Raw genomic sequence first — 272,811 nt, forward strand, 5'->3', positions numbered from 1 at the left:
TAAGACAGTTTGTATCTTTCCTTGCGGTGGAGGCTGGCATATCAACCAGCACTGAGTCATCACTATCTTATTTCTGAAAAGTTAACAATCTATTTTCTTAAATGTGTGTTGACACATATATATGCAAATATCCGTATACTTGTGTCAGGTATAACCTTGAAATTGCCTCCTTTAATCCACATAAAGTAGATTGGGTGTTTCTCCTCTCTGCTCTTGTGGTATCATACATAACATTACTGTATTGTTCTAGAATTTTTTATTTGTATCTCAGCTCCACTAGACTGTGAATTTTTAACAGTAACTTTATTCCTAACACATGTGGGCTCTCAAAAATATGCGTGGAAAGAAGAGCAGGAGGAAGGAGGAAGAGGATATGCGTGACCGGTCCTAAAGATCACCATAAAGCAGACAGGTAAATACTGTTGAATACGACTGCATGTCTGTTTAGCCAGTGGCTCCTCTGAACAGATGTGGAAGTTGGGATCCACAGGGAAGTGTGAGATTAGGCTGCCAAGAACTGCAGTCACTCTCTGACAGTAACTCAAGAAATCTCCATGTTGGGGCCACACTGTACTTGGGGCTACAGAGCATCACATCTGTCCTTTTCATTCGAGCCAAGAGATCATGTGACACTGAAGAGGTGCATGTGTATTTACTTGAAGTTATTCAACATGTCATTTTAAGGTATCTCTACTCACTTGAAAGTACAATTTAGCCAGAAATAAAGAGGAAACAATAATGAAGTAACTTCCAGATTATGAGATTAAACTTCCAGATTATGAGATTAAACTGATCTCTACAAGGTGAGGCTATATAACAAGTATTAACAATGAAATGTTAATACTGGCTTAACATACTATATTCTATTTCATATTCATATTTTATAAAATATTGATTATAGTACTTTCAAAGGAAGATAGATTCTTCCTCAGAGTGACTTTGGGCCAAGACTTATCAGACTCATTTTAACAGAACCTCATGACTTTTTTTCTCTATCAAAATCCAGACTCTAAACTCAAATCCTTTATATAGTCCTGTGGTCCTGTATACTTAGAGTTATGTATATCTAAAGATGTAGATGCAAAAAATGAGAAGGCTTTCATGAATTTTTAAAAAACCCTATGAATATGAAGTAGAATTTATAGAAAACCAAAATACTGGAGATTAAAGATATATAAACGGAGGATGAGTGAATGTCAGCCAAAAGATAATCATAATGACTTCCTTCCTACATAAATGGCCTTCATTCAGGCTATTCAAAGTGCATTAGCAGTGTGTGTCATCAAATTTCATGATATTACTTACCTTTTAATAGAAACTTGAAGAATAACAGGAAAAAAAGAATGAAATATTAGACTAAATTATCCACTGAATGGAGCATTTCATGTATGCAAGATATTTCCCTGATAATTAAGGAATATTCTATTTCTTAGACTTGTAGGATACAAAAGCAAATTCAGTCAGCTTTAAATGAATCTAAGAGGGGAAGAAAAGTATCCTAGAGCAAAAGTTTGTCTTTCATTCAAATGTCTATTTTCTTCATGCTGTTTTCCTGAAATCATAAAATTTTATTCTGCAATCCTTCGCCCTAAACTATGGTGTGAAGAGCACGTGCTCAGTATCTTCTCTGTGTCTGAGCTGTGACAGACTTCCCTGTGTACTTCTGTGGGATGTGGAAGCAGAGTCAGGAGGAATAGATTTGTGGATTTGAGTCTCTTGGAAACCCACAGTAGAAATGTCACATTGCATAACTAGTAAAATAGCAACTTGACCACAGGCATTTTTTACCAGCCAATAAACTCTTCCGTGGTCCTTTCTATACTTAGCAACATCATAGCAATGAGCAGCTGATGGCCGTAAGCATGAGTATGCTACAGAGGTACAGTGCCAGTGCGGATATTCATGGAGGAATTTTATCATTGCTTAGATATGCCCTGGCTTGAACCAAGTTCTTTTATGCCTGATAATACATCAATGCTTATGCATAGTAATCCAATTAATTTACGGAAGCCCTTAAAGTTATACCTAGGTTACATCTCTGTAATGCTAAAGCAGTCTTTTTATTGGTCAGTTTATTGGATGGTACATTACACACAGACTAGTGAATGAACTAGTTATCAGAGTAAACACAGCTATTGCCATTTGTGCATCGATTTCCTCTTACCATGTATTGTGGTGAAGGTACCCATGTAAGTTTGTTTAAACTGAGAAAACAAAGAGCATCAATATAATTAATTAACTTTTGGCCTCTATCTCAGCAAGAAGAGATCATGTAGAACTGCCTCTGGGGAACAAGCTTACACCACTCGGTCACTCCCCTTATCTTTATCTAATTTTCTTGGCCAAAATGTGATTTGTTTATCAGCAACCTGTCTTGTCTGTCTCTGACAGCCTTCCTTTTCATCTCCTAAACCCTTTCTGTTGAGATGTTTCTCAGGTCCATCTCATCCACTGTTTTGCAATAGATGAGACTATATCAGCCTGGCAAGCACCGGCTTTTGACCTAGTGCTGCACGCAAAGCATTGGCGGAGTTGCTGCCCAGCTGTAGCTACAGGCAGGGGAAAGAGGGAGACGACTGTAGGTCATTCCCTGCATTTTCAGCTGGTTGGATCACTCCCACCCTGAATAACACCTGGGCTTCTCTGCAGAGTGTACGGGACTTGAAGCAAAGCAGTTACACACAAATGGCTATAGATAGAATTGTTTGCCAAAGAAATTTCTGGCCCTTCCCTTTCCCTTAACTACATCAAGGAAGAATCTTTTCTCTAGCTTGGTTTCTGCATGAATTGTTTTGTTTGTTTTGTTTTGTTTTGTCTTGTTGACGAAGGGAACTGGGACAAGAAACCTGTCATGTAGTTAAGTAGACAAGAACTCTTATTCATCTAGTTTGGTTTGAGAGTTGCTTGTCATTATGATTTTTTTTATTATGATTTTTTTAAAGTCAAGTTTACAGAGTTCCCTTCGTGGCGCAGCAGAAATGAATCCAACTAGGAACCATGAGGTTGTGGGTTCGATCCCTGGCCTTGCCCAGTGGGTTAAGGATCCGGCGTTGCCATGAGCTGTGGTGTAGGTCTCATATGCAGCTTAAATCCTGCATTGCTTGTGGCGTGATGTAGGCCGGCAGCTACAGTTCTGATTGGACCCCTAGCCTTGGAACCTCCATATGCCTCAGTTGTGGCCCTAAAAATATACACACACACACACACACACAAAGTCAAGTTTACTTTCACAAACCTCTTTTTTTTTCTGAAATTACTTTTTTGGATATTATTTAAAATGAGAGATCGTAACCCTGCCAAGTACATAAGGAATAAAACATTTTAGTGTACACAAAAAAGGAAGTATTTTAATCAAATAAAAATTGTTAGAAAATTAAACATTCATTTGTAAGATGTTCTGCATCTGATAAAACTACCTTCATGACCCTAGGGATAGTTTTTCTTGGTTTTGACAAGAGGTTCTGCTAAATTTACAATACATAGTGATACCAAAAATGTGGTTTATGATCAATAGACAATAGCAATGCTCTAAAAATCTTTTAATTGTTTAATTTATTGGGGCATACCATACAGACTAATTAATGTTGGGGTTTGGAGGGTTTTTGTTGTTGTTTTGCCATGCCCACGGCATGTGAAAGTTCCTGGGCCAGGGATTGAACCCCCACCACAGTAGCCCCCCAAGCCTCTGCAGTGACATCGCTGGATCCTTAACCCACTTACACCACAAGAGAGCTCCTAGTTAATGTTGTTCAACTAGTGAGCAAATGAAGATAACGTTTTTTGGACCCATTTTAATTTTAAAACAGTTTTTTGCAATGAGTCTTTGAAAAACATTTTTAAGATTAATCAATTTCGTGTTGGGGGATCAACTTCAGTCTTCTGAACAGATTCTTCCTGAAATGTAAACTGAGTTAATTTATCTATATTCTCTTTTCAAGATTCTCCCCAAGTTGTATGATATATTGATAAAATAGGAATCAAATTCAAGAAAAATTACAAATGCAAGTATGCGCCATATATTTAACACACTTGCTTTGATAGAGCTGCAAATTTTGCTTTGAACTTCCTGGAAGTAAGGATAACACAGAAACTTAGAAAGTTATACATTTCTCATTATTGAAAAGAAAAAAAAACCATTTTGGTCTAGCTTGATCCAAAGGAGAATTCAAAGAATACCTCAAAATACCTCAACTAGGGACTCCATGTGCCTTAGATGAACATTCTTAAACATCACTTCTCTCAGAAGGCCTTTATAAGAGAATAGGACACAGTCTGAATTTATATGCTTGACAAAGGCCTAGAGAGTTAGTAATATTCATTACTGACTGAAAGAAAATTAATTCACTTGGTTACACTAAAGAGGCAATTGTCAGGAATTCTCTGATGGCCTTGTGGGTTAAGGCTCCTGTGTTCTTAGCGCTGTGGCTCTGATTGCTGCTGTGTGGCATAGGTTTGATCCCTGGCCTAGGAACTTCCACATACTGCCTTTGTGGCAAAAAAAGAAACACCCACACACAAAGAGAGAGAACCTGAGATAAACATTGCAACTCTCATTAGAAAAAAAAAGAAAGAAAGAAAAAAGAGGCAGTTGTCAGTATCAGTACTTCATCAAAACTGAAGAGCTGGGGGAAACTTTACATTTAAATAACATAAAATTCCCTGAGATCATCATTTGAGATTAGGGCAGGTTGATTCTTTAGCAGATCCTGTGTGGTTTGTACTATTATGTTTCACTGCTTAATGACTTGTGTAATAGATCTCTACAAGGGAATAAATGCAAAATAGTTTACTCTTTATTCCAATCAAAGCTTCCAACCATGATGTGCCAAATCTCCTTTTCACATTCCTTAATGAAACCTTGGCACATGCCATCTTCTATTCATTTCAGTCTAATTTAAAACTTTTGTCTAGGAGTTCCTGCTGTGGCTCAGTGGCTTAATGATCCAGCTTGTTTCTGGAGGTGTAGGATTGGTCCCCAGCCTGGAGCAGTGGGTTAAGGATCTGGTGTTGCCACAGCTGCAGCATAGGTCGCAGCTCTGGCTCAGATTCGATCCCTGGCCTCGGAACTTCCATATGTCATGGGTGTGGCCAGAAAAATAATAAAATAAAACTTCTATCTAGTGTGAAACTTCAATTTTGAATCCAACAGAATTATGAGCACCTTCTTTTCCCCTCGACACAAGCTTAAACTGTTGCGCTGGCTGCTTTTGGAGTAGAGAAGTTGGAAAGAGGTCTGGCTCCTCCCTTCTCACTGCTTAGTTCCTCTGGTTCCAAGGTTAGACAGGAGAGATAAGGGTACTGGGAATCTCACATAATCAGCTGTGTGTTCATGTGGGAAAGTACCCCAGGTCTCTGGTTCAATCCTGTTTTATCCACTGCTAAGAGACTCTGCTGTTGAGAGCTGTCTGCTGGTGATATGCTTGGTTTTCTCAATCACTGAAGCACCCCTCGGGGAAAAGCAACCATGTCCACTCTGGGCTCTGACTCTGGGTTCTACCCCTCACGACCTCACCAGCTGGACTTTGCCTTCACTGGGTATCACCCTTCCCCCGCCCCCTTCCTTTCCTCCAAGCTGCTTCACCTAGAGCCTTGTCACCACGGAGGTTATCTCAACAAGGGAGCTCAGAACATCAGCACGGGATAGCAGGTTATTGATCTCCTCTCAGGAGCTAACTCCAGCCTGCGGTCCCTCACTACCCTTGTCATGTGAACTACTCCAGCGGGCTCCGCTTCTTCAGAAATCTAAAGACTAGAAGTGAGCAGCTGGCTTTGTTTCACAGGGGCTCCTGAACTTCCGTGGGCAAATGATCACCTTCCCCAGGGAGGCTGTCAACCACACTGTCTGCCATCACCACTCCAGATGGGACCTCTCCCCCTTCTCTCTCTCTCTCTCTCTCTCTCTCTCTCACACACACACACACACACACACACACACACACACACACACACGCCTCTCCCCCTTCTCTTTCTCTCTCTCTCACACACACACATGCATTCCTTATGTATGACTATCCCAATGGGCTGCCATCTTTTGGCTACAGGAGGAGAAAAGAATAATCTCTCTTTTTCCCTTGAGAAGAGACGTAACCTTTCCTCTGTGCACCGTGCTCTCCAGGGGCTTGCTGACTTTCACTAATCTTCTCCCCAGTTTTCTCTTCCTGCATACTGGTAGCTGATTGCTGTTAGGACAGCAAGTCATTTCACCTGGCAGCGAACCTACCTTGGTGGAAGCACTGTCTGACCTCAAGTTTTGACAGGCATCTCTTTGGAGGTTTTCATTGGGAGGGCATTACTTAGCTCTTCTTTTCAATTTTGAGCAACAGAATAGTCCTACTCAATATGCTAAAATCTTGTTTATAAATATATCTAGTAGGACCCCTCATTTCCATAAGATTTTATGCTTCTTAGGGTATTTTTTACCATGATGTGCCATCATTTCTGTTCATTTACAGAATGTATCTACTGTGAATCAAAATTATTTGGCTACTCCCACCTCATCTCCAAATACTAGAATGTCTCTTCACTTCACCATGGATGCCTTCTGTTTGGTCTTGAAACCATGAATTCAGTGCTGCCTCATGGCCCTTATATTTAACTGTTCCCACTTTCTAGAATTTTCTTCTCATTGATTTTCCCAGCACTTATTCTCTCACTCTACTTATAGCTATGCTCAAATATCATCTCCTCAAAAGCATCCTGACCATTCTATCTAAAACAGTCCCACTAATATCCTCTTCATCCCATTAGCTTCTTTCCTGTCTTCAAAATATTTATGAACTGTTAAAGTTATTTATATGTGTGTTTCTGTTTTATTGTCAGTTTCCTCCATTAGAAAGAAAGCCCTTAGGACTAAAAATCTTTCTCTTGTTCTCTGGCTCTATCCCAAGGACCTAGATAGCACCTGAAATATAGGAACTCAAAAATACGTCTTGAATGAATGAATTATTTATGGAGCATTTTTGGGTACCCCATAACTTTGTTTGACAGTAGGAAACTATTGGTATATTTAGGTAAGAGGCCACCACCCTCAAGTGAAGATAGTAACATGTAATTCTTATGGAGTGTTTACCTGTACCATATAAGTACTCTTCTAAGTACTCCACATATTTATTGATTTCATCTTCACAGCAATGCCATAAAGTAGGCATTATTACCCTCTCCAGTCTGCAGACCAGGGTACTGAGACACAAAGATTTATGTAATATTTTTAAGTTGTTATTTTATTGTGGTAAGAACACAACATGAGTTAACTCTTTTTTTTTGTCATTGTATTTTTTTATTTAAAAAAAAAAAAAACCTCAGATGCAGGACTTTATTTTTTTCCCTGTGAAGTTTTTTTTTTTTATTGCTCAGTGAATTTTATTACATTTATAGTTGTACAACAATCGCCACAATCAAATTTTATGGAATTTCCATTCCAAACCCTCAGTGCATCCCCCTACCCCCCAACATGTCTCATGTGGGTTAAAGATCCCACATTGCTGCAGCTTCAGCTTAGGTTGCAACAGCGGCTCAGATCTGACCCCTGGCCCAGAACTCCATAAGCCACAGGGTGGCCAAAAATGAAAATAAATAAATAAATAAATTTCCTATAGTTTTATGTAACACTTCATTCTTAAAAAATAAATAAATAAAGAGAGATGGGGTAGATATTTAGCAATATTAATAATTTGATGGATGATAATATAAAAGATAATATCTAATACCAGAAGTGTCCAAATTAAATGAGGTTGAGTGGTGCTAAATTAATTGAATTTAACCTGCAGCAGCTATTTAAATAAATCCTAGCAAGTTGTGTTTGACATATATGACCCTATTGGGAAGTTGCAAAATGATTTTGATTACAATGAAGGGAAAGGCTAACTGATATTGAAGTCTCTTTTAGGGAAATAACTTTGTTTTATTCAACCTGATGTTTCTCAAAGCATCTAGCACAGTGCCTACTACAACAGAATCACACAAAAGCATGTGCAGAATTACCAGGAATGTTGTTGTAAAATAGGATACTTAAATATTATAAACGTCATATTTAAACAGCATAAACATATTATATTTGTTTAATACTGGCCGTATGTGAACAACCCTTTTGGTTTTCCTCTAAGATCGCGAACAAGGCTTTTCGGGTCTCTGAAAGCCACAACCTCATGTTACCATCCCCAGTGCTAATTTATTACAGAAATATGTTTTTCTACCATTAGTAACTGGGCCTTATAAAGTTATAACAAAATGCACAAGAGACAGTGATATCCTCTCTATGTGTGGAATATCTGAAAGTATGAGAGACAAATTACTAAAAATAGAACATCTTAACAGGCTCTCAGAACAGCTGTGCCATTTCTTCATGTTCTAAAAAGACTTAAAGAGGAATACCCATTATTGAGAGACACTTTATAGCATTTTTGTGTCTGATATATGCCTGAAATGGCAAAGAAAAGAGGACTAATGGAAAAGAGAAAGCCCAGGAGTTCCCATCGTGGCTTAGCAGTAACAAATCCATGTCAGTAGTATCCATGAGAATGCGGGTTTGATCCCTGGCCTCACTCAGTGGGTTAAAGGATCCCGCATTGCTGTGAGCTATGGTGTAGGTTGCAGATGCAGCTCAGATCCTGTGTTGCTGTGGCTGTGGTGTAGGCCGGAAGCTGTGGTTCTGACTCCACCCCTAGCTTGGGAACCTCCTTATGCCACAGGGAAAACCCTATAAAGGAAAAAAAGAAAAAGAAAAAAATAAAGAAAGCCCAGGTGTAAAACAGTCTTTTGCTTAAGTAACTTGAGGTGCAGGACGACACGTCTGCAGACGATCATAGAAAGAGGAAGCACAGGCGTGTCCTCATTTCTTTTCTCATTCAACTCCATTACTCAGCCCTGATTAACTCTGTGTGGACAAGGCCCATCCCTCTATCTCCACCTTCGAGGAGTTCCCCCTTGCTTGGGTGTGTTTGTCCCTGAATTACTCAATGGGAAATGAGTTTCCCATCACCTTCACCTAATCAAGATGATTTCAGAACAAATGCCATCGTCACCACCATTACCCTGTTGTTTTATTGAGAAAACAAGAAAGGAAAAATAAACCTAAAATTTCTGAATACTGAGAAAGCAGAGTCTTTTAGTGATAAAATGATCATGAATTAGTTGGCTATGACAATTAAGGTTTAATCAGTTGAATCCCAATATTCCCTTAGAATATCTGTTATTGTTAGGTACTATACAGAGTTCTGAGGTTAGAACGTGGAATGACTGATTGCTTTGTGGAAGCAGGAAGGCAGAGCAGGAGAGGCAGATGCGGAAGCTTCACGTGTGGTAGGAAACAAAGGGCTGAGGGAAAAATGACGGAGCCACTAATTCTGCTTGGAGTTTTCACAGAAGGCCAAGGACTCACCAATAATTAAGATATCCCCAGGAAAACAGAGAAAGGTCATTCCAGGAAGAAGAAGCAACATGAGCAGAAGTACTGAGATTTGAATAAAATACACAACACACTGTGAGATGTTCACAAAAAATTTCAGCCTGAAAGGAATACAATTTTTTTTCTAATTTACACCCCTAAGTAATCAAAGTCTTTGTTCTAGTCCCTTCTTGCTAGATCAAGATAATAAATGACGCTGGAAACAGTTTCCATGCTGAATGCCATTTTTGATAATACTTTGACTTCTAAGAAACCGTTCTATGTGGCTGAACCAGAGTAAGTTTTCATTCAAATACAGAAAGTTGCCACCCCTTTCTTGTCTCCTCTCTCATTATACTGCATCACATTCTCGGAAGACGTTCCTGAGTCACTTCAGTGACCCACCCTGCTTTGAGCCTCACAGGACAGTGCTTCATGTAACAGGCACTACGTAGCCCATTGTGTAGCTGCCTTTATATTCCTTGGGTTCCTGATGAGTAGGCTCCTTAAAGACAGGGATTTTGTTCTTTCTCTTAACCAGAGTGTTCCCAAGGCCTGGCTAAGTGCTAGACACATAGCTAGAGCACAGTAAGGACTTATTAAATGAACACGTGTCTTTATGCTTGTGTTTTTGTGGGTCCAAGATCTTCTTGTAGGGTATTGGGCCAGATCTGGCCAAGATGAGTCAATAGAGCTGACAGCTAAGGAGTAGTCCCTGGAAGAGGGCACACTAGCTGAGGAGGTCTGCAGTGGAGCAAAGCAAAAGCCAAAGTCCTTAAAAAGAATTGAGTTTCAAAGTCAAAGATACAAAATCAATGGGAAGAATCAGGGTCTTTGGAGAAAAGCCTAGGCTGTGCCTCTCAAACTGGGGACCTTGTGTTCACAGGAGTGTTTGTCAGGGTGCCTCTGAAGACAGGAAATCCTAAGACCAACATGAACTATCTCCCTCCAGTGCCAAACTTAGTCAATGGTGAGTAATTTAAAACTATGTTCCTATTAAACGTAGACTAAAATGCAGATTTTCGTAGATTTTTTTAAATGAGATTTTGAAATAACTCTCTGCTTTCAAGTGAGATGCTTTATTTTGTCTACCCAGGTTCCTAGTCACATGCTTTTCCTCTTGATGTTGAGGATACTGCAGCACAGATTTTTGAGAAGCATAGGTAGGGTAAGGAACCAGCAAAAACCAAACTTTCAAATAAATACACTGGGCATAATTTGAGAGGGATTTGGGACACCTGATAAGAAAAATATTGGGCTGTCCTTAGGTTAATAGTACTAATTTGCATGAAGATGAATTCTGTAGCTTAGATAAAGTGGTAAGTAGGTGACTAGATCTTAACTTCTTTCAAGCCAAAATCAATTTTTTTCTTATTAGAAAACAATACATAAAACAAGATCTGTCTTAAGTTGGTAATTACTGAAGCTAGGTGATAGATACCTGAGGGCTCATTATACTATTTCCTTTATTTTTGGATTGGTTTGAAATTTTCCATACTAAACTGTTAAAGGAGTCAATAACAATGTATAATTTGTTATAGAAGAATATTACATACATGGAAGTAAAGGAAAAATAATGCAGAAGAAATGTCATTCCATTGCCCTTATATCTCTATTTTGTAGTATTACTTTTCTAAACTCTTCATAGATAATTATAAATACATAGCTAGATAGATAATTTTTAAAAATCTATAAGAAATATAATTCCATTGCCCAATACTATCATATTGTGGGATTAATTTTCTATCCTATTCAAAGATAGAGATTAACTAGAGAGGTAGTTTTTAAATTGTGTTTGACTGCCCAAATGCATTTCATCTGTTTCCTTTGAATAGCAACACTCTGGTTTGGGAAATTGACCTTAGCTCAATGAGTGAGCCTGATTGGTCTAAAGAGAATCACATTCTCTTTGCCAACTCTGAGTTTAGAAATCTGACTAGGACGCAGTTCTAGCCAATGATAAATAAGGAGATGGTTGCTAGAGTCTTCTATGAAGGGTCCTCTTCGATCTTGACGGCAAATGGTAGTTCAGCCCTTCTTTCCATTTCCATCTGAATGTGAATGAGGAATCAAAGAGTTATACCCTATGTAACTGGCATCCATCTTACAATGATTTGGGGAACTAGCTGGAGGATAAAGCAGATACTTTGAGTGATAGAGCAAAGAGAAACAAACTGGTTTCTTGATAATGTTGTTAGGTCACTGAATCACCAACTCTAAAAGCTGCCCTGCCTCTGGACTAGATCAATTGGACTAATCCTTCTAATAGTTATAATAATAAATGTATTATTTTTAACTCATTCTGAGTTGGATGTTCTGTTACTTGCTGCCAAAACTATCCTCGCTGACATATGCAGTTTAGTCTCTGTCTTCTTAAGGATATATCATGAATATCTGCCCATGTCCATAAATTCAGTTCTACAGCATCATTTTGAATGCCTAATATGGTACTCTATTGTGACCTTGTAACTTCCCAACATCTCCAAAGTGTAACCGCAATCTTCTTGCACTATCGAATGCACAAAGTTCTTAATCAGTGAGTCCATTGAGGACACAGTCTTGATATTAGTATCCTCTCTGAAACAGAATTACCCTCCATTGAAGAAACACTACAATAAGATAGCAACTATATGTTCAAAACCATTTTATCTTAATTCAAGATTTGAACCATAATAACAATCCTTCTTGTGAATCCGTGGAAAAATTTTACATAGTATTTCTTCTTTTCCACTCTTAATCAGGGAAAAGGTTACTATAACCAGTTTCTAGAATAATTTTGCCACCTCATATATGATGCTATGCAAAGCTCCTCCTCACCGAGCTGTAGGCAAAGGCAGGGCTCAGGGACAATAGATTTGTTATGACTCTTTTCCTGGCATATTCATGCATCATTCAGAAGGGTCAGAAAATAGTGACGTCCAAAGAAACTCTGCCTAGGGTAGGGAAAAACAGGTTTTGAGAAGGTTCCATTTAGGAGTTTTTAAGCTTGGTATGTCATGTAAACCAATGATCCTTTGACTGGATGTAATCTTTTCCAAAAGGGTATTGTATTACCAGAATAGGATTAGGATTATCTAAAGACACTAGGCAGTAATTTCTCCTTTGACCTTAAAGTTCCTATCCATTATTAAGGACTCCTAATATGGGTGGAGAAAATGTGAAAAGGGGCAGTAGTTCATACGTGAATAGTCGCTTCAGTAGTCACGTCAATTACCATATCATGATTAAAAGAACATGATTAAACCATAAGTATTGCAAATGTTGGAGTTCTACAAAATATGAATGCATCTGTGCCCCTTCCATAGTTATTTGCCTTAAAGTGAGTGTTGTCAAAATCTCAGCGACTCGTATCATTTTGAATTTCATGCACAGACGGGTAAATTCATGTCCTATTATACTCTATTGTTCTAATAAAATAATCTTACTGAATTGGCAAGTGTCCTAATCCAGATTATTGTTATGAATATAAAATTAAAATTTATTGGCATAAAGTAGAACCACAGTGGATATTCGTGATAATCTACTCTTCCATTACCTAATACATATCCAAAAACATACTTATAGCTCAAAAAACATGTCTTAACCAAGCATAATTCATGCGCCACCAAAAACACCTACCTCCTGCCCAATGGGAAATTATATAAAGTTGTGTCTTTTAGACCTTCCCTCAGACAATGTTCTGGGCTCACTGTTCTTCAAGTCCAAGATTCCTGTACAATCTCCTTCAATACAGTTGAGTCAGACTCTAATGTGAAGTTTCAAAATACAGTCATGGGTTAAAGAATGAGTCTCACTCTTCTATTAATCAGGAGCCCAAGTAGAAATAGATGTCACAACTACATAGGTTATTTTCAAGGAGGAATTGTTTATAAAGGGACTATTTATGAAAGTGTGGGTGGGGGAATTTCAAGGTATACTGTGGGAGCCCAGGATTTTGTAGCAACTGAGCTGTAGCCCCTGGGCCAGGAGTTACCAAAGGAGGGAAAGGGTCACATAGAGTGATTTGACTTGAGATGAACAGTGGCCTTCAGTTGAGGAATACAGAAGGCAATCTTGCAGGGAGGGAGACAGGAGATAAGTACCCTGACCTCATCCTCTTCCTTCCTCTGATCTACTGCTATGCTTCCCCCTTGGTTGAAATTAATCGGAAGTCAAAAGGCATAAGGCTCTATTCATGTTGTCTCTTCATGTCTGTCTCCCAGAATAGAGAATAGGGTAGAACAGGGATGGACAGTGGATTCAGAGGGGCAAATAAAGACACACAAAAGGCAAAGTACCTGTAATAAAATATCTCATTTAAAAAGAAGAAAGGGGGAAACGTAATCTTTTGTTAGGAGCATGTATGATAAAATGTCATCAACTTGCTTTCTTGGAAGTAGAGGAAGTGTTCTTGATGAACCATGCTGCACCTTGGAGCTCCCTAGTTTACCAGTGTTTCTCCAATGCTTGACCTAATCGTTATTACATATGAGACATTTGGTACTATTACTCTTGAGTAAATGAGTCAAACCCCTCATTGGTCTTTCTGCACTGGGTCTTGTTCTCATGCACTACCTTATCCTACTTCTTGCTAGGATGACCATTCTAAAATGCCAATCTCACTATGTCACTCTCTTGCTAAAATTCCTTTAATTACTATTTACCATTTTCAGAATAAATTTTGAATTTATTAGCATAATATTCAATGCCCTTCCCTGCTTACATCTTTGACTACATCATTGGTCATGGCATACCCAAGCTATCTTCTCTTTATATATATACATATATATATATATATATATATTTTTTTTTTTGTCTTTTTGCCATTTTCTTGGGCTGCTCCCACAGCATATGGAGGTTCCCAGGGTAGGAATCTAATCAGAGCTGTAGCCACCGGCCTACACCAGAGCCAAAACAACGCGGGATCCGAGCCACGTCTGTGACCTACACCACAGCTCACGGCAACGCCGGATCCTTAACCCACTGAGCAAGGCAGGGATCGAACCCGCAACCTTATGGTTCTTAGTTGGATTCGTTAACCACTGAGCCACGATTCTCTTTAATCAACCTATCTTTATACTTGCTTTACTTTTGATTAAGATCTCTTCTCCTCTTAGTTTGACTGAACTACTCATCCTTCAGCACTTAATTCCTCTTTTAGCTTCTCTAGGTAGCTGTTCTCTTTCAGTCTAGACTAGATGTCCTTAATCTGTATTTTTCTTAGCCGATAGCACCTATTATATTGTATTATCAATTTAACGTTTTATTGATTTTATTATTAAAAGTGATATCAATCCATCGTGAAAATTTCAGGAAAATATAGAAAAGAGGTTAATTTTATATGGTACTTTTTGTGCTTCTGGATTTGAGTGAGTGGTTCCCTTTCCATGCTATGGAAGTTTTTGTCTACTATCTCTTCGAATATTTTTTCTGTCCCTTTATCTCTCTCTTTTCTTTCTGGCACCCCTATAATAGGGATGTTTGTGTGTTTAACATTGTCCCAGAGTTCTCCGAGACTCTCTTCATTTCTTTTAAATCTTTTTTCTTTTTTCTTTTCCACATTAGTGATTTCCACTAGTCTGTCCTCCACCTTACTAATGCATTCTTCTGCCTCCTGTATTCTGCTATTGGTTGCTTCCAATGAATTTTTTATTTCAGTTATTGTATTTTGCATCTCTACTTGCTTAAGTTTTAAATCTTGTATTTCTTTGCACATTGTTTCCTGTAAATTATCAATCTTTGCCTCCAGTTTATTTCCAATGTCTTGCATCATCTTCAGCAGCATCAGTCTAAAGTCTTTTTCCTGGAGGCTGAGAATCTCCAGATCACTTAGCTGTTTTTCTGGGGTTTTTTCCTTCTCCCTTATCTGAATTATAGTTCTCTACCTTTTCATTTTTATAGGTTTTTGGTGTGGTGTCCTTTTTATAGACAGTAGAGTTGTAGCCTCTCTTACTTCTGGTGTCTGCCCCCTTTGTGGCTGAAGTTGGTACGGGGGCTTGCTTTAGGCTTCCTGATGGGAGGGACTGGTGCCTGCCCGCTGGTGGGGGGGCTGATTCCTATCCCTCTGGTGGGGGGGGGGCTTTCTCTGGATGAGATTAGCAGCAGCTGTGTGCCTGGGGGCTCCTTAGGCAGCCTATAAAAGAGGTTTAAAGCAAATAAAGTTAACCAATCTGCTACTATCTCAAGATACTCACTTCATGCCCACAGCAGAACACATTTTGCTATGTATCCTCCTCCCTAGGTGTGTTTTGTCCCTTCTCATTCTCCACAATGCAGGCAGTGATCTTTTTCAACAATAAATATTCAAGCCTTTCCTCTCTTAGTAGTCTTTTTAAATTTCCCATTGGCTTCAGGGAAAGATTTTATATCCTTAATGTTTCGATTAGTAGCCTAAGAAAAGGTTCTCTGCTCTCAAAATATTCAAAGCACAAGAAATAGAAATTCCTAAGAATTTTTTCTGGTAACTCCCTATGTGTGTTCTCCATTCCTCCATATTGCTTGTCAGTTCTTAATATCACACCTATAAAAACTCATTCTTCTTACCAGTAGTAGACATTTTGTCTAAGATATGATATACTTAGGATTTCAGACAGTTATTAAATTATGAAAGTTTCCATTTTCATTACTTCGAGAGTTTAAAAGATAAGAGCTGTAACAAGATACGTGTATGTAGACCAATAGCTATGAGAGTAGATATAATACAAATACTAGTTTTTTTAAAAACAAAAGCCTCTTCTAGTCAAGCACAAATTCAGTTAATAAAAACTCAGAATACAAGCACATACAGAGTCTTTTTCTGATTTGCTTTTGATGCATAAGAACAGAAGGGAACTCAGATATAAAATTGAATAAGTGCAATGCACAAATGCACAAATGCAGGGGCAAATCAACAGAGAGACCACAGCTAGATTCTCCATGCCAAATGCCTACAGTTAAAAATAAGTGTTATAATAGGAGATTCATTTTATTAATAACTTTAAAATGGTATTTTTGAAAACAAGAAAAACTTTGCCTCTTGAGACTATTTATTATTATTATTATTTTAATAGTTATTTCCCCAATATAATTTTTTTTCTACTGTACAGCATGGTGACCCAGTTACACATACATGTACACACTCTATTTTTGCACATTATCATGCTCCATCATAAGGGACTAGACATAGTTCCCAGTGCTACACAGCAGGATCTCATTGCTAATCCATTCCAAAGGCAATAGTTTCTATCTATTAACCCAAGCTCCCCAACCACTCTGCTCCCTCCCCTCCCCCTTGGCAACCACAAATCTATTCTGCAAGTCCATGATTTTCTTTTCTGTGGAAAGGTTCATTTGTGCCTTATATTAGATTCCAGATATGTGATATCATATGGTATTTGTCTTTCTCTTTCTGACTTACTTCACACAGGATGAGAGTCTCTAGTTCCATCCATGTTACTGCAAATGGCATTATTTCATTCATTTATGGCTGAATAGTATTCCATTGTGTATATACACCACATCTTCCTAATCCAATTGTCTGTCAATGGACATATAGACCAATAGAACAGAATAGAGAACCCAGAAATAAACTGAGACTGTTATTTTGACATGAAGGAAATGACTCCTTCCCTTAAACCCTAATATTTAGGGATTAGGAAAAATTAAAAGAAAGAGTAGGATCAAGCTGTAAGTAAATAACTTAAAGTTAAAATGAATGCTTCATCCACCTTTGTTCCATATTCATGACTAATAAGGTTGAAAGTCAACTGTTTTAATGCTTTCAAGCAAATCCTCCAGGTTTGCTTACATTGCTTCTCCATCATTCTTTAGTGAAGGGCTATATCTTCAAACTATAGTAAATCTATCTGTAATAAGTGTATATGCTAATGTTAAGTGCATGATGTGTATACGTGTGTTTGAGAGTAACAGAACTGGGGAATGAGGAATGAGGTAAGTTTATAAGGAATAAATATGGAGTATGAAGGAACAACCTAATTAGTTTTTTTTAAAGTTTGTTTTTTCGAATAATTTCATGAGTAATTATTTGGCCATATTATTAAGTACAAAACACAGGTATTAACTTTTTTTAAAAAGAGTGGAGGGCAGAGTTCCAGCTTTGAAACAGTAAAGATTTTATGCAATCTCTTTTATACCAAATTCATGGAAATTAAGGGAAATATATTTTAAAAACAAGTCAAAAAATAGCCATAGTAAAACAAACTAACAAAGAGTAACTACAGAAATAGTAATTGACCTTGGGGAAATACAAAAAGACAAGAGAAAGGTCACAGTCCAGGATTCTCTTGGAAAACTTCGAACCTGGGAGTTGAGACCAGCGACACAAATGCTCCATGCCTCAAGATGATGAAATCTAGGAAAAGGAGCTAGACCCAGATGCAAGTGGGAGGTGATTAGATGGAGTACCACAAAGAGAAGAGCCAAGCAAGTCCATCCTAGCATACCTCTCGGGGAAGATGAACATGAACATGTATTGCAAAGAAATAGAGCAATGTGCCAGAAGGCTGGTGACACTCCCGACGCAGAAGGCCATCAGGTGTTTCCGACTGTGAGTAACCACCAGGCATAACATCCTTCAGCAAATTTAGAGAGAATGCGGTAGAAGAAATATTTCAGGAAGTTATCACCTAGAATTTTCCAGAATTTTGTAAAGACAAGAAACCTCAAGAGGACCAGTGAATGTCATACACAATTCAAATCACAAAGACTAGAGGGTGAAATCTTAGATATCAAGTTAAAGAGGAAAATGCTGATGCTACGAGAGAGAAAAGATAGATACCTTACAAGATAATAAAAACAGACTTCATCAGCTTACTACTTGCAGTGAAACAATAAAACACTGAGAGGGAAAAAAAAAAAAAAAAACTTTGAACCTGAAATTCCCCACCCAGTCTATCAAGTAAACAAAGCCATTTTCAGAGAAAACAGTTAACTGAAAATGAGATGGTCTCATTTTCTAGTTCTGTGTGAGTTTAACATTACACATTCAAATAAGTTTTAGCTATATTTCAGATATCGCTGCTCCTACCCTTAGGCCTCCTGTGTAGGAATGTATTCATTTGTTTCTCTGCAACTAAATCCATTCTTTGGAAGCTACACTCAGTTTCTTCCTTTCGTTGAGGCCCTTATTTTCTACCCATTCCCCTCTGCCTCGCCACTACCTTTCAAAGAGTGGTCTAGGTTTTAAATTTACTTGAAGGCATGTCTCTGGCCTGCATCTCACATCCCTAAAGCCCATGCTTCTACAACCTCATGTGTCTGCCGGCAGTCTGGCTCATTCAAACACCACTTAAAACCTTGGTTAGGGCAGATTGAAACTCTTAGTAACACACTAGGCTATAGGTTCTTTTAGAGTTTTAGGCTATCATATGTCCGTCATAAATCAGAAGAAATAAAAGAGTTATATCCTAGTTTCTTTAAATTTAAATCTTAGCCTTACAATTTACTAGTTGTGTGACCCAGGGCAAGTTTTACTACACATGCCTAAACTTGCTTTTATAAAATGAGTAGCTTTTATATCCCAGGGTTATTGTGCAGAACAAATGACATGATATATTTAAGGAGCCAAAGAAGTTCCTGTGTGGCCAGCAGGTTAAGGATCTGGCATTATCACTGTAGTGCCTTGGGTCACTTCTGTGGTGTGGGTTCGATCCCTGGCCCAGGAACTTCTGCATGCCGTGGGTGTAGCCAAAAAAAAAAAAAAAAAAAAAAAAACCCAAAAACAAAAAACAAAGGGTGGGGGGAGGAACAAAATAATACTAGCCTCTCAATAAATGTGAGTTTTCCCCACTTCCTCCCTCCCTCCTTCCTAACAGCAGTGCAAAATCTGCTCATAGAGAAATGTAAATTTATTTATCCTTCAAAAATAATTTGTGAAATAGAAATAAAAATTCATTGTTCAAGTTCATGAATAAAGAAGTTTAAAATGGGGAGTTCCCATCATCACGTATCGGAAACAAATCCGACTAGGAACCATGAGGTTGCGGGTTTGATCCCTGGCCTCGCTCAGTGGGTTAAGGACCCCGCGTTGCCGTGAGCTGTGGTATAGGTCGCAGATGTGGCTCGGAACCAGAGTTGCTGCAGCTGTGGCATAGGTCAGCAGCTGTAGCTCCGATTCGACCCCTAGCCTGGGAACTTCCACATGCCGTGGGTGCTGCCCTGAAAAGACAAAAAAAAAAAAGTTTAAAACGAGTTGAATACACAAGACACAAGGTGATATTTTCATTTACCCACGTTGCCATTCTGTGAATGTCTATTTAAAATCAAATTAAAAAAAAAAAAAAAATGGAGTTCCCGTCGTGGCGCAGTGGTTAACGAATCCGACTAGGAACATGAGGTTGCGGGTTCGGTCCCTGCCCTTGCTCAGTGGGTTAACGATCCGGCGTTGCCGTGAGCTGTGGTGTAGGTCGCAGATGCGGCTCGGATCCCGCGTTGCTGTGGCTCTGGTGTAGGCCGGTGGCTACAGCTCCGATTGGACCCCTAGCCTGGGAATCTCCATATGCCGCGGGAGCGGCCCAAGACCAAGAAATAGCAAAAAGACCAAAAAAATAAAAAAAATAAAAAATAAAATAAAATAAAATTATCAAATACTTGAGAATATAACATACATAAAACACTCTCAATATACTTATACTATGTAATTATATATTTGTGTAACCACAGTATATAACCAGAAAACTTGTTTGTTCATCTCCAGTGAGCAATACTGTCAATCTAGTTAAGGGGACGTATGTATCAGTTTGGCTGGACCAACACAGTCTCTTCTGGGAGGCAAATCTACTGGGAAAATCAAAGTATCAGAGTATTCTCCAGTGAACAAAAGCCAGAACACAGGGCATTAGTTATGTAATCCCCGTGCACCCAGTGCCTGCAATGGGTATCTGCGACTGGTTATCGGAAAAGTAGACACAGCCTCTCACATCTCAGGATGACGCTGTTTTTTACTATGGGTGGTAGACTCTGGCACTCAGCTTGTTTCTGCTCCTGCGGCTAAATTGTCCTCTCTCTACTCTTGTGTTGCCTTCAATTGAGGATCTGAAACTATCTTGTGAAGAGTGAAATATAGATTCTGAAGCAGAAGAAATGTCCAATGGGAAGATGACATGCAGTTTTCCACATTCTGGTGTGGAATCTGTCCTCAAGAATCTGGAATCTGTGGAATCTGTCCATGATTCTTGAGGAGAGTCCTGAACATGGGAAGTAACCCCCCAGCAGAAGTCTGACGTTGGGCTGAGCATTCTGCTCAGAAATATAAACCTGGTGACTAGCAACACTGCCTCCAGAGCTAAAGTTTCCCTAAAATCTCGATTCAGTCTGTCCTCTACCTGAAAGTTACTTCTTTGTTCTTAGAAGTTGTTTATAATTTTCATTCAAGAACTGGCTCCCAGGTGATGAAATCCTATTACATGTGCAGTTGAAACTTTTCTTTGCCTCATCTTGGAGGCAAGGCTGAAAGAGCTGGGCAAACACGGGAACAATTTTGAGCTGTTGGTGGAGTCAGACCCCATTGGGAAGGATGCAGGTTATCCCCTGATAAGAATGGAATTATGGCATTTTCTCACCCATATGCACTGTGCATGTGTGTGTGTGTCTGTATGTCTGTGTGTGTTAGCACAGGCCATAAGGAAGTATGATGGGTGTGAGGCAGGGACTTGGACAGGTGGTTGGGCTTTGGGTTCGAAGAGAAACTACTCATGATAGCAGCTGTTAATCAATGTTTTATAAACCAGTGGCCCACAGTCCTGTTGAGGGCCACAAAAATGTTTGATTTGGCCATGCTGTGATTTAAAAGGAGGAGAAGAGGACTCAGGTGTCAGTATTGAAAAATAAGCTTTCACTTAAAAATATGTCCCAGACTTCTCTTGAAAAATTAGATCTGGCAAAGCAGTGTTTGTTCACACAGGTGGACAACTGGTTGGCTCTGAACAGCAGCTTCTCCCTTTAAATGGGGCATGTGCTAGCTAGTTTACCGCCACTCTCACACTGCCTGTTATTTCCTGATATTGCAGCCAAATGTCCTGGCCATTTTTCTAACACCACACAGCCTTCACACGTTTCCATTACCAGACAGAACTCTGTGGACTTTTGAGTTTTCTTTTTTCTTTCTTTTTTCTCTTTCTGCTTTTTAGGACCGTGAGTGCGGCATATGGAATTTCACAGGCCAGGGGTCCAGTCAGAGCTGCAGACAGCCACAGCAACACCAAATCCAAGCCATGTCTGTGACCTGTGCCACAGCTCACGGCAACCCCAGATCCTTAACCTACTGAGCGAGGCCAGGGATCGAACCTGCATCCTCATGGATACTAGTTGGCTTCGTTACCACTGAGCCACACTGGGAACTCCCAACATTTGAGTTTTCAATTGCTCTGCCACCCAGGCCTTGAAAGGGTCCTAGCAGGGTATTAGCCATCTTATGGGGAATTACAAGAATGGTATCTCCTCCAAGGAACTGGGCAGTTATAGGCAGAGAGGTGGTCTGATCAGCATCTCTAGCAGCAAAAGTAACAAACATCCTCTTGGCCAGTAGGATGGGGAGGCTGCAGGGAGGGACCAGATTGCAGCAAAGCTCCTAGCCACATGCGAGGCAGTGTCTTGGAAACCCTCTAAGCAGTGTGACAGATACACAGGTAAGATAGACAATCTGGGAAGTGGATAGACAGTCTTTCCTGTAATTATGTAGACACAAAAATAAAAGAGAACCTCAATTTGTAATGACAAGCTGCTAAAGCTGGAGACACGGGTTATACAAGTTCTTGGGGCAGGGGGTCACCTCTCAGTTACCTCTTCACATTTACCTACAACCACTTTCTCACTTGTTTTTCATTCTGTTTTAACTTCCCAGGAAGTTGTGTTGGCAGGCTTTGGGCTTAAATAGAACAGAAATCAAGCAGTTTTCTTTGGAGTCAGTTAAGTAAGGAAAAAGATAAAAACAGTGATGTGTTTTAATGGCTGCAGAGTATCATTGATTCAGATGCGGGTCACACCTTCTCACAGAAGAACATATCTTAAACCTTATACTTTCCTCCGTTGTCATGAATGTTTGATTAGTATGAACATTTTGCACACATGCGTAGTGGAACTGTATAAAAGTGAGTTGTATATATGAAGGAGTTGAAAGTATATGTCTGTGTGGTTGTATTTGGGTTTGGAAGGATCTGCTGCCCTGAGATTGAAGACTGAGAATTTTGACAGGAGAAGAAATAATTGGGATTGGATATGACATGGTAGTAGGGTGGATGCCCTCTGTTTGGAAGGAACTGCAAAAGCATAAGAGGGGAAGACTTCGTCTTGTGGCACAGTGGGTTAAGAATCTGACGTTGTCACTGCAGTGTCTTGGGTGGCTGCTGGGACACAGGTTCAGTCCCTGGAACAGGAATGTCCACATACTGTAGGCTAGGTGAAATAAGAACAAAGACAAAAAAAAGAGTGAAGCTCTAACTGAGCTTCATTGTCCAAGGAGATGTGGTATTTTAGTTTTTTTGGAGAATCGCTAGAGAATCACTGTGAACTCAAGCTGTTTGATGTCATACAGACTATGAAGTATCAGAAAAAAACAAGAGAAGGTATTGAGGCTTCTGCATGTTGGGTTATTTTTAACAAATCCATTCTACTTATGCTAATAATTTTATTTCACTTTATAGTTATGAAAGTACCTATACAAAATGTCCACTGATTATAAATTTTGTATAATCCATGTGGTATGTTGTAAATGAAAGTGAAGCAAATTCAGAGAAATAAGTGCTTTTATAAGTATAAACAGAGATAGATAGGAAATGGCTGGATAATAGGAAATGTCCATGTGCAACCTTACAAAATATTGTATTGTCAAATCGCTCCCCAAATGTAGTTTACCAGTTTACACTCCTGTTGGCAGTATGAGCGAGTGCCTGTGTCCACCCATGGTTATTTCTGTCACTCTGTCTCAAGGACTTAGCACAATGCTAAACACATAATAGGAATGTAAGGATGTTTGATGAATGAATGAATGAGGACCACAATTTGTTTACCATTGAGACAGTTCAAAATACAGGTGTAGCACCAGCTCCATCTAAAGGCAAGTAGGCACAGACCCAGCCTTACACAAGCGTCTGCTCAGAGAAACAGAGAGCACACTACCCAGAAAGAATAGTGGCAAGGAAACAATCGAATTCCAGGTGAGGGAAATGTAACTGAAGGAGTTCCCGTCGTGGCTCAGTGGTTAACGAATCCAACTAGGAACCATGAGGTTGCGGGTTCAATCCCTGGCCTTGCTCAGTGGGTTAAGGATCTGGCGTTGCCGTGAGCTGTGGTGTAGGTTACAGACGCAGCTCGGATCCTGCGTTGCTGTGGCTCTGGTGTAGGCCAGAGGCTACAGCTCCGATTCGACCCCTAGCCTAGGAACCTCCATATGCCCCAGGATTGGCCCTAGAAAAGGCAGAAAGAAAAAGAAAAAAAAAATGTAACCAAAGATGGATAAGGCATTCAGGAGGGCAGTCTGCCAGCAGGCGGTAGGCACAGTCCCAGGCAGCAGCCTGACTATCCTAGCAAATCCTTATTGTAGAAACCTTAACTCCGAAGGCTAGACCCCAGTTTTTGGAAGGCAGTATCAGAGAAACTATTTTATGGGGAGAAAGATAGTAGGCAGTGCAAAGAACTTTAAGGAGGATGGGACATTGAGTGGAAACCAGAGAAAATCCCAGAGCTAGAAATCAGAGCAGGTCTTCAGACCATCTGTGCTTTAATCTCAGCCCGACCCACAGTGTTCATAGATGTCAGTATGTTTTGGGCTGTAGTTCAGGATCTGTGGTGTCAATCCTGAAATAGACTTTTTTTCCTGCTGATAATTCATCCTACCCTGACCACTCCTCAATGATAGCCATCATCTGTATTTCATTCCTTTCTCTGTCTGGTCTGTCCTGCTCTGTAATTCAGTCATTTGCTCCTGGTTGCCACCCTTTAATACCAAACTATGGCTTCCCAGTATTAGCTCAGTCCTCTAATATGATTATTCCAAGGTAATCTGCTAGTGTTGACTGTCCTCCTCACTGCTTTTATTGTTTATTGAATATTTCTCTATCATCTTTCTATAGAACTCACTTCAGGAAGGACCATTTCCCAATACAGTGGAGAGGGAAGGGGAAATGAAATGATGACCAGATATTGGGAACACAATAAGTACAGCGATGAGGAGTTCTAAATTTATTTAAAGGTGTTAGTGAAAGAATACCTATAGTAGTGGCTTGACAGTCATTAACTCCAACAGTGCTAGGCCTATGTATTCCAAAGGAGTGGCACACGGTGTCAGGAAGTCAGCACACAGTCAGGGCACATCATGAGGGGGAACAATGCAGATGGTAACATGGTCCCCAGTCTTCCATCTTTATCCCATGTTTCCTATAATAAGGATGTAACATAATAATGTTCTGTGTGGTCCCCTAGTGTCCCTATATGCTGAAGAGATAGGACTAAATTTTATTCATTAATCTGATCATATTAATTTTGAATCTGATGCTTAAAAAGTTCAAAGGATAAGCAATGGAGAACCATATTTAATAAATACATAAATATCAGTTAATTCAGGGAGAAATTTTACTTATTTCTGGAAACACTGATGATTAAGCTTAGGGGTTTCAACATCAGCTATAATCAGAAATAGATAGTATAGTGTGAGACTGGATGCTGTGAACTATTTCATGAATTTCCCTAAAGCAATTGTTTTTGGAATATTGACAAATGAAATATTCTCTACCTTCACTCCTTTTCTGGCACTCATAGGGCATATCTGAAGTACTGGACAAGTATTTGTGCCACCAACACAGTGTAACACATCTCAAACATGAAGTACCTGGAATGCATAATTAAACTGAGAGTCTCTGATCAGCCCTGTTCTACACCAGCTACCAAGCAGTAGGTACTATTTGGGATTCAGGTCTCAGTCTCCCCTCAGTCTGTGGAATCTGTGAGCTGGGTGCTACCATGAGGTCCTACCGTAAGTGTCTCTTTAGGAGGCTACTTCTCTCATCCTTTTCATTGCTGAGATTATCCACTGAATGAATGGCACAGAACCTGGAACACACCAAGCTACTGATTCAGTCATTTATTCATGCAACAAATATTTATTCTTAGAAATATTTCTAATGTGGGGTGAAAAAATTATGGTCTCCGGAGGAGACAGTTTGGGGGGTGGGGGACGTGCTTGGGCTGTGGGATGGAAATTCTGTGAAATCAGATTGTTATGATCATTATACAACTACAGATGTGATAAATTCATTTGAGTATAATAATTAAAAAAAGAAATATTTTAATGCAGGGACCTAACACAACAGTTTTGTGCTTTAAACCAGTCTCCTAAAACTTTACATGCAAGCCTATGGATATACAGTTCTATCTTTCTATAGAGAGGAGAATGTATATTTTTCTTAGGACTAGAATATTTTGTAACCATTGCCCCTGGATATCGCAGAAATTATTTGAAGGAAGGGAAAGAAGAAATATGAGGAGGGGGAAGTGAGAAAAAGAAGGAGAAAAAGAAGAAAGAGGAGGAAACTTTAATCCAATGATGTTTTGACATGATTCCTTCCTATTTATTTTCTATACAGTCTGGGGTTTTTTTTGTTTGTTTTGTTTTGTTTTTGTTTTTGTTTTTTTCCTAGGAGTGCTAGGAAACCCAAGCATTCCAGTTTGGTTTTTTTTTTTTTCCCCATCTTCTCAAATTTTTCTAATGTATAACTTTAGAGATTATGCAAAGAAATAGTGGAAAAACTGAAAAAAGAAAAAGCAAGATAATTTGAGGTTATCCATTACCACAGGAGCCCAGAAGGGCCCTTAGATACACTTGGTATACAGGCCTGGAATGGTAATCTGACCTTGGCAGCTAAGTGTCGGTTGCTGCCAGAGAGGCACAGGCATTGCGGGGTAATAACAATGGATAAAATTAAATAAGGGCATTGCCAAAAAACAAAGACAAAACAAACAAACAAAACTCCTGCCACTTAACAAAAAAACTCCTTCCTGATACAAAAATTTACAATATCCTTCAAAAAAAAAACACAAAAAACAAAAAAAACCCTTAAAAAATTTCACCAAGAAATAGGTGAGCTATAAAACCATCCCAGGATAGTTTCAACCTACTAAAAAAGGAGTAGGATAAATGAGAATAATTACAGTCCATGGCAAGATGTCTTTTGCTCTCAAATGAAGCATAGCTAGGAACCAGCTAAATCATTAATAAGTCTTGTCCAAGGAAAAGAAAAAAGCAATTCAAGTCTCTTTCACTTGAAAACTCTCTCTCACATATCCTGCATGATTTACTCATCAATTTACATCCTTATCTGGATTTCAGAATAATTTGATATCTTTTATTTCCACTGGAAAGAGATATATATTAAAATTTTATGCCTTGCCCCCTCCCACTTTTTTTAAAAAGCAGTATATCAATATTTTTAATGGATTAATTGCCAGGTGGTCCTGACACATCTTCTTGTGTATACACAAGCTCTCATTAGGCATGACAAATGCATAATAATTTGTAGAAACTAACTTTGGCAAATATTGCAATGTGTGGCATATGCCTTTACAGGAAACTTGCCTCGTACAGCACATATGCAATGAGTGACTTGGTCTTAAGTACTATGGGTACATATATTGTGCTATTTCTCCTGAAAAATGATTTGAAAATATTCATTTATATCACACAACAAAGGCTTGTATCCAGAGAAATATGTCATAGTAAATTATGCGTTAGAAATATTTGCCATCATGTAGGCTGGCAGCTACAGCTCCGATTCAGCCGCTAGCCTGAGAACCTCCATATGCTGCCTGCGGCCCTAAAAGAAACAAAAATAAAAATATTTTAAAAAGAAAATTGGAGTTTCTATAAATATTGCAAATCAGAGTAGCAGACTTTTTCTATATTAATGTCTCTCATCTGGGGTGGGAGGGGAAGCCTTGACCATCTGAGTGCTGCAAAGAAGGCACTACTTCACTTTCAATGGAGACAATGAAACCTGCTTCATCCAGATGACCACTTGGAGAGGTTTTTATAAAAGGATGCTGTTTAAGCATCTGAGACAATCAGAAATAGAAAATCAAATTGACTGATTCCTAAGGAAAAGTTGAGATATTGCCAAGCTTGCTTTTCTTAAAAGAAAATGCATTCCCCTACTTCTATAAATGGCATTTAGGGAATAAGTTTAGCAAATAAGTCCCCTAAACCTTGGAGGTCATAGCCAGCCTCTAGTTTTCCATTTCTAGTATTAAATTCTTCATCCTAAAAACCATGCAAATTTTCACAGTTTGTTGGTTGAATAATAGAAGATTGAAAGGAAATCCTTCCACCTATTTTTATGACTCCTCAATTCTAGAATTATTGTCTCTCCACAAGGACAGACTTGTGGTTGCCAGGGAGGTGGGGGATGGGGAAGGGATGGAGTGGGAGATTGGGTTAGCAGATGTGAGTTCTTATTACACAGAGGGCATAAACAACAAGGTCCTACTGTACAGCACAGAGAACTACATTCAATGTCCTATGATAAGTCATAATGGAAAAGAACGTCGAAAAAAGAGTATATACATATATATATATATATAAAGAGTGTATATATACCCCAACATGTGGCATATGCCTTTACAGGCAACTGAATCACTTTGCTGTACAGCAGGAATTAATTCATACAACAATGTAAATCAGTTATACTTCATTTTTAAAAACAGTGCAAAATAGAGTTCTTGTCTCTTTAACCTCTTCTTTCTACATGACGTCAAGGCCAAATGCTTTCCACCTGGAGGTCTCTTTTAATATCCTCATAATCCTCTTATTCTAATCTTAGGATGGGAAGGAAGAAGACAGAACCCATGGTGACATAACTTTATTGCAACTCAAAAGTAGAAAGGTAGTTAAGTCAAGAAGAATCTTGCCCTCAGATGTACCTTGCAAAGAGGCAGGGGTGTGGAACACAGCAAAAAGCCTCACCCATGGTCAGTGAAGCTGATGAGTACACGCTCCGCAGCTCAGGAGCCTTTGTCGCCAAATCTGCCCTGACACCTATAGCAATTGCACCATGTCTAAAAGGATTATTTCACTGTCGTAATTTATTAAGGATCAGCCTTGTTATGAGACAATGTAGGCTTGGGCTTTTATTGAGGTGTAATATTTATCTTATGTAATTTAAAAATAACATTTCACAAATTTGTGTCATCCTTAGCAGAGGCTATGCTAATTTTCCCTGATGCTTCCAAATTTAGCATTTTTACAGTGGAAACAAGCACTAGGCTTGCTTGCATTTTTCTTTGGAGTGTTTGTATTTTTTTAATTATTATTTTGATATTATTTAAATCTGGGAGTTCCCGTCGTGGCTCAGTGGTTAATGAATCCACTAGGAACCATGAAGTAGCAGATTCAATCCCTGGATTTGCTCAGTGGGTTAAGGATCCAGTGTTGCCATGAGCTGTGGTGTAGGTCGCAGACGCAACTCGGATCCTGCGTTGCTGTGGCTGTGGTGTAGGCTACAGCTCTGATTAGACCCCTAGCCTGGGAACCTCCACATGCCATGGTTACAGCCCTAGAAAAGACAAAAAGACCAAAAACAAACCCCCCAAAATCTGAAAAAATCAAATCCCAAATTAATAGAGAGAGAAAACAAAAATACTGCACAGTAATATAACAGTGGATATTTCTACATCACATCTAGATTATTTTTTAACTTCTTTTTGATGATCAGTATTGTTCAAAGTTTCTACAATGAACACTTATTTACTATTTCTAGGTTAAGAACAAACACAAATTTTTTTCCTCCAAATAACATGATTATGTCATATCAAGTGATTTTTCTTCCATTTTATTCTTTCTATTTTAATGTATTTTTCAAATGTTTATAATAAACAAGAAAAAGTAATAGTTATTTTATTTCTAAGAAGACCTTGGTGATGAAATTTTTGGTTTTTTTAGCCTGAGTGCTGGGAGTACATAAAGATGGACTCTGTGACAAGAGCACAATAAACGGGCCTAAGTACACCATTTAAAAACGATGAATTAGCAGGAGTTCCATTGTGGCTCAACGATAATGACCCTGACGAGTATCCATCAGGATATGGGTTCCATCCCTGGCCTAGATCAGTGGGCTAAGGATCCAATGTTGCCATGAGCTGTGTGTAGGTCAAAGATGCAGCTCAGATCTGGTGTTGCTGTGGCTGTGGTGTAGGCCAGCAGCTATAGCTCCAATTTGACCCCTAGCCCAGGAACCTCCATATGCTGCAGGTGCAGCCCTTAAAAGAAAAAAGAAAAGAAGATGATGAGCTAATGAAAGCAAAAGTATTATCATACTAATATAGAAGGATGTTCTGTGTCCAGGCAAGTAAGCTTCCGGCAATTCACCAATTCTACTACTACAGGGAGCTGTCACCCAAGTGCCAGCCTCCGCCTGGCCAGAAAGATAGACAGCTTGAAAGCATGCGATATGAAAAGGGAAGCCCAGCTTATTCCCAGTATCAAGGGCTGTTCCATGAAATGTCTGATCACTTATATAATGTTAATGTGAGTTAGAAATTAAGATAAAGGGCCCAGAAACGACTTAAGGAAACTTGCAACTCCTATGTAACCAGAATGTGCAAATCACTTCATCTCCTGACCAAATAATTTACTCATTAGTAAAGTCAAGGAGCTCCCATTGTGGCTCAGTGGAAACAAATCTGACTAGCATCCATGAGGACGCAGGTTCGATCCCTGGCCTCCCTCAGTGGTTTAAGGATCTGGGTTGCCGTAAGCTGTAGTGTAGGTTGAAGATGCTACTTGGATCCTGCGTTGCTGTGGCTGTGGTATAGGCCAGCAGCTACAGCTCCGATTCAGCTCGTAGCCTGGGAATTTCCGTATGCCATAGGTGTAGCCCTAAAAAGACAAAAAAAAAAAAGAAACTATTTTTTTTTTTTTAAAGTAGAGTTGATATCTCTATGCTCTTTCTCAATTCTAATAATCTATGGTGTGTGTTGTTTCATAACTGATTTTACATATATGTAGGAAATTCCTTTCTTCTAATTTCATTCTGGGAAATATTTGACTAAAGTGAAAATAGAGAAATAAATTATTGATGTCTAGTTATCATATAAAGACATAATAAGGCAAATACCAGATTTAGCTGTGATTCTTTTTTTTTTTTTTTTTTTTTCTTTTTAGGGCCACACTGTGGCAATATGGGTGTTTCCAGGCTAGGGGTCAAATCAGAACACCAACTGCCACAGCCGTAGCAATGCCAGATCCATGCCACTTCTGTGAACCATGCCACAGCTCGTGGCAACACTGAATCCTTAACCTACTGAGCGAGGCCAGGGATTGAACCTGCATCGCCATGGACACTGTGTTGGGTTCTTAACCCAGTGAGCCACAGCCGGAACTCTAAGCTGTGGTTCTTAAAGGAAAAATTATTTAATGTCCACCCAAAATACTTCACGATGTTCTTTTGAGGAAAAACCCTAAAGTAGGTAGCATACAGCTAAGGCAACAACCCTGACAAATCCCTTTAATTTTGTTCTGAAGTGCCAAGCCAGTAGCATTATGTTGATGTAACCTTCAAACTTTGCCCCTTGATGCCATCATGAAAAATAAACATTTTAACAATGTGGTCATCTGTGTAACTTCCCTAGGAGTTTGCCTACTCATCTTACCACTCACTTAAGCAGTTGTGAAACTGTTGATGTGTGTAGTTATTTTTTTAAAAGCCTCAAGAGAGTAATTATAACATAAGGGTAGATGGATGCATATAATTTGGGATTTTAACTCAGAGATCCTTATCTAGAAACTCCCTGACAATGAAACTTTGTCAGAGAGACAAATGCTCATATATATATATATATATATATATACAGGAGAGACTACAATGCCTGGAGAAAAAAGGGTGTAGTCACCCCCAAAAGAAGCGGGTGGTGCTTTGGTTACAAAGCCCGGGGCGGATGTCGAAAACAGGTGTTTCTCTTCAGCTTTCTTCACTTTTCTTATAATCTTCTAAATGCTGTGCAAACACATTCACAGTAATCTCTGGAATCTTTAACCTCCCTGGGAATGAAATTGAGAAATTAACAGTTTCTCATTTTCGATAGGCAAAGAAATCTTATAAAGAAGAGGCAGTCATTTTTCAGTGGCTTCACAAATCATTCCCTTCTTACCTGGAAAGGGCTTCTTAGATGGTGTGTGAGCTTTTGTACTCTTTTAGCTAAACTGATCAGTGGAAGGTTGCTGTATGATTTAGACATCTTGTCTCCTGCCATTGGACAATGCCGTTGACTCATTTTGTTGCCAAAAGCAAGTCCTTATGCCTGACGCACAGTGAGGCCAGATAAATCAAAACATCAGAGCTTGGAGCAGAGAAAGGATTGTGCAAGGAGAATGGGTGGCTTCTGCCCAGAAGACCTGAACTCTCCTTTTGTTTTCGGGGAAGACTTTTTATAAGCAAAGTTGGGGGGAAAGGCTGCAGAGTATGTGACCTTCATGCGATTGGTTGGTGGTGGGGTGACAGGGTGGTGATCCAGGAATCTCCATCATCAGCCTGCTGGTTGCAACCAGTCTGGGGTCTCAGCACGCAGTTACCATCCTCCACCCCAGCAGAGACCTTAGTTCCTGTAGAACTCAGAAATATTTCTATTTATATTCCTCGAGTAGGAACTAGGACTCTGCTTTCTTACTGCTCTGCTGTTTCTTAACTTCTTTTCCTTTGTTTCTGCATTCCCTCATTTTCCTGATTAGAAAATGTTTGAATCTGCACTTTGGAACTCAGGGAAGGTCTAGGAGATTGAAATCTTTTTCTTGCAAACAAGAAACTGGGGGTGATGCTGGGGCATGAGGGGACATGGCAAAGCTTTGGTATCCACCATGAAACCCTCACGTGAGTTGTTACTCCTAGGTTGAACAAGTTTTAAAACTAGTAACATGGAGAGGAAATGTCAAAAATGTGAGTCTGAAACCAAGCAGGACCCCGTGGAGCCCTCCTGGGTACAAAAGACTTTCTGTGCCCCCCATTTCTAGTTTATAGCAAAAAGGCTTCAATCTCCTAGACCTTTCCTGAGTTCCAAAAGGCACAATCAAACAGTTGCTAATCAGGAAAGAGAGGGAATGCAGAGACAAAGAAAAAGCAGTCAAAAAACCATAGTGCAGGAGTTCCCTGGTAGTCGAGCTGATGAGGATTTAGTATTGTCACTGCTGTGGTTTGGGTTTGATCCCTGGCCTAGAGAACTTCTGCATGCCTTGGGCACAACCGAAAGAGGTGGGGAAATAGTGCAGCCATGGGGCACAGTCCTGGTTCCTCCGCTAGGAATACACATAATAATATATCTTTGAGTTCTTTAGGAACTACAGCCCTGACCAGGGTGGAGGATGGTAACTTTAGGCTGAGCACGGGAGTCCTGGAACAGCCCTGTTACCTCACTACCAACCAATCAGAAGAAATTCACACACCCTGCAGCCCTGCCCCCAAATTTTGCCTATAAAACCTTTCCTGAAAACCATAGGAGAGTTCAGGTCTTTTGAGCACAAGCTGCCCATTCCCCTTGCTTGGCCCTGCAATAAACCTTTCTCTGCTCCAAACTCTGACATTTCACATTGTTTGGGCTCACTGTGGGCCTGGCATATGAGCTTGGGTTTAGTAACAGATTTTTCTGTTATAGTCATAGTTTATATATGTAGTAGTTGTATGTGCTAGACATTGTTCTAGGTTCTTTAGATATGTTAACTCAAACTTCAAAATAACTCTCTGAGGAAGGTTCTATTATTATCCCCATTGAGCAAACAAATGTTAAAGAACTATTCACAGGTCTTGCACCCAGTAAACTAAAAACCTGGTTTGGAACCCAGGTAATTTGGATTAAAAGTCTATTCTCTTAACCACTATGCCATTTCACTGGATTATATCAGTATCTTTACATATCTAGGTTGTCGTGATGATATGATTTATAATAAGAAATACATATTTGGTCTTCATCCCCAGACTTGGTACAGAGCTTTTAAAACCCTAAGAATTTCCTCAGTGGCTAGAGCAAAAACAAACAAACAGAAAAAAACCTGTCTTTTGTTATGTTAATGAGTGACTTTTACACTACCCCTAGATCTTCCAAAGATGGAGTCTGGTTGCCAGGGGAACAAACCACAGGATTAGAGGGTTGGATGCTTTTGTCCTACCTCCTGCCTTCCAGGGTGGGGAGAGGGGCCGGAAATTGAGTTCAGTCATCCAAGGCTAGTGATCATTCATGCCTCTGTAATGAATCCTTCACAAAAACCCAAAAGGAAAGGGTTGGAAGAACTTCCAGGTTGCTGAACCAAAACACTTCCACATGCCACCATGCCAGGTACCAAACTCCAGGACATCAGGAGTTACTTTGTATCTCTTCTTCTGGCTGTTGATTTATATTTTTAAAACTATCCTTTATAATAAACTGGCGATCTAGCGAGTAAACTCATTTTCTGAGTTCTGTAAGCTGATCTAGCAAGTCAATCGAACCCAAGGGGGCATGGAAACTTCTTATTTATAGGCAGTCAGTCAGAAGCACAGGGGCAACCTGCATTTGGAATTGGCATCTGAAATGGAGGACAGGCTTGTGGGACTAAGCTCATAACCTGTGGAATCTGATGCTATCTCTGGGTAGATGGTATCAGGACTGAACTGAATTGCAGGACGTCCAGCTGGTGATAGGAACTTGCTTGGTGGTGTGGGGAAAATTCTGCACACAGTGGAGTTGAGTAAAAAATAATAGCCCTACTAAAGAATTGACTGTTCACTCCTTGAGGGTGCGAGCTGTAACTTACTTATCCTTCTAGCTTCACTGCTGAGTACAGAGATCACTGCTATGATACAGATTTTATTTAAATGAATTGCAAACTCTTTAAAGACTAAAATCTTTGTTCTTTTTACACTCATAGTATACAGTGTACTTGGAGTGCTCTACACACTAGGAATGACAAAAAAAAAGGAATAAATTTATCTCCTTATGAATGGGATACATTTTAAAGGGAAGTGTGGCAAGTGTCGTGAAATATAAAATATGTGTGGAATTTATTTCTAGAGAAACTGTTAAAGATGAAAAAGTCAGCAAATCTGACTCCCTTTCAAAAATTTGATTCTTCTTTCTCCTCAAACTTTCTAATAATTCACTTCCCTTAAAATCAGATTTCTATCATGTTATGCACTGACTAAAGTTTTTCCTTGGAGTTCTTAACCACTCATGTCTTAGATGAGCAATTCTGAGCCTCATGTTCTCCTTGGTCCTGAAGCTGTTCCTTCAGTAAAACAGCTACAGGTAACACATAAGTCCCACCCATGGGACTCACTAAAAGTCCCTTCCCCTCCACAGATTTTTTTTTTTCCCAGTCACTTCCATGACTTCCCAACACCTCCCTTCATCCCATCCCGAAGCCTGGGGATCCCTAAGACTACTTCTTATCTTCCCCTGGCTTGTTGCTGGTTTTTATCCTGTTTTGAAGAGCTAATTCTTCATTTCCATTTTGCTATCTGACAACTGGAAGAAAATGCCCAAACTAAAAGTTGAGAATTATGTTTTATTTAGGGACATTACTGAGGACTATAGCCTCAGACTGCTCTAAGGAAACTGCTCCAAAGAGGCAAAGGAGGAGCCAGGATATCTAGAAGTTTTTGCTGGGGAAAAAAATAAAGGGGTCAAACATCAAGACTACTGCTAATCATAAAAAAGGCAACTCAGGTTAATGATGTTAGAGCCTTTCTATATATGGGAAGATGCAAGAATCCAGGTTCATTGAAACTGTTCCTTTGCTATGTATCTTAACTCTCTAGGGTCAGTATCCTGTTTTGCTCCATCCTGAATTACCCTTAGGGTGCACTGTTGGGGGCAGTTCCAGGGGCCAATGGCTTTGATGGAAGGTAATATTCATTCTTTACTGGAATGGCAGGTGACATTCTTTGTCCACAATGTCTATTTCTTCACTGGCGATTCTATCTACACTTGGAAAGTACTCTGCTATATTCCAAGACATTCAAGAATCCCCTTTAATATGATCCCCGACATTCCAACAGAAAAAAATTCAGACTGTACAAGGATTACTTATTACTATCTACATATTTTTTAATGTGCTCAAAAAATTTCTTCTGTATTGTACTTTTTCCCCCTTGCAGGGTGCAGCAGCTTTAATGGGGGATCTCAGTTCCCAGACCAGAGGTCACACCTGGGTCCCAGAAGTGAAAATGCTGAATCCTAAGCACTGGACCTCCAGGGAACTCCATGTATTATATCTTTGAATCTGACAGCTACTCTCTTTGCCATTTCAAAATCTAAGTGACCTGACAAAGCCACAATCCAAAGTTAGTCTGGCAGCTCCCTTCAGCAGCTCTCTTCCAAATGTTGATTCAGGAAATTTCCACTCTCAGAATCCTTTGCTTACAGACTTGGACCAGTGGAGAGCGTGCATAAACAATTATGAAGGGCAGCTTAAGGAGCCTGGTCTCCAAGTGGCACAAAGGGCTTCTGTCCACATTCTATAATTAAGCGAAAAGGTGTTTATTTGGGATCAAAGGATTGCAATTCAGGAAACACAGACACACAGAGTCCGGTAGCAACCCTGTGTCCATAGGGAGGAAAAGTCAGGATTTTTTAAAGGCAAAGAAGGGAGGTTTGCATTACAAAGAATTTTAAGAAGCGCTGAAGGCAGAAGCTAGTGTTGGCTAAACATGACTGAGTGCTAAGGCTGTACCTAGAGAGGGAAAAATCTGTTATTGTGACAAGTCACATGCATTCTTGCAGAGTCTTTGGAATATTTGTGGTTTGGCCCAGTTCAAAAATGCCTTACTATGTAAATTTACCTCCTTACTGGACTCCTAGCTCCATTGGAAAATCCCTTGAGGAGTTCCCACTGTGACTCAGTGTTAATGAACCTGACTAGTATTAATGAAAATGCAGGTTCAATCCCTGGCCTTGCTCGGTGGGTTAAGGATCTGGCATTGCCATGAGCTGTGGTGTAGGTTGCAGACATGGCTTAGATCTGGCATTGCTGTGACTGTGGCATAGGGCAGAGACCTGCAGCTGCAGCTCCAATTCCACCCCTAGCCTGGGAACTTCCATATGATGTGGGTATGGCTCTAAAAAAAAAAAAAAAAAAATCTTGAAATAAGTGAGTCCATTTTGTTTCACATTTCATAAGTCATATGGCTGCAGTCTAGATGATCTAACCACAAGAGACAATTTGAACTATAGCGCTCCCATAGTCCCAAGAGGAGGAAATAAGATTAGTGAGCATGTAGTCAGTGTCTGCTGCAGTCCTCCATTCTGGCCACTCATTATCTGTTTTAGTCATCCTCCCACACATGAAGTACTTTTACCCCCATCACTAACCTAGAATCTTTCATCACTAACTGCATTATGTCACAATCCAGGCTCTCCAGTGGACATGTAGTCCTTCTTATCTAATTAAGATGTGATGCCCCAGGCTCTGGAGACCTGTGAATTAAAAAGACAAGTAAGTGATCTACACTCAAACACCTTTGTAGTTACAATAGTGGAGTAGGGAATAAGATAACCACAATGAATTTTCCATTCAAAAGGAGAATAAGAAACAGCAGTCATGGTTTGAACATATTTTGTGTTTTGGGGGTTTTTTTTGTGTGTTTTATATTCTTTTTGGTTCCATTTTTTAAAGTTTTATTGAAGTAAAGTTGATTTACAATGTTGTCATAATTTCTGCTATACAACAAAGTATTCAGTGATACACAGACATGCCTATTCTTTTTCAGATTTCTTCCCCATATAGATCATCAGAGAATATTAAGTTGAGCTCCCTGTGCTATATAGCAGGTCCCTATTGACCATCCATCCCATATATAATAGTGTGCACATGCCAGTCCCAAACCCCCAATCCGTCTCTCTCCCCCCACTGCCCAACCTTCCCCTTTGGTAATCATAAATTTGCTTTCAAAGTCTGTTTCTGTTTTGTAAATAAGTTCATTTGTATCATTTTTTTAAAGATTCCTCCTATAAGTTATATACAATGTTTGTCCTTCTCTGTTGGACTTACTTCACTTAGTATGATAATCTCTAGGTCCATCCATGTTGCTGCAAATGGCATTGTCTCATTCTTTTTTATGGCTTAGTAATATTACATTGTATACATGTACCATATCTTTTTTTTTTTTTTTTTGTCTTTTTGTCTTTTTTTTTGTTGTTGTTGTTGCTATTTCTTGGGCCGTTCCCGCGGCATATGGAGGTTCCCAGGCTAGGGGTTGAATCGGAGCTGTAGCCACCGGCCTACGCCAGAGCCACAGCAACGTGGGATCCGAGCCGCGTCTGCAACCTACACCACAGCTCACAGCAACGCCGGATCGTTAACCCACTGAGCAAGGGCAGGGACCGAACCCGCCACCTCATGGTTCCTAGTTGGATTCATTAACCACTGCGCCACGATGGGAACTCCTACATGTACCATATCTTTATCCATTCCCCTGTCAGTGAAAATATAGGTTGCTTCCATGTCTTGGTTATTGAAAATAAACATTGGGGTGCATGTATCTTTTTGAATTGTGGTTTTCTCTGGACATATGCCCAGAAATAAGATTGCTGGACCATTTGGCCATTCTATTTTTAGTTTTTTGAGGAACATCCATACTGTTTTCCACAGTGATCGTACCAACTTACATTCCCACTAACAGGGTAGGAGAGTTCCCCTTTCTTCATACCCTCTCCAGCATTTGTTGTTTGTAGACTTTTTGATGATGACCATTCTGACTGGTGTGAAGTGATGGCTCATTATACTTTTGATCTGAATTTCTCTAATAATTAGCAGTGTTGAGCATCTTTTCCTTTTTTGCCATCTATACGTTTTCTTTGGAGAAACGTCTATTTAGAGCTTTTGCCATTTCATTTCATTTCATTTATTTTTATTTTTATTTTTATTTTTTTATTTTTCAGGGCTGCACCTGAAGCATATGGAAGTTCCCAGGCTAGGGGTTGAATTGGAGCTGCTGCTTCTGGTCTACACCACAGCCACAGCAATGTGGGATCCAAGCCACATCTATGACCTACATCTATGACCCGCATCTTCACGGATACTAGTTGGGTTAGTTACTGGTGAGCCACAGCAAAAACTCCATCTTGGAGTTCCTGTCGTGGCTCAGCGGTTAACAAATCTGACTAAGAACCATGAGGTTGCAGGTTCAATCCCTGGCCTGCTCAGTGGGTTAAGGATCTGGCATTGCCATGAGTTGTCGTGTAGGTTGAAGACACGGCTCAGATCCCATGTTGCTGTGGTTCTGGCATAGGCCAGTGGCTATAGCTCTGATTAAACCCCTAGCCTGGGAACTTCCATATGCTGTGAGAGCGGCCTTAGAAAAGGCAAAAAGACCAAAAAAAAAAAAAAAAAAGAACTCCCTCTTTTGCCCTTTTTTTGATTGTGTTTGCTTTTTTAATATTGAGTGGCATGAGTTTTTTGTATATTTTGGAGATTAATCCTTGTTGGTCTCTTTGTTTCCCCCATTCTGTGGGTTGTCCTTTCATTTTTTTTTTAATTGTTTCCTTTGCTGTTAAAAAGCCTTTAAATTTAATTAGGTCCCATTTGTTTATTTTCATTTTTATTTTTATGACTCTAAGAAGTGGATCCAAAATTATATTGCTACAGTTTGTGTCAAAGAGTATTTTGCCTATGTTTTCCTCTAAGAATTTTACAGAATCCAATCTTACATTTAGGTCATTAACCCATCTTGAATTTTTTTTAATATGGTGTTAGAGTTTTCTAATTTCACTCTTTTACATGTAGCACTCCAGTTTTACATAAGTGCTCCACTTATTGAAAATTCTGTCTTTTCTCCATTGTATAGTCTTATCTCCTTGGTTATAGATTAATTGACTATAGATGTATGGGTTTATTTCTGGTCTTTCTATAGTGTTCCACTGATCTATATTTTTGTTATTGTTCCAGTACCATACTGTTTTGATGACTATAGCTTTGTAGTATAGTCGCAGGGAGCCTGATTCATCTAGCTCCATTTTTCTTTCTCAGGACTACATTGGCTATTGAAAATCTTCTGTGTTTCCATACAAATTAAAAAAAAATTGTTTTAGTTCTGTAAAAAATATCATTGGTAATTTCATAGAGATTGCACTAGAGCTGTAGATTGTCTTGGGGGTATGGTCATTTTGACAATATTGATTCTTCAAATCCAAGAATATGGCATATCTTTCTATCTGTTGGTATCATCTACCATTTCTTTCATCAGCATCTTATAGATTTCAGAGTACAGGTCTTTTGCCTCCTTAGGTGAGTTTATTCCTAGGTATTTTACTCTCTTTGATATGATGGTTAATGGGATTATTTCCATAATTTCTCTTTCTGATCTTTCATTGTTAGTATATAGAAATGCAAGATGGAGTTCCCGTCATGGTGCAGCGGAAACAAATCCGACTAGGAGCCATGAGTTTGTGGGTTTGATTTCTGGCCCTGCTCAGTGGGTTAAGAGTCTGGTGTTGCTGTGAGCTGTGGTGTAGGTCTCAGATGTGGCTCGGATCTGGCATTGCCATTGCTCTGGCGTAGGCCAGCAGCAACAGCTCCGATTAGACCCCTATCCTGGGAAACTCCATATGCCACATGTGCAGCCCTAAAAGGACAAAAGACAAAAAAAAAAAAAGAAAAGAAAAAAGAAACACAAGAGATTTCTGTGTATTAATTTTGTATCCTGAAACAATGGGAAGTTCCTGAGCCAGGGATTGAACCCATGCCCCAGCAATGACCTGGGCCACAGTAGTAGCACTGCTGGATTCCTAACCCACTGAGCAAATAGAGACCTCCAGTATGAGCCTATTTTGAAACCTCATTGGGCAGAAATGGCCCTTCGGGCAGGGGCAGTGTTTAATTAGGCTGTGATTATGTTCCCTGGGAAGAACTCCATTTTATAATGCTCTCAACTTCTGTAAGGCTCCTCCTCATTCGTTATTCTCCTTGACTGAGAATAGGCAGTTCCAGGGCTTACAGGCAGAGGGGCAAAGAGGAATCCAAGGGTGCTGGGGCCTCAGCAAGCAGGGGTAGTGGGGAACTCCTGGACCCAGATGGAAGTGGGGCCCCTAATACTGAAAGTAAGAGGTCGAAGGGTCCCAGGGTCTGAATGCAGGTAATTACAGCCCGTATCATGGGTGGAGGAATCTGAGACCCACAAAGGCCAGAATGTCCAGGAAGTCTGTAGCCCCCCTACAGACTGTAGCCCATGATGACAGAGGCTCCCTTGTTCCTGGGCTTCTTCCAGGTCTGAGAGGTTCACACTTAAGGCCTCCTCTGGGTACTTCTGCACCTGCAGTTCCTTCTGCCTTTGCAGCTCCTCCTCAGGGGCTGAAGCTCTGCCACTGCAGCCCCATCTGTGGGCATGGCCCAGGGCAGAGAGGCAGGCCCAAGAGTCTCTCAGCCCTTGCTCTTCCCTACACCTAAGATATGGGAGCCTGGGTTTCTGACCTCATATGTACAATACCATTTTTAGCCAATAACCTTTGATGAATATTAGCAGACATAACTTCAAAGTTACAAAAATACAGTATATGTGGATAAGTTTCTATAGTTTCTCTCAAACTACTGAAGCTATAGTTCCTAATCTAGCAGAAGGATCACCTGTATTCATATAGAGTTATGTCAAACAACTTTAGGGGATAAAAAGGTAAACAAAATTTTTAAATGTTTATTTTCGGAGTTCCTGTCATGGCACAGTGGAAACAAAATCTGACTAGGAACCCTGAGGTTGCGGTTCGATCCCTGGCCTCCTTTAGTGGGTTAAGGATCCGGCATTGCCGTGAGCTGTGGTGTACATCACAGACACAGCTCGGATCTGGCGTTGCTGTGGCTGTGGTGTAGGCCAGCAGCTACAGCTCTGATTAGACCCCTAGCCTGGGAACCTCCATATGCTTCAGGTGCGGCCCTGAAAAGACAAAAAAAAAAAAAAAATGTTTATTTTTTATTGCCCATAGAGATTTTGGAATTTCAGATGTTTCATTAAAAAAAAAATTACCTTTTCTACATTATGATGTAGAAGAACTGTGGGTCTCTGAAGAGTATTTCCTCCTGTAGAGAATAACAAAGGAAATGTCTCTCCAGGGTTCCATTAGTAATTAACATTCAGAGTTGAATGATTGATCTTCTGAAAGAAAATACCATATGTCACTCCTAGTTACCTGCTTACTGTGTCAGTAAACCAGGGAATTTGTGTCTTAGCCTATCTCATAGGAATGGATCAAAATCAGAAGGGGTGGGGGAGAGTTTACATGTGGCTCAGTGGTAATGAAATCAACTAGTATCCAAGAGGACATGGGTTTGATCCCTGGCCTCATTCAGTGGATTAAGGATCCGGCATTGCCTTGAGCTGTGATGTAGGTCACAGACTCGGCTTAGATCTGGTGTTGTTGTGGCTGTGGCATAGGCTGCAGCTCCAATTCAACCCATAACCTGGGAACTTCCATATGTCACAGGTGCAGCCCTAAAAAAGGAAAAAAAAAAATCAGAAGGAGAGGGACCAAGTCTCACAAATTCTACTTCTTTGGGGAACAAATGGTAAGAAACAGTAACAACAATCAGCAACCAGAAGGCCAATGCTAAGAAAAGTAAGCAGGACTATATAATTGCAACACAGTCAGATCCCAAAGGGTTAGCTCATTCATCTGTCTTTAGATTTCAAAATTCTAATTTTTCCAACAGCCAAATCATTTTGAAATGCAGATGTATAAAAACTTACATGAAATAACTAGAAAGAGTAAGCACAGCTATAATGAAAACAGAGAGGAAAGCAACATCACCATCTATTTATAGAGTGAATATAAACAACTTATCATAATTATCAATTTCCTTAAGTAATCTTTCTGAACCTATTCCTTCTCAGTTCAAATAGTCAAAGAAATAAGTAATCTAACCTTCATTAGTTAGAAGATGAAAAAAACAGATGACAGCTGAAGTGTAATCATCAACTCTGAGTGATAGGATAAGGATTTTTCTTTCTCAAATGGTAACGTCTGTCCTTCCTCACCTTAAACACACACACACACACACACACACACACACACACACACACACACACATACACCTTTTCAAATTTTTCAGAAGCACTTCAATCAGCAGCAAAGACCTTCTTCAGACTCCCTGAAATGTAAAATTGGCATTTTGTCACATGACAGACATTCGCTACGCCATTGATTAAGGAGCAGTCAGAGATCCTAAAACACATAAACACATCGAATGTAGTGAAATGTTCTACGTGGAAGCACAATATCTTTTCTTTTTTCTGCACCCACGGCATGTGGAAGTTCCTAGGCCAGGGACTGAACCTGCGTCACAGTAGTGACCCCAGCAGTAGCAATGACAATGCTAGATCCTTAACCCACTGGGCTGAAAGGGAACTATAATATCCTCTTAATATTCACATTCAACAGTTAATAAAATATGATATCAGGCATTTCCTTTAATAGGGTTGTATACTCTCTTGCCTTCTTTTTCTTTTGTGATTGTTCAAAGGAAGCAAGACAATAAGAATCTAAAGCAGAGAGTAAGCACAACACATAATTTTGAGAGGCACTGAGTTCCAAAGATATTCCTCATTTGAAGTCATGAGTAATAATTAAAGACAAGATGATAGCTTCAATTGAATTAATTTCTAATGATAACACATTAAAATCTGTGAATGTGGAGTCCCTGTCTTGGCACAGTGGGAACGAATCCGACTAGGAACCATGAGGTTGCGGGTTTGATCCCTGGCCTCGCTCAGTGGGTTAAGGATCCGGCATTGCTGTGAGCTGTGTTGTGGGTCACAGACTCGGCTCGGATCCAGCATTGCTGTGGCTCTGGTATAGGCCTGCGGTTACAGCTCCGATTAGACCCCTAGCCTGGGAACCTCCATATGCCATGGGTGCGGCCCTGAAAAGACAAAAATAAAACAAGGTAAAATAAAATAAAATAAAATCTGTGAATGCAATTTAAGCCTCACATTCACTAGCTAACAAGATAATTGCAAAAGAATTCCTACTATGAAAAATATCACCATACTTGTCACATGAAGATATGAAATTTTTGATGAACATGGTTCATCACTTCCTTTTAAAATATATTTCATACATTTATATTTACTAGTATAAATAGATGTGTCAATTACAGCTTTATAGCTTACCCTGTTATTACCATTTGCCAAACTAAAGTGGAATTAAAATATAACTGCTATGATATGCATTATCTTCTTATCCCAGAGAGCATTTAAGAGTAAGGAATCATCAGAAGCCTGAGAATTCAATATGCTCACCCTCAGAAAGCACTGACCTTCATATGCTATCAAATTACCCCAGACCCCATACTGCAGATTCTACTGTATATTTTTGTTTTTAGATGATCAAATGCACAAAATGGAATTAACCACACTCCATTTCACTGCACATTATCAGCATCTGTCCAATGCCTCTTTGATTTCCTACTTTGATTTCACTTCTTTTTCCATTCATCCACCATCCACATCTCTCTGTCATCCTTGTGCATTTAACAGGTTCTTTTCTAGCCTGTCATTTCTATGATTATTTAGATACCTATACATCCTTAGAAATAAATGTGGTGTCGCTTTCTGGGTGTGTGCGTTTAATCTCTTTGAATTTATTCTTTTATAAATCTCATATTGTTTCTTTTTTTCCACTTGCTATGATATTTTAAGATTCACCTAGCTGTATATTAATCTAGAACATTAATTCTGATTATTGCATATAACTTTATTTCGTGTCTATCTCTCATTTTACTTCTCATTCTTCTCCTGATATGTACATCTAGGCTTCCTCCATTCTTATTACCCCCAAACAATGCTGTAAAAAATATCCTTAGGGATGTGTGCAAGAGACCTAGGATGTAACTGCTACATCCTATAGAGAGTGTCAGTAGAATTAATGTACTAAGTACTTGTTGGTTGTTCTCTGGAATGGTTGCACCAGCTCACTTTCTCTGAAGATTTATGGGAGGTTTAACTCCCAACATCCTTATCTCTAATGATATTATCAGACTTTCTAACTGATGTTTTAATTTGCACTTCTCTGATTACCATTAAGAGTCCGTAACTCTATTTGCCTATTAATCATTTGGGTTCTCCTCCTTATTTATGTATCTTCCATTTCAATAGTAGAATGTAAACTTCAAGAGTGCTGTTATTTATTGCATTTTATCTTGTTTTTCCTGATTAGATTTAAAAGAAACTTCTCTAATCAATTTTTTACATAAAGAAAAAAAAAAAACCCAGCTTTGGATTTTTATAGCAATGCCTAGCACATAGGTGTGTACCTAGTGCATAAATGAATGATGAATAAATAAGTGACAAAAGAATGTCTTTTGCTATGAAACAAACAACTGAACAACTAACAACTCAGCGACATAACAACAAACATTTATCTCTCACTCATAGGTGTGCACATTGGTTTATTGGAACTTGTGGCTTTTCTCAGATCTGGTGGGCTTGGCACCAGCCTGCAATTTGGCTTAGGTCTGCAATGAGAAGAAACTATTCTTTAGATTTAAAGAAAAAAGCTTTGCTTAATAGGTTCATTGTATTAAATCACCTTTCTTTAAAATATAGGACAGAGGAGTTCCCACTGTGGCTCAGTAGTTAATGAATCCGACTAGGAACAATGAGGTTTCAGGTTCGATCCCTGGCCTTGCTCAGTGGGTTAAGGACCCAGCGTTGCCGTGAGCTGTGGTATGCAGATTCAGCTTGGATCTGGTGTTGCTGTGGCTCTGGCGTAAGCTGCTAGTAACAGCTCCAATTAGACCCCTAGCCTGGGAACTTCCATATGCTGTGGGTGCAGCCCTAAAAAAGACAAAAAATAAAAATAAAAAATAAAAAAATAAAATAAAATATTGGACAGAAAATGTACATGATATTTATAACTCAATAAGCTTAGTGAAAAAATTTCCAAGTTGACTTATCAGGAAAATATCTTGAGTAAGATTCTTTGATTATTCTCTCTTCTTTGTTATAACAATATCCCTTATTTATTTTTTCTGACTTGCAATGTAAAGAAGATAAGGCTCTCCAATATGCCAAATCACTTTACTCTCAGACATATAACATTTACTCAAGGTTTGTTTTAAAAACAAAGTAAGTAAAGCACGTTCCAAAAATTGCATGACATCTTGCAAACAGGAGGGCACACTGCTGTTCAGGGGCAGTATACCCGATCATATCAATTAAGATTTTGAACAATTCCATATCTGTTGGTAAACAGAAGCTACCCTGAGCCCTCCCCCATGCCTCCCCAGATGCCCCATATGTGCTCATAATCCCAGGTGAAAATCAAGAAGGAGCGCCCCGGAATCTGCTCCATGCCTTTGACTGATGTCTGCTCTGTTGATCAGTGCCCCATCTGTACTAGATGTTACAGATTTTACATATTACCACTGATGATAGGAAATAGTGATATTCCAATTATATAACTTGTCATTAAACCCGTGGGAGGTTTTTTTGGCCTCTGTTCCTCCAATAAACACTCAGAGATATACAAGTGAATGGTGTCACACATATTATGCTCCATGACATCTTTGGGGTAAAGGAAGCAGTCCAGTCTCATCTCTCCCTGAAGCTGTTTCTGTGAAACCTGACTCTGGCAGCTTCTAATCCAAGCACAAAGCTGAGTTCTGCTTCTTCCACACTGTCCACATCTCCCAGTTACCTCTTGGATTCATTCTTTTTCTTGCTCAAACCCTTCCTCCCACAGTGTTTTGAAATGGGACTATTTTGTGTCACCTTCTCAGACTTTGTGTACCTGACAGTAACTTATTTTGGCCTTATATATAATTAATTAGATTCAAAATGCTGATTTGAAATTTCTCCTATTTCAACACTTTTTTCTGTGCTCCTTTCCTCTAGGCACTAACATCATTCTTTAATTTGCAACGTTCTGTCGCTGTCTTAACTTTTCTCTCAGTTTTTTACTTTTTGTTTGTCTCTTCCTGAGTCCTTCGGAAATGTTCATTGACCTGATCTTTCAGTTCACTAATTTGTTTTTCAAGTATATTTGCTCTGAAGAACAGTATACACAAAACAGTGATAAAGTATTTCTGGTACAGTATTCACTATAGTGTTTCATCTGGTACATTTTTTCATATTCAGTATCTCCAGTTGGTCCTTCATGACTGATTTTCCTGACTCATGTTTCCACTTTCCTCCTTTAGCTCTCTAAGGTAATTTATTATGCTTTTTAAAAATTCTTGTTTGGTCTGGTTAGTTCATTTGGCTTCCTTTAAAGATGCTGTTGGTTTACTTTCTTTTCCTAGTATGTGTGTTCCTCCTACTTTGTTATTTTTCCTTGTGTCCCTGAGAATCCAGAGTAACACCCAGATGATTTAATAACCGGATGTCATGGACGCCAGCTAATCCTAATAGAAGGCTGAACACTTTGGAACAGACAGATGCCCACTATAACTACCCCATGTGGGTTCAATGCTGTGAGTGTCAGCTTAATTTGGGACTACCTGGTACCTTTGCTGGTTACACATACCATCATATCCTGAGTAATAGCCCCAGCTTGCAGAGTTCTTGTACCAAAAATATCTTGTCTGAGTGATCCAATTCTAATTTTGATTTGTTCTAAATTGCTTGGCAAAGTATTTTCTAAATTTTCTCCCTGCAACAATTAAGGACAATTCATTACTTTTGTAAAAATTATACAAATTTTTTTTTTTTTTTTTTTTTGGTTGTGTCCATGGAAAGTTCTCTGGCCAGGGATTATTGAACCAGAGCCACAGAAGGAACCCAAGTTACAGCAGGGACAATACTCTGTCCTAGACTCCTTACCTACTAGGCCACCAGGGAATTCCCACAGTTAAGATTTTTAAGGTCATGAATTATTTAAAATGTTAAGAAGAAATGCTTTGAAGAAAAGGCCTGTAGTTATGAATATTCTGTTTATCACCCATCATGGGTTTTTAATTTCCAAATTAGATGACCTGACACAATATCAAATAATAGTCATAGATTATTTTACATAGAGTTTTTATTTATATCAAAATTTAACAGAACGGTGGTGAGGTTTATTCAGTGCTGTACCATTTACTGTTCTCTTTAAATATTTGGCTCTAGCACTCGTGTCCTGAATTTTCTTGCTTTCAATTAACCCATCTTGCCACTAGATGGAGAGTAATGACAGTGTATGGCCTTGTAAACACAGCTATTAAAGATAATTGTTTAAGTATAATGCATATGTATGAATGTCTTGGATTAATCTGGTGAGAAAGTAATATTCTAGTTTCAAAGGTGAATTTAGAACAAGTTCTTTCCCCTCTAAATCACTAAGTATGAATAAAACAAACTTTGTCTTTAATGCCTTCTCTAAATTTCCCTATGCTTATTTTGGGAAGAAAAGAGAAGCTCTTTATCCTCAAGAATAGTATACAAATCAATCAATCAATCTCTTAACATTTCAGATGGGGTGCTCTACATGCTGCCTGCCAGAAGAAAAAGATGTGGGAACTATTGGGAACTCATCAACCCACATTAAATCAGAGAGGGCTAGTGACTCTACCAGTGGATTCCAGTGATGGAGTGATAGCTGTACGTTTGGACCTTTCAGACCCCCTGAGCCAGAGAGCTCTTCCTCACAGAGCTGTTTTTCCATGGCTCTCACTGTGGATGGCAAGAAATTCAGAGCCTGGATCCATGTTCATGTAACCCACAGATCTCATAAAATTATGCTGATAGATATTCAGAGACTTACAATTTAAGTCTAGTATTTGCACCTAAATTAAAGTAGTTGCATCATAATCAAGTTACATAATCTTACTTCTAAGTTAAGGCCTACAGGGTTCAACTAAGTTCCACTTTGAAGACAGTCACAGAAGAGAATTTCCTTGGCATTCTCTTGAAAGACCTAAAGAGGATGCTTAACCTACCACACAGGGCTATAGTAAGGGGTCACTAGGTCTTAAAGTTATTTATTCAACTAGTAGTGATTATATGTGGATGAAGAAAATAAATGTTTCCTATCCTTCAAGATAATGTATGACTGCATGGCTGAGAATACTGGGGAAATGTAGTCTAAGGACTTGATTGTATTTCTCCTATAGTGGGAATTAAAACGTTCAAACATACTAGCACAAGAAATTTGAAGTTTTTGAAATGATGTGTCATTTTCCTTTTCAAAAGGACAGACAAATGCATTAACCATGATTGACAAAATGGAACAAGGACGACTGGAAAGAATAGAAAGGAAATAAGAAGAAAAAAAATAAAATTTAAAGAATGACTAATTCTAACACAATGTTCTATTTGCATTCCAGTCCAGTTGTAATATTCCTTCTGTGCCTTTGAGGTTGGAAAATAAAAACTACATTTCCCAGATGCCCCAGCTGTTAGGGTTGCCAATAGGTTTGGGTTCTACCTGTCAGGAACCTGAGATCAGTGAGCACGGACTGCAGTGGAGCTCGGTTTTGATGCTGAGAACCTAAGAGGAATCTGTATTGTTCTGGCCGCTGCACCCTCGCGGTTTGACGACTTCCTAGCGGCGAGGATGCTGCTTTGGGAGTGAGGGTTGGCGGTGTGATTCTGGCGAGTGGAAGTCGTTCCCGGAAGCTCCATAGCGCCTGCCATTACCAAGAGTTAAGCCATCTAATACCCGGTAATAAATTCCTTCCTGCTTGAGCTAGATAGAGTCGTGTGCAACTGAACCTTAGCATAGCCAATGGCTTTTTCATACGATGGAATGCGACACGGCAATTTAAAAATCGCATTGTCGAAATTAATATTTCATGATATAGGAGTAAATTCCGTAACTATTTTTACTGGCTCAGTTTTTCACTGACGTATATACCACAGTCAGTTATGCTGAAAACTACTTTCTTAAAGGGCCTCTGTATCTTTAAGAACAAACAACTGAACACGTGAGTAGTTCAACGTGCTTGTAGGGAAAATTAAAAATGATTTCTTAACACAGCACTCAAAAAGATTTCCCTTCTGCTTTTCAGCTAAGCTATGATTCTGTCGCTCTACTACCCAGTTTCCCTCAAAAGCGTTAGTTTTTAAGTATAATCCAGTTATCTACTGAAGTAGTCTGCCCTGTATTATTCAAAAAATTTGGCTCAAACCCACCTAAATGGTAGAATTCCTGCATTCCTCTGGGTTTCAATTACTCAGCCAACTCTTGTAAAGAGTTAGGAGTGGGAAGGTGGCTTTGATTTTTTTTTTTTCTTTTTTCTGGAGCAATTAGTGATTTTCTGCTTTTCCCTCAGATGAGTTACATTAATTGAACAAGGAGGTGGCTCTAAATACACTGTCAGCCTATGTAGCAAACCAAAATCTATGGCTTTAAATGCCAAGATTACCAAATCAAAACCTAAGAACAATCCATTACAAACAGCTAATTGAGCCTTAAACTGTAGCCAATCAATAATGTTCTTAATTTGTGCTCAGTCTTCTCTGTAAGTCTTGCTGGAGCTCCTGGGGGTGGAGCACTCCTAATGACTTCTGGTTTGGCACTTCCCATGTGATTTGAGTTTTGCTGAAATAAACTCTTAAAATGTTTAATATGCTTTAGTTTATCTTTAAACAGAAGATTAAAAAAAACTGGTCAATTTTAATTTTAATTTTTTTTGACTTCCATTCACAAGACTTCTAAATCATCCCATTTTCACTTGAAAACACTTCTGTAAGCCTGAGAACCTACCCATATGTTCTGTGTATGTGCCTTCCTCATAGGGTGACTGTGAAGAGTCAGTGAGATAATGTATGCAATTAAATTTTAGCATTTAAGAATATAAGGCCTGGAGTTCCCATTGTGGCACAACAGAAACGTCCCACTAGGAACCATGAGGTTATGGTTCCCGGCCTCGCTCAGTGGGTTAATGATCTGGCATTGCCGTGAACTGTGATAAAGGTTGCAGATGCTCAGCTTGGATTCTGTGTTGCTGTGGCTGTGGTGTAAGCCAGCATCTGTAGCTCCGATTCGATCCCTAGCCTGGGAACCTCCATATGCCTTGCTTCAGCTTTAAAAAAAAAAAAAAAAAGAAAAAAAAAAAAAAAAAGAAGAATGTAAGGCCCGAGGGGTATGTAAGTGGTGAAGAAATGGACCCAAACTAAATTTACCTTTTTTTTTTTTTTTAACAATCCTGATTCTTCTTCTATATTCCTTATCTCTCTGTTAATGACATTTTTTCATATGCTCATCAAAAGCAGATATTATTTCCTTCCCTGGACTAGTTATACTTTTGGTTCTTTTAAATTAAGCAATGAGAAGAAAATTTGAAAGCACCAATAATGGTAGCACATTCTACCCAGGGATTTAATAAGTAAGTAAGTGGAAAGTGTAAAATAAAGTGATAATAGGTAACACAATAATCTGCCTTATTCCTAGGTAGTAGAGTCAGTTAGAACCCTTCTGTCTTTGGAAGCAGTCGTCTGCCTAGTCATGCCGCAGGAACACAGCCACTTACTGTGGCCAAAACTCTATGTCCTACTCCTCTTCCTTTTAAAAAATAAAGCTGTGATAAAACTGCTACCAATAATAACAGCAATACCTTCCCTTTTATTGGGAGGGGGAGCACACGAAATGCGGAAGTTCCTAGGCCAGGGATTGAACCCAAACCACAGCAGCAACCAGCAACCGAGCTGGTGCAATGACGTGGCCAGATCCTTAACCCATGATGCCATGAGGGAATTCCCAATAATTTCTATTTTTTATTTTAATTTAATTGTATTATTTTATTTTTGTCTTTTTAGGGCCGCACCTGCGGCATATGGAAGTTCCCAGGTTAGGGTTTGAATCGGAGCTGAAGCCACTGGCCTACACCACAGCCACAGCAACATGGGATCCGAGCCATGTCTGCGACCTGCACCACAGCTCATGGCAATGCTCACAGCAACACCGGATCCTTAACCCGGTGAGCAGGACCAGGGATCAAATCTCATGGATACTAGTCAGGTTTGTTACTGCTGAGCCACAACAGGAACGCCTATAATCTCCATCTTTATTTTTTAATTTTTATTTATTTATTTTGTCTTTTTAGGGTTGCACTCGAGCTGTATGGTTGCAGGCTAGGGGTCGAATTGGAGCTGTAGCTGCTGGCCTACAGCACAGCCGCAGCAACACAGGATCCGAGCCAAGTCTGCAACCTATACCACAGCTCTCAGCCTGATCCTTAACCCACTGAGCAAAGCCAGGGATCGAACCTGTGTCCCCATGGATGCTAGTCAGATTCATTTCCCTTGAGCCTCATGACGGGAACTCCAATAATTTCCATTTTTAAAGTGCTTACTGCTATGTTTCAGATGCTACGTGTGCTTTACTTGCTGAATCTGCATGGTAACTCTCTGAGGCAGGTACTCTGATTCCCACATACTCTCAGATTAGGACACAGAGTAGAAAGAGGATAATTTGACCAATGGCTCCTAAGTGGCAGAGTCTGGATTAGAACAGAGAGCCGGATTTCAGAGTTCTCAGAGGAGAAAATGTATGGAATCAGGCTCAACACAAACCAAATTACTAGGTGCATAGAGAAGCTGATAGAGTTATCATATTCGAATGGTCCAATCATGTAATTCCCTTCAATCACTTAAGATGTCGTTAAAATGGTAGGTCCCCAGGCTTATAGCAAGCCCTTGAATCTGATTTCTGGCTTCAAGACAGGAATCTTCATTTTCAGTAGATTTTCCTTTTGACTCTTATGCATGGGTTAGTTTGAGAACTCCAGACCAAGAGGATCAAATTCAAATTCCTTATATTGGCACATAAACCAGTGTCTTGGACAGTGCCTGGCATGTAGTAAAGGTATAGTTAATGCTTGTGAAAGAAAACCCAAGCAGCAAGAAAGGGAAGACCTTGAGGGAGTAGGTCAATTTAAGTAAGTTTGGGATCAAATTAAGGTGTAGAGTGGAAATAAGGACGATAGATGAGATTTCTTACAGAAAACTCAGCACCTATTAATTCCAGCCTTCAGTCTGTTTCCTGCCTTGTTTTTCTTTCTCCAAAAGGTTAGGTAGCCCTTGAAAAACAAATGGGCAATCATTGACTAAGAGTAAATGTGACTACTCAGCTTTGAAATGCCTTTCATTCGTCCCCTCTTTTTATGACACCTTTCTCTGCTTGCCCTGTCCTTGAATTGGTCATTCTGGTCAAATGAATCAGTTTAAATGGAAGCATCAATGATAGGAGCACAGCCTGTGTTGACGTCCTAGTCGCATATGCACAGAAGTTGTGGCTTCGAATCTGTGTTCCAGTCAGCCCACAACATTTCTAAAATGTTCCTGGAAATTTGGTCTGAAAGCTGTTTCAGAAAGTCTGGCACAATTTAAGTACAAACTTACCCAAGCAAAAAGTTTCTTAATGATTGTAAGACTTTATTATTATTGTTATTATTTTAGCATAGTTTTAAGAGTAAAAGCGGGAGAAAGGTGTAGAGATTTCCCATGCAAACCCCACACCCTGCCCACGGGCGCAGCCTTTTTATCAGGATTCTCCACCAGAGGGTGCATTACCTTATACTTGATGAACCTGTCTTGACACATCATAATCATCCAAAGGCCACGGTTTACCTAAGGTGAACTTTTGGTGTTGTGCATTCTTTGTGTTTGGACAAGTGTACAATGCCATGTATCCATCATTACAGTATCCTACGGAGTTCTTTCACTGCCCTAAAAATTCTCGTGATTCACCTCTTCATCCTTTCCCCACCCTCAACTCCCGACAACCACTGATCTTTTTACTCCCTCTATAGTTTTCTTTTCCGGAATGTCCTGTATTTGGGATCACACATTATGGAGCCTTTTTGGATTAGCTTCTTTTAGTGACTAAGATGCATTTAAGACTCCCCCGTATCTTTTCACGCTTAATAGCTCATTTCTATATAGTGCTGATTAATAGTTCATTGTCTGGATGTGCCATAGTTTATATATCCATTTACCTGCTGAGGAGTATCTTGGTTGCTTTCAAATTTTGGCAATTATAAATAAATCTACTATTAACATCCATATGCAGGTGTTTCTGTGGGCATAAATTCTCAGCTCCTTTGGGTAAAATCTGAAGGCGTGATTGCTGGATCCTATAGTAAGGGTGTATGTTTAATTTTGTAAGAAATAGCCAAACTGCCTTCCAATGGCTGTGCCATTCTGCATTGTCACCAGTGTTAAAAGATAAACTGAGGCATATTAAAATTTTTAGGAGTTTATTTGAGCAAAATGGGATTTCAACTGGAAGCAGTTATGAGCACTGTGCCGACAGTATCAAGGGAAGAACTTTATATAGGAAAACATAGAAGTGAAGAAAGGAAAATATTTGACTGGCTACAGCTTGAAGCCTGTTTGGCTGTTTGTGATGGGTTGTCCTTAGCAGTTTGATTTCATAACCTTGAGGCATTTACAGGCTTAGGTTTTGGTTTTCTTACATCAGCTGCCATGGAATTAAAGCTGTCTCACTGTAATGGCCTCCTTCTTTAATTAATATCATAGATGGTTAAGGCTATCTGTCTAACTCTGAGATAAAAGTGCACCTATGTCTCAGAAAGAATTGCAGCTGAAAACTAGAATGCTGTAAGACAACCAAGTTGGGTGCTTTCCTTTTCAACCTTCCCTTTGCATCTCTTTTCGGGAAGATCAGTCTTGCCTGTTACTCATTCCACATTATGGTGGAAAGGCGATTAGCTCAAATATTCATGAGTTAGTCATAGCTTCAATCACACAAAGAAAGTGATTCTTGGTCTTTTTTTTTTTTTTCGTAGCTGCACCCACGACACGTGGAAGTTCCCAGGCCAGAGATTGAATCCCGGCCACAGCAATCACAACACCAAATCCTTAACTGCTTGGCCACTAGGGAACTCCAATTCTTGGTCTTAATTCATGTCTAAATTCTACATTACTCTCATTAGCTATGGTCAGGAGAGACTATAATGGTATACAAATATGACTACTGGGAGCTGTGTAGCTGAGGGCAGTGGTGTGCTGGAACTGGCTCATAATGACTTGTGAAAGCCATTGTGAGATTTTCAGAAATTATGCCAGCTGGTCGTTAAATACAGGGATTATTAAAAATTAGATTATATTAAGTTATAGTTAAGTAAATTATATTAAAAACAAAAGCAATAATTTTGAAAACTCACCACTTCCTAATTTTCTCAACTAAAGTTCAGTATTATTTATGTTCTTGAGGTTATTTACATTTATATCTGTTGCAGTCTATATGGTGAAAATACTAAACACTAAGTGTACCACACACTTCTCAACTTTGTTCAGTCATATGATGTCACATTGGTAGCTTGAAATAGGTCATGATGGGAGTATTTATGCCACAGAAATTTGCAAACACTACAAAAAGGTTTTTCCTTCTGGGGAGCAGGTGGTTAAACATCTAACAGCTCACCAACAATTAAAGGAGTCAAAATACCTTTTACACTACTCTCTACTATCTCTACTGCATTAGAAGATAAGGTCTTTCAAACTAACTATAACGTTATTGATAATGATACAGTTGCTTCCTCTACAATTTTTAAAATATCTTTTAAAATTGAGATGTAGCTGATATACAGTATTATATCAGGTATACAACACAATGATTACAAGTTGCAATTTTTAAAAGTTATATTCCATTAACAGTTATAAAATATAGGCCAGGGGAGTTCCCGTCGTGGCACAGTGGTTAACGAATCCGACTAGAAACCATGAGGTTGCGGGTTCGGTCTCTGCCCTTGCTCAGTGGGTTAACGATCTGGCGTTGCCGTGAGCTGTGGTGTAGGTCGCAGACGCGGCTCGGATCCCACGTTGCTGTGGCTCTGGCATCGGCCGGTGGCTACAGCTCTGATTAGACCCCTAGCCTGGGAACCTCCATATGCCGCGGGAGCAGCCCAAGAAATGGCAAAAAGACAAAAAAAATAAATAAATAAATAAATAAATAAAACAAAGTAAAATACTGGCCATATCACCACAATATATCCTTGCAGCTTATTTGATACAAAATAGTTTGTTTCTCTTAATTCCCCACCCCTGTATTGCCCTTTCATCCTCCCGCTCCCCACTGGTAACCACTAGTTAGTTCTTTATATCTGTGTCTGCTTCTTTTTTGTTATAGTCACTAGTTTGTTATATTCTTTAGATTCAACATATAAATTATATCATACAGTATTTGTCTTTCTCTGTATAACTTACTTCACTTAGCATCCATGTTGCTGCAAAATTTCCTTCTTTTTTATGGCTAATATTCCTGTGTGTGTGTGTGTGTGTGTGTGTGTGTGTGTGTGTGTGTGTGTTTGTGTACCACATCTTCTTCATCCATTCATCTATATCTTAGCAATTGTTGTAAATAATGTTGCTATTTTGTGAGCCCCACGAGAAGCCCACTGCTATGAATATTAGGGTGCATGTATCTTTTTGAATTCGGGTTTTTGTTTTTTTAGATTTACACCCACCAGTGGAATTGCTAAGTAGTAGTTCTATTTTTAGGGTTTTTTTTTTGTTTTGTTTTGTTTTTTGTTTTGCTTTTTAGGGCCACACCCACAGCATATGGAGGTTCCCAGGTTAGGGCTCAAAGTGGAGCTGTAGCCGCCAGCCTACACCATAGCCACAGCAATGCCAGATCCGAGCTGCATCTGTGACCTACACCACAGCTCGTGGCAACGCTGGATCCTTAACCCACTGAGTGAGGCCAGGGATCAAACCCACATCCTCATGGATTTTGGATCCATGGATCTGCTGCTCCACAATGGAACTCCCTATTTTTAGTTTTTTGAGCTACTTCCATACTATTTGACATCTCACCAGCCATGTATGAGAGTTCCCTTTGCTCCATAGAAACACTTTGTGGTGAATTATTTTATTTTGGCACTCAAATTATATGCATCTCAATTTTGGTTCAAAAAATAGGATGGTGGTTTTCAAGGTAAGTTACTGCTAAGAGATAACTGTGAGTTTGGATAGCTAGACAGCAGCTCAGATATCCATTTTCACAAGTAACCACAAGGAGAATAGTAAGCGTCATGGGACTATGGAGCAGGCAGTTACCTGAGGCAGGCTGGATGATGTCAAAAAAGAGAGATGTACAAATAAATACATAGTTTTCCTTTCTATAAGATGTACATACTTATAGGGCATTGATTAAAATTAAATTCTATTAAAGAAAAGTAGAAAAACATGTCATGGTTGCAAAGCATGTTGGACGCAGCAATTCCCAGCCTTTTAGGCAGGTGCCACCGAAATAAACAACTGGAAGATGACTTGGGACACAACAGCTTTAATTGTTTCACGAGTTTTGCTGACTTAAAAACAGCACAAGCAAATATGTCCCAGAAGTGGGAATTTCTTATTTCCTTCTCCAGCAGTCAATCTAGCATTATGATGAGTTAGTTTTTATTGATTTTTGAATACCCTTTATGCCGCTAAGAGCATACTGTATTCTGCTCTTGATTCTAAGGCTTTCTAAAAGAAATTCATGGCCTCTAGCTTCTCTTTCTGTTTCTCTCCTTTTCTGTCTACCTTACTTAATTTTTTTTAATTGAGACATGATTGATGTAAACATTGCATTAGTTTTAGGTATACAGCATAATGATTTTATGTATGCATACATTGTGAAGCAGTTGTCACAATTAGTTAACCTCCATCACCACATATAGATACAAATTTTTTACTTGTTATGAAAACTCTTAAGCTTTAGTCTCAGCAACTTTCAAATATATAATACAATATTATTAAATACAGTCACCATCTGTATATTATATACCCATGGCTTATTCACTTTATAACTGGAAATTTGTACTTTTTGACGTCCTTCACCCATTTCACCCACTCCACATTCCCCCACGTCATATTCATGAGCTAGGTGTTTTTGTTTGGTTTGGGTTTGTTTTTTTTTTTCCTTTTCTTTTCTTTTTTTTTAAGATTCCACATGTAAGTGAGAACATATGGTATTTGTCTTTCTTTGATTTATGTCACTTAGCACAATGCCCTCAAGGTCCGTCCATGTTGTTGCAAATGGCAAAATTTCCTTCTTTCTTTTTTTCTTTTTTTTTTTTTTGGCCACACCTGCCACATGTGGAAGTTCCTGGGCCAGGGGTCAAACCCACACCAGTGACAGCATTGGATCTTTAACTGGCCGTGCCACAAGGGAACTCCCATTTTCTTCTTTTTTACATGACATTTTCTTTATCCATTCATCCATTGATGGGCACCATAATGCATAATGGAATGAACTTGGGAGTGCAGGTATTATTTCAAAATGATGCTTTTATTTCCTGTGGCTAAGTACCCAGAAGTGAAATTGCTGGACTCTATGGACTATTTTTAACTTTTTAAGGAACTTCTTTATTGTTTTCCATAGCGGTTGCATCAATTTACATTCCCACCAAAACTGCACAGGGGTTCCCTTTCTCTACATCCTCTCCAAACACATGCCATTTCTTGTCTTTTCAATAGTAGTCATTCTAACAGATTTGAGATGTCTCTTGGTGGTTTTGACTTGCTTTACCCCAATGATTAGTGACATTGTGTATTTTTCATGTATCTCTTGGCCATTTGTCTATCCTCTTTTGGAAAAAAAAAAAAGTCTCTTCAGTGCTTCTGTCCATTTTTAATTGGAATGTTTGAGGGTTTTTTTGCTATTGACTTTTGTGAGTTTTTAAAACATATTTTTAATATGTTAATAAGCCCTTATCAGATATGATTTTCCCATTCCATAGGTTACCTTTTAATTTTGTTGATGGTTTTCTATGCTGTACAGGTTTTTTTTAGTTTAATGTAGTCCCATTTGCTTGTTTTTGCTTTTGTTGCCAAATCCAAAAAATCATTGTCAATACCAGTGTCAAGAAGCTCATCCATGGAGTTCCCGTTTTGGCTCAGCAGATTAAGAACCTGATATAATGTCCCTGAGGGTGTTCAATCCCTGGCCTCACTCCGTGGGTTAAGGATCTGGCATTGCCACAATCTTCGGTGTTGCTGTGGCTGTGGTGTAGCCGGCAGCTGTAGCTCTGATTCACCCCCTAGCCTGGGAACCTCCATATGCTGCAGGTGTGGCCCTAAAGAAAAAAATATATGTTTTCCCCTAGGAGTTGTGTGGTTTAGGTCTTACATCAAATTTTTTTTGTTTTTGTCTTTTTTTGTTGTTGTTGTTGTTGTTGCTATTTCTTGGGCCGCTCCTGCGGCATATGGAGGTTCCCAGGCTAGGGGTTGAATCGGAGCTGTAGCCACCGGCCTAACGCCAGAGCCACAGCAACGTGGGATCCGAGCTGCGTCTGCAACCTACACCACAGCTCACGGCAACGCCGGATCGTTAACCCACTGAGCAAGGGCAGGGACCGAACCCGCAACCTCATGGTTCCTAGTCAGATTCGTTAACCACTGCACCACGACGGGAACTCCAGGTCTTACATCAAATTTTTAATCAATTTAGAGTAGATTTTTTTTTTTTTTGGTTGCAACTGTGGCACGTGCAAGTTCCCAAGCCAGGGATCGAACTGGCACCACAGTTGCAGCCTGCAGCATAGTTACGATGATGCTGGATCCTTAACCCACTGAACCACATAGCTTCCAATCCTGAGTTGATCTCTGTGTATTGTGCAAGATAGGATCAAGTTTCATTCTTTTGCATGTGGAAGTCCAGTTTTCCCAATACCATGTATTGAAGAGACTATCTTTTCCCACTTTATTTATTTTATTTTAATTTTTAAAGTTTTTTTTGTTTTTTTTTTTTGTTTTTTTTTTTTTTTTGTCTTTTTAGGGCCGCACCCGTGGCATATGGAGGTTCAGAGAACAGCATCCAGATGGCCAGGCAGCTCCAGCTGGGCTCAATAAAACTCTGATAAGCTGAGCAGTCTGACATGGGAATAGACGGGGAGAGGGAAATGGAAAGCCATGTGGGCAGGATATATACCATCCCTGCTGGAAGCAGAGTCTGAGCACTGATCTGACTGTCCCCAGGACCTGAGACACCAGGTCCTACCACCTGGTGGGTGCCTTCTTGGGCCAAGGGAAAAGGGTAGGAAGAAAGTTTCCAGCTGCTGAAGATAGCTAAGTTTTTATCCATCCAAAGAGGGAGAAGGGAACATTCTTAGAGCACCATAGGGCATATTCTTTGGACTTCTCTGATCTGGAGGACTGAGCTGGTTTCACACCCTGCTTGACAGATTTAACTCTGTAGAAACATGGGTTTCTAGGTTTTGGTTCTTCATCGGTCTAGCCCTACACCGGTTCATGTGAGGCTCTTCGTGCCTTAGGTTCCCTTTATCTTTTTTAAGCTTGTGCCATTCACAGCACTTGCTACTGATTTTGTAGAGCTTCCAGAATCCTCCTCCTCAACTGTGCTCTAGATTTGTCAGCCTGGATTCCAGTACAGACCCCCCAGAACAGCAGAAGAGTAAAAATGACACTGAAACACCTCCATTCTGGTACCTAGGGGCTGCCCCTGGGTTCTGCAGGACCTCACTACAAATATAGTCACATTGTGAGTTCAAGCTTCAGTAGATGAGTTTTAGGGAGACTGTCCTGTCCAGAGTCCTACCCTCAGCCAGAGTGAGCAAATGAAGGTTGGAGTTACTAGAACTCAGATAGTATAATTGCACAGAGAGTGTAGACTGCTAGGAACTGGGGCCCTGGGTAGAAAGACAGAGCCAGTCTCTGGTAACCCTGCATAGGGGTTGTCAGGAAAAGAAATGTTCAACTCTTCTCTACTCTCAAGTCTTCTGTTTATGCCTTTCATTGCCTGCCATGAAAAATGGATCAGGGCAGCCAGAGAGATCCAGCACACCCCTGTGCCAAGATGCCACCAGGAGAGGAGAAAGAGAAGAGGAAAAGAAGGAAAACCCTGAAACACTAAGCATTTACTCAAAAGAAACTTACCTCCTCGGTAAAATAAATAGAACAGTAAGGTCTTGTGGGCATGGTTTGAGTGAAGTAAAATGCAGGCAGAATTCAGAACAGACTGGGCTCAGAGTCAGGACTCAGTAAATGTCTGCTATCAACGTAAAAGTTTAACTTACGTAAAAAGTGAGCAGAACAACTTTGAAATTCCAGAATTCTTTAAATATCCCAAAAGCAGATAAGTCTTTAATTAATTAATTAATTGTCTTTTTAGGGTCACATCCTCAGCGTATGGAGTTTCCCAGGCTAGAGGTTGAATCAGAGCTGTAGCTGCTGGCCTACACCACAGCCACAGCAACGCCAGATCTCCAGTTTTATTGGAGTAGAGTTGATGTTAGAGTTGATGGAGTAGAGTTAATGTGTTAGTTTCAGGTGTATGGCAAAGTGAATCAGTCATACATATAAATATATCCATTCTTTTTTCCCATATAGGTTATTACAAACTACTGAGAAGATTTTCCTGTGCTAAACAGCAGGTTCTTGTTAATCATCTGTTTTATATAGCAGTATATATTACTCCCACCCTCCCAATTTTTCGTTCCCCCAACAGTTTCACCTCTGGTAGTCATAAGATTGCTTTTTAAGATTGTTGTGGTTTTTTAAAGTTCTCTTGTATCATTTTTTATTAGATTCCACATATAAATGATATATATTTTTCTTTCTTTGTCTGACTTAACTCAGTATGATAATCTCTAGGTCCATCCATGTTGCTGCAAATGACATTTCATTCTTTTTTATGGCTGAATGATATTCCACTGTATATATATATACCACATCGTCTTTATCCATTTCTCTGTCAATTGACATTTAGGTTGCTTCCATGTCTTGGTTATTGTAAATAGTGCTGCAATGGATGTTAGGGTGCGTGTATCTTTTTGAATTATGTTCTTCTGTGGATGTATGCTCAGGAGTGAGATTGCTGGATCCTTTGGTAGTTCTATATTTAGTTTTTTAAGGAACCTCCATACTGTCCTCCATAGTGGTTGCACCAGTTTATATTCCCACCAAGAGTGTAGTAAGGTTACTTTTTCTCCACACCCTCCTCGATGTTTATTGTTATTGTTATTCAACATTTTTGATGATGGCCATTTTGACAGATGTGAGGTGATATTATAGTTTTGACTTGCATCTCTCTAATAATTAGTGATGTTGAGCATCTTTTCATGTGTGTTTTGGCCATCTGTCTGTCTTCTTTGGAGAAATGTCTGCTTAGATCTTCTGCCCATTTTTACTACATTTTTGGGGGTTTTTTGATATTGAACTGTGAGTTGTTTGTATATTTTGGAGATTAATCCCTTGTCAATGCTTCATTTGCAAATATTTTCTCCCATTATGTGGGTTATCTTTTCATTTTTTTTTTTTATGGTTTCCTTTGCTGTTCAAAAGCTTTTAAGTTTAATTAGGTTCCGTTGGGGTTTTTCATTTGTTTATTTTTTTTGTTTTCATTATTCTAGGATGTGGATCATACAAGATATTGCTGTGATTTATGTCAAAGAATGTTTTCTCTATGTTTTCCTTTAGAAGTTTTATAGTATCTCACCTTATGTTTAGGTCCTTAATACATTTTGAGTTTATTTTTGTGTATGTTGTCAGATAATGTTCTAATTTCATTCTTTTCCATGTAACTGTCCAGTTTTCCCAGCACCACTTTATGAAGAGATTGTCTTTCCTCCATGTTTGTTCTTGCCTCCAAGAACATGTTTATCTTGTTGACAGACATATATTAGTCAACCACTGGTGCTAGGTTTCTTTCTGGGCTTTATTCTTGTTGCACTGATATATGTTTCTGTTTTTGTGCTGGTACCTGGTTTCAAATCAAAAGATTAACATATTTCCAATTTAAAAAAATACCCCTAAAATATTTAAATATTCCTTTTTTGTTGTTGTTCTTTTTTAGGGCTGCACCTGCAGCTTATGGAAGTCCCCAGTCTAGGGTCGAATCAAAGCCATATCCACCAGCCTATATCACAGACACAACAATGCCAGATCCGAGCCACATCCACAACCTACACCGAAGTTGAGCCCCAATCCACTGAGTGAGGCCAAGGATCAAATCTGCATCCTCATGGATACTAGTCAGGTTCTTAACCTTTGGATCCACAATGGAAACTCCCTAAATATTCCTATTTTTATTGAGTTTTTGAATTAAAAATATAACTGCTGTTTTTATAAACGCTTGTTAAATCTAACCCAGAAGCTGGTTGTGAAGTTTAATTGAGATTATATATGTGAAAAAGAAGTTCTAGGTAAACAAGCTAGTATGTGTTGGTTATTTTAAGACTACGTAATATCCTAAATTGCTCAGGCAGGAGTTCAGTGCTACATCGAGGAATCTGCTAGATTACACTCAATAGTTCAGCACTGTTTATGTGATATATTTAATGTAAGTTTTCCTCATTTTTGGGAAGTTCTGGAAGAGCTTCAGGCAAGTCCAATACCAGAAATGACCCAGTCTTATTAGGAGCCAAACATGCATTCACTCGGATTCTAGAAGGTGGTGCAGAATACATATTTAAATATTTTTAATGATTCCTATCAAGATATCTTAAGTCTTTATAACCTGTTTTAAGTGGGTTCAGGAAGTTCCCTTCTCTAAGGCTCTCCTTCAGACTCTCTTTTCTAGCCTTCTGTTCTCCTCAGAATTTTGAGCCCTTTGGCCTCTTTATCTCTAGTGAGCCCAGAGAGATGCACTTGCCTTCGAAAGGCCCAAGTCCTTCACAGATCTTTTTTCAGAGTGGAGCAGCTACAGTAAAAATGAGTCCTTTTTAACTTTATTGTTTCCCCAGCTCTATTGAGGTCTAATTGACAAATAGAAATTATATATATTTAAGGTGTACAATGAGATGTACATTGTGAAGTGATTCCCACAATCACGTTAATATACACCTCCATGGGAGTTCCCATCATGGCGCAGCGGAAATGAATCCAACTAGGAGCCGTGATGTTGAGGGTTTGATCCCTGGCCTCACTCAGTGGGTTAAGGATCTGGCATTGCTGTGAGCTGTGGTGTAGGTTGCAGACGTGGCTCAGATCCTGCATCTCTGTGACTGTGGTGTAGGCCGGCAGCTGTAGCTCTGATTGGACCCCTAACCTGGGAACCCCCATGTGGCAAGGATGTGGAAAAAGAAAATACACATCCATCACTTCACAGAGTTATAGTTACCTTTTTTATTTTATTATTATTATTATTATTATCATCATCAGTGTGGTGGGAACTCTGAAGATCTCATCTCCAAACAAGTCTCCAGCACATATACGATACAGTACTATTAACTATAGTTATTATGCTGTACTTTAGATCCTAGAACTTAGGCATCTTGTAAGTGAAAGTTTATAGCTGTCCTAGTATTGAATTCTGTTATCATGGTAAACCTCTTGATGTGTTATTTGATAAAGATGCCTCAGCCTTACCAGGCATGGGTGAAGATGAGAAAGTATACAGTGTCTGGAGCAGCAAATCAGGTCCGACCACATTAGCCCACACAGTGCTTTACAGAGGCCCTCGGGCAGGCAGTGAATAGAAGGGAGGCCGGGATGTGAGGCAAGCTAGGCTTTGTGTATCTGAGGTCCAGGTAAGCATTTTAATTAAAGGATACAGTGTCCTAGCTCCTGCTCTCCTCTCACCTACACACACTTGGTTAAAAATAGAAACTGTTCTTAAGTCTGCACCTAGCTCTTCAGAATGAGCAGAACGAGGCCCCTAGTAGAGAAAGCCAGGAGGCAAAGACCATAGGAGGCTCAGTTTCTTTACTGCTTTGAGCAACTATTTTAAACACAACTGCATGATGCAGTGATGAGTTCTATTTAAAAATCTGCTTAGAGAGTTCCTGTTGTGGCTTAATGGGTTCCAAACCTGACTAGTATCCATGAAGATGCGGGTTTGATCCCCGGCCTTGCTCAGTAGTTAAAAAACCCCAGATGCCCCTCAAATCTGGCAGCTGCCGCTCTGATTCAACCCCTAGCTGAGAACTTCCAGGTGTGGCCCTAGAAAGAAAAAAAGGTGCATAAAATTCTTCAGGTGTAATTTTTAAAAATGAAATATTTCAAAGACATAAAGACAGTAATGTAATCCTCATGTGTTCACTAGAGTTAGTCTTTGCCATGTCTTTCAGGTCTGCCTTGCCTTGTGTTTGTTTTATTTTGTTTTTCATTTGTTTCTTCTTTCCTTGCTTTTTTCTTTTTTTTTTTTCTTTCTGGGCTTTGGTTTTAGTCTCTGTTTAAGTAGGTTCCAATTAGAGTTTACTTTGGGCTGAAGTCCTTTTTCTTATGGTGTGGCTTGCTGGTGTCTTCCTGGATATCTGGAGTATCATGAGGTACGAATGAAATCTTCCCCAGAAGAACTAGATCTCTAAAGTTCCCTCCCACTGCTCCTCCTCCAGCTTTTCCTCCTCCAGGAGCTCCATTCTGATAGTAACCTCACAGAAACTGAAAGCTGGTATCAGTCCTTTCATGATTCTCTCTCCACATATATATCTGGGCACTTTCTTGCACCTAAATTATTAATTTCAGTTCACAATTCATTACCAATTTAAAAGGAACATCCTCCCTTTAGAAGCTGTACTGTGTTTTTAAAATGATATTTTGGAGTTCTCGTCGTGGTGCAGTGGTTAACGAATCCGATGAGGAACCATGAGGTTGTGGGTTTGGTCCCTGCCCTTGCTCAGTGGGTTAAGGATCTGGCGTTGCCGTGAGCTGTGGTGTAGGTTGCCGACGCGGCTCGGATCCAGCGTTGCTGTGGCTCTGGCGTAGGCTGGTGGCTGCAGCTCCAATTCGACCCCTAGCCTGGGAACCTCCATATGCCGCGGAAGCGGCCCAAGAAATAGCAAAAAAAAAAAAAAAAAAAAGATATTTTGATGATCCTTGAGGTCTAAAGAGAATTTTTGGCTGTATGTTTCTATTTTATTCATCTTTGATGAGGAAATCCTATGCATCTGTAGATGGCTAATCTAAAAATCAATTTAGAGTCATCTGGTGCAACATAGTCTGGTGAAGTTCACCAACAATTGATAAAACAAATCATCTTCCCTGAACTGTAGAAACAATAAAAGTAACAGTAGCTCCAGCTCATTGAACTTTTAACTGCCCTTTTCTAACCATTTTAAACATTATAGCAACTCTTTGAAAATGACTTCTAAGTTTTCATTCATAAAGGCACTAAAGATTAGAGGTTAATTTCTCTAAGATCTCCTGCTAGTGAATGGCAGAGCCAGAACCTGTACCAGCTCATTATGACTGCAAAACCTGTGCTTTTAATAACTGCACAATACTTTACTTGAATGGACCAGTGTTCCACAGATCTAGAGTTCAATTCGTTAAACCCCCTATAACTTTTCCTTGGTATTAACCTTACTGAAATAAAACCAGCATATTTAAACAGTTACGCTTTTCTTCTCATATAACTCTATTTTAGTAGCAAGTATTTAAAAATAGAATTCTCCCATCCAAGTACTAACCAGGCCCGAACCTGCTTAGCTTCTGAGATCAGAGAAGATTGGGCGTGTTCAGGGTGGTATGGCTATAGACTACATACAGAATTCTAATTGCCTTAAAGATTATTTTCAGTTACTTCGTGTTAGGGAAAATGACATTTTGACATTTCAGTTTATTGCAGGTTTCTCTTGCTCTGACTTACTTTAAAATTATTGAAGAAAATCTCAATTATTAAAAAAATTAGAGAGTATGTTTTTCCATGAATGCATCACCTGTCTTCAGTTCATGAGTAGATTTGTTTCATACATGATACCACCCCAATCCTGCTGCCCTATGCAAGTTTATTTTGAAACATGTCCCAGATACCATGCCTTTTCATCTGTAGATATTTTAGTGTATATTGAAATTATAAGAATTCTTTTTTAAACACAACTTAACTAAAAATATTAATAGCAGTTCCTTCAAAATCATCATTCATGTAGTATTGCTAAGTGTGCTGATACAGATGCACATGTGTATGTTTGTGTGTGTGCAAGTATATCCATGTATTCAAATCAGGATCTAAATAAGGTCCATGGCAATAGTTTCAGAGGGCTGCTGTAATAAAGTACCAGAAAGATGGTGGTTTAAAACAACAAAATTTATTGTCTCCAAGTTCTGGAGGCTCGAAGTCTGAACTCAGGATGCTTCTGGGCTGTATTCCTCTGGAAACCTGTACCAGAGACTCTTCATTTGCCTTTCCTAGCTTCTGGTTTTTGCCTGTAACCCTTGGAGTTCCTTAGCTGCATCCCTCCATTTGTCCCATTTGTTCCATGGCCAAATCTTCCATGAGCTTCTGTCTCTGTGTCTCTTCTCTTCTTTTAAGGATACTGGTCATATGGGATTAAGGGCCCACACTTCTCCACTCTAAACTGATCTTAATTAGTTACATATGAAATAAGCCTGTATCTAAATAAGGTTGCATTCGGAGTTCCCGTCATGGCTCAGTGGTTACCAAGCCCAGCTAGGGTCCATGAGGATGCCAGTTTGATCCCTGGCCTCGCTAAGTGGGTTAAGGATCCGGCAGCTGCAGGTTTGATTTGACCCCAAGCCTGGGAACCTCCATATGCTGTGGGTGTGGCCCTAAAAAGCAAAAAATAAGTAAATTCTGAGGTACTGCAGGTTAGGTCTTCAACATATTATTTTTGGGAACACCATTCAACTCATAACATCCGTGTGCCATGATTGGTTTTAATCACTATGTTCAATCATTAATATTTTTAATATCTCATAAATTTAATGTATAGATTACATCTCTGTTTTCTTTCCTCCTTCACTGCAACTTATTTTTGAAGACAGCTGCTTGTTAGTCCTATAGTTTCCTATTGTTTGGACTTTGCTGATGGCATTTATGTGGGATTGCTCAACATCGTCCCTTGTGCTCCGCCTGTGGCCTAGAGCATGATTTCTCAGCACAACAGCATTGGCATCTGGGTCTGATAGTTCTCTGTTACAGTTAGGGGTGAGGGTGGGAGGCTTTCCTTGTCCTTTTAGGTTGTTTAACACCATCCCTGGCCTCTACCCACTCTATTCTAGGAGCACACTCTTCCTTGGAGTAACTACAAATTTCTCAAACATTGCCAGATGTTCCTAGGGGCAGAATAACTCCCTGATTGAGAAGCCTTGACAGAAGTCTTTAGAAGATTCAGGTTTAATTTTTTTGGCAAGATTACTTCATTCATAATGAAACGTAAGATGGTGTACTTCCCCTAGGAGGCATGTAACATCTGATGGCTTTTCTGCTAATACAGATTAGCAGCCATTAATAACCATTGTGTTGATCTGCATGTTTTGTTAATGGTTATAAAATGATGATGTCTTACTTCTATCATTGCTTCACCCTGGCCCCATATTAGCTGGAATACTTCCCTAAAGAGAAACTTTCCTTCATCAATTACTTGCTTGGTAACTGTGAGATACAGTCCTATTTGGAAAGGCAGGATACATGATTTCTCTTTGCTTATTAGTTTTCAAAATAATGAACAGGTTCCCTAGCATCACTCAAATGGGATTGGTGCATTTTTTGAAATATTGTGAATTTAAAGATTTAACCATATTTGATATGTTTCACTCCAATGTAATTTTATCTTTATAGTTACACAAAATGTCTCATATTTCGATAGGACCCTAGCATTCTCTGATTGCTGCTTTCAGCTTTGTAATATGACAAGATGTTCTAGGCTCATATTGTATATTCCCTTTATTAATACTCCCTAAGACTCAGGACTGCGTCTCCTCTACTTCTCACTCTACATAACTTTCCTGGTGCAATAGAATCCAACCACCATTTTTTTTTTTTTCTGAATCTACACACTTGATTATATATATATATATATATATATATATATATATATATTTACGCACACACTTTAATATTGGTCAAGGATAAGGCAATTGAGAGAGATGGTGGAGGAAATGTCATATTGGAAAGTGTATGCTCTGATTAAAGGCATTAAGCTTTAATAAAAGCACACAAACCTTTTTTTTTTTTTTTTTTTTGTCTTTTTGCTTTTCTAGGGCTGCTCCCGTGGCATATGGAAGTTCCCAGGCTAGGCGTCCAATCGGAGCTGCGGCCACTGTTGAACCTACACCAGAGCCACAGCAACGCAGGATCCAAGCCGAGTCTGTAGTCTACCCCACAGCTCATGGCAACGCTGGATCCTTAACCCACTGAGCAAGGGCAGGGACTGAACCTGCAACCTCATGGTTCCTATTCAGATTTGTTAACCACTGTGCCACGACAGGAACTCCACACAAACACTTCTGATTCAAGGAAAGTCTTAGCGAAGCAGGCACCCATTTGCAACCTGTGCTATATGTCCTAGCCCTGACCTGATTTTATATTGAATATTTTGAAAAATATATTTCAGAGACTCCAGATTTTGTTGTCTTTCTCTGAGGAGTGCTGATCTCCTTGAACTTGCACATTTTACAGGTGTGGGTCTGTAGAAAGCCTGCGCTGTTTTCCATTCCCACCCTCCAGCGGCCTCAACTTTGCAATTCTGTCTCCCTGCAGATCTTGTACCACAGATGTTTTAGGCTGGATCCTGACCTGGCCCTTACTCAGATTCGACTTGTTCCTCAAACATTACCTCACCACTTCCTCTTGCACTCGCACTCGCTGGCTGGTGGCAACTCACTGGTGCTCTCCTTAGATCCTTGACCACGCCCAGGCCTCTTTCTCCCTCAGAGCCTTTGATCGTGCTGTTGTCAGCCTGGATGACTCAGTCTCAACTTCACCTCCTCAGAGATGATTTAGTTTTTCTATGCAAAAAGCCTCCACCTGTTCCTCCCACCTTGCCCTATTAGCCTCTTATTTCTTTCATAGAATTCATCATAACTTTTAATTGGTTTACTTATGCTTTGTCTCCCTCACTAGAGCACAAACTTGAACTACCTGAAGAGAGAAACTGGGATCAATACCATATATGTTTTTTAACCTTGGCACCTATTACAACATTTGGGGCAAAATTTATTAAGTATTAGTTGACTGAAATAATGAGTAGAACACATATAGTGCTTTTCTTTTCTTTCTTTTTTCTTTTTTGTCTTTTTAGGGCCACACCTGTGGCATATGGAAATTCCCAGGCTAGGGGATCCAAGCTGTGTCTGTGACCCACACCACAGCTCACTGCAATGCTGGATCCATAACCCACATATCGAGGCCAGGGATTGAACCTGTGTATTCATGGATAGTAGTCAGATTTGTTTCTGCTGAGCTCCAGTCTAATGCTTTTCTTGATTCAGCTTCTTCTCACATAACCATTGAGTATGAACCTGAATTGAACCATGGGCAGTGCGGCCACCTAGGACTTTTTTTACATGAAAACCATTCTTTTGCCCACCACCCTTCCCCCTTCTACCTAGGCTAAGAGGCTTTTAGAGCTCAACTAGGCTTTATTTTCCCTTCTACAGAAAGCTTTCCTTTACTCTGTATTCCTCACTGGTCTGAGTAGCATGCACCTAAGGGTTCCAATAACTTCTCAGCTTACTCTACATAAGGCAGTGTCATGAAGTGGGCGGTGGCTGCCTCCAAATTGCCTGGATTAGAGCTATGCTCCTTACTACCACTTATCATTTGGGTACTTTAATTTCATATTACTTTACTTTCCTTATCAGTAATATAGAGCTAGGAATATACTAGCTAAAAAAAATGGCAGTTTTGGAAGATGAAGTCAGATCATATAGGTCATGTGCTCAGACCTGTCACAGAGTAAGAACACACATTTTTTAGCTATTATTTTTACACACTAATTGCCTGTTATCTTGTCTCTGCCCTATACATATCGAAAATTCCTTAAAGGCAAAAATATTGTTCTATTCACTCTTGATTCCCAAACATCCAATACATAGGAGGATTTTAGATTTACTGAATTGATTTCCTTTCTCCCTTCAAAACCCTCCAAATGACTCCAAATAACTGTTTATTCATCTCTGTTTATGTTTTCACGCTGCTTAATTCATCCAGTTGCCTTCAGTTTGGTTTCTATGTTAAAAGGGCAATCAAGGACCAAGACATTGTAGACTACTTGTCTTTCTCTAAACTTATCATTAGTGTGTGTGCATATATATATATATATATATAATAACAAAATTACTTTTTTTTCCTTCAAATTTTCTTTTCCTTGTAAAACTCGGTTATGGAGCAGTGAAGCAAAACTACATTTTTTATTCCTTTGGACAATGAACTTTAAGCAAGTTTCCTCTTAGATCTTTTTGTATTTTTGCCTTTTCTAGGGCTGCTCCTGTGGCATATGGAGGTTCCCAGGCTAGGGGTCTAATCGGAGCTGTAGCCATTGGCCTTTGCCAGAGCCACAGCAACGTGGGATCTGAGCCGCGTCTGCGACCTACACCACAGCTCACAGCAACGCTGGATCGTTAACCCACTGAGCAAGGGCAGGGATCGAACCCACAACCTCATGGTTCCTAGTTAGATTCGTTAACCACTGCGCCACGAGGGGAACTCCTTTCCTCTCAGATCTTTACATATCATCTAAAGTAATTTTTGGTCCCTTCCCTAGTTTTAATATCTGAATAGTATGTTTATATCAACTCTTTCCCAGGACCTTGATAAACGTTTAAATCAAATTTATTGTGTGAATTTACAAAGCTATATTAAAATACAATGTAATTCCTTTCCCCAATTAAAAACAAAACTGGTAGGGTTTTGTGACAAGTGAACTGGTTGCACCCTGCGCCGCGTCTGGAGCACCAAATAAGAAAGTACATCTGGTACCCGGAGCATAAAGTAGTGGCTGCAAAAGGACCCGCCCAGACTTGTCCTAAATAGGTCTCCGATTTCCAGAACTGAATCAGCTGTCAGCCAAAGCAATAGGAAGCATCTTTGGATAGACGTTTCGGGTGAGAAAACTAAGCCACTTGGGAGCAAGCAGCGCAGCTTGGGCGCCGAAAAACTAAGTAGGGAGACTTCACCGCTGGAAACAAAACTCTTTGCAGGGACTTCCGCCCTACAGGGGGCGGGGCGACGTGATGACGTTAGTCACGTTCCCTTCCCGCCCCTCTCCGCACTGTGACGTTCCCAGGGAGGAAAGAAGCGTAAACAGCGCAGGGCATTTCGGGAGCGGGATTGTTTCACGCAGGAAGCAGGCTCCATTTTAGCGCCGCCCGCCATCGCCGTCTGTTTCCCTTCCCTCCCCCTGACCCCTCCCGTCCCCAAGCCCCAACGGGAATCCTGGGCCTAGGATCCGAGACGCCGGAGTGAAAGGAGAGAAGGGGGAAAGGAAGAAAGGGAAGAAGCGGGGAGAAAAGGCGAGTCGGGAAGGGTAGAGTGGTGGAGACTAAGGTGCGAAGCGTGCAGCCCACCGGACGGACTGACGGACGCGCCTGTGCATCTGCTGCCGCGGCTGCGGCGCCCGCGCGAGTCGCGTCGAAGCGGCGGCGGTGGCGGCTGCGGCGGTGGCAGCAGCGGAAACAAGAGGGGAGCAATGGCGGCCGACAGCCGAGAGGAGAAAGGTTAGTGCAGAGCAAGGTGACGAGCGGAGGCGGGGCTCGGGAGTAGGTCGACGGAGCCGGGGTCGTCGTTGTGGGTTGGGGGTGGGGAGGTTAGCTTGCCCCGCGCGGGGCCGGTCTCCCCTTCGAGACGTTTGGACTCATTGGAAAAGACCAGGCCTGCCCTTTCCCCTTTCGTCCTCAATCTCCATATGACCTAACACTTCATCTAGCCATGGGTTTTTCTTTGATCCTAATTCTCTTCTTTACTTAACGTTTGTCTGTTCTGGGCGCGGCTGAGACTAGGCCTGTTCTGAGTTTCAGGCCCTTAGGTTTATTTCCTGGTAGTATTATGCGGATGTAATGCGTATTTTCAGAACAGCCTTTTTTGTTAGGCTAAATTTCGAAAACCCTTAGTGCTACAATTAAAGATGGTAGTTTAGTAAGCAAGCATCTTTAAGAAGTGGTATAGGTTAGGTTATTAATCTCGAGAAATGTCTACCAATAAATTAACTTCTGCCCGTTCTTGTTAACTAGGCAAAATGGCAAGAATGGCCTCTTTGGTTCCTCAAATGCTTATTTTGGAAAACATGTTTGGAAAGATGATTATGTGACTTAGGCCAAGCCAAGCCAAGCCAAGCCAAAAAAAAAAAATCCTAGCCACTGTTCTGATAGACACATGTTGTGCGTACCCCCAGAGGTACAATCAGAAACAAATGGATGTAATTCATAGAGAGTCGGAGGGATACAATTACTTTAAAATATGGGAAGAACTGATGTTGCCAGAATGGAATGTCATGTCTTTTGAAATACCGACTTCCCAGGCCCTAGAAATGTTAAAAGTAGATCCCCATCAATACATGGCTGAAAGGTGGTTTAGACTGGATCCTGCAAGGTTTTTAACAACCCTGTGGTGGTAGTTTTGGAAAGGTAATAGTTGATAAAAATATGGCCAGCTGCTGTCCTGTATTTCACAGATATACTCTTTTGTGTTGATAATTAATTTTAGGTGGTGATTTGTTGAAAGGGCTAGAGTAACATTAAATTGGACTTAAGAAGAGTCTCCAGTGAACTGCTCCAGGATTGGAACAAGCTCGGGAAATGGAGTGGACAGGAATGTATTTAAGATACTGCTCCTGTCTGAAGGCAGCACAATGATTAGGTTATAATAGTTTAATTTTCTTTCCTTAAACGAATCCTAGAGATACTCCCTCCCCCTTTGATAAATCCAGAAGGAATATGAAAATAGGATTGCATGGTGTTAGTGGAAAAAAAAGAAAGTGCTTTTAATTAGTGAAGTAGTGTTAAATAGATGACTTAATGTGAATTCAGTCAACACTGTATTGTGTTAGAGTGTAACAGATTGTGAGTTGTGTGTTTGGGAGTGGGTGATGGTGTTTGTGGGTGAGATGAACTAGATAGAAAATGAATAAAGCTCAGTGTTTCTCAAGAATTAATTATCTGTTAACCATGAACATAGTTGTGAGTCAGTTGTAGGGTAGACATGGTAATGTACAAGGAAGAAGAAAAGTAGGTGATGTTTTTAAAAATTTGTTTTAGGAGTTCCCTGGTGGCTCAATGGGTTAGAGATCCGTTGTGGTTACTGCTGTGGAGGATTTGATTCCTAGCCCTGGAGCTGCCACATGCCATGGGCGTGGCCAAAAAAAATGAAATAAATAAAAAATAAAAATTTTGTTCTAGAAATGGATTTAGTGATGAAAATGTAGTCTATGTATGTAAACGTTGTAACTACTTTTGGTAAATAGTAATGCCATTATTAGCAATCCTTAGGATAAATTGTTCAATCTTTGAAAGACCTCACATTTATGTAGTTTTTAAAAAACTTAATTTCCATAATTCAGCCTTTTTATTTCAAAAGTTATGATATAATTGCTTATCTTAATAGTTTAAGATTGTCTCCAGTTTACTGGAAAAGCCAGCAGATGCAATCTTACTGTAATTGCTTATTTAATTTTGGAATGGAAAGGTTTCTAGAATAAACCAGTTTGCAAATGAGACAGGCCTAGGGTATCTCACTTACCTGATATTTGTGAAACAGCTGGAATAATAGCTGGAATTAGAGTTAGTACTCGACTCTTTATTCCCATGTTGAACAGCAAAAGTGGAAAGCTAAATACTTATTGTCAACAGTTATTTTATATAAAACATTAGGTAATTATAAAAATAAGCCCTGTAAGAATTTTGGACATGTCACAAAACTTAGATTCCCTTCTTAAAAGCGTCCATAAATGGTATAAGATCTTGATATGAAATGAGTTTAAGTTGCAGAAGTTTGCTATAAATCACAGAACAGTTAAAAAAACTTTCAGTTACAAAATCCTTGGATTATTGGGCATTAGCTGTGTAATAAGCAGATGTTATCATCTATAAATGCTCATGTAATACCCATACTTAGAAGCTGAAACCTATAGCTGGAGAAATTGCCAGCTCCCTCTGATTCCCTTGGTGAGTCTTTGTCCAAAAAATGGATTTGGAAGATGTTGAAATGTTAGTGGTGTTAACTAATATTAAATACCATTTTTCTTTGAGGAGGAAAATACATGTTTTCTATTATAAACACCTTTATACATTTTATTTCTTAAGCTCTAATAAAGTTCTCGCTGAAGAACAGTTATACAAGTTTAATATACCTAAAATGTGGATAATAAGTTACCACTTTGAAGAGTAATATGTTTTCTGCATTACCAGACTGGAAGCTCCTTAAGGGCAGGAGTGTGTCTAGTTTACCAGGTTCTTGGTGTACAATGATTGTGTCTTGGTGCCTTGAGTAAATGATTTAGAAGGTTGTAAATCATTAACTCAAGGTTGGACTTCATTAATAACTGATTGGTTATGTGATATTTGCTATTGATGTCCAAAACTAAGAATTTCTTTTTTTTTAAATTTAGCAATATTTATTTATTTATTTTGATAGTAGGAAAATGTAACATACTTTTCTCAGTAATTGACAGAACAAGCAAACAAAAAAAGTATAAACACGGAGAAGGACTGAAAACTAGGATTGACAAATTTGATCTAATTGGAAATTATAGAACGTTGTACTCAACATTTCAGAATACACATTCTTATACATATTCTTTTCTCATACAGTGGAACATTTACCAAAATAGAATATTTTCTAGACCATAAGGTGAGTCTTAACAAATTTCAAAGGAATGAAATAATACCAAGAATGTTTTCTGACTTCAGTGGGATTAAGCTAAAATCAATGATAGAAAACTTCCAAATGTGTTAAAATTAAGCAGTACATTTCTGAATAACCTGTGGGTCAAAGTAGAAAAAATACATCTCACAAACCATATCATTGAACAAGAGAAGCTGGACACAAGAGTACCTTCCATACTGACTAGCTTCAATTATTTAAGGTTCCCTAACATCTCTAGTGATAATGGGCAGAATAATTTTCTGCTACCTTTTCCTGGAGGATTATCTGGAGGGAGGCATCTAGGAAGATGGTGACAGTCTAGATGATGTTCTTTGTGTGTTTCATGGGTGTATCACTTTGTAACATATCGCTGAGCTTACACTTAAAACATGTACATCTTATTATTTGTAGTTCAATATGAATGTTTGCCAAAAGGAAGCAATTCACTTTTAAGGGAACTTCTCTTTAACCTATCTTCATTTCTACCCATTCCCTACCATGGTTTCAGTTATTTCCTCTATACCATATCCTGTAATTCTGCTTCTAACGTGAGTACCAGTCCTGAATATCAAAACTAAGAATTTCTCAGTTTAATATATTTACACACATTCAGGCAAGTGCATATAAGTAGGTACACATGATTATATATACACATACGTATGTATATACATACTGTTGCCCTCATTATAGTAAGTTCTTAGGGTTAGATTGATTTGGTCCACTTAGGTTAGGCCTTTATAAAGCATAAAGTATATATTTGATATTGTAGTATATTGTTTCACCCATAATGGAAGTAGGATAAAAAATTAGAAATGCTCTCCTTAGACTTGAATTTTTGGAAGACAGGAAATTGGGATGGGATGGGAAGGGAAATGCAAGTCTTTGCACTTAATTTAGAGGAATGACAGTTTTGAGTGACAGAAAAGTAACTAAGAGACTGGTCTAATGTGAAGTGCAACTGAAAGGGGGGTGCCAGGAAATCTTGCTGTATTGCCAAATCCCACTAAGACTGTTAAATGAATTAAATTAAAAAGTATAAATTACTTTGGTGCCCTGTGTTGGAAAACAAAATGCGTAGTATATTTAAACACCTAGTTTTTGTTTTGTTTTGTTTTTTCTTTTAAATATTTCAGGTCTTGACCTGATGCTGGATCCTGAAATAAATAGTACTTTGTATCTTCTGACCCAGAAGCTTCTAGGGTTAAAAAAATGAACTGTGTCTCAGATAAAGGTTAATTTTCTACACTGATATCCCTGGAGTAAAGGTTTGTGGCCTTCCTGGGCCAGGAATTTCAACATTAAAGTGTAATTCTGGGATATGGAAAGAAAGATCACTAAATTTGGATTCAGAGCTCTGAGATTTTAGTCACATTACTTTAATTCTTTAGGCTTCATTTTGGAATACTTGTTCAGTGCATAACCTTCTAAAGGTTAAACTATTTTGAAGCCAGTTAGATTTTAACATTCCCATGTTTATCTTACTCAAACAAAAATGCCCCAGTCAAGCAACACAAGACTTGTTAATTTTAGCATAGTTTTGAAAAGCTCTAAAAACTTTATTTTTAATTTCCTTGTTTTGCTTCCTGTGCCCATGGATCTGTACCTTTATCCCAAAACTCAGTTTGCTAACAATAAATAGTTTGTGACAATGACTAAGATTGTGCTCACTTCATCAGTGATGAAGTCCATAAACATAATTATATATTGTGAATGAAAAATATTCGCAGATGATTGCATTTTCATGGGGGAATCAAACTAGCAGCAGTCTGCTTTGTTGTTTTTAATTGAGGTAGCATTTAAAAGACAATTCCAAATAAAAATCTGAATTTGAGAATCTTTTTGAAAATTCATTAGATCTGACATGATCCTAGCATTCTGTCAAGGCATTTAATCCCCTGGAGTTGAGAAGCCTTGTCCCCCTTAGTATTTCTACTCTTTCACAAAGTGTGGTATGTATTAAAACTGGAGTTTGGTATCCTGTGCCTCCATGTCTTGTACTGAACCTTAAATTTATTTGCAGTTATTTAACATCAGTGTTGTTCAGCAGTTGCAGGTTTATATGCATTCTAGAGTTAGGCAGATCAAGTACTCGTTCAATACAGTGAGTAATGGTGAGTATTAGGTTATAAAGAATAAGAGTAAGCATGGTCTATGTTCAGGCAATGTTAGTAAGTACACTGATAAATGGGGCATAAACCCAGATTATCTCATGCAAAACGTTGACATAAATTACCTGCTTTTTGTCTTAAGACCTTTAGGACTGCTCCAGCTGATGGTTTGCAAATGAGAGTTTGGGTCTGTAATGATCAAATAGTCTTTTTTTTTTTTTTTTTTTTTTTAATGTAGGGTCTGGATTATTATGTTAAATCCTTGAAGTTTTCAAAAACAAAGCATCCAGGAGCTAGATTCATCCTTCAGGCTGTTAGTATATAACTTTGGATGGATTTGAATTTTAGCTGTAAATGGAAATATTGTTTTGTTTTCTTGTGTTGCATTTGAGCTAACTTGTTGCATTGATAAAGTGAAAAAATTCGTTTGTTGTGGCATCTAAGATAACATTTTTCTGGGTTTTAAAAGGATTTTAAAAGACTGTATAGTTCTTTATATAGACTGTGAAGTTATTTGACTCAGAAATACTGCATTCAGCTTATTTTTGTAGTTAGTACATGAAATGTGTTCATAGAATTCTTCTGAATCTGGCGTTTGCTAACCTTTGCTCATTTTATCGATAGTGTTCTTAAGGTGCTGCTGTCAGACTGCTGTGCAGAAACTGGATATATACATATTGCTATACAGAATAATAATATTAAATTTTAGGGTAAAGAGAGTGATTTAAGACAGTAGTTTACTAAGAAAATCACGCTAAAGATCCAATGGATGTTACTCTCTTAAACAGATGATTATTTCTTTCCAAAAAGGCTATGCCATTGATGATTGTCTTTAATAGTGGTAGTTTCTGAGACTACTAAAATAATCCTTCCTTTATAACTAATTCATTCTAAATGGAAAAAATGAATTAAACTCCATACAAAGTATATTTTTTCTATAAAACCTATGAATGAGGTTGTCGGAGGAAGCAGCTTGTTAGCTTTATCACCCAATACTATGAAATTTCGTGCACAGCGTGCACAGCCTCATAATGAGATCTCAGTTCCCAGTCTAGGAATTGAACCCTGGCTGCAATGGTGGAAGTGCCAAGTCCTAACCGCTAGACCACCAGGGAACTCCCCAAACTCTTACCTCTACATTTTGGTTTTTAAGAACACATTTTACATTTATAATTAAAATCCTTAAGTTTAAAGAAAACGAAGCAGGTGATGGTAGTTTTGAAAACATCGACATTTCTCCCAACAGTAAGTGAAGTCCATGGTTTGGCTCCTCTCTGAACTTGAGTAGACTTTTAGTGATTGTCTCTGAATAAAATACTGTGGTGGTATTGCTGAGCTTCTGCCTGGCCCTGTGTATGTTGGGCTGAGTATCTGTAGAACCTTAAATCACCATGTAAGAGGTCTGTCTGCCTTGAAGCTCTCATGAATCCCTGTAGAAAGGACTGTCCTAAGGAGTGCCCCAGCTGTCTTGAGTCTTTCTGACCAAGGCATACAAGCCTTCAGATGATTCTAGCTAGTGCTTGCTGTAGCCCCATGAGACACCCTAGTTGAACCTCAGAACCATAAGCAATAATAATAAATGATTGTATTAAGTCACCAAGTTTTGGTGTAGCATATATTTATAGCAGTAGATATTCGGAACATTTGTATATTTGTCTTATTGAGAAAAGAGGGTTTTGTTTTATGTTCTGGACCAGATTTTGTGTATCACGTAGCCTAGTCATTAATAAAAGGTTTGTGGCAGACAGGGTTTGTTAGAATCTGATAGTGATTGGGAAAGCTTATAGATTGAAAAGCTCATCAGGAAGGTCAATTAACTGCCTTCCTGTTCCTTCCCCAAACACTGATCTTTTTAATCAAAATGCCTCTTATCAGAGACTAAGAAACAAGATCTCAGACTAGGACTTTGCCTAGATACCTACCTCTTAATGATGACCTGCGTTTTCTTCCAAATACTAATCTCTTTCTCTTGCGTATAATACCTCACCAAATGTATGAGTAGTTTCAGTGGTGGAGAGGAGTAATTTAAAACATGATCTTTTATATATCAGGGTTGGCAAGTATTTTGTGAAGGGTCAGATAGAAAATAATATTTTAGACTTCGTGGGCCACATAAGGTGTTTGTCAAATATTCTTTCCTTTTTTTTTAAAAAAAATGCAACCTTTAAAATGCAGAAACCATTCATTCTTAATTTGCCAAAAATAGGCCATGGGCTGAGTTTGTCCTGCAGGTCTTAGTTTGCCAATATTGTGATAAAACCACTGTTAGGTTATTGATGTCATGGATTAGAATATGGGTAAAAAATTGTAGCTCATTGAGTGGGGCTATTATGGTTGGTCTTAAGTAATTAAGGTGCTCTAGTTGTGTTAAGACAGTTTTCTGGTGCGCTTATGTGAGATTAATCTCAAGCATGGCACCTTTCAGGGACACTTTGCAATCTTGTTTTCTTATACTTTGTTTCAAGGCGGTTTTAATGTTCCCCATCAAATTTAACCCTAGATTTAGAAAGCCTGAACTCTGGACAGGTGAATTTGCTCAACTTGAACTTCTGAGCCTTTATTTCTTTATCTGCAAAGAGTTGGATATAAGACATACTTTGTGTGTGTCATATATGATATGTATGAAAGTGATAAAATGTTAGAAAGGTAAGCATTGGTTAATATTTTAAAAATGTGTAGGTGTTTTCTAAAACTGCAACCAATCTTTGAATTGGACTAATTATTTGTTAAAGCCATTTAAGACAATAATACCTTTTTTTTAGGGGAAACCGTGGTTTAAACATGTCTGGAATATAAATTGATTTAATTAGCCTGCATAGTCCTTTCATTTTATATTAGATTAGCATGTATAAAAGTGTGTCATTTCATGTGAATGCTCAAACTTTTGGGTGTATATTTCTAATTAAGAACTATTGATTTCATGAAAAGATGTGTGTAGCACTGTATTTACTTAATTGCCTATTTTGCTGTGATTTTTTTTTTCTTTTGGTTCTGCAAATGTATTTGATTTTTCGAGGTTATTGGACCCACCTTTTTACTGACTAGAAAGCTTTCATCCATGAATCATTAAATAGCTGAGAAACTTGGATTTTAAAAAAATCAAATGATATTTTTAATTTATTTAAATATAACATCCAGAAATGCCACTGTGCCGGATCTTGAGGGAATTTCCTCAGTGAAAACATGAACCCAGAGGATAAGAGAAGCCTTTATTTGTTGACAAATCTTGATTTTCAATAACATTTTAAAAAATAAGTAAAAATAAGTAAAAAATAAGTAAAAATGAAAACAGTCTGTATAGTATATATTCATTTTAGAAAAATAGAAAAGTACAGCAGAGCATTCTTGCTGCCCAGAGAAATCAGGTTACTGTGCTATTCCACATGTATGTAATTTTCAGATGTTCTGAAGTGGCAGCTGTGACTCCCAAGTCCCAAGGAAGGTGCACTGTTAGCTTTTCTTTATCCTGTGTGGGAACCTTGCTTTCTTATTCTGCCTACATTGTCTGTTTTAATTCTCGTCAGTCACAGATTTCTCTCATCTTTGGGGAAATTTGAATCCCATCTAACCTATAACCCCTGCTATACTTTGAGTGAGTTTTGCTTTGGGGCTCGAGCCATATGTAAAATTGTCTGGTCTCATCGGTACCTCTCTCTGGGTACATTTGGAAACGTACTTTTGATTCCAGGATGTTTAGTGTTTGAAACATTTACCATTAGCTAGTGCCTTATTTAAAAACAAACACAACACAACAGTTTAAAGTAGTAAATACACATTAGTATGTATTTCTGAAATTTCTTTTGTCTTCTTGATAGGGGGTGGGGAAGGGGATGGGGTGATAAAACTGGGTTCTAAGTTTTCATGAACATTGAATATATAAATTATAGTTAATAGTTCCCTTATTTGAACAAATTGTACATTTATAGTCCATACCAGCAGCTTCAAATGTTTTTGATTGTGTAGTCCAGCTGTAATTTTCTTCTTTTAACTTAACTTTGGCATTGTTTCAAACAGGATAGCTGTAAGAATAGCACAAAGAATTCTTTTGCTTTTCAACTACATTCCACAAATGTTAACATTTTACTACATTTGTCTTTCCAATTCTCTCTTTCTCCCTCTTTCTATATATTCTCTGTCTCAGTATATGTATGTGGATATATGCAGGTAGACATGTTTTTTTTTCCTAAGCCATTTTGTCATTTGTGTACATGTTGCTTCTTTGCCCCTAAATACTATTAACATATTTCCTAAAAAGTAGGATGCTCTTTTTCTTAACTATAGTACTGCCAGAGTCAGGAAATTAACATTGCTACTCGTAATCTATAGACCTAATTTAGATTTCACTAGTTTTTCCACTTACGTCCCAGATGTTGTACTATATTTAGTTATTTTTATTTTTATTTATTTTTTTTGTCTTTTTGGGGCCACACCCACAGCATATGGAAGTTCCCAGGCTAGGGGTCGAATCAGAGCTGTAGCTGCTGGCCTACACCACAGCCACCCCAGATATGAGCCGCACCTGCAGCCTACACCACAGCTCCATGGCAATGCCGGATCCTTGACTCACCAAGAGAGGTCAGGGATCATACCTGTGTCCTCATGGATGCTAGTCAGGTTGGTTAGCCTGAGCCACAATGGGAACTCCCTGTATTTAGTTATCTCCTTTAATTTGAAGTTATTTCCTTAGTGTTTGTATTTCATAACATTGGCATTTTTTGGATGCCCCTTAATTTGGGTTTGTTTCCTTATGTATAGGTTCAGATTTTGCAGTTTGCATAGGCATATCATGGAATTGCTCTATTCATAGTGTATCACATAGGGGGTCCATGATGTTGATTTGACCCGTTAGTGGAGAGTTAACTTGATTACTTGGTTAAGCTGGAGTCTGCCATATTTCTCCACTATAAAATGGTAACCAATAAGTATTTTTCCCAGAGTTCACAATCTTTGATGAATGTATGTTTATTTAAAAGTTACGCACGTGTCTTTTTAGCTAACTTATTGTGCACATTCTAAAGCAGTTACAAAAATTAGAAATTAAAGGATGAGATAAAAATACAGAAGTTCTCACTTTTTTTTTTTTTTTTGTACCCCAGTGTATCCTTTTATACCCTGTGGGGAATATACTTCTGGTTTATAGATTAGAGCTCTGTATCATATCCTTTACCTTGTATGATTTTATAGGAATTATTCTTGTCTTGATCCTGAAATAAAAGCTCCTTGAAGGTTATGGTCTCATATTTCTGTAGTTTTTTTGTTTTTTTTTTTTGTCTTTTTTTTTTTTTTGTCTTTTGTTGTTGTTGTTGTTGCTATCTCTTGGGCCGCTCCCGCGGCATATGGAGGTTCCCAGGCTAGGGGTGGAATCGGAGCTGTAGCCACCGGCCTACGCCAGAGCCACAGCAACGTGGGATCCGAGCCGCGTCTGCAACCTACACCACAGCTCACGGCAACGCCGGATCGTTAACCCACTGAGCAAGGGCAGGGACCGAACCCGTGACCTCATGGTTCCTAGTCGGATTCGTTAACCACTGCGCCACGACGGGAACTCCCATATTTCTGTAGTTTTGACATAGTAAATACTCAAAAATAAATGCTTGACAATAATGGTTTTTCCCTATTACTTTTAATTTTCTTGCTTTCAGATGGAGAACTTAATGTTCTAGATGATATTTTGACTGAAGTACCGGAACAGGATGATGAACTATATAATCCAGAGAGTGAACAAGATAAAAATGAGAAAAAGGGTATGTAAGATTTATTTTTGTTAAAAATAGCAGTGTAAATAGCAGTTTAATTTCTTAGAGTCTTTGCTTTTGTACTTATTCTTTATGGCGCTTAACACCAAAAGCACAATCATAACAAACGGTACCCAATTCCGTATAAAAGTAATATATTTTTTTTAAAGTTTTGAAATGTCTCAAATAAATGATTTTATTCCAGTGCTTGAAAGCTGTATTTTCTTTATGATTAACTTTGGAGTAAAAATACTTCAGAGGACATTTTAAAGAAATGAGACTTTTTTCCTCCGATAGATTTACCTGTTAAACTTTGTTGAAATAAGTCAAATACTCAAACTCTTTTATATATTTTTTTTAAATTTTATTCTTAAGGATCAAAAAGAAAAAGTGACCGAATGGAGTCTACTGACACAAAGCGACAGAAGCCTTCTGTTCATTCAAGACAGTTGATTTCTAAGCCACTGAGCTCATCAGTTAGCAATAACAAAAGAATGGCTAGTACAAAAGGAAAGTCAGTCACAGAGTATAAAAATGAGGAGTATCAAAGATCTGAAAGAAACAAGCGTATAGAAGCTGATCGGAAGATTCGTCTGTCAAGCAGTGCCTCCAGAGAACCTTATAAGAGTCAACCTGAAAAAACTTGTCTGCGGAAAAGGGATTCTGAAAGGAGGGTCAAATCCCCTACACCAGATGGTTCTGAGGTAGTAAATACTATTACAGATATAAGACAGAAAGCAATTCTTTTTTGAGGCTAGAACTATTTATTCACTCTGACCTTGTCTGTTATATGACTGCTGATTCCCTTTTTCTTTAAACATCAGAGAATTGGGCTTGAAGTGGATAGACGTGCAAGCAGATCCAGCCAGTCTTCTAAGGAAGAAGTGAACTCTGAAGAATATGGCTCTGATCATGAGACTGGCAGCAGTGGTTCTTCTGATGAGCAAGGCAACAACACGGAGAATGAGGAGGAAGGGGTAGAAGATGTGGAGGAAGATGAAGAGGTAGAAGAAGATGCAGAAGAAGATGAAGAGGTGGATGAAGATGGAGAGGAGGAGGAGGAGGAAGAGGAGGAGGAGGAGGAAGAGGAGGAGGAGGAGGAGGAGGAGGAGGAGGAAGAAGAAGAATATGAACAGGATGAGAGAGACCAGAAGGAAGAGGGAAATGATTATGATACTCGAAGTGAGGCTAGCGACTCTGATTCTGAGTCTGTTTCCTTCACGGATGGGTCTGTCAGATCTGGTTCAGGCACAGATGGATCAGGTACTGACTTTTATGTGTAAAGGTTTGTCTTTTTTTTTTTCCGATTGACTTAACTTTTTTTCTTGAACATGCTTAAATTGAATTATAAAATTTTTGAGGCAGTGGGGGAATGTTAATAAGACTGCCCTATGATTTTTTTTTTTTTTTGACATGGTATGCTTTTGAGTATTATAAATGCATTTGAATAAGGTTTACATAGCTTAGTAAAAGTGTTTCCCAGCTACAAATTGTATTATAAATGTATGTTAGTCTAATTATTTCTCTTTAAGGAAATGTATTTGAGGTTTTAATGTTATTCTTAGATTTCCATACTAAACAACAGCTTATTTGAACACTGATGTACTTGAAGTATATTCATGTGGAACCTGTCTTCTAGGCGTTAACAATATTTTCATGTTAAATGCCTCTAGATTTCCATCGTGTGGCAACAAAAATCAAAACAACTTACTTTCAGAGTTTCTTGTGGCACAGTAAATTCAGGATCCAGCATTGAACTGCGGCGCATGGGTTCAATCCCTGGCCTGGGAACGTCCACATGTGGCCAAAACAAACAAAAACAACTTATTTTTATCTTGGGAGCATAGCTTTTCTTTCAGTTCTATACCCGTGGGTTGACTGACTGGATCGGGGTCTCTAGAGGGCTGGGTGTGAAGGTACAAGATGAAAAATAAGAGCATAAAATTCTTGGAGGGGCTGGGTAGGAGCCATCTTGGGTCATTCTTTCAGTACTACATGCCCTGCCACTTTATTTCTATCTGCCCCTGAGACTTTTTGTTTTCTTTTTGTCTTTTTAGGGCTGCACTTGCAGCACATGGAGGTTCCCAGGCTAAGGGTCTAATCAGAGCTGTAGCTGCTGGCCTACACCACAGCAACAGCAACGCCAGGTCGAAGCTGAGTTTGCCACCTACGCAGCTCCTGGCAACACTGGATCCTTAACCCACTGAGCAAGGCCAGGGATCGAACCTGCAACCTCATGGTTCCTCGGATTCATTTCTCCTGCACCATGGCGGGAACTCCTGCCCCTGAGATTTAAATGTAGAAATGCTGAGTAGTTACAGTTAACTAGGTGGAGGAGCCCTCTTTTGGGGAGAAATTCAGATGGCTAGAGCAAGGAGAGACCCCAGGCCACTATGTGATTATACTCTCATGGCTGTCTAATGAAAGATGCAGCCAGAGGAGTTCTCATCGAGGCTTAGTGGTTAGCTAACCCGGCTAGTATCCATGAGGACACAGGTTCGATCGCTGGCCTTGCCCAGTGGGTTAAGTATCCAGCGTTGCCATAAGCTGTGGTGTAGATTCCAGATGTGGCTCAGATCTAGTGTGGCTGTGGCTGTGGTGTAGGCCTGCAGCTGCAGCTTCAGTTCGACCCCTAGCCTGGGAACCTCCATATGCCACAGGGCAGCCCTAAAAAGACCAAAAAAAAAAAAAAAAAAATGCAACCTGTTATGCTACATAGGCCAAGTGTACTAAACATTGAAATAAAGATCCTGTTCTTGATAGTTAGAATTTCGTTATTACAGAGTTTTACCGTTTTAGTCGTGCACTGTCTGAAATAATCTGTATTTTTAATAAGCTCCTAGATGCTGAAACTTATCAAGTTACTTTGTTTTTGTGGATAAGACATTTCAGCTTGAATGGTAGCCAATAGTTTTATAAAACCTGAATTTTTAAACTGTTAAGAGATTTATAGTTTTAAAAGAGATACCTGGAACACTTTCTTCCCTTATTAAAGAAAAATTTGTGGCTTTTCCTTAAAAGAGCTCTTATGTGGAACACGTATGTATGTATGTATGTATGTATTTATTTTTGCATTTTAGGGCTGTACCCATGGCACATGGAAGTTCCCAGGCTAGGGGTTGAATCCGAGCTGTAGCTGCTGCCCTGCACCACAGCCACAGTTATGTGGGATCCAAGCTGCATCTGCGACCTACGCTATAGCTCACGACCTACACTATAGCTCACGGAAACACCCGATCCTTAACTCACTGAGCAAGGCCAGGATCAAACCCGCGTCCTCATGGATACTAGTTGGATTCGTTTTCACTGCACCACAACGGGAACTCCCTGGAACATGTTTTAGAAACTGTATTTAGTATATAGGACATTACTATTTTTTTAAATCATGGATTAGTTTCTTTATAATAGTGTATGAAAGGAAAATGGGGTGGATCTGGAACTCCTTCATTAAGAGATCTCAGTTTTTAAATACAGAAGATCATGATTTATTTTCTTATAGATTTTCTAGATTTCGGTTTATTTTACCTCAGAATTTTAGTAACTTCCTTACAAAAGTGACAAACTTTGGTGGTGGTTACAGGTTTATTTGATAAATGATTTTCTTGTTTTTTTGACTGGAGAATAATAGAGGAGATTATAAACTTAAGAGCAATGGAAGTTATTTATACAAAAGAAAAAATCCTTTGGGATTTTTCATATGATGCTCTGTTTGACATTACATAAAAATAGTTGGGCAAGATCTGCTTCTGTTATTTTTCCTGCATCATCTTAGAGATCCTTTTAGTAGTTAAAACCATGAAGTATTATTTTTAAATAACAATAAGAGATGCATTATCCTTTATCAGTTTATAATGCTTAGATTCCTAACTATTCAAATAGGAAAAATTGAAAAATAATTTTAAAAATTTTTTAAGTTTTATTTTTCTGATCTCTTTCATGTGCTTGTCATACTGATTCAGTGAATTTAGTTCCTTTTGTGTACCAGACACTATATAAGAATGTGGTTCAGTAACAGACATGGATAAGAAAGAAATTTGTGATTTGACAAAACCTCCAGTTGTTTTATCTGTTTTTTATACTAAAAGGCTTCAGTCTGTTCTCTTGAAGTCTTACAGTTTGCCCTGAGGGAAAGGATTTTAAAACTTGAAAGTTAGGTATCATTATTCAAAGCCAACAAGCCTGGAAACAAATGCTTTTCTCTACAGCTAGTTATTTGAATATCATTATGCCTCCAAGGTTACTAACTTTAAGTGGGCTTGGCTTTGTAATTGTGCCAGTATTTATACAGAAAGATAAATAGGCTGCTTTGCCCTTCCTTCTTACCCTAAGTTAGGAAAGGCAGCATCATTTACCAGTTTATTGTTAAGATCTATTTGGAGAAGCAATTAGTAGTAAATTACAAAGGAAAAAAAACCTTAAAAGGAACTTATGTCTTTGGAGTTTTCCATCTTTAACCTAGTAGACCTAGAATCCCCTTTCAAAAATAGTAGTAAAGGAGTTCCTGTCGTGGCGCCAAGGTTAACGAATCCAACTAGGAACCATGAGGTTGCGGGTTTGATTCCTGGCCTTGCTCAATGGGTTAAGGATCTGGCATTGCGGTGAGTTGTGGTGTGGGTCACAGACGCGGCTTGGATCCTGCGTTGCTGTGGCTCTGGTGTAGGCCGTTGGCTACAGCTCTGCTTAGACCCCTAGCCTGGGAACCTCCATATGCCGTGGGACTGGCCCAAGAAAAGGCAAAAAGACAAAAAAAAAAAAAAAAAAAAGTAGTAAAATATCTTTTCTGTTCTTTTAATAAGAATAGAGCTCATTGCTTGTACTTGAAAGTTAGAAACTAGGTCCTGCCACCTAGAAACTATAGGAGTTTGGCCAAGTTGCCTAACCACTTTCTCTAAGTTGAAATTTTATTTTTTGGCACATGAGAATAATGGTATTAAGTAACTCATGAGTGGTTTTTTTTTTTTTTTTTTTTTTTTTTAAATGAGGATTAAGGGAAATAATTTATTTAAGGTTTTTAAGATAAGAGTTTGTATGCAAGATCATTAATCTTTTTCAGCATTCTTTTATTTTTATAAAAATAAGTATATGCATTTTCTCCCGTCATACTCTTTTTGGCTGAAAAGTTAAGGTGTTTATAGTGGTATAGTTAAAATACAGATAGACTGAAGAGCCTGATGCCATGTTAGGCTCTCATTTATATGCTTAGAAAGTTCCAAATTAAGTATGAAATTGTTGTTATATGACAGGTAATGCAACCCTTTTCTGTCTCCTGTTTTATAGAAAAACATACACTATCATTGAGATTTTAGAGGGTTGTTTTTTTTTTTTTTTTTTGGTCTTTTGTCTTTTTTTTAGGGCCATACCATGGCTTATGGAAGTTCCCAGGCTAGGGGTCTAATCGGAACTGTTGCTGCTGGCCTATGCCACAGCCACAGCCACAGCAGTGCGGGATCCGAGCCATGTCTGCGACCTACACCACAGCTCATGGCAACACTGGATTCTTAACCCTCTGAGTGAGGCCAGGGATCGAACCCGCAACTTCATGGTTCCTAGTCGGATTTGTTTCCACTGTGCCTTGATGGGATCTCCTAGAGATAATTTTAAATTGATTTTGAAGTAAGCAGTAATTCAAGAAGGAAGTGGTTAAGAAGAATGGAATTGAAGATACAAAAGTAAGCAATGGCAACCAGAAGGGAGTAACTAATTTACTGTAGTGTGTGTATTTTTTTTTTTTTTTTTTTTTAAAGCAGTTGAAAAGCTTTGGGTTCTGGGATTCTATCAAACATCTAAGATAGATTCAGAGTTGGAATTGTAATGAAGAATGATAGTATACTTTTTAAAAAGAGGACTTAAACAACAGTACCCATTGCATAGAAGGGGAACACCATAAATTTAATTGAAAGAAAAGTTGAATTTACTTTGCTGAATTTTTTTCTTTTAAGACTTTATTCAGTACCACCTTTATATATAGGATAAGTGGTCCTTAATTATGGCCATGTGTTTTTTCCTTATTGTTTCATGATCATACCTGCAGCATATGGAGGTTCCTGGGCTAGGGGTTGAATTGGAGCTGCGGAGGCCACAAGCCACCGAAATACCGGATCTGAGCTGCATCTGCAACCTTTGCTGTAGCTTGCATCAGCAGTGCATCCTTAACCCACTGAGTGAGGCCAGATATTGAACCCATATCCCTACAGATGCAGTTTCAGGTCCTTAAACTGCCAAGCCACAACAGGAACTCCTGGCCATGTGTTTTTATTTCATTAAAATTGGTGGGAGAAATAACACAATATCCTTAGTTTTTGAACAGTGTCTTTGAATTGGAACACCTTCTGAGGAAATTGAGGGGTACGGAGAGATTAGTTAGAACTATTACTTAGGAATTATGCAGAATCCAGACACATGACATACATTCTTTTTAATTACCAGTACCTATGTTGTAATGTTTTTAAAACCTTGTTTTAATTCTTTTGTAGATGAGAAAAAGAAGGAAAGGAAGAGAGCTAGAGGCATATCTCCTATAATTTTTGATAGAAGTGGGAGCTCTGCATCAGAGTCATATGCAGGTATTCTCACTTTGATTTGTGATCACATCTGAATGATTCTAACGTAATCTGCTGTAAAAAGTGTGTGGAGGCTGTAGTTTAGCGTGAACTTGTTCATTAGTATTGATTTCTGGCATGTTCAGTGTAATAATTCCAAAGGAAACTAAGCTTTTTCTTATTATTTTAATCCTGTTCTGTTACTGCTTAAGTGGAATTTCACTTTTTTTTCTTGGAAGATGATGATTCAGTGACTAGTTTTCTGAGTGAGAAACTGTTCAAATATTTTTTAAAAAATCCAAACAATCCAAAAAAGCAAAACACTCGTACACATTGAGAAGTATTTTTTTTTGTGTGTGTGGGTGCGCCAGGAAGAATAATTTGTCTTGAATGAGAACTTTATGTGACAAGACTGTAGAAATTTTGTCTTATCTCTATTAAAGCTCAATCTGAACAAATGTACTTTGGCTAAATACAGGTTCAGAAAAGAAGCATGAGAAATTATCATCTTCCGTTCGTGCTGTCCGAAAAGGTATCATTTAAATTTGAAATTGTTTTCATTGCATGCTGCCTAAAGTCATTATTTTGCCCTATTGGTTCTCCATTAATATTTGATTTTAATGTAGTAATGTTCTGATATATTACATTAAAGGAAAAAAATTAATAATGTAGTCTTACATACAAGTCCATGCTCACTTCTTACTGCATATCTTTTCTCTCATTTTTTTTAATGGCCGCACCTGGCTCAGGTATTGAATCCAAGCCTTAACTGTGGCAACACTGAATCCTTAACCCACTGGGCCAGGCAGGATTCAAAACTGCACTTCCACAGTGACCCAAGCTGCTGCAGTCAGGTCTTTAACCCACTGTGCCATAGCAGGAACTCCTATGTACCTTTTAGAACAGTAGCAAACATCTTAGGATATTTTACCAGTTTTTGGATAGAGTGAGTGGTATATATATACTTTTAATAGCATAATGGTTTTAGCAATTTTTAAAGATGAATCTGATTAAAATTTGTGAAGTATATAACCATTTTTACATTTAAAAGATGAATCTGATATATCAGAACATCACTATATTAGGTTTACCTTCTTGGAAAATGCTGGTGTCTTTTCTTAGCTTTGCTTTATTATGTGTTGTGGCTTAGCTCTCCAGGTTGAATGGGTGATTATGAATTTTAAAAGTTTAGCTGGGTTGTGGAGGGCTAATTTCAGTTAGTACAGCGGATATCCCTCTGTGTGTTAATGGCCTGGGGTTAATCAGTTTGGATTTCTTTTTTTCAGATCAAACCAGTAAACTCAAATATGTCCTACAGGATGCAAGATTTTTTCTCATAAAGAGTAACAACCATGAGAATGTGTCCCTTGCCAAAGCTAAGGTATTAGCATCAATTCTGTTGAAATTACCCTAAACTTAAAAATTTTAAATGTGAAGGTGTACTTAAGTATCCCTTGGGTACATGAGATTTTGTAATTTTCATTAAAGCTTTAAAGATCCATAGCCCATCTCCTATGTGGGGTCTGCTTTTTTGACTAGTTAGGCAACCTAGTAGTAATATGAGTTTTCTTTTAAATCTTTTTAAAAGGATGAATTTAGAAATAAAAATATTAAATATTTGAAGAATGTGTATAAATATACATTGTACTACAAGAGATGTGCTTCTTTGGATTTTTGTGTTTCTATATTCAATTGCTAACTTACTATACTAACACTTTTTAAAGAGTTTCTTTAGTTAACTAGTTTTTGTTTTATATTGCTGCTTGTTTTATACTTTGAGATTTTCTTGAAAAGAAATCATTTTTTTTTTTTTTTTTTGGTCTTTTTAGGGCTGCACCCACAACATATGGAGGTTCTCAGCTAGGGGTTGAATCAGCTGTAGCTGCCAGCCTATGCCACAGCCATAGCAATGTGGGATCTAAGCCGTGTCTTCGACCTTCAACGCCAGATCCCCAACTCACTGAGCGAGGCCGGGGATCAAACCTGTGGATACTAGCCGGGTTCGTTTAACCACTGAGCCATGATGGGAACTCCAAGACATCATTCTTTTATGGAAAGTTTATTTTACTTTTAGAAGTAAAATCATCTGAATTTAGAAAAAAAAAAAAAGAGTAGGCTTAAAGGCCCACCCTAGGCTTCAAAAAAGGGATATATGCCCAGTTGCTGTAGGATGTTAAGATTTTCTTTTTATGTTTTTGCTCTAAAACTACATCTACTTTTTATACCAGCTGTTTTACTATATTTGGTTTAAATTAATTTCTACTGACTTGGAGAAAGTTAAAACTAAAGCATTTTGAAACTGTGTTTGTCAATATTAATGGTCCTATACTTCTAATTTAAGGAGTACCCATAAAATTTTACAGATGGCAGGAATAATACACCAAATAACTATCTAGTGAAAAGTTTATTCAGTTCTTCAGCTGGAGTAGATTTAGGCAAAAGTAATTAAGTACTTAGTGTGAATGAGATGTAGTATGTATCAGCATTTCAAACTGAATGAGAACTTCTGGCTTACTTTACCATTCAGTATCAATCTTTCATGAACAAAGAATTGATTAAAATGCTCTGGAAATTAATAACTGTGTTGCAGCTCTACATAAAACACAGGCCTCTTTAGTCGAACTATTAATACATGAAAATTTGAACTTAAGTAGAAAAAAATGTATGCTGCAGTTTCACAGAAAGCCTTCACTTATGGATTTACTAACATAATAATAATTTTTAATTATTTGATTAGGCAGGCACAGTCTTTTAAGAAAATGTATATATTGTGAGTAACCTTCAAACAAAATGTTTTTGCCATAGTAAATAGTTCTGATAGTAAAATAATTGTACATTGCTGTTTTTATTATATGAAACTCTAGCCCATATGATACGATCAGCTCGTCAATGTGTTTACTCATTGTTTTAATGATTTTGTTAAGGTTGATAATTTCATATTTTTCCTGAGATTTTGATTATCTCATTTGCACAGCTGAAAAATGAGACCTTTATTCATTATAGCTTATTGGTAGTATTGGTCTTTTGCAAATATGATTGGAAACGTAAAAGATTTGTATTAATTTCAATCTGATTTTTACTTCATTTATATAGGGTGTATGGTCTACACTGCCAGTAAATGAGAAGAAATTAAATGCTGCATTCAGATCTGCAAGGAGTGTTATCTTAATATTTTCTGTAAGAGAGAGTGGAAAATTTCAAGGTAAGAATAAAAATAATTTGGACATATAAAAACATTAATTATATTTGCATCTATTTATTATGTTGTGATGTATTCTCTTAGGATTTGCAAGACTTTCTTCAGAATCACATCATGGAGGATCTCCTATCCATTGGGTACTTCCAGCAGGAATGAATGCTAAGATGCTGGGAGGTGTCTTTAAAATTGACTGGATTTGCAGGTAGATTACACACTTCAGTGTAGATAATTAAAATTACCCTTGTTTTGAATGGGCTAGTTGAGAAGAATGTTAAAACTCCAAGTTACTTAGTTTCAATTTATTATTCTGATTATTCCCCCTTTTTTTGGTCTCATTCCTAGCCTGATTAGAATCCATAAAGTTTATTCAACAAATGTTAAAAGTAAAATTAGCATTCATATGCTTGGATTGTCCATTTACCATCTTTATAATCTAATATGGGATGCATAGATAAGGCAAAGATTTACTTAGTTAAGAGTTTTATGTACTTTATTTGTTCTCTGTGTTAGTGATGTGGCAATAAATTTATGAATCAGCCAATTTCTTGGATTGTTATTTAGCACTTGTTTTTATTTAGTTGATTTAACATGTCATTTTATTACTGTGGAATGGGGAAATAGTCGCTCTGACTTGGCTAATAATGTTTTGGAGGTGATTAATTTAGTTAAACAAGCATTGCTTTTTTAGAAAGTTATTTAGCAAATCACATTAGTTGTCATTATGCTTTTTTGAAACTATAGTATAAGATTTAAATGTTTGTTAGAAAAATAGACTTATTTTGAACTCTGCATTACTTACCATTGTTTTTTTTTTCTTACTGTGCAATCATTATTTCCTTATTGAGTGGTGATTGTACATAAAAATGATTAAAAGGTCAGTTCAGGGAGTTCCTGTTGTGGCGCAGTGGAAACAAACACTGCTAGTAACCATGAGGTTTCGGCCTCGCTCAGTGGGTTAAGGATCTGGCATTGCTGTGGCTGTGGTGTAGGCTGGCAGCTTTATGTCCAATCTGACCCCTAACTTGGGAACCTCTATATGCCAAGGGTGAGTCCCTAAGAAGAAGAAGAAAAAAAAAAAGGTCAGTGTAGGTGATACAAACAAATAAAAACACTTGAGAAAATGGATAGTCTCTTGTGGAGAACTGCAAAGTAGTACAGGGGGCAGATAGCTTTTATGGGATAAATAGTAAAGAACAAGGAAGAAATGAATAAGAAAATAACTGATTGAATGGGGCCAAATAGTCAGCCTTGTTTGGGATGGGGAGGCCCAGAGTTGGCCTGGTGTTTGGGAATTGGCTGACTGGATATATTGCTTTTCTGCTCAAGTGGAGCATTTACAGGGACGTGAAAGTTACTGGTTTTCAGGCACCTTGGGCAGAAGTGGCTCCATCTTGGCCCTAGGAAGTTATTTCAACAATATGAAAAGCTGATGATTTAAGTGAACTTTGGCATGTGCAAATTTGCTTACTACCTGTAAAATTGATTTTAGTTAAATAAGAATTACCTGAAAGGGACCATATGGATTTTTTTGTGTCAAAAGTTGGCTTATGTAGATTTTGATGAAGATGGAGGAATTGGATAAGACAGAAAAATGCTGTTCATGTTCAGGAAGGCAGACTAGTGCAAAGAATAAGCCATGGAATCAGAAACCATAGGGTGGGAGTAGGGTATGTGGTGGGCTAAGGAGCCACCTATTTTATAAAGCACATTGTAAAGAGAAGAACAAAAGGCAAAGATGAATAATAATGTGGGCCAGTCTGAGGAGTTCAACTTTTACTGTGGGGCAGTGAGGAACTGTGAACGTACATGGGCAGTGAGATAGTGGAGATGGTATATTAAGTTGTTGTTTAATAAAGTAGCAAGAAGCTATATGCATATAAATCTATCAGGTATTTATCCCATCATTACTTTCTATGGGGATGAGAGGCAATCTGAATTCTTCCGTATAGGAAATTGGTTAAGTTAGGGTTTGTCACTTAAATGTAATATGCAAAAATAATTGTCCATGTAATAACGTGGAAAAATAACATAAAGAATACAGTTATAGTGTTAGAATGCAGCCTTAGAGTGCTGAGACCATAGATGATATTCCCATACTCCACCCAACCTAGGGTTTTTAAATATAGATTTATAGTTCTTTAGAAATTAAAGTTATAGTTCAGTTAAAATGAAATAGTAAATTAAAGTTACAACATTTAAAAATCCGATGATAGTTTATAGGGAAGACAGGGTACCAGTTATTTCTTAGTAGAGATAGACATTTTTATTTAGTATTTTTTGGATGGATAATGGCCAGAGGAGAGGTTTGTTAATAAGTCTGTGGTTTTATGAATAGAAACATTAATGTCACTGGAGCAATATTTGGAGATGATTTCTTAGGGATTGAAAAAAAATATTTACCCAATTTTAGATTGGTGGTAGCAAATTGTGTTTTGAACGTAACTTGTTTTATTAACCTTTATTTTCAAATTATTGTTAAGAAAATTTGTTTCTTAATTTTAGAAGATAGGTTTAATTTATTCACAAATTATTGTCTTCACTTTCTTCTTCACTGACTTACTGGCTATTATACCAACTTATTTGAAGTATATATAATAACAGAAGAGATACAAACCCAAATAGTCCATCCTGCTAATATTTTGTGGAAAATTTGGGGTAGTTATGCTTTTTTATTATTTTTAAGTAAGTTTTAGGTTTATCTTAAAAGAATATTCTTAAGTTTTAAAACTAATTTTATTTTTTAATACTCGTAAGTTTGTCAAGAGTTATTTTTCTATACTTAAAAGAAATCTGACGGGGCACAGGATATTTATTACATTATTTCTTTGGTTAAGTCACTTGAACTAAGTTTTTTGTATGAAAGGAGAATTGCATTTGACTCTCTGTTTTAATCACGTGTGAATAGATGGTGCCTGGTAGCATATAGGAGAAGGGAACATAAAAAGTGATTCCAGGTTGCCACCATGAGTTAGATCAGAAGAAAGCTAAAATCTGTAATAGGTCAAAATTAAATCTTCTGACTATATTTTATATTCACCCCTGTCATATTCATTCCAAGTAACTTATTTCTCTTTTCTTTCAGGGTTTCTCTGTTCCTTTTATTTTTAATGTCTAGACCACTATCCAGTACATAAGAACCTCTGTACCGTTTCATATTCTTTTGTTAAATTTGTGCCATTTACTAAGGTCCTTAAGTCAGAGAATCACTTCTATGTCACCTAGAATACTCACAGTAAAGATATCATCTTTATAGCCTGCTTTATTACATATCTGCTCGAAGACTAACTGAAGATGCCTGTTCTATAATTGTGATGACCCTTGACATGCAATTTTTCTTATTAATCTGAGCCCTCTTTTGCCTAAAGCCTCATAGTTCTCTGATATTCAGGCTGGGATTAACTATCAGAACAGTAGGCAAATGTCTCTAGAATCTAGTTAGAACCACTACCACAGAAGAATCTTAACCACAAGTGACTCACACCAGCTTGACATACACTTTTATTTTGGACCTAGGGTTTTCCATTTGTGATATTTAAATAACAGTGGTAACTGTGCAATAATTTATAACCTTCCTGTACTTTGGTAGTTGTAGGTTAGGTATTCTTTTCCTATAACCCTTTTTAACCGGCAATTTAGAGGAAAAATCTAAGAAACTATTAAAATACAAAGAGTTTTTGAAGTTCATGTTGTGGCCCAGTGGTAATGAGCCTGACTCATATCCATGAGGATATGGGTTCTATCCCTGGCCTCGCTCAGTGGGTTAAGGACCTGGCGTTACGTTGAGCTGCAGTGTAGTTTGCAGAAGTGGCTCAGACCTGGTGTTACTGTGGCTGTGGTGTAGGCAGGCATCTACAGCTTCTATTCAACCCCTAGCTTGGGAACTCCACATGCCACATGTGCAGCCCTAAAAAACAACGAAACAAAACAAAACAACAGAAGACATGAATCTGGGAAAGCAGCCCTGAACCAAGGGGACACTTACTTTCTTTTGTACTAACTGCCTGGTTTAAGGCTCATTTCTTTGTTGATCAGTTATTAAAAATACAGTTTTGGAGTTCCTATCATGGCACAACGGAAACGAATCTGACTAGGAACCATGAGGTTATGGGTTTGATCCCTGGCCTCGCTTAGTAGGTTAAGGATCCGGCGTTGCTGTGAGCTATGGTGTTAGGTCTAAGACGTGGCTCTGATCCCAAATTGCTGTGACTGTGGGTGTAGGCCGTCAGCTATAGCTCTGATTCAACCCCTAGGCTGGGACCCCCATGTGCTGAGGGTGCAGCCCTAAAAAGCAAAATAAAATAAAAACATAATTTTTTTTTGTTCGCAGAAGCAGGAAATATGCTAAATATTTGATATGTCAGTTTTTTGACAAACTACTTAAGTATGAAGAAAGTAGTGCTATCCTTGTTTAGAAGATGAAAAAATTCAGACCTAGAGAAGTTGAGAGAGAGCTAGGATTTAAACCCCAAATTGCCTTGGTTTCCAAGCTCATGTTCTTAAGCATATTCTTTAGGGTTTTTTGAGAACACGGAGAATGTGGAAAGGGTACATCGCAGAAGGGGGCTCCTTTGTAGGGAATAAGTTTTGCTAGTCTCAAATTTTAGTCACCTTTAAATCATGATTAACATATGAATTTGCTACTTAAGTAGTATAAAGGATTCTGCAAAAGAATGTAATGATCTTATTTTGTATTTAGGCGTGAATTACCCTTTACTAAGTCAGCTCATCTCACCAATCCTTGGAATGAACATAAGCCAGTAAAGATTGGACGTGATGGACAGGTTTGTTGTTTCAACTGATTATCTAAAAAACACATATTTAATCAGCCCTTTTAGAAATCTTTATTGAAAGACATTTTAAAACCATTTTAAATAGAATTTTTGGGAGGAGTTCCTGTCAATATGCAGCGGAAACAAATCCGACTAGAAACCATGAGGTTGTGGGTTTGATCCCTGTCCTCGCTCAGTGATTTTAAGTATCTGGAGTTGCCTGAGCTGTGGTGTAGGTCACAGATGTGGCTCGGATCTGGCGTGGCTGTGGCTGTGGCTGTGGCTACAGCTCCGATTGGACCACTAGCCTGGGCACCTCGATATGCCGCAGGTGCCCTAAAAAGACAAAAAAAAAAAAAAAAAAAGAATTTGTAGGAAAGATTAAAGGTAAATGTTCTTATTTGGAGCTTGTGATTACTGTGATTATGACTGATGAATATGACCTTTATTAATGTTGAAAGATAAATAGCTTTACATGGTACTTCATTGATAAAAAATTGAAGGAAAAATGTTTGAAGAGAATTGGCCTGACTTTAAATGGGTTTTCATTATATTATTACTGTTTTTAACACATTCTGAACTTTGTATAATACGTTTTAGAAATGCCATTTAACGTCTTTGCTGAAGTTTTCTGAATATAAGGAAGCTTTATGAAAATTAGATAAGTATATGTAAGGTTTTCAAGTTTGCAAAATAAAATTAAAATATTAAAAGACTACAGTGATTTCAAATAAACCTGTGACGCTTACAGTTTTTACATGTAATTTTGAACCAGGTTTTTGTTGTTCATTAGTGAAGATGTGGATAATTGAAAATAAAACTTAAAAAGCTCATAGATTAGTTTGCCCTTGTAGTTAATACGATGTATTTCAGTGCATTTAGATTTCATAATTATGAAAGTTGTTGACCTACACTAACATGTCTTTGCTCCACTGTGTTAGGATGGATGCCTTTATCTTGATACTTCTATATTTTGTACAAAGAAATACTCCTTTGCTGCCGAGGGTGATTGTCACAGAGTTTTTTTGTAGATCACTTTGGAGATTGTACACTATAAGGTTTTTATCCTTACATAAGTTAAATACATCAAACACTTTTGAAGGTTTAAGAAAACCTTTCAAGGAAGTTTATTGGTATCTCATGATCATCAGCCTTGGGAAGGAAGCCTCCAAGTCAGTCTGGTTTTGTTCTTGTACATCAAGAAAACACAAGTCTACTGAAAGGTTCTCCGTTTTTTCATCTTGTAAATTACTGCTTTCCTGTTCTAGGAAATTGAACTTGAATGTGGAACCCAGCTTTGTCTTCTATTTCCTCCTGATGAAAGTATTGACTTGTATCAGGTCATTCATAAAATGCGTCATAAGAGAAGAATGCATTCTCAGCCCCGATCAAGAGGACGTCCATCCCGTCGAGAACCAGTCCGGGATGTGGGAAGGTTAGAAACGTTCTTTGGACTGATAATAGGCACATGTATCAGAATAACATGATGGAGGAGTGATTCGTCAAAAGTTTGTCCTGCGGTAAAGAAGAAAGAGAAAATCCTCAAATCAAGCTGCATGGACTAGTTTGTGGCTTCATTGAGGATTTCACATGGTCACCTTGGTCTCACTGATTTTTCAAGAGGAAAATGGGGATCTTTCCTTATGCAGAAAAAATGATTTGCTAAAGAGCGATAACCAGTTTAGATTAGATATTTGATAATACAATGTATACCGTTGAAACGAGGTAGGCCTTTGTTGCTAAGAACAGGCTAGAAAGGAGGAAGAGGAGGAAGTCTTATTTGCAAAAATTGTTAATATTTTGTAAAAAGCCTTTTTTTTCAGGTGTGTCTCTGGATAAGCCTTATCAGATATGGGACTTGTATAAAGGATCACTAATATCTTTTCAGAAGATGACGCCTCATTTAGAGGATAAAATATTTTAAATAATTTTGATATTCAAGAGGAGCATTATTGGGACTGTTTCAAATTTTACCATCGTGATGTGTTAACCCCATTGTCAAATATTGTCTAACATGTACCCAGTGAATTCACACATCTTGCTGAGCTTCTGAAAACAATAGGTTCTTTCCAAAGGGGATCAAGTGGCCCTGGGAGACCCGGCAACAAACCAAAAAGAAGGGCTGTTGCTGTGTCTGTTTACAGCTTTTCCAGATGCTGGCAGTACCTGTGGACTTAAAGTGTTTTTAGAGGATCGCCATGGTTATTGATCACTACTTTATGAACTAAACAGCATTTTCCAGGAAAAGGGGGTTTAACTTGTTACAGAATTGGAGAAGTCTTTGCAAAGGACTGCTTAAGCCCTTCTACCCAACACCTTCCCCTGTATAGATTTGCATTCAGCTAAATCTAAAATATTCTGCTAAAGACTGTTGGATATATGGTTGATGGGATGAAACCTTTGGTTAAGTTTCCTTTTGGTGGAAACATCCTGTGGTAGGTACAGATAATCCAACAAGAGTCCCCATTTCTTTGAGCTTAAGAAGGACAATGTCAAGTAGGTAGGAGGAAACCTGGCAGAGCCCCATTACTTTTGGCTTAAAAGGACTGAGCACCAAGATGGCTTTTGAAGTTTTAAGCTAAGCGATTTCCAGTGCAATACAGTACATACAAGTGAAGTTTTTACCTCAGTTTTGCAATGGACTGTAAACTTTACTTATTACACCACCACACCTTCTCTCAAGCCTGCCAGGGCCTCCATATTTGTATGTGGCTTACAGCTTAAAGTCAGTAGTTGGACTACTTTATGAACTGTTACTATCATGTTTTATACCGGTCGTAAATGCACTTCCCAAACTACAAGAAAGCGGTATGTTTATTTTTTAAACCAGCTTTTAATTTTCTTAGTGTTGATATTGTAGATGCAACTGTTTTTATTCTGTTGGGGGGGAGGGCTTGGGTTTATTATTGCAGCTTTGCAGTTTGAGTGAACTTGTGTTGCAAAAGTTAATGAAAGCAGTTGATAATCAGAGAAATAGTTGGAAAACTAGTGATGCCAGGCTGGAGTTTTTGACATTAAGGGTAAAAAGCTATATTTATTACCTTTAAGACTTGGATTTTTTATTTTCTTTTGTATAGCTCTTTATTAAATGCTAAGTAAAATGACATGTATTTAATGATGCGTTTGCATTAGCCATCGAGATTTATGAAAAATAATAAAGAGCAGCCCTCTGCAGATAGTAAAGTTTCACCTTCTAAAGAATACACTTTGAGAAGTCCCCTTGTGGTGCAGCAAGTTAAGGATCCGGCATTGTCACTGCTATGGCGTAGGTTCGATCCCTGGCCCAGGAACTTCCACATGCCGTGAGTGCGGCCACAGAAAAATAATATACTTTGAATTCATTTTATGAACTCTGTTAAAACTGTCCCATTACTGGCCAGTTTTATTTTAAGGCATTCTCTTAATTCTTAAATGTTACTAACTTTAGAAATTAGTTTTTTAAAGTATTAAGATTTTTCAGAACTTTGCTGTAAAGTCAGTTTTAATAGTATCAGATTTTCTGTATGGACATGTGAAAAGTATAATTTTATGTAAAGCAGAAGCCAGACATTTAAGAAATTCTTAATTTTCTTCAGATTTAGCCTAAAATGACATCAATAACTTTTAACTATGTAGATTTTAGAGTTACCTAATATCTAATAATGGGAAAGTCTTTACTCTGTTTCACCTGAGTGAAGACTTTATTTGGGAAAGTTTTAATTGTTAAGCTGGATATTTACATTAGTTGGAGGGCAGTTCATTTACTTATGTTTAGGTTACTAAAAGGTGATTAACTTATTTTGAGCAGATTACTCTTTGCAAATGTCTCACCATAGCATGAAGATGACAGAGAATATCTTACTTCCAGCAATACATCTAAGGATTGGTTTATAGTGATTAATTTGAGGAAGGTAAATTTAAGAGATTTTAAGATATTTGCTCACCAAAAATTAGGGTGTTATTTTAAAGGAAATATTCTTTGTATTGATTTCTGTCAGAAACTCTTGCTTTGCTGTTTGTTCTCCAGCAGTTTTTGGTTTAATTTCTAATGTGTCTAATTTGTGTAGGCGTCGACCAGAAGAGTATGATATTCATAACAGCAGAAAGAAACCAAGGATTGACTATGCCCCTGAGTTTCATCAGAGACCAGGTTAATATTTTATAATCCTGCAGATATTTGACTTATTATTAAAAACAGCAACAACACAAAAACTTCTGTCATGATCCTATAGTTTTAAAAGTGAGAAAACTTTGCAGATGCGGCTCCTTAAACCTTAGGAAGTTATTATTAAATCTCACTTAGTAATTATTCCTCTACTTTGTTAAGGTTGTTTATTCCAGGGTGATTCATTCTCATATTCTGTTAATTACCTGAAATTGCTAATTTATAATTATTGCAGAAATGGAAACTGCACATGTGTTTTAAGGTAAAATGTAGTTAGGGAAGGCAATGATCTCATACTCTTATTTTTCTAGATAATGTATTTTATGTGGTATATAGCTCTAATACCTTGAATTTCTAATTGAAATTACACTATATTTTTCTAAATAAAAGTATCTTTGACGTCATATTTTTAGAAAGGAATGGGAAATACTTGGTTTGTAATCTAGAAGCAGCTTTTCAGTTAGTCTTTCCCTTACTGGAATTGAAAAAGGCAAACTATTGAGAAGATATTTATTCAAAACAGTCAGTGATACACTTTTAAAAATTAGGCAGTTTGGAAATTGGTGTTAGTGAGTAAGCATTATAGCTCTATTAGGTGACAAGTAGCTTTGATAAGCCTCATTCTTCAAAACAGGATATTCTGGAGAGTAAAATTAATTTTTCCCCAGTAATTTGGCCACTCACATTTGCTTACATTTTAATTTGCTGAGTCCTTATTAAAAGAAAGATGGAGAATATTTCTCTTATTACCATGGTCCGTCCTTTCAAAATGTGTATTTCTTCATTTTTGCAACTTTTCTGTAACTTTTTCTCTCCTAAAGTTTACATTTTTAAAAAACTATCTGTGGTTGATTTAGCAAGACTTAGATGTACACTCAAGGTGGAAGGAAAACATTTGTTTTTAAGGTAGTCCTGTTACAGTGTCCTCAAGATTAATTCCTCTGCCCTGCCCTCCTTACGGTGCAGCATGAAGATGTTTCTGTCTAGCAAGAATTGGGGTGTGGATTTAGAAGATCCATATGAAAACCTCTTTAGAAGTTTATAATTCTGTGATATCAGCAAGTTAATTAGTTACTTCTGCAGTTATGTAATCTGAGAAGAAAATCTGAAAATGGAGTAATACAATAATAGCATCATTTAATAGCATCACTATTATTTCATGGGAAGAATTCAAATGAGTGGTAAGGAAGGTTTAATTATAATGCCATAATAAAAAATATAAATTTGATATACTAAAATGCTTGATGTTTGAACAGGGTATTTAAAGGATCCACGATACCAGGAAGTAGATAGGTAAGTTGGGTTCACTCTTGCTTAGTTTTGAATTACATTCTTGGAACTAGTTTATGAATTACCTGAATTTAGTTTCACAAATCTTATTCCCAACAGACGATTTTCAGGAGTTCGCCGAGATGTGTTTTTAAATGGGGTAAGCATTTTATTTTTTATATTTAATGTGCATAAAATCAGTATCTGATTTATTTTGTAGTTTTAGGTTTTTTATTTATTGATCAATATTATCATCTTTCATTTTAGTCCTACAATGATTATGTGAGGGAATTTCATAACATGGGACCGCCACCACCTTGGCAAGGAATGGTTTGTATTTTTCTATTTTTGGAAGTTATTTAATTTTATTTTTAGTTCCGTACATTTTAAGTGCTTACTTGGATAGAATATGATTGTTAGAGTTAAGAGGCTTAAAATCTTTGGTGATAAAGAACTATGTGCTCTTTAAAGATTAATGAATGGTTTGTATTAATAACACAGGCTTATTAATTAGTAGGTGTTAGTTGTAGTGGCTAGTAGTGCAAACTCTTCAAATACCTCCTCTTCTCAACTCTGACCTTTGGAGAAGTTTCATAATAAATTTTTTCTAAGTTTTCCTTAACTGTAAAACTCGATGAGCATGCATCCATTCTTTGGCTCATCAGACTAATGTTTAGCATTTGCCGTTTGCAAGGCACTGCACTTGCGCTGGGCATACATAGGTGAATAAGTTATACGTTGGTCCTATCCTTATATGGCTTACAATTTAATGGAATAATGTCAGCTTCGTAAGATTGTCAAGAAACTGAATTTACAAAATACATGTAAAGTTGAGCGTAGTGCTTGACCATAATACTCAGTAAATACTCTGTAAAATAAGCTTAATTTAAAACCCTGTTTCTGAAGTTTAATTTTTTTCCTTTTTTTAAGAAAACTAGATTCTTCTTAGAGTATATTTTAAGGTATTGAGAATAGCTGAAGCATTCCTTAGAAATAAAAGACTTGCAAGTTTAAGTAGTTTTTATTGTTTCTTTCAAACTTTTTTTTTTTTTTTTTTTTTTGCTATTTAGGGCCGCACTTGTGGCATATGGAGGTTCCCAGGCTAGGGGTTGAATCAGCCTATATACCACAGCCACAGCAATGTGCAATCTGAGCCGCATCTGCGACCTACACCACAGCTCACGGCAACGCCAGATCCTTAACCCACTGAGCAAGGACAGGGATTGAACCTGCGTTCTCATGGATGCTAGTCAGATTCCTTAACCACTGGGCCATGACGGGAACTCCTACACTTTCAGATTTTAAATGCTGCCTTTAATGTATCCATTTCATCTGACTTTGTTTCAGTTAAGGTACTGTAGATGAAGTAAAATATGTATGTATGTTTGATAATATTGTCTTGACACTAACTAGGGAGAAAAGTGCCTTTTGTTTTCCCTCCCTTATAATGACATTTAAAAGTTCAAAAGCTCCTGGAGGTTTTTTCTTTTTCTTTTTAGGCCCACATCCATGGTATATGGAAGTTCCCAGGCTAGAAGTTGAATTGGAGCTGCAGCTGCTTGCCTTCGCCACAGCAGCCAGATCCGAGCTACCTCTGCAGCTTATACCGCAGCTCATGGCAGTGCTGGATCCTAACCCACTGAGAGGGGCCAGGGATCGAACCCACATCCTCATGGATACTAGCTGGGTTTGTTACCGCAGAGCCACAACGGGAACTCCCTGGAGGTTTGTTTTGTTTTTGGTTTTGTTTTGTTTTAGAATGGATTTGTGCAAGTGGTTAAGATGGTTGAGTTTAACACAAGAATGCCTGATTTTATGTCTAACTTCCACCCCTTTTCTAGCAGTGTTGACTATTTGGTGCCTTAGTTTCCCCTTTTGTAAACTATCTGTAGGATTGCTAGAGAATTAAATGAGATATGTGAAAAGCTTAGTACAGTGCCTGGTTTATAATAAATCACTGTGTAGTAAGGGCTTGCTCTTTCTGTTAGTATTTAAATGGTATGTTATAAAAGCTAAAATGTTAATTCTTAGAAAATGTGTAGAGAGTTGTTACATATTTTCAACAAGCAAATATAGAGGGTATTTTGAAGAATCCTAATGCCATCAAAGCAAGTATCTAGTACAGATTAAGTTATTTGTTTGGTATGCATGGTTTTGATAGGGATTTCTAAGAATGACTTGTTTACAAGGGTGTTTGATAGAGGCTTATGGAAGTAATTTTCTTTTTCAGACTCCTTATCCTGGAATGGAACAACCTCCACATCACCCTTACTATCAGCACCATGCTCCACCCCCTCAAGCTCACCCCCCCTACTCAGGACATCACCCCGTCCCACACGAAGCAAGATACAGAGATAAGCGTGTAGTAAGTGCATAGGGAGGCCAGAGTGGGAGAGAACTACTTAGAGTTCTGCAGATCATTTAAACGTGGGGCATACCAGATTATGTAGCGTTCTAGATTCTTAAGTATTTAAAACCTTTTCTTTTATTAAAAATGGCTAATCCCTTTGATGATTTAGGTAAACTGTATTTGATTTTGAGATTTCTGGGTCTTTAGTATAGTAGTTGAACTGAGTTTCTTTATTAAATGACATACACACAGGTGTGCTGGGCCACATAAACATCCTTTTATCTTGTCACATGATGAACAGAGCAGTAGTTTCTTAGCCTATCTTTGAGATACTGTCATCTGTCATTTATTTCCTTATTCTCAAAGATACTAGTCCTTCAAAATAAAGTCATACAAGGACCTTTAATCAGTGAAACAATTTGAGAATCTTAATTTACTAATAGACTTTAATTTAGTAGGTTTTGTTTTTTGTTTTATTTTTTTCTGGTTATGGAAGAAGAAATATTCAGCCTATGTATGATGAAATGTCAGTTGACTAGATAGGTTTTGGTGTTTTTAAAAATGCCTTTTGTAAATGATCACATTATTTTCAAAAAGGAAAGTTTTTCTAAGATTCTTTTACAAAATATAGTTGTCCTTTTTAACAAGTTCTGTTTCATGCACCTTTATATAGTACCTTTTTGCTTTGTATATATATTTATGCTTGTGTAGTATTCACATATTTATTATGTATGAAAGGAAGTGTGGGATTGTTTTTGAACCTTATATTCTATATACTGAAGCTGACTTGAAGAGACCAAGTTCAGTAAGTAAAGATGAGTTAGTTGAGAGCTAAGAGCGGGGGTCAAACCTAGAAGTAGCCACAGTGACAACCTTGTACCGCAATTAGTGGTTGTTTTACCCTTCATTGTCCTCCTTTAACCTTTCGTGTATTATTAGCTCTGTGTAGAATAGAATTCACAGTCTTTCTGCAGTATGTATTTTCTTAAGATGCTACCAAATTCTGTAAATTGTTTGTCATTAACAGTAAAGTCAGGAATGGGAACAATTCCTAATTTCACCATAAGAGGGCAGAATTGGTTTGGTTTAGTTGTTAGACTCAAAGGAGGAAAAATAAGTAGGGTTCACCTGTTCTAGAAAAGCATTGATGACATTTAGCACACTTGGCAGCATGTATTGATGTATTGATCATATAGTTAGTGGCAATCATTAGGTGATTATTTTGGCCTAAATCTTATAGGTATTGGAGGGAGAAATCCTTAAAGTTAAATAGAGAATTGACTGTGTGAAGTTCATTTTTAACAAGGTTTGAATATTGCTCTCTTGTAGGTGTTTAATTAGTAAGACATCAAAGTCCTTTGTCTAAATGTCCAAATTATATTCTAGAAATTAATACATTAGTGATTTCTCTAGACTCGTTCTCTTTATCAGAAAATAATTAAAATAAAGGGACTCATTCCATTTGGTTTTTGACATACACTTTACCCATTTCTTACCTTTTCTAGCATGATTATGATATGAGGGTGGATGATTTCCTTCGTCGAACACAAGCTGTTGTCAGTGGTCGGAGAAGTAGACCCCGTGAAAGAGATCGGGAGCGAGAGCGAGACCGCCCTAGAGATAACAGAAGAGACAGAGAGCGAGATAGAGGACGTGATAGAGAAAGAGAAAGAGAGCGATTATGTGATCGGGACAGAGACCGGGGGGAGCGAGGTCGATATAGAAGATAATGCGCTTTTGGAAGCACTGATTGTTTAAAGATAAAAATCTTGTATTTTTTCTTTTTGTGTGTGTTTACAAGTAGTAAATTTATTTCAACTGTCTACTTAAAAGTTCATTGTGTAGAAGGATTTATTATGACCCTCTTTGTTCCAAGCATGCAGTATAATAAGAACTGGAAAAACTCAAATCCTCCGGAGATGCACAGTTGACAGTTTGAGTTGACACTTCTATTGGGGCAGAATGGAAGAGTCCAAGAATGTAGATACTGATTCAGTCTCCATAAATGTTCATCTTCCTAGAGCGTGTTCATCCTAGAGTTATTTTTTGTTTGTTTTCCTTCTTTTGGATCTTGACTGATGACTGCCATGATATTTTGCTTTGAGGTGTTTCTAAATGTAGTTACACACGGTTCAGTAAAAATAATGCTGCTATCAAGTATGCAAATATTGAAGTATGATGGTTTGACTGTATGGCAGTGTTCAACCTCTTGGTTTTTCCCCTTCCCTCTTTTTTTTTTAATCTTAAAAAAAGTCACTTTTTATTTTTCTTCTGTCTTCAATGATGAGAGCAATATTAAGAAGACATTGGTATCTAATTTTTAATCTTTTTAAATAAAAATTCCTATGTTCAGTAGCATGGTTGATGGTATTATTTAGCTTTCCCCTCCAAACTGTATACATTGGCTTGGAATGTTCACAGCAGCGCGTGTGTGTCAGCGGAAGATAATTCTCATATTCTACATTGCTACTGTTTTGTATAAAATAAATTGGTAAAGATTGACACTTATCTGTTGTATTTCTTTTCTTGTCTGGATGCAGGTTTGTTTTCTTATATATTAGTGGACATAAAAGAATGCTTTTTGTTTAGGAATTATGGGAACTCCATTTACCTGTTTTTGCATGTTTATTAAAAATGATTAATCTAGGTCAATTATATTAAAATTATATTTTATTTCTAATGTAAAAGAACTAATGATACACAGGGAGGTTACATTGATATTCTGGTTAAATTTCAAATTTATTCATTTGATAACATTTTTGAATCTACTCGGGGTACAGGATTGTTTTCTTCTTTCAAATTTTCTGTTGTTTTAATCTTTGCTAATTTAGCTACTTTAGGTGTTTTCTATTTTACTTTTATAAAGTACACTCTAGGAGTTACTGTTGTCGTTCATTGGGTTACTAACCTGACTAGTGCCCATGAGGATGCAGGTTTGATCCTCGGCCTCGCCCAGTGGGTTGCTGTGAGCTGTGGTGTAGGTTGCAGATGCAGCTTGGATCCTGCATTGCTGTGGCTCTGGTGTAGGCCGGTAGCTGCAGTTCTGATTTGACTGTAGCCTGGGAATTTGCATATGCCGTAGGTGTGGCCCTAAAAAAGCAGAAAAAAAAAAGTACACTCTAAAATTTAACCCTCTTAAAGTTACTAATTTTAAGTTAAATCACCATGCTTTCTGAATCTTTTATACAAATTGTATAAAATATAGTTTATGAAAGATTTTTGTATTTCCTTTTGAGTTATCCTATAGTTTGGTCTTTATTATGTAGAATAAACATTCAGGATATTTGAGCACATATTTTGTCTTCATTCATTGTCATATTTATAATTGTGTTCGATATCAAATTATAAATACAGTTTTATACTCAGGTCTTTTTTTGCATTTTAGGGCCATTATCTGCAGCATGTGGAAGTTCCCAGGCTAGGGGTGGAATCGGAGCTGTAGTTGCCAGCCTAAGCCATAACCACAGCCTAAGCCATAACCACAGCCTCAGCCACATGTGATCCAAGCCATGTCCGTGACCTACACCACAGCTCTTGGCAACGCTGGATCCCTGACCCACTGAGTGAGTCCAGGGATCAAACCCACATCCTCATGGATACAAGTTAGATTCGTTTCTACTGCGCCACACTGGGAACAACTATACTCAGTCTTAACACAAGAATTTGAAATATGTGCAGTATGGTGGAAACTATGTTAAGAAACCCAAGTTCTAGTTTCAGCATTGCCTTTTAATGCATGTTGTCACGTAGAACTGTCATCACTCACTTAGAATATTTTGTCATCACAGGTATAGCTTCCTTCTGTTCCTGATATATTTTTACCATCCTGTTTAGAACGCCTTGGTCACACTTCTGAAGGACATAGATCCTACTTTGTCATACCATTATAAAGTAAGATCCTAGAATTTCCTGACCCCAAGGTAAGGATGACTGACATATGGGTCATTTTATTCCGATTTATAAAATTTTGAATTGGGTAGAAAACATCCCAAATGTAATTTGTTATACATAATGAAATGTACACATTTACTAAGTATACGTTGAAGCACATGTGACTTAAAGTTACTTGTAGTAGGAGTAGGAATTTTAGAGCATAACAAAGCCATAGTGGTCTATCTGGACCATGAGCCATCGAATTTTTTTTTCCTTTTCATATTTTTCATTCTTAAACTTTGTGTTTCCCTTTCAGCTTCTTATGTCGTAAACTTGCCTGTGGCATCTGAAAGATTCTTCAATCTGACAAATGATATTCAGGGTATAACAGGTCAGAAAACTTCCAGATAATGGCTTCCACTGAACTCACTCATAGGAACTTAGTTTTTGAATTCCATGGCTGCAGTTAGCCTCATGGAGTTTTCAGGGGACTCAGTGATTTCGGAATGTGAGCTCAGTATTTTTGGTTGGAAATACATAACTAATTGGCAAATAACTGGCTTATAAAATGCAAAAATTCCAACTATCTACTTCATCTTTAGTTGTTTAAGAGTGGATAAGAATTTTGATTTTTTTTATGGGAACTCCTATTTAAAGTATTTCTTTGACAATGGGAGTAACTGTTTTTTCCTCAGAGTTTTTAACGAGTCTAAGTTAAATGTTGGGGTAAGTTTTAAGCTCCAAATGCTCAATTTGTTTTTTATTTTTGTGTTTTCAAAAAAATTTAAATGCACATAAAAATCTACTGTATATAAACTTCCTTTTTGGGATTTTGGATAAATTTAAATCCCCATTTGTGATGTTACTCATTTCAAAAATCACAAACCCATATTCTGTTTTGTAGAATACTTGTGCAAGAACTGGGGTTCTTCTCATACTTTGTAAGCAGACATCTTTAGAAATGTACTATAGCAGTTGTCTTTAATCACTGCAGTCATACAGCTTGATAGAGAATTTGATAGATTTACTGACTCCGTAAATTCTAAGTAATAGTTATAGTGACTTTTACTAATTTCCTAAATAGCTTCCATGTATCCTTTTTATCCCTCCTAATAGTTCTTCAGCTATCACTCAAGTATCCCACCCTTCTAGAACTTGTGGTTCAGGAATAGCTGGCCCGGCCTTCAGAGTGGGCTTAATTGGCCTGGGTTATCCCATTTGTTTGGGAACTCCTAAATCAGGGCATGGCTTTCCTTTTGCTGGGACTTGGCTTAAAACTAGGCAGTTTACCATACTTAGGCTGATGATGTAACATGGGAGGTTTTTTTGGCTAGAAAAGGCCATCTGCTCTTAGTGTCACTGAAATAGATGCTTTTTCACCTCAGGGGACTCAACTATGGGAATGTGAAGGCTGGAACTGTTAGTTATTTTGCCAGCTTTGGAGAACTGGTTTGAGTTTAAATCCCACGAGCAATAGGACAACCCAGTCTATCTTGCATCATAGAATATGGTAGAACATTCTGTAATCTTTGAGGGGCTTTTCTACTTCACTGGGCCTTAAACCAAAGAGGATTTAAGTATAGTCAAGGATTTACAGAAAAGGAAAGATCACTGGGAAGAGGTTATAGATCTGAGTTAAGCAGTGAGCGAGTGAGGGTATAGAGTCAATAGAGACCAATGTCATAAAAAAAAGTGTACTTCTCAGGAAGGAGTGACAGGGTGGTTTGCATCAGACCCAAGTGCTGATATGAGAAAAGATGCTCAGAGCACATTGGAGTTGCATAGTGAAAATCTGGTAAAGGGTGAAAAGAGAAAGGGGAAGAACTTGAGTGATGTCACATTGAACATCCTCTGTGGTGGGTGCTTCTGACTTTATTGCTAGCATGCAATACAGTCAGGCTCAACTGTTTAAACTCCATAAACTCTTCTGAGAGGAAGAAGAGTTTATTTTTTCTGCATTTGGGAATGTGCTTCCTAGTGCAGTCTGGCAAAATAGTCCAGATACGATGGTGATTAGGAATGAAGGGGAAAACAAAATATTGTTTAAAACAGTTACAAATTTTTAATTTATTTTAGTTTTTTAATTGACGCATAATTGAAATGTAGCATATTCATCTCAGGTGTATAGCGTGATTACGTATTTGCTTATATGGTGAAACCACTACAATAAGTCTAGTTAACATCCATCACCTCACATAGTTATAACTTTTGTTTCTAGCGAGGGGGACTTTTAAGCTTACTCTCAGTAACTTTGAAATATGCAGTATTTCCACCATGCTGCATGTTAGGTCTCCATGACGTGTTCATTTTGTAACTGCAGGTTTGTACCTTTTTAACCCTTTCACCCATTTTGCTCACCCCTCCGCTTTTGGTAACTACCAACCTATTTTCTATATTTTTGAACTTTATAAAATTTTTACTTTGAATTTCTCTTTTAGAGTCCATATTTAGGGGACATCATACAATATTTGTTTTTCTCTGCCTTTTAGCATAATGCCTTCAAGTTCCATCCGTGTCAAAAAGTAGCAAGATTTCATTCTTATTTAAAATGGCTGAATAAGTAAGCCAGTTATAATGGAAAAAAATAAATAAAAATCTTTATTATAAAAAATAAAAAAGGCTGAATAATAATCCATTGTGACTATACGCCCCTTTTACTTCATTCAGACATTAATGGACATTTAGGCAATTGAAAATTTGAAACGAACATGGAAGTGCATATATCTAGTGTTTTCATACTCTTTGGGTAAGTCTCCAGAAGAAATTGCTGGATTGTATGGTTCATTTTTTTCTTTTTTTTTTTTTTTGTCTTGCTTTTTCTGTGGCATGTGGAGATTCCCAGGCTAGGGGTCTAATCGGAGCTGTAGCCGCTGGCCTACACCAGAGTCACAGCAGCGCTGAATCCGAGCTGCGTCTGTGACCTACACCACAGCTTATGGCAATGCCAGATCCTTAAGCCGCTGAGCAAGGCCAGGGATTGAACCTGCAACCTCATGGTTCCTCGTCAGATACGTTAACCACTGAGCCACAATGGGAACTTCCGGTCGTTCTAGTTTTTAATTGTAGAAGCTTCATGCTATTCTCCATAATGACTACCAACTTATAGTCTCACCAGCAGTGCAGAAAGGTTCTCTCTTCACATCCTTGTCAATGCTTGTTATTTCTTGTCTTTGTGATAATAGCCATTCTAACAGATGTGAGGGGATATTTCTCTGTTTCTATTTGTATTTTCGTGATTAGTGATGAGCACTTTTTCATATACCTATTGGCTATCCGAGGGTCTTTGGAATATGAGTATTTAGATCTTTTGCTTTTTTTTTTTTTTTTTGCTATTTCTTGGGCCGCTCCTGCGGCATATGGAGGTTCCCAGGCTAGTGGTTGAATCGGAGCTGCAGCCACCGGCTTACACCAGAGCCACAGCAATGCAGGATCCGAGCCGCGTCTGCAACCTACACCACAGCTCACGGCAACGCCGGATCCTTAACCCACTGAGCAAGGGCAGGGACCAAACCCGCAACCTCATGGTTCCCAGTCAGATTCGTTAACCACTGCGCCACGACGGGAACTCCTGCTGTTTTTTAACTGGAGTTTTTGGGTTTTGTTCTTTTGTGTTGCTATTGAGTTGTTTGAGTTTTTATGTATTTTGGATATTAACACCTTGTCAAATGTAATTTTCAAATATTTTCATCCATTCTGTAGGTTGCCTTTTTGTTTTGTAGATGGTTTCCTTTTACTGTCCAGAAGTACGTTCGTTTGATGTACAGGCATACCCTGGAGAGATTGATTGCACGTTCAGTTCCAGACCACCGCACTAAGCAAATACCTGAATAAAACTGGTCTTAATGGGTTTTTTGGTTTGCTAGTGCTTATAAGTACTCAGAAGTGAAATTGCTGGACTATATGGTAGTTCTACTTTTAAATTTTTTGTGGAACCATATTATTTTTCATAGTGACTACCAATTTGCAGCAAGGTTCTCTTTTCTCCACATCTTTGTCAGTGGTTGTTATTTCTTGTCTTTGTGATCATGTTTACACTATGTTATAGTCTAGTAAGTCTTAAAAAAGCAGTATATCTACTTTAATTAAAAAACACTTGCTAAGAAATGCTAACCATCATCTGACAATTCAAGGTTGTTATAGTCTAGTAAGTCTTAAAAAAGCAATATATCTACTTTAATTAAAAGGCGCTTGCTAAGAAATGCTAACCATCATCTGACAATGCAAGGTTTCCCCCAGCCTTCAAATCTGTAAAAAGTGCAGTATTGGTGAAGCACAGTAAAGGGAAGTACAATAAAACAAGGTTGCTTGTGGTCCAAAATAAACTCATTTTGCTCTTAATTGACTCTGCTTTTAGAATCAGATACAAAAAGACATCACAAAGACTTATGTCAAGGAGCTTATTGCCTGTTTTTCTTCCTCTGGGAGTTTATTATTTCAGGTTCTTAAGTCTAATCTATTTTGACTTAACTTTTGTCTATGGTATAAGATGTCCAGTTTCTTTTTCATGTGCCTGTCTCATTTTCCTAGTGCCATTTATTAAGGAGACTGCCCTATTCCCATTGTATATTTTTTGACTCTTTTGTTGTAAACTAATTGACCATGTATGTGTGGGTTTATTTCTCAGCTTTTTATTCTATTCCATTGATCTATGTATCTTTTTATGCCAGTACCACACTGCATTCATTACTATAGATTTGTAGGATAGTTTAAAATCAGAGTGTGTGAGGCCTCTAGGTTTGTTCTTTTTTCTCAAAATTGCTTTGGTTATATTGGGGGTCTTTTGTGATTTCATACAAATTTTAGGGTTGTCCCATTACTGTGAAAAAATACTGTTGGAATTTTGATAGGAACTGCATTAAATCTGTAGATCACTATGGTGTTGTTATGGACATTTTAACAGTATTATTTCTTCCAATCTGTTATCACAAGATAACCTTCCCATTTATTTGTCGTCTTCAATTTCTTTCATCGGTGTCTTGTAGTGTTCAGTGTACAAATCTTTCACCTTGGTTAAATTTATTGCTAGGTATTTTCTTTTTCATGCAGTTATATAAATGGTTTTTTTGAATTTCTCTTTCTGATAGTTTGTTATTAGTGTATTGAAATGTAACAGATTTTTGTATATTCATTTTATATCCTACACTTCCTGAATTTATTAGTTCTAACAGTTCCTGAGAGTGTCTCTTTAGATCTTTTGAAGTATCCCAGACCAGAAGCCTACCTCTCAGGCCAAAGCTCCAGGACAAACAAATAGACCTTTTTCTCAGAAGGACTGGGGGTGTTTCTGTCTACTGTCTGTTCCGTGCCATGCACTGGTAGTTTGCCAAGAACTGTCTCTCTGATTGTTAGTTACAGCGCCATCTGACCCAGGAGTGCAAGCCCCCGGGCCTTCAGGGACTGGCAATCAAGTGGTGTCCCCTAGGTGGCAGTGACAAAAATCAGGACTCCAGCAGAGGGAGAGCATGAAGGTAGCACTTGTTCAGAAGAAAGAGGAAAGAGAAAAAATGGTGAAAATGGTGTCTCTGTCCCTGAAGATTAACCAAGAAAGCGTAGGTAGTATGTTATCAGTTATCAGTTTGATTTATTCCAGGCTTTTTTCTTTGTTTATATATAATCATTTGCATGCATTGTGTGAAATTATTATTTTAGAGAATATTTCTTCAAATAGCTTTTTTCCACTTAACAATATAAAATGAACATACTTCTGAGGTAGAGCATATGAATGGCTCCATCTTTTCTAATGTATGGAAGTACCAAAATATCTTTATCCATTAACTTATTCCTGGATAATTGGATAACTCTTAAATGTTGCTATTACAGCTGTGCTATATTGAGTATTCTCTTACATATATCTTAACACTTAAACTATTTCCCATAAAATAGGGATCTTAAAATTATATGGTTTAGTCACTTTACATTTTGATAGCTATTGTCAAATCATGCTGCAAATAGTTTTACAATTTGTTTAAACAGTCTATGGGACTTGTCCATTTACTATATATTCTACTCAGCACTGGGAAGTATAGTGTTCTTAAATTCCTGCAATCCTTTCAGACTCTTTCACTGTCATATTTATTTTCACTTTCTCAATTTATTTATAAATGTGAGCATCTGTGCAAAAATTTATGGAACATTTGTATTTCTTTTCCTAGAAATTGCCTTTTCCTATTCTCTGCTTATAGCTGAGTTTACCATTTTATTATACTTTATACATATGAATACTATATGTAGGAAAGTTAATGTGATATGTATTATCTATATTTTCAGCTAAGGATAGGTTGTCTTTTTATTCTGTTTATGGTATCTTCCTCCATATGCAAGTTTAAATCTTTCATATGGGCGTTCCCTAGTGGTTAGGATTAGCTGCTTGCACAGCTGCAGCCCAGGTTCAATCCAATCATCAGGCTGCTGCTCACTGTAGCCAAAAAAAAAAAACAAACTGTGATTGTTTTGGAGTTCCCTGGTGGCCTAGTAGTAAGGATCTGGTGTTGTCACTGCTGTGCCATGCTTTCAATCCTGGCCTGGGAACTTCTCCATGCTGTGGGCATGGTCAAATACATAAATCTTTCATACAGTTGACATGTAAATTATTTATGGATTCTTAATTTTATACTGTTTTCAAAGCTTCTGAAAAGTGTATATATTTTTAAAATTTAGAAGTTTTTTTATGTTTAAATCTTTAATCTACCATTTATAATATGGCATGGGGTCTCATGATACAGTTGTCCCAACACCATTTATAATTGCTTAATCATGTCTGAATGATTTTTCAAAGCCCCTATCATCACACACTGAGTTTCTGTATATACCTGGGTCTGCTTTGGAGTCTAGAGTGTTCATTGATCTGCTTATCTGTGTCATCTTGCACCAGGGCAACAGTGTTTTTTTTAATAACTGTGATCCACTCTAGTATATATTTTTCACTTCCAATTTTTTTCTTATTTTTGTGAATTTATTTATTTGTACATTTTATTTATTTATTTTTGGCCTCACCTGTGGCATGTGGAAGTTCCTGGCCAGGGATCAAACCTGTGCCACAGCAGTAACATGAACAGCTGCAGTGACAATGCCAGATCTTTAGCCCACTGCACCACAAGGGAACTCCATTTTTTGCATTTAATATTTCATATTAAAAATATAACATTTTTGTGCCTTTTAAAAATATTTTCAGGATTTTGAAGTAAATGCATTGAGATCATAGAAGTATTTGGAGAGAATGATTTAACTATTGAGGTTATCTATCTAAGTGTACATTTTTTTCTTTACTTTTTTTCATGCTAAGTAAATTTTTATATTTTTTTCTTCAAATATGTATTACATATTTCTTGTTAGGATTATGTTATTTTATGTTTTCTGTTGCTATTGTGTTTTTTTGGCTGCACATGTGGAAGTTATTAGGCGAGGGATGGAACCTATGCTGCACTAGATCCTTAACCCATTGCACTACAGGAGAACTTCCAAATTTGACAATATTTTGTTTGATTTTTTTTCCTGACACTTTGGAAATTTATTGACTTAAAATTTTTATTTTGTCTTTTTAGGGCTGTACCCTCAGCATTCGGAGGTTCCCAGGCTAGGGGTGCAGTCGGAGCTGAAGCCATTGGCTATACCACAGCCATAGCAACATGGGAGCCAAGCCACGTCTGCAACCCACACCACAGCTCATGGCAACACCAGATCCCCAACCCACTGAGCAAGGCCAGGGGTTGAATCCACATTCTCATGGATACTAGTTGGGTTCATTAACCTCTGAGCCATGACGGGAACTCGGGGTCTCCAATATGATGCTTCCAAATTCGACACTTGGGAAATCTGTTGACTTCCATGATTGCTGTGGCTAGGTCTTCCAAAACTATGTTGAATAAAAGTGGTAAGAGTGGACATCCTTGTCTTGTTTCTAGTCATAGCCGAAATGATTTTCAGCTTTTCATCACTGAGTATGATGTTATTAGTGGGTTTTTCATATATGGCCTTGATTATGTTGAGATAGGCTCCCTCTCTGCCCACTTTCTGGAGGGTTTTTATGAATGGATGTTGAATTTTGTCTAAAGCTTTTTCTGCATCTGAGATGATCATATGATTTTTATTCCTGTTTGTTAATGTGTATCATACCAGTTGTCCTGCACATATTGAAAAGTCACTAAATCCATGGGATTAATCCCACTTGATCACAATGAATGATTCTTTTAGTATATTATTGGATTTGGTTTCCTGTTATCTTGTGTCTGTGTTCATCAGTAATAATGGCCTTTCATTTTCTTTTTTATTTTTTTTGTGGTGTCTTTGGTTTTGGCATTGGGGTGATGGTGGCCTCATAGTATGAGTTTGGAAGTGTTTCTTCTGATGCAATATTTTGGAATCGTTTCAGAAGGGTATGTGTTAACTCTTTAAATGTTTGATAGAATTTGCCTATGAAGTCTTCTGGTCATGGACTTTTTGTTGGGAGTTTTTATTTTTTGTATTTTTTATTTTATTTTATTTTATTTATTTTGTTTTTTAGGGCCACACCCAGGCTAGAGGTCCAGTTGAAGCTGTAGCTGCTGGCATACACCACAGTCACAGCCACAGCCACAGCGGTGCAGGATCTGAGCCGCATCTGTGACCTACACCACAGCTCATGACAACACTGGATCCTTAACCCACTGAACGAGGCCAGGGATCCAGGGATCGAACCTGTGTCCTCATGGATGATAGTCGGGTTTGTTAACTGCTGAGCCACGATGGGAACTCCTATTTGTTACCTTTATGGCCCCACCCACAGCATGTGGGAGTTCCTGGGCCACAGCTGCTACCCACACTCAGCTACACCAATGCCAGATTCTTCAATCACTGCAACAGGCCAAGAATCAAACCCACACCTCTGCTGTTACCCAGGCTGCTGCAGTCAGATTCTTAACCCACTCTGCCACAGTGTGAACTCCAAAACTTTATTAAAGTTCTCGTTTGTTCACTGTGTTCGTTCTGGTCATGAGTTTTTGTGATTATTTTATGTTGACCTTACCCTGACATTTTATTAGCTTTCCTTGAATATTTGCTGATTGTTGGTTGTCTGTTCATATTTAAGAATGAGGCAGTAGATCCAAGAGCTCACTGAGAACCTTTTGTACCTGTGAAGGATTGGTTAACTGTCTGGCTTTGACTTATGTGCTGAGTATGTATTACTAGACATTGCCTAAGGGCCCCACACATTTGAGAATGAGAAAAGCTTTACTTTGATGTGGTACATCAACTTCAGTTACTCTATTTCACCCTTGATAATTTCAGTTTCTTTAGAGAAGGACTTTGATTTAGGGGAAGGCGGTATTGAGGGTAAGTAGGATGTAGTCACCACAGTGTAAGGTTCTAGCATCTAGTTTTTCTGTTCTCTCACTGAATTTTTCTGCTCCAGCATCCAATCCAGGTTCATATGCTGCATTTAGTTGTCATATTTCTTCTTAGTCTCTTTTTTTGGTTTGTTTTTTGTTTTTTGTCTTTTTTGGGCTGCACCCGCAGCATATGGAGGTTCCCAGGCTAGGGGTCCAATCAGAGCTGCAGCTGCCAGCCTACGCCAGAGCCACAGCAATGCCAGATCCGAGCCCCATCTGCGACCTATACCACAGCTCATGGCAATGCCGGATCCCCAACCCACTGAGCCAGGCCAGGGATCGAACCCACAACCTCATGGTTTCTAGTCGGATTCATTTCTGCTGCACCACGACAGGAACTCCTCCTTAGTCTCTCTTTAAATCTGAGATAATCTTTTGGTATTGTTTGGGTTTGGGTTTGGGGTTTTTTTTGGTCTTAATTTTGACACTTTTGATGAGTTCTTGCCCAGTTCTTTTATAAGACGACCCTCAATTTACGTTTGCTTGATATTTATGATTCAATTCTAATTATGCATTTTTGGCAATAATACTGCTGAAGTGATGTGAACTTCTTAGTACATCATTTTCAGGAGATATATGATGTTAATGTATCTCGTTAATGGTGATTCTATCTTTGATCACTTGGTTAAGATGATGTCTACAGGTGTTCCTATACTGTAAAGTTAGGATTTTTTTTTTTTTTTTTTGTCTTTTTAGGGTCACACCTGCAGCATATAGAAGTTCCCAGGCTAGGGGTCAAATCGGAACTGCAGCTGCCAACCTACACCACAACCACATCAGCGTGGGATCCGAGGTGTCTGCAACCTACACCACACAGCTCATGGCAACGCTGGATCCCTAACCTACTGAGCAAGGCCAGGGATCAAACCCATGTCCTCATGGATACTAGTCGGGTTCATTAACCACTGAGCTACAACAGGAACTCCTGTGATATTATGATTTTTAAAATTTAAAATGAAACTCATATATATACATATACATAAAAAAAATCTCCAGTACTAACTAAATGAAAATTGATGTAATACTACTAATTTCAAACAAGTAAAATAAAAACAGAAAGTATGAAATGTGATACATTTCTATGAATAAAAGTAATACACTGAGCAGTAGCACCTAAAAAAATTGTGAGGTTTTAATATACCCTCAGAGCAAACAAAAAGTAGTATGAAAGTTGACTGTTTTGGCAACGAAAATAAGAGGGTTCATTTATTGAATCCTGGAGCTCCATAGAGAGTATATATATATGTTTTAAGAGCACACACATGGAATATTTTATAAAATTGACCTTAGGGAGTTCCCGTTGTGGCGCAGCGGAAACAAATCCGACTAGGAGCCACGAGGTTGCGGGTTCGATCCCTGGCCTCGCTCAGTGGGTTAAGGATCCGGCGTTGCTGTGAGCTGTGGTGCAGGCCAGTGGCTGCAGCTCCGAGTGGACCCCTAGCCTGGGAACTTCCATATGCCATGGTTTGGGCCCTAAAAAGACAAAAGACAAATAAAATAAAATTGACCTTAGGCAAGGTCACAAATGAAATCTCAACAAATTCTGAAGTATTTATGTGAAAGATCTGACTACATAGCACAATAAAATTTTAAAAATATTTAAAAGAATGTTTCATCCTCAAGCATACACATTTAAGAGTGCAATTTAGTGTAGTCATGGACTGAGCTGATTATGAATGACTCAACCCTTTGCCACTTCTGTTTCAGTTGCGTGTATGTACCAAGGAAAAGACAATGTAGAACTGCATATATAGCCAAGTATGAAACTGAGAAAAGATAACCATGAATTTTTAACATAAGAGGAAATTCCATGAAAAGATGCTAGTAAGAACCATAAAACATGGCTTTGGGGAGGAACTTTTAAAAGATGAGCACCTTAACAACAGGGATCAAAATTTACTTTATCTGTACAATGCAGTGTCTTTAGGCCAACAAAAAATTAAATTTAAATGGAACTGGTCATCCCCCTAAGCTGCAGTACAGGCCCAATCCAAAAGCTGTTTTGAAGGGGTGCTTTTACAGTACAGGACATGTGGAATATTTGCAGAAATTAACACCTATTGAAGATAAATTCATGAAAATCATGTAAGGAAATAACCAATTATACAAAATAGGATGATTTTGTACCCAAGAATTGTAGATAGAGGAAAAAATACTAGGATGAGATTTTTATTATTTTTTTGTCTTTGTTTTTATGGGGCCACACTCGTGGCATATGGAGGTTCCCAGGCTACGGGTTGAATTGGAGCTGTTGCTGCCGGCCTACGCCAGAGCCACAGCAATGCCAGATCTGAGCAGCATCTGCGATCTACACCATAGCTCACGGCAACGCTGGATCCTTAAGCCACTGAGGGAGGCCAGGGATCGAACCTGCAACCTCATGGTTCCTAGTTGGATTCGTTTCCGCTGCACCACAGTGGGAACTCCCAGGATGAGATTTTTACAGTAATTAGGTTTGTTTTTTTTTTTAATGATTTTTATTTTTTCCATCATAGCTGGTTTATAAGGTAAGCATGTTTACAGATAAAACATTCTGACATACATCTTGACAATATTTTCTTAGGTCAGTCTCTGAAGACAGTAGAAATAAAAGCAAAAATTAAAGAGACCTAATCAAACTTGTAAACTTTTACACAGCGAAGGAAACCATAATCAAAGAGACCGTCTATGAATGGTAAGGAAATATTTGCAAATGATGCAACTAACAAGGGCTTAATTTCTAAAATATACAAACAGCTCATAGAACTTAACAACAACAAAACCCCCAAACAACCGAGTCAAAAAATAGGCAGAAGTCCTAAATGGACATTTTTCCAAAGAAGAAGACATAGACATAGACAAAAGGCACATGAAAAGATGCTCAACATAGACAGTTATTAGAAAAGTGCAAAAAAAAATTAGAATAAAATATCACCTCACACCAGGCAGAATGGCCATCATACAAAATTCTATGAATAATAAATGCTGGAGGGGGTGTGGAGAAAAGGCAACCCTCCTACACTGTTGGTGGGAATGTCAATTGGTGTAGCCATTATGGAAAACAGTATGGAGGTTTCTTTAATAACAAATTGTGATCCAATAGTCCCACTCCTAGGCACTTAACTGGAAAAGACAGCTAATTAAAAAATACATGCACCACCCCAGTGTTCATAGTAGCACTATTTACAATAGCGAAGATTTGGAAGCAAAATTAGTTTCCATCAACAGATTAATGGATAAAGACCCTTGTTTGGCCAAGGGTCTCTGAAATTATGGAAAGTGAAACCACAGATAAGAAAGGACAGCTGTACTTAGATCGACACAAAAATGTGTCTACAGCATACTTACAGAGTAGTATGCCTTTTAGAGAGGTCGTTACTTTGCTCACTCTTGTATCATTCTTAAGGAGCTGGCTTAAAGTGGAGGATATAGGAGTGCTTAACTAATACATGCTAAACAAAGGAATTAATGAAATGAAGTGAATACTATAGCTTCCTTATGGTTGCACTCCCCTCCTCCAGTTCCTCAACCTTCCAGGCCATCCTCTTCCATTCATTCATTCATCTGTTTATTAATATGTCGATGCCATTAGAGTAATCTTTCTAATATGCACGTGCGATGCCGTTTTCCAGCCCCAAATTCTTTAATGGCTGCATATAAGCTCCAGGATAAATGCTAGCAGCTATAATGGGGCACTTAATACTTTCTTTTTCCATTTTTTTTTATTACTCAAATGAATTTATCACGTCTGTAGTTGTATAATGATCATAACAACCTGATTTCACAGGATTTCCATCCCACAGCCCAGGTACATCCCGCCACCCCCCAAACTGTCTCCTCCAGAGACCATTAGTTTTTCAATGTCTGTGAGTCAGCATCTGTTCTGCAAAGAAGTTCAGTCTGTCCTTTTTTCAGATTCCACATGTCAGTGAAAGCATTTGATGTTGGTGTCTCATTGTATGGCTAACTTCACTTAGCATGATAGTTTCTAGGTCCATCCGTGTTGCAAAAAATGCTGGTATTTCATTCTTTTTAATGGCTGAGTAATAATACATTATGTATATATACACCACATCTTCTGGATCCACAACTCTGTCGATGGGCATTTAAGTTGTGTCCATGTCTTGGCTATTGTAAATAGTGCTGCAATGAACATTGGAGTACATGTGTCTTTGCGAGTCGTGGTTTTCTCTGGATAGATGCCCAGGAGTGGGCTTGCTGGATCAAATGGTAGTTCTATGTTTAGTGTTCTGAGGAATCTCCATACTGCTTTCCACAGTGGTTGCACCAATTTACAATCCCACTAACAGTGTACTAGTGTTCTTCACACCCTCTCCAGCACTTATTGTTTGTAGACTTTTGGATGATGGCCATTCTGGCTGGTGTAAGGTGGTACCTCAGAGTGGTTTTGATTTGCATCTCTCTAATAATGAGTGATGTTGAACATCTGTTCATGTGTTTCTTGGCCATCTGTATGTCTTGTTTGGAGAACTGTCTGTTTAGATCTTCTGCCCATTTTTTGATGGGGTTGTTTGTTTTTTTGGTATGGAGCTGTGGAAGGTGTTTATAAATTTTGGAGATCAATCCTTTGTCAGTCGATTCACTTGCAAAGATTTCTCCCATTCTGTGGGTTGTCTTTTTGTGTTTAGGGTTTCCTTTGCTGTGCAGAAACTTTGAAGTTTGAGTAGGTCCCATTTGTTTATTTTTGTTTTTGTTAATACTCTGATAGGTGGATCTGAGAAGATGTTGCTGTCGTTTATGCCAGAGAGTGTTTGGCCTATGTTTTCCTCTAGGAGTTTGATAGTGTCTGGTCTTATATCTAGGTGTTGAATCCATTTGGAGTTTATTTTTGTGTATGGTGTTAGGGAGTGTTCTAATTTCATTCTTTTCCATGTGGCTGTCCAGTTTTCCCAGCACCACTTATTGAACAAGCTGTCCTTTCTCCATTGTGTATTCTTGCCTCCTTTGTCATAGGTTAGTTGGCTGTAGGTGTGTGGGTTTAATTCTGGGCTTTTTTTCTTTTTGTCTTTTTTTTTTTGCTATTTCTTGGGCCGCTTCTGCAGCATATGGAGGTTCCCAGGCTAGGAGTCGAATTGGAGCTGTAGCCGCCGGCCTACGCCAGAGCCACAGCAACACGGGATCCAAGCCGCGTCTGCAACCTACACCACAGCTCACAGCAACGCCGGACCGTTAGCCCGCTGAGCAAGGACGGGGACCGAACCCGCAACCTCATGGTTCCTAGTCAGATTTGTTAACCACTGCACCACCATGGGAACTCCTAATTCTGGGCTTTCTATCCTGTTCCACTGATCTCTACTTCTGTCTTTGTGCCAGTACCATGCGGTTTTGATGACTGTTGCTTTGTAGTATAGTCTAAAGTCAGGGAGCCTGATTCCTCCAGCTCCATTTTTCTTTTTCAGGATGTCTTTGGCTATTCTGGGTCTTTTGTGCTTCCAAACAAACTTTAAAATATTTTGTTCGAGTTCTGTGAAAAATGTCCTTGGTAATTTGATAGGGATTGCATTGAATCTGTAGATTGCCTTAGGTCGTATAGTCGTTTTGATAATATTAACTCTTCCAATCCACGAGCATGGTATATCTTTCCATCTATTTGCATCATCTTCGATTTCTTTCATCAGTGGCTTGTGGTTTTCAGAGTACAGGTCTTTTGTTTCTTTAGGTAGGTTTACTCCTAGGTATTTTATTCTTTTGGATGCAATGGTAAATGGGATTGCCTCCCTCATTTCCTTTTCTGCTCTTTTAGTATATAGAAATGCCGTCAATTTCTGTGTATTGATTTTGTATCCTACGACTTTGCCAAATTCGTGGATGAGCTCTAACAGTTTTCTGGTAGAGCCTTGAGGATTCTCTAGGTATAGTATCATGTCAGGGATAGTTTTGCTTCTTCCTTTCCAATTTGGATTCCTTTTATTTCTTTTACTTCTCTGATTGCTGTGGCTAGGACTTCCAGAACTATGTTGAAGAGTAGTGGCGAGAGTGGACATCCTTGTCTTGTTCCTCATCTCAGCGGGAATTCTTTCAGCTTTTCACCATTGAGAATGATGTTTGCTGTGGGTTTGTCATATATGGCCTTTATCATGTTGAGGTAGGTTCCCGTTATGGCCACTTTCTGAAGGGTATTTATCAGAAGTGGGTGTTGGATTTTGTCAAAGGCTTTTTCCACGTCTATTGAGAGGATCATATGGTGTTTATTCTTCAGTTTGTTAATGTGGTGCAAAACACTGATGGATTTGTGGATACTGAAGAACCCTTGCGTCCCTGGGATAAATCCCACTTGATCATGATGTACAATCCTTTTAATGTATTGTTGGATGTGGTTTGCTAGTATTTTGCTGAGGATTTTTGCATCGATGTTCATCAGTGAAATTGGCCTGTAGTTTTCTTTTTTTGTGGAGTCTTTGTCTGGTTTTGGTACCAGGGTGATGGTAGCCTCATAGAATGAGTTTGGGAGTATCCCTTCCTCTGCAATTTTTTGAAATAATTTCAGAAGGAGAGGTGTTAGCTCTTCTCTCAATGTTTGATAGAATTTGCCTGTGAAGCCATCTGGTCCTGGACCTTTGTTTGTTGGAAGTTTTTTAATCACAGTTTCAATTTCAGTTCATTCATTCATCTTTTCTGTTTCATCTTGGTTTAGTCTTGGAAGATTGTATTTTTCTAAGAATTTGTCCACTTCTTCTAGGTTTTCCATTTTATTGGCATATAGTTGCATATAGTAGTCTCTTAGGATCCTTTGTATTTCTGTGATGTCCGTTGTTACTTCTCCTTTTTCATGGCTAATTTTATTGATTTGAGTCCTCTCTCTTTTTTTCTTGATAAGTCTGGCTAGGGGTTTATCACTTTTGTTGATCTTTTCAAAGAACCAGCTTTTTGTTTCATTGATCTTTTCTATGGTTTTCTTTGTTTTCGATGTACACACATCATATATATATTGAAGTAAGACAGATACTGTGATATCACTTATATAGGGAATCTAAAATATGATGCAAATGAGTCTATATACAAAAATGAAACATCACAAACAGAAAACTCATGGTTACCGAAGGGGAAGCAGGTAGAGGGATAAATTAAGAGTTTGGGGTTAGCATATGCCAACTATTTAGGATGGACAAACAACAGTGCCCTACTGTGTTGCATCGGGAACTATATTCAATATCTTATAATAAACTATATGATGGATAAAATATAAACAATAGATATATATGTATAAGTGAAACACTTTGCTGTACACCAAAAGCTAACACAACTTTCCATTAAAAATTTAAAAGTATTTGAAGTATTTTAAAATGTTCATTGATGAAAGAGCATTTAACAAGGATGGCCTGGGGTGGGAAGGTTGAATATAAAAGGAGCCATTTAGAAATTCTAGAAATCAGAAATACATTCAATGATTATATGAAATAAAGTGAAACAGTGGATAGAATGATCAACTCTAGAGAGAATTTGTGAATTTTATGTTTTCCTGACTGAATCTTGACTGAGTGAGACCCCTAGACCAACAAGCTCTAGGGATTTTCTGTAAACTGATTATGGAGTATGTATTATTTGCTAGTATCTTACATCAGAGCTCACCTGATGATCTGTGATGCTTTTAAGCTCTCTTGTTTCTAATTGTTTTCCTGGCCTTACCCATCCTGTGCTGCACTGAAGTGTTTGCAATCTGATTCAATGTGTTTGCCTCAGTTTTTCGTCTTCTTGTCTTTTTTTGTCTTTTTGTTGTTGTTGTTGTTGTTGCTATTTCTTGGGCCGCTCCCACGGCATATGGAGGTTCCCAGGCTAGGGGTTGAATCGGAGCTGTAGCCACCAGCCTACACCAGAGCCACAGCAACGCAGGATCCGAGCCGCGTCTGCAACCTACACCACAGCTCACGGCAACGCCAGATCCTTAACCCACCGAGCAAGGGCAGGGACCGAACCCGCAACCTCATGGTTCCTAGTCCAATTCGTTAACCACTGCGTCACGACGGGAACTCCTGCCTCAGCTTTTCTTTCATTCCGCCTTGGCTCTTGCAACTGCATGTCCTCATTATGATTGATCAACCCAGCTCCAAAGCTCATCTTCTCTGACCTTGATTTTCTGATTAATTTTTACCAATTTATCTGACTTTCATGGATCTTGTTTTTTTGCCAGTCACTCGCAGCTACTGTCATCCATGATTCTGGGATTCTTGATTTTTTTTTTTTTTTTTTTTTTTTAGCAAATGACATATTGACCTTTTGTACCTTCTCTAAACCAAAGAAGTCAATAGAAAAACACCACAGTGGAAAAAGAGCACAGTACATGCAAAGAAGATCCTGGAATGGACCAAAAAAACCCAGAAAAACAAAATGACGGTCAATCATATTAATAATTAGAGATTTGACAGTTAATGAAATACTGTATTTCCACATATTGTGGATTGCGAGACTTAATATTCATCACAGAATGGGCACCAAATAAATAACTGGTTATTCTAGCGCTGGCTTAATGAATGTTTGCACAGATTGGTGATGGATGCAGAGAGGGACGTCACATGTGGGCCTGTAGGTAAGAAAATTTTTCCTTCTCTCCTAGGTTCATTAGTTGATGTAAGAATTAAATTGACATAAAAATAGATTAACAAGAAAATTAATTTTGTGCATATGGATCCCATAAAAATACAAGACTCTAAGAAGTAACCAAAGCAGGCCCCTTTATACCTTTTAGACATACAATACATTTATGCAAAAATGACATGATAAAAAATTTGGGCTTAGGGAAGCAAATTCATGAAGAAATAGTGAGGTTTGTTTATATGACATTGTTAATCTATCTTTTATATAAGTGTGTATTTTTCAATCCCAATCATTAATTTAATCCCCCCCAACATTTCCCCTTTGGTAACCATAAGTTTGGTTTTGAAAACTGAGCCTGTTTCTGTTTTGTAAGTTCTTTTGTATCATTTTTATTAGATTCCACATATTGGTGCTCTCATATGATATTTGTCTTTCTCTGATTTAGTATGATAATCTCTAGGTCCATCCATGTGCTGCAAATGGCATTCTTTCTTTTTTTTTCTTTTTTTTTTTTTTTTTTTGCCTTTTCTTTCTTTTTAGGGCCACAGCCGTGGCACATGGAGGTTCCCAGGTTAGGGGTTTAATTGGAGCTGCAGCCACAGGCCTATGCCAGAGCCACAGCAACACTGGATCTGAGCCATGTCTGTGACCCACACCACAGCTCATGGCAATGCCAAACCCTTAACCCACTGAGTGAGACCAGGGATCGAACCTGCAACCTCATGCTTCCTAGTTGGATTCCTTTCCACTGTGCCATGACGGGAACTCTTATTTCTTTTTATGGTTAAGTGATAATCCCTTGCATGTATATGTCACGTCTTCTTTATCCAGTCCTCTGTTAATGGACATTTGAGTCGATTCCATGTCTAGGCTATCGTAAATAGTGCAGCAGTAAATACTGGGGTGCACATATCTTTTTTGTTTTCCTCCTTTTTTTTTTTTTAGGGCCGGCATAGCATATGGAAGTTCTCAGCTAGGGGTCGAATTGTAGCTGTAGCTGCCAGCCTACCACAGCCACAGCAACTTGAGATCCAAGCTCCATCTGTGACCTAGGCCACAGCTCACGGCAATGCCAGATCCTTCACTTTTAGTCTGTGTTTGTCTTTTGCCTCAAAGTGAGTCTCTTGTAGGCAGCATATTGAAAGATCTTCTTTTTTGATCCAATCAACCACTTTTTCTTTTGGTTGGAATTATTCTATCTGCTAGATCGATTATAATCTCTAGGTCAATTCTTCTGTGAAATTTAGTCTTCTATTCATTGCTTCGAGAGTGCTTTTTATCTCAGGGGTAGAATTATCTGTTTTTATTTGGGTCTTCTTTTTATTTTGTATTTTCTTGTTAAAATGATCTGTGGTTAGATCAATTCTCTTTCCTAATTCAGTTAGTATTTTTATTACCAATGTTTTGACTTCATTGTTTCATAGACTAATTATCTTTATTTCATGATCTTTTCCAGGGGTTTTCTCTTGCTCTTTTCTTTGGGAATAGATCCTCTGCGTTTTCATTTTATTTAACTTGCTCTGTCTCTACAAATGTAGTGAGTTACCTATTTTGGTCCTGAAGCAGTGTTATTATGTGGAAGTATCTCTATGTAGCTGTTATTCAGTACCTTTGGTGGGAGGGTTGGGTTTGATGTGGAGGCCAGTCACATTTCCTCAGGGTGTGCTGGCCACTATAATCTTGGTAGAAGCTGTGGCTGGTGATGGAAGAGCCAGAGCTTGTGCAGGGAGGAAAGCGAGACTTCCACTCTTCTCAGTGGCCATCTCTGCCCTGTCAGGGCTGGTGTGTGTTCACAAGGTGCTGGAGCAGAAAGATGAGGGTCCAGCTTGAGCTGGCTCTGTTCCCTTTAAGTGTGTGTTTTTCCTTCTTCCTGCACTGGATCCTTTTCCCCAAAAGAGAGGCAGCTGAAGCAAGTGGGGCTCATGTGCTTTTAGAGGTCTGAGGCTCTGCCTGTGTAGACATCACCACTAAGTAGGGCTTATGTGCTTTCAGAGGTCTGAGGCTCTGCCTGTGTAGACGTCACCACTAAGTAGGGCTTATGTGCTTTCAGAGGTCTGAGGCTCTGCCTGTGTAGACATCACACTTTTTACATAGCTTTAGGTAGCACGCCAGTTAGGACCATTCAGAATTTCAGAAACAAAATTTACGTGAAGGAATGTTTTGGGTTCATGAAGGTTCTGAACTCTAAAAGCATATACAGAACAAAGGACTTGCCTAAATACTTAGCTAAGCATCTTGACCAAACTTTAATTGACTTGCACCTGCAGTAAGTTGTAGCTTATGTCCCTAAAGATGACCTCCCAGCCTCCATGCTGAGTTTTTGCTGAAGAAAATGTGATCCTGCCAAACCATAAAATGTACATTGTCTAACCCACCTTGTCAAACCATTTTTAGTAATTTTTCCACTTTTTCTGTAGTATTCCATTTCTACATAGCTCCCTTGTCCCATTTCCCCCCCCCCCACTCATTTCCTCCTAGTTTCTTTTTTTCCTTATCTGTTTTCCCTTTAAAAACCTCAGTGACTTTTGTCCTAGTTGGAGTTGACCTTCAGTTTATACTGGAATCTTTCTCTACCTTATTCTGGCTGTTTGAATAAAATTTGTCTTGTAGCCTTTCATAGGTATCTGGTCCTCTTTTTACTTGACAAGTACACGTATATTCTACTCAATTGCATTTTTCATGCAGAAGATGTTTCTGAAGAGTATTTATCAAAAAATGTACAGGATTATTTCCATTCTTAGGGTTGAATGGATTAACTAACACAATATGTTTAACCAAGAGTAAAATCTTTGGGTACATCAGGAAGGCACAGTTCTTGTTAAATGTGAAGGAAAATCTTTTGTTTTCATGCTAAAATTTTTATTTAATTAAAATTTTTTTATTATAGTTGATCTACAATGTTCTGTTAATTTCTGAAGGAAAATCTAATCTTATGTCACCATGATTGAATTAAAGGTAGTAATCTTATCTTTTATGCCTTACTGGCTTTGGATCTCAAACTTTACTCCCTCTTTTTCTTCTTTTCTATCGTAACAAAACTTTGATAGCAAAACAAGAAACATTTTATAGCAAGGAAAATGGCAGTCGCAATCACATCCAGAGAGTGGTACTGGTACCAGGTGAAGTTGTGGGCTGCTGGCCACAGGTGCTTGGCTCCTTTGTGGTGCATGACAAACTCGATCCAGAAGACTGCTCGGTCCAGGGGTTTCATGGGCTGATCATGTTAAATGGTTGATAACCACATAAAATTCTCTTTATACCTGAAGGAAAAGCAAATAGAAATTGATTTGTAGAATGAACTAGAAAAGATAAATACATGAAATTTTCATGCAGATGGTAAAAATGAGTGGAACAAAGAGTGGAAAATTATTTTCCTCAGAGATGATTATAGAGGTCTTAGCTTATAGGCTAGAATGTGTTTAATAAATAGGACTTCAAACTCTGAAGAAAAGAGAGAATATGATAAGTATTTGTAGGTTAAAGAATGGAATGAGTTAAGTCACAAAAGCAAAAAACAAAACAATATATGTTTTAAGTGTTCAAAGCTTGAATTACCCAGCAAGGAATTGTAAAGAGACTGGTAGGCAAATTTTAAAATACTATCCTAATCCAGAGATAGGAGGTAAATCCATGATGAGGTTCAGAGACATGTCCAGGCAGGTTTGATCAGGAGTTGGTGTTAACCTTATATTAGTGAAGTAGTGGTTAAAAGTGTGGAAGTAGATTGCCTTGGTTTGAATCCTAACTCTGACACTTATCGTATTGTCTGCTTCTTTATTCTCTGTTCCTCAGTTTTACATTATTAAATAGAATGGATAGGAATAATGCCTTACCTGATTCTTTTGAGAAATAGTATGTTGATTCTTAGAGGTATTCCTAGCATATATTGACTCTCAGTAAATGTGTGCTAGTATTGTTGCTTTTCTTGTTAGTAGCTTTAGAATTTGAACTCTGCTTAACATTTCACTTTCAGGTATTGCAGTTACATTTGTTTCTATTGTAGAAATGATGATGGACTAGCAGACAAGGAAGAAAGAAGAATAAAGAGATATGGCTCATGGACTCCAAATCACAAAGTGCTGAGGCATGGCACTGTGGCAATAACAGTGAGATAACTTATCCCTCTGTTCTGTAAAATCACAGGGGAAGCACTGGGCTTTTGAGAGGAGGGCAGTAATCTGGAAACATTTTTGTAGTACAGTAGACTTTGCTGAAGAAGTTACTTAATATATGCAAAGGACTTAGTACAAAGAGTAGCATATTGCAAATGTTCAGTATATATTAGCTAATAAATTATCTTCATTTTTTTTCTTTTATCTTTTTTTTTTTTTTTAAGGTCTGCACCTGCAGCATATGGAAGTTCCCAGGCTAGGGGTCAAAGGAGCAACAGCTGCTGGCCTACACTACAGCCACAGCAACACTTGATCCAAGTCATGTCTGCAACCTACACCACAGCTCATGGCAATGCCGGATCCGTAACCCCCTGAGTGAGGCTCAGGATGGAGCCTGCGTCCTCATGGATAGTAGTTAGTTTCGTTAACACTGAGCCACAACTGAGCCACAACGCAACTCCAAATTATCTTCATTTTTTTGACAGCAGCTTTACATCATTTAAAAAAATGTATAAAACTAGAGAGATATACTTTTACATGAAACCACCAAATGAAAGATATATTTTTTAGAAGAAATTGTTCTTCTTATGGTGCTCATTTAGAATAATAGTTGTGCTAAAAAAGACACCCCTTTATTTTATTTTAGGCCGCACCTGCATCATGTGCAAGTTCCCAGTCAGGGACTGAACCTGTGCCGCAGCTTGGCCCTGCATCACAGCTGCAGCAACACCGCATTTTTAACCCCTTGTGCCACAAGAGAACTTCCAAATGACACTACTTTTAAAACACCCAAATGTCCACTGTGCTGTTACTACCAATATATTCTCAAAATATTTTCTTTCTAAAGTCATTGCAAAACAAAAGGGGAAAAATATTTATCATAGTTATGATATTAATGGTAATGTATTACTGAAATTCACTTATATCCTGAAGTGATTTGGAAATGAAATGTTTCTGGTTTCAGAAAATATGGCTTTTTAATAGGATATTCCAACATATCTTCAAAGTTAATTACTTTTAGATTTTACATTCTTCCAAATAAGACAAAACCAGGCACAACCAAAAGAACTAAAAATGTACCTACATTTAAGTGGTATCTACATAGTTGTAACTGTGTAAATTAGAAAATTCTAATTGTTTACCATTTATTAGTGATGAGGTCTGCCGGAGGCCAGCTCTGGAGGCCAGGGAGTATACATCCCGATAGGAGAGGGACACGGTGTCAACGAATGTACAGTTACGGAGACATCCTCTTTGTCCCTTCTTTCAGGGCGCTGGACTGCTCAAATTTTATTAGCATAAGTGGTTGATTATATAGACAGTTTTTTACTACAGATTACATCATAGTGTTAAAAGTACATTGGTTAACTCTTAGGCTTTGTTTTTTGATCACATGGTACAGTAGCAATACATCACATTTTAAAATCTTCAACTTAACTAAATTTAATGAGTACAATTCAAGGACAAACAGGTGTAGCATATCATGTGGGAAAGAGGAGACTCAGCACAAACCATCTCATGGCCGGCCAATTCCCACAACCTGAAGAGGCCACAAACATAACAATTTTTGTCTTCAGACTAGTGTCTATCTTTAAAGCGTCCTTGACAGGGAAACAGTATGAGAAAATACAAATCAACTTAGCTAGCTACCGCTAAAAGTTTTTAAAATCAAGGACAAAACTCACAGCTGGGTTTCTTTTGATCAAGAATAATATATGTCTAACTTCTACAAACCTCATTAAAATCCTAACTCTAAAGACTACCTTAACTAGTTAGTAGATAAACACTATATATTAATTAAGTTGGATATGAATAGGGAAAAGTCCTTCAGGATGAAATTTTTATTATATTATTATTGTAACTTCGTTAAATCACAAATCACCACAGGAAAATAAGAATGGAAAATAAGAATAATAAGTAAATAATCAGGAAAGACTGAGAAAAACTGAATAACAAATAAAACAGGAAAGACTAGGTCACCTGAGAAGCAATTCATGTTCTCCAGCATAAACATGGAAATTGTTTTCCCAGGAAAGCCCCAGTTCTTCCCCATCAACATCAAAATGAGAGCTGTGTAACCTGAGGCCTGCCCTTGGCTTGTACCATACAGGCAGGCTTTCATCCTAACCGGAGGCCCACCTTCAGCATGTACCGTTCAGGTGAGCGCCCTTCCTTGGTTAGGAACTTGCCTTCAGGTCTTTCTGCCTCAGGCAAGGTCCTTTTTTTGACTCCCTGCATCTTCTCGGCTCCCCGCAGAGGTCAAAATATTAGCATAGAAAACTTGGGAATTATTAAATGTAATGAGAATTTGAGATTGATTATGACATGGTTGTTTACTGGAAATAATCCATTTGAAAATTTAGACTTTTGAGGAGTTGTCTTGCTGAAGGAAAGTCTTAACTGTGTGGATGGGTATTCTTATAACATTCATGGTTCCACACTTTAACTTTGTTCCCAATGCATCCTCTTAATCCTTCTGTTACCATTTCAGTGACTTCTCATTCTAATCATTAGTTCTTTCAAAATTTCTCCATTGTCCTTAAACCTCTGACAATCCTTTCCCCTAAAACCACTGGAAAATACTTAATGCCACCCTTACAATAGGTTATTGTTGCCTGTTTTCAAAATGTTGAGCAAATCTTAACTTCTTGTGTTTATATCAAGGCTCATTGCTGCCTCCCTGGTCTTCATATGAAAACTTCTTTATAAATAGCATCGATAAAAAAATTATACACACACACACACACACACACACACACTCACACACTCACGAAGGATTATTTGTGACTTGCTTCAAGGCATTGACCAAATCTGTTCTTGGCATTGTTTCCAGGTCCAATCTGACAGCTGCTCCCTTGGCTGTCATGTGAGCAATGTATTATCAGGCTGGTCACCAAACAGAGGAATGCCCACCATAGGTATCTCATGGTAGATGGCCTCATAAATGCCATTGTTGCCACCATGAGTTATGAAAGCTTTGGTTTTTGGATGACCTAGGATTGAGTGAATTTCAAGAAAAGTATTAATTTTAAGTCTTAGAAATGAAATGAGCAATAAGTATTAAAAGACTCTGAAAGAAGCAGCATCTTATAGATATCAGACAATTATGTACTTGAAACTGCATTTAAATTTCTTTCAGAAATCAGAGCAAGAAACCCCTAAATCTGCTGGAGAGGTCAATGAAGACTTCATGAAAGAAGTTCTGTGTCACTTGAACTTCACAAATGAATTCAAGTTTGGCAAGTGAACAACTTGAAAGAACATTCCAGGTAGAAGAAACCGTATGTGCAAAAAAAAGGGGGGGGTATGAGGGGCATGTCAGAAATAAATTCTCTTAGAGAAGTAGGGAAGTCCTTTAGTCTGGTAGGAAGGATGTCAGGCAGCAGGAAGGATAAAGGTAGTGGGGCTGGAAACAGAGGAAGGAAAAGCTACATTGTATCATGAAATGCATAATTGCTTCAAGAAAAAGATTGTGGATTTTTTCAGTATAGAAAATACAGAGTCCGTGGACTCTCTCTAACAAAAAGAGGAGCTGTTACTTTTTAATAGCCTTTAAAGCATCCCTACAGAGGAGAAAAGTTAGGTGTAAGGCAAGAATTCAGAAACAGAACAACAATCCCCAAAGTTATTCAGAGTAAGAAGTAGTTACAGCCAAAATGAAGATATTGGATTCTGGCCATAAGGGACATGACTGTACATAATAAAATATCAACTGCTCTATTTCCTTCCTTCCTTCCTTCCTTCTTTCTCTCTCTCTCTCTTTCTTTTTCTTTCTTTCTTTCTTTCTTTCTTTCTTTCTTTCTTTCTTTCTTTCTTTCTTTCTTTCTTTCTTTCTTTCTTTCTTCTTTCTTTTCTTCCTTCCTTCCTTTCTTTCTCTCTCTCTCTCTTTCTTTCCTTTTTTTTTTTTTTTACCTAGAGCTGGAAATAACAATGAATGTATAAAGTTTTCTTTTTATGTGTTTCAATAATAAATGCCCAATGAATTTATTTCCTGAAGTATTATCACTCTGATCAGCTGTTACTCATGTTTTCAGTATTTGTTCTTCCACGTCTTATCAAGAAGGTCGTTCTGGGGGATCCACTTATACAGCTGAGTATTGGGTCCTAAGTATCTGGTTTCTTGCCATCATATTTCCACAGAACCTGTTAGGGTAAAGAAAATAGCTTATTCCACATGTTGGACTTCAGGGTTTTAACATTAGAGTTCCAAAGAGATTAGAAGACCTCTGGTGAAATGTCTTCCATATGACAGATAAAAAAACAAGGGCAAGAGGTCTAAAGTAATGATAACTGCTAATGCACTAACATCTATAGGAATAACCACATTTTATATACTTATTGTTATGTTCAATCAGGTATGGACTGCAATCATGACATATCACAGATGATGACATAAACAAATGAGATTTTCAATGACAAATTCAAATTTTTAAGAAATTGTTCGATGGTCTTGATTCTAGTGCAAACAGGCTGTGGCAAATTGTTAATAACCCCTGTACTTTGTTTTGCTTTATATACTAGCTCTCACTTTCAAATAAGATATTTAATGGCTTATTTTTTTTTAACTATTATAGAAGGTAGTTAAGTTATATCCACTTATTAATATACCTTGTTTTTTAGTTTTACATCTTTTTCTTTACCAAATGAAAATGCATGCACCACCACTTAGGAGAAATAAATATTTCTGCTTATTTATAATTTATTAATAATAAGTTAATTAATGCTGCCTAGAGAGTATAACTTCTTAGACTACAAATTGTGAGGCACTATTTCCAAGAAAAATGACAATTGGTAATTTTTGACATGAATCCAGAGTATTACCACTATTATTGGGCATGGAAATTGTTTAAATTTAGAAAAGAAGAGCCTGTTGATAACTTATAAGTGTCGATAGTGCTGTTGAAAAGTTTCAAAATAGTGATGCTAATATTTATTTAACTGGCCCTAAACACTTCAACCATGAAGCACAAAGCATTGACAGCATTGATTAATGTGGTTTCTATGCACAGTACCAAAATGAGTTACTAACTTCGGAATTCCTAAATAATTTGCATAAACCAGATTGTAATTTACAAGTGTTTAACTTTTATTTGCTATGAAGTAATTTTAGGTTTCTAGCCAAAAATAAATAAATAAATAAAATAGCATAGGTGGTTAGGAGAATAATAACAATACCAGATTGTAAGCTAAAAAGTAGTTTGTAAATGTCCAAAGACCCCAGGTGTATTTTGCATATTAGAAAATAAGTTTCTGCCATATTTTACGGAGAAGGAGGCAGCTGAACCATTTCCATGCTCCTCTTCTTTTTATTGTTCCTTCTTCCTCAATGAGGAGGGGTACTCTGATAGGTTAGAAGCAGAGTTCATTAAGGGCCAGACTTTACAGTGCACAGGGTTCACACTAAGGGCAAGACCCCATCTTCATCTTTTCTTTTATCTTCCTGCTTCAGACTTTGGCAGGACCCAGTCAACCAGGGCAGGCTGATGTTTCTGTTTCTTTAAATCACTGCGGCTGCAGGGGTACCTAGAGGCAGCTCAGTGAGCCCTGGCCATCCTTTCTCTGAACAGCAGCCTGGAAACCACACTGAATGGGTCTCTTCTAAAATTTAGGAGAAGTAAAATGTGGCAGGATTACCTAGAAAGTATGAACTGCATGTCGTATTCCAGACTTTCATCAGTATTGCTTAACATTACTGTACAAGTTCACCTACTGTTAAAATTTAGCTCCTGAGAACATCTCTATGTGTACCACGTCCTTAGGAGTCCTTCAAGGAAAAGGAGCAAATGACAAGGTAGAATTTAGTGATTTCTTTTCCTGTCCACAATCTCATTATAATACCAAAATTCACACTGCATCTCCTAAATAAATTTCTTTTTGATTACAATGTTAATCCAGAACTATTGTGGACCACACACTCTCTGTATGGTTATAAGACCTGCCAGGTTAATTTTGGTTTTTAAATATATCTGAGATACTTTGGAGCTATCATAATACTTTGTACTTCTTGCAGAAAATTTCTGTAAACAGACCTTTTATAGAGATTAACATACTCATTAAATCATTGTCTACTATTAAGTTATTTTTATCTACCTTTTGTGGAATCTGGGTAAGGGCTGATGCAATTGTATTGGTTCTTTCTTCTGTCAGGTTAATGACTATTGACCCCAAAGAAAATACCACAATGCCATTTTCTCCAGAGCTCTGGACAAACTCTTCCATTTCCTGTGAAAAATATTTGCTCAATGACCAAAAAAAGTGGAAAGGATTGCTACGAATAAGATAAAATCTGATATTATCTTATCTGGAATTGAGTAGTGCTATTTTTGAAATAGTGTGATAAACTACATATAATATTAAATTTATCTGTCTCAATCATTCCCACGTGCACAAGTAAAAGTGTTAACTATATTCACATTGTGTACCAATCTCTGGGATTTTTCATGTGGTAAAACTAGAAATTTATGCCCATTTAAGACTCAATTTTCCTCTTTCCACAGGCCCTGGCAACCTTCATTCTACTCTGTGTTTCCTCAAATTTGACTAGTCTGGGTACCTCATGTAAGTTGAATTATACAGTATTTTAGTCTTTTGGTGACTGACTTATTTTGTTTAGCATAAGTTTCATCCACAGTGCAACATGTGCTTGCAACTTCCTTTTAAAAGCTGAGTATTATTTCATTGTTTGTAGAAATCTCATTTTGTTTGTTGCTTTACCTGTTGATGAGCTATCGGGTTGCCTCAACCTCTTGACTCATGAGTAGTGCTTTTAGGAATATGGTGTACAAATATCTCATTGGGAACCTAATTTCATTTTTTTTGGGGGGGGATATGTACCCAGAAGAGGAATTGCTGGACTACATGGTAATTCTATTTTTATTTTTTGAGGAAATGCCATATTGTTTTCAGTCATGGCTGTTCTAAACAGACCTCACCCCTGTGGTCCTTGGAAAGGTGATTGAAGTCTGATCTAATGTCAGTTTCTTCTGCTGTCTGTGTTTGTGCAAGTGTGTGTGTGTGTGTGTGTGTGTGTGTGTGTGTGTGTATTAATAAGAAATGAGATAGAGCCAGTACACAGTAGTGAGGAGAAGGTACTGTTAAACAGTGTTACAACTCAGAATCATCATCAGTTAACGCTGTTAATTTTTAAGTAGATTCTTGGAGAGTGGCCATGTAGGATTTAACTCACCTTTAATTGTTGATTATTACAGTTCTACTGAAGTGTTTGTTTACTCCAGCCAGACTTTCTGGAAGATTACTTTAGTCATTAGTATTTCATTTCCCTGACTATGAGGAAACACCAAGGAAAAATTGTAATTCAGATGATTTCACTTCTATCATTCTCTAAGGTCTGTAATCCTTATACTTTAAACTTTGTCCAAATTTCCTAAACTCTCTGTCTAAATCACTGCTCGCTGATATTGAGGAGTCTTAGTATTGCTGTCTGGAATTTCTGTGGAACAGTCTTATTTACAACCTAGTAATATACTTGTGCTTTTTCATCTTTGAGTGACCATATTGCTGCATTTGTTTACGTAAGACTTCTTTAGCCCTGAATTGATGTTGCAGTAGGATGTGAATGTGTAACTGGCTGTGAGGGGCCCTCACCTTCACCTCACTGAGTCCCCCAGAAGGCCTGTCCCGCAGGGGGAGACGTACACCACAACTTTCTGCAGCAGAGGTCACCTTTTTGAACAATGCATTTCAAACTAAAGAAAGCTCCTTGGTGAAGCTGTATTTGCCTGGAATTGTTTCAGAATTATTCTGTCTTGTGGTCCCAGATCCTTACCAATTAGAAAGAATGTTGCCACTTTGCATACTAGAATAAGTCCACATTGCTTAATGTGTAAGGAAAATATAGAGGAGTAAAAATTTCCTGGATATCTGATCAAAACAGTATACCCATCTCTCTTTTTTAAATTTGTTTCTTTCTTCATTTTAAAATTCATTATTCTTTTCTGTCTGGAAAATATGACCCAATGCTTTCATCATAAATTATATACTTTCCTGTCCTAATTATAGTCTTAGTTTTTTTCCCAAACTATTTTTAACAGAAAAAAAGAGGAAATCTTTTTTTTTCCAAAATTTAACTTTGCTTATTATGTTTTGTATAGAATGTTCTTCAAAATTATAGTTTTACTCAATTAAGGTCACTGTATTTTCCTATGATTTACATGGTACCTTCAGGTAATTGTGTGTATTTCCAGGGACCTTAGCTACATTTAAACTTACTTGTTTTTCTTTTTTTTATTATTAAAGTATAGTTGATTTACAGTGTTTCTTCAATTTCTGTTGTACAGAAAAGTGACCCAATCACACAGTTCCCTGTGCTATACAGTAGGACCCCACTGCCCATCCATTCCAAATGTTACAGTTTGCTGTAAACTTGTTTTCAGTGTCTTCTTTTTTTTTTTTTTTCCATTGGCTTGCTTCCCAAAGCTGCTTTATCTTTCTTGTGGAAAATTGATCCCTGCAGTATTATTGTAATACATCCTCTCTTACAATTAGTCACTAACACTATGTGGTTATTATAATTCTCTGAAATCCTTATGAAAATAATATGAGCTCATGGCAAGAAAATATGAATAAGTATGAAAAATTATAAAAAAGAAGTAAGATTTACCTATAATCTTTATCCATGCATATCCTTAGTTTAAAATTTGTATGCTTTTTTAAAAAATTGAAATACATTTGATGTATAACATAATGTAGTTTAAAGTTTATGATTTTTTCTTTTTTTTTTTTTTTTTTTGTCTTTTTGCCATTTCTTGGGCCGCTCCTGCGGCATATGGAGGTTCCCGGGCTAGAGGTCGAATCGGAGCTGTAGCTGCCAGCCTACGCCAGAGCCACAGCAACGCAGGATCCGAGCCGCGTCTGTGACCTACACCACAGCTCACGGCAACGCCGTAACCTTGACCCACTGAGCAAGGGCAGGGATCGAACCCGCAACCTCATAGTTCCTAGTCGGATTCGTTAACCACTGCGCCACGACGGGAACTCCTATGATGTGTTTTGATACATTTATATATTATAATACAATTGCTGTTTTAATGATGGTATGTACCTCTGTAATGTCATATGATTATCATTTCTGTTTTTGTGGTTGGAATTATTTAGATCTAGTCTTTTAGCAAGTTTGATGATTACAAAATAATATTATTGTCTCTATTCACTATACAGTACCTTAGATCTCTATGATTTATTTACTATAAGATTCACGTTTATACATCTCTTTTATTCTCCCAGCCCCTGGTAACACCATATTACTCAATGTTTTTATAAGTTTGATTTTTTAGATTCCATGTATAAGGGATATCAAATAGCATTTTTCTTTATCTGTCTTTTAAAAAAAATAAACAAACTTGACCCCCTTTAGCTAGACTAAGCAAAAAAAAAAAGTTTTGAATTAATAAAATTAGAAATGAAAGTGGAGACATTTAAGCTAATAGTACAGAAATACATAGGCTCATAAGAGATTTCTATGAAGAATTATATGCTAACGAATTTCATAACCAAGAAAAATCGATAAATTTCTAGAAATACACGTCCTCCTAATACTGAATCAGGAAGAAATAGAAAATCTGAACAGTCATAATCAGTAAACATAATGAATCAGTAATTTAAAAACCTCCCTACACAGAAAACTCTAGGACAAGATGGCCTCACTGATGAATTTTATGAAACATTTAAAGAATAATTAAAGAGTTCCCAGTGTGGCTCAGTGGGTTACCAACCCGACCAGTATCTGTGAGGATGCAGGTTTGATCCCTGGCCTCACTCAGTGGGTTAGGGATCTGTCATTGCCATGAGCTGTGGTGCAGTTTGCAGACGCCACTTGGATCCTGCCTTGCTGTGGCTGTGGCATATTCTGGCAGTTGCAGCTCCAATTTAACCCCTATCCTGGGAACTTCCATATGCTGCATCTTTAGCCCCTCTGAAAAAAAAACAGAAAAACCACAAAAATAAAACAAAAAAGAATAACTAATGCAAGTCTTTCCAAAGCTCTACCAAGAAATTTGAAAAGGAGGAAGAAAACATTTCCAAACTTTGTCTGCAAGGCAAACATTACCCTGATATTAAATAGATCAGAACATTTCAAGATAAGAAAACTATCGGGAACATCCAGGATGAACATAGGTGCAAAAATATCAGCAAGCCAAATTCAAGAACACATTAAACTGCTTATATGCCATGACCAAGTGGGATTTATCCCTGGGATGCAAGGATAGATTAACATAATCATATCAGTCAATGTAATACATGGCATTGATAGACAAAATAACTTGATCATCTCAATAGATGTAGAAAAGCATTTGACAAAATATCATAACCTTTCCTGATAAAACCTTCAACATACTGGGAATATAAGGAACATATCTCAGCGTATTGGTTATTGAAGGAACATACCTCAGTAATAAAAGTCATATACGACAAACCCAAAGTTAAATTACACTCAACAGTGAAAATTTGGAAACTTTTTCTTAGAGATCAAGAACAAGACATGGAGCCCACTCATACTTATTCAATATAGAACTAGAAGTCTTAGCTAGAACTACTCGGCAATACAAGAAGTAAGATATCCAATTCAAAAAGGAAGAAGTGACATTTATTGCAGATTACAGAGTTTTTTAAGATGAAAAACCCCAGCAATTCAATTAAAAAAAGTTGCAGAATATAAAATCACCAGATAGAAATCAGTTTAATTTCTATATACTAGTAAGGAAACATCTGAAAAAAAACCTTTCCCATTCACAATAGCATCAAAACAATAAAATAATTAATTAAATAAATTTCACCAATGAAGTGAAAGAGTTATCTAGTGATAACTACAAGACTTTATTGAGAAAAATAGAATAAAACGCAAATAAATGGAAAGGCATCTTGTGTTCATGGATCAGAAGAATTAATACTGTTAAAATGTCCACACTATCCAAAGTGAAATACATCACACCTTTCAATTTCAAGTTATACTATAAAGCTATAGTATTTAAACAATATAGAATTAGCCTAAAAAAAGACATATACACCAATGGAACAGAATACAGGGTTATTCATAATTAAATCCCAGCATATATAGTCAACTAATATTCAACAAGTGAGGCAAGAATACCCAGTGAGGAAAGAATAGTCTCTTCTTTCTCCTCTGAGAAAACTAGATAAATACATGCAAAAAATGAAATGAGACTCCTATCTTACATCTTTCACAAAAATTAACTCAAAATGGATCTAGGAGTCAAACATTAGACCATAAACCACAACACTCCTAAAAGAAAATATAGGGAACAAGCTCCTTAATACTGATCTCTAAAATGATTGTTTTTTTGTTTTTTTGTTTTTTTTGGATATAACGTAGCAACTACAACCAAAGACAACACCAATAAAGGCTAAATCAAAGTTAAAAGTTTCTGTACAGCAAAGGAAACAATAAACAAGGGAAAAATTGCAACCTACAGAATGGGAGAAAAAAAATTTACAAACCATATAATGAATGAAAGATTAATATCTAAATATATATAGAACTTATACAACCAAACAAAATTTAATTAAAAATGGGTAGATGAACAAAATAGCACTTTTCCAAAGATGACATCCAAATGGCTAACAGGTATATGACAAGATGTTCAACATCAATAATCATCAGAAAAATGCAAATCAAAACCACAGAGATATCATCTCACACCTGTTGGTAAGGCTACCATCCAGAACAAGAGATAAGTGTTGGCAAGAATGTGAAGTAAAGGGAGTCCTTGTGTGCTGTCAGTGGGAACATAAATTGGTTCAGCCTCTATGGAAAACAAAATGAAGGTTCCTAAGAAAATTAAACTAGGAGTTCCCGTCGTGGCGCAGTGGTTAACGAATCTGACTAGGAACCATGAGGTTGCGGGTTCGATCCCTGCCCTTGCTCAGTGGGTTAATGATCCGGCATTGCCGTGAGCTGTGGTGTAGGTTGCAGACACGGCTCGGATCCTGCGTTGCTGCAGCTCTGGCGTAGGCTTGTGGCTACAGCTCCGATTCGACCCCTAGCCTGGGAACCTCCATATGCCACGGGAGTGGCCCAAGAAATAGCAGAAAGACCAAAAAAAAAGAAAAAAAAAAAGAAAGAAAATTAAACTAGATCTACTACATGAATTAGCAATTCCACTTCTAGGTATATGCCCAAAGAAAATAACAACAAGGAGAGCAATTCCCTTTCTTGCAGAATTATACACAGTAGCCAAGGGGAACATCCTAAGTGCCCATCCATTGATGAATGCATAAAGAAGGTCTGAGATGCACACAACATACACACACACACACACACACATTGGAAGATTAGTCATCCATGAGAGAGAAGGAAATTCTGCCATATTAGACAACATGGATGGACTGTGAGGATATGCTAAAATTTGTGCTTTCATTTTCTTCTTTATTCTACTCCTATAATTAAATACACATTATGACATATATTTTGGAAATTGTTATCCTAACTTGTATTCTTATGGTCTTACTATATTTGTTATTTTCACCCTGTTTCACCCTGTTTCGTGTAATTTAGCTTTGTGTAATTTAGCATTCATTGATAATATGATTGGAATGGTGTGATGTGCACATTTATACATTATTTAATCATGGCCTAAGTTTGGATATTTAAATTACTTCCAGTGTTGACATTTATGAATTCTCCAAATATTGTTTTTGCACAACTTGATTATTTTTCTCAGTAGAGTTTTATAGCAGTATATTATGAAGCCAAAGGCCATAAAAGCATTTTAAAATTCTCGAGTTCCCGTCATGGCTCAGCAGAAATGAACCTGGCTAGTATTCCTGAAGATGAAGTTTCAATCCCTGGCCTCGCTCAGTGGATTAAGGATCTAGTGTCACAGTGAGCTGTGGTGTAGGTCACAGATCTCTGATCTGGCCTTGCTGTGGCGGTGGTGTAGGCCAGCGGCTACAGCTCCAATTCGGCCCCTATGCTGGGAACCTCCATATGCCACAGGTATAGCCCTAAAAAAAGACAAAAAAAACAAAAAACAAAAAAAACCCCACAAAGATTCTTGATACATTTTGCCAAATGACTTAATTCTTTACTGAAATTTTCTAAGAACCTAATAATTAATGGAAGAGTTAACATTTGAAGGAATAGTTTCTTTATTTAATGAAGTCTTCACAATCATTGGCTCACATTCAAATCTTGTTTTTGTAACTTAATAACACCTAACATTACTAATTATTTTTACTGCTATCAGTCTTTCTCTTTGACCTTCTTCATCTCCTCCTAGCCTCCTCTCCTACTAAAATTGTCACTTTCCTGAAATGAGAATGAGGAACTATTTCAAAAAATAGGGTTCTATAGCACAGAACAACTCAGCCTTGGGGCACAGTGAAAGTTACCATAGATAACCCAAACTTTGCAGTCAAAAGTGATATTGTGTTTACCTTTGAAAAAGATAGCAGTTTTATTTTGCCACCAATCAGGAGTAGACAAAAAGATCTCTTAAGAGATGACAAAATAGCCAAAAATTGCTTGTTTCCAGAGTTCCCGTCGTGGCTCAGAGATTAATGAATCTGACTAGCATCCATGAGGATGCAGGTTTGATCCCTGGCCTTGCTCAGTGGGTTAAGGATCCGGAGTTGCTGTGAGCTGTGGTATAGGTTGCAGAGGCGGCTCGGATCCTTTGTTGCTCTGTCTGTGGTGTAGGCCGGCGGCCACAGCTCCCATTTGACCACTAGGCTGGGAACCTCCATATGCTGTGGGTGCAGCCCTAAAAAGCAAAAAAAGAAAAAAGAAAAAGAAAAACAAAGATTGCTTGTTTCCTATTTATGTCTTAAATCAATTTAAAATGGATTGTTTCAATTGAAAACAAATTAGATTCTTGCTTTCTTTCATAAGGAATATCATCCTTTAAAGGGGATTCTCTATAATTTTAAACTATGGGCAATTTTAAGATTTATATGGGGGAAATTATTTGGTCTTTCTTATAAGCGCAGAATTTGTGGTTCTTGTACATGCAGTGTACATTTTCTTTGTGTTCATTCTGTCAGGCAGCTACAACTAACATTCTTTAATGGAGCTTTACTGAGATTTTCCATAGTGTTAGTGTAGGCAGAAAACACCTGTTCTTACATGCTGAGTTCTCCCTTTTGTTCTGTTAAGATAGGAAACCTGGAACTGTAAATGAGGAATGATTTAGAAGCTGTTGTGGAAGCAAGCCAAAGTTGGATTTGGCTGCAAAAATTATTACGGCAGACCTTTATATTATTGAAAAACGGTCTTCTTTTTTTTTTTCTATTTTCTTTTTTTTAAAATTAATTAATTTATTTTTCGGCTGTACACCATGGGGGCCAAGTTACACTTACATGTATACATTTTTTTTTCCACCCTTTGTTCTGTTGCAATGTAAGTATCTAGACATAGTTCTCAATGGTCTTCTGTTTAGCTCAAGCACTGGCGTAGAGCCTCAACCCATACAAAAACAATTTTAGCATTTCTTTTTTTATAATTTTTTTTTATTTTTCCCACTGTACAGCAAGGGGATCAAGTTATCCTTACATGTATACATTACAATTACATTTTTTTCCCCACCCTTTGTTCTGTTGCAACATGAGTATCTAGACAAAGTTCTCAATGCTACTCAGCAGGATCTCCTTGGAAATCTATTCTAAGTTGTGTCTGATAAGCCCAAGCTCCCGATCCCTCCCCCTCCCATCAGGCAACCACAAGTCTCTTCTCCAAGTCCATGATTTTCTTTTCTGAGGAGATGTTCATTTGTGCTGGCTGTTAGATTCCAGTTATAAGTGATATCATATGGTATTTGTCTTTGTCTTTCTGGCTCATTTCACTCAGTATGAGATTCTCTAGTTCCATCCATGTTGCTGCAAATGGCATTATGTCATCCTTTTTTATGGCTGAGTAGTATTCCATTGTGTATATATACCACATCTTCCGAATCCAATCATCTGTCGATGGACATTTGGATTGTTTCCATGTCCTGGCTATTGTGAATAGTGCTGCAATGAACATGTGGGTGCACGTGTCTCTTTTAAGTAGAATTTTGTCTGGATAGATGCCCAAGAGTGGGATTGTGGGGTCATATGGAAGTTCTATGTATAGATTTCTAAGGTATCTCCAAACTGTTCTCCATAGTGGCTGTACCAGTTTATATTCCCACCAACAGTGCAGGAGGGTTCCCTTTTCTCCACAGCCCCTCCAGCACTTGTTATTTGTGGATTTATTAATGATGGCCATTCTGACTGGTGTGAGGTGGTATCTCATGGTAGTTTTGATTTGCATTTCTCTTATAATCAGCGATGTGGAGCATTTTTTCATGTGTTTGTTGGCCATCTGTATATCTTCTTTGGAGAAATGTCTATTCAGGTCTTTTGCCCATTTTTCCATTGATTGATTGGTTTTTTTGCTGTTGGGTTGTATAAGTTGCTTATATATTCTAGAGATTAAGCCCTTGTCAGTTGCATCATTTGAAACTGTTTTCTCCCATTCTGTAAGTTGTCTTTTTGTTTTCTTTTTGGTTTCCTTTGCTGTGCAAAAGCTTTTCAGTTTGATTAGGTCCCATGGGTTTATTTTTGCTCTAATTTCTATTGCTTTGGGAGACTGACCTGAGAAAATATTCATGATGTTGATGTCAGAGAGTGTTTTGCCTATGTTTTCTTCTAGGAGTTTGATGGTGTCCTGTCGTATATTTAAGTCTTTCAGCCATTTTGAGTGTATTTTTGTGCATGGTGTGAGGGTGTGTTCTAGTTTCATTGCTTTGCATGCAGCTGTCCAGGTTTCCCAGCAATGCTTGCTGAATAGACTTTCCTTTTCCCATTTTATGTTCTTGCCTCCCTTGTCAAAGATTAATTGACCATAGGTGTCAGGGTTTATTTCCGGGTTCTCTATTCTGTTCCATTGGTCTGTCTGTCTGTTTTGATACCAGTACCACACTGTTTTGATGACTGTGGCTTTGCAGTATTTCTTGAAGTCTGGGAGAGTTATGCCTCCTGCTTGGTTTTTGCTTCTCAGGATTGCTTTGGCGATTCTGGGTCTTTTGTTGTTCCATATAAATGTTTGGATTGTTTGTTCTAGTTCTGTGAAAAATGTCCTGGGTAATTTGATAGGGATTGCATTGAATCTGTAGATTGCTTTGGGTAGTATGGCCATTTTCACAATATTGATTTTTCCAATCCAGGAACATGGAATCTCTTTCCATTTCTTTACATCTTCTTTGATTTCTTTGATTAAAGTTTTATAGTTCTCGGCATATAGGTCCTTTACCTCTTTGGTCATGTGTATTCCGAGGTATTTGATTTTGTGAGGTGCAATTTTAAAAGGTATCGTATTTTTGTATTCCTTTTCTAATGTTTCATTGCTGGTATACAGAAATGCAACTGACTTCTGAATGTTAATCTTATATCCTGCTACTTTGCTGAATTTATTAATCCATTCCAGTAGTTTTTGCATTGAGTCCTTAGGGTTTTCTATGTATAGTATCATGTCGTCTGCATACAGTGACAGTTTTATCTCTTCTCTTCCTATATGGATGCCTTTTATTTCTTTTGTTTGTCTAATTGCTGTGGCTAGGACTTCCAAAACGATGTTGAAGAGCAGTGGTGAGAGTGGGCATCCCTGTCTTGTTCCTGATTTGAGTGAGAAGGCTTTCAGTTTTTCCCCATTGAGGATTATATTTGCTGTGGGTTTATCATAAATGGCTTTGATTATATTCAGGAATGTTCCCTCTATACCCACTTTGGCGAGGGTCTTGATCATGAATGGATGTTGGACTTTTTCAAATGCTTTTTCTGCGTCTATTGAGATGATCATATGATTTTTGACTTTTTTTTTGTTAATGTGGTGTATGATGCTGATTGATTTGCATATGTTGAACCATCGTTGTGAACCTGGGATGAACCCAACCTGGTCATGGTGTATAATTTTTTTGGTATGTTGTTGCATTCGGTTGGCTAAGATTTTGTTGAGAATTTTGCATCTATATTCATCAATGATATTGGGCGATAGTTTTCTTTTTTGGTGGTATCTCTGTCTGGTTTTGGAATTAGGGTGATGGTGGCATCATAGAATGTCTTTGGGAGTATTCCTTCTTCTTCAACCTTTTGAAAGAGTTTAAGGAGGATGGGCACCAATTCCTCTTTATATGTTTGATAAAATTCACCTGTGAGGCCATCTGGTCCTGGACTTTTATTTGTAGGGAGTGATTTTATGACCTCTTCAATTTCATTTCTAGTGATGGGTCTGTTCAGTTGGTCTGTTTCTGCTTGATTCAGTTTTGGCAGGCTGTAAGATTCTAGAAAATTGTCCATTTCTTCCAGATTGTCAAACTTATTGCCATATAGTTGTTCATAGTATTCTCTTATGGTTTTTTGTATTTCTGCTGTATCCATTGTGATTTCTCCTTTTTCATTTATAATTTTGGTTATTTGGGTTCTTTCTCTCCTCTTTTTAGTGAGTCTGGCCAGGGGTTTGTCAATTTTATTCACCTTTTCAAAGAACCAGCTCTTGGTTTTATTAATTTTCTCTATTGTTTTTTGAGTCTCTATTTTATTGATTTCTTCTTTGATCTTTATAATTTCCTTCCTTCTGCTGACTTTAGGACTTCTTTGTTCTTCTTTTTCTAATTCATTTAGGTGGAGGGTTAAGTTGTCAATTTGGGATCTATCTTCATTTTTGAGAAAGGCCTGGACTGCTATAAATTTCCCTCTGAGCACTGCTTTCGCAGCATCCCATAGATTTTGAGAGGTTGTTTCTTCATTATCATTTGTTTCAAGGTAGTTTTTAATTTCCTTCTTGATTTCCTCATTGACCCATTGGTTTTTTAGTAGCATGTTGTTTAGTCTCCATGGAGTAGGTTTTTGTCTTTGCTTTTCCCATGGTTGATTTCTAATTTCATGGCATTGTGGTCAGAGAAGATACTTGAGATAATTTCTACACTCCTAAATTTATTGAGATTCGCTTTGTGTCCCAATATGTGGTCGATTCTTGAGAATGTTCCATGAGCATTTGAGAAGAATGTGTATTCTGCTTTTTTTGGATGTAGTGTCCTGAAGATATCAATTAAGTCTGTCTTTTCTATTGTTTCCTTTAGGATCTCTGTTGCTTTATTGGTTTTCTGTCTAGAGGATCTGTCCATTGATGTGAGGGGGGTATTAAGGTCTCCTACTATGATTGTATTCTCATCAATATCTCCCTTTATGTCTGTTAATATTTGTTGTATGTATCTGGGTGCTCCTGTATTTGGGGCATATATGTTGACGATAGTAACATCCTCTCCTTGGATGGATCCCTTAATCATTAAGTAGTGTCCTTCTTTGTCTTTCTTTATGTCTTTTGTTTTAAAGTCTATTTTGTCTGATATGAGTGTTGCGACTCCTGCTTTTCTGTCATGTCTATTGGCGTGAAATATTTTTCCCCACCCTTTCACTTTCAATCTATATGTATCTTTTGTCCTAAGGTGAGTTTCTTGTAGGCAGCATATTGACTGTTTTTACCTTTTTATCCACTCAGCCACTCTGTGTCTTTTGATTGGGGCATTCAGTCCTTTGACATTTAAGGTGATAATTGATAGATGATTATTATTGCCATTTGAACCTCGTGTTCCAGTTGCTTCTATTCTATGGTTCTCCATTCTTCCTTTCTTTTTTTTTTTTTTTTTTTTTTTGGTTGGATGGTCTCCTGTTATTATCTGCTTGAGTGTATTTTTTTTTTCATTTTTTGCAAGTGCAATATTTGGTTTTGGCTTGTGGTTGCCCTGTTTTTTAAGTATGCTAACCCCTTCCCATAATTGTGTGTTTTAGCCTGATGGTCCTGTAAGTTCAAACACTTCATTACTATATTAAAATTAAGAAGAGAGACATACATACAAACAAAATGGGTTATTTACCTCCTAACTTCCCTTGCCCACATTTTATGGTTTTGATGACTCTTTTTTATTTTTTTCTTTTTAATTTTATTTTGTTTGAAGCATGTTCATGATTAAATCTGTATGCTGGCTTATTTGAGTGACTGCTCTCTGATTGCGGTTTCCTCAGTCCTAGTTCTTCCTCTTCTTCTTTTTTTTTTTTTCTTTTCTTTTTTCTTCACTTTCCTTCCTTTCTTTTTGGTTTAGAGAAGCCCTTTCAATATTTCCTTTAACCTGGGTTTTGTGTTGCTGTATTCTTTAAGTTTTTGTTTGTTGGGAAAAATTTTTATTTCCCCTTCTATTTTAAATGATATTCTTGCTGGATAGAGTATTCTAGGTTGCATATTTTTTCCTTTGAGCACTTTAAATATCTCTTGCCATTCCCTCCTGGCCTGTAGTGTTTCTGTAAGAAATCAGCTGATATTCTTATGGGGGTTCCCTTGTAGGTAACATTCTGTTTTTCTCTTGCTGCCTTTAGGATCCTCTCTTTATCACTAACTTTTGCCATTTTTATTATGATGTGTCTTGGTGTGGGTCTGTTTGGGTTCAGTTTGTTTGGGGCCCTCTGTGCTTCTTGTATCTTGAATCCAGTATCCTTTAGATTTGGGAAGTTTCCAGCGATAATTTCTTCAAATATATTTTCCATCCCCTTATCTTTTTCTACTCCTCTGGAATTCCTATTATGCGTAGATTGGCCCGCTTTATATTATCCCATAGGTCTCTTATATTGCTTTCCAGTTTTTTGATTCGGTTTTCTGTCTGTTGACCGGATTGAGTGATTTCCATTATTCTATCTTCCATATCACTGATTCGTTCTTCTGCATTATTCATTCTGGTTTTTACTGCCCTTAGTTCAGTTTGCATCTCTGCAAATGAATGTTCTAGTTCTTTTTGGCTTCTCCTTATATTTGTTAGTTCCTTTCTGAGGGTATCTGCATTACTGTTCATATCTTCTCTTAATTCCTTCAGTATTTTCACTATTTCTCTTTTGAACTCCAGGTCTGTCTGACTGCCGAGATCTGTTTCATTGTTGACTGTTTTAGGTGAGTTCTCCTGTTGGTTTGACTGGGGGTGGTTTCTCAGCTTCTTCATCTTGCTTGTTGTTTTCTTTCTCCTGAGGGAGTTGTACTCTCCGTTGTCGGGCAGTGTTTGCCTTGTCACTGCCGTGGAATATTTCCTGAGGGCTGGCGTTGTTGGTCAATCTTTTTTGAGGCAGTGTGGCTTTTCTGGAGTGTTGATGGGGCTAACAGTGTTTCTTTGAAGCAAAGGAGGACTTCCTGAGGGCAGACAGGACTGGGAGGTCCACACCACGATGGTAGCAGATTTCACTTGGTCATGCAGAGCTTGCTCTGGTGTTTTTAGGCTGTGGGGTTCTTGCAGGAGGTTGGTGGTGTTGGGCAGCTATTCCTCAGGAGTGCAGCACCCCCTGGGGGCTGGAGCAGCTATCTGGGTCACTGAGAACCTAAGAGGCTCTTCCCTAGGGCAGCCCAACTCAGAAGGACGGCCTGCGAATGTAGGCGGATCTTTTCACAGCCTGGCCAAGCTTGTTGCAGCTTTTCTGGGCTGCAGGGGGTACTCCAGGGGGCTGGTGGTGCTGAGCAGCTATTCCGAGGGAGTGGGGCACCCCCTGGGGGCTTGGGCGTGTAGCAGGGCCGTTGGAAACCCAAGAGGCTCCTCCCCGGGGTAGCCTGACTCAGAAAAACTGTCCGAGAATTTGGCAGATCTATTCATGGCCTGGCTAGGCTTGTTGCAGCTTTTCTGGGCTGCAGGCCTTTTCTCAGGGGTGGTGGTGTTTGGTGCTGCTCTGTGGAAGTGTATCCCCTCCAAAGGGCAAGCAGGCCTGTGCAGGGACAGCCCCTGCGGTGGTAGGCTTCAGGCAATTGTTGAGGCCAGCCTCCTGGATGGCAGGCAGCCCCAGGTTTGGCGAGAGCATAGGGTGTGGCGGGGGTTGGGGGAGGGGATGCACTGGGAAGCACAGCTTTCAGCTAGCTAGTGGGCCTGTAAGCTTGCTGTGGTGTGTGGGGTATTCTATGGGGACCCACCCCTTCTTCTCTCCCCTCCCCAGCACGGGCGCAGACCAGGCTCTTCTCCCAGGTTCCCTCTGATGTGGCTTTCCACTTCCCCGCCCCTAGAGTATTGCTCCCTTCCTCTGCCACAGCTTTGTTTTCTAGTCTCCCAGGCAGTCTCTGCCCCGTCAAATGGTTTCTAGACCTCCCAAGCAGTTTCCGCTCTGCCCCGCCCCCCCCGCCTGTTCTCGGGGACTAACCTCTGGAGCCGAGGTCTCGGTGCCCAGCCCCCACCCAGGCGTCTCAATTTTTGGTGACTGTGCCGGTAGTTCAGATGGTCCGTTCGGTTCTTGATTGGCTTTTCCGTACTCCAACTTACTGGTACACTCTTCTCTGCATCTGGAGATTCCCGGTTCGTTTGATCTTTCCCCCGTGTAGGTGACTTTCTATGGTGCGGGATCACTTTCTCCTCCGCAGTTCCCTTTTGGGAGCGCCCGTCTCGCTCGGATTCACCTTCTCTCACTCTCCTCCTTTCTCCCGTTCTGCCCAGAAATGTCACGAACTTCTTGCCGTTATTGGAGTTTAGGTTCCTCTGCCAGCGATTGGTTGCTGTTCTGTGAGAGTCATTTATTCTGTAGATGTGATTTTTTTGTTGTGTTTGTGGGAGAGGGCGAGCATGTCCCCCTATTCCTCCGCCATCTTGTCCTCTCTCCCAATTTTAGCATTTTATCTTGCTCATCTGATTGCCAGAAACCTTAAAAAATTCTTATTGTTAAAATTTTTAAATTAAATGTATTTACTTATATTTTATTTAAATTAGCTTTAAAAATGTATTAAGACTTTAAATTACTTTTTTTTTTTTTTTTGTCTTTTTTTGCGTTTTCTTGAGCCGCTCCCGCGGCATATGGAGGTTCCCAGGCTAGGGGTCTAATTGGAGCTGTAGCCGCCGGCCTGCGCCAGAGCCCCAGCAACGTGGGATCTGAGCCACATATGCAACCTACACCACATCTCACAGCAACCCAGATCCTTCACCCACTGAGCAAGTCTAGGGATCAAACATGTAACCTCATGGTTCCTAGTCGGATTCGTTAACCACTGAGCCACAACGGGAACTCCTACCTTTATTTTTAATTAAAAAAAACCTCTTTGTGATATCCACTGTCTAGGACTTTGCTAGAGAATATAACCTTGATGTGTTAGAAAACCAGTTCTTATTAATTAGGAGTTAGATCCAGGTGGCTGATCCACATTGGGTTTTTGATAGTATGTAATACTAACAAAATAACAATAATGACAGTATTTCTCCTCGGTCACTGAACATGTGTCAGTGACATTTTAGATGTTTCATATGTACTAAACAACTTTCTTCCTCAAAACAACAATTTGAGGTTGGCACTACTATTATAAGAGAAGTGTGGGGTTGTGTCTCTATGAACATTGTGGTCTAGTTTTCATCATTGTTGCCTGTGTCTTTCAATAACCTGCTAAATGGTATCCTTTTCCACTACCACTCCTTTACAATCCAACCCACTGACTACATGCTCTGGGTTTTTGTTTGGTTTTTTGGGGGGCGGGGTTTGGAGAAAATGTGATCTCATCTCTTCGTTTCTTAACCTTTTTGGGTTTTTTTTGTTTGTTTGTTTTTTTCTTTTTATGGCCACATCTGAGGCATATGGAAGTTCCCAGGCTAGGGGTCGAATTGGAGCTGTATCCACAGCCACAGCAATTCAGGGTCTGAGCCGCATCTGCAACCTACACCACAGCTCAAGGCAATGCCAGATCCTTAACCCACTGAGTGAGGCCAGGGATCAAACCTGCATCCTCATGGATCCTAGTCGGGTTTGTTACTGCCAAGCCACAACAGGAACTCCTTCATTTCTTAACCCTTCTAGTTTTCTTCCTAATGCCTTTATTAGATGCTTCAAACTTCTCATAATTGTGTCTCCAAATTAACTCTTCAGCATCATCTGCCTCTCAGCCTCTTCCTGTTCAAACTAAACTTGGCCTTCTTGGGAACTGGCATTACCACTTTACTTGTTTTTCTTTTGTGTCTTCCTCCACCCCATCCTTTCTTCTTATTTCTGTACCTCCTTCAGATCTCACCTTAATTACCAATGCCTCAGAGATACTTTTTATGATTCCTGATGCATGTTTCCTTAAAATTCTAATCTTTCCTTATAACACTTCTCACACAGTTTTTATGATTACTTATAGTCTGTCTTTCCCCGTGCAGTGTCAGGTGACAGAATCTCTGTCTACACCATTTCTCTGCCTGCTAGCACTTAACTTGGGAACATGCTAGTCACTTTATAATTATCTAATGACTGTCTGATGCTTTATTACGTGCGGAATAATAAAGTCATAATTTAACTGATGTAGTCTCAAAGACTCCCAATTACTCCACTTTATTCTGTAGTGATAATGAAATTCAGATACTTATGTTGTTATAGAAATAAATATAGGAGATTTTAATTGGCAGGTCACTTTATATGGCTTACCACATTTGACTCACTGTAATCAAACATTCAAAATAAAGAAAATGTAAAGTAAATAAAGCAAAACAGGAATATGTGATCTTAGGTAGGGGTTTGGCAGGTTTGCAGTGAAGGCCTCCAACAAATTCAAAATTTGGTAGCAGTCGGGGAGGAAATTCAAAATCCCAGCAAGTTTGAATGAGCCACATGTCAGCTTTCCCCATTGCTTCAAATAATGTAGTGGGTCTTCCTGAAAGGAAAAACAAAAACAAAAACAAGAATAAAAGGTGAAATGAGAATATGGTCATGGGACTATATTACATAAATTTTGGAAAGAAGCTTGCAGTGATGTAGACAAAGATGTTTGAAAGTGTCTATTTGATTTAAAAAATATATGTGTATGTATAATATATAATATATATAACATAATTAAGGAAACAGATACACAAATAGAAAAAAATTTTTCAGTGCTACCTAGATACTTATGCTACAGATATGTAACTCTTCAATGTGTGTCTTCATCTATCAAGAAATTTTAAGAGGTTTCTAGTGACTTTTTTAAAGTTAAAACTAGAATTTTAATAAGATGGATATATAGTTGCTTGGAGAATTGTAAGTACTTAAATTTGTGTTTTATTACTTCCTGGAACATCCTATAACAGTAATGGGCCACAGGGTTCTATCTCAATTAAGTTTTGCCATAATATTAATGAGTTCAATGGATCATTTTATATTTTCTTGTCATCATTTCACTTATAGGAGACCAATTCCTATGACTTTATATTTATACAAACTCATTTTTGAAGGGAGTAGGAAAGTTAGGACTTCATACCACCAACTAAAAATAGGACTTACCTAGTGCTTCACTGTAAAATTGATTCCACTTCTCATTAAATGTCTGGAACCAAAAGTCAAAATAAAGTATAAATATTATGTTTTTTACCCTCTCTGTGAATGTCATGTGATCACTAAGTTCTGACATAACAACAGGTACATAGGATGGTGGGAATGGAAGCTTTACACTGTGCTTTTCAACTAAATAACCAGGAGAGAAGTGGAGACTGTACACCAGAGGTATGTTGAGTATCTCAGCAAGCAGCTCACCACAGAGTTCAATGGCATCTGCAAGAACAACATCAAACCTTGATTCTTGTAGTTTTGCCATAAGTCTTTTGTTGGAAACAGCATCTTGACAGAGCTTCAGAGTAATATCAGTATATTCCTTAAATAAATTTTTCCATGTTGAAAAATATGTCCAAAATGAAACTTTTGCTGCATACATGCTTGTCTTGACATAACGATTGATAAATTTTTTATAATCATCTTTAGTTAAAGATGAAGGAAAAGTCTCAAATTTAGTAACAGATGGTTTGTTGGGATCAATAAGAATGGAAGCTGGAGATGCCAGAACAGTTACTTCGTGATCCCTGGTGGCAAGTTCATCCAGAATTGTGTTGATGTTAATCCAGTGACTGTGTTCCACTGGCCACACCAGCACCTTTCCACACCTCCCAGAGCTAAAGTAGCAAGTCAGCTGTAGCAGCAAAAATGAGAGACATTTCAGAGACATCTTGTTCATGTGCAAAAATTACTGTATCCTTTTGCCATTTCTCAAGCTTATATCCAAGGAAAACTCAATCAGGAAGTTAAAATATAACTCCCACACCTCAAGTAAACACATTCCATGAAGAGCCAGCACCTGTAGAAAGCAGATGAAAGGGCAAAGTGTAGAATACTTAATGATTATACAGTAAGTTTAATACTGTTTTGTCAATGCTATCACCCATCTAAGTCAATGTCCTTGCACGTGGAAGTCAAACATTTTGTAAGAGGTGAGACTTGAGGAACAACAGTGGCAAGTAAGAGTCTCTTGTATCTGCAGTCTCTTTGACCCATAATTAGAAATAAGGTGACATCAGTGAGATGGAGGGTTAGGAGGTCTGCACTCTTGTATCCCCAACAAAAACAAACAAAAACCAATAAATGCATGACTATAAACCAATGAAAACTATCTTGAGAGAACACTGGACTACAATGAAGCAGCAGAAGAAACCCTGCAGAGTGCAACTGAGGATGGCCATGTAGAAAGCATAGGGAAATTTTACTTACCTCACTCCATCCTCCAGTTCAGAGGAACTTGGCACCAGCAGGGATCCCTCAGAAAATTTTACCACACAGGCAGCAGGAGAGCAGGAAAACCTCAGCAAGCCTGACTACCATAAATGTTTTCAGCTTTTGCTGCTTAGGACTTCCACACTTTTCACCAACACTGATTCCAGATGACAGAGCTGCCTAGAGACCCTGCTTTTGTCTCTCTCGAGGCTGGAGCTGTTGCTCTGGTGAGACCTGACCCTTGGGGCCTCTGTTTTTATCACCTTATTTCTCTGGTTGGAATGCTACAAAACCTTACCATCTTTGGGACCAGAGCTTTTGCTCTGTGCCCTGCCCTCAGATCCTATATGCTTTGTCCTGCCATAACTGGGGCCATGCTGCTCTTGCTTTCTACATCACCTTGTATACCTAGTTGTGGCTTTGATTGGTCCTTACCTAGGCTGAGTTCCTAGTGCTCTACATCCCATCCCTGAGTTCTAAGCCTCAGCTTTAACATATTATTGCTTTTCCCACAGTGCTGCTACTTTGCACCTTACTGTGGGTCTTATATCTGGGCCTTGACCCCTCATTAGCGAGACCACACCACTGTTTCTCTACACCCCACTCCATGGGTTATGACATGTGGCTTTAATAGGCCATCCCTGGGAACATTATGCTGCTACTCTGTGACTTTCTCTGGAGCCAGAGGTGGGTTCTTTGACAAACCATCCCCAAGCTGTACTGCTATAAGTGCCTGTCCCCTGAACCCAAGCCATTGCTGCACCTTGTTATCTCGGTCTGAAGCACTGCTACATCCTGCCCCTACCTCCTGCAAGTTGCTGAGGCAAACCATAGAGACAGACCCAAATTCCATGGGAAATATGAACATGATTGCAACTGAGACATTGGTACACTGTTCCAGCAAGTACACTTGCTCCTCAGGTAAAAAAAATGTAGTAGTTCCACATGAGCCTGATCCCAAGACATGGCTATACTGCCACTCTGAGTGCCAATGCATTGGACCTGGTGCCAAGATATATCTTTTCAGATACAGCTATCTACCATTGGCCAAAAAAGAACTTCAGGAACAGGTCTCTGGTGACTTCATTGCCAATGACGCCAAGATCCTTAGCCACTACTTTCACCAGCCAGACCTCTATAACCTTGGTCACTGAAAGCCTCTACAGTCTGCACAGATAAGTGATCCTACAGAAGTGGAGATTAACAAATTTCCAGAAAACAATTCCAAGTGATTATGTAAGGAATATCAGTGAGATTTAGGAGGACAGAAATAAATCAAGTCAGTAAAAATGATTCATGAACAACATGAGAAGTTAAAAAATTAATTTTAAAAGCAACTATGCAAAAATTTTGGAGCTGAAGAATACAATGAATACATTCAATAGAGAGCTTTAACAAGAAGCTAAATTAAGCAGAAGAAAGAATCTACTTATAGTACATTTCTTCATACTGTTCAGTTAGGGAAGAAAAAAGAGTGAAAAAGGAGAAAATATCTGTGAAATGTGGTATATTGTTAAGGACACAAGGTTCACATTATGGGAATCCCAGAAGGAGAAGAGCAAAAAGAAAAGAAAGAAAGCCTATTAAAAAAATTAATGAATGAAAATTTCCCAAATCTGCAGAGAGAGGTGGCCATCCAATACATGAAATTCAAATATCCCCAAACAGAAACAGAGACTTCAGTCTTATACGGCACACGCAAAATCTCATGTGTAACAAGACCAAGGGCAAAAGCAATAACTTCATAGGAGTTTGAACCAGACCTACCTGCTTGTCTTTGGAGGGTTTCCTGGGGAAGCAGCAGGCAGCTGTGTCTTACTCTGGAGACATCAGTAAGGTGATGGACATATTGGGGAATATTAATCTGTATGAGTTCTCACTGGAGGCTGACATCCAGCATGGGTCATTAATGCCAAGCCCTAGCTGCACCAAATAGCCAATAGGCTCTAGTGCTGGGATGCTCACGCCAAATAGCCAAATGGTAAGGAACACAGCCCCACCCATTGGCAGAGAGGCTGCCCAAAGTCTTCCTAACCCCACAGCCACTTCTACACACTACCCTGACAAGGTCTTTCCCCCAGAGGGCCAGAACACAGCTCCACCCACCAGTGGTCAGGCACCAGTCCCCCCAAACGGGAAGCTTGCACAAGCCTCTAGACTAGCCTCTCCCACCAGGGAACAGACACTAGAAGCAAGAAAATTATGATCCTGCAGTCTTTGGAACTGAGTCCACAAACACAGGTCAAACTCTACCTTGGGACCAGCTGGTTACAGACCCTTGAGTGATGCAAAGGGAGTGTACTGCTAGGACATATGAGACATTCCCTACAGAGGGCCACTTCTTCAAGATTGAGAAACATATTTCCACATACATAAAAACACAAATAGAATTTTAGACACAATGAAATGGCAAAGGAATACATTCTAGACAGAGGAACTAAATAAAACTCCAGAATAAGTAAGTGGAGATAGAAAATCTACCCTAGAAAGAGTTCAGAGTAATGATTGCAAAGGGAAAGAATTGTAACAGAGTGAGAAGTTAGAAGTTGTTTTTAACAGAAAATATAAAGAAAAACAGAACAGAGTTGAAGAATAACTGAAGTGAAAATACATGGAAGGGATCTAAAGAAGAATAAATGGAACAGAAGAACAGAAAAATGAGTTAGAATACAGAGTGGTGGAAATCACTGTCATGATACAAAATAAAGAATTGAGGACAGTTCAAGAGACAACTGGACAATATCAAGCACACTGACATTCATATTGTAGTGGTCCTAGAAGGAGTTGTGGGGTGGGGGGTGGAGAAAGGAAGAATGAAAGGAGCCAAGAATGTATATGAAGAGATAATAGTTGAAAACTTTGCTAACCGAGGAGGGGATATAGTCCTCCAATCCAGAAAATGCAAAGAGTCTCATACATGATTAACTCAATGAGAAACATGAGACACACTGTAATCAAATGAAAAAAATTAAAAATAATGAGAAAACACGAAGAGCAATAAGGGAAAAGCAACAAATAACATACAAGGGAATCCCTATAAGGTTATCAGCTGATTTTCCAGCAGAAACTCTGCAGGCCAGAGAAAGTGGCACCATATGTTTAAAGTGAAGAAACAGAGAGACCTACAACCAAGGATACTCTAGCCAGCAAGGCTGTCATTCAGATTTGACAGAAAATCACTAGCTTTACAGACAAGTAAAAGCTTAATGAATTTAGCTCAACCAAATCAGTTTTATAACAAATGCTAATGGAAATTCTCTAAGTGAAAAAGAATAGGCCAAAAACTAGAAAAAAAATTTAAAAATTGGAAAGGTCACTGGCAAAGGAGAGCATGCAGTAAAGCTAGGAATCATCTATGCACAGACTAGTAGGGAGGCTAAAAAACAAAAGTAGTAAAATCATCTGTATCCACAATAAGAATTTAGGGGATACTCAGAACAATTAAATGTAAAATATGATATCAAAATCTGTACTTGTGAGAGGAGGAGAATACCAATTCAGGGTATTTAAAATGCATTTGAAATTGAGATCATCAACTTAAAACACACACACAGTTCGGTGGGGGACTGCTATACCCAAATCTTATGGTAACTGTAAACCAAACCAAAAATCCATAAGGGATATACATATAAAAAAGAAAGAGAAATCCCAGCATAACACTAAAGCTAGTCAACAAACCACAAGAGAAGAGAACAAAAGAAAGAAAAGAAATTTACAAAAAAGTCCAAAATGATTAACAAAATGGCAATAGACACTTACATATCAATAATTACCTTAAATATAAATGAATTAAATGCTCCAACCAAAAGACACAGACTGGCTGAATGGATACAAAAACAGGACCCATATATATATGCTGTCTACACGAGACCCCTTCATATCTAGAGATACACACAGACTCTACATGCAGAAAATGAGGGGATGGAAAAAATTATTCCATGCAAGTGGAAATCAAAAGAATGCTGGAGTAGTAATACTCATATCAGACAAAATATTCTTTAAAATAAAGACCATTGGAGTTCCCTGGTAGCCCAGGAGATTTAGGGTCTGGCATTGTCACTGCTGTAGCTTGTGTCACTGCTATGGTGCAGGCTCAGTCCTTGATTCTGAAACTTCCACAAGCCATGGGTGTGGACAGAGAATACTAAAATAAAATTAAAATTAAATAAAATATAATAAAGACTATTACAAGAGACAAGGAAGGACACGACATAATGATCAAATGATCAATCCAAGAAGATACAGCAAGTGTAAATATATATGCACCCAATGTAGGAGCACCTCAATATATAAGGCAGCTGTTAACAGACATAAAAGGAGAAATTGACAGTAACACAAAATAGAGGAGGACTTTAACACCCTAATTATATCAATTGACTGATCATCCAGATGGAAAATCAGTACAGAAATATGGGCATTAAATGACACATTAGGCCAAATAAACCTAATTGATATTTCTCTGAGAGCCACAAAACATATTCTTTAAGTTCATGAGGAATATTCTCTAGGATAAATCACATGCTGGGCCTCAAAGCAGCAAGCCTCAGTAAATTTATGAAAATTGAAATCATAAGCCTATTTTCCGACCACAACACAATGAGATTAGAAATCAACTGTGAGAAAAAAAAAGCTGCAGAAGCCCAAACATATGGAAGCTGAACAACATATGAACAGACCAGTTACCAGTACTGACATTGAATCAGTAATTTAAAAACTCCCCAAAAAACAAAAGTCCAGGATCCGATGGCTTCACAGGTAAATTCTCCCAAACATTTAGAAAAGAGTTAACATATCCTTCTGAAGCTATTCCAAAAAACTGCAGAGTAAAGAACAATTTTGAATTCATTTTATGAGGCCCCTGATACCAAAACCAAAGATATCACAAAAAAGAAAATTATAGGCCAATACCAATGATGAATACAAATGCAAAAATTCTCAAAAAAATACTAGTGACCTCAATCCAACAATATATTAAAAGGGTCATATACCATGATCAAATGGATTTATCCCGAATGTAAGGATTCTTTAATATCCAAAAGTCAATCAGTTTGATACCCACATTAACATGTTGAGGAATAAAGACCTCATGATCATCTCAATTGATGCAGGAAAACTTTTGGATGAAATTCAACATCCATTTATGATAGCAACTCTCCAGAAAGTGGGCATAGAGGGAAACTCAACATAACAAAGCTCATATATGACAAACCACAGCTAACTTCATACTCAGTGTGAAAAGCAGAAAGCATTTCCTCTAAGATCAGGAGTAAGTTAAGGATGACTACTCTCACCAGTCTTATTCAACATAGTTTTGGAAGTCCTAGTCACAGCAATCAGAGAAAAAAAGAAATAAAAAGACTCCAAATTGGAAAAGAAGAAGAAAAATCATCACTGTTTGCATATGACTTGATAGTATACATAGGGAATCCTAAAGATGCCTCCAGAAAACTGCTAGAGCTCATCAGTGAATTTGGTAAATTTGCGGGATATGTAATTAATACAGAAATTCCTTGCATTTCTATATGCTAATGACAAAAGATCTGAGAGAGAAATTATGGAAATAATCACATTTACCATCACATTAAAATGAATCAAATACCTACCAGTGAACCTACGTAAGGAGGCAAACATCTGTACTCTTGAAAACTATAAGACACTGATAAAAGAAATTGAAGATGACACAGATGGAAAGATACACTGTGTTCTTGGGTTGGAAGAATAAATATTGCCAAAATGACTGTACTATCCAAGATAATCTATATATTAAATGCAATCTCTATCAAATTGTCAGCAGCATTTTTCACAAAACTAGAACAAAATTTTGAAAATTTGCATAAAAACACAAAAGACCATGAATAGCCAAAGCAATCTTGAAGAAAAATAGATCTGGAGGAATCAGGCTCCCTGACTTCAGACCATACTACAAAGCTATAGTCATCAAAATAGTGTGGTACTGGCACTAACACAGACATACTGGGACGGTATAGAAAGTATAGAAATAAACCCACACACCTGTGGTCAATTTATCCATGACCAAGGAGGCAAGAATATACAAATGGGAGAAGACAGGTATCTTCAATAAGTGATGCTGGGAAAACTTGTCAGCTATATGTAAAAGAATAAAATATTCTCTATAAAAATAAACTCAAAGTAGATTAAAAATCTAAATTAAAATTGGATACTATAAAATTTGTAGTGGAGGTGAATCAGTCTACTAGAGTAATGGAAATAAAAAATAAACAAATGGGACCTAATCAACTTACAAGGTTTTGCATGGAAGAGGAAACCACAAACAATGAAAAGACAACCTAGGGAATGGGAGAAAAATATTGGCATCTGATGCACCTGAAAAGGAATTTATTTCCAAATTATACAAACCATCCATACAGGTCAATATTAAAAAAAAAACAATCAAAAAATGGACAGTAGTATAAAAAGACATTTCTCCAAAGATGGCATACAGATGGCTGATAGGCACTTGAAAAAATGCTCAACATTGCTAATAACTAGAAAAAACACAAATTAAGACTACAATTAGGTATCACCTTACATCTGTCAGAATGGCTATCATCAAAATGTCTATAAACATTAAATGCTGGGGAGGGTATGGGGAAAAAGGAACACTACTACAGTGTTGGTGGGAATGTAAACTGGTGCAACCACCATGAATAACAGTAAGAAGGTTCCTTAAAAAATTAAAAGTAGAGTTAACATATGATCCAGTGATCCAAATATTGGGCATATATCCAGAGAAAAATATAATTCAAAAAGATAACCCACCCTAATGTTTATTGTAGCATGCTTAATGATTTGATTTGATTTGATTTAATTCGATTTGATTTGATTTCTCTTTTTTAGGGCTGTACCTTTGGCATATGGAAGGTCCTGGGCCAGGGTTGGAATCAGAGCTGCAGCTGCTGGCCTTTGCCAAAACCACAGCAACACCAGATCCGAGCCACATCTATGACCCAGACCACAGCTCACAGCAACGCTGCATCCTTTAACCCACTGAGTAAAGCCACATCCTCATGGATACTAGCTGGATTCTTAACCTGTTGAGCCACAATGGGAACTTCAGGATTTTATTTGTCAGTTTTTGATTGAAGATTTTTAATGTATATCCATAGAGATATTAGTCTGTACTTTTCTTGTGACGTCATTATTTTTATTGTCATATCTTTTTGAATGTGTTTTCGTCTCATAATTTTGGAGGATTTTTAGAAAAATCGATGTTAATCTTAAATTTTTTATAGACTCAATCAGTAAATCCATCTGTGCCTGAACTTTCCTTTGTGGGTAGTATTTTATAAAAAGTAAATCACTTTTTTTGTTATAGGTCTATTCACATTTTCTGTTCCTTCTAAGTCTGTGTCTGATTTCATGTGTTTCTAATGTTTTATCCTTTTCCTCTAGCTATCACATATGTTGGCGTACAATTGCTGTTTGTATTCTCTTGCAATTCTTTTTATTTTTCCAAGATTGTTAATAATGATATTCTGATTTTAGAAATGTAAGTCTTCTCTTTTTTGGAGTGTCCATCTAGCCAGCTTAATTTCATCAGATTTTGAAAAAAAAGCAAATGATTTTCCAAAGAAAGAAATTTTCGATTTTGTTCCTTTATTGGTTTTTAGTTTCTATTATTGGTGTCTTAAACCTCATCGTTATTATTTCCTTACTTCCATGAGCTTTGAGTTTAGTTCTTTCTTTTTCTAGTTTCTGGTTTTCCTTTAAAATTATTTTCCATTTTTACTGAGATATATTGGCAAGTAACACTGTATTAGTTTAAGGTGTACCACATAATAATTTGATATATGTATAGATCACAAAATGATGATCGTATTTTAATTTATATCCATCACCTCATATAGTTACAATTTGTCTTATTTTTGTCCTTTCCCAGATGATTAGTGATGTTGAACACCTTTTCTTATATTTGTTGGCCATTTGTGTGTCTTCACAAAAATATCTATTTGGTTCCTGTGCCCATTTTAAAAATTGGATTGTTTATTATTTTGCTGTTGAGCTGTGTGTTCTTCATATTTTGGATATGAACCTTTAATCAGATACCTAACTAGCAAATATTTTCTCTCACTCTATAGATATCATTTTGTTTTTGTTGATAGTTTCGTTGGCTATGCAGAAGCTTTTTAGTTTGTTTAGTCCCACTTATCTGTTTTTGCCTCTTTTGTCATTCTTGTCACGCCTCATTAAAGAAATTATTATAAAAGCCAATGTCAAGGAGCTGCCCCTCTATATTTCATACTATACAGTTTGTGGTTTCAGCTCTTATATTCAATTCTTTAATCTATTTAGAATTAATTTTTGTGTATGGTTTAAGAAAGGAGTCCAGTTTCCTTATTTTGGATGAGGCTGTCTAGTTTTCCCAGCATCATTTATTGAAGAGACTGTCTTTTCCTCATTGTATTTTCCTATCTTCTTTGTTATAAGTTAATTGACCATATATGTGAGCTTATTTCTAGCTTTTGATTCTGTTTCATTGATCTGTTTTTCTTTTTTATTCCAGTATCATGCTGTTTTGCTTACTTTGTAACATGAATTGATATGAGGAAGTGTGATGTTTCCAGCTTTGCAGTTCTTTCTCAAGATTGCTTTCCCTAGGTGGGAAAGTCGTCTTCTGCACTTTCACACAGATTTTAGGGTTGTTTCATTTCTATGAAAAATGCCACTGGAACTTAGATAAGATTATATGGAATCTGTAATTGGCTTTGGTTAGCATGGACATTTCAACAGTATTAATTTTTCCAATCTATAAACATGAAATATCATCCTATTTATTTGTGCTCTTCACTTTTTTTCATCAGTGTTTTATAGTTTTCAGTGTACAGCTTCTTTTTTCTCCTCAGTTAAATGTACTCATAAATAATTTTATCTTTTATGGATGTAATTGTAAATGGTATCACTTTTTAAAGTTCTCCTTCTGATAATCAATGCCAATGTTTAGAAAGCAGGTATTGAGGAAACATACCTTAACATAATAAAAGCCATTTATGACAAACCCACAGTCAACATATTACTCAATGGAGAAAAGCTGAAAGCCTTACACACTAAAATCAGGAACAAGATAAGGTTGCCCACTCTCACTGCTTTTATTCCACATAGTATTGGACATCTAAGCCACAGCAATCAAACAAAAGAAATAAATATTTCCAAATTGGAAAAGAAGAGGTGAAACTGTCAATCTATGCAGATGATAGGATATTATATATAGAAAACCCTAAAGACTCCACACAAAAAACTATTTGAACCAATCAAAAAATTCAGCAAAGTAGCAGGATACAAGATTCACATTCAGAAACTGATTGTATTATGTATACTAATAATGAAATATTGGCAAAGGAATATAGAAACACAATATCTTTTAAAATCGCACCCCCCAAAATTAAATACCTAGGAATAAACCTAACCAAGGAGGTGAAAGACTTATATACTGAAAACAATTAAACAGTAATCAAGGAGATTAAGAGATTCAAAGAAATGGAAAGATATTCCATTCTCCTGGATTGGAAGAATTAATGTCATTAAAATGGCCATACTACATAAAGCAGTCTACAGATTCAATGCAATCCCTATTAAATTACCCATGACATTTTTCACCAAACTAGAGCAATCCAAAATTTATATGGAACCATAAAAGACCCAGAATGACAAAGCAATCTTAAGGAAAAAAAGACAAGCAGGAAGAATAACTCTCCTAGACTTCAGAAAATATTACAAAGCTAAAGTAATCAAGACAGTGTGGTACTGGTACAAAAACAGACATACAGACCAATGGCACAGAATAGAGGACCCAGACACCTATGATCAATTAATCTTCAACAAAGTGGGAAAAACTATAAAGTAGGGAAAGGACAGTCTCTTTAGCATGTTGTGCTGGGAAAAGTGGACAGCTGCATGTCATCAGTGAAACCAGAACACACCCTTACATCATGCACAAAAATAAACTAAAAATGGCTTAAAAACTTAAACATGAGACAAGACACTATAAAACTCCTAGAAGAGAACATAGGCAAAACATTCAAAATAATACATTGATATCAACTGTACAAATGTTTTTTAGGTCAGTTTTCCAAGGCAATAGAAATAAAAATGAAGATTAAAAAAAAAAATGGACCTAATCAAACTTACAAGCTTTTGCACAGCAAAGGAAACCATTAAAAAAAAATGGAGTTCTGTTGTGGATCAGCAGTTTAAGAATCCAACTAGTATGCATGAGAATGCAGGTTTGATCCCTGGCCTCACTCAGTGGGTTAGGGATCTGGCATTGCCTCAAGCTGCAGCATATGTTGCAGACATGGCTCAGATCTGGCATTGCTGTGGCTGTGGTATAGGCTGGCCAGTTCCAATTCGACCTCTAGCCTGGGAACCTCCATATGCTGTGGGTGTGGCCCTAAAAAAAAAAAAAAAAAGACAAGCTACAGAATGGGAGAAAATAGTTGCAAGCAACACAACTGAGAAGGGCTTAATCTGCAAAATATGCAAACAACTCATATAGCTCAACAGCAAAAAAACAACCCAATTGAAAAAAATGGGCAGAAAACCTAAATAGACATTTCTCAAAAGAAAACATACAGATGGCCAGCAGGCACATGAAGAGATGCTCAACATCACTAATTATTAGAGAAATGCAAATCAAAACTATAAGGAGATACACCTCACACTTGTCAGAACGGTTATCATTAATAAGCCCACAAACAACAAATGATGGAGAGGGTGTGGAGAAAGGGGTACCCTTCTTCATTGTTGGTGGGAATGTAAATTGGTACAACCACTATGGAAAACAGCATGGAGGAACCTCAGAAAACTGAATATAGAACTACCATATGATCTAGCAATTCCACTCTGGGTATATATATGGACAAAACTTTCATTCAAAAAGATACTTGTACCCCTATGTTCATTGCAGCACTATTCACAATAGCTAAGACGTGGAAGCAATGTAAATGTCCATCAACAAATGAATGGGTTAAGATGATGTGGTATGGATACACAATGGAATACTACTCAGCTATAAAAAGAACAAAATAATGCCATTTACAACAACATGGAAATAACCAGAGATTCTCATACTAAGTGAAGTAAGTCAGAAAGAGAAAGACAAATACCATATATCACTGATATGTGGCCTCTAAAGTATTGCGCAAATGAACCTATCTATAGAACAGAAACAAACTCATGAATATAGAGAATAGACTTGTGGTTGCCAAGAAGGAGGGGGAGGGAGTGGGTGGACTGGAAATTTGGGGTTAGTAGATGCAAACTATTACATTTAGAATGTTTAAGCAATGAGGTTCCAGTACAGGGAACTATAGCAAATCACTTGTGATGGAATTTTATGGAAAATAATTTGAGAAAAGACAATACGAGAAAAAGATATATATTTATATATGTACAACTGGTCCCTTTGCTGTATGGGAGAATTGACAGAATATTGTAAATCAACTATAATACAAAATTTAAAAAATAAAGTATGTCAGAGAGCTCCTTCAGGGAATGACTGAAGGTGGACCTATTTTTTTCCTCTCTCAGGACTAAGCCATTAGGGGAAAGACCATTAAAAATATTTCTCTGTTAGAGCCCTATGCAACCTGAAGATGCAAATCTCGGAGCCAGATTATCAAGGCTTGTGTCCCCTGTGCAATTATCACAAAAGCCAGTGCGACACATATTTACAAGCTCATTCCAAGGGGACAGTGGTGACCTGGAGTAGAACAGAGGGAGAACTTGGAGGTGGGACCTGCCTTGACTTTGGGGAGGTTTGCAGTCTGTTCCTCATTGTGTGCTAAATATGAATCCTGGTCCTCAGGCAGAAGTTTTTGAAGTATGCAAATAGACCTCTTGCAGGGAATCGACTGGGAGACAGGCATTTCTGCCTCCTTCCTCTGTGCTGATTCTTAGGGGGAGAGCTGATAAAGGAGAGTTTCTTTTTTTTGCCTTAATCTTATGGAACTGGGGACTCAATTTCTGTGAGCCACCAGAGTTAGGTTGTTAAGCTGTGGATCCCCTGGGTGGAAGCCTCGATATGAGAGTACCAGATACGTGCAGCAGCTCTTTTTAGGGAGAGAACAGCAACCTGGAGTGGAGAGTGAGGATGGCCCTTACCAGCCTCCCTGCTCTTTGAAGATGTCAGTTGGGCCTTAGATGGTTGCTTAAATTAGAAGCTTTACCCTCAGGCTGCAGCCTTGTGAGAGATACCAGCTGTACCACCGGCAAGCTAGTTTATTAGAGAAAACCAGAGAAAGGCACAGCTAAGCAAAGCCTTATTGGGGTCAGAACTGGCCACAAATACTGACTCTGAAAACCATTCCTGCAAAAGAGGCTAGATTTTATTGGGTCCAACTGTGAAACAACTTATGCCTGTGCATTCCTTCTTGGACTGGAACCTGTATTTCTCCAGGCTCTCTGATTTCTTCAGGCATAAGTTCAGCCATTGACCTGAAATATTTTTATTTAGTGTAGGTGCTTAGGGTTATAAATGTCCCTCTTAAAATACATTGCCATTTTTTAAATTTTTTCTTTCATTTTCTTAAATTATTTAAAAATTTTCTTTTGTTTTCATCTGTCATCCATTTATTTTTGGAACATATTGTATAACTTCCATGTATTTGTGAATTAATATCCTATTGTTATTTTTTAATGGTTATTCTATTTGGGCCAGAGAGCATACGCTTATATGTTTTACATTTTTTAAATTTACTGAGACTTAAAATTCTCTATCTCAGAAAACGTTTATGTGCACTTGAGTAGATTGCATACTTGGTTGTTTTGGGAATGGAGCATATTCTGTCGATGTCTCTTAGGTCCAGCTATAGTGCTATTGCAATCTTTCATTTCCTTGTTGATTTTTGCCTAGTTTTTCTATTTATTATTAAATATAAAATAAAGTATCCAACTATTAATGTTGAATGGTCTAATTCTATTTAATTTCTGCCTGCTTTTTCTTCATATGTTTTGGTCTCTGATGTTAATATATCTTTATATGTAAATTGTAATATATATGTATGCATACATTCCTAAGAGTGATACTTTTATAATTTTAAATATGCCTCATCTCTGGTAACATTTTTGGTTTTAATGTCAGTGTGGCTGATGCTCTTATTCCAGCTTTTGTATGGTTGCTGGTCATATGATATAGCTTCTTTTATTCTTTTATTTCAGTCCTTTGTATGTTTGAATTTATATTGTCTATGTATTTATTTATTTATTTTTCTTTTTAGGGCCGCTCCTGTGGCATATGGATGTTCCCAGGCTAGGGGTCAAATTGGAGCTGTAGCTTCCAGCCCTCACCACAGCCATGGTAACACCAGATCTGAGCTGCACCTACACCTCAGCTCACAGCATTGCCGGATCCTTTAACCCACTGAGCAAGGCTAGGAATGAACCCACCTCCTCATGGATGCTAGTCGGATTCTTACCCACTGAGACACAGTGGAAACTCCTATACTATGTCTCTTTAAGTAGCATAGTTGAATATTTTTAAATACAGTCTCTAATATATGTCTTCTGATTGAATTTTTAGTGTACTTACATTTAGTGTTTACTATTGCTCTTGGTAGATTTATATCTGTTACAGCTGTTATTTATATGTTTTACATTTTTATGTATGTCATTTCCTGTTTTTAAAAATTTCTTTCATCTACATTAAATAAATATTTACTAGTACATTATAACTCAAATAATTATTTTTCACTATTTTTGAAATTATTTTTGTAGCAGCTGTGCTATGATTTATTATATATACATGTTAAATTGTCAGAATTTACTTTAGCTTTATACTAACTTGATTCGTATTTAATATAGAAAAAATAGGAGTTCCCACTGTGGCACAGTAGAATTGGGAGCATCTTGGGAGCTCTGTGATGCAGGTTAGATCCCTGGCCCAGATAGTGGGTTAAGGATCTGGGGTTGCTGCAGCTGCAGCGTAGGTCACCAGTGCAGCTTGGATCTGATCCCTGGCCTGAGAACTCCATATGTTGTGGGATGGCCAAAAAAGAACAAAAAAATACAGAAAAATTACTCTTAAATAGCTCTTGTTTATTGCAAAATTTTGTGCTGTTATTATTATACATATTATATCTATATATGTTATAAACCCAGCAATATAGTTATTAGTATTTGCATAACTTTCATAAGCTGAGAAAAGAAAGGAAAACATATATAATTACATGTGGTTATAATAACCTTTATAGTTACTAACTCTTGTTGTCTCTACTTACTTCTGCATATTCATGTTATCATTTAGTGTTACTCCTTTCTTCAATATTGTTTGTTTCCAACCGCCTCCTTTGTCTTGCATTTGACAAATATAATAATTGTCACATGCCTAACAATACAACTGTATACACAATTTACATGGTTGTTTTTTAATATTTGTTAAGGGAAGAAAGCAGAAGAAATAAGCACTTACACTGTCTTGTATAATTACTTAATTATCTCCACCAGTGCTCTTTGGATTTTCATGGTGATTAGAATTGCAGTCTGGGTTTACTTTCCTCAGCCTGAAGAACTTCCTTTAGTTTTTCCTGTAAGACAGGTGTCCCAGCAATGAATTCTAGTTCTGGGTGGTGGGAGAAGAGGAATATCTTATTTTTTTTTGCCTTAATTTTTGAATGGTAGTTTTGTTGAATACAGGATTTTTGTTAAAAGTTTTGTTTCTTCAGCACTTTGAATGTCATCCTACTGCCACATAGCATCCTTTTTTTCTAACGAGATAGAAGTAGTGTTTTAAGGAGTTCACTTGTATAGATTAGTTATTTTTTTCTTAGTGCTTCAAGATTTTCTGTCTTTAGATTTCAACATTCCACCAATATCTGTGTATGGCTGTTCTATGTTTATCCTGCTTGGAATTGGTTGAACAATTGTGATTTGTACATTAATATGTTTTTATATTTGTGATGTTTTCAGGCATTATTTTTTGACTATTTTGCTCTACTATCTTTCCTTCTGACACTTTTATTTTGTGTATGTTAGTATGCTTAATTATGTCCCACAATTCCTTTTTTTTAAAATTTTTTTATTTTTTTGTCTTTTTGCCTTTTCTAGGGCCATTCCCACGGCATATGGAGGTTCCCAGGCTAGGGGTCCAGTCGGAGCTGCAGCCGCCAGCTTATGCCACAGCCACAGCAACGCGGGATCCGAGCTGCGTCTGCAACCTACACCACAGCTCATGGCAACGCTGGATCCTTAACCCACTGAGCAAGGCCAGGGACAGAACCCACAACCTCATGGCTTCTAGTTGGATTCGTTAACCACTGTGCCACACGGGAACTTCTGTCCTACAATTCTTAACCCCTTCATTCATTTTCTTTATTCTTTCTTTTCTTTTCTTTTCTTTTTTTTTTTGCTTTTTTAGTGCCACACCTGCAGCATATGGAGGTTCCCAGGATAGAGGTCTAATCAGAGCTATATAGCTGCCAGCCTACTCCAGAGCCATAGCAACACCAGATCCCAGCCATGTCTGCAACCTACACCACAGCTCATGGCAACGCCAGATCCTTAACCCACTGAGTGAGGCCAGGGATCAAACCCACAACCTCATGTTCCTAGTCGGATTTGTTTCTGCTACATCACGATGGGAACTCCTCATTTTCCTTATTCTTTTATCTCTGTTCGTTGGATTATATTATTAATCTCCCTTCAAGTTTGCAGGGTTTTTCATCAGCTTCTTAGATTTACTGTTGATTCCCTCTAGAGAATTTTTAAAATTTTAGTTACTGTAATTTCCAACTTCAAAATTTCCATTTGATAATTTTGAAAAATATGATTTCTATCTTTTTTTTTTTTATAGACACCATTGAATGGGGCATTGTTATTATACTTCTTTAAGCCTGGCTTGCTGAAGATAGGTTGCATGCTTTTAGGAATTAATCCATTTTTTTTTAATTCTCCAGTTTGTTGGAATATAATGATCCACATCAGACTCATGATCATTTATATTTTTTATTTTAATTTCTCAATTTATTTATTTGTGTATTCTATCTTTACAGTAGTTTCTTTTTGGTCATTGACTCTATTTACAACAGCTAATTTGAAGTCCTCCCTGTTAGAACTAATCATTAGTCCCTCTCACAGGCAGTTTGTATTGCCTGATTTTTTTCTCCCTATTTAGGTTACATATTTGTATTTCTTTACATGTTTTGGGAAATTATTGTTAAACTGTAACATTTAGGTAATTGAGTATAACAATTCTGGGTACTGGCCCTCTCCAGGTCTAGTTCCATGTATTCTTAATATTATTTGTTTGTGACTAAATGGACTATTTTGGTGAAGTCTCTTTCCCCTACAGTGTAAAACCTCTGACATGACATGGTGCAGACCTGGACATAGTCACATTCCTGGGCTAACAGTCATTTTAGTTGTGCGAGCCTTTGACTGTCTCTTTTCTTACTTTTAGTTTTCACCAATTGTTGGGTGATTGTGCCATAGTTTTGTTTTTTTTTTTTTTTTAATAATATCTTGGAAACATAAATTGCCCCAGAGTCTGATCCCAAAAAGTTCAGGCTCTTTTGCAGAGATATTCTTTGAAGTCAGAATTCGAGGCATATTCTGACTTCAGAAAGGCACTTAGTTGTATTTTTCTCTGGTCTTCTCTGATAAACTAGCTTGCCTCTGGTTTAGCCTGTATCTATTGTCAAGCAATCAGTATCCTCTTAACTGCCTACCAACAATCTTTCATACTTTGAGGGCACTCTTAGGCTTGATCTTCCCAGGGCCTCCTTCAAATAACGTGAGTTCCTCGGTCATAGCTTAGAGCTCTCTGTTTTGTGTCCCGGCCTCCCTCTGGTCAAACTCTCTGAATCTTGGTTTCCAGAGCTGGGGATAGGGACAGTGGCACACTTCTCTCTGACTGACATCTATGCTTTGGGGATAAAACAGTTGCCTCTATTTTTAGTTTGCCTCTTTCATCATGGAGCCTCCATCCTATGAAGATTTACAATATTTCTTTGTTAGTTTAAGGTGTACAGCATAATGATTTAGTATTGTTGTAGATTAAATATCATTATAGGTTATTGCAACATATTAGGTATAATTCTTCTTGCAGTTCAATAAATTCTTGTTGTCCATCTGTTTTTTGTATAGTAGTTTAATCTGCTCCTAATTTGTCCTTTTCCCTCCCCATTTGGTAATCATCAGTTTCTCTCTGTCTGTGAATCTGTTTCTATTTTGTATATTAATTCATTTGTATTAATTTTTAGATTCAAAATATAATTCATATTTTATGATATTTTCTTTCTCTGGCTTATTTCACTTAGCATAATATTCTCTAAGTCCATCCATGTTGATGCAAATGACATTATTTCATCCTTGTTTATGGTTGAGTAATATTCCATTGTACATATATCTCACATCTTTTTAAGACAGTTGTCCATTGATGGGCACATGGGTTGTTTCCCTGTTTTGGCTATTGTAAATAGTATTGGTATGAATATTGAAGTGCATATATCTTTTGAATTAGAGTTTTCTAATTTTTTTGATATTTAACCTGAAGTAGAATTGCTCAATCATGTAATAGTTCAGTTTTAGTTTTTAAAGGAATCTCCATACCATTCTCCGTGTTGGTTGTGCCGATTTTCATTCTTAGCAGCATTGTATGAAGTTTTCCTTTTCTCCATGTCTTCTTAAGCATTTACTATTTGTAGGCTTTTTGCTGATAGCCATTCTGAGCAGTGTGAAGTGATACTTCATTATGGTTTTGATTTGTATTTCTCTAATAATTAGAAATTTTAAGCATCTTTTCATGTGCCTAGATTTTTACTTTTTCCTACATTTTTTAATTTTGCTGTCCTATTTTCACCATTGATCTTATTCATTTACTGTTTCTTATAATTATATACACTTATACAATTTTTTGTTTGTTTTTAAATCTATGTATTGGCTTATTTAAATGATCTTCAGTCATTATTATGTATCTACCTTTCACACTGGGATTTCACATTCTCAAAAATTCTTGCTTCTTTCACATTTAGAGAAGGCCATTCAATATTTCTTTCAGGTGTGTTTGGTACTACTGAATTCTTTTAGGTTTTGCATATCTGAGAAATTCTTTATTTTTCCTTTTATTCTAAATAATAATCTTGCTGGTAAGAGTATCCTAGGTACAGGGTTTTCCCATTCAGGATTTTGTGTAGAGCATGACTCTCCTAATGGCCTGCAAAGTTTCTGTAAAGACATAAGCTGAGAGCCTTATGGAAGTTCCCTTGAAAATGACTGTTTTTTTCTTGCTGCCTTGAAATCTGTATTTATCATTAATTTTTGCTGTATTAATTATAATATGTCTTGTTGTGAATCTGTTTGGGTTCATTTTATACCCTTTGTGCTTTCTGTACCTGGAAATCTTTTTCCTTTTTTGTGTTTGGGAAGTTTCCATCCTTAACTTTTTCAAATACATTTTTGGTCCCATTCTCTATCTCTTCTCCTTCTAGACCCCTATCGTGTAAATTGGCACTTCTTACATTATCACATAGGTCTCATATGTTGCTTTCATTTTTTAAAATTTGTTTTTCTGTGTGCTCTTCTGATTAGGTAATTTCCATTATTTATCACCCAGATAATTTATGTGTTCTTCTGTGTCATTTAGTCAGTAATTTATTACTTCCAGTTTTTTTAATCTCAAAAATTAAATTATCTATTTAGAATGGTTGATCTTTAAAATTCTAACTCCATATTACAGAGATCAATGTTTACATCTATAATTTTTCATAATTCAATTAGCATTTTTATTTCATCCTTTTTGAACTCAGGATATGGTAGACTGGTGATGACAATTTCATTATTTATTCTTTCATAATTTATTCTGGGATTTTTCTTGCTCTTCTATTTGGGAGTATTTCCTCTGCCTTGGGAGTATTTCTCACTGAACCTTCTCTATCTCTTTGAATTTAGGAAAACAGTTGTCTATTACAGTCTTGAAGTTTTTTTGTGGTGGTTTTTTTTTTTTTTTTGGTGTGTGCCTTTGTACTTTGAAGATTGAATGTTTACATCATGATAACATGTTATGTGTATCTTAGGACTTAATATCATGAATCAATATGTTTACTAGTTATGTAAATTCACATAATACATGAAAACATGAAAGGTCAAAAAATGGAGAAGTATGTAGAATAAAAATTTAAATTCTATTCATTGAAAATTCAGCATTTTCTTTAATATCATTTTCTCTGTGGTATAAAATTTACCTATATTTTATTTTATTTCCAAAGAAGAGTGTCATACTTATTTTTTATAATTTCTGGAACTTATTTTTTATTTAGTAATGTGACATGTAGAGCATTCAATAATATGATCTATAATCAATCCATTCCACTCATGGCTATTTAACCAATGTAATGCTGTAAGTAAGTGCCTTCACTAACTGATAGCCATTTAAGTGCCAGTGGGAATATTCAGAATAAAATTATGAACATGTGCAAGTCTTTCTGCATGATAGATTCCTAGATATATAGTGACAAGGTCAAAGAGTATGTTTAAATTTTATTTAAAAGGATATTTCCACATATACTTTCAGAAAAACGGTCCTATCAGATTATCCGCTCCACAAATAATTTGTAGGAAATAATTTATAATTTGATTTCCATTTCCCAAAGCATCAGTGAACTTTGTCATCTTTTATATCTCATTAGCCATTTCACTTTTCTGTGAATTTCCTGTTGATATCTTTTATTTATTGTCATATTGGACTATTTGATTTTTTGTGTGAGATTTGCAGTAATTTTCACTGTACAATGACTACCAATCCTTTTTCTGTTTCTAGTGTTGCATGATAGATTTGAGGAAAAGTGATTAACCTAAATGCATTATTTAACAATATTATCTAAGATGGGACCATATAAGTTCTATTTTTCTTTACAAATATATCCATTATCTAGAGGGTTTGAATGGAAAATTCTGTGGTAAATTTTCCCAATACTTTCCCAAGCATCAATGTTTTAATTTAAATTTAAAATCATTTATGCCTTAGGCTAAAGAATATTTGTCATATGACTTAGATGATGTTCCTCTTGATCAATAAGAGAAGTACATTTTTCCTCACCTGGACCATTTTGATCATAAAATGCTTTCCCGACGTTCAGTTTTCAGGAGTGCCTTCAGATTGCTTTCACTTGATTTACCAATTTTCCCTAAAGTTTATATAATTTTTAATTTTGCTTATTGATTGTGACAGTTATAGTGAGCCTAGGTTTAAGTAAAATGATGTCTATACTATTTTTTTGTCACAACAAAGGATGGAATTTTTTTTTTTTTTGTCTTTTTGCCTTTTCTAGGGCTGCGACCACAGCATATGGAGGTTCCCAGGCTAGGGATCTAATCAGAGCTACAGCTGCCGGCCTACGCCACAGCCACAGCCACAGCAATGTGAGATCCAAGTCTGTGACCTGCACCACAGCTCATGGCAACACCGGATCCTTAACCCACTGAGCAAGGCCAGGGATCAAACCCACAACCTCATAGTACCTAGTCGGATTCGTTAACCACTGCGCCATAACGGGAACACCAAAGGATGGAATTTTACATATAAATATCACAGGAGGACGAAGCAATAAGCTCTGAGTAAAAAAACAAAAGATGGGGACATGCTGATCTAAAGTATGGTGATAGTCGATTATAATATAATGGTCATTAATACAGTCTGTGTTCAGCAAACACATCGAATTTCGTAACTGCATCTGCAAGTGGCTATGTGATGCCATGTCTTGTTTTGAAAGAATGTATCTATGTATACATATATAGATATAAATATTAGTATAGTATAGATAAGATAAATAGATATATTCAGATACAACTAGAGAGAATAAAAATTCATTAAGTCCCTTTAGAATACATATTATATATATTTTCTTAATTTTTAATTGAGAACTTACATTCATTATCAAAGGCTGAATATGGCAGTGTAAATAATCAGGTGAATATTTTGAAAGCTGATGTGAAAAAGAGAATTAGGCAATGAAATCAATGATTTTCACAAATAGCTCAATTCTGTAATAAGAAGCAGGTAGCAGTTGCTTTATTTCTAATTCTGCAAACATTCCAAAGGGAAAAGAGTTAAACTGGGTGAGGGCAAATGACTTGCCTTGGTTTTAGATAAGAAGTGATGCTGAGACTGGATGCAGGGTGAAAACCAAGAAATGTTAGTGGTCTCACAAATAAAATGGAAAGAGTGAGTCTTTTTAAATAATTCCAATTTTGAACAGTTTCTGTAGCAAGATAACATATAAAATTGTAGACCAAAATGAAGTTAAAATATTCTGAATATCTGCAAAATTATATGAATATCCAAGTAGATTTGTTATGGTTCTTGTATCTATGCACAACATGTGAAACACTCTTACATTCAGTAATTTTTAGTATAACTTTTGAATTAAAACAATAATCTCTAATTGTCACGAGACACGTTTCTACAATATTTTCTTAGCTTCTTTGCTGAAAACTACATCTTGTCCTGTTTTACTTTACCCCATCTTCCTGCTTGGAAAACAGTCGCAGTGCTGCAGTGCTGGTAAATGACTTAAGCTTAAGAACAAAGACCTAAAGGCATAAATTATTCATAGGGTCAGCTGAATGAGGATTTAATGTGTCGGTCTAGGCACGCTGGACCTGTGCAGATTGGCATGCGGTTTGCACAGCAAAATACGTCCTCTTAAAAAGAAAAGACAGAGGAGCCTCATGGCCCCAAGAGGTTATGAGGGGTCATTAGCAGGATATGCATTAGCAAGGAGAACCAGGTGCAAACCTAGGCCCGCAGGGTTGCTGCAGATAGGCAAGAAGCACAATGGTTATTTTCTAGATGCTATGCATAGAGAGCTGACGCCAAGCTTCCTCAAATGCTAATGATTGTTAAATGCCTAAAGGTCAGAATAAAAGCTTAATCAGCAACTGGCTTTGTGACTTTTAAAATAACTTAAAAAAAACCCTATATCCTGCATTTACAATCCCCTTCTCACTTGGCATAATCCTCAAGAGCACAATAAAAGCAGTGTGGTTTCTTGAGGTGGTGCTCTTGGTCCCTGAGACCTTGAGTTCCTCGGTTCCCATCTTTACTTAAGTGTCTCTGTGTCTTGTTTTATGTTAACTTTTTTCCTTAAGTTTCACAGCACCCATTCTTCAGCCTCATCCTGCTGAGCTGGTCTTGGCATCTAATATATACCTATATTTTTATTTCTTTTTAATTTTTCATCAATTTTTCTCTTGGGATGACTAACTCTTAAATCAGTAGAAAATCTCTTGAAAACAAGATTTGATCTGAGATGCTAAATTGTGAAAAGTCATTTTGTTCCAGGAGAACAGGAGCTTTATCATACCTCCTTCCTGCTGGAATAAACGGAAGAGTTCCATCTACTGGGCATGCCTGTGTTAGGCTTCAGATACAGCTACTCCCTTTTTTCTTTCTTTCCTATTTTAACAAACTTCCGACAACAAAACATACAACACTTTGTGATGATAATTATAGTAGTTGCCACACAGGCCAGTAGAAACCCAATGACATCCAGAGAGTGGTACTGGTACCAGGTGAGGTTGTGGGCTGCTGGCCGCAGGTGCTTGGCTCCTTTGTGGCGCATGACAAACTCAATCCAGAAGACCGCCCGGTCCAGGGGCTTTACAGGTTGATCATGTTGAATGGTTGATAACCACATTGCATTCTCTTTGTAGCTAGATGAAAAGAAAACAGACTTCAACTTATAGAATAAAGAAGAGAAGATAAATATGTGAAATTTTCATGCAGATAATAAAAAATGAGTGCCATATAGAGTGGAAGAGAAATAGATTATTTTCCTCAGAGATGATTATAGAGATCTTGGCTTATGGGCTAGAATTTGTTAAATGTGTAGCATTTCAAGTTATGAAGAAAAGAGAGGAGATGAGTGAGGAGAAACACTTATAATCTAAAAAATGGAATGAGTTAAGAAGTCCCAAAGGCAAAAACAAAAGAAAGAAAGAAAAGAAAGGAAGAAAAGAAATATATGATTTGAGTGTTCAAAGCTTGAGTTATCCATTAATGAATTGTTACTAGATCTGGTGGACAATTTTTTTTTTTTTTGGTCTTTTTAGGGCTGCACCCACAGCATATGGAAATTCCCAGGCTAAGGGTCGAATTGGAGCTATAGATGCTGGCCTATATCACAACCACAGCAATGCGGGATCTGAGCTGCATTTGCAACCTACACCACAGCTCATGGCAATGCCAGATACTTAAGTTACAAAGCAAGGCCAGAGATTGAACTTGCATCCTCATGGACGCTAGTCAGATTTGTTTCTGCTGAGCCATGATGGGTACCTGAGTTTTAAAATACTATCCTAATCCAGAGATAGGAGGTAAATCCATAGTGAAGTTTAGATATAAGTCCAGGAAGCAATGGTCAAGAGTTGGTGTTGACCTTATCCTTGTGACGTGATGGTTAAAAGTGTGAAAGTGAATTGCCTTGGTTTGAATTTTGACTCTGACACTTACCTTACTGCCTGCCTCTGTATTTTCTGTTCATCAGTTTTTGATGCTGAATGGCATGGCTAAGACTAGTATCTTATCTGCCTCTTTTGAGGGGTAATATATTGATTCTTAGAAGTATTCCTAGCATATAGCAGATACTCAGTAAATGTTTGCTAGTATTGTTGTTTTTCTTGTTATTTTAGAATTAGGAGTGTGCCTCAAATTTTCCCTTTCAGGCATTGCAATTACATTTGTTTCTATGGTAAAAATGATGGACTAGCAGGCAAGGAATAAGGAAGAATAAAGAGTTATGGCTCATGGACTCTGAATCACAAAGTGCTGAGGCATGGCACCCATAGCAATAACAATGGAGGTAAACTTAATTCCTGTTCCGTAAAAGTCACAGGGGGAGCACTGGAATTTTGAAAGAAGGGCTGTAATCTGGAAACATTTTTTGTTGTACAGTAGGAAAGACTATAATGAAAAAGTTATTAATATGTGCGAAGGACTTTGTAAAATGTGTAGCATATGGTAAACATTCAGTGTATATTGGCTAATAAACGAACTTCATTTTTTGAAACCAGCTTTACATTATTAAAAATTTTAAAATGTAGGAGTTCCTGTTGTGGCACAGCAGAAACAAATCCGACTGGTAACCATGAGGTGGCAGGTTCGATCCCTGGCCTCGCTCAGTGGGTTAAGGATCCTGTGTTGCCATGAGCTATGGTGTAGGTCGCAGACGTGGCTTGGATCTGACGTTGCTGTGGCTGTGGTGGAGGCCAGCAACTGTAGCTCTGATTGGACCCCTAGCCTGGGAACCTTCATATGCCATGGGTGTGGCCCTAAAAAGCAAAACAATAAATAAATAAAAATAAAAATCTATAAAGAGGGAGTTCCCATTGTGTCTCAGCGGTAATGGACCTGACTAGTAACCATGAGGATGCAGGTTCAATTCCTAGGCCTCGCTCAGTGGGTTAAGGATCTGGTGTTGCTGTGAACTGTGGTGTAACCTGGCAGCTGCAGCTCCAATTTGACTCCTAGCCTGGGAACTTCCATATGTCTCAAATGCGGCCCCAAAAAGCAAAAAAAAAAAAAGTATAATGATATTACAGAGATTTATTTTTACATAAAACTACCAAACAAGAAGATATATGGCTTAAAAAAGAAGAAACTTTTCTTACAGTGTTCAGTTAGGATAATGATTGTGCTAAAATTAAAATTAAATAGCACCTTTTTAAAAACACAAATTCCCGTTTTGCTATTATTACCAATATAGTCTCAAAATATTTTCTTTCCAAAGTCATTATGAATTGAAGGGGGAAAATATATACATCATACTTATGATTTTAATAGTAATATTTTAACCGATCTTAATAGCGTTCATTCTTAATGAAATGATTTGAAAGTCAAATGTTTCTGGTTTTAGGATATTTGCCTTTTATTTTATTTATTTTTTTGCTTTTTAGGGCCGCACCCATGGCATATGGAAGTTCCCAGCTAGGGATCTAATCAGAGTTATAGCTGCCGGCCTACATCACAGCCACAGCCTTGGGGGATCCAAGCCGCATCTGCAGCCTACACTATAGCTCACAGCAAGGCCAGATCCTTAACCCACTGAGTGAGGCCAGGGATCGAACCCACAACCTCATAGTTCCTAGTTGGATCCATTTTCACTGTGCCATGACGGGAACCTCTAGAATGTTTGCCTTTTATATAGGAATATCCCAACATGTCTCTTCCAAGTGAATTACTTTTTGATTTTAGAATTCTTTCAAATAAGACAAAAGCAAGTACAACCAAGGGCACTAAGGATGTACTAACACTTATAAGTAGTCTCTACATGGTTGTAATTCAGTATATTAGAAAGATCTAGATGTTTACCTTTTATCACTGATGGGGTCAAAATATTAGCACAGAAAACTTGGAAAGTTATAAATGTAACGGGAATTTGAGATTGATTATGTCAAAAATAAAACCATCTTAGAAGAGTTTAAAACATGAGGAGTTTACATGTTAAAAGTTATAAGTGTGCAAATGGGCACTCTTTTAACATTCATTGTTCCCCACTTTAACTTTGTTCTCCGTGCTTCTGTTTAATTCTCATGTTACCATTTCAGTGATTCTTCATTCTAATGATTAGCTCTTTCAAAATTTCTCCAGTATCTTTAAACCTCTGACAAACCTTTCTCTAAAATCACTAGAAAATACTTTTTTTTTTTTTTTTTTGCTTTTTAGGGCTACACCCATGGCATATGAAAGTTCCCAGCTAGGGGTCGATGTAGCTACAGGTAACTGTGTAGGCCACAGCCACAACAATGCCAGATCCAAGCCATTCTGTGGCCTATATCACAGCCCATGGTAATGCTGGATCCCCCACCCATTGAGAGAGGCCAGGGATTGAACCTGCATCCTGTTGGATACTAGTTGGATTTGTTTGTACTGCGCCAAAATGGGAACTACCTGGAAACTACTTAATGTCACCCTCACAATAGGTTGTTGAATGTTTTCAAAGTGTTGTGCAGTCCCCTCATTGGGTTTATGTCAAGATTTACTGCTTCCTCCCTGGTCTTCATATGAGAACAACTCTAGAAACAGTATCAAATAAAAAAAATTATACTCACGAAGGATTATTAATGACTTGCTTCAAGGCATTGACCAAATCCGTTCTTGACATTTTTTCCAAGTCCAATCTGACAGCCGCTCCCTTGGCTGTCATGTGAGCGATGTTATCAGGCTGATCAGCAAACAGAGGAATGCCCACCATAGGGACCCCATGGTAGATGGCCTCATAAATGCCATTGGTGCCACCATGAGTTATAAAAGCCTTGGTTTTGGGATGACCTAGGATTGAGTGAATTTCAAGAAAAGTATTAATTTTAAGTCTTAGAAATGAAATAAGCAATAAGCATTAAAAGACACTGAAAGAAGCAGCATCTTTTAGATGACATGATTATACTCATGAATCTGCATTTAAATTGCTTTCAAAACTCAGTGCAAGAAACCCTTTGGTCTGCTGGAGAGGTCAGTGAAGACCATATGAAAGAAATGCTATGTAAGTTGACTTCACAAATGAACTCAAGATTGGTAGGTGAACAAATTTAAAGAATATTCTGGGTAGAAGAAACCACATCATAAGAAAACAGGGAAAAACATGTCAGAAATATATACTCTTTTTTTTTTTTTTTGGTCTGTGCCCATGGCATGTGGAAGTTCTCTGGCCAGAGTTGGAACCCAAGCCATAGCAATAAAAACACTGAATCCTTAACTGCTGGGCCACCAGGGAAATCCCAGAAACATACTCTTAAAGAAAAGGTGAAGTCGTTTAGTCTGACAGGAAGGGTATCAATACAATCGGAGGGGTGAAGGTAGTGGTGCTGGAAACAGAGGAAGGAAAAGCTACATTGTATCATGAAATGTGTAATCCTTTCAAGATAAAGATTGTGAATTTTTTTCTATAGAAGATGGAGAGCCAGTATTAATAAAAGAGGAGCTGTTATTTTTCATTAGCATTTAAAATATCTCACAGAGGGGAAATGATTATTGTTAAGAAGAGAATTCAGAGACAGAACACCAATACTGAAATTCTTTAAAATTTCACCAGGAGAGGCCTTCCCATTATGGCTCAGCAGAAACGAATCTGACTAGCATCCATGAGGATGCAGGTTGGAATCTCTGGCCTTGTTCACTGGGTTAAGGATCTGGCATTGCCATGAGAGGTCATGTAGGTCCAGACGCGGCTTGGATTCTGCATAGCTGTGGTGTAGGCCAGTGGCCACAGCTCCAATTTGAACCCTAGGCTGGGAAGCTCCACATGCCTCAGGATCAGCCATAAAAAGAAAAAAAAAAAAAAAAGAAAAAAAATTCGCTAGAAGTAACTATAGATAAAGATATTTGTTTCTAGCCCTAAGGGACCTGACTGTGTCTAATAAAATTCCAACTGTTACATTTTCTTCACTTAGGGCTGGAAATAATAAAGGAATAGAGTTTTTTTAAGTGTTGCAATAAATACTCAATAAGATTGTTTCCTGTTGAAGTATTATCACTTCACTCAGCTGCTATTCATATTTTCAGTATTTGTTCTGCCAGCTCTTACCAAGAAGGTCATTCTGGGGCATCCACTTATACAACCGAGTATTAGATCCTAAGGTATCTGGTTTCTTGCCATCGTACCTCCACAGAACCTGATAGGATAAAGAAATCTCTTATTCTATGAGTTGAACTTCAAAGTTATAATGTTAGAATTCTGTGAGAGTTCCTGCCATGGCGCAATGGAAACTAATCCGACTAGGAACCATGAGGTTGCTGGTTCCATCCCTGGCCTCACTCAGTGGGTTAAGGATTCGGTGTTGCCATGAGCTGTGGTGTAGGTTGCAGACTCAGCTTGGATCTGGCATTGCTGTGGCTGTGGGCAGGCTGGCAGCGATAGCTCCGATTCGACCCCTAGCCTGGGAACCTCCATATGCTGCCAGCGTGGCCCAAAAAGAAAAAAAAGAATTTACTGTTCCTGTAAACTGTGGTGTAGGTTGCCGATGTGGATCCAATTCAATCTCTGGCCTGGGAAATTCCATATGCTGCAGGTGCAGCTGTAACAAGGAAAAAAAAAAAGTAGTTTACAAATATCCAAAGACCCCAGGTGTATTTTATATATTAGAGAATAATTTGCTGCTATATTTTATGGAAAAGGAGGCAGCTGAACCTCTTCCATGCTCATCTTCCTCACGCTTGACTCCTTCTTACTGTTCCTCCTCCTTCCTCAATGAGGAGGGGTACTCTGAAGGGTTAGCAGCAGAGTTCATTAAGGGCCAGACTTTACAATGCACAGGGTTCACTTTAAGGGCAAGACCCCAGCTTGACCTTTTCTCTTTTGTCTTCCTGCTTCAGACAGGAACAACCCAGTCAGATAGGGGAGGCTGAGGTTTCTCTTTCACTGTGGCTGCAGGGGTATCTGGAAGCAGCTCCTAAGCACTGGCCATCCTTTCTCTGAATAGCACCCTGACAACCACCCTGAATGGGTCTTTTCCAAAACTTAAGGAAGTAGAAATCCAGGATTACTTAGTAAGTACAAACTGCATGTTGTATTCTGGACTTTCATCAGTATTGCTTAACATTATTGCACAAGTTTATCTATTGTTAAAATTTCACTTTTGAGAACATTTGTATGTGTACCATGTCCTCAGAATTCCTTCAAGGAAAAGGAGCAAATGATAAGGCAAAATTTGGGATTTCTTTACCTGTTCACAATCCTATTATAATACCAAAATTTACAATGCATCTCTTAAATATATTTCTTTCTTTTTTTTTTTTTTTTTTGGTTTTCCTGGCCACATCCGGGGCATATGGAAGTTCCTAGGCTAGGGGTCTAATCAGAACTGTTGTGACTGGCCTACGCCACAGCCACAGCAATGCCAGATCTGAGCCATGTCTGTGACCTACACCACAGCTCACAGCAACACTGGATCCTTAACCCACTGAGTGAGGCCAGGGATCGAACCCTCAACGTCATGGTTCCTAGTTGGATTAGTTTCCACTGCACTATGAATATATTTCTTTTTGATTAAAACTTAATCCAAAATTATTGTCAGTCAAAGACACTTTCTGAGAGTTCCCACTGTGGCTCAGCGGGTTAAGGACCCAACTTAGTCTCCATGAAGATATAGGTTCAGTCCCTGGCATCGCTTAGTGGATTAAGGATCCAGCATTGCTGCCAGCTGTGGTGTAGGTCAAAGATGCTGCTTGGATCCAATGTTGCCATGGCTGCAGCATTGGCTTCAGCTGCAGCAGGGATTCGCCCCCTAGCCTGAAACTTCTATATGCCACAGGTGTGGCTGTTAAAAAAAAAAAAAAAAGACAGTCCCTGTATAGCACCTGCCATGTATATGCCATGTATATTTTGGCTTTATATCTGAGATATGATATATCTGAGATACAAAGTTCCTGTCGTCGCTCAGTGGTTAATGAACCAGACTAGGATCCATGAGGACGCAGGTTCAATCCCTGACCTTATTCAGTGGGTTAAGGATCTGGTGTTAGCGAGAGCTGTGGTATAAGTTACACTTGTGGCTCAGATCTGGCGTTTCTGTGGTGTAGGCTGGCAGCTACAGCTCCGATTTGACCCCTAGTCTGGGAAGCTCCATATGCCACAGGTGTGGCCCTAAAAACAAAAAGAAATAATAATAATTAAAAAAACATAAAAATAAATATATCTGAGATGTATTGGAGCTATCATAATAGATTATCTTTCTTGCATGATATGTCTGTAGTCATATCTTTCAAAGAATATGTCTCCTTAGGTAGTTGTCCACTACAAGTTACTACCTTTTGTGGAATCTGGGCAAGGGCTGATGCAATCGTATTGGCTCTTTCTTCTGTCAGGTTACTGATCATTGACCCCAAAGTAAACACCACAATACCATGTTCTCCAGAGCTCTGAACAAACTCTTCAATTTCCTGCGAAAGAAGAATTTGTACCTTCACAAAAGAGCAATAGCATAATAAACATTACCGAAAGGATTGCTACAAACAACTAAAGAGAGAGAATCTGATATTATCAGGAATTCTAAAAGTAGTGGCATTAAAAATGTGGTAAAATACAGATAAAATTTACCACCTCAACCATTCCTAAGTGTCTTCACAGTGTGCAACGAATTTCCTGAACTTTTTCATCTGAAAAACTGGAAGTCTGTGCCCACTAAGAAACTCCATTTTCCTCTTTTCCCAGGCCCTGGCTAGCTTCTTTCTGCTCCATGTTTCTACACATTTGACTTGTCCGGATACCTCATGTAAGTGGAGTTGTACAGTATTTGTCCTTTTTGTCACTGGCTTATTTCAGTTAGTGTGAGCTTCATCCATGCTGTGTCATGTATCAGAATTTCCTTTTAAATATTTCATTGATTAAAAACATGAAATAGTTGGCCAAAGATTATTTGCTAAATATTTATGTCTTAACTATAAAACCGATATCAATTTAAAACAGAGTAGATTCTTGCTTTCCTTCATAAGGAATACACTAGAGAGAAACTTAAGAAAATTCTTTGTAATTTTAAACTCTGTGGGGTCGTCAGATTCAAGTAGTAGAAATTATTGGCTCTTTAGTATATGTGTAGAATTTATGATACTTATATATGCATTGTCTAGTTTCTCTGTGTTTATTCTGTCAGGCAGCTATGACCTCTGTTCTCAAGGTCTCAGTAAAGCTCTTAAGGGAACTTTACTGAGGTTTGCTGTAGGGTTGGTGTGGGCAGAAAATACCTGTCCTATTAGACTAAGCTGTGTCTTTTATGCTATAAGATGTAAACCCCTGGGATTTCAAATGAGGAATGGTTTAAATGCTGATGTGAAAGCTAGGTAATGCTGTATTTGGCTGCAGAAATTGTTAGGACCTACATTTATGTTTTTGAAGGAAGAATGGTATTCTTTTTAGCTATAGAGCACTGGTGATTAGCCTCAGTTCTTGGAAAGAATTTTAGCATTTCATGTCACTCATCTGATTGTCAAAACCTTAGAAAATTCATAACACTAAAATTTTTTAATTAAATATATTTTTGTTATATTTAATTTAAATTAGCTTTTATTAAATTGATTACTTTTTACTAAAATTTTTTAAATTAAAAAAGCTCGTGAAATTTACCTATAAACCGCTCCAAGGGATATCTACTCCCCAGGACTTTGCCAGAGAATATAATCTTAATTTGTTGGAAAGCCAGTTCCTATTCAATTAGGAAATAAGTCAAGTGACTGCCACATATTGAGTTATTGATAGTATGTAATACTTAAGAAAATAACAAAAATGACAATAGTTAATTTTTCCTCTGGGTCGCTGAGTATGTGCCAGAGACATTTTGGGTGTTTCATATGTACTAAACGAATTTTTTCCCCAAAACTATATGAGCCTGGTACTATTATTATAAGAGTCATATCTCTTGAACATAATAGTTTAGTTTTCCATCATTGTTCCCTGTATTTCACAGCAACTTGCTCAATAGTGACCCTTTGCACTCTTGCCCCTTTACAATCCAACCTGGAGATGTCATCTCATATCTTTTTTTTTTTTTTTTAAAGACAATGTGATCACATCTCTCCATTTCTTAACCCTCTTAATTTTCTCTCTAATGCTTCTGTAGATATTTCAAACTCCTTATAATTCTCTGTTCCCCCAAACCTCTCGAGTATCATCAGCCTCTTTTCTTAGCTTCCTTCTATTGAGACTAAACTTGCATGTCTTAAGAACTGTCATTACTACTCTACCTGCTTTTCTTTTCCTCTAACCCTGCCCTATCCCTTTTTCTTATTCCTTCACATCCTTCAGATCTCACCTTGATTATCAATGCTTTAGAGATGCTTTCTATGATTCTCATGAATGTTTCCTTAGCATTGTGGTCTTCCCTTTTTAAACATTTAAAAAAATTTTTTTTTGTCTTTTTTCTATTTCTTGGGCCGCTCCCACGGCATATGGAGGTTCCCAGGCTAGGGGTTGAATCGGAGCTGTAGCCACCGGCCTACTCCAGAGCCACAGCAACGCGGGATCCGAGCTTCATCTGCAACCTACACCACAGCTCACGGCAATGCAGGATCGTTAACCCACTGAGCAAGGGCAGGGATCGAACCCGCAACCTCATGGTTCCTAGTCGGATTCGTTAACCACTGCGCCACAACAGGAACTCCATAACACTTTTTTTTTTTAAATAATGATTTCACACACTTTTTATGACTTGCTTAATATTCTGTCTTTCCAGGTGGAGTGTCAGGTGGCAGAAACTGTGTCTATACTATTTCTCTGCATATTAGCACTTACTTCTAGAATATGCTAGTCACTTTATAATTATCCTTTAAATAAAGGTCTGATGCCTTATCATGTGTTGAATAAGGAAGTTCATAATTTCTTAAAGTCTCCTAGGTGTGTCATCTTATTCTGTAGTGATAATGAAATTCAGATATCTGTGTAGGTATAGAAATATATGAGTTTCTAATTGATAGGTCACTTATCCAGCTTCCCACACATTTCTCACTATAATTAGACATTCTAAATAAAGAAGGCAGAATTATTCTTATTGAAAATACAAAATAAAGCACAACAAACAGGAACCAGTTACCTTAGGCAGAGGTTTGGCAGGTTTGCAGTGGAGGCCTCCAACAAACTCAAAATTTGGTAGCAGTGGACGAGAAAATTCAAAATCCCAGTAGGTTCTAATGAGCCACATTTCAGCTTTCCCTACTGTCTCTACTAATGTAGTGGGTCTTCCTGAAAGGAAAAGAAAAAAGAAAAACAATAACAAAAGTTAGATTAAATCAGAATATAGTCATGTGAATATATTAGGTAATTTTTGGAAAGGAGCTCGAAATGATGCAGCAAAAGATTTTTGCAAATGTTTTTTCTTTGATAAAAGAAATATATAGATATATATGTATTTATATATACAATGTGATATGATACAATATAACATATTAACATAGAAACTGAGCTACACAAGTAGCAATAATTTCTAAATGCTATCTAGATTCTTACTATATAATATGTAACTCTTTAATATACATATCCTCATTTATGAAGAGTTCTAGTGATTTCTTTAAATTACAAAAGAACTTTAGTAAGATGGTTATATAATTGCTTGGCAAAATCCCAAGTGCTTCAAATTGTGGTTAATTATTTCTGAGCTGTTCTATACTGGTAATGGAGCACAGAGTTCTACCTTATCCTATAATTTAAGTGTTTCTATAATACTTACAAGATTGATGGATTATTTTATATATCCCTTTCATCATTTCACTTACAGGAGACCAGTTCTTATGACTTATATACAAACTCATCTTCCAAAGCACTAGGAAAGTTAGGACTTCATGTCACCCACTAAGAACATGGCTTACCTAGTGTTTCACTGTAAAATTGATTCCACTTCTTCTCATTAAGTATCCGGAACCAAAAGTCAAAATAAAGTACATATATCATATTTTTTACCCTCTCCATGAATGTCATGTGATCACTTAGTTCTGACATAATAACTGGTACATAGGATGGTGGAACTGGAAGTTTTCCACTGTATTTCTCAAAAAAATAGCCAGGAGAGAAGCGGAGGCTGTACACCAGAGGTATGTTCAGTATCTCAGCCACTAGCTCACCACAAGGTCCGATGGCATCTGCAAGAACCACATCAAACTTTGATTTCTGTAGTTTTGTCATAAGTTTGTTGTTCGAAACCATTTCTTTACAGATCTGCATAATAATATCAGAAAATTCCCAAAAGAGACTTTCCACTGTTGAAAAATATGTCCAAAATGAATCTTTTGCCATGTTTGTCCATAGATCAAGCAAACGCTTTAGACATTCTCAAAATCATCTTTAGTTATAGATGCAGGGAAAATCTCAAATTTAATAGTAGGTGATTTGTTGGGATCAACAAGAACGGCAGCTGGAGATATGAGAACAGTCACCTCATGACCCCTGGTGACAAGTTCATCCAGAATTGTCTTCATATTCATCCAGTGACTATATTCCAGTGGCCACACCAGCACCTTTCCACACCTCCCAGAGCTAAAGTAGCAGATCAGCTGTAGCAGCAGAAGTGAGAGCCATTTCAGAGACATCTTGGTTATATTCAATACCTTTAAAAAAATTACTGTCTGCTTTTGCCACTGCTCATGTTTATATTCAAGGAAAATCAATCAGGAAGTTAAATTATAACTCCTACACCTCAGGTAAATATATGAATAGTCAGCAGCTGTGGCAAGAAACTGAAAGGGCAAAGTGTAGAACACTTCATGTTTGTATAATATGTTTTTTTTTTTTTGCTTTTTAGGGCTGCACCTGCAGTACATTGGAGGTTCCCAGGCTAGGAGTCAAGTTGGAACTGTAGCCGCTGGCCTATGCCACAGCAACATCAGATCCAAGCCATGTCTGCGACATACACCACAATTCATGGCCACGCTGGATCCTTAACCTACTGACTGGGGCCAGGGATCGAACCTGCGTCTTCATGGATGCTGGTCAGATTCATTTCCGCTGTGCCATGATGGTAACTCCACCGTGTGTTTAGTGTTTTATCTGTGCTTTCACCCATCTAAAATTCAGTGACATTGCACATGCAAATCAGCTATCTTATGTCAGACATAAGACTGGTGTAAAACAATAGCAAGTAAGAGGCCCCCTGTCTACAGCCTTCTTGACACACAATTAGAAATAAGGTGGCATCATCAAGACAGAAGGTTAGGAGGTTCCAAAGCTTTTATCCCCTACATAAAAAAAAAAAAAACACAACAAAACAAAACCAAAAACCAAAATAAATAAAAAAATAAATAAGTGAACAACCCTCTTTCACTGTTGGTGGGAATGTAAATTAGTACAACTACTGTGGAAAACAGTATGGAAGTTACTCAGAAAACTAAATATAGAACTACCACGTGATCCAGCAGTCCCACTCCTGGGCATATATCTGGAAAAACTTTCATTCAAAAAGATACATGCATCCCTGTGTTCATTGCAGCACTATTCACAGTAGCCAAGACATGGAAAAAACCTAAATGTTCCTCAGTAGATGAGTGGATTAAGATTTAGTACATATACACAATGGAATACTACTCAGCCATAATAAGAATGAAATAATGCCATTTACAGCAACATGGATGCAGCTAGAGATTCTTATGCTTAGTGAAGTAAGTCAGAAAGAGAAAGACAAACGCCATATGATATCACTTACATATGAAATCTAAAATATGGCACAATGAATTTATCTACAAAACAGGAACAGACTCATGGACATAGAGAACAGACTTGTGGTTGCCAAAGGAAAGCGGGAAAGAAGTGGGATAGACTGGGGTTGGTAGATTCAAACTATTCCATTTAGAATGGATAAGCAATTAGGTGCTACTGTACAGCACAGAGAACTATAACCGTCCTCTTGGGATAGATCATGATGTAAGATGGAGAAAAAAATGTATATATGTGTGTGACTTGGACCCCCCACCAGCAGGGATCCCTTTGATTAGATTCACCTCACCAGGAAAAGTAGAGCAGGCTACTCCAGCAAGCCTCACCACCATAGACATTTGCAGTCTTGGCTACCGAGCATTTCCGGTTTTCACCAACACTGATTCCATTTGACAGAACTGCCCAGAGTCCCTGCTTCTGTGTGTAACGATGCTGTAAATGTTGCTATGATGAGATCTGACCTGGGCCCATCACTCCTATACATTGCTTTCCCTGATTGAGTGGCCACAGTGCCTTGCCAACTATGCTGTGTGTTTCTTCACCAGGTTCTAGGTCAGTGCTTTTTCCTGCCAGAACTGGTGCCATGCTGCTATTGCTTTGCACCTCACTCTGTATTTCTGTTGTGCTTTTGACTGGCTATTGTCTAGACTGAGCAGCTGTTGTTCTACACACCATCCCTGGGACCAAAGTTATTGCCTATTACTGGGGCTGCGATGCCGATACTCTCTGCCTCACTCTGGGAGACTTTGACCTACCATTACCAAGGCCATGCCACTGTTTTTCTGCCTTCCATCCCATGGGTCCTTACATGTCACTTTAACAGGTCATTACTGGGAATGTGTTGCTGCTCTTCTGTGACTTCCCCTGGGGCCAGAGCTGGAATCTTGACCCATGATCTCTGGGCATAACTACTTCAGGACCCTGACCCCTGGGAATAAGCCACTGTTGAACCCTGTCACCTCAGGGCCTGTACCAATCCTGCATCTCCCACTCCCAAAGCCCTAATATATTAACTTATGTCATATGCCTAACAATATAGCTATATATATGTACATGTTTTATATGCTTGCTTTTTATATTTATTAAGAAAGGAAAAGAACCACTTATACTGACTTTTTAAAAAATGATTTTTATTCTTTCCATCATACCTGGTTTATAGTGTTCTATCAATTTTCTACTGTATAGCAAGGTGACCCAGTCACATATATATGTATACATTCTTTTTCTTGCTTTATCCTGCTCCATCATAAGTGACTAAATGTAGTTCTCAGTGCTATACAGCAGGATCTCATTGCTTATCCATTTCAAAGGAGGTTTGCATCTATTAACCTCGAATTCCCAGCCCATCCCACTCCCTCCCCCCACTTATACTGTCTTAAATAATTACTTTATTTTCTTTACCAGTGCTCTTTGGAATACCATGGTGATTAGGATGCAGTCTGGATTTACTTTCCTCAGCTTGAGGACCTTTCTTCATTTTTTTCCTGTAAGGCAGATCTCCTAGCAATTAATTATTTTGGAGGGAGTTGGGGAGAGGAATATCTATATTTTGCCCTCATTCTTTAAAGATAGTTTTTTGGATATAGAATTTTTGGTTGACAGTTTTGTCTTTCAGCACCTTGAATATGTCATCCCACTGTCGCATAGTATCCATTATTTCTGATGAGATACAAGTAGAGTTATTCTTTTAGTGCTTTAAGATTTTTTGTCATTAGGTTACAACATTTCACTAGTGTCTGTGTATGGCTGTCCTATGTTTATTTTTTACTTGGAATTGAGTGAACAATTGAGATGTTTAGATTAATCATATTTGAGATGTTTTCAGGCATTATTTTTCCAAATATTTTGCTCTGCTCCTTTTTCTTCAAACACTCTCATTTTTTTTTTATGTTAGTGTGATTATTATATTCCACCATTCTCTAAACCTTGGTTCACTTTTCTTTATTTTTTCTAATGTCTGTTCTTTGGATTATATTACCTTAATGATCTAGCCTCAAGTTTTCAGGATTTTTCGTGTTATTCCACTCTACTGTTGACTGCTTCTAGTGAATTTTTCAATTTAGATACTGAAATTATCAACTCCAAAATTTCCATTTGCTGCTTTTGTAAAATACGAGTTCTATCTCTTATTTATAGACTCTATCAGATGGGGCATTGTTGTTATACCATTTGTTACTTCTTTAAGTAGGGTTTCCTTAAGGTAGGTTGTGTTCTTCCAGGAATTTATCCATTTATTCTAAGTTGTTGTTTGTTGGAATATAATGATTCACACTATTCTTTTATGATCATTTGTATTTTTTATTTTAGTTTCTCTAATTTATTCAAGGGTTTTGTCTTCTTGATAGTTTTCTTTGGGTCACTGAGCCCATTTATTATAGCGAATTTGAAAATTTTCCCTGTTAATATATAATTGTATATAATATACTGAACACTAGTGAACTATCTATAACCTTAGTAGTTGAAATGGTAAATTTTATGTTCTGTGTAGTTTACCACATTATTGAAAAATAGCACTACTCTAATAATTCCAGGTGATATCAGACTTTATCTTTACTCATATATAGCAATCCTTTCAATAAATTTTCTATGATATTGCACTTTTTTGAATCTGTAGATTTCTTTGGGCAGTATGGCATTTTAACAATAGTAACTTTTTTTTTTTAAATAGTGCCTCTTTCATCATGGAACCTCTACCCTATGAAATTTTTTCACAGGAAATGGAAATGTTTGTCCAGAACTCTGTAGAAAATAGTATTGTAGTGTTTTCTTTGGGGCCAATGGTCACTAATGTGATGGAAGAAAGAGCCAATATGATTGTATCAGCCCTTGCCCAGATTCCACAAAAGGTAAATAAAGTAACTTAATAGTGGACAAATATTTATGAGAATGACATACTCTATAAAAAGTCATTTTCTGTAAGAAAGGCAAACTTTTATTTCTATTGCTTGCCTTTTTCCCAGGTAGATCACATTTTCCTATTTCTTTATATGTCTTTCAAGTGTTTATTAGAAACTATAATATTTAGATAATAGAGTGTAGCCTATTAATTTTTATGATCCAATATCATGGGATATCTTTCCGTTTCTTTCAATCCTTTTACTTTCCTCATTTAGTATTTTATATTTCTCAGTTTATAAGTCTTCACTTCCTTTGTCAGGTTTATTATTAGGTATTTAATTTTTTGGGTGCAATTTTAAAAGGTATTGTTGTTATATTCCTTTTCTAATATATCGTTGTTAGTATACAGACATGCAACTGATTTCTGAATGTTAATCTTGTATCCTGCTACTTCGCTGAATTTGTTGATTAGTTTGAGCAGTTTTTGTGTGGAGTCCTTGGGGTTTTCTATATAGTATCATGTAACTTGCATGAAGTGACAATTTTACCTATTTTCTTCCAATTTGGATACTGTTTATTTCTTTTGTTTGTCTGATTCCTGTGGCTAGGACTTCCAATACTATGTTGCGTAAAAGTAATGAGAGTGGGCATCCTTGTCTTATTCCAGATTTTAGTGGGAAGGCTTTAAGCTTTTCTCCATTGAGTATTTTATTGGTTGTGGGTTTGTCATTAATGGCTTTTATTATGTTCCCTCTATACCCACTTTGCTAAGAATTTTTATCGTGAATGGGTGTTGGATTTTGTCAAATGCTTTTTCTACATCTATTGAGATGATTATGTGGTTTTTGACTTTTCTTTCTTTTGTTGTGGTGTATGAGATTGATTAATTTACATATATTGAACCATCCTTGTGAACCTGGAATGAATCCCAGGTCATACAGTTGATTGTGGTGTTTGATCTTTTTTATGAGTTGTTGGATTCAGTTGGCTAAAATATTGTTGAGAATTTTTACATCTATATTCATCAAAGATACTGGCCTATAATTTTCTTTTTGGGTAGTATCTTTGTCTGGCTTTGGTATTAAGATGACAGCGACTGTATAGAATGTCTCTAGGAGTGTTCCTTCTTCTCCAATCTTTTGGAAAATGTTAAGAAGGATGGGTGTATGTTCTTCTTTGTATGTTTGGTAGAATTCATTTGTGAAGTCATCTTGTCCTAGACTTTTGTTTGTAGGGAGTGTTTTTATTACATATTCAAATTCATTTCTAATGATCAGTCTGTTCAAATTATCTATTTCATCTTGATTCAATTTTGATGGGTTGTATGTTTCTAGAAATTTGTCCATTTCTTCTAGGTTGCCAAATTTGTTGGCATATAATTGTTCATAGTATTCTCATGTTTTTTTTTTTTTTTTATTTTTGCAGTATCCATTGAGATCTCTCCTTTTTCATTTCTTATTTTATTTAGGTTCTCTCTCTCTCTTTTTCTTGGTGAGTGTGGCCAGAGGTTTGTTAATTTTGTTTATCTTTTAAAGGAATCAGTGTTTATTTTTATTTTTTCTATTGTTTTTTAGTTTTATTGATTTTCTCTCTAATCTTTATGATTTCCTTTCTTCTGTTGACTTTAGGATTGTTTGGGGTTCTCTATGGTTTTGCCATTGCTCGGGCTTATATCCAAGGAAAAATCAATCAGGAAGTTAAAATGTAACTCCTATACCTCAAGTAAATACATTCCATGAAGAGTCAGCAGCTGTGGAAGGCAGATGAAAGGGCAAAGTATAGACCAATTCAGCACTATACAGAGTGTTTAATATTGTTTTGTCAATGCTATCACCTAAGTCAATGTCTTTGCACATGCAAGTCAAACATTTTGTAAGAGGTAAGCCTCATCTAACAACAATGGCAAGTAAGAGTCTCTTGTATCTGTAGTCTCTTTGACACATAATTAGAAATAAGGTGACATAAGCAAGATGGAAGGTTAGGAGGTCTGCATACTTGTATCGCCCACAAAAACAACAAAACAATAAATGCACAACTACAGACTAATGAAAATTATCTTGAGCGAACACTGGACTACAATGAAGAAGCTCCAGGAACCCTGCAGAGTGCAGCAACTGAGGATGGCCATGTAGAAAAGCATAGGGAAATTTTACCTACCTCACTCCATCCTCCAGTTCAGAGGAACTTGGCACCAGCAGGGATCCCTCAGAAAATTTTACCACACAGGCATCAGGAGAGCAGGAAAACCTCAGCAAGCCTGACTACCATAGATGTTTTCAGCTTTTGCTGCTTAGGACTTCCACACTTTTCACCAACACTGATTCCAGATGACGGAGCTGCCTAGAGTCCCTGATTCTTTCTTTCCTAAGGCTGGAGCTGTTGCTCTGGTAAGGCCTGGCCCTGGAGCCCCATGACTCCTGTGCCCCACTGTCCCTGATTGGAAAGCCACAGAAACTTACCATCTGTGGGACCGGAGCTATTGCTCTGTGCCCTGCCCCCAGATCCTATATTCTTTGTCCTGTCACACTGGGACCATGCTGCTCTTGCTTTGTATCTCACTCAGTATTCCTAGTTGTGATTTTGACTGGCTAATACCAAGGCTGAGCTTCTTCTCTACATCCCACCCTTGGTCCTGAGTCACAGCTTTAACCTATCACTGCCACTCGCACAGTGCTGCCATTCTGTACCACACCCTGGATCTTATATCAGGACTTTGACCTGCCATTATCAGAGCCACACTGCTGCTTCTATGCACACTACCCCCTATTCCTGACATGTGGCTTTAATAGGCCATCACTGGGAACATGCAACTGCTCTGTGACTTCCCCAGGGTTGGAACTGTGAATCACCATCCACATGCTGTGCTGCTATAACACCCTTCCCCCTGAGCCTAAGCCACTGCTGTATGCTGTATTCTCAGGGGCTGTACCACTGTTGAGTGCTCCCCACCCATCCCACCTGTCACTGAGGCAAACCACAGACACAGACCTCACATCCATGGGGATTCTGCATATGCTTGCGCCTTAGACACTGGCACCACTGCTCTAGGAAGTACACCTGCACCTCAGGGTCAAGGCACTATAGTAGTTCCATGTGAGCCAAATCCCAGGACCTTAGCTTCACTGCCACTCTGAGTGCCAGTATGCTGGATCTGGTCCCAAGAGGGATCTCCTCAATTACACTTCTCTGCCATGGGCCAGAAAGGAGAATCCAAGCAGTAGGTCTCCAGAAACTTCATTGTCAAGGGCCCCGGTAGACCTAGCCATCACTGTCACCAGCAGGACCTCTACAACTTTCATCACCAAGGACCCCTACAGTCTTCACAGATGTTGATCTATGCTGATGGGGATTCACATGGATTAAATTGCCATGCATATCCAGGAAAAAGATATTACACCCCACTCATCCAATGTCCTCAAAGCCAGTTTCAAATGAAAGTATTTCCTCAAAGAAGTGAGTTCATAAAGGCTGGAAAAGGTGGCAGCTATCTCCAGTGCACATCTTCAACAAAACCCAGCAGAAATATTTTAAAAAGAAGGAAACATGACATCACCAAGGGAACACAATGATTTTTATAACTGACTCCAGAGAAATGAAGATCTACAAGTTGCTGGAGAACCAAGTAATTATGTAAGGAAGTTCAGTGAGATTTAAGAGGATATATACAATTCAACAAATTCACTAAAAACAATTCATGAACAAAATAAAAAGTTGAAAAATGAGAAAGGATTTATAAAATAACTAAACAGAAATTCTGGAGCTGAAGAATACAGTGAATGAGATAAAATGCAATAGAGAGCTTTGACAGGCTCAACCAAACAGAAGAAAGAATCTGCAAACTTAAGGATATATTTCTTCATACTATTCACTTAGAGGAAAAAAGAAATAATAACGAAAAAGAATGAAGAAAACCTCTGTGAAGTGTGGGACACTATCAAGAATACAATATTCATATCATGAGGATTCCATTAAGAGAATAGAGAGGAATAGAGAAAACATTTAAAAAAATTAATGAGAGATCCTGCTGTGGTACAGTGGGTTAATGATCCAGCTTGTCTCCAAGGAGGTGCTGGTTTGATCCCTGGCCAACACTGAGTTAAGGATACAGTGTTTTTGTAGCTGTGGCATAGGTCACAGCTCTGGCTCGGATTCAGTTCCTGGTCCTGGAACATGCATATGTCATGAGTACAGCCAAGAAAGAAAATAGAAGTTAATGGGTAAAAATTTCTCAAATCTGAAGACGTCACCATCCAAGTACATGAAGGTCAAATGTCCCCAAATATATTCAACCCAAAGAGATTTTTACTGCAAAACATTACATCCAAGGTCTCAGAAATCAAGGACAAAGAGGGAATTTAGACCGCATCAGGAGAAAAAAGTCTACATAAGATCATGTCATGTCAAGAGAGAGAGTTTTACTTCTTTTCAAATAGGGATTCATTTTATTTCATATTCTTGCCTAATGCCTTGCTATTACCTACATACTATGTTGAAAAGAAGTGAAAAAAAAAAGGGGTCCCTTTTTTTTTTCTATCTGAGATAGAAAACATTTAGCCTCTCACCATTGAGTATGATGTTAGCTGTGGGCTTTTTGCAAATGTCCTTTTCAGTTTGAGGAAATTCACTTCTATTCCTAGTTTGAGTACTCATATTTTACAAAATCTGTTGGATTTTGTAAAATACTAACAATGAATTTGTCTGTGCTTATTGAGATGATTATGTAGTTTTTGCTCTTTATTCTACGTAATATGAGTTACATATGTATTGATTTATCAGATGTTAAAGTAACTCTACATTTTTGTGATTAACTTCACATGATTATGTGTGTAATTACTGGTATATGGTTAAATATTTGATTTGTCAGCTTTTGGTTGAGGATTTTTCTGTATACCCATGGAGATATTGATCTGTACTTTTCTTGTGAAGTCATTGTTTGGTTTCATTATCATGTCTTATTATCTCAGCAAATGAGTTTTCTAATATTTCTTGGCTTCTCTTTTAGTTTCTAGTTCCTTTTCGCAGTAAGCCACATTCCTATTGATAGCCCTTCTTAATATCGTCAATATTTTTATTATCTCCTTTTGAAGTTAATATCAATTAGAATGAATAAGTCTGTTTCATTGTTTATTCCTTTGGGGGAATTCTCTTGATCTTTTAATTGGGAGTGATTCGTCTGCTTCATTTTACTTATATCTCTCTTACTCTATAAGTTTAAGTGAAATAATTATCTACTGTTGTCTTGTACTATTTTTAAGTGGGAGCATCCCTGTGTATCTTGCGAGGGTTTAATATTTTTGGTGTGAGGGCTCTTTTCAGTATGGATGCCTGCCACTTCTCTCCTCAGCCTGTGCTGGCCATTATCGTCTCGGTAGGGGGTGTAATTGGTTGTTGTGGTGACTAGAGTCTGCACTGGATGTTGAACAGGGCTTCTTCTTTGCTCCTTGGTTGTCACAGCCCTGTCAGGGGCAGGGTCTGCTCCCCAACTGTTGGGATAGAAGCCCCCAGATCTGTTTCTAACCCCAAATGTGGGGTAGGCCAGACTGGAATGCTCCCACTGGGAGAGGAGCCACTGAATTTTCCTCTGCTGGAGCTGCCCAATGGGGAGTGTGCTCTGTGGTGTCACCTCTCATCTATTGTGCCACTCATAATGTACAGTCTTGGCATTCTTCTTGGCCCCGCCTCTGCTGTGCAAATGCAGGCAATTGGCCCTGGTGTCCCTCAGATGCTATGTTCACAAAGCTACCAGCACAGAGATGAAGGTGCCAATCCAATGAAGTCCGAGACCAGCACTACAAGAGTCTTGCACCTGTGTCTGTTGTGGGAGCTATGGAAGCAGCCCAGATCCCAGCTCCTCCTCTGAGTTTGCATGCCCACAAAGCCCACCGCCTCAAAGGCCAGAAGCTTCCCTGCCACAGGAGAACCTGTTATCCATTCAGATGTCTCACAAGCACTGAGTTCCCAAAGCTGATGGTGGTGGCATAGGTCCCACAGCTGTGTGGAGAGAGCTTTGCTCTCAGCCCCACCTCCACATGTGGGAACCCACTGGGGCTGGCATTTGCACACTCCCCAAGCTTGTAGAGGTGGGCCTAGAAGGAGGCTGCTGTGGAGGTTCCACTCCTCCCTTCACATGCTGCTTAACGATGGCCCTTTTCTTCTCTGTGGGCCAGGCCTCTTTCCCACACACCCCACAGTCTAGCCCCTCAGGCTGTCTCCATGTAACCAGCCCTGGTCCTTTCCCTGGGGCTGTCTTCTGAAGCCTGAGGTTCTGCACCCAGCACCTGCAGGTTCCAGCGGGAGGGCATCTCAGGCCGGGGACTACAGGGAAGTAGCCAGCATCCTCTGTGCCGGGCCCTCTCTGTTCTGCACTCTGCTGAGCTCTCCTCAGAGTCTCTGACTCTCCCTTTCTGTTCTGGCTGACCTCCCCACCTGCTTGTCAGTGGGGGGCCTCCCAGGGTGCCTGAACCTTTCCTCTTTCACAGCTCCTTCCAGGGGCACCGGTCCTAACTCCCTCCTTCCCTGTCTAGTTACATGGAGATTTTGCTTGTATTTCTGGAGGTCTGAGATTTTCGGCCAGCATTCAGTAGGCATTCTATGAAAATTGTTCCACATGCAGATGTATATTTGATGTATCTTTGGGAGGAGGTGAGCTCCATATCCTTCTGTTCTGACATCTAGTTTGGAGCACCCTGACATGGCTTATTGAATGTGTTTTCTTCCCTTGGAATTTTTGGATGATTTCATTTAACGAATTGATGTTAATTTTTCTCCATACTTTTTTTTTTTTGTCTTTTTAGGACCACACTCACAGCACATGGAGGTTCCCAGGCTAGGGGTCGAATCAGAACTGTAGCCGCTGGCCTACACAACTCATGGCAACACAGGATCCTTAACCCACTGAGTGGGGCCAGGGATCGAACCTGTGTCCTCATGGGTACTAGCCAGATTCGTTTCCACTGAGCCATAATGGGAACTCCCTCCATACATTTTTGGTAGAATCAATTGGTAAATCCATCTGGGCTTGAATTTTCCTTTGTGGAAAAATTTTTTTAATTATAAGTAAATCACTTTTTTTTTTGTTGTATGTCTGTTCACATTGTCCGTTGCTTCTCGGTCTGTGTCTTAATTCATGTTTTTCTAATGTTTTATCCATTTCCTCTAGCTATCACCTTTGTTGACATACAATTGCTGTTTGTATTCTCTTGCAATCCTTTTTATTTTTCCAAGGTTGGTAATAATGATATTCTAATTTTAGAAATGTGAGGCTTCTCTTTTTTTTGAGTGTCCATTAGCTAGATTTATATTGTCAGATTTTGAAAGAACCAAATGTTTTTCAAAGAAACAAATTTTAGTTTTGTTCCTTCCTTTATTGTTTAGTTTCTGCTTTTGGTATCTTAGCTCTTTATTATTTCCTTCCTTCTCCATGCTTTGAATTTAACTTGTTCTTCTTTTTTCTAGTTTCTGGTTTTCCTTTAAATAGTAATTTGATATATGTATGGATCACAAAATGATTACCGAGATTTTAGTTTACATCATATAGCTATAATTTATGTTTGTTTTTATTTTTCCTTTCCCATACAATTGTGATGTTGAGCACCTTTTCTTATATTTGTTGGCCATTTGTGTGTCTTCTTTGGAAAAATGTCTGTTCAGTTCCTCTGCCCATTTTAAAAATTGGATTGTTTATTATTATTGAGCTATGCAAGTTCTTCATATTTTGGATATGAACTCTTCATTGATATATAATTAGCAAATATTATCTCTCATTCTGTAGATAGCATTTTGTTTTTGTTGATAATTTCCTTGGCTATGCAGAAGCTTTTTAGTTTGTTTAGTCCCACTTGTTTCTTTCTTTCTTTCTTTCTTTTTTTTTTTTTTGTCTTTCTTGTTATGCCTCATCAAATAAATCACTATTAAAACCAATGTTTAGGAGCTACCCCTCTATATTTTGTTCTGAAAAATTTATGTTTTAGCTCTCACATCTGATTATTTAATCCATTTAAAGTTAATTTTTGTGTGTGGTTTAAGAAAGGGATACAGTTTCCTTATTTTGGATGAGGCTGTCCAGTTTTCCCAGCATCATTTATTGAAGAGACTGTCTTGTCCTCATTGTATTTTCCTATCTTCTTTGTTATAAGTTAATTGACCATATATGAGAGCTTATTTCTAGCTTTTGATTCTGTTTCATTGATCTGTTTTTCTTTTTTATTCCAGTATCATGCTGTTTTGCTTACTTTGTAATATGAATTGAAATGAGGAAGTGTGATGCTTCCAGCTTTGCAGTTCTTTCTCAAGATTGCTTTCCCTAGGTGGCGTCTTCTGCACTTTCACACAGATTTTAGGGTTGTTTCATTTCTATGAAAAATGCCACTGGAACTTAGATAAGATTATATTGAATCTGTAATTGGCTTTGGTTAGCATGGACATTTCAACAGTATTAATTTTTCCAATCTATAAACATGAAATATCTTCCTATTTATTAGTGTTCTTCAGTTTCTTTCGTCAGTGTCTTGCAGTTTTCAGTGTACAGCCCTTTCTCCTCCTTAAATGTAATTATAAGTATTTTATCTTTCTTTGGATGTAATTGTAAATGGTATTGATTTTTTATACTCTCTTTCTGATGGTCAATGCTTATTTATATAAATGAAGCTAATTTTTTAGTATTTATTATGTATACTGCAACTTTACTGAATTCCTTTTTTATTTCTGACAGTTTTTTTTTTAATTGGGGTCTTCATGGTTTTCTCTCTATAGTATTATGTCACCTGCAAATAGCAATCGTTTTACTTCTTCCTTTCCACTTTGGAAGATTTAATTTCTTTGTCTTGCCAAATGCACTGAGAAGGACTTCCAGTATTATGCTGAATAAAAGTGACAAGAGCAGGCATCCTTCTCTTGTTACTGAGGATAAGTTTTCAGCTTTTCATCACTAGGTGTGATGTTAACTATGGGCTTATAATATTACATTGAGGTTTGTTGCCACTTTACCTGCTCTATTGAGAGTTTTTGTCATGAATGGATATTGACTTTTGTCAACTGCTTTCTTGAGATAACTATGATATTTATTTATTTACTTACTTACTTATTTTAGTGCCACACCTGAGGCATAGGGAGGTTCCCAGGCTAGGGTTCAAATCGGAGCTATAGCTGATGACCTACACTACAGCCACAGCAATGCCAGATATGAGCCGAGTCTGCAGTGTACAGGACAGATCAAGGCAACGACGGATCCTTAACTTTCTGAGTGGGGCCAGGGATCGAATCTGCATCCTCTTGAATACTAGTCAGGTTCATTACCACTGAGCCACAAGGGAAACTCCTGTTGAAAAATTTTGCATCTGTATTCATCAGGGATATTGGTCTTTTGCTTGTTTGTTTGTTTTTGTAGTGTCCTTGTTTAGTTTTGGTAGTGCTGGCCTTACAAAATAAGTTGGAACTTCTCCCTTCCCTTCTCCTTTTTGGATGAATTTAAGAAGGATTATTATCATCAAAGAGCAATAAAACAAAAACTGGAGGTGAAATAGAGTTTTAGAAAAACAGGTTAGCAATGGGTATATTTGAGTGAGCCAAAAAATGTTATTGCCCTACCCTGCTTATAGGATTTTTGGTCTAATGAGGAATCAGAAAATAATTAAGAAAATAAACAAAAATAATTACAATTTATAAGTGTAATGAAGAAAAATATGTCCTTAGACAGGATATTGGAAGAGGGGATATATTAGATTGGGCAGTCAGAGAATATTGTCCTAAAGTGACACTCGAAGATATGTTTGCTGAATATTACAGGGAGCAAGTATGAAGGTACTGAAATGGAAACAGACTTGAAGTATTGTGCAGTAAAAAGAAGGTTGGTTTGACTGTACATAAAAAGGGGAATGTGGTAGATGCTCATGTCAGAAATGTAATAAAGGGGTCAGATGAAGGAAGATATCTCAGGTTTGTCAACCATATGACTTACCATCCAAACCAAAATTCTTTCAGCTTTATTGAGGTATAATTGATATATAAATGTGTGAGATATTTGAAGTGTCCATCATGGCAGCTTTATATACATATATGTTGTGAAAGGATTCTCCCATCTAATTAGCACATCCATTACCTCACTATCTAGTTTTGTTTGTTTTCGTGAGAACATTTGAGTTCTATTCTAAGCAAAGTTCGATTAAATAGTACAGTGTAATAAAAAAAAAAAGACAATGATTATTATCAATTCTTTAAATGTTGGTTAGAATTCACCAGTGAAGTCATATGATCCTGGAGTTTCATTTGTTGAGAGGTTTGATTGTTAATTTAATTTTCTTTCTGGTAATTGGTCAGTTTAAACTTTTTATTCTTCGTGACTTAGCCTTGGTAGTTTGTATGTTTCTAAGAATTTATTGATTTCTCCCAGTTTGCCCAATTTGTTGGTATTATAATTGTTTATAATATTATCTTATGATCCTTTGTGTGGTGTTCGTTGTAATGTCTCCTCTTTAATTTCTAATTGTATTTATTTGTGTCCACTCTCTCCTTTTCTTGGTAAGTTTAAGTAAATGTTTGTCTATTTTATGTATCTTTTCAAAACAACAGCTCTTGGTTTTCTTGATCTTTCTCATCATCCTTTTAGACTCTATTGAATGTATTTCTGCTCTGATCTTTATTTCCTTTCTCCTGCTAACGTGGGTATAATTTGTTCTTTTATTCCTTGAGTTGTAAAGGTTTTTTTTAATGTTATATCTTTCTCTTTACGTAATGTAGATGTTCATCCCTATGAACTTTTTTCTTAGAACTTCTTTTCCTGTGACTCTTGTTTTCTTATGCATTTTCATTTGTATTTTCAGTTGTCTCATGGTATTTTTGATTTCCCTTTAATTTCTCTTTGACCCTTTAGTGGGTTAGTAGCATGTTGTTTAATTTCCACATATTTGTAAAATGTTCAGTTTTATTCCTTGAATTGACTTCCAGCCTCATAACGGTGGAGAGAAAACACTCCAGTCTTCCTCCTGTGTTTCTTCTTTACTATCACAATACTACCACACTCACAATACTTCTGATACCCCTGGTCACAAGATATGTAGGGATTTTGCCACATCAAGCAGTTCTCTGTGACACCAATTGGTGTACTAAAATTTACACTTAACCCAATTCTAACACTGTCTGTCTGGAGATAGCATCAGACTGCCCAAGTTGGGGGCTCTGTCCTTCAAGACCATGCCCCACCCACTTCAGCTGCCAAACACAAGTGCTAAATCCCCTGGTTACCACAGTCTCTGTCTGACTTGGCTACAGATTGAAGATTCCCTTGATCCCCTCCCCACTGAATTCGATAATTTGTTGAATAGCTCACAGAATTCAGGGGAACACTTCTTTGCATTTACCAGCTTATTAAAGGATATGAGTAGCCAGAAGAAGAAATACATGTCTGGGTCTGGGAAGGTCCTGAGTGCAGCAGATTCTGTTTCAGTGGAGATGGGCAGTGGAGTTGGACATCACCTTCCTGGTATGTGGATTTATTTACAAGTTGGAAGCTGTCTGAGGGAAATCCCTGGGCTTTGGGGATTATTATGGAGGATTCTGCACATAGACATGATCCATATTAACTTCATTTTTTAGCCCCTACTCTCCTTTCTAGAGAAGCATGTGTGCAAAATGTTGGGCTGAAGAGTCCAAGCTCTTAAATGCCTTTTTTTTTTTTTCTAGTGACCAGCTTCCATTCAGCAGCCATCTCACCCTGAGTTGCCTCTTTAGAACAAAAGTTGCTCCTAGTGCTCTTATCAGTTAGAAATTTACAAGGGTTTTAGGAGCCCTGTATCAAATATCATGGGTCTTCTTGAAATGGAACCTGGCTTTCTCCAGACTGAGCTATTAAGGTATAAATTTAGGCTGCTTATTTGAAATATTTTTTTAATGTAGGCATTTAGAGTTATAAATGTCCCTCTTAATAGTGCATTCCCATACATTTTAATATTTTTTGTTCCATTATCTTAAATTATTTTCTAATTTTCCTTTTATTATTGTGTGTGATCCATTTGATTTTTGGAATATAATATATAATTTCCATGTATCCGTGAACGTCTCAATTTCATTTTGTTACTGTTTTTTGTTGTTATTCTGCTGTGGCTAGAGACCATACATTGTATAATTTGAATATTTTAAATTTATTGAGACATTTAAAATTCTCTACTGATATTCTGTCTTGGAAAATGGTTATGTGCACTTGCACAGATTTCATATTTTGATGTTTTGCAATGACTTATTCTATAGATGTCTCATAGGTATAATTGGTTTATAGTGTTATTGCAGTCTTCCATTTCCTTGTTGATCTTATGCCCAATTTTTCTATCCATTATTAAGTTTATGGTAATAAATTATCCAACTATTAATACTGGATTATCTATTTTTAATTTTGACCTGCTTTTGCTTCATATATTTTGATATCTGCTGTTCAGTGCATATATCTTTATAACTGATATATATTCCATATAGATTCATACTTTTAGAATTATAAAATATATTTCTTGATCTCTAGTAACATTTTTAGTTTCAAGTCTCTGTGGCTTATGTAATAATATATATCATATGTATATAATAGTCATCCTGGGTTTCTTATGGTTGCTGTTCATATGATATATATTCTTCTATCTTTTACTTCAGTCCATTTGTATCTTTGAATTTATACTGTCTTTTTCAGTAGAATAATAGAATATTTTAAATACAATCTCTAATATGTTATCTTTTGATTGAACTTTTACTTTATTTACACTTAGAATTGATATTACTATTGGTGGATTTATATCTGTCCTTTTAGTTTTGTGTCATGCTGCTGTTCAGGAAGTGGGGGCTCAAGAAGTTCAGTATTTTTGTGGATTATATTTCATGATAGTTGATTACAAAATGTTGGGTGTAAGTCCCCATGTTATATAGTAAATCTCTGTTACTATTTTATGTATAGTAGTTTTTGTCTTTTACCCCCATATTCTTTATTTTTTTTTTCATCTTTTTGCCTTTCCTAGGGCCGCACCCATGGCATATGGAGATTCCCAGCCTAGGGATCTAATGGGAGCTGTAGCTGCCGGCATACACCAGAACCACAGCAATGCGGGATCCCAGCCGCGTCTGCGACCTACACCACAGCTCATGGCAATGCAAAATCCTTAACCCACTGAGCAAGGCCAGGGATCGTACCTGCAACCTCATGGTTCCTAGTCAGATTCGTTAACCACTGCGCCATGAGGAGAACTCCTACCCCCATAATCTTAATTTGATCTTTCCCTCTCTAGTTAGGTAACCATAAATTTATTGTCTATGTCTGTGTCAGTTTGTCTTGCATGTAGATTCATTTCTGTTGCTTTTTAGATTCAACATGTGATATCGTGTAGTATTTGCCTTTCTCTGACTTATATCACTATGTAAAATATTATTTAGGTCAATTTATGTTGCTGCAAATGCCAATTTTTCTTAAGACAATTGTCTGCTAATAGGCACAGGGTTACCTCATGTTTTGGCTATTGTATACCATGCTGCTGTGAACACTGAGGTACATATATCTTTTTTTTAATTTATTTTTTTTTAATTACTCAATGAATTTATTACATTATAGTTGTACAATGATCATCACAACAGTTTCAGAAGGAGAGGTGTTAGCTCTTCTATAAATGTTTGACAGAATTTACCTGTGAAGCCATCTGGTCCTGGACCTTTGTTTATTGGAAGTTTTTTAATCACAGTTTCAATTTCAGTTCTTGTGATGGGTCCATTCATCTTTTCTATTTTGTCTTGGTTTAGTCTTGGGAGATTGTACTTTTCTAAGAATTTGTCAATTTCTTCTAGGTTTTCCATTTTATTGGCATATAGTTGCATATATTAGTCTCTTAAGACCCTTTGTATTTCTGTGATGTCCGTTGTTACTTCTCCTTTTTCATGTATAATTTTATTGATTTGAGTCTTCTCACTTTTTATTTTATTTTATTTTATTTTTTTATAATTTTTTTTTATTTTCCCATTGTACAGCAAGGGGGTCAGGTTATCCTTACATGTATACATTACAATTACATTTTTCCCCCACCCTTTCTTCTGTTGCAACATGAGTATCTAGACATAGTTCTCAATGCTACTCAGCAGGATCTCCTTATAAATCTATTCTAAGTTGTGTCTGAGAAGCCCAAGCTCCTGATCCCTCCCACTCCTTCCCCCTCCCATCAGGCAGCCACAAGTCTCTTCTCCAAGTCCATGATTTTCTTTTCTGAGGAGATGTTCATTTGTGCTGGATATTAGATTCCAGTTATAAGTGATATCATATGGTATTTGTCTTTTTCTGGCTCATTTCACTCAGTATGAGATTCTCTAGTTCCATCCATGTTGCTGTAAATGGCATTATGTCATTCTTTTTTATGGCTGAGTAGTATTCCATTGTGTATATATACCACCTCTTCCGAATCCAATCATCTGTCATGGATATTTGGGTTGTTTCCATGTCCTGGCTATTGTGAATAGTGCTGCAATGAACATGTGGGTGCACGTGTCTCTTTTAAGTAGAATTTTGTCTGGATAGATGCCCAAGAGTGGGATTGCAGGGTCATATGGAAGTTCTATGTATAGATTTCTAAGGTATCTCCAAACTGTTCTCCATAGTGGCTGTACCAGTTTATATTCCCACCAACCCACAGCAAATATAATACTCAATGGGGAAAAACTGAAAGCCTTCTCACTCAAATTGGGAACAAGACAGGGATGCCCACTCTCACCACTGCTCTTCAACATAGTTTTGGAAGTCCTAGCCACAGCAATTAGACAAACAAAAGAAATAAAAGGCATCCATATAGGAAGAGAAGAGATAAAACTGTCACTGTATGCAGATGACATGATACTATACATAGAAAACCCTAAGGACTCACTTTTTATCTTGATAAGTCTGGCTAGGGGTTTATCAATTTTGTTGATCTTTTCAAAGAAGAAATTTTATAGGGTTTCCATCCCACAGCCCAAGCACATCCCCCCAGCCCCCAAACTGTCTCCTCTGGAGGTGATAAGGTTTTCAATGTCTGTGAGTCAGCATCTGTTCTGCAAAGAAGTTCAGTCTGTCCTTTTTTCAGATTCTATGTGTCAGTGAAAGCATTTGATGTTGGTGTCTCACTGTATGGCTGACTTCACTTAGCATGCTAATTTCTAGGTCCACCCGTGTTGCTAAAAATGCCAGTATTTCGTTCCTTTTAATGGCTGAGTAATATTCCATTGTGCATATGTACCACATCTTCTTGATCCACTCCTCTGTTGATGGACATTTAGGTTGTTTCCCTGTCTTGGCTATTGTAAATAGCACTGCAGTGAACATTGGAGTACCTGTGTCTTTTCGACTCGTGGTTTTCTCTGGATAGATGCCCAGCAGTGGGCTTGCTGGATCAAATGGTAGTTCTATGTTTAGTGTTCTGAGGAATCTCCATACTGCTTTCCACAGTGGTTGCACCAATTTACAATCCCACCAACAGTGTACTAGGGTTCCTTTTTCTGCACACCCTCTCCAGCACTAATTATTTGTAGACTTTTGGATGATGGCCATTCTGGCTGGTGTTTGGTGGTAGCGCATTGTGGTTTTGATTTGCATTTCTCTAATAATGAGTGATGTTGAACATCTGTTCATGTGTTTTTGGCCATCTGTATGTCTTGTTTGGAGAACTGTCTGTTTAGATCTTCTGCCCATTTTTCGATGGGGTTGGTTCTTTTGTTTTGTTTTGTTTTGTTTTTTTGGTATGGAGCTGCAGAAGGTGTTTATAAATTTTGGAGATTAATCCCTTGTCAGTTGAATCACTCGCAGATTTTCTCCCGTTCTGTGGGTTTTCTTTTCGTTTTGTTTGGGGTTTCCTTTGCTGTGCAGAAACTTTTCAGTTTGATTATGTTCCATTTTTTTATTTTTGTTTTTACTGCCATTACTCTAAGAGGTGGGCCTGAGAAGATGTTGCTGTCATTTATGTCAGAGAGTTTTTGGCCTATGTTTTCCTCTAAGAGTTTTAGAGTGTCTAGTCTTATATCTAGGTCTTTAATCCATTTGGAGTTTATTTTTGTGTATGGTGTTAGGGAGTGTTCTTTTTTTTTTTTTTTTTTTTTTTTTTTTTTTTCTTTTCTTGGCTCTCGCATATGGAGGTTCCAGCTAGGGTCCAATCAACTGTAGCCCAGCCTACACCAGAGCCACAGCAACTCGGATCCGGCCGCGTCTGCACCTACACCACAGCTCACGCACGCCGATCGTTAACCCACTGAGCAAGGCAGGACGAACCGCAACCTCATGGTCTAGTCGATTCGTTAACCACTGCGCACACGGAACTCGAGGAGTGTTCTAATTTCATTCTTTTCTATGTGCCTGTCCAGTTTTCCCAGCACTGCTTATTGAACAGGCTGTCTTTTCTCCATTGTATATTCTTGCCTCCTTTGTCATAGATGAGTTGGCTGTAGGTGCGTGGGTTGAATTCTGGGCTTTCTATCCTGTTCCACTCATCTCTATTTCTGTCTTTGTGCCAGTACCATATGGTTTTGATGATTGTTGCTTTGTGGTATAGTCTGAAGTCTGGGAGCCTGATTCATCCAGCTCCATGGTTCTTTTTCAGGATGCCTTTGGCTATTCTGGGACTTTGGTACTTCCAAACGAACTTTGAAATGTTGTTCGAGTTCTGTGAAAAGTGGCCTTGGTAATTTGATAGGGAGTGCATTGAATCTGTAGATTGCCTTGGGTAGTATAGTCATTTTGATAATATTGCCTCTTCTAATCCAAGAGCATGGTATGTCTTTCCATCTGTTCGTGTCATCTTTGATTTCTTTTATTTGCATCTTATAGTTTTCAGAGTACCGGTCTTTTGTCTCTTTAGGTGGATTTACTCCTAGGTATTTTATTCTTTTGGATGTGATGGTGAGCAGGATTGCTTCCCTAATTTCTCTTTCTGATCTTCCATTGGTAGTGTATAGAAATGCCATCGATTTCTGTGTATTAATTTTGTATCCTGCAACTTTGCCAAATTCATGGATGAGTTCTAACAGTTTTCTGGTAGAGTCTTTAGGATTCTCTGGGTATAGTATCATGTCATCTGCAAATAGGGATAGTTTTACTTCTTCCTTTCCAATTTAGATTCCTTTTATCTCTTTTATTTCTCTGATTGCTGTGGCTAGGACTTCCAAAACTATGTTTAAGAGTAGTGGCGATAGCAGACATCTCTGTCTTGTTCCTGATCTCAGCGGGAATTCTTTCAGCTTTTCACCATCGAGAATGATGTTCGCTGTGGGCTTGTCATATGCAGCCTTTATTATGTTGAGGTAGGTTCCCGCTATGCCCCCTTTCTGAAGGGTTTTTATCAGAAATGGGTGTTGGATTTTGTCAAAGGCTTTTTCTGTGTCTATTGAGAGGATCATATGGTTTTTATTCTTCAGTTTGTTAATGTGTTGTCCCACACTGATGGATTTGTGGATATTGAAGAACCCTTGCTTCCCTGGGATAAATCCCACTTGATCATGATGTACAACCCTTTTAACATATAATTGGATGTGGTTTGCTAGTATTTTGTTGAGAATTTTTGCATTGATGTTCATCAGGTGAAATTGGCCTGTAGTTTTCTTTTTTTGTGGAATCTTTGTCTGGTTTTGGTATCAGGGTGATGGTGGCCTCATAGAATGAGTTTGGGAGTGGCCCTTCCTCTGCAGTTTTTTGAAGTAGTTTCAGAAGGAGAGGTGTTAGCTCTTCTCTCAATGTTTGATAGAATTTGCCTGTGAAGCCATCTGGTCCTGGACTTTTGTATGTTGGAAGTTTTTTAATCACAGTTTCAATTTCAGTTCTTGTGATGGGTCCATTCATCTTTTCTATTTCATTTTGGTTTAGTCTTAGAAGATTGTACTTTTCTAAGAATTTGTTCATTTCTTCTAGGTTTTCTGTTTTATTGGCATATAGTTGCATATATTAGTCTCTTAAGATCCTTTGTATTTCTGTGATGTCTGTTGTTAATTCTCCTTTTTCATTTCTAATTTTATTGATTTGAGTCCTTTCTCTTTTTTTCTTGATAAGTCTGGCTAAGGGTTTATCAATTTTGTTGATCTTTTCAAGGAAACAACTTTTCATTTCCTTGATCTTTTTTATGGTTTTCTTCGTTTCTATTTCATTGATTTCTGCTCTGATCTTCATGATTTCTTTCCTTCTGGTAACTTTAGGTCTTGTCTGTTCTCTCTTGAGCTGCTTCAGATGTAAAGTTAGCTTCTTTTTTTTTTTTTTTTGTCTGTTTGCTATTTCTTGGGCTGCTCCCGCGGCATATGGAGGTTCCCAGGCTAGGGGTTGAATTGGAGCTGTAGCCACCGGCCTACACCAGAGCCACAGCAATGCAGGATCCGAGCCACGTCTACAACCTACACCACAGCTCACGGCAATGCCAGATCCTTAACCCACCGAGCAAGGCCAGGGACCGAACCCGCAACCTCATGGTTCCTAGTTGGATTCGTTAACCACTGAGCCACGATGGGAACTCCAAGTTAGCTTCTTTATTTGAGCTTTTGCTTGTTTCCTGCTTGGGCTTGTATTGCTATAAACTTTTCTCTTAGAATGGCTTTTGCTGCATACTATAGGTTTTGGAGTGTTGTATCTTTGTTGCCATTTGCTGCTAGGTATTTTAAAATTTCCTCTTTGATTTCTTCAGTGACCCATTGGTTGTTTAGTAGCATGTTGTTGAGTCTCCATGTGTTTGTGGTTTTTGCAGTTTTTTTCTTATTGTTGATTTCCAGTCATGTAGCGTTTTGTTTGGAAAAGATGCTGGATATGATTTCAATTTTCTTAAAGTTACTGAGGTTGGATTTGTAGCCCAGGATATGATCAATCTTAGAGAATGTTCCATGTGCCCTTGAGAAGAATGTGTATTCTGCTGCTTTTGGATGGAATGTCCTATAAATATCTATGAAGTCCATCTGTTTTAATGCATCATTCAGGGTCTGTGTTTCCTTATTGATTTTCTGTCTGGATGATCTGTCCCTTGCTGTAAGTGGGGTGTTCATGTACCCCACTATGGTTGTGCTATTGTTGATTTGTCCTTTTAAGGTTGTTAGCAGTTGCCTTATATATTGTTGGGAAGCTAGGTTGGGTGTGTAGATATTTAAAATTGTTATATCTCCTTCTTGGATTGATCATTTGCTCATTATGTAGTGACCTTCTTTGTCCCTTAAAATATTCTTCATTTTAAAGTCTATTTTGTCTGATATGAGTATTGCTATTCCAGCTTTCTTTTGATTCCCATTTGCATAGAATATTTTCTTCTGCCTTCTCACTTTCAATTTGAATGTGTCCCTAGAAGTGAAGTGGGTCTCTTGAAGACAGCATATATTTCCATTCAGCCAGTCTATGTCTTTTGTAGGGCATTTAGTCCATTAACATTTAAGGTAATTATTGATATGTATGTTCTTATTGCCATTTTATTAATTGCTTTGGATTTGTTTTTGTTGCTTGATTTCCTTTCCTTCTTCTCTTGTTCTTTCCCCTTGTGGTTTGAAGGCTATCTTTCGTGTTGTATTTGAGTTGATTTTTCTTATTTGTTTGTGTATCAATTGTAGATTTTTGGTTTGCAGTTATTCCGAAGTTTTGATGTAAGAGTCTATGTATATACGAGATTGTTTTAAGTTGTTGGTCTCTTAATTGCAAGTGCATCTCCAGTATCCTGCATTTGTACCCACCTCTTCTCATGATTTCTGATTTTGGTGGCATATTTGTCTGTGGATGATTGCGTATCTTTACTGTATATATACCTTTATTGGTGAGCCTTGTCATTTGTGGCATTTTATTTTCCTGTTGCTGTCTTTTCTTTTCTGTCTAGAGAAGTTCCTTTAATATTTGTTGTAAAGCTGGTGTAGTGTTGCTGAACTCTCTTAGGTTTTGCTTATCTGTGAAACTTTTGATTTCTCCTTCAAATCTGAATGAGAGCCTTGCTGGGTAAAGTGATCTTGGTTGGAGGTTTCTTCCTTTTGTCAAATGAAGTACATCATGACACTCCCTCGTGGCCTGAAGAGTTTCTGCTGAAAAATCTGCTGATAACCTTATTGAGGTTCCCTTGTGTATTATTTGTTTTCTTTTTCCTAGCTGCTTTCGAGATTTTCTCTTTGTCTTTAATTTTGGTCAGTTTGATTAATATGTGTCTCAGTGTATTCCTCCTTGGGTTTTTTTTTTTTTTTTATTTGGTACTTGTTGTGTTTCCTGGGTTGGAGTGAGTGGTTCCTTTCCCATGTTAGGGAATTTTCAGCTATTATTTCTTGGAATATTTTTTCTGTCCCCTTCTCTCTCTCTCTTCTCCTTCTGGCACCCCTATGATATAGATGTTGGTGCATTTAACATTGTCCCAGAGTTCTCTGAGACTCTCTTCATTTGTTTTCAATCTTTTTTCTCTTTTCTGTTCTGCATTTGTAATTTCCACTAATCTCTCCTCCACCTGGCTTCTTCATTCTTCTGCCTCCTGTGTTCTGCTGTTGGATGCTTCTAGTGAATATTTTTATTTCAGTTATTGTATTTTTCATCTCTTCTTGTTTAAGTTTTATATCTTGTATCTCTTTGCTCAGTGTTTCCTGTAAGTTATCCATCTTTGCCTCCAGTTTATTTCCAATGTCTTGCATCATCTTCAGCATCAAAAGTCTAAAGTCTTTTTCCTGGAGGGTGAGAATCTCCTCATTGCTTAGCTGATTGTCTTGGATTTTTTCTTTCTCCCTCGTCTGAGTTATAGTCTCTGTCTTTTCACTTTTATAGGTTTTTGGTATGGTGACCTTTGTACAGAGAACAAAGTTGTAGCCTCTTTTGTCTGCTCCCCCCCCATGGCTGAATTTGGTATGGGAGGGCTTGCTGTAGGCTTCCTGATGGGAGGGGCTGATGCCTGCCCACTGGTAGGTGGAGATGATTCTAATCCCTCTCGTGGGTGTGGCTTTGTCTCTGGATGGGACTAGAGGCATCTGTGTGCCTGCTGGGGTCTTTAGGTAGCCTGTTTAATGAGGGGTGGGGCTGTGATCCCACCTGGATTGTTATTATTCCTGGGGCTTCTTAGTGCTGATTGATGGGTGGTGCCAGATTTTCCCAAAATGGCCCCCTCCAGAGAAGGGCATGCTCCTGAATATTCCCAAGAGCTTTGCTTTTGATGTCCTTCCCTCATATCACCACGTTCACCCCTGTTTTCCCAGGAGGTCCTCCAAGAACTGCAGTCAGGTTGGACCCAGGTTCCTATGGATACTTTGCTTTGCCCTGGGACCCAGTGCACATGAAAGTATTGTGTGTGCCTTTTAAGAATGGGGTCTCCGTTTCCCCCCATCCCATGATGCTCCTGCATACAAGCCCCACTGGCCTTCAATGCCAGATGCTTCAGGGGCTCTTTCTCTCAGTGCCAGATCCCCACACCTGAGAGTTTGATGTGGGGCTCTGAACTCTCACTCCTGTAGGTGGGTCTGTGAACCAGTTAGATTCCAGTCTATGGGGCTTCCCACACAGGAGGTATAGTGTTGTTTATATCGTGAAACCACCCCTCCTACCTCTTGATGTGTCCTCCTCTTTTTCTTCTGGAGTAGGATATCTTTTTTAAGTTTTCTGGTCCATTAGGATGAAGAATGCTCAGCTTAGTTGTGAATTTTGTTGTTTTTAGGAGAGAAGTTGAGCTCCAGTCCTTCTATTCCTCCATCTTAATCCCATCTCTCCCCAAAGTGTAATTCTTGACCACATCACTCTTACTTAAAGAACTTTTTTTCCCAATCACCTTCCTCTGTTGTTAGCCTTTTTTTCTGGGGGATCCCCTCTTCCAGGTAACACATATTCCTTCTCCAAAGTCCATTGCTTTGGCCATATGCTGAGGTGAAGTGCATGGGGCTCCGGAGGCAGCCAGGGGTCAAGGTGGGGTGGGGTGGCCCAGCGGGAGGAGGAGGGAAAATGGTGGGCGGGGACCAGCAGGCAGATGAGAGGGATGCTCGGCCCCTGGGGTGCCCCCAGCCCCTTTCCAGAGGCCTTACCCCCCGGCACCCGCCAGCTGGCAGCAGGAAAATCCCCCTTCATCAGGCTTTATCAGGCCAGGGAGGAGAAACTCTTGCCGCAGCCCTGAAGTGGGTGAGTGGGCACCTGGGGGTCAGGGGCCCACTTGTGTGTCTGTCCCTGTGCAGGGTCAAGAAGCTGCCTACTCCAAGTGGCTGCCCAACCCACCCCCTCCAACCTGGCCCGACCCCCTCCTTGCCCAAACTGCTTGCCCTTGGAGACCACTGCTGCTGCAGGGCTGGCAGTTTCTCTTCCCCTTCAAGCAGTTCCATGAACAGCCTGGGCCTGGGGTAGGGAGAGAAGAAGGGGAAGGGGCGGAGATCGATCAAGTAGGTTTTATCCCAGGGATGGAAGGATTTTTCAGTATACACAAATCACTCTATGTTGTACACCATGTCAACAAACTGAAGAATAAAAACCATATGGTCATTCCAAAAGATGCTGAAAAAGACTGACAAAATTCAACCCCCCTTTTACATTAACCCTCCAGAATGTAGGCATAGAGGGGGCCTACCTGAACAAAATAATGGCCATAAATGACAAACCCATATCTAACATCCTTCTCAGTGTTGAAAAGTGAAAGCACTTCTGCTAGGATCATGAACCAAACAACAATGTCCATCCTTGCCACTTTTATTCATCATAGTTTTGGAAGTCCTCCTTATAACATTTAGAAAAGAAAAAGAGGAGTTCTCATCATGGTGCTTTAGAAATGAATCTGACTAAGGATCATGAGGTTGTGGGTTCAATCCCTGGCCTTGCTCAGTGGGTTGAGGATCTGGCATTGCCTTGAGCTGTGGTGTAGGTTGCAGACAGGGCTCAGTTCTGGCATTGCTGTGGCTGTGGCATAGGCCATTGGTGACATCTCCGGTTAGACCCCTAGCCTGGGAACCTCCATATGCCACAGATGTGGCCCTCAAAAAGACAAATAAAAAAAATGAAAAAAGAAAAAAGAAAAGAAAAAGAAACAAAAGAAATCAAGAATGGAAAAGAAGTAAAACTGTCACTGTTTGCAGATGACATGATACTACACATAGCACCTCCTATAGATGCTACCAGAACATTACTAATGATCATCAATAAATCTGGCAAAGTTGCAGGATGCAAAATTAATACACAGAAATCCCTTGCAATCCTATTACTAACAACAAAAGATCAGAAAGAGAAATTAAAAAAAAATCCCATTACCATTGCATCAAAGAGAATAAAATATGTACCTTACTTAAGAGGAAAAAGACCTGAACTCTGAAAACTACAAAAGACTGATGAAGGAAATTGAGGATAACACAAACAAATGGAAAGGTATGCTATATTCTTGTATTGGAAGAATCAATATTGCCAAAATGACTATACTTTACAAGGGCATCTACAGATTCAGTGCAATCCCTATTCAAATACCAAGGGCATTATTCACAGAAGCAGAAGCAAAAACTTTACCATATTTATGGAAACACAAAAGAACCCAAATAGGCCGAGCAATCTTGAGAAAGAAAATCAGGCTGGAGGAATCAATCTCTGTGACCTCAGACTATGCTACAAAGCTACAGTCATCAAAAGAGTATGGTACTAACACAAAAAGAGAAATCTATTTCAATGTAACACCATAGGAAGTCCAGAAAATATAACCATGCACATGTGGTCAACTAATCTAAAGGATGCAAGACTATGCAACAGAGAGAAAAAGAAACTCTTCCATAAGTGGTGGTAGGAAACCTGGACAGCTATATGTAAATGACTGAAATTAGAACACTCTCTGACACTCTACAGAAAAATAAACTCTAAATGGTTTAAAGATCTAAATGTAAGACTGAATACTACAAAACTCCTGAGGAAAACATGGGCAAAACACTCTATGACATAAACAGAAACAGTAGCTTTTTGGACCTGGCTCTTAGAGTAAAGAAAATTAAAAAGATATAAGTATATAAGTATAAACACTTCTTCACAGCAAATGAAGTCATAAACAAAATGAAAAAACAAACTACAGAAGGGGAGGAAGTATTGGCAAAGTGACTAATGAGGGAATAGTTTTCAAACATATGGAAAAAACTCATGCAGTTTAATAACAGAAAAAAAAATCCAGAAATGGGCAGAAGATCTAAATAAGCATTTCTCCAAAGAAGACATAGATAGCCAACAAAAGATGACATGAAAAGATCCTCAAAAGTGCTAATTATCAGAGAAAAGCAAATCAAACTGCAACAAGGTAATCATCACTACTCAATATTATAGAAATTTTGTGGTCATATCTCTGTAAACATTATAGTCTAGCTTTCAATCATTATTGCCTCTATTTCTCAACAGCCTGTTAAATGATGTGCCTTTGCAATCCAATTCAGTGACAATATCTGATGTTTATTAGAAAACTTCATTTCTCTTCCTTTCCTTACCTTTAGTTTTATGCCTAACTCATTACTAGATACTTTAAAGTTGTTATAATTATGTTTTCAACTTACCTATCCAGCATCATCTGCCTCCTTTCTCAGCCTCTTCCTGTTTAGATTAACCTTAGACCTCTTGGGAATTGTCATTAACATTCTGCTTGCTTTTAGTCTGTGGCTTCCCCACCCCTGCCCTATCATTTCTTATTCCTGCACATCCCTCCGATCTCCCCTTAATTATCAACGTCTCAGAGGTAATTGCTCTGATTCCTTCTGGATGCTTCCTTGGCAGTGTGATGTTTCCTTACCGTGACACTTTTCACTTGATGTTTATGACTTGCTTGCATTCTGTCTTTCCAGGTAGAGTGCCGGGTGGTAGAAAATGTATCTATACTTTTTCTCTGCCTACCAGCACTTACTCCTGGTATATGCTAGTCATTTAATGTTATGATAATGAATGTCTGATGCCTTATTATATGTTAAAAAACGAGGATGGTAATAACTGACATATTCTCAAAGTCTCCCAGAGGTCCCTTTATTTCATAAATATATTGAAATTCAGCGAGTTGAGGTGGTATAGAAATGAAAATTTGTGGTTTTAATTGGCAGGTCATTCTATCCAGCTTGCCACATCTCTCACTGTAATCAAACATTCGAACTAAAGAGTGGAGGATTATTCCTACTGAAAACGTAAAGTGAAAAAAGCACAACAAACAAGAATCAGGTTACCTTAGGTAGGGGTTTGGCAGGTTTGCAATGGAAGCCTCCAATAAATTCAAAATTTGGTAGCAGTGGGTGAGGAAATTTAAAATCCCAATAGTTTCGAATGAGCCACATGTCAGCTTTCCCCATTGTCTCAAATATTGTGGTGGGCATTCCTGAAAGATAAAGCAAAGCAGTAACTAAAGTTAGATGAAATGAGAATATAGTCATGTGCATTCATTAGATAAATTTTGGAAAGGAGTTAGGAATGACGTAGCCAGAGATGTTTGCAAATGTCTGTTCTTGATAAAGCAGTTATGTATCTTTGTGTAAAGTATATCAGCTCATCTCATATAATTCAGAAATGGAGGTACACCAGTGAAAGCAATTTCTAAATACTCCCCAGATTTTTGTGTTACACACACCTGTGTGAGTCCTCAGTCTACTTGTCATCATTTATTATGACATTCTATGAGGCTTAGAGTGACCTTTTTTAGTTGAACAAAGAACTTTAGTAATGGGTATATAATTGTTTGGAGAAATCCTAAGCATTTCAGCATGTGGTTGATGATTTCGTGGAGTGTCTGAAACAATAATGCTCCACAGTGTTTCAACTTACCCAATAATTTAATATTTCCAAAGTACGTACAGTATTGATGGATCATTTTATATTTTCATTTTTCATCATTTCACTTGTAAGAGAGAAATTCGTGGGGTTTAATATTTACACACCAAGTCATTAGGAAACTTAGGTCTTCATATTACCAATTAAAAATATGACTTACCTAGTGCTTTGCTGTAAAATTGATTCCACTTCTTACCATATACCTGGAACCAAAAGTCAAAGTAAAGTATATATATCATATTTTTAACCCTCTCCATGAATGTCATGTGATCATTAAATTCTGACACAAGAACAGGTACATAGGACGGTGGGAATGGAAGCTTTCCACTGAATTTTTCAATTGAATAACCAGGAGAGAAGCGGAGGCTGTATACCAGCGGTATGTTGAGTATCTCAGCCACCAGCTCAGCACAGGGTAAGATGGGATCTGCAAGGATGACATCAAACCTTGATTCTTGTAGTTTTGTCATAAGTTTCTTGTTCAAGACAGCATCTTTACAGATCTTCAGTGAAACATCAGAAAGTCCTGAAAATATATTTTGCGCTGTTGTAATTTTTGTCCAAAATGAATGTTTTGCCCCCTGTATCCATTCAGTGAGAAGCTGCTGGAAGAAATTCTCATAATCCTCTTGACTTACAGATGCAGGGAAACTCTCAAATTTGATAGTAGGTGATTTGTTGGGATCAACAAGAATGGCAGCTGATGATTTTAGAACAGTCACCTCATGACCCCTGGTGACAAGTTCCTCCAGAATTATCTTCATATTAATCCAGTGACTATATTCCATTGGCCACACCAGCACCTTTCCACACCTGCCAGAGCTAAAGTAGCAAGTCAGCTGTAGCAGCAGCAGAAGTGAGAGCCATTTCAGTGACATCTTGTCCACTATTACTTTTAAGAAATTATGTATCTTTTGCTTTTGCTCATGTTTATACCCGAGGAGCCACCAATCATGGAGTTGTTTAAAGTGTAACACCCACACCTGCAGTAAATAATTTATAAGAATTGGCAGCAGCTATGGCAAGCAACTGAACGGACAAAGTGTAGACCATTTCATGCTTGGGCAATGTGTTTACCTTTGTTTTGTTTGTGCTTTACCCCTTGACACGCCAATGACCTTGCACATGCAAACCAACTATATTGTGCAAGGGATAAGTCTTTCGTAAAATCAATAGAAATTGAGGGGCTCGCTTGTCTGCATTCTTCCTGACAGGTAATGAGAGAAAAGATGCTATGAGTCGGTGGAGTGTTGTGAGGGCCAACACGTGTATCCCCCACAGAAACAACAAAGACAATAAACGAGCCACTACGAACCAATGTGATTTACTTTGGGAAAGCTCTGGGCTACAATGCAGAAGCAGCAGGTGCTTGGTTCCCAGGGGAATGGAGACAGATCCCCACCCCCCAAATGTGGCTTTCACCTTGGAGCCCTGCTGCGGACATGGGTACTGCCAGCACAAAATCTACACCCGCTCCCAGAATGTGGATGCTCCAGTTGGGCATCAGGAAACACTGGCCTGCGGAAAACCACTGCCTGCATAGATTAACCACCTACAAGGATTGACTGCCCTCTGTCATGAGACTCAACCCCCTACCCCTCCTTTGACCTTCCCCTCCTCCTTCTTTGCTGTTCCTGCCACAAGTTCCCTCCATGACCTCCAACCACTGATTCCCACCACAGATGTTTTTAAGCCTAGCACCTCCTCACAGTCAGAGCTGGTGCCGTCTTGAGCTCAGCCCGTCCCCCTCTGAGGCCTTAATAAATCTCTCCCGCTTTCCCAACTTGGCCTTGCACGTTCTACCCTCGGCAAACCTAACAGCGGGTACCCTACAGAGTTTAGAAACAAAGGATGGCCATGTAGAGAAGCTTAGGAAAGTTGGGATCTCCATCACGCCCTCCTCCAGTTCAGAGCAGCTTAGAAGCAGCAGGGCTCCTTTCAGAGGAATTTCGCTTTAGGAAGAAAGGAGACTAGGAGAAGGTCCATAAGGCTTAATACTGCTGTAGACACTTTCAGCCTTTGCTGCTGAGGGCTTCCCCAGCCCTCCCCAGCACTGAGTCCAGTTGCCAGAGCTGCCCAGGGTCCTTGCAGCCATGTCCTTTCTGAGGCAGGAGCTGTCCCTGTGGTGACCTGACCTTGAGGCCCCATCAGCCCTCTGCCTTGCTTTTCCTGGTTGAGTTGCCACAGTGCCTGCCATTGATGGCCTAGAGCCACTCCTGTCTAGTCTCCTCCCAGGATCTAGGTCAGTGCTTTGTCCTGCCGTGGCCGGGGCTGTGCTGCTGTTGCTTTGCACTCACGCTGTGTTTTTCATTGTGGCTTGGGCTGGCCATTACCTAGCTGAGGTGTCGCTGCTCTGTACTGTATCTGTGGGTCCTAAGTCATGGCCCCAACCTGTCATTCCTTGGGCTAAGGGGCTGCTACTCTGCACTTTACCCTGGGTCCTAAGTCAGTGCTGTGACCTGCCAATACTACTGCCACACCACTGCTGCTCCAAATCCCACCCCATGAGTCCTGACAGGTGGCTTTAACAGGCCATCAGAGGGAACATGCTGCTGCTGCTGCTGCTGCTGCTGCTGCTGCTGCTGCTGCTGCTCTGTGCCTTCTCCTGAGGGCAGAATTGGAATGTTGACCCACCCTCCTGAGGCAGTGCTGCTAGAGGACCCTGCCCTCCTGGGCTTAAGCCGTAGTTGGATCCTCTCATCTCAGGGCCTGTACCAGCTCCCCTCCCCAGAATTATATTCACTCTATGCCGCACACCTAGCAAGACAACTGTATACATGTTTTACCTGCTTGCTTGTTATATTTATTCAGAGAAGAAAGGAGGAGAAATGGGTAGTCACCCAGCCTCGTAAAATTAATTATCTTCCCCGGTGCTCTCTGCTATATCCTGTGGATTGGCACTGCAGTCTGAGTTTACTTTCTTCAGCCTGAACCTTCCTTCAGTTTTTCCCGTAAGGCAGATGTTCCAGCAGTGAATTCTTTTCTCCTGTGAAGGGTCATAGGAATATCTCTGTTTTGCTCTTAATATGGTAAATAGTTTTTGTTCGGTATAGATTTTGATTGATAGTTTTTCTTTCAGTCTTCTGAATATGTCATCCCACTATTACATAACATCCACTGTTTCCGATGAGGTATAAGTCGTGTCTTTTGGAGTTCCCTTGTTTGGATGCATTCTTCTTGGCTTAGTGCTTCAAGGTTTTTGTCATTAGCTTTTAACATTTCACTGAAGTCTGTGTATAGTGCTCCTGTGCTTATTCTACTTGGAATTGGGGATGTATTGATTCACATTTTCCATCATATTTCTTGTGTTTTTGGGCATCATTTTTTAAGTAATTGTTTACTCTTCTCCTTTTTTTTTTTTTTCAGGTACTCCAATTTTGTGGATGTTAGTGTGATTAATTATGTCCCACCTTTCTGGTTTTTTACAAACATTCACTTGTATCATATTTTAGCTACCTGTAAGTAATATTTTATAGTATTTGTCTTCCTCTTATTTCACCTTACTTACAAAATATTTTCTAAGTCCTCCTTGTTACTGCAAATTGCAATATTTCATTTTTTTCTTATGAATGAGTGATATTTTATTGTTCATATATACCACGTCTTTTTAAGACAGTTGTTTATTGATGGGCACTTGGGTTGCTACCATATTGTGCTTCTTGAAATGGTCTTGGTATGAACATCAAGGTGCATGTATGTATCTTTTTCAACTCGAGTTTTTTATTTTTTCCGATATATATACCCAGGAGTGGAATTTCTGGATTTTGTGGTAGTTCTATTTTTAGTTTTCTGAGGACTCTCCACACTGTTTTCCATAGTTGTTTCACCAGTTTACCCAGTCCCAGGATCAGTGCATGAGAGTTCCCCTTTCTCCACATCTTCTTCAAGTTTACTGATTGTAGACGGTTTTGATGATAACCATTCTGACCAGAGTGAAGTGATAACTCATTGTCACTTTGATTCTCAGTTCTTTTTTTAAAAAAATGCAATGTCTTTCATTGTATTTACAGTTGTACAACCATGATCAGAATCCAATTTGAGAACATTTCCATCCAAACCCCCAGTCCATCCCTCCCCCACCACCAACCTGTGTCCTTTGGTAACTGTAAGTTTTTCAAAGACTGTGAGTCAGTTTCTGTTCTGCACAGAAGTTCCTTGTGTCCTTTGTTTTAGATTCTACATATAAGTGACAGCATATGATGTTTGGGTCTCACTTTCTGACTAATTTCTCTTAGCATGATAATTTCTATGTCCGCCCCTGTTGCTGCAAATGCCATTATTTCAGTCCTTTTTCATGGCAAAGCAAAATTCCACTGTATGCATGTAACACATCTTTTTTATCCACTCATCTGCTGATGGACATTTAAATTGCTTCCATGTCCTGGCTACTGCATATAGTGCTGCAGTGAATATTGGGGTACATGTATCTTTTTGCATCATTGTTTTCTCTGGCCAGATGCCCAGGACTGGGACTTCTGGATCATATGATAATTCTATGTTTAGTTTCTTGAGGACTCTCCATACTATTTTCCATAGTGGTTGCACCAATTTATATTCCCACCAACAGTGGAAGAAGGTTCCCTTTTGTCCACACCCTCTCCGGCATTTACATACAGTTTGTAAAGGTTTTGACGATGGCCATTCTGGGCTGGTGTAAGGTGGTACCTCATAGTGGTTTGGGTTTGCATTTCTCTAATAACTAGTGATGTTGAACATCTGATCATGGGTTTTTGACCATCTGTATGTCTTCTTTGGAGAAAGGTATGTTTAGATTGCTTGCCCATTTTTTGATGGGGTTGTTTGTTTGCTTGTTTGTTTGTTTGGTATTTAGCTGCAGAGGGTATTGATATATTTTGGAGATTAATCCCTTGTCAGTCACGTCATTTGCAAATATTTTTCACCATCCTGTGGGTTGTCTTTTTGTTTGTCTAGGATTTGCTTTGCTGTGCGAAAACTTGTAAGTTTAATCAAGTCCCATTGGTTTGTTTTTATTGTCGTGACTCTAGGAGGTGAATCTGGGAAGATATTGCTGCAGTTTATGTCATAGAGTGTTTGGCCTCCGTTTTCCTCTAAGTGTTTTATGGTATCTGGTCTTATATTTAGGTTTTTAATCCATTTCGAGTTTATTTTTGTGTATGGTGTTAGGACGTGTTGTATTTTCACTCTTTTACATGTAGCTATTAAATTTTCCCCGCACGACATATTGAAGGGACTGTCTTTTCCTCCCTTGTATTTTCTCCCCTCCTTTGTCATAGATTAGTTGATGATAGGTGCTTGGGTTTAATTCTGGGCTTTCTACCCTGTCCACTGATCTATATATAGTTCTGTTTTTGTGCCAGTGCCATCCTGTTTTGATGACTGTAGCTTTGTAGATAGGCTGAAGTCAGGGAGCCTGACTCCTCCTGCCCCATTTTTCTTTCTCAAGATGTCTTTGGCTATTCTGGGTCTTTTGTACCTCCAAACAAATTTTAAAGAGTTTTTTCTAGCCGTGTGAAAAGTGCCATTGGTAATTGATCAGAATTTCATTGACTCCGCAGATTGCCTTGGGTAGTGTTGTCATTTTGACAATATTGATTCTTCCAAATCTCGAGCATGGTATATCTCTCCATGTGTTTGTGTCATCTTTGACTTCTTTCATCAGCATCTTATAGTTTTCAGAGTAGAGGTCTTTAGTCTCTTTAGGTAGGTTTATTCCTAGTTTTTTGTTCTATCTGATGTGATGGTAAATGGGATCGTTTCCTGAATTTCTCTTTCTGATGTTTCATTTTTCGTATGTAAAAATGCAGTTGATTTCTGTGTATTAATTTTGTATCCCACAGGTTTACCAAATAAATTGATGAGTTCTAACAGTTTTCTGGTTGTGTCTTTAGGATTTTCTAGATATAGTATCATGTCATCTACAAATAATGATAGCTTTATTGTTTCCTTCCCAATTTGTGTTCCTTTTAGTTCTTTCTCTTCTCTGATTGCCTTGGCTAGGACTTGGAGAACCGTGTGAATAGCCGGGGTGAGAGCAGACATCCTCGTCTTATTCCTGGTCTCAATGGGAATTCTTTCAGCTTTTCACCATTGAGAATGATGTTAGCTGTGGATTTGTCATATGTGGCTTTTACCATGTTGAGGTAGGTTCCCTCTATGGCCTCTTTCTGAAGGGTTTTAATCAGAAATCGCTGTTGGATTTTGCCAACAGCTTTTTCTTTATCTGCTGAGAAGATCATATACGGTTTTTAGTCTTCGGTTTGTTAATGTGGTGTGTCACACTGATTTATTTGTGGATATTGTAGAAGCCTTGCGTCCCTGGGATAAATCCCACTTGATCATGGTTTTCTGTCGTTTTCAAGTAGTGCTAGTTTTGGTTTGCTAGTATTATGTTGAGGATTTTTGCATCTAGTCCGTCAGTGATATTGGTCTATAATTTTCGTGTGTGTGTGTGTGTGTGTGTGTGTGTGTGTGTGTGTGTGTGGTATGTTTGGTTTTGGTATCAGGATGATAGTGGCCACAGAGAATGAGGTTGGGAGTTTTCCTTCCTCTGCAATTTTTTGGAATAGTTTCATAAGGAAAGGTGTTGACTCTTCTCTAGGTTTTGGATAGAATTCATCTGTGAAGCCACGGTCCTGGCCTGGACTTTTGTTTGTCACCACCTGGTCCTGGACTTTTGTTTGTTGGAAGTTTTTAAATCATGGTTTCAATTTCAGTACTTGTGATTGGTCTCTTCATCGTTTCTATTTTGTCTTGGTGTAGTCTTGGAAGATTGTATCTTCCTATGAATTTGTCAGTTTCTTCTAGGCCGTCTGTTTTATTGGCATATAGTTGCTTGTAGTCGTCTCTCGTGATGTTTGGATTTCTGTGATGCCCATTGTAACTTCTTTTCCATTTGTAATGTTTTTGATTTTGAGTCCTCTCTCTTTTTTTCTTGATGAGTCCGACTTAGGGTTTTTCAGCTTTGTTGATCTTTTCAAAGAACCAGCTTTTAGTTTCATTGATCTCTTCCACGGTTTTCTTCATTTCTACCTCATTTATTTCTGCTCTGATCTTTATGATTTCTTTCCTTCCAATAACTTTGGGGTTTGCCTCTTATTCTTTCTCTGGTTGTTTAGGTGTGAAGTTAGGTTTTTTATTAGAGCTTTTTCTTCTTTCCGAGGGTAGGCTTATACTGCTCTAAACTTCCCTCTTAGAACTACTTCTGATGGATCCCATAGGTTTTGGATTGTTGTGTCTTTGTTGTCATTTGCTTCTAGGTATTTTTTACTATCCTCTTTGATTTGTTCAGGGATCCACTGATTGTTTAGCAGCATGTTGTTTAGTCTTCACATGCCTGTGGTTTTGCTTTTTTTTTTTTTTTAATTGATTTCCAGTCATACAGCATTGCAGTTGGAAAAGATGCTTGATGTGATTTCAGTTTTCTTAAATTTAGCAAAGCTTGGTTTGTGGCCCAGAATGTGTTCTAACCTAAACAATGTTCTGTGTGCCCTTGAAAAGAATGTGTATTCTACTGCTTTTGGATGGAATGTCCTATAAATAACTGTTATGCCCATCTGGTCTAATGCATCACTTTAAGACTTGTGCAGCCATGTTGATTTTCTGTCTGGGTGGCCTGTCCATTGCAGTAAGTGGGGTGTGAAGTCCCCCGCTATTACTGTGTTGTTTTCAAATTCTCCTTTGTAGGCTGCCGGCAGTTGCCTTATATATTGAGATGATCCTGTGTTGGGTGCCTATATATTTCCAATTGTTATATCTTCTTCTTGGATTAATCCTTTGACCATTATGTAATGTCCTTCTCTGTCTCTTGTAATATTCTTTAGTTTGAGGTCGGTTTTTTCCTGATACAAGTATTGCTATTCCTGCTTTCTTTTGCTTTCCTTTTTCATGGAATAGTTCCTTCCATCCTCTCACTTTCAATCATCTTAATGATTTTTATTTGTTTCCATTAGAGCTGGTTTACAGAGTTCTGTCACTTTTCTACCGTACAGCAAGGTGACCCAGTAACACATACACACATACATTCTTTTTCCTCACATTAGGATATTCTGTCATATCACTTGCAATTTGTACGTGTCCCTAGACCGGAAGCATGTCTCTTGAAGTCAGCATATATATGGGTCTTATGTTTGTGTCCATTCAGCCAGTCTGTGTCTTCTGTTTGGGGCATTTAGTCCATTGACATTTAAGGACATTGTTGATATGGATGTTCTTATTGAGATTTTATTAGTTGTTTTGGATTTGTTTTTGTTGGTCATTTTTCATCCCTTCTCTTGTTCTCTTCTCTTGTGGTTTGATGACTATTTTTAGTGGTCTGTTTGGATTGCATTTTCTCACTTGCGTATCTATTGTAGACTTCTGGTTTTCAGTTTCCATGACGTTTTGCTATAAGTATATGTATATACATATGTATATATGTATACACACACACACACCCACACGCACACACACAGACACACAGATACACAGACACACACACACAAAGACCATTTTAAATTATTGGTGTCTTCATTGCAAATGCATCTCCAGGATCCTACATTTGTACCGTCCTCATGATTTCTGGTTTTGGTAGCATATTTTTCTTGGATGATTTACCGCTCTTAACTGTATGTATGGCTTTACTGGTGAGCCTTGTCGTTTGTGGTATTTTTGTTTCTAATTGTGGCCTTTTCTGTTCAACCTAGAGAAGTTCCTTTAGTATTTGTTGTAAAGCCGGTTTAGTGGTGCCGAATTAGCTTAGCTTTGGCTTGTTCGTGAAGCTTTTGTTTTCTGCTTCAAATGTGAATGAGAGCCTAGCTGAGTAGAGTAATCTTGGTTGGAGGGTTTCTCCTTTCCTCACTTTACTTACAGCAAGCCACTCCCTTCTGGCCTGCAGAGTTTCTGCTGAAAAGTCAGCCAACAACCTTATTGGGGATCCCTTGTATGTTACTTGTTTCTTTTCCCTGCTGCTTTCAATATTTTCTCTTTGTCTTTAATCTTGATCTGTTTAATTAATATGTGTCTTGGGGTGTTCCTACTGGGGTTTATTTTGTATGGTAGTTGTTGTTCTTCCTGGATTTGAGTGAGTGATTCCTTCCCCAAGTTAGGGAAAAATGAGGCTATTATCTCTTCAAATATGTTTTCTGGCCCTTTCTCTCTCTCTCTTCTCCTTCTGGCACCCCTGTAATACAGATGTTGGTGCATTTAACGTCGTCCCAGAGTTCTCTTACACGGTCTTCATTGTTTTCAATCTTTTTTCTCTTTTCTGTTTTTCAGCAGTGATTTCCACTGGTCTGTCTTCCACCTCGTGTATTCATTCTTCTGGTGCCTCTATTCTGCTCTGCCCTGGGACCCAGTGCACACGAAAGCCTGTGTGCCCCATTCAAGAGTGGGGTCTCTGTCTCCCCCAGGCCCATGGAGCTCCTGCTCACAAGCCCCACTAGCCCCCAATGCCAAATGCTCCAGAGGCTCCTCCTCCCAGTGCCAGACCCCCAGGTGTGGGAAAGTGGTGTGGGGCTCTGACCTCTCACTCCTGTGGGTGAGCATCATTGATGTGGTTACTCTGCAGTCTGTGGGCCTCCCGCCTGGTGGGTGTGGGGTTGCGTGGATCATGTAATTGCCTCTCCTTCCATCTTGATGTGCCCTTCTCTTTTTCTTTTGGAGTAGGATATTGTTTTTGGTAGTCCCCAATTTATTTCGTTGAAGGTTGTTCGCAGTTGTTTGTAATTTTGTTGTCTTCCTGAGAGAAGCTGAGCTCTAGTCCTCCTACTCCACCATCTTAATCCTGTCTCTGCAGTTCTTTAATAATCAGCAATGTTGAGACTATTTTTATGTTCCTGTTTGACATCAGTGTGTCTCCCTGGGAAAATGTTTATTCATATCTTCTGCCCCTTTTTTTGGATTGATTTTTTTTTTTTTTCATATCAAGTCGTATGAGCTGTTTGTATCTTTTGGATATTGTCCTTGTTAGTCCCATCCTTTGCAAATATTTTCTCATATTCCATAGGTTATCATTTTGTTTTGCCTATCATTTTCTTTGGTGTTCAAAATCTCTTAAGGTTAATTAGGTCCCATTTACTTATTTTGGCCTTAATTTCTTTTTCCTTGGGAGACAAATCTAGGATAACTTTGCGTCCATTTATATCAAAGATTGTTTCGTCTATGTGCTCTCCAAGAGTTTTGCAGTTTTATGTCTTACATTTAGCTTATTAGGCCTTTTTGAGTTTACTTTTCTATGTGGCGTGATAGAAAGTTCTCATCTCATTGTTTGTAATGTGGCTGTCCAGTTTCCCATCACCATTTGCTGAAGAGATTTTCTTGTTTCTTTTGCATATTCATGCCTGCTTTGTTATGGATTGATTGTAGGCATATGGCTTTTTGTCTGGGCTCTCTATTCTGTTGCAGTGATCTCCGTGTGTGTTTTTGTGCCAATACCATACATAATGCTTTCATTATTGTAGTCTTTGTAGTCTTGTCTGAAGTCTGGCAAGGTTCTATCACCGACTTTGTTCTTTTTTCTCCAATTGCCTTTGCCATGCAGCGTCTTTTGTGGTTCCACATAAACGTTAGTGTCCTTTGTTCTAGTTCTGTGAAAAATGTTCTAGGCATTTTGATAGGGATTGTGTTAAATCTGCAGATGCTTTGCGTACTGTGATCATTTTGACAACATTCTTTCTTCCAATCCAAGAACAAGGAATATCTTTGCATTTCTTTGAATCCTCTCCAGTTTCCTGTCTCAGCGGTTTTTATAGTTTTCAATGTATAAGTCTTTCTACCTTTTCGTTAGGTTGATTCCTAGGAACGTTATTTGTTTTTGATGTGATTTAAAATAGACTGTTTCTTTCTTTCTCTCCTGAGAGTTTGTTATTAGTGTACATCAGTGCAAGAGATTTCTGTATATTAAACTTGTATCCTGCCCCTTTGCTGAATTCATGTGTTATCTTTAGTAGTTTTTGTGTGGAGACTATGGGGTTCTCTGCAGAGAGTGTCGTGTCAAGCAGAAAGCGTGAGAGGTTTATCTCTTCTCTCCCAATCTGGTTACTTTTATTTCTTTTTCTTCTCTTGACTCCTGTGGCTATGACTTCATATCCTATGATAAATAGAGGCGTTGAGAGTGAACATCCTTGACTGTTCCTGAATGTAGCAGGAAGGCTTCCAGCTTTTCAGTGTGGAGTAATCATATTGTCAGTTCATCCTAAATGGCTCTTATTATATCCACTGTGATGAGAGCTTTTATTCATGAATGGATGCTGAATTTCATCAAATGCTATTTTGTGTCTATTGAGATGATCCTGTAATTTTTGGCTTTTTTCTTTGTAATGTGTGTGTCACATTGATTTACCTATGTTGAAGCATCCTTGTGACCCTGGACCAGTTCCAACATGAACTGGTGAATCATCTTATGTATTTCAGGATTCAGTTTGCTAATATTTTGTCGAGAATTTTTGCACCTCTGTTCATCAACGAATGTTCCATATTTTTTTTTTTTGGCATTGATTTTGACTAGTTTTGTTATCATGGTAATGATGGACTCATAGAGTGAATGTGGAAGCGTTCCCTCTTCTTTACTTTGTTGGACTAGATTGAGAAGGATAGGTGTAAGTGATTCTTTATTGTTTGGTGGAAATGCCGCTGAAGTCATCTGGTCCTGGACTGCTGCTTGCCAGGAGAGAGATGTATTTTTTTATGACAGATTCCATTTGACTTCTACTAATTGGTCTGCTCATACTGTCTGTTTTCTCCTCACTGAGTCTCAGCAAATTATGTATTTCTAGAAGTTTGAACATTTCTTCTGCATTGTGCAATTTGTTGGCCTATACATATTTATAATACACACTTTTGATTGTTTTGTATCTTCGTAGTATTGGTTGTTATTCTTTTTCTTTCATGTCTTATTCTGTTCACATGTCTTCTCTCTTTTCTTCGTGGTAAACCTGGATAAGGTATGTCAGTTTTGTTAATTTGAAATGAAAAACTAGCTATTTGGCTATTGATCTTTTCAACTTTTTTAAAGTCTCTGTTTTATTTGTCTTCACGCTGATCTTTATTAATTCCTTCCTTCTGCTTTCTTTGGGCTTGTTTTTTTCCTTCTCTTTCTACTTTTGTATGCTTGATTAGGTGGTTTACTTGAGTTTTTCTTGTTTCTCAGGAAGGTGTGCACCACTGTGACCTTCCCTCCTAGAACAGGATTTGCTGCATCCCAAAGATTTTATAAAGCTGTGTTTTCATTTTCGTTTGTCTCATGGTATTTTCCCATTTCCTCTTGATTCCCTCATTTTCACATTGATTTTTAATAGCATGTTGTTAAGTCTCAACATGTTTGTTCTCGTCTCTCTGTAGATGAATTCTAGTTTCATAGCATAGTTGTTCAAAAGATGTTTGATATAACTTTTCTCCTCTTAACTTTGTGACATCCTTTGTGGTCCCTCTTAGAGAATTTTCCGTGAATACTTGGAAAAAATGTTTGTACATATTTTTGGAGGTAGTGTCCTGAAGATATCAATTACGTCCTACTGGTATACTGTATCTTTAAGGACTTCTGTTTCCTTATAGATTTTCTGTCTGGATGTCAGTGTGATGTTAAGATCTCCCACAGTTATTGCATCACCGTCTATTTCTCTCTCTCTCTCCCCTCTTTCTTTCTTTCTTTCTTTCTTTTTTTTTTTTGGTAGGATTTGCTTTGCATATTCAGGTTCTCCTCTGTTGGGTGTGTATGTATGAAGGAATATAATCTGCTCTTCTCGTATTGAAGGCTTTATCAATACACAAGGGCCGTTGTTGTCCTTTGACATGGACTTAATTTTATTTTTAATTTTTTTTTTTTTGTCTTTTTGTCCTTTCTGGGGCTGTACCGTGGCATATGGAAGTTCCCAGGCTAGGGCTCTCATCAGAGCTGCAGCTGCCGGCCTATGCCAGAGCCACAGCAACATGGGATCCAAGCTGCATCTGCGACCTACACCACAGCTCACAGCAACGCCAGATCCCCAACCCACTGAGCGAGGCCAGGGATCAAACCCGCAACCTCATGGTTCCTAGTCAGATTCGTTAACCACTGAGCCCTGACAGGAACTCTGGGTATGGACTTATTTTGTCTGATATTAAGTATGGCTACTCCTACTCTTAGGTTGTTTCCATTTGCACAAAATATCTTTTTCCATCCCTTCATTTTATGTCTGTGTGTGTTTCTTCTTCAAGCGGGTCTCCTGTAGGTATAATGTTGCAGATTTTTGTATGTTTTAAAAATCCATGTAGTTACACCATGTCTTTGGATTGGAGCATTTAGTCCATTGACATTTAGAGTAATTATTCAAATGTATGTACTCATGCCTATTTTAACCCCCGTTTTCTAGGTTTTGTTTGTTTGTTTTTTGTTTTTTGTAGTTCTTCTCTGTTCATTTCTTCTTTTTGTTTTTCCACTTGTGGTTTGGTGATTTTCTTTTGTGGCATTCTTAAGTTCATTCATTTTTTGTTTCTCTGAATCTACGTGTACTGTTGATTTGTGGCTCCCTTGAGATTTGTTTATGCTGCCCTGTAAATATGTCTACTTGCTTTGGGAGGGCCCTTATTCAGCTGGCAGATGAATTGTGGTTACTGGTTGTGGTGGGTTTGAAATAGCGCCTACTAAGCACTGATAGTGGCAGCATCCTCCCCACCAGAACCACACTGCAAGCCCAAGCTTCCTCTGCATAGCTATTCCGAGTCTTCTCCCGGGGCCAAGCTGGCCCGGGTGCTGTGCCATGCAGTGTTGTGGGAGGAACAGGGCTGGGATGTTTTCCCCACTCCGACTGGGAGTATTGTGAGGAAACAACTGCCAGGTAGAGCTTCTCCTTACCCTTTTTATGCAAGTCAGTACATACACACTCTTTGGGAGTAAAGACTTGCCTTCTCCAGCTCTACTGTTCATCTGGGTATTTCCCCCATGAGTCAAGTGGTTTGTTGCCTCCATATAGGACACCAGGACCTGGACGCGCCATCTGTAGCTTGACTCCTTAGCTCCTCAGGGTAAGGGTCTCTCTGTGAGGACCTTTTCTTCCTTTCCAACCCCTCCCAGGGGCAGAGGTCCCAATCCTATGACCTTTTCCCATCCTACCTGGTTGTATGTAAATTTCTTCTTGTAGCTTTGGTTTATAGGCCTTCTGCCTGTTTCTAGGTGGCAATTATTCCCCATGAATCTGTACTTTTGATGTGTTTGTGGTGGGAGGTGAACTTCCTGTGCTCCTACTCCACCATCTTGATGTGATTTTGTCATGGTCCCATAAATTTAATTTTGGCATATTTAGCTTCTACGTATTTAGCAGGAGATGCTGTTATTATTAATGATTATAATTGAAATCTTAAACTTATTTTAAATACCTGTGAAGACTGAAATCACTGTGGAAAATTTTCCATGCATTTAGATGTTAACAGTTAATGCACGTTATATTTTGCTGTATACAACGCTTATTTAATGCTTTACAATGGACATTTATGCAAACTGCTAATAAATCCATGAAGTAGGTGATGCCATTACTTCCTTTGCTTTTCACTAATGGGGTAGCTTGATCATAGAGAGGTTAGGTAACATGTCCAATAGCTCATAACTCTATTGTATTTATGTGGTGAGTTCAATTGCTTCTATCTGTGTTCAGTCTGCAGCCTCTTAAACATGATGGTATGGTGCCTTCTTTTTCTGGGTTAGAGTTCTTTTTAAAATGTAGTATTGATAGTTTCCCTTACGAAACTACATTTTACTTGTAATCATGCGACAAAATGTAATTATTTTTCCAGTTAAAATTGCACTTAAATATACGGGCTTAGAACCACAATACACATGTTATTTTTACAAAATGAGTTATAGCTCTGGTCTTGCCCGGGCTCAGCCAGGGGACTCTTGTCAGAGATTTCTCATGTGATGACAGTCTTGTGGTGGCTAGGGTTGAAATCCTGTGGACATACCTGGTGTTTGGCTTGAGAAGACCCAAACCACTGTGGAGGTGGAACTCCCAGGACGTTTCAGGCTCATGTGTGTGTCTCTTCACCATCTGCTCATTTATCCTGGAAACTTTGGGTATGGTACAGATCTCCATAGTGAGGAGGGAGACAGAGAGACGAGAGAGAGACAGAATGTTACATTTTGTAACTGCACCTTGGAAATTAAGCTCAAGCATTTGTGAGACGGCAGCAAGACTTACTGAAGTTCAAGTGAAGCTCAACTTCTATTTCATGGGAGTACTGTCACATATTTATGGTCATGTCTCAAAAATACTACAAAGAGAAGTTTTTGAAGTTAGCCAGCAGAGGTCCCTAAGGTATTGTAAAAATCATGCAATGTTGACCTAAAAACCACAGTAAAGTCCTTAAAATTTTGTGAGTTAAGATTTTTAAACTACTGAAATTTTAATTGTGTGTTCTAGTACATTTATTTATAATATTTGGACTATGACTCTGGTGTCCTTAAAACTGTCCTTCCTTGGACCTATTCCATCGCATGCCAGATTTCCAGTCAATTCGTGTTTTCTTAAGGAATCGATTGCTATCATGATATGAACATCTTAGCACTCCACAGCTTGGATTAATATGTTTATTCCAGTCGTTATTTCAAAATCACATAACTAATGCATAAAAACATTGTTGTGAGAGGGCCCATACTAAAGAAGTAATCAAATAAAAACAAATTTTTAGTATTGGAAATTCCAGTGTATTCTTTAAGATTATTTCCTCTGAGGTATACAAATCACATATATTTAAATTGATTTCCAAATACTTGTTTTTGGTAACTGTGGAACCTGTTCTTCTTTACCGATTATTTAATGTGACGTGGAGAGCATTCAACTGTATTGCTCACATCTCTTCATTCTCTCCCATGGTGGTATGTAGCCCATGCCTGTGCTGTACGTTCATATACTGACGGCCATTGAAGTGCTAGGGGGAATCTTCAGAATATAACTGAGAACATGTGCAGTTCTTTCTACATGACACATTCCTAGATGTAGAATTACACTCTCAAATCACATGTTCACATTTTGTTGAAAAGTGTTTTTTCCACGTTATACTTTGAGAAAAATAGCCATGCCAGATTATTTGTTTGGCAAATCATCCGAAGGGAAATAATTTATTAGCTCAATTTCCATTGCCCAGAGCATGAGTGAGGTTTGTCACCTTTTATATGTCATTGGCCAATTCACATCTGTGAATTTCCTGTCCCTCTCCTTCATTTACTTTCATATGAGACTGATTTTTTTGTTTGAGATCTGTAGTAATCCTCGCTGGATGAAGACTACCACATCTTTTTCTGTCACACGTGGTGCAGGATAGATTTGAGACAATTATTTAAGCCCGTATATGTGATTGAACAAATTTTATCTGCCGTGGCCTTGTATTGGTTCTATGTTTCTTTAAAAATGTGTCTGGGAGCTCCCGTCATGGCTCAGTGGTTAATGAACCCAGCTAGGATCCGTGAAGACATGGGATCGATCAGTCGCTGGCATTCTGGCATTGCTGTGAGCCATAGTGCAGGCTGGCAGCTGACCTCCAATTCGACCCCTAGCCTGGGATCGTCCATGTGCCAAGGGTGCAGCCCTAAAAATGGAAAAACCAAAAAAATCATTAATTCACTCTTTGTTCAACAAATACATTTTATTTCACAACATATCTGCAAGTAATTAACTGATATAGATCGACAGATCCAGGTACATTTGTAGAAAATGAAAAATAAGTCCCTTTGGAGTACAGGTTATTTAGTATGTTAATATGCAGTGGAGAACTTAAGTCAACTACCAGAGGCTGAATATGGGAGTGGAAGTCATCAGATGAATATTTTTAAAGATAATAAGAAAATGAGAATTAGGGTATGAATTCAAAGATTTTCACACATAGATCTATTTTTTTTAATAGCAGTTCCTATATTTTGAATTCTCCAAAATTTCCCAGGGAAATACGTTAAAGTGGATGACGGTAACTGGCTTGCCAGGGTTTTAGACAGGAAGTGATGCTGAGGCTGGATGCAGAGGAAACACCAAGAAGTTTTAGGAGTCTCACAAAAAAATGAAAGGGTAACTCTTCTTACATAATTCCAATTATTGCACACATTCTCTGGCAAGTTAAAACTGTAAAATTCTTCTCCAAAATAAATTTAATTATTCTGAATATCGACAACATGTGGATACTCTGGGTGTACTTGTTATTGTTCTTATGTCTATGCACCCCATGTGAACCACAGTTAAATTCAATCATGTCTTTTGATATAACTATTGAATTAAAATAATAACCTTCAATGTATACCCATGTAATTCTATTTTGATGGATTTTTTCACTAGGTGTCCTCTTGGCATGATCTAGGTCTAACTCTGAAACAGGCAGAAAGTCCCTGGTGCATAAGTCTTGCCCTGAGATGTTAAATTATGAGAAGTCATTTTGTCACAGGAGGATGGGAACCTTGTCATACCTCCTTCCTGCTGGAATAAACGGAAGAGTTCCATCTACTGGGCCATACCCGCTTCTGGCCTCAGATACAGCTATTCCCTTTTTGCTTTCTTTCCTGCATTAGCCAACTTCCGGCAACAAAACAGACAACCCCTTGTGAGGGCAAATGCAGCCGTTGCCACACAGGCCAGCAGGAACCCAATGACATCCAGAGAGTGGTACTGGTACCAGGTGAGGTCGTGGGCTGCTGGCCGCAGGTGCTTGGCTCCTTTGTGGCGCATGACAAACTCGATCCAGAAGACCGCCCGGTCCAGGGGCTTTACAGGCTGATCATGTTGAATGGTTGATAACCTCATCACGTTTTCTTTGTAGCTGAAGGACAAAGAAGCAGAATCAATGTAGAGAATGAACTAGGAAGGATAAATGTGACATTTTCGTGCCAGTGGTAAAAAGGAGTGTCGCACAGTGGGGAAGAAAGACAGATTATTTTTCAGAGATGACTATAGAGACCTTAGCTTATGGGCTACAGTTTGTTACATGAGTAGGATTTCAACCTATGAAGAAAAGAGAGGAGAAGTAGTTGTAGTATAAGGAGTGGAAGAACTTAAGTTGCAACAGCAAAAAAAAAAAAAAAAAAAAAAAAGGAAAAAGGAAAAAAGAAAGAAAGGAAGTGCAGTAACTATGTGCTTTGAAAGTTCAAACTTTGATTTCCCCAGTAGGGCATTGTTAATAGACCCAGTGGACAAGTTTTAAAATACTGTCATAATCCAGGGATATGCATAAATCCATGATGGTGTTCAGAGGCCAGTCTAGGCAGGGTTGCTCAGGAGCTGGTGTTGACCTAGTATTAGGAAAGTAGTGGTTAAAAGGGTGGAAGTGGATTGCCTTGGTTTGAATCCTGACTCTGACGCTTACTTTGTTGCCTGCCTCTGTCTGTTCCTCAGTTTTTGAGTATCAGATGGAATGGTTAGGAATAGCCTCCTATCTGATTATTGGGAGGAACAATATATTGATTTTTAGAAGTGTTCCTAGCCCACAGTAGACTCTCAGTGAATGCTTGCTAGTATTGATATTGGTTTTCGTGGTAGCTAATTTAGAATAGAGTGTGCTCAACATTTGACTTATTTGGCATTGCAGTTACATTTGTTCCCACTCTGTTAAAGTCATTATGGATCAAAAGGCACGGAAGGAGGAGGCCTCGAGAGATAGGGCTCACAAACCGGAAATCCCAAGGTGCTATGGCATGGGAAAGGAGCAATAAGGATGGAGGTCAGTTCTGTCCTGTTCTGTGGAAACACAGAGGGGCTCTGAGTGGAGGGTGGTAATCAGGAAGTGTTTGTAATACAGTGGAAAAGTCTGTAAGGAAGTAGTAAGGGAATGTGAGCTCAGGACTTAGTACGATATATAACATATTGTAATCAGTCAGTATAAACTAGGTAAAAATTATCTTCATTTTGGATACTACCTTCACACTCTTAAAAAAATCAAAATCTATAATGATACTAGAGATGTATTTTTACATAAAATCACCAAAATGATGTATACGTAAAAAACAAGAAGAAGAAATATGTACTTCTTACGCTGCTCTCTTCGGATAATCGTTGTGCTAAAATTAAAATTTAACAACACTGCTTTAAAGCACAAATGTCCACAGTGTATTATTACCAATATATTCTCCAAATGTGTATTTTCCAAAATCATTGTGAAACACAGGAGATATTCATATTTATATATACACATACATGTATATGTCATTGTTACAATATTTATAGTATTCGAGAAATTAATATAAGTCATGAAATAATTTGGAAGCCGAATGACTTGCGTTTCTGAAAATTGGGCTTTTACGTAGTAATGTACCAATGTCTTGTCCAAATCAAATGCTTTTTTATTTTATAATTCTTCCAAATAAGACAAATGCAAGCCCAAGCAAAAGAACTAAGACTATAACTACATTGATAGGTAGTATCTGTCTTATTGTATTGGGGTACATTAGAAAGTTCTAGGTGTTACCTGTTCTCAGTAATGGGTTCAAAATGTTAGCATAGAAACTTTGGGAAGTGTTAATTGTAATGGCAATTTGAGATTGATTATGTCATGGTGGTTTACTAACAACAAACCATCTTGGAAGAGGTTTAAACATTAAATGAGTCCATGTGCCGAAAAAAAAGTCACAAGTCTGCAAATGACTGCCTTTATAATATACATGATTTCCCAGTTGAACCTGGTTCTAAATGCTTCTTCTTAATTCTTCTGCTCCTACCTCAGTGATTGTTCTCATGCTAATGATTAGTGCTTTCAAAATTTTCCCACCATCCTTACATCCTCTGACAAAAGTTCCCCCTAAAAGCAGGGGAAAAAAACCTTAATGTGACCCAGTAGGTTACTGATGACTGTTTCAAAGCATTGAGCAAAGCTTACTCCTCATTGTGTTTGTGTCAAGACTCATTGCTGACCCACTAGCCTTCATCTGGGAACCTCTCTAGAAACAGCATCAAGTAAAAAAAAAACAAACTATACTCACAAAGGGTTGTTAATGACTTGCTTCAAGGCATTGACCAGATCTGTTCTTGACACTGTGTCCAAGTCCAGTCTTACAGCTGCTCCCTTGACTGTCATGTGAGCGATGTTATCAGGCTGATCAGCAAACAGAGGAATGCCCACCATAGGGACCCCATGGTAGATGGCCTCAAAAATGCCATTGGCGCCACCATGAGTTATGAAAGCTTTGGTTTGGGGATGACCTAGGATTGAGTGAATTTCAGGAAAGGAATTAATTTTACGTCTTAAAACAAAATGATCCTGTGCACATTAGAAGGCACTGAAAGCAGCAGTGTCTTCTAGATAACAGATGATTATGTACAGGAAATGGCATTTCAAGTGCTTTCAGAACTCAGAGCAAGAAACCCCTTGGTCTGCTGAAGAGGTCAGTGAAGACTTCATGAAAGCAGTGCTGTGTCACTTGCATTTCACAGATGAGTCCAAGATTGTCCTGTGAGCAGGACTTCCTTGAAAGAACCTCCTGGGTCAAAGAGAGCATGTGTGTAACCCAGGGGGGGGACAATGCCGGAAATACCCGCTCTCCAAGAAGTAGGAGGTCACTGAATCTGATGGGAAGGGCATCAGGGTAACAGGAAAAGCATAAAGGTAGTGGCACTGGAACCAGAGGAAAGAAAAGCTACACTGTATCATGAAATCTGGAATCAGCTCATGAAACAATTTTGGATTTTTTCCTGTAGAAAATGGAGAGTCCCTGGTAATGAAGGAGGGCTTGGTTTTCTGTGGCATTTCAAATACCTCTAGAGAGGGGGAAAGACTGCTGCAAGGAAAGAATTCAGCGAGAGAAAGACAATCCACAACGTTCTTTCTAATTTCACTGTGAGAAGCAGTTACAGTCAAAATAAATCTACTTCGATTCTGGCCATGAGAAATGTGACCTGCTTTAACAAAATGCCATCTCTGTTGTAGTTGCTCCTTTTGTCCTCAGAGGCTGGAAATAAAAATAAAGGACCAAAGTTTTCTTTCTGAAAATAAGTTTCAATAATAAATGCTAGGAGAATGATAGATATTCCTGTAGAAGTATTAACATTCTGCTCAGCTGTTACTCATGTTTTCAGTATTTGTTCTCCCAAGTCTTACCAAGAAGGTCATTTTGGGGGATCCACTTATACAGCCGAGTATTGGGTCCTAAGGTATCAGGTTTCTTGCCTTCGTATTTCCACAGAACCTGTTAGGGTAAAGAAATCCTTGATTCCATGAATCAACTTCAGAGTTATAGCAGTAGAGTTCTATAGAGATTCAAAGACATCTAGTTAAATGCTCTCCATATGACAGCTAAGGAAATGAGGCCACACGCTCTTCAGTGACAGTAACTACGAATGCTCTGACCTCAGCTCACATTTACACAGTTATGATTATATTCAGTCAGGTATGGACTGTAATCATGACCTCTCACACATGATGCCATAGGCAATTGAGATTCAATGACAATTCAAATATTTAAGAAAATGTTAGGTGCTCTAATTCTATTGAAAAAAAATAGTGTCAAATTACTAGTCACGAACACATTATTTTTTTTTTATTTCATACACAAGCTTTGATTTTCAAATTTGGTATTCACTTGTGTATTTCTTTTTGACTGCTCCTTATGTTCACTTATACCTTGAGTTATTTTAGGAGAGTTTTACACCTCGTAATTGACATGTATAGGGAAATGGAAGTCCTTAGGCTGTTAGGAGAAATAAATGTTTTTGCTTATTTATAATTTATTACTAATAAGTTAATTAGTACTGCTTAGGAAGCATAAGGAATTTTAGATTATAAATCGATAAGCACTAATTCCAAGAACAATGACAATTGGTAATTTCTGATATGAACCCAGAGTATTGCCATTATTAAAAAGTTTAGAAATTCATTAAATTTAGAGACGGGGAGTTTGTTGGTAGTTTGTAAGTAAAACTAAGTCTGTTGAAAAAGTTGCAGAACTATGATGCAAAAATGTATTCACTGGACTCTGAGCAGTTTAACAATGAAGCACAAGGCATTGACCGCGTTGGTCAAAATGTGGTTTCTATGCACAGTACCAAAAGAAGTTACTAATCTTGAAATTCCTATGCAATTTTCATAAATTGAATTATAATTTATTAGTGCTTAACCCCTATTTGCACTGTGAATAGAACATCCTTTAAGTTCCCAGCCAACAATTAGCGTACCTGGCTAGGAGAATACTAGGATATCAGATAGTAAACTGAAAAGGAATATCCAAATATCCAAAGACACCAAGTGTATATTACATGTTAGAAAATAGTTTTCTGCTCTATTTTATGGAGAAAGAGGCAGCTGCGCTTTTTCCATGCCCGTCTTCCTCATGCTTGACCCCTTGGTATAGTCCCTCCTCCTTCCTCAGTGAGGAGGGGTAATCTTCAAATAGGTTAGAAGCAGAGTTCATTAAGGGCCAGACTTTACAATGCACAGGGTTCACTTTAAAGGGCAACCCCCCATCTTCATCTTTTATCTTCCTGCTTCAGACATTGGCAGGACCCAGTCCAGTAGGGGAGGCTGATGTTTCTCTTTGTCTAAATCACTGTGACTATGGGGGTAGCTGGAAGCAGCCTGATGAACCCTGGCTACTCTTTCTCTGAACAGCACCTTGAAGAGTACACAGAATGGGTGTGTGTCAACATTTAGAGGAGTTCAGTAGGGTCCGGGATTATCTGACAAGTATGAACTGCATGTCATATTCCAGACTTTTGCCAATATTGCTTAACATTACTGTGCTATTACACTTACTGTTAAAATTTAACTCCTGAGAACATCTCTATGTGAACAATGTCCTCAGGAGTCCTTCTGGGTAAAGGAGCAAATGACTAGGCAAAATTTGGTATTTCTTTTCCTGTCCATGATATCATTATAATACCAAATTTCACAAGGTTGCTGTTAAATAACTTTTTTTGGGGGGGATTACAATGTTAAACCAGAATTACTGTCAGTCAAATATACTCTGTCTACAAATGCAGCAGCTGCCATGTATATTTTGCTTGTCCAATATATCTGAGATAAGGTGGACCTATCATGATGGTTTGCCTTTCTTGCAGGAAATGTCTAATCAGGTCTTTCACAGAATTTAACAGTCTCATAAAATAGTTGTCCACAATTGTATTCCTTCATCTACCTTTTGGGGAATCTGGGCAAAGGCTGATGCAATTGTATTGGCTCTTTCTTCTGTCATGTTACTGATCATTGACCCCAGAGTAAAGAGCACAATACCATGTTCTCCAGCACTCTGGACAAACTCTTCCATTTCCTGTAAGAGAAGAATTTGCTGCATCACAGAAGAGTCACAACATGGTCGAGATTATTGGAAGGATTGCTAGAAACAACAAAAGAGAGAAAATCTGGTAGCATCAGAAATTATTAGCGTGATGGCTTAAAAAAATAGTAAAATACACATAAAATTTACCATCTTGATCATTCCTAAGTGCATAGTTCAGTAGGTGCAAGTACATTCATATTATGCACCCAATCTTTAGAAGTTTTTCATTTGGCAATGCTGGAAATCTATTTCCATCGAAAACTCCATCATTCTCTTTTCCCAGGCCCTGGCAACCTTCTCCTTACTCTACTCTGTTCTACTCCGTATTTCTACAGATTTGCCTCACCTGGATACTTCCTTATAGTTGAATGGTACAGTATTGATATGTCTGTGACAGGCTTATTTCATTTAGTGTAAGGTTCACCCATGTTGTGTCAAGTGTCAGCAAATGGCAATGAAGATAGCACAGTCCAAAACACAGCAAAAGCAGTTCTAAGAGGGATTGTTTGGTGATAGAGTCCTATTTCAGAAAATAAGAAAACCCTATGGAACCACAAAAGACCCAGAATCGCCAAAGCAATCCTGAGAAACAAAAACCAAGCAGGAGGCATTCTCTCCCAGACTTCAGGAAATACTACAAAGCCACAGTCATCAAAACAGTGTGGTACTGGTATCAAAACAGACAGACAGACCAATGGAACAGAATAGAGAATCCGGAAATAATCCCTGACACCTATGGTCAATTAATCTTTGACAAGGGAGGCAAGAACATAAAATGGGAAAAAGAGAGTCTATTCAGCAAGCATTGCTGGGAAACCTGGACAGCTGCATGCAAAGCAATGAAACTAGAACACACCCTCACACCATGCACAAAAATACACTCAAAATGGCTGAAAGACTTAAATATACGACAGGACACCATCAAACTCCTAGAAGAAAACATAGGCAAAACACTCTCTGACATCAACATCATGATATTTTCTCAGGTCAGTCTCCCAAAGCAATAGAAATTAGAGCAAAAATAAACCCATGGGACCTCATCAAACTGAAAAGCTTTTGCACAGCAAAGGAAACCAAAAAGAAAACAAAAAGACAACTTTCAGAATGGGAGAAAATACTTTCACATGATGCCACAGACAAGGGCTTAATCTCTAGAATATATAAGCAACTTATACAACCCAACAGCAAAAAAGCCAATCACCCAATGGAAAAATGGGCCAAAGACCTGAATAGACATTTCTCCAAGGAAGATATACAGATGGCCAGCAAACACGTGAAAAAATGCTCAACATCGCTGATTATAAGAGAAATGCAAATCAAAACTACCATGAGATACCACCTCACACCAGTCAGGATGGCCATCCTTAATAAGTCCACAAATAACAAGTGCTGGAGGGGGTGTGGAGAAAAGGGAACCCTCCTGCACTGTTGGTGGGAATGTAAGCTGGTACAGCCACTATGGAGAACAGTTTGGAGATACCTTAGAAATCTATACATAGAACTTCCATATGACCCTGCAATCCCACTCTTGGGCATCTATCCGGACAAAACTCTCCTTAAAAGAGACACATGCACCTGCATGTTCATTGCAGCACTATTCACAATAGCCAGGACATGGAAACAACCCAAATGTCCATCGACAGATGATTGGATTCAGAAGAGGTGGTATATATACACAATGGAATACTACTCGGCCATAAAACAGAATGACATCATGCCATTTGCAGCAACATGGATGGAACTAGAGAATCTCATCCTGAGTGAAATGAGCCAGAAAGACAAAGATAAATACCATATGATATCACTTATAACTGGAATCTAATATCCAGCACAAATGAACATCTCCTCAGAAAAGAAAATCATGGACTTGGAGAAAAGACTTGCGGCTGCCTGATGGGTGAGGGAGGGAGTGGGAGGGATCGGGAGCTTGGGCTGATCAGACACAACTTAGAATAGATTTCCAAGGAGATCCTGCTGAGTAGCATTGAGAACTTTGTCTAGATACTCATGTTGCAACAGAACAAAGGGTGGGGAAAAAATGTAATTGTAATGTATACATGTAAGCATAACCTGACCCCCTTGCTGTACAGTGGGAAAAAAAAAAAAGAAAATAAGAAAACCCCCAAATAAACAACCCTAACTTGACCTCTATGGCATCTGGGTAAGGAAGAACAAACAAAACTCAGAGTTAGAGAAGGAAAGAAAACATAGAGACCAGAGCAGAAATACATGAGATAGAGATGGGGAAAAGAAGAGAAAAGATCAATGAAGCAAAAGGCTGGCTTCTGAGACCAAAGACAAAACAATAAGATAAAATAAAAACGGTTTTCCCATCATGGGTTAATGAATCTGACTGGTATCCATTAGGATGCAAGTCTGATCATTGGCCTTGCTCAGTGGGTTAAGGACCTGGCATTGCAGTGAGCAGTGGTGTAGGTTGCAGCTGCAACTCGGATCCCCCATTGCTGTGGCTGTGGTGTAGGCTGGCAGCTATAGCTCCAACCGGACCCCTCTTCTTGGAACCTCCATATGCCGCGGGTGCAGCCCTAAAAAGACAAAGACATGAAAAAAACCCTGGTTTTTGAAAAGAGAAACAAAATTGATTAGGCTTCAACTAGACTCATCAAGAAAAGATGGGAGCGTGCTCAAAGCAATAAACTTAGCAAAGAAAAAGGAGAAATTACAGCTGACACCACAGAAATGCAAGGATCATAACAGACTCCTACACCCACCTCTATTCCAACAACAGATGTAACCTAGAAGAAATGGACACTAAGATTTTTACTAGGGTAAAATCTTCTAAGACCGCATCAGGAAGAAACGGAAAACAGACAGAAATAAGTCAGTCACTAGTACCGAAATCAATTATATCATTTAAAACATCCAAAAAAACAAAAATCCAGGATCAAATGTCCTTGCAGGCAAATTCTATCAAACATTTAGAGAAGAGTTAACACCTCTATTTCTGAAATTCTTTCAAAGATTTGCTGAGGAACTTGCCTGTGCATTCTACGAAGCCACCCTCATCCTGATTCCAAAATCAGACCAAAACACCTCACCAAAAAAGCACCCCTCCAAAAAAATACAATAAAATAAAAAGACTACAGGCCAATATCATTGTTGGACATAGATGTAAAAATACTCAAGAAAATGTTACTATCTGGAATCCACCAGTACAATAACTGGATCATGCACCATGATCAAGTGGCTTTTATACCATGGATGCAAGCATTTTTTAATATACACAAGTCAGTCAATGTTATACACCACATCAACAAACAGAAGGCTAAAAACCATATGGTCATTCCAAAAGATGCTGAAAAAGATTTTGACAAAATTCAACCCCACTCGTTTGTTGACCCTCCAGAAAGTGGGCAACGAGGGATCCTAACTCAGTATAATAAAGGCCATACACAACAAACCCACAGCCCACATCATTCTCAATGTTGAAATGCTGAAACTGCTTCTGCTAAGGTCAGGAAAAGGACATGGAGGTCCATTCTCACCAATTTTCTTCAACATAGTTTTGGCAGTCCTAGCTACAGCAACTAGAGAAGAAAAAGAAATAAAAGTAGCGAAGAACGGAAAAGACATATACCTATCACTGTTTGCAGATGACATGATACTATACATAGAACCTCCTAAAGATGCTACCAGAAAACTGCTAAAGATAATCAATAAATTTGGCAAAGGTGCAGCACTCAAAATTAATATGCAGAAATCTCATACACTAACTACAAAATATCAGAAAGGGAAATCTGAAAAACACAATCCCATTCACCATTGCCTCAAAGAGAAGAAAGTACCTAACCTACATAAAGGGGCAAAAGACCTGAACTGCAAAAACTGTAAGGCATTGATGAAGGAAACCGAAGATTACACAAACAGATGGAAACATATGCTATGTTCTTTGATTGGAAGAATCAATATTGTTAAAATTACTATACTACCCAAGGTCGTCTACATATTCAGGACAATCCCTATTAAAAAACCATTAGCATTTTCCCAGAAATGGATCAAAAAACTTGAAAATTTGTATGGAAACACAAAAGACCCCAAATAGCCAAAGCAATCTTGAGGAAAAAAACAAAGCTGGAGGCATCAGTCTCCCTCGCCTCTGACTACACTACAAAGCTACAGTCATCAGAAGAGTCTGGTTCTGGCACAAAAACAGAAATATATGTCAATGCAACATCATAGAAAGTCCAGAAATAAATCCATGCACTTGTGGTCAACTGATCTAAAGGAGGCAGGAATATACAATGGAGAAAAAAACAGTCTCTTCAATAAGTGGTGCTTATTGAACAGCTACATGCAGAAGAGTGAAATTAGACAGCTACATGCAGAAGAATGAAATTAGAACACACTCTAACACTACACACAAAAATAAACTCTAAAAGGATTAAAAATCTAAATGTAAGACCGGATACTCTAAAACCCTTCAAGGAAAACATAGGCAAAACACTATGACATAAACTGCAGCAATATTTTTTGGATCCACCTCTTAGAGTGATGACAACAAAAACGAAAATCGACAAATCATACCTCTATAAACTTAAATGCTTTTTCGCAACAAAGGAATCCATGAATAAAATTAAAAGACAAGCTGCAGAATGGGAGGAAGTATTTGCAAAGCGAACAACAAGGGATTATTTTCTAAAATATACAAACAACTCATGCAGTTCAATATCAAAAAATAGTCAAAAAATGGGCAGAAAATCTAAACAGACGTGTCTCCAAAGAAGACATACAGATAGCCCCCAGACACGTGACAGGGTGTCCAATGCGGCTAATAGCTAGAGGTATGCACTCAAAACTACAGCCAGGTAATCACCTAGTCAGAATGGCCGTCATCAAAAATCTCTATACAGCAAAGGCTGGAGAGTTTGTGGAGAAAAGGGACCCCCCCCTTACACTGTTGGTGGGAATGTAAGTTGGTGCAACCTCTATGGAGAACAGTATGGAGGTTCCCTACAAAAATAATATAGGACCACCATATTATCTTGTGATCTGACTCCTGGGCATATATCCAGAGAAAATCATAATTTGAAAAGATAAATGTATCCCAACGGTCACTGCAGCAATATTTACAGTAGACAAAACATGGAAGTAACTTAAATGTCCGTCAGCAGAGGACTGGATGAAACAGATGTGGTACATGTATGCAGTGGACTCTGACTCAGCCATAAAAAGGAGTGAAATAATGCCATTTCCGGCAACATGGATGGACCCGGAAATTATCATACTAAGTGAAGTAAGGAGGAGAAAATACGTCATATGCGATCACTGATAAGTGAACTCTAATGCAAATGATACAAAAGCACGTACAAATCAGAAACAGAATCAAAGATTTCAAAACCAAACTTAAGGTTACCAGAGGTGAAACATAGGCAGATTAAATTAGGGGATGGGGATTGACATATACACACAATCAGATGTAAAAGAGGTAACTCGGCTCTACCGTATAGCGCACGGAAATCTACTGGATACTGTGTAATAACCAATATGAGAAAATAATCTGAAAAGAAATGAGTATGTGTACATGTAACAGGATGTGTAACTGATTTACTGTGCTGTATACCTGAACCTAACACAACTTTGTAAGTCAATTCGACTCCAATAAAATCAAATGTGAATTCCAAAAGAAAGAAAGAACTTTGCCAACTGTCAAAAAAATTGTGAATGTTGTGTTGTGTCAAAATTGACTTTTAAAGGCTGAGTAATATTTCTTTTTTTTTTGTCTTATTTTTAGGGCCTCATCGGTGGCATATGGAAGTTCCCAGGATAGGGGTGGTATTGGAGCTATGGCTGCCAGCCTACAGCATAGCCACAGCAACCCAGGCTCCAAGCCGTGTCTGCCACTTACACCATAGCTCACCGCAATGCCAGATCTTTCACCCACTGAGCGAGACCAGGGGTTGAACCCACATCCTCATGGATACTAGTTGGGTTTATTACCCCTGAGCCACCATGGGAACTCCTAGGCTGAGTAATATTTCATTGACTGTAGATAATACATTGTGGTTTGTGCTTTACCTGTTGATTGACAGTTGGGTTGCCTCAACCTCTTGGATTTAATGACTAGTGCTTTCATGACCATGGTTTGCCAAATCTCTTTGGGATCCTACCTTCAACTTTTGTGAGTATGTACCCCAAAGAGGAATTGGTGAACTATCTATTAATTCTATTTTCAATTTTTCGAGGAAGCTCCATATTTTCTTTCTTTCTTACTTTTTTTTTTTCCTCCAAGGCCTCTCTCCTGAGGTTCCTGGGAAGGAGATGTGGGATATGAAGTCAGTTTGTTGCATTACGGGTATTTGTGCAAATGTGTGTGTGGGTTGTGTGTGTAAGCAAGAAATGAAATCAAGCCAGTACACAGTAGTGAGGAAGAGATGCTATTCAACAATATTGTCCTCAGACTCTTCATCAATAATGTTAATAGTTAACACAGATTCTTGGAAGGCAGGCACATAGCAGGATTTAAGTTACCCTTAATTATTACTATAATTCTACTGAATCATTTGTTTATTCTAGACAGACTTTCTGGAGAATTATTTTAGACTAGTCATCAGTATTCCATTTCCCTGACCCTAAGAACGAAGAAATATTTGTGATTTGAACGACTTGATATCTATCCTTCTCTCAGCTCTATAGTCCTTATACCTTACTTTAAACTTTGTCACGATTTCCCAAATTCTCTCTCTCTTACTAATCACTGGATTGAGGAGTCTGGTGTTTGACTTTGGAAACGTTCCTGGGTCCTTTTTATCATCCAGAGATACACTGTGTGGTTAAATATTTGAATGACCATATTGCTGGGTTTGTTTACATATGACAGCTTTTGCCCTGAGATACATCGCATAACTGATGTCACAGTAGAACGTAGATGTGTAACGGGTTGTAAGGGACCCTTCATCACCATCTCACAGAGCCCCCCAGGGAATACCACCCCACAGGAGAGGTATACCAGGGTTTCCATAGCATAGTTTTGGTCACCTGTTGTGTGGTCACTTCAGAGTAAGTGAAGCTCCAGGTGAAGCCCTATTTGCCTGCAGTTGTTTCAGAATTAGTTTGTCCTGTGATTTCTTTGCATTTCCCAATATAAATGTTATATTTTATCCGCTAGAACAATATCCAATTGCGGAGTGAATGTACTCTATTTACAAAAAATGTGGACAGGCAGAATTTTCCTGGATATGTGTTCCAAAACCACACACCCATCTTTCTTCTTTTTTTCTCCTTTAAATTCATCATTCTGAAAATAACTACCCAACCCTTCCACCATAAAATGTATGGCTTCTCATCCTAATTGTTGTCACAAAAGTTCTTTTCAAAATGATGATTATTATTATTGTTACTATTATTATTTTGGCCGCATCTGCAGCATATAGAAGTGTCTGGGCTGGGGATAAAATCCAAGCCATAGCTGTGATCTGCGCCAAAGCTGTGCCAGTGCTGGATCCTTTAACCCCTGCCCACTGCACCACAGAGGCAACTCCTTCAAAATGATTTTTCGCAGAAAAGTAAAAGAGGATTTAAAAAAGAAACCTCAGTCTTGCAAATTATAATGTGTAGAGTTTTATTAAAAATATAATTTCACCCTGATGATATCAGGTTCATTATTAAGTTCACTGAAGTTTTCTCATGACTCCTCTTACCACTTCCAGGTAATATACACATACCCGTTTACCTCCAGCGGTCTTTAAAGTTACCTGCCTTCAGTATTTTGTCTCATTGGCTTGCTACCCAAGGCTGCTTCATCTCTGCCATGGAAGATGCATCCCTATCGTATTATTGTAATACATCATTTCTTCAAAAATCGGTCACTGATGTGAACTGGTTATTCTCATTCTCTGACACCTTTATGAAAATATGGTGAGCTAATGGCCAAAAAGAAGGCAAAATATGAACAATTGTAAAAATGAACTAAGATTTACTCATACTCTCTGTGCAAGGATATCCTTAGTTTAAAATTCATATGCTTTTCTAAGGAGATGAAATATATGTGGCATCAAACATCATGCAGTTTAAGGTTTATAACGTATTGATTTGTTCATGTATACATTGTAATAGGATTGTCATTTTCATGACTGTTCGTACCTCATTCATGTCACATAATTATCATTTCTTTTTTTGTGGCTGGAATGATTAAAGTCTAGTCAGAGGAGGATTGATGATTATAACATAATATTGTTGTCCATATTCACTGTATGATAACTTAGCTCTCTAGGAATTATTTACTGTAGGATGCAAGTTTGCGCCCTTAAAAAATTCTTTCCTATTCTCCCATGCCTGAGCTTCTAGTAGCCACCATATCCCTCTCTGTTTTTACAGGTGTGACTTCTTTTAGATTCCACACATAAGGGATGCCATACAGGAGTTCCCATCGTGGCGCAGTGGGTAACAAATCTGACTAGAAACCATGAGGTTGCGTGTTCGATCCCTGGCCTTGCTCAGTGGGTTAAGGACCCGGTATTGCCGTGAGCTGTGGTGTAGGTCACAGACACGGCTCAGATCTGTGTTGCTGTGGGTCTAGCGTAGGCCAGTGGCTACAGCTCCGATTTGACCCCTAGCCTGGGAACCTCCATATGCTATGGGAGCAGCCCTAGAAATGGCAAAAAGACAAAAACAAAAACAAAAACGGATACCATACACTGTTAGTCTTTGTGCAAAAACATAAAATTTACAAGCATTAGCTAGACTAACCATGAAAAAATAAAGAATCAAATGGGTTAAATTAGAAATGAAAGAGGAGGCATAACTTATACTACAGAACTATTCAGGGCCACAAGACACTGTCGTGTAGGAGTATGTGCCAACAAATTACGTAATCAAGAAGAATGGATATGTTTCTAGAAACACACACTCTATCAAGGCTGAATCATGAAGAACTAGAAAATCCTAGCAGTCATAATTTGTAAAGATATTAAACCAGTAATTAAAGATCTCCAAATACAGAAAACCCCAGAACCAGATGGCTTCATTGACGAAACATTTAAAGAACAACTGATGTCCGTCCTTCAGAAAATTAGCAAGGAGAGAGGAAATATTTCTGAACTTATTTCACAAGGCCAATAGTACCTCGATAAGCTATAGATAAAGACATTACAAATAAAGAGGCCTACAAGCCACTATCCAGGATGAATACAGAGGCAAAAACTCTCATCCAAATATTAGCCAGCCAAAATTCCTGACCATAGGAAAAGGATTGTATACCATGACCAAGTGGGATTTATCCCTAGGATTCAAGGATGGTTCAACATGCCCAAATCATTGCAGATAGGACCTTGCATTAATAGGAAGAAACCGAAAATAACTTGATCATCTCGATAGATGCAAAATAACATTTGACAAGAGACAGTATCCTTTCCTGATAAAAACTCTCAACTTATAGGGTAGAGAAGGAACATACCTCAACATAATAAAACCCATACATGACAAACCCAAAGCTAACATGATGCTCAACAGTGACCAATCGAAAGGTTTTTTTTTCTTCTGCGATTAGGAAAATGGCAAGGGCGCTCGCTCGCACACTAATTTGACATAGTATTCCAAGTCCTAACAGCACAACGTGGCAAGGCAACGTGGTAAAAAGTATCCAAATCAGAAAGGAAAGAGTAAAATTCTCAGTTTTTTTTACAGATGGCATGAATTTTTGTATTGGAAATTCCAGAGACTCAACCCAAATCCTAAGCTAACCAACAAATCCAGTAGAGCTGCCAGCTATAATATCAACACACAGAAATCAGTTGCATTTTCCTACACTAGAAATGAAACATCTGAAGAAATAGCCCATTGATAACAGCATCAAAAACAAAAATGTAAGTAGAGACGTATTTAACCAATGAAGCGAAAGGTCTGAACCTTGATAACTCCGAGACTTTGTCGAAAGAAATAAAAGACATAAATGGAGAGGCATCGTGTGTTCATGGATCAGAGAGTAAATGCTGCTGAACTGGCCTCACACCTTCCAGTTTCAAATTGTACTGCAAGGATACAGTGTTTAAAACAATACAGAACTGGCCTAAAAATAGACAAACAGACCAGTGCAACAGAACACAGGGTCACGGGATTAAAATTGGAGTTTATAGTCAACCACTATTCAACAAGGGAGGCAAGAACACCCAATGGGGAGAGGTTAGTCTGTCTCTTCTTCTCTGAGAAAACTGAATAAACACATGCAAAAAAAGTGTAATGCCGCCTCTATCTTACATGTCTCTTAAAAATTAGCTTAAAATGGACCAAAGACATATACACATTAGACCAGATACTGTAACTCTCCTAAAAGAAAACATAGGGAGAAATCTCTTTGACATTGGTCTTGAAAATGATTATTTTGGATATGACACCAAAACTACGACAAAAGAAAAAAGTCAACAAGTGGAACTGTATCAAACTTAAAATCTCCTGCATGGCAAAAAAAAAAAAAAAAAAAGGAGTCAACAAGTTGAAAACAAAGTACAGAATGGGAGAAACATTTTCAAATTGCATATGGAATGAGGGATTAAACCCCAAAATATATAGAGAGCTCATTCAACCCATCAACAAAATTCATTCCATAGAAAAGAGTAAATGAACAAAACTGACATTTGTCCAGAGAAAACATCCAAATGGCTAACAAGTTTGTGAAAAGATGCTTGACATTACTAAGCATCAGGGAGAGGCAAATCAAAACTGCAATATCACCTTGCACCTGTTGGAAGTCTACCACTAAGAAGAGAAAACCGTTGGTAGAATGTGGAGAAAAGTGAATGCTTGTACATCATCACTTAGAAGGTAAATGGACTCTGCCTCCATGGAAAACAAAATGAACATTTCTACAAAAAATAAAAAATAGATCTGCTATGTGACCATCTATCCACTTCTGGGTATGAACCTAAAGAAAATAAAAACAGGATAGTGAAAAGCTGTTTGTGCTCCCATGTTTATTACAGCATGATTCCTAATAGCCAAGGGAAATAACCTAAAGGCCCATCAACTGATGAATGCATAAGAAGATTTAAACACACACACCCACACCCACCCACCCCCACCCCCACACACATCCACACCCACACTCAAAAAAACACACTGGATGTTACTCCTCCACGAGAAAGAAAGAAATCCTGTCATGTTCAACCACATGGATGGACCTTGAGGACATTCTTCTGGAAATTGTGCTTCCATTTGAATCGTTCTTCTACTCCCACACCTAAATATACATCGTGACATATAGTTTTAAAATTGTAATTCTAACTGATATTCTTTTGTTACCTGCAAGACAACTGTGATCTCGTTATATCTGTTATTTTCCAGCTAAACCGCATACCTGATTTAGCATAAATAGGTATTTGATAAAATGATTATAATGGTGTGATGTACACACTATAATTTACTTAAACATTGCTTAATTTTGGATATGTAGATTACTTCTGGGGTGACTTTTATGAATTACTGTCCAAAATAGCGTGTTTGCACATCTCGATTATTTTCCTGTATAGTTTCATAGGCGTACACTGTGAAGTCAAAGGCTGTAAGCATTTTTATGATTCTTGATGAATTCTGCCAAACATCTTAATACTTTAAGAAGTATAGAAATTTTCTGAGAGAACATAATAACTAATGGAAAGGTTAGTAGTTCGAAGGAATTGCTTCTTTACGTAATGAAGTCTTTCCAGTCATTGACTCAGATTCAAATCTTGTGTTGCATCTTAGTAATAGCAGCTACTATTACTAATTGTTACAATTATACTGTTAGTCATCTTTCACTCTGTCCTTCTTCCTCTCCTCCTAACTTCCCCTCCTACCCACAGTATCACTTTCCTGAAATGAGAATGGTGAGCTCTTTCCAAAAATAGGGCTAGATAGCACAGAAATTTCACTAATGTTCTCTCAGCCTCTGGATATTGTAAGAGCTACCATAGAGAATCCAAACAATTTGCAGTCAAAAGAGATACTGAGTTTTCTCCTTGAAAGAAATATCAGTTTCATTTTTCCATCAATAAGGAGTGGACAAAAGGCTCTCCTAAGGGGTCACTCCCAAGAGTTGGCTAAAGAGTATTTGCTTCCTATTTATGTCTAAACTACACAGAAAACCGATCGTGTCAACTTAGAACAGACTAGATTCTTGCTTACCTTCATGAGGACTAGCACCCTAGAAACTTGGGTGACACCCAAGTTTCTAGGGTGCTAGTCCTCATGAAGGTAAGCAAGAATCTAGTCTGTTCTAAGTTGACACGATCGGTTTTCTGTGTAGTTTAGACATAAATAGGAAGCAAATACTCTTTAGCCAACTCTTGGGAGTGACCCCTTAGGAGAGCCTTTTGTCCACTCCTTATTGATGGAAAAATGAAACTGATATTTCTTTCAAGGAGAAAACTCAGTATCTCTTTTGACTGCAAATTGTTTGGATTCTCTATGGTAGCTCTTACAATATCCAGAGGCTGAGAGAACATTAGTGAAATTTCTGTGCTATCTAGCCCTATTTTTGGAAAGAGCTCACCATTCTCATTTCAGGAAAGTGATACTGTGGGTAGGAGGGGAAGTTAGGAGGAGAGGAAGAAGGACAGAGTGAAAGATGACTAACAGTATAATTGTAACAATTAGTAATAGTAGCTGCTATTACTAAGATGCAACACAAGATTTGAATCTGAGTCAATGACTGGAAAGACTTCATTACGTAAAGAAGCAATTCCTTCGAACTACTAACCTTTCCATTAGTTATTATGTTCTCTCAGAAAATTTCTATACTTCTTAAAGTATTAAGATGTTTGGCAGAATTCATCAAGAATCATAAAAATGCTTACAGCCTTTGACTTCACAGTGTACGCCTATGAAACTATACAGGAAAATAATCGAGATGTGCAAACACGCTATTTTGGACAGTAATTCATAAAAGTCACCCCAGAAGTAATCTACATATCCAAAATTAAGCAATGTTTAAGTAAATTATAGTGTGTACATCACACCATTATAATCATTTTATCAAATACCTATTTATGCTAAATCAGGTATGCGGTTTAGCTGGAAAATAACAGATATAACGAGATCACAGTTGTCTTGCAGGTAACAAAAGAATATCAGTTAGAATTACAATTTTAAAACTATATGTCACGATGTATATTTAGGTGTGGGAGTAGAAGAACGATTCAAATGGAAGCACAATTTCCAGAAGAATGTCCTCAAGGTCCATCCATGTGGTTGAACATGACAGGATTTCTTTCTTTCTCATGGAGGAGTAACATCCAGTGTGTTTTTTTGAGTGTGGGTGTGGATGTGTGTGGGGGTGGGGGTGGGTGGGTGTGGGTGTGTGTGTTTAAATCTTCTTATGCATTCATCAGTTGATGGGCCTTTAGGTTATTTCCCTTGGCTATTAGGAATCATGCTGTAATAAACATGGGAGCACAAACAGCTTTTCACTATCCTGTTTTTATTTTCTTTAGGTTCATACCCAGAAGTGGAATAGATGGTCACATAGCAGATCTATTTTTTATTTTTTGTAGAAATGTTCATTTTGTTTTCCATGGAGGCAGAGTCCATTTACCTTCTAACTGATGATGTACAAGCATTCACTTTTCTCCACATTCTACCAACGGTTTTCTCTTCTTAGTGGTAGACTTCCAACAGGTGCAAGGTGATATTGCAGTTTTGATTTGCCTCTCCCTGATGCTTAGTAATGTCAAGCATCTTTTCACAAACTTGTTAGCCATTTGGATGTTTTCTCTGGACAAATGTCAGTTTTGTTCATTTACTCTTTTCTATGGAATGAATTTTGTTGATGGGTTGAATGAGCTCTCTATATATTTTGGGGTTTAATCCCTCATTCCATATGCAATTTGAAAATGTTTCTCCCATTCTGTACTTTGTTTTCAACTTGTTGACTCCTTTTTTTTTTTTTTTTTTTTTTTTTTTGCCATGCAGGAGATTTTAAGTTTGATACAGTTCCACTTGTTGACTTTTTTCTTTTGTCGTAGTTTTGGTGTCATATCCAAAATAATCATTTTCAAGACCAATGTCAAAGAGATTTCTCCCTATGTTTTCTTTTAGGAGAGTTACAGTATCTGGTCTAATGTGTATATGTCTTTGGTCCATTTTAAGCTAATTTTTAAGAGACATGTAAGATAGAGGCGGCATTACACTTTTTTTGCATGTGTTTATTCAGTTTTCTCAGAGAAGAAGAGACAGACTAACCTCTCCCCATTGGGTGTTCTTGCCTCCCTTGTTGAATAGTGGTTGACTATAAACTCTCAATTTTAATCCCGTGACCCTGTGTTCTGTTGCACTGGTCTGTTTGTCTATTTTTAGGCCAGTTCTGTATTGTTTTAAACACTGTATCCTTGCAGTACAATTTGAAACTGGAAGGTGTGAGGCCAGTTCAGCAGCATTTACTCTCTGATCCATGAACACACGATGCCTCTCCATTTATGTCTTTTATTTCTTTCGACAAAGTCTCGGAGTTATCAAGGTTCAGACCTTTCGCTTCATTGGTTAAATACGTCTCTACTTACATTTTTGTTTTTGATGCTGTTATCAATGGGCTATTTCTTCAGATGTTTCATTTCTAGTGTAGGAAAATGCAACTGATTTCTGTGTGTTGATATTATAGCTGGCAGCTCTACTGGATTTGTTGGTTAGCTTAGGATTTGGGTTGAGTCTCTGGAATTTCCAATACAAAAATTCATGCCATCTGTAAAAAAAACTGAGAATTTTACTCTTTCCTTTCTGATTTGGATACTTTTTACCACGTTGCCTTGCCACGTTGTGCTGTTAGGACTTGGAATACTATGTCAAATTAGTGTGCGAGCGAGCGCCCTTGCCATTTTCCTAATCGCAGAAGAAAAAAAAACCTTTCGATTGGTCACTGTTGAGCATCATGTTAGCTTTGGGTTTGTCATGTATGGGTTTTATTATGTTGAGGTATGTTCCTTCTCTACCCTATAAGTTGAGAGTTTTTATCAGGAAAGGATACTGTCTCTTGTCAAATGTTATTTTGCATCTATCGAGATGATCAAGTTATTTTCGGTTTCTTCCTATTAATGCAAGGTCCTATCTGCAATGATTTGGGCATGTTGAACCATCCTTGAATCCTAGGGATAAATCCCACTTGGTCATGGTATACAATCCTTTTCCTATGGTCAGGAATTTTGGCTGGCTAATATTTGGATGAGAGTTTTTGCCTCTGTATTCATCCTGGATAGTGGCTTGTAGGCCTCTTTATTTGTAATGTCTTTATCTATAGCTTATCGAGGTACTATTGGCCTTGTGAAATAAGTTCAGAAATATTTCCTCTCTCCTTGCTAATTTTCTGAAGGACGGACATCAGTTGTTCTTTAAATGTTTCGTCAATGAAGCCATCTGGTTCTGGGGTTTTCTGTATTTGGAGATCTTTAATTACTGGTTTAATATCTTTACAAATTATGACTGCTAGGATTTTCTAGTTCTTCATGATTCAGCCTTGATAGAGTGTGTGTTTCTAGAAACATATCCATTCTTCTTGATTACGTAATTTGTTGGCACATACTCCTACACGACAGTGTCTTGTGGCCCTGAATAGTTCTGTAGTATAAGTTATGCCTCCTCTTTCATTTCTAATTTAACCCATTTGATTCTTTATTTTTTCATGGTTAGTCTAGCTAATGCTTGTAAATTTTATGTTTTTGCACAAAGACTAACAGTGTATGGTATCCGTTTTTGTTTTTGTTTTTGTCTTTTTGCCATTTCTAGGGCTGCTCCCATAGCATATGGAGGTTCCCAGGCTAGGGGTCAAATCGGAGCTGTAGCCACTGGCCTACGCTAGACCCACAGCAACACAGATCTGAGCCGTGTCTGTGACCTACACCACAGCTCACGGCAATACCGGGTCCTTAACCCACTGAGCAAGGCCAGGGATCGAACACGCAACCTCATGGTTTCTAGTCAGATTTGTTACCCACTGCGCCACGATGGGAACTCCTGTATGGCATCCCTTATGTGTGGAATCTAAAAGAAGTCACACCTGTAAAAACAGAGAGGGATATGGTGGCTACTAGAAGCTCAGGCATGGGAGAATAGGAAAGAATTTTTTAAGGGCGCAAACTTGCATCCTACAGTAAATAATTCCTAGAGAGCTAAGTTATCATACAGTGAATATGGACAACAATATTATGTTATAATCATCAATCCTCCTCTGACTAGACTTTAATCATTCCAGCCACAAAAAAAGAAATGATAATTATGTGACATGAATGAGGTACGAACAGTCATGAAATGACAATCCTATTACAATGTATACATGAACAAATCAATACGTTATAAACCTTAAACTGCATGATGTTTGATGCCACATATATTTCATCTCCTTAGAAAAGCATATGAATTTTAAACTAAGGATATCCTTGCACAGAGAGTATGAGTAAATCTTAGTTCATTTTTACAATTGTTCATATTTTGCCTTCTTTTTGGCCATTAGCTCACCATATTTTCATAAAGGTGTCAGAGAATGAGAATAACCAGTTCACATCAGTGACCGATTTTTGAAGAAATGATGTATTACAATAATACGATAGGGATGCATCTTCCATGGCAGAGATGAAGCAGCCTTGGGTAGCAAGCCAATGAGACAAAATACTGAAGGCAGGTAACTTTAACGACCGCTGGAGGTAAACGGGTATGTGTATATTACCTGGAAGTGGTAAGAGGAGTCATGAGAAAACTTCAGTGAACTTAATAATGAACCTGATATCATCAGGGTGAAATTATATTTTTAATAAAACTCTACACATTATAATTTGCAAGACTGAGGTTTCTTTTTTAAATCCTCTTTTACTTTTCTGCGAAAAATCATTTTGAAGGAGTTGCCTCTGTGGTGCAGTGGGCAGGGGTTAAAGGATCCAGCACTGGCACAGCTTTGGCGCAGATCACAGCTATGGCTTGGATTTTATCCCCAGCCCAGACACTTCTATATGCTGCAGATGCGGCCAAAATAATAATAGTAACAATAATAATAATCATCATTTTGAAAAGAACTTTTGTGACAACAATTAGGATGAGAAGCCATACATTTTATGGTGGAAGGGTTGGGTAGTTATTTTCAGAATGATGAATTTAAAGGAGAAAAAAAGAAGAAAGATGGGTGTGTGGTTTTGGAACACATATCCAGGAAAATTCTGCCTGTCCACATTTTTTGTACATAGAGTACATTCACTCCGCAATTGGATATTGTTCTAGCGGATAAAATATAACATTTATATTGGGAAATGCAAAGAAATCACAGGACAAACTAATTCTGAAACAACTCCAGGCAAATAGGGCTTCACCTGGAGCTTCACTTACTCTGAAGTGACCACACAACAGGTGACCAAAACTATGCTATGGAAACCCTGGTATACCTCTCCTGTGGGGTGGTATTCCCTGGGGGGCTCTGTGAGATGGTGATGAAGGGTCCCTTACAACCCGTTACACATCTACGTTCTACTGTGACATCAGTTATGCGATGTATCTCAGGGCAAAAGCTGTCATATGTAAACAAACCCAGCAATATGGTCATTCAAATATTTAACCACACAGTGTATCTCTGGATGATAAAAAGGACCCAGGAACGTTTCCAAAGTCAAACACCAGACTCCTCAATCCAGTGATTAGTAAGAGAGAGAGAATTTGGGAAATCGTGACAAAGTTTAAAGTAAGGTATAAGGACTATAGAGCTGAGAGAAGGATAGATATCAAGTCGTTCAAATCACAAATATTTCTTCATTCTTAGGGTCAGGGAAATGGAATACTGATGACTAGTCTAAAATAATTCTCCAGAAAGTCTGTCTAGAATAAACAAATGATTCAGTAGAATTATAGTAATAATTAAGGGTAACTTAAATCCTGCTATGTGCCTGCCTTCCAAGAATCTGTGTTAACTATTAACATTATTGATGAAGAGTCTGAGGACAATATTGTTGAATAGCATCTCTTCCTCACTACTGTGTACTGGCTTGATTTCATTTCTTGCTTACACACACAACCCACACACACATTTGCACAAATACCCGTAATGCAACAAACTGACTTCATATCCCACATCTCCTTCCCAGGAACCTCAGGAGAGAGGCCTTGGAGGAAAAAAAAAAAAGTAAGAAAGAAAGAAAATATGGAGCTTCCTCGAAAAATTGAAAATAGAATTAATAGATAGTTCACCAATTCCTCTTTGGGGTACATACTCACAAAAGTTGAAGGTAGGATCCCAAAGAGATTTGGCAAACCATGGTCATGAAAGCACTAGTCATTAAATCCAAGAGGTTGAGGCAACCCAACTGTCAATCAACAGGTAAAGCACAAACCACAATGTATTATCTACAATCAATGAAATATTACTCAGCCTAGGAGTTCCCATGGTGGCTCAGCGGTAATAAACCCAACTAGTATCCATGAGGATGTGGGTTCAACCCCTGGTCTCGCTCAGTGGGTGAAAGATCTGGCATTGCGGTGAGCTATGGTGTAAGTGGCAGACACGGCTTGGAGCCTGGGTTGCTGTGGCTATGCTGTAGGCTGGCAGCCATAGCTCCAATACCACCCCTATCCTGGGAACTTCCATATGCCACCGATGAGGCCCTAAAAATAAGACAAAAAAAAAAAAAAGAAATATTACTCAGCCTTTAAAAGTCAATTTTGACACAACACAACATTCACAATTTTTTTGACAGTTGGCAAAGTTCTTTCTTTCTTTTGGAATTCACATTTGATTTTATTGGAGTCGAATTGACTTACAAAGTTGTGTTAGGTTCAGGTATACAGCACAGTAAATCAGTTACACATCCTGTTACATGTACACATACTCATTTCTTTTCAGATTATTTTCTCATATTGGTTATTACACAGTATCCAGTAGATTTCCGTGCGCTATACGGTAGAGCCGAGTTAGCTCTTTTACATCTGATTGTGTGTATATGTCAATCCCCATCCCCTAATTTAATCTGCCTATGTTTCACCTCTGGTAACCTTAAGTTTGGTTTTGAAATCTTTGATTCTGTTTCTGATTTGTACGTGCTTTTGTATCACTTGCATTAGAGTTCACTTATCAGTGATCGCATATGACGTATTTTCTCCTCCTTACTTCACTTAGTATGATAATTTCCGGGTCCATCCATGTTGCCGGAAATGGCATTATTTCACTCCTTTTTATGGCTGAGTCAGAGTCCACTGCATACATGTACCACATCTGTTTCATCCAGTCCTCTGCTGACGGACATTTAAGTTACTTCCATGTTTTGTCTACTGTAAATATTGCTGCAGTGACCGTTGGGATACATTTATCTTTTCAAATTATGATTTTCTCTGGATATATGCCCAGGAGTCAGATCACAAGATAATATGGTAGTCCTATATTATTTTTGTAGGGAACCTCCATACTGTTCTCCATAGAGGTTGCACCCACTTACATTCCCACCAATAGTGTAAGGGGGGGTCCCTTTTCTCCACAAACTCTCCAGCCTTTGCTGTATAGAGATTTTTGATGACGGCCATTCTGACTAGGTGATTACCTGGCTGTAGTTTTGAGTGCATACCTCTAGCTATTAGCCGCACTGGACACCCTGTCACGTGTCTGAGGGCTATCTGTATGTCTTCTTTGGAGACACGTCTGTTTAGATTTTCTGCCCATTTTTTGACTATTTTTTGATATTGAACTGCATGAGTTGTTTGTATATTTTAGAAAATAATCCCTTGTTGTTCGCTTTGCAAATACTTCCTCCCATTCTGCAGCTTGTCTTTTAATTTTATTCATGGATTCCTTTGCTGCGAAAAAGCATTTAAGTTTATAGAGGTATGATTTGTCGATTTTCGTTTTTGTTGTCATCACTCTAAGAGGTGGATCCAAAAAATATTGCTGCAGTTTATGTCATAGTGTTTTGCCTATGTTTTCCTTGAAGGGTTTTAGAGTATCCGGTCTTACATTTAGATTTTTAATCCTTTTAGAGTTTATTTTTGTGTGTAGTGTTAGAGTGTGTTCTAATTTCATTCTTCTGCATGTAGCTGTCTAATTTCACTCTTCTGCATGTAGCTGTTCAGTAAGCACCACTTATTGAAGAGACTGTTTTTTTCTCCATTGTATATTCCTGCCTCCTTTAGATCAGTTGACCACAAGTGCATGGATTTATTTCTGGACTTTCTATGATGTTGCATTGACATATATTTCTGTTTTTGTGCCAGAACCAGACTCTTCTGATGACTGTAGCTTTGTAGTGTAGTCAGAGGCGAGGGAGACTGATGCCTCCAGCTTTGTTTTTTTCCTCAAGATTGCTTTGGCTATTTGGGGTCTTTTGTGTTTCCATACAAATTTTCAAGTTTTTTGATCCATTTCTGGGAAAATGCTAATGGTTTTTTAATAGGGATTGTCCTGAATATGTAGACGACCTTGGGTAGTATAGTAATTTTAACAATATTGATTCTTCCAATCAAAGAACATAGCATATGTTTCCATCTGTTTGTGTAATCTTCGGTTTCCTTCATCAATGCCTTACAGTTTTTGCAGTTCAGGTCTTTTGCCCCTTTATGTAGGTTAGGTACTTTCTTCTCTTTGAGGCAATGGTGAATGGGATTGTGTTTTTCAGATTTCCCTTTCTGATATTTTGTAGTTAGTGTATGAGATTTCTGCATATTAATTTTGAGTCCTGCACCTTTGCCAAATTTATTGATTATCTTTAGCAGTTTTCTGGTAGCATCTTTAGGAGGTTCTATGTATAGTATCATGTCATCTGCAAACAGTGATAGGTATATGTCTTTTCCGTTCTTCGCTACTTTTATTTCTTTTTCTTCTCCAGTTGCTGTAGCTAGGACTGCCAAAACTATGTTGAAGAAAATTGGTGAGAATGGACCTCCATGTCCTTTTCCTGACCTTAGCAGAAGCAGTTTCAGCATTTCAACATTGAGAATGATGTGGGCTGTGGGTTTGTTGTGTATGGCCTTTATTATACTGAGTTAGGATCCCTCGTTGCCCACTTTCTGGAGGGTCAACAAACGAGTGGGGTTGAATTTTGTCAAAATCTTTTTCAGCATCTTTTGGAATGACCATATGGTTTTTAGCCTTCTGTTTGTTGATGTGGTGTATAACATTGACTGACTTGTGTATATTAAAAAATCCTTGCATCCATGGTATAAAAGCCACTTGATCATGGTGCATGATCCAGTTATTGTACTGGTGGATTCCAGATAGTAACATTTTCTTGAGTATTTTTACATCTATGTCCAACAATGATATTGGCCTGTAGTCTTTTTATTTTATTGTATTTTTTGGAGGGGTGCTTTTTTGGTGAGGTGTTTTGGTCTGATTTTGGAATCAGGATGAGGGTGGCTTCATAGAATGCACAGGCAAGTTCCTCAGCAAATCTTTGAAAGAATTTCAGAAATAGAGGTGTTAACTCTTCTCTAAATGTTTGATAGAATTTGCCTGCAAGGACATTTGATCCTGGATTTTTGTTTTTTTGGATGTTTTAAATGATATAATTGATTTCGGTACTAGTGACTGACTTATTTCTGTCTGTTTTCTGTTTCTTCCTGATGCGGTCTTAGAAGATTTTACCCTAGTAAAAATCTTAGTGTCCATTTCTTCTAGGTTACATCTGTTGTTGGAATAGAGGTGGGTGTAGGAGTCTGTTATGATCCTTGCATTTCTGTGGTGTCAGCTGTAATTTCTCCTTTTTCTTTGCTAAGTTTATTGCTTTGAGCACGCTCCCATCTTTTCTTGATGAGTCTAGTTGAAGCCTAATCAATTTTGTTTCTCTTTTCAAAAACCAGGGTTTTTTTCGTGTCTTTGTCTTTTTGGGGCTGCACCCGCGGCATATGGAGGTTCCAAGAAGAGGGGTCCGGTTGGAGCTATAGCTGCCAGCCTACACCACAGCTACAGCAATGGGGAATCCGAGTTGCAGCTGCAACCTACACCACTGCTCACTGCAATGCCAGGTCCTTAACCCACTGAGCAAGGCCAATGATCAGACTTGCATCCTAATGGATACCAGTCAGATTCATTAACCCATGATGGGAAATCCATTTTTATTTTATCTTATTGTTTTGTCTTTGGTCTCAGAAGCCAGCCTTTTGCTTCATTGATCTTTTCTCTTGTTTTCCCCATCTCTATCTCATGTATTTCTGCTCTGGTCTCTATGTTTTCTTTCCTTCTCTAACTCTGAGTTTTGCTTGTTCTTCCTTACCCAGATGCCATAGAGGTCAAGTTGGGTTGTTTATTTGGGGGTTTTCTTATTTTCTTTTTTTTTTCCCACTGTACAGCAAGGGGGTCAGGTTATGCTTACATGTATACATTCCAATTACATTTTTTCCCCACCCTTTGTTCTGTTGCAACATGAGTATCTAGACAAAGTTCTCAATGCTATTCAACAGGATCTCCTTGGAAGTCTATTCTAAGTTGTGTCTGATCAGCCCAAGCTCCCGATCCCTCCCACTCCCTCCCTCACCCATCAGGCAGCCGCATGTCTTTTCTCCAAGTCCATGATTTTCTTTTCTGAGGAAATGTTCATTTGTGCTGGATATTAGATTCCAGTTATAAGTGATATCATATGGTATTTATCTTTAAGTTTCTGGCTCATTTCATTCAGGATGAGATTCTCTAGTTCCATCCATGTTGCTGCAAATGGCATTATGTCATTCTGTTTTATGGCCGAGTAGTATTCCATTGTGTGTATATTCCACCTCTTCCGAATCCAATCATCTGTCGATGGACATTTGGGTTGTTTCCATGTCCTGGCTATTGTGAATAGTGCTGCAATGAACATGCAGGTGCATGTGTCTCTTTTAAGGAGAGTTTTGTCCGGATAGATGCCCAAGAGTGGGATTGCAGGGTCATATGGAAGTTCTATGTATAGATTTCTAAGGTACCTCCAAACTGTTCTCCATAGTGGCTGTACCAGTTTACATTCCCACCAACAGTGCAGGAGGGTTCCCTTTTCTCCACACCCCCTCCAGCACTTGTTATTTGTGGACTTATTAAGGATGGCCATCCTGACTGGTGTGAGGTGGTATCTCATGGTAGTTTTGATTTGCATTTCTCTTATAATCAGCGATGTTGAGCATTTTTTCACGTGTTTGCTGGCCATCTGTATATCTTCCTTGGAGAAATGTCTATTCAGGTCTTTGGCCCATTTTTCCATTGGGTGATTGGCTTTTTTGCTGTTGGGTTGTATAAGTTGCTTATATATTCTAGAGATTAAGCCCTTGTCTGTGGCATCATGTGAAAGTATTTTCTCCCATTCTGAAAGTTGTCTTTTTGTTTTCTTTTGGGTTTCCTTTGCTGTGCAAAAGCTTTTCAGTTTGATGAGGTCCCATGGGTTTATTTTTGCTCTAATTTCTATTGCTTTGGGAGACTGACCTGAGAAAATACTCATGATGTTGATGTCAGAGAGTGTTTTGCCTATGTTTTCTTCTAGGAGTTTGATGGTGTCCTGTCGTATATTTAAGTCTTTCAGCCATTTTGAGTGTATTTTTGTGCATGGTGTGAGGGTGTGTTCTAGTTTCATTGCTTTGCATGGAGCTGTCCAGGTTTGCCAGCAATGTTTGCTGAATAGACTCTCTTTTTCCCATTTTATGTTCTTGCCTCCCTTGTCAAAGATTAATTGACCATAGGTGTCAGGGATTATTTCTGGGTTCTCTATTCTGTTCCATTGGTCTGTCTGTCTGTTTTGATACCAGTACCGCACTGTTTTGATGACTGTGGCTTTGTAGTATTTCCTGAAGTCTGGGAGAGAATGCCTCCTGCTTGGTTTTTGTTTCTCAGGATTGCTTTGGCGATTCTGAGTCTTTTGTGGTTCCATAGGGTTTTCTTATTTTCTGAAATAGGACTCTATCACCAAACAATCCCTCTTAGAACTGCTTTTGCTGTGTTTTGGACTGTGCTATCTTCATTGCCATTTGCTGACACTTGACACAACATGGGTGAACCTTACACTAAATGAAATAAGCCTGTCACAGACATATCAATACTGTACCATTCAACTATAACGAAGTATCCAGGTGAGGCAATTCTGTAGAAATACGGAGTAGAACAGAGTAGAGTAAGGAGAAGGTTGCCAGAGCCTAGGAGAAGAGAATGATGGAGTTTTCGATGGAAATAGATTTCCAGCGTTGCCAAATGAAAAACTTCTAAAGATTGGGTGCATAATATGAATGTACTTGCACCTACTGAACTATGCACTTAGGAAAGATCAAGATGGTAAATTTTATGTGTATTTTACTATTTTTTTAAAGCCATCACGCTAATAATTTCTGATGCTACCAGATTTTCTCTCTTTTGTTGTTTCTAGCAATCCTTCCAATAATCTCGACCATGTTGTGACTCTTCTGTGATGCAGCAAATTCTTCTCTTACAGGAAATGGAAGAGTTTGTCCAGAGTGCTGGAGAACATGGTATTGTGCTCTTTACTCTGGGGTCAATGATCAGTAACATGACAGAAGAAAGAGCCAATACAATTGCATCAGCCTTTGCCCAGATTCCCCAAAAGGTAGATGAAGGAATACAATGTGGACAACTATTTTATGAGACTGTAAATTCTGTGAAAGACCTGATTAGACATTTCCTGCAAGAAAGGCAAACCATCATGATAGGTCCACCTTATCTCAGATATATTGGACAAGCAAAATATACATGGCAGCTGCTGCATTGTAGACAGAGTATATTTGACTGACAGTAATTCTGGTTTAACATTGTAATCCCCCCAAAAAAAGTTATTTAACAGCAACCTTGTGAAATTTGGTATTATAATGATATCATGGACAGGAAAAGAAATACCAAATTTTGCCTAGTCATTTGCTCCTTTACCCAGAAGGACTCCTGAGGACATGGTTCACATAGAGATGTTCTCAGGAGTTAAATTTTAACAGTAAGTGTAATAGCACAGTAATGTTAAGCAATATTGGCAAAAGTCTGGAATATGACATGCAGTTCATACTTGTCAGATAATCCCGGACCCTACTGAACTCCTCTAAATGTTGACACACACCCATTCTGTGTACTCTTCAAGGTGCTGTTCAGAGAAAGAGTAGCCAGGGTTCATCAGGCTGCTTCCAGCTACCCCCATAGTCACAGTGATTTAGACAAAGAGAACATCAGCCTCCCCTACTGGACTGGGTCCTGCCAATGTCTGAAGCAGGAAGATAAAAGATGAAGATGGGGGTTGCCCTTTAAAGTGAACCCTGTGCATTGTAAGTCTGGCCCTTAATGAACTCTGCTTCTAACCTATTTGAAGATACCCCTCCTCACTGAGGAAGGAGGAGGGACTATACCAAGGGGTCAAGCATGAGGAAGACGGGCATGGAAAAAGCGCAGCTGCCTCTTTCTCCATAAAATAGAGCAGAAAACTATTTCTAACATGTAATATACACTTGGTGTCTTGGATATTTGGATATTCCTTTCAGTTTACTATCTGATATCCTAGTATTCTCCTAGCCAGGTACGCTAATTGTTGGCTGGGAACTTAAAGGATGTTCTATTCACAGTGCAAATAGGGGTTAAGCACTAATAAATTATAATTCAATTTATGAAAATTGCATAGGAATTTCAAGATTAGTAACTTCTTTTGTACTGTGCATAGAAACCACATCTTGACCAACGCGGTCAATGCCTTGTGCTTCATTGTTAAACTGCTCAGAGTCCAGTGAATACATTTTCATCATAGTTCTGCAACTTTTTCAACAGACTTAGTTTTACTTACAAACTACCAACAAACTCCCCGTCTCTAAATTTAATGAATTCTAAACTTTTAATAATGGCAATACTCTGGGTTCATATCAGAAATTACCAATTGTCATTGTTCTTGGAATTAGTGCTTATCGATTTATAATCTAAAATTCCTTATGCTTCCTAAGCAGTACTAATTAACTTATTAGTAATAAATTATAAATAAGCAAAAACATTTATTTCTCCTAACAGCCTAAGGACTTCCATTTCCTATACATGTCAATTACGAGGTGTAAAAACTCTCCTAAAATAACTCAAGGTATAAGTGAACATAAGGAGCAGTCAAAAAGAAATACACAAGTGAATACCAAATTTGAAAATCAAAGCTTGTGTATGAAATAAAAAAAAAATAATGTGTCGTGACTAGTAATTTGACACTATTTTTTTCAATAGAATTAGAGCACCTAACATTTCTTAAATATTTGAATTGTCATTGAATCTCAATTGCCTATGGCATCATGTGTGAGAGGTCATGATTACAGTCCATTCCTGACTGAATATAATCATAACTGTGTAAATGTGAGCTGAGGTCAGAGCATTCGTAGTTACTGTCACTTGAAGAGCGTGTGGCTCATTTCCTTAGCTGTCATATGGAGAGCATTTAACTAGATGTCTTGTGAATCTCTATAGAACTCTACTGCTATAACTCTGAAGTTGATTCTATGGAATCAAGGATTTCTTTACCCTGACAGGTTCTGTGGAAATACGAAGGCAAGAAACCTGATACCTTAGGAACCCAATACTCGGCTGTATAAGTGGATCCCCCAAAATGACCTTCTTGGTAAGACTTGGGAGAACAAATAACTGAAAAACATGAGTAACAGCTGAGCAGAATGTTAATACTTCTACAGGAATATCTATCATTCTCCTAGCATTTATTATTGAAAACTAATTTTCAGAAAGAAAACTTTGGTCCTTTATTTTATTTCCAGCCTCTGAGGACAAAAGGAGCGACTACAACAGAGATGGCATTTTGTTAAAGCAGGTCACATTTCTCATGGCCAGAATCGAAGTAGATTTATTTTGACTGTAACTGCTTCTCACAGTGAAATTAGAAAGAACGTTGTGGATTGTCTTTCTCTCGCTGAATTCTTTCCTTGCAGCAGTCTTTCCCCCTCTCTAGAGGTATTTGAAATGCCACAGAAAACCAAGCCCTCCTTCATTACCAGGGACTCTCCATTTTCTACAGGAAAAAATCCAAAATTGTTTCATGAGCTGATTCCAGATTTCATGATACAGTTAGCTTTTCTTTCCTCTGGTTCCAGTGCCACTACCTTTATGCTTTTCCTGTTACCTGATGCCCTTCCCATCAGATTCAGTGACCTCCTACTTCTTGGAGAGCGGGTATTTCCGGCATTGTCCCCCCCTGGGTTACACACATGCTCTCTTTGACCCAGGAGGTTCTTTCAAGGAAGTCCTGCTCACGGGACAATCTTGGACTCATCTGTGAAATGCAAGTGACACAGCACTGCTTTCATGAAGTCTTCACTGACCTCTCCAGCAGACCAAGGGGTTTCTTGCTCTGAGTTCTGAAAGCACTTGAAATGCCATTTCCTGTACATAATCATCTGTTATCTAGAAGACACTGCTGCTTTCAGTGCCTTCTAATGTGCACAGGATCATTTTGTTTTAAGACGTAAAATTAATTCCTTTCCTGAAATTCACTCAATCCTAGGTCATCCCAAACCAAAGCTTTCATAACTCATGGTGGCGCCAATGGCATTTTTGAGGCCATCTACCATGGGGTCCCTATGGTGGCATTCCTCTGTTTGCTGATCAGCCTGATAACATCGCTCACATGACAGTCAAGGGAGCAGCTGTAAGATTGGACTTGGACACAGTGTCAACAACAGATCTGGTCAATGCCTTGAAGCAAGTCATTAACAACCCTTTGTGAGTATAGTTTGTTTTTTTTTTACTTGATGCTGTTTCTAGAGAGGTTCCCAGATGAAGGCTAGTGGGTCAGCAATGAGTCTTGACATAAACAAATGAGAGTAAGCTTTGCTCAATGCTTTGAAACAGTCATCAGTAACCTACTGGGTCACATTAAGGTTTTTTTTCCCCTGCTTTTAGGGGGAACTTTTGTCAGAGGATTGTTTAAAGGATGGTGGGAAAATTTTGAAAGCACTATGTGACTTTTTTTTCGGCACATGGACTCATTTAATGTTTAAACCTCTTCCAAGATGGTTTGTTGTTAGTAAACCACCATGACTAATCAATCTCAATTGCCATTACAATTAACACTTCCCAAAGTTTCTATGCTAACATTTTGAACCCATTACTGAGAACAGGTAACACCTAGAACTTTCTAATGTACCCCAATACATAAGACAGATACTACCTATCAATGTAGTTATAGTCTTAGTTCTTTGCTTGGGCTTGCATTTGTCTTTTTGAAGAATTATAAAATAAAAAAGCATTTGATTTGGACAGACATTTACATTACTAATAAAGCCCATTTTCAAAACGCAAGTCATTCGGCTTCCAATTATTTCATGACTTATATTAATTTTCGAATATATAAATATTGTAACAATGACATATACATGTATGTTATATATAAATATGAATATCTCCTGTGTTCACAATGATTTTGGAAATACACATTTGGAGAATATATTGGTAATAATACACTGTGGACATTTGTGCTTTAAAGCAGTGTTGTTAATTTAATTTTAGCACAACGATTTATCACGAAGAGGCAGCCGTAAAAAGTACATATTTCTTCTTCTTGTTTTTACGTATACATCATTTTGGTGAATTTTAGTAAAAATACATCTCTAGTATCATTATAGATTTTGATTTTTTTAAGAGGTGAAGGTTAGTATCCAAAATGAAGATAATTTTTACCTAGTTTATACTGACTGATACAATATGTTATATATCGTACTAAGTCCTGAGCTCACATTCCCTTACTACTTCCTTACAGACTTTTCCACTGTATTACAAACACTTCCTGATTACCACCCTCCACTCAGGAGCCCCTCTGTGTTCCACAGAACAGGAACAGAACTGACCTCCATCCTTATTGCTCCTTTCCCATGCCATAGCACCTGGGATTCCGGTTTGTGAGCCCTATCTCTCGAGGCCTCCTCCTTCCGTGCCTTTTGATCCATAATGACTTTAACAGAGTGGGAACAAATGTAACTGCAATGCCAAATAAGTCAAATGTTGAGCACACTCTATTCTAAATTAGCTACCACGAAAACCAATATCAATACTAGCAAGCATTCACTGAGAGTCTACTGTGGGCTAGGAACACTTCTACAAATCAATATATTGTTCCTCCCAATAATCAGATAGGAGGCTATTCCTAACCATTCCATCTGATACTCAAAAACTGAGGAACAGACAGAGGCAGGCAACAAAGTAAGCGTCAGAGTCAGGATTCAAACCAAGGCAATCCACTTCCACCCTTTTAACCACTACTTTCCTAATACTAGGTCAACACCAGCTCCTGAGCAACCCTGCCTAGACTGGCCTCTGAACACCATCATGGATTTATGCATATCCCTGGATTATGACAGTATTTTAAAACTTGTCCACTGGGTCTATTAACAATGCCCTACTGGGGAAATCAAAGTTTGAACTTTCAAAGCACATAGTTACTGCACTTCCTTTCTTTCTTTTCCCTTTTTTTTTTCCTTTTTTTCTTTTTTTTTTTTTTTTTTTGCTGTTGCAACTTAAGTTCTTCCACTCCTTATACTACAACTACTTCTCCTCTCTTTTCTTCATAGGTGGAAATCCTACTCATGTAACAAACTGTAGCCCATAAGCTAAGGTCTCTATAGTCATCTCTGAAAAATAATCTGTCTTTCTTCCCCACTGTGCGACACTCCTTTTTACCACTGGCACGAAAATGTCACATTTATCCTTCCTAGTTCATTCTCTACATTGATTCTGCTTCTTTGTCCTTCAGCTACAAAGAAAACGTGATGAGGTTATCAACCATTCAACATGATCAGCCTGTAAAGCCCCTGGACCGGGCGGTCTTCTGGATCGAGTTTGTCATGCGCCACAAAGGAGCCAAGCACCTGCGGCCAGCAGCCCACGACCTCACCTGGTACCAGTACCACTCTCTGGATGTCATTGGGTTCCTGC

At 38.1% G+C, this 272,811-nt stretch overlaps 4 protein-coding genes, 1 long non-coding RNA gene and 1 pseudogene across 11 annotated transcripts in view; 3 read left to right on the top strand and 3 right to left on the bottom strand.

Annotated features, from left to right (window-relative positions):
* YTHDC1 (YTH domain containing 1) lies at positions 71,151-107,340 on the top strand. 4 transcript variants are annotated; one of them, XM_021101400.1, is made up of 17 exons: positions 71,151-71,577; positions 82,470-82,571; positions 82,938-83,266; positions 83,387-83,825; positions 89,036-89,125; positions 89,580-89,633; positions 90,388-90,482; positions 92,195-92,303; positions 92,385-92,502; positions 96,997-97,081; positions 98,338-98,504; positions 101,116-101,198; positions 102,470-102,506; positions 102,603-102,642; positions 102,750-102,812; positions 104,713-104,847; positions 106,338-107,340. In XM_021101400.1, the coding sequence occupies exons 1-17, from the start codon at positions 71,550-71,552 to the stop codon at positions 106,560-106,562; spliced, it is 2,199 nt and encodes a 732-aa protein (XP_020957059.1). In that variant the 5' UTR covers positions 71,151-71,549; the 3' UTR covers positions 106,563-107,340. The 4 variants fall into 4 exon arrangements, with proteins under 4 accessions (XP_020957059.1, XP_020957058.1, XP_020957060.1 ...); XM_021101399.1 differs by having other exon boundaries at positions 71,162-71,577; positions 102,579-102,642; XM_021101401.1 differs by lacking the exon at positions 89,580-89,633 and having other exon boundaries at positions 71,162-71,577; positions 102,579-102,642.
* On the top strand, positions 112,303-188,713 carry LOC106508499. 2 transcript variants are annotated; one of them, XR_002346689.1, is made up of 8 exons: positions 112,303-114,254; positions 130,606-130,708; positions 132,746-132,873; positions 133,854-133,983; positions 137,212-137,272; positions 184,512-184,685; positions 186,349-186,409; positions 188,363-188,713. It is a non-coding gene; the product is annotated as an uncharacterized LOC106508499 (long non-coding RNA). The 2 variants fall into 2 exon arrangements; XR_002346690.1 differs by lacking the exons at positions 112,303-114,254; positions 184,512-184,685 and adding an exon at positions 125,965-126,594.
* Positions 135,396-220,802, bottom strand: LOC110262115 (UDP-glucuronosyltransferase 2B4-like). 3 transcript variants are annotated; one of them, XM_021101405.1, is made up of 3 exons: positions 220,017-220,802; positions 219,259-219,407; positions 135,396-136,936 (listed from the first exon to the last, which is right to left on the bottom strand). In XM_021101405.1, the coding sequence occupies exons 1-3, from the start codon at positions 220,732-220,734 to the stop codon at positions 136,700-136,702; spliced, it is 1,104 nt and encodes a 367-aa protein (XP_020957064.1). In that variant the 5' UTR covers positions 220,735-220,802; the 3' UTR covers positions 135,396-136,699. The 3 variants fall into 3 exon arrangements, with proteins under 3 accessions (XP_020957064.1, XP_020957066.1, XP_020957065.1); XM_021101407.1 differs by lacking the exons at positions 219,259-219,407; positions 220,017-220,802 and adding exons at positions 154,185-154,331; positions 154,937-160,179 and having other exon boundaries at positions 135,396-136,938; XM_021101406.1 differs by lacking the exon at positions 135,396-136,936 and adding an exon at positions 216,392-216,433 and having other exon boundaries at positions 220,017-220,799.
* Positions 175,665-190,245, bottom strand: LOC100623504 (UDP-glucuronosyltransferase 2B31-like). The gene is given in 7 exon segments (XM_021101404.1): positions 175,665-178,855; positions 182,252-182,471; positions 183,724-183,811; positions 185,946-186,077; positions 188,720-188,868; positions 189,492-189,944; positions 189,947-190,245. Coding segments are annotated over 7 exon segments (1,584 nt in total). The 5' UTR covers positions 190,209-190,245; the 3' UTR covers positions 175,665-178,575.
* Positions 236,408-272,811, bottom strand: part of LOC100515741 (UDP-glucuronosyltransferase 2B31) — a 46,077-nt gene continuing 9,673 nt past the window's right edge. Inside the window, 4 exon segments of the mRNA XM_013998009.2 lie at positions 236,408-237,586; positions 239,739-239,958; positions 240,854-240,941; positions 242,886-243,017. Of these exon segments, the coding sequence (XP_013853463.2) occupies positions 237,307-237,586; positions 239,739-239,958; positions 240,854-240,941; positions 242,886-243,017 (720 nt within the window). The 3' untranslated portion in view covers positions 236,408-237,306.
* The window catches only part of LOC110262023, a 9,990-nt pseudogene continuing 4,483 nt past the window's right edge, over positions 267,305-272,811 (top strand).

The sequence above is a fragment of the Sus scrofa genome, chromosome 8, assembly GCF_000003025.6.
Source record: "Sus scrofa isolate TJ Tabasco breed Duroc chromosome 8, Sscrofa11.1, whole genome shotgun sequence".
NCBI classification, from domain to species: Eukaryota; Metazoa; Chordata; class Mammalia; order Artiodactyla; family Suidae; genus Sus; species Sus scrofa.

What these genes read in the sequence shown, in the direction of transcription:
- LOC110262115 (XM_021101407.1), bottom strand. Translation starts at nt 155,660, where the DNA reads ATGAACAAGATGTCTCTGAAATGTCTCTCATTTTTGCTGCTACAGCTG. An exon ending in ATTTTACAGTGAAGCACTAG is followed by an intron (nt 154,332 to 154,936) that starts GTAAGTCCTATT and finishes TTTTCCTTTCAG; the next exon opens with GAAGACCCACTACATTATTT. An exon ending in ACCTGCCAAACCCCTACCTA is followed by an intron (nt 136,939 to 154,184) that starts AGATCACATATT and finishes AATATTTTTCAC; the next exon opens with AGGAAATGGAAGAGTTTGTC.
- YTHDC1 (XM_021101399.1), top strand. Translation starts at nt 71,550, where the DNA reads ATGGCGGCCGACAGCCGAGAGGAGAAAG. An exon ending in CTACACCAGATGGTTCTGAG is followed by an intron (nt 83,267 to 83,386) that starts GTAGTAAATACT and finishes TTTAAACATCAG; the next exon opens with AGAATTGGGCTTGAAGTGGA. An exon ending in TGAGTTTCATCAGAGACCAG is followed by an intron (nt 101,199 to 102,469) that starts GTTAATATTTTA and finishes ATGTTTGAACAG; the next exon opens with GGTATTTAAAGGATCCACGA.